This window comes from Balearica regulorum, chromosome 5 (genome assembly GCF_011004875.1).
Source record: "Balearica regulorum gibbericeps isolate bBalReg1 chromosome 5, bBalReg1.pri, whole genome shotgun sequence".
Lineage (NCBI taxonomy): Eukaryota > Metazoa > Chordata > Aves > Gruiformes > Gruidae > Balearica > Balearica regulorum.
The window spans coordinates 23,100,856-23,352,792 of NC_046188.1; the positions used below are offsets into that span (position 1 = coordinate 23,100,856).

The 251,937-nt window shown below is 37.3% G+C and overlaps 2 protein-coding genes and 1 long non-coding RNA gene across 11 annotated transcripts; 1 reads left to right on the top strand and 2 right to left on the bottom strand.

Moving 5' to 3' along the window:
- Positions 1-2,048: 2,048 nt before the first annotated feature.
- Positions 2,049-73,520, bottom strand: TSHR (thyroid stimulating hormone receptor). 3 transcript variants are annotated; one of them, XM_075753062.1, is made up of 10 exons: positions 73,282-73,520; positions 44,744-44,815; positions 38,327-38,401; positions 31,069-31,143; positions 29,748-29,822; positions 27,039-27,116; positions 25,990-26,058; positions 17,113-17,190; positions 5,360-5,548; positions 2,049-3,776 (listed from the first exon to the last, which is right to left on the bottom strand). In XM_075753062.1, the coding sequence occupies exons 1-10, from the start codon at positions 73,449-73,451 to the stop codon at positions 2,366-2,368; spliced, it is 2,292 nt and encodes a 763-aa protein (XP_075609177.1). In that variant the 5' UTR covers positions 73,452-73,520; the 3' UTR covers positions 2,049-2,365. The 3 variants fall into 3 exon arrangements, with proteins under 3 accessions (XP_075609177.1, XP_075609179.1, XP_075609180.1); XM_075753064.1 differs by lacking the exon at positions 38,327-38,401; XM_075753065.1 differs by lacking the exons at positions 38,327-38,401; positions 44,744-44,815.
- An 11,703-nt stretch (positions 73,521-85,223) lies between these two features.
- CEP128 (centrosomal protein 128) lies at positions 85,224-219,127 on the top strand. Of its 7 annotated transcripts, XM_075753780.1 has the most exons (25): positions 85,224-85,292; positions 90,262-90,422; positions 91,863-91,949; positions 95,570-95,696; positions 96,637-96,758; positions 99,214-99,305; positions 100,050-100,122; positions 110,957-111,073; positions 121,304-121,390; positions 122,862-122,936; positions 126,441-126,573; positions 128,288-128,448; positions 135,164-135,514; positions 139,563-140,213; positions 144,358-144,522; positions 148,437-148,613; positions 153,411-153,470; positions 155,016-155,208; positions 183,720-183,769; positions 189,957-189,980; positions 202,959-203,036; positions 205,010-205,123; positions 208,776-208,884; positions 215,681-215,821; positions 216,875-219,125. In XM_075753780.1, exons 2-24 carry the CDS (start codon positions 90,276-90,278, stop codon positions 215,785-215,787), a joined length of 3,300 nt encoding a protein of 1,099 aa, XP_075609895.1. In that variant the 5' UTR covers positions 85,224-85,292; positions 90,262-90,275; the 3' UTR covers positions 215,788-215,821; positions 216,875-219,125. The 7 variants fall into 7 exon arrangements, with proteins under 7 accessions (XP_075609895.1, XP_075609896.1, XP_075609898.1 ...); XM_075753781.1 differs by having other exon boundaries at positions 128,291-128,448; positions 215,681-219,127; XM_075753778.1 differs by having other exon boundaries at positions 85,225-85,284; positions 215,681-219,127.
- A 6,341-nt stretch (positions 219,128-225,468) lies between these two features.
- Positions 225,469-232,235, bottom strand: LOC142602006 (uncharacterized). The gene is made up of 3 exons (XR_012835615.1): positions 232,125-232,235; positions 226,297-226,471; positions 225,469-225,834 (listed from the first exon to the last, which is right to left on the bottom strand). It is a non-coding gene; the product is annotated as an uncharacterized LOC142602006 (long non-coding RNA).
- Between the last annotated feature and the right edge of the window lie 19,702 nt (positions 232,236-251,937).

Genomic DNA, 251,937 nt, shown 5'->3' on the forward strand with positions numbered 1-251,937 from the left:
CAAACATTCTGGTTTGGTTTAAGGTAAAAAGAGGTTTGAAATAAGTGATCCGTGTTACCTTTAAAAGCACTTTTAAAATAAATGTTGATTTAGTCTTTCCTTTCTCTCTGTAAAAGAATATGATTCAAGCTTGGATTTTCTTTTCCACTGGTACACTAGTATCCATGAAGCCTGTAGCATAAATGTGCAGTTTGTCCATTAGAACTCGATTGTCTTTGCTGCTGCCGAGATACTCAAAAAAGGCACTCAGGAAACTTTTTCTCCTTTTAGTGATTATTCTGGTATCAGAAGGGTGATAGACCCCAGGGGCAGGGGTTACATCTCAATGTAACGCATTTTGTGTGGGACACACAGACACGGCCAGAGTGTTTCCAAATGCAGCTGTTTAAAGAGTAGGAAATTTTGCTGATCTACACGCTTAAGCTCCCTTTATGTTTCTGATTAACACTGAGTGAGTTCAGATCACAGAAGAGAGACACGTCATAAATTATTATTTGCATGTTTTTCAGCAGTTTTGGTTTCAAAGTTTGCTGAGAATCAGCCAAAAATGACAGCTAAATTAATCTATAATGCAATAATAGGCAGCTAAATTATCTATAATGCAATAATGTTGATTTTAATGGCAATTAACAATGACAGAATAATTTTTTTATGACACCATCTCACAGAGTTGGTGAATGTAGGCCCATGATTCTGCTCACTGAAGCAACCTGCATTTATAATCAGGAATATGGAATCAAATTGAGTTTGAATTTGAGTATGTATGTGGCATTTGCAATCATGCGATTTCCAGCTTAGTAGCTAGCCGTTTGAAGGGCTCTACCATTAAGTTTTCTGGACACTACTAATGCACATTATAAAGATCTGACTATTGTCTGTTCAATTTAATTGCAGTTCCTCAAAGACTGTAATTCCATTAAAAACAGTATAGATATTACAAAATGAACTTTAAAATACCTACCTGAAGCTAAAGATTCACCCAGTATTCTCTGCTCTCACAGTAAGCCTTCCAAATAGATGGGTGAAATGATCAAGGGCAATCTTGGTAGCAGTCCTACAGAGCTAGTCATTATGGTTGGCTAAGAACAGGTCTGATCCTGCTGTCAAAACCAGGCACTCAGGCCACACAAGCGTTAACAAGCAAGCTGGTGCAGAGCAGCTCCTACCTCGAGTCCTGATGTCTGCAGGAGATGTAGAGAGCCAGGCCCCAGTTCATTTGTTTGTGGTGTATGGATGAACTGAGCACAGCCAAGTTTGATCTTGTTCTGGCCTCATCTAGCAGCAGGTATGGCAGAAGAATGCTTTAGTGCTTCACTGGAGCAAAAGACTCTGAGTTGTTCCTTGTGTCTGAGCTTGGATTTCCTTAAGCACAGTGTGGAGAGTACGTGTCTAACCTACAGACAAGCTATGGCCAACCAGAAGCTAACTGTGTGTTTCATGTATTTGTACTGCAGACGTTACAACAGTCAGATAACAGATGTCACTACAAGATGGAGAGATGTTCTTAAAACATGGAGGAGCTAGCAGTTAGCCTTCAATTCAGTAACTGAAGGGCATGAAGTAACCTGAAGGCACAATCCACTCCCTTTGTCTAAGTGTTGATTTGAGGCAGCCTAACACAGCAAGTATTAAAAGGAAAGTCATTCTAGCAGCACACAGATAAATGTCGGAATGTTTCTTACCTGTTATCTTATGAGCAGCTGCAAAATCATGCCATTTGCCTTTTACCACTATAAAGGCAATATGAAGAGGCTGCTTTTCCCACCTCACTCAACAAAGAACTGCAAACGAAAGACTAGCTTTGTTTTAAGTCACAACAGCAGAAGCAGAAGGAATCTATTCCATTTTACTATTCCATTTTAGGCCCTGGTGGAAGTTTAAGAAATCTGCTATTAGAAAAAAAATTGAACCTTTTGACACATAGGCAGTTGGCATTTGAGAACTTCAACCTTTAATATATATTTTTTTAAATCTCGTTTTAATTATAAAACTTTATGTCCTTTTTTTAGTCATACAAGTACCCCCAAGTTTTGTGCTTGGTCTCCTGCTTCCTTAAATTTTTTAAATGAGGGTATATTTCATATTTGCTGAGTTTGTATGTATTAATTTTCCTATTTAGACAGAGCATTCACAACTACTTCCAGCATTATCATCAGAACAGTATCTTTTGACCTGTGCCGATAAGTGTGAGACAAGAGGTTCAAATGAGTGACTTGTCTAAAAGAAGACCACTCTGAAGGTACTTTCAGACATCACAAAGGATAGTCTAGGGAAAAAGGATATGGCGAATATGTTATCTTCTCGCTCAATTCACTGTATGCACAGCCACCTCGTGACCAGATTGTGGCTGTGATACCTTGAGATGTTACAGCTCAGTTTGCTTGCATTCTTCCATGAGAATTTGGTTCTGCATTGTCACGGCAGGAATGTAATCATTGACTGGGTCTTGAATGCTTGTAAGAATCTGACCTATCCCTCGGCTGATTCTCTGCCCGTAAGAGCCGCTGTTGTTTTTGGCTGAGATTGTCTGACCTCTGTAGACTTGGGCCTGATGCTCACATATACCAAACTTGCTTAGCAGGATAAACACATCTCTTCGGAAAGCTTTGGTGAAAATAGCATAAAGAAAGGGGTTGGCACAAGAATTGAGCGGGTAGAAGAGTACCAGCAAAATCTTGGAATTGGTGACAGTTATCAATGGTTTGTTCATAATGGCAGATAAAGCATGGAAAGAGATGGGAGCCATGCACAGGAAGTCAGTGAAAATCAGCACAGCCATCCGCTTGGCAATTTTGGTGTCTTTGTCCCCTGACTTGTACTGAGGGTTTCGCACAGTTACATAGATTTTTATGTAGCACGCACAAATGATGACAAAAGCAATAATGTTACATATTAAAACGAAGACAACGTAGGCTTCAGCCACCGGTGTTTCAGTGTCCATAGGCAAACAGATGCTGACTTTGCTATAGCTGCTGACGCCAACCAGTGGCAAAAGGGCAAGAAGAAAACACGAGAGCCACCCTCCCAGCATGATAACCAAGGCATGCCGGAGGCGAATCTTACGATCTGGGCGCATGGCAAAAGTAATGGCATACCAGCGCTCCAGGGTGATCACGGTCAGTGTGTACACAGAAAGTTCACTAGCAAAGACCGTGAAGAAGCCAGCTGTGTTGCAACCAGGCCCAGTCTGCCACTCTATAGCGTGGTTATAGTACTCTGACCTGGTGTAGAGATCCACTGAAGCGATCAGGAGGAGGTATAACCCCATGCAAAAATCAGCGAAGGCCAAATTACACATCAAAAAGCGTGGTACAGTCAGTTTATAATGGCTGGTGAGAAGGATGAAAAGGACAAAAATATTACCTAGGATGGCCAGCAGGTTCACAAACCACACCACAATCCTCAGAAATTGATATCCCATTATATCCTCACAGGGATTAAACTCATCAGGCTCTGGAGTGCATATTACGTCTTCATTGCCTCCGCAGACAGGATAGTCATAATGACTGTCAAAGGTCTGGACGTCTTCCATTTGAGGGTTCTTGAGTTCTTGGCCAAACCCAAGATTTCCTTCTCCACGCTCTTCCAAAAAAATGTAATAGTGGGAATTTTCGTGAAAATTCGTGAACTTGGTGTTTTTGTCATACACAGTATCCGTGTGGTCTGTATATTCTTCTGCATAATCTTTGTAAAATGGACCTCTCAGAGCTTTGACTGATCTTCTCTTACGAAAGCTGTGACTGCCACTCTGGTTACATGTCAGGTACTCCAGGATTCTGAAAGAGTAGAGGGTGAAATCACTGCTGGCATTTACAGTGTGACTGGAGTACAGTGAGTAAACAAAGGGAACACTTCAAAAGCAAATCACTGTGAATGAAAACAGCTATAAAAATGTGATTGGATATATCTTTGTTAACAGAATGTATAATGAACAATAAGCTTGAGCGTTTCTGGGCTTTTCTTTAAACTATATTTTTTCTTTTCTCTGTTGCTATCAGCTGTCTCCAGTAGTAATTTGGCTTGTGCATCCATAATCCCTCTTCCTTCTTGGGAGCTACGTTCTTAGTAGGTAACAAGACTTTAATCTGCTGTTTAAAACTTCTTAGATAATACACACAGTATTACTTTCCTTTTCATTTTTGTTCACAAATCAATTTCTTCCAGAACTTCCATAATTTTAATTTCTATTCTGTGTATTTCCTGTAGGTGCTTTACAGCTAACTAGCAGTGGAGTGGTTGGGAATCCTGTACCTCATGGTGTGATGCACCTGTATTTGTAATCAAAAATTGTTCATATTTTTCCTAGGGAAAAAATTGTAATTTGACATCAAATTTTTTTGATCGTTGTGATCCACTGTCACAACCTTTAGCATTTCTCATTTCCAAGTGTATAGATTTCGAGATTGCTTACAATTTGAAATTGCATACAATTCAGTCCGAGAAATTTTCATCTCTACTTATAGGCATGCAAATACTTGTTTCTTTCTGTCGTTAGATTGTGCTGGGTTCTTTCTGCACATTCTTCCTGTCCAGGTTTTGAATCTCTCCACTCCTTTGTTTTATTTCTGTTCTCGCTTTCCCAGTCCATTGTAATTGTGAATGTTACTGCTTTATGAGTTTACTATTGAATAATTCATAAACTTATCATAGCATATTTTTAATATACTATTCATTCCAACCACAAATACTGCAATACTGAAGACTGAGGCTGTCTTCCTAAATCAGGGGCTGGCCCAGATGAGACTTCTCTAAGCCTTATTAAACTTTGGAGAAATTTACAATGGATTTGCATTCTGCAGTAAAACTCTGCTGCTAATTAGAGTAAGTCATCTCCCCTCCTTCCCCCTAGCAGATGAGTCGCTATGTTGCATCAGGACATTTATACATGTAGGGTTTTTTTTCCAAAAGCTATCTGCACCTGTTCTGATTGGCGTCCGGAAAGCTTGCCAAAATGGAATTTGAAATAATCTGTCTGCAAGGGTATTACAGAATCATTTATTCTGAGCTTTTCAGTTAGAAAATGTGAGACACATGAGGCTATAACCCCTCCAAAACTTCTTTTTCCCGTCCTTGCTAGAGCACATTCTGTGTTATAGGACATTACCCTTCCCCACCCCCCCACCCCCCCTTTAATTCTGGGCTCAGCAAAAGGAGGAGCTGTTGCAAAAGGTCCTACAAATTGTTTTATCAAAAATTCTTTCTTCTGTCAGTTTGAAATTGTAATATCTGTTTTAAAGAATGTTGTCTATACCTACAAAAAATGGTCATAAAAGTGCTAATAGATGTAATTTTATATTAATACTAAAACATTGTCTTCGCTTACATACTTTAAAATTGAATTTAAATTACTAATGCTCACCCGCTGGTTTTTTTCCAGCTCTTGAAAGCACAGCAGTGACTTGGATATGATAGGTCAGCTCGCATTAGCTGAAGGAATATCTTTACAGCTGGTAATTTCTTTAAAGTCCACGTGTTTTTGGCCATTAGTTCTTTAAGGCTTTCCAGTCCTTTGGCTGGAAGGTGAGCAACGGCTGTTCTGGAGACATCCCTAGGTAAAGAAAGAAAAGGACAAATGTCAGGATATCCAATGACTGGATCAGAATTTTTTTCAGATTCTCAGAGTAATTTAGGAGTTTTATAGAATTCTACACAAAAATCAAATCCAGAGGAGGTGAGGATTTCATATCACTTTGCTAGTTTCTGATACCATTCAAATTCAAGCAGTATATGAATTCCTCCTGTGATTTTCTCTGTTTTAAAGCTCTGGTCTTTAATGTCTTGTAATGCAGAATATGGATGATAAAGAAATACCAGGACTTTTAAAGTTACACCTTTAAAGCCAACCAGATATAAATACATATGCACAAACAAAGTTTTAAAAATTCTTTAAATAAATCACATCTTCCACTGGAAGAGCTATCTTCCTTTAGACCTCTTTGGACTCATTTTAACTTACTGGAATACTTCCATAGAAAGCATTGTAATTGCTAGAACAATGTTCTTCAGAAACTGAAATTAAAATCTTCTATCTCAGTGCATCCTGAAACTCTCAGAAAATTTAGTATTATGTTTGCTGCTTTCTGTTTGTCTGGTGCTGAGTCTACCTCAGCAGATACGTTGCTGTTTGTGGGGGAGGTGGACTTCCTTTGGAACTGCAGGTCATCTAATCCTGCTAGTCTTTTCTACTCATTTTTTGCTGCTTCTACTAACACTTGAAGTCAAGATATTTTCTCAGAGTTATACTCTGTAAAGAAGTAAACCTGTAAAAAATGTTCTAGCATAGGAACATTGTTTGAGCATTGCTTGCATGAACACCTAAATAGTAAATAATTCAGCATTTTTTCTATGCATTGTTTCCCAGGAAAGCTGTTCTTATCCCTCTAAAAGTCTCACCCACTGGCTAGTTTCTTGCACATGAAAGAAATTTTTTACTAATTTTATGCTTTAAACAAATTGCTTCTAAAACACTTGGTTTTGCTCTGCATTTTTTTTCTTTTGGTTTGCTTGTATGTGTTTTTAAATTGAGTTAGAAATTGCTTCCCCTTTTTGTAGGAGGACTTTTTTACTTCCAATAGCTTTTTTGCTATCATACATATATGTCACAACAAGTTGATTTGAACCACAGAAACTTCTTTTTTGTTCTTCTGGAGTCCTTTTTGATAGGTAGGATATGTTTCTACCAAGCCCCTGAATTGGCTCTTAGAACAGTCTGAATACTCCCTGCTGTCATTTTATCTTTTAAAGAATCACAGAATAGTAGAGCTTCCAGATCATCCAGTTTAACCTCCCTGCTCAAAGCAGGGTCACCTGGATCAGGTTGCTCAGAGCTGTGTCCTGTTGACTTCTTGGTATCTCCAGGATGGAGACTCCACAGCCACTCTAGGCAATGTGTTCCAGCATTTGACCATGCTCACAGTAAAGTAGTTTTTTCTTATGTTGAAAAAGACTTTCCTGTATGGGCTGGTTGCCTCTTGTGTCACAGGACACCACTGGGGACACCGTGGCTCCCTCTTCCCAATTACCCCTCGCCCCCCCCCCCCCCCCCCCCCCCAAGTATTTATACACATTTATAAGATTCCCTTGACTCTTCTCCAGACTAAACATTTCCAACTCTCTCAGCCTATCCTGCTATGACAGATGCTCCAGGCCCTTAATCAACTTAGTGGCCTGCTCCTTTTTGTTTTTCACTAATTTCCTCATTTTTATAGAGCTCTCTTTCTGAAACAAAACATCTTGGTAAACTAGATCTTGGACTAGATCTTACCAAGACAAGGCTGGCCTTTCAGCAACCCCCATGGGTCTCCATCAAGTCCTCATGGTGGTGGCAGCTACCTGCAGGAAGGGAACATGGTTAAATGCTGTGTGATGGGAGGTGTGGACGGGAAATGTCACCTCACAAACTCTTGGGAGTTCTTTGAAGATGTTCTGGCACAAGTGTATGGAGAAAGATGATCCTGTTTTACAATGAATTGGGATTTCTGAAAAGCCTTCGCAAAATCAACTGTCAAGGGCTGCTGAGGTAACTAATCTGTTGTTTGACAAGGGGAATGTCTCTCCAAGATTAATTAAAAAAATAAAAGAGTGGGGGAAAAGCCTGGCAATAGATGAGAAGTCTTCATGCTAGAAGAAGAATGGAAAATTAACTGATATCTGAAAATACACATCATGCCAGCAGAGGCCTACAGAGGCTAGGCTAGCGCTGGTACTACTGAAATGTTCATAGTCTGGAAAGAGAATGAGAGTAGCTGCAACAAAGCTTGTTTCCAACACAAAAGAATAAAAAGTAGTGAAAGCTAAAGCTGATTGTCTGAAGAAGCAGAAGGATCCTGCAATACTAAGTGACTAGGCAGTAAAATAATTGACATGGTTCAATATTGATGAACGTAAAGTGCATTTAGGAAAAAGCAATCTTAACTGTACATGGATGACAATGCAGTTTAATTTACCTAGCACTCTGGGAAGATCTTGGAGTCCTCTCCGCAAATGTCAGGTCAGTGCTATTTAGTAATGTTGAAGGGAAACAGAATGCTAAGAATTTTTAGGAAAGGAATAGAAGATAGAACAGAAAAGCTTTGCTTTGTAAATCTAATATGGCTGCATCTTAAATACTAGATGCAGTTTACAAAAAGAGCACAGAAAAGTACAGCAAGGATGATTAAAAGTATCAAATTGCTTATATATGAAGCAATAGGGAGATAAGGACCTTTCTCTTGGGAAAAGCTAGGACTGGAAGCAGTAAGAGATTATAGATGTCAAGCGTACTGTAAAGAAGGTGATTGGGAATGATTATTCACTCTTGTGAGATGAGTTTTGGGGCACCTAAGAATGTGAGGCAAGAGACGCAAAAATGAGAAAAGGTATATTTTTTTATCACAAAATCGCATCATTAAATTGTGCAAGTCAGTGCCACGGTTCATTGTGCAGGCCAAGTAACAAGGTAACAAGAAGGACAATATCCCTTTTTGTTTTGGTTTTATTCACAGTTGTGTCACGTTCCCATCAGAAATGGCTGGGTCAGGAGGAACGTCCTGGGGGACAAGGGCTTGTGCCTTGGAGGCAGCTGCAGAGAGGAGCCTCTCCTGGGTGCGCAGGGGAGGGAGCGCAGCTCCGGGAGAGCCGTGAGCAGGAGGGAGCAGCCAGCCCAGGGCTCGGAGCAGGGAATTAGTTTCCCAGGGAGCAGAGGTGAACATGTAAAGTCTCTGGCAACTCAAAGAGTGTTACCAAGTGATGTTAAAAAGTCTGAAAGAAAGATGTGTTCAGTGAGAAGAAAGGGCTTGGAAGAATTTGTTACAAGACTATGTAATTTCTGTTCTATCTTACCAAATCCTTTGAAGTTTTTTATGTCTGGGTATATGGGTGTATTTAAGCAGTTAGGTATTGCTGGTTTTATTTTCAAAAACTGCTTGTTCTAAACGGGGGGGGAGGGAGGCGCTTGGGGAGAAGATACAGGCATAGCTGCCTTGAAGTTCTAGTTGCCTTAGGATTAATCCTGATGCAGGGCTAACAATACACGGTTGGTCCTATCCATGGGCCCTATTAAGCAGAAGGGCTCGGAAGTTTGGAAGTTTCCAAAATTGCCAGTTTGGGAAGCCCCTAAACTGCTGGTGTGGTGTCTGCCATCAAGAGGTCTTGGGACCAATCTGTACTGCTGCTATTGCAAATGGAAAAGACTCCTGGGAATCTGGTGATAATTTGTCTGCCTGTGGGAGATACCTCCTTAGTTACCCTACCTAAGCCCACACTTTGTTAGCAACAAAGTGTGTGTCATCTGGCCAGAGGAATGTGTGGGATTGACAGGGATTTTTTTTTTTACTTTACAATCCAGTCTTGACGATTATCTATTCAGAATCACAATTACTTCAAGCAGCATAGCAGCTGTCTTCAAACTAGAAAGCATAGGATTGAAAAGGTTTTAAATAATAATTACTAATCTTCAGAGCGATGTGAATCCAAGTAGTTGGAGTTTGCCAGACTATAGTATCTGTGTTTGCATTCATACAGAAGACACATTTTCCTAAATAGTTTCTTTGTTCTGTGTCATTATACGATCAGTCTTGATTTTGGGCTGCTCAGGAAAATGGGAACTGGCTGCAGTTATGTCACCCTTGTTAATATCTAATACCATTGATAAATAAGTTGTGGTTTAAACACAGCACTGTTTACAGTGCACAGAAAAGTGTTTTGATACTACTACTAAGCTGGCATACTTAAACACAAGAGAATGGGCAAGAGGTCTGACAGACTTGTTAAGAGGATCTGTCTCAAATTGAAGTGAATATAAAAGAGGTTAGGCAGGACACTGATAAAATGTATAACAAGTCACAAGGACTGGATGGTGTTTGCCAAAAAGTTCTGAAGTAGCTGAAGGAGGAAGTAGATGAATTGGTAAGAGGGGTGTGTAACCTCCAACTTAGCCCCCTCCAGGACGGCAGCAAACGAGCCTCCAACTAATATTGATATACCTGTGGGAAGTCAGCATGTCAAGGGCTTTGGTAAAAATGAGCCCTGCCTTTGAGTGTTGTGATTAAGATCTGCTCAGTCTCCTGGGACTTCCACAAGGCCCCTGACAAAGCCCCACAAAAGCTGATGTGGAAACCAGGCTGCCACACTCCTTGTGGGAGACGTCAAATTTTCAGGCTTATGATAAAGTGCTAGCAAAATTCACTTCTAGCCTTGATCCAGACCAGACTTTAGCATTTAAGTAGCCATGGTCTAGAGTTTGCTCAGGTACTGGAAGTGGTCTGTTCTGCAGTAGCGTAGAGCTCTACATGGTAACAGCAACCCAAGTGCACTCAACCAATTTTAACATTGTGGCATGTTAGCTGTTTTTTCCTCGTGTGCTTTCTTATAAATCTCATGTGACATTTCTAGGCTGTTGCTAACCTTACATGAAATGTACACATTAGATGTGTGGTGGGTTGACCCTGGCTGGAGGCCAGATGCCCCTCAAAGCTGCTCTATCGCTCCCCTCCTCTAGCTGGACGGGGGAGAGAAAATGGAATGAAAGGCTTCTGGGTCAAGATAAGGACAGGGAGAGATCACTCAACAATTACTGTCACAGGCAAAACAGACTCAACTCAGGAAAATTAATTTAATTTATTACCAATCAAATCAGAGTAAGATAATGAGAAATAAAACAAATTCTTAAAAACACCTTCCCCCCCACCCCTTTCTTCTTCTTGGTCTTAACATCACTCCTGATTTCTCTCCCTCCTCCCTGCCAGCAGCACAGGGGGACGGGGAATGGGGGTTGTAGTCAGTTCACCACACGTTGTCTCTGCTGCTCCTTCCTCCTCAGGGGGAGGACTCCTCACACTCTGCCCCTGCTCCAGCGTGGGATTCCTCCCATGGGAGACAGTCCTCCGTGAACTTCTCCAATGTGAGTCCTTCCCGTGGGCTACAGTCCTTCATGAACGACTCCAGCATGAGTCTCTCCCACGGGGTGCAGACCTTCAGGAGCAGACTGCTCCAAGCATGGGTCTCCCACGGGGTCACAAGTCCTGCCAGCAAACCTGCTCCAGCCTGGGCTCCTCTCTCCACAGGTCCTGCCAGGAGCCTGCTCCAGCACGGGCTTCCCATGGGGTCACAGCCTCCTTCGAGCATCCACCTGCTCTGATGTGGGGTCCTCCACTGGCCACAGGTGGAATCTCTGCTCCACCATCAACCTCCATGGACTGCAGGGGGACAGCCTTCCTCACCATGGTCTTCACCATGGGCTACAGGGGGATCTCTGCTCCGGTGCCTGGAGCACCTCCTCCCCCTCCTTCTGCACTGACCTGGGTGTCTGCAGAGTTGTTCCCTCACATCTTCTCACTCCTCTCTCTGGCTGGAATTGCTCTTGGTATTTTTATCCCCCTTCTTAAATACATTATCCCACCGTCGCTGATTGGCTTGGCCTTGGCCAGTGGTGGGTCCGTCCTGGAGCCGGCTGGCATTGGCTCTATCAGACACAGGGGAAGCTTCTAGCAGCTTCTCATAGAAGCCACCCCTGTAGCCCCCCCCCTCTGCTGCCAAAACCTTGCCACGCAAACCCAATACAGATTGAATGTTGCAGAGACATCAGAGAGCTTCAGATGAATGTGGGAATAAAACATAACTTATGATTTAAGAGATGTTTTTTTCTGAACCAACTGTATATATGATACAAGTTTTAAATAGATCTTTAGCTGCCCAGATTTGATTTTTTTCTGGGTTACTATTTTTAGGTCTAATTCTTCATTGTTTTTATGAAGTCACAGGTTCAGAACTAGATAGAAGGAATAATAGCTTTTGTCAATAAACTTTTTCACAGCTGGAAACATTCAATTGTAGTATGAAATCAAGTAATAATGAGAATTTAAAAGACAGAGAAAATGAGATTAAACGCATCATAGTACCATTGGGAATTTTTGCCTAATCATATCCAGATTTCTGAGTACTGCATACTACGGTAGTTAAAAAAGCATATAATAGATGGGCTTAGACTACAGATATTATTTCTATCTACTGAAAGATTTTTTAAATCTATAAATTTGCATTGTTTGATTAGGAGAATGCAGAGTGCTCCTGTTGCTTGAAGACTTGCTTGTGCCCAGTGGCAGGAACAGAACAGAACCTCCTAAGGTAGGACCCATTCCTAGGTTAGGAAATGATGTTTTAAAGAGCACTTCTGCTTTTTAAAGGTAATTAATTACTCATATGTATCTTGCATGACAGTTAGTGATTTTTTAATTTGGACTGTATGTTTTGCAAAAGCTAATTGAATAATGAGCCTGATTGTATTTTTGCTGTACTCTGTTGAACTTGGGCTCTAGGCAGCAGCTCTTGTTGGTGCATTTAGTAAATCAGACCCACTGAGCTGCTGAATCCTAGCCAAGATTTCATTTTCAGGTGAAGAGTAATGTGCTGTCATTATATTGTTAAAATAGTTTTCTAAAGGGAGCAATCTGCGTATACCTCTACATATATCTGAATATACAGCAGTGACAAAGGAATTAGGATTATTGGTATCTGTTCTCCTCTATTCAGTGATCGCACTCTCCACTTCCTCTGCTATTGTAAACTGCAAATTTAAAAACAAAAATTACCTATCTTTTTAACACCTACTTAAATATACTATCTAACTAGGTGGTCTGAGAGCATGGCCAAACTCACACGATGTATATATAGCCAGGCACAATTCTTTGTAGTTAAATCTTTCTCACTGGTTTTCTTTAATGACAAAATGGAAGAAAATTATCCCATTAGGGTGGATCCAAGGTCAGTATTTCAGCCTTTAAGTTGCTGTTGACATCCTGATTGGGAAAAAAAAATGATAGATCTGTGGGGCAGACGTTCCATCAACCGTAAATTCTTATCTCACTTCAAGAGTGCATAAAGGGAACTCCAGAGATTAAGAATTCTGCCAGCTTGGTAGGGAGGCAGGACAGTATCTTTTTTGAGCTTTATAAATGTTCCTTTTTTTCTCCCCTACACCCATACTGCTCCCACTGTAAGTAATGCCATTCATTGCTCCAGAAAAAAGAGTATTTATCTTCTGGCAATTGTTTTCCATAGAGTTAATTTTCAAGAGGAAACAGTACTGTAAGTTGAACTTTCTTTTTGAGGATGATCCAGTGTCCACAAATTCCCGTGCCAGCTAACAACAGCTAGATACCTGAACCAAAAATTACTTAACAAATTATTTATTAAAATAAGCCAAGTTTTTCACACTACCCAAGGGGAGTATGGAAAGGCTATATTGGTCAGACTTCTCAGGAAAATTAATAACTCTCTGGTTTCTCTGTAATTAACTCATTAATATTAGTCTTGATAGTACAGTGGGGGTTGTGTAATAAAGCACTAATTGCAAGTACATTTCTGTCTCCTTGTGGGAGATGTTAATGGCCATTGACATGACACAATAATAAATAATAGGGTTCCACTCAATTTTCATTAATTTTGACTTCAGCCTTCTTAAGACAGTGCATACGTGGGAGTTTCAGAAACTATTTTGTTTCTGTTAAAATAGTTCTAGTTCCTGAAGGTCACCTAAGAGATCTGTTCAGGTTGAAGGATTCTGCTTTATGTTGCTTTATAACAAATCTTTCCTACATCACATGTGCAGCATAATTCCTGGTTATCTATGGGTAACAGAAGTCCCTAAAGATATTATTAAAATTACTTTAAAATTAAATTAAAAATTAATCATATATTGCACCCTTCTGTACTGGTTTTGGCTGGGATAGAGTTAATTCTCTTAATAGTAGCTAGTATGGGGCTATGGTTTGGATTTGTGTTGAAAAACAGTGTTGATAACACAGGGATGTTTTCGTTACTGTTGAGCAGAGCTTACACAGAGCCAAGGCCTTTTCTGCTCCTCACACCACCCCACCAGTGAGAACACTGGGGGTGCACAAGAACTTGGGAGGGGACACAGCCAGGACAGCTGACCCCAACTGGCCAGAGGGATATTCCATATCATATGATGTCATGCTCAGCAATAAAAACTGTGTGGGAGTTTGCTGGGGGTGCCATCTCCCAGGGACTGGCTGAGCATTGGTTGGTTGGTGGTGAGTAATTGTTTTTGTTGCATCACTTGTTTTTCTTGGGTTGGGTATGGCGTGTCCCCGTCCCCCGTTTTTTTTTTTTCCCCATCCTTTTTTAAATTATTAAACAGTCTTTATCTCAACCCATGAGTTTTCTCACTTTTACCTTCCAATTCTCTCCCCATCCCACTGGGTGCAAGGGTGAGCAAATGTCTGTGTGAAGCTGAGCTGCAGGCCAGGATTAAACCATGACACCTTCCTAAGATCTTTAGCTTAGGACTAGCAAATCAAAGGATCATGATGTGAAATACTCCAACTTTTTTAATCACTGTTGCTTTACTGTTGCTTACATGCCTTTTTTTATGCCTTCTCTGTAATGTCACTATAGTACCCCATCTCTCTCAATAAATACTAGGACTATTGTTAGCCATGGCAGTCATCGTTCTAATGGGAGGTGGATAACTGGCTGTTTAGACTGCAAACGTAAAACACATCCTGAGACTGAGGATCAACGGCAGCTGGGCTAGCACAATAATTATAGAAGATTAGAAAAGATTCAAGTCATTTGAGAAATCTAACTTAAAAACAGAGTGAGAAGAAAGTTCTTTACAGTTACATATGCATGGCCTAGGAAGTCATCTTTAGCCCCTAAACCAAGAGGTTCATGTAGCTCACAAACCTCAAAGTTAGCTCTTCCAGAGTGAGCTTATGTGGCAACATTATTATAGCACATGATCACCCCACCACCCTTTGCAGCATGTCATTACTTGTTCACCTGTCTAGCATAACAACAACACCGGTGCTTTAAATACCCACGATAACTCCGAGAGTCAAAATCTGTGCTGCTGCAAACTGTCACCTCCCTTAGACATAAGATCCCAAGTGTTTTGTCTTCTGCCATCCTTAGGAAGGAGCTTTTCAACACATTGTGCCGCCTGTAGCCTCAGAGGGAAGATGTGTAGCAAGCCATATGAGACCCCAAACATAACAGGAGAGTGCACCTCACTTTGAGACTGTGTATTTATTGTGACAAAGTAGTATCGTAATGGAAGTGTGGCGTCCAGGCAAAGTTATGTCAACTGAAAAATGTCTTTCTGGCCAGGAACAAAACGAGAAAGGGCTTCTCTGGTGCCATGTGCAATATTAAGAAAAAAGCCAAATACTGATAAAAAAAGGTGTACTCAGCACCAGCACAGCCTCTGTCACAGTTATCTGACAATGACCATCTTCGTTCAGGGGTGGATGCCATGAGCCCTCCTGAAAGCAGGAGCAGTGGAAATGAAAGCGATCTGACTAGCAGGGAGGAAAAGGAGCAACAGCCACCACAAAAGCTCCCTGAGCAGGAGGTTTGACAGTGCCTTTGTGAGGGTTTTCAGGTTTCCCTCCTGATCTGTTGCATTCTGCTTCCAGAGTACCCTCTTTTGCTAGATGGCCAGTTCTGAAGAGGCCTGGACTAATTTCCTCCTTTTGCAGAGCCTCTGGAGAGAAGCATTGGGTGGGATGGCCCACCAGCTGGCAGCCAGAGCTGCCAGACTTGAGGTGAGAAGGTTGTGACATAATGTTATCTCTACTGACCTATGTAGTCCTGCAGCAGCTTTTTGCAGAGGAAGGGGGGAATGAAAGCAGTGAGTGAAGGGCAGGAAGAGCTGGCCCACATGTCCTTGTGAGGATGACTGCACTGGTGCTTCCCTACTCCGTCTTTCTGAGCTGCTCCTAAACCTGATGCATCAGGTGCCACTGGGAAAGTGGGAATGACTTTAGAAAACAGACAAAATGTCACTCCAGTGTGACAGGAGTGGTTTGGCATGATTTGCTGTTGGAATGACTGATTATTATGGGCCACCTCTCCAATGTCCAATTATTTAAGGTATCTGCTTCAGACGTATGAGTCTGTGAATGGTCTGTGCTTCTCTCTCCCCTCAAGCCAGTGAAAGGACAACCTGACACTTCCCGGAACTGGTCTTGGACCCTGTTCCCAAGGACTCTGCTAATAACTCCAGTGGAACTTGTGGTAGAGAGTGATGTGGAGGAATGATGTGGCCCTGAAAGGTGGGCCCTCAACCAGATCTTCCTCTTCACCCTACAAGACAAAGTAATGTAGATAACTGAAGCAGAAGACAGGCCACCATTCACACATAGGCCTTGCAATGCATCTGACTTGAGATGCAAGGGACAGAGAGAACCAGAGGTTTGATGCTGAGCTTGCCATCAAAGGTCTTTTGCAGCTTTGCACAGCGGGGACACAACTCTTCTTAGCATAAAGTAAAGACCAATACTACTTCTGCTGTAGATTGCTGTGTCACTGGTAGCCAGCCTGATTTTCTAGAGTTGGAAAGGTTCTGGGAGAAAAATAATGTCTTCTGCACCTTTTTGTTATTATAGCTAGCTACTAGGATTCCTTCTGTGAACAATACACTGTTATTCTTTTACAAATATGCTGTTTTCCTGAAGAGCAGAAAGTAAAACTGATTTCTGCATGGAGCGAGTGCTGCTGGCACTATCTGGTTTTGCAGCAGAGGAGGGAATCCCACTTTCGGCGCTTCAGTTCTCCCTGTGATCAGTCCTATGCACTACGTTACATGCTGGATGATAGGAGTCAGGGAATATGATTCTTCTTAAAGCTCTTAAACTTCTCAAAGTTTTTTGTTTCATTCTGTATTGCAATTCCTAATTTTAGTGAAAAGTTCTTTGGAGGACTATAAAATCAGATTGGACGCCAAATTACATGAGAAAGAAGAAAAGACAGCACCAGAAGTAACTTCATTCTGTCTAAAATTATTTTTTCATGTCTGTTTCAATTACCTTTACATGTGTGCTACTGGAGTCCTTAGTTTGTATTACAATTGTACTACAATTGTACAGTCATAAGACAAATTGTAGTACAGAATCTTTCAGAAGAAAAATTGGTAGGAACAGTACTTCTAAAGTAAGATGCAAGCTTTTCTTAAATCAGTTCCCTAAAGCACAGGTTTTGTTGCTGATATTCTTTTTGTAAACATGCCATTCCCATCCATGCTGCTCTGTTGTTAATAATGCCTGGAAAGAAAGTGCAACCTAAAATAGTATTATTTTTAAAGCTTTCTCTACTTCATTTTCTCCTACTCACAGGAGAGTTGGTCCACTGTGCACTCCCAGAAATGCATCATCATTGATAACTTCCAGGTATTTGTTCTTGTGCAGATAACTGCAGAAACAAACAAAACACAGTGATTTGGAAATAGTTATCCATAGGTTAAAGAAGATCTTCAGTTTACCTGCCTACATAGATTCACAAAATGTATAAGGGCTATCCTATCCCAATGACATATTGAAGCATAATCAGTTACTTCATTTTCTGTGTACCCAAGGAAGAAAATACAGGTTTGCCTTTTTGAAAATGGCAAGTAAATTCCTCAACAAATAATAAATAAATAAATTATCAAAGTAAATTATCTTTGCTCCAAATTCTTTTTCTCTCTCTGTCATACACATAAAGACGCATGCATACACACTGTATCTTCAGGTAAGTATGTGTGAGGATGAGATGAAATCGATTGTTATTCTTTCATCAGAATGCGGTATATGGAATTACATGATACTTACAGGAAGACATCATGAACAAACATGAAAATAATTCCTTCTTTATTTTGAGTTCAATAATAAATATTTTAAATGCTTTAACATCTCTATAGCCAACTGGAGGCTCCCATATACAGGTTAACAGTTAAGAATCAAGTTTAGTTATAAGAGCAAGAGAGGGAGAGAGAAGGAGAAATCTGAAGGAAAACATAATATAAATCATGTAAAAAAAACCCAAACTATAAAGTCTTGGGAAAACCATGAACAATTTCATAGAATCATAGAATCACAGAATGGTTTGGGTGGGAAGGGACCTCAAAGATCATCTAGTTCCAACCCCCCCGCCCCCGCCATGGGCAGGTACACCCTCCACTAGACCAGGTTGCCCAAAGCCCCATCCAGCCTGGCCTTGAACACTTCCAGGGATGGGGCATCCACAACTTCTCTGGGCAACCTGTTCCAGTGCCTCAGCACCCTCATAGTGAAGAAGTCACAGTGAACGTATGGCACTGAGCACATTTTATGACATTCTGTGAAGAGCAGATAAACACAGAACATGATGAGATGGAAAAATAAGCGTTATTTTTATGCATACGGTGCCAGCTTGCGTATATTGGGTATATTTGACATAGAATTAGATTAAAAATGTGACTTTGCAACAATTGTCCAGGTAAAAAGTACTTCAAAAAACACAACAGGCATGTTAATTTCCTTGACGAGGTGGTTCCTTCTGGCTAGCTAGGAGGGAGGAGGACTGCAGTTATAAGCGGCTGAATTTCCTAAACACACAGACAGGAATATGCTGAATTAGCTCAGCAATGAAAAGAAACCAAAGATTAGGTTGCAATATATACATATGCACATATATATGTATGTGTGTGTGTATATATATGTACATGTGGATACTACTGTGATAATTCTTTCCCTAAGCCAGCAATTTAAACCCTAGGTGATGTTTTTACTTAGTTGAATCAACTTCTGTCACAATGTTTACAAGAGAAACAGCTTGCAGGCATCAAACCTAGTCATGCTTTTTAATTTAATTTAGATGGAAATTGACATCATGTGATGGGAGTAAGAATCATTTACCAAATATAGAAGTCCTTGGAGGAGGATGGAGGAGAATCTAGCACTTTTGGCTGTGGGGTGCTACGTAAGCAAGGAGACAAAACAGTCCAAGCATTTTGTTTCTGTATTATGATGAGAAAGGACAACTGAGAGAAGTTTGAACCAAGGCAGCAAAGGGGATGGTAGAGCTGCATGACTACATTTAAGGGCAGAAATGCAATGCAACCCACTAAGGAGAACACAGAACATTGCCAAGGAGAGTTGTCAAGGGGAAAGTATGTTCCCCTTGATGAAATGATGACAAAATGACCAATGCTATAAAGGCCCCAAAGGACCACGGTGCACAGGCAGAAGAAACTCATAGCACCTGTGGCTGTCCCATTTATAAATTTTATCAATTTTCTGTATAGTGTAAAAGGTAAAGTCTAATGGCACCAGTAGCAAACCACAGATTAAAGCATGAGGCTGCAGTCTAGGAGCAACAAAAGGTTCCACAGACTGCAATATTATAGGTAGCTCAGGTCCAGCAGAAGCAGGAAGAGGAACTCATAGTGACATGACAATAGTGGGTGACCCAGGCCCAACAACTACAAGTGTCAGAATTGCTTGACATTTCACCAACAAGGGCTAGTGGAGGCCTTGTAATGCAAGAATGAAGAAAAAGAAGATGACTGCAGATGAAGACGGTAAAGCATTGCTCAAGAGAAGATGATGCAGTCCTCAGTCCAACTGAAGGACAGAAACTTTGCAAGACAGGCTGCCTCATGGAGGGCATGTTTCACAGGGTAGATAAAAGCAGAGAATATTCCCAATGATGAGATCAGCAGCAAAAAAGAGAAATAGGAGAAAACCAAGAATATTGCCCAAGTGAAGCCAGGTGACGTTACCTAGAATTTAAACATATTTGTCTTAAAAAGAGGAATTTCATAAAATTTCAGAGTGCAGTTGGCACAGAAATTATAAGACCATGCCTATTAAAGAAATGCCCAGACCACACTTAGAGAAATTAAATGAAATGAAAGGAGAAAGAGTTTGCTACTATTGATGCAGGTAGTAATACCTAAAGCAGAGGGGGATGTTTGGTACTATAAATATTATAAATATTTTAAAGCTAGCTTGTCATGTAGATAGGAAAAAATACAATAGAAAGATTGTCACAACATATTTCAGACGATGTCCATGAAGTTTCTGTGAGCCATGCCCACTGTGCCAGTTAGTGGCAAAGATACAAAGGTCAAATCTTTCTTAATTGTAAGTTCTGTAACAAAAACACCATTTGAGATGGTGGCTGTGGAGATAAATGAATTGACTCAGAAAAGTGCAGAAGACCAGTATTTTATCTTTGTGCTGGAAGAGTCTTTCAAATTCAGATAGCTGTAGTGGGGTGTAGTTGTAAAAATAATAAAATCAGAACAATTGTTTCTTGGTGTGGAAAAAATCAAGTAAAGATTCTAATCCTGTCCTGGTTGAAGTCATTGGCAAATTTTCCATAACTTTCACTGAATATAAGCTTATATTGATCACCATAGTGACAAATGAGAAGTAAATGCACTTTGGATGGCTTACACAACACAAAGTCTGAGAGAGCTGAGCCAGAGTAACACTTCTGTCATGTTATTCATTGGACATTACCCATGCCTAAAGCCTTGTTTCTTACAGAAAAGCAGCTTGTTTCATCTTCTCAGCTATTGTTGTTTGAAATAAACTTTCATTCTTTAGAAATATATGTCATTCTGATGTCACCTGTCATTTGTGTTTTCTGAGAACTGACTTTCATATTCTGTAAATGACAACCTAGTCACGTTTGTTGTGAGCTTTTACTTCAGTTTGCAAATTTCCTCATGATTTTGTCTGCAAATCTAATACAAAAATTAAATCCAGAGCAAGAGCCAAGAATTAATCCAAGATTTCAACATCTAGGTTGTAGTTTTGAAGGACGCAAAAACCTGCCTGACCTAATAAAACCTGTCTGTTTTAGTAACTAGACATTATTATACTACCAGATAATTGCTGTGCAATTTTGAAATACTTTCCCCTGAAATTTGAACACCATAGTGAGTGATAAACCTGAAATATAATAGTTTACATATGCGATAAAAATCTTCAAACTCACAAATAGAAACAGCCAGAGAGAGACTTTCGGGAAGTTCATAACCATGTGTCACCAAGGAGGGGCTGAAGTGTTAGCTGCCAGTTTTCACATCAATGAGTCAGGCCTGTCAGAATGTACAATTTCCTGATGCTAATTGATTTCAGTTGTTTAAGCCCTTTTATTTTTATAGGTACCTCTTTTAAATGGAAAGAATAAGACTTTGGTAAATACTGATTTGATAAAGTAAGTTTATGTATAGCCAGTACAGCTCCTTCTGAGAATGCATTTAATCCTGTTGTTACTGATAGCTAAATGGCATTGAATGTCATTTAAATACGCTGCAGAAAAGAAAACCGCAACAGTGCTACTCACGTGTCTAAACAAATGTTGAAAGTCTTAAAAATCACGTGGGTGAAGTGGAATATCTGTCTTCAGTGGGAACATTAGAATAATAGTCATTTTGGAAAGTTGGTGGAAGGCAATCAGGCAGACATGAATACCACAGTGCAAAGTGTGCAGGAAATCTGGAGTAGGATATGCTGATGGTTTCATAGTGCTATAAGTAAAAGAAGGCTTTTTTTTCCGTATTCAGACATTATAAATGCATGCTTCATAAAGCAGCAGGTTAGAGAATCTGCATAAGGAAAAGCATCTTTTGATTTCAGCTCGAGTGGCACGTGTGCTCTGCTTCAAAATGTTACAGTCTAAAGTCTGTTTTATAAGAGCAATCACCAGGTACTGATATTCTGCAGCTCTGCAGGACCAAAAAAGCCAGAGACTACACCACAGCTATAGTCTCCAAAAAGGAGTATCATATATAGATGAGAAAACTTCCTTAAAAATAAGCAAAATTATGAAAGTTCAGTTATTGAGGGTATTCTGGGCACTCTTTAGGCACACCATTTGGGAGCTACAGAGCAAACATGAAAAGTGTGAGATGGCAAAACAAAAACAAAATCCTCAATATTTGAAATATTCAAAATCTTCAACTGAGATGAAAAAACTGAAAAATGTTGAAAGGTCTGAAGATATTTTTACAAAATATTTTATTTTTACCAAAAGTGTATTTTCTTCTGGGGGTTAAGGCTATGAAGGACAATTGCTGACCAGCTACTTCAACTAACTATCATATAGTTCCACATACCTTTCTTTTTTCAGTGTAAAATATGGTCATTCATGCCACCCTCCATATTATATCTGGACACACCTTTCCTGCTGTTTTTTTTAAGTTGGATTATTTCACTCATAAGGCTTTTCTGCAGTCTTACAACTAATTTTATCAGCACAAGGAGTGATGTAATAAGAATGGACAGCCAGATTAGGGTAAAAGGGAGGTTTGCAAAATTTTCTTCCAAAGGATCACTTAGTTAAAAACCAAGTAAAGTTACCAAAGCTCTTAGCTGGAATACTTCACTGGCTTATGAAATGATGTTGAAATGGTGTATCATTTGATAGTGCCTGCTTGCTTTCAGCTTCTGAGTTTAAAATCAGGCAGTAGAGCTTAACAAACAAGGAGGAAAATAATATGTTGGCCACACATTTAAGTATCACTACTGTAGTATTAAATGGACTCTGGACATGCAAAATGTTAATCTATCTATGCATCTTGTTGGATTATGAAATGAAAGTTAAAGAAGGGAGAACAGGCAAAAGAGATTCATTGGTAAATGAGCAGTATTGAAGATTCATCGTATGTTTTTTCTACATCATTGTTTATCTTGACTCTGAGCTAAGCCAAGCATTGTAAGTGATCCATGAGAGTGTATACTGGAGTAAATATATTCTTTTGGAGTTTATTTTTGTAATTAGATTTTGAGATTGCACACTTTCCATTTCAGTAATTTAGACAGCTCTGTAAAAGCTCGTCACAAATATATTTTGCCATTCACTGGAAATATGTTTAAAAAAATCTTCTTTCCTCATAAGTTTCCTTATGGAAAGAAACATCGGTGCAGGAGCACCACTTTACAGAATTCTGCAGAAGTGATGCAGTTCATGGACCTTAATGATGTGTTGGAATGAGGCATTCAAGTTTCAGATGAAGGCTGTTCAGTAAAAGTATCATTCGGCCCTTCATTCCTGGTTCTTTACTTCCCTGCCTTTATAAAACATATACAGTGATACTGTGGTTTGCTATAAAATGCAGATGCCTGTTGGATGAGCAGATTTATTAGGTAGTGCTATTATTCAATATGATAACAGAAACCATTTATGCACTGTTCCACACCTATATCTGCAATGATTGTTTTGACCTCCTTGAATTACACAAGTCTTTTAATATTGCAAGAGTGGTAGAAAGGCACACAGCATGGTAGAAGGTAGTCTTCGACATTCCCCAAATGTCTTCTGATTTATGGATGGAACATGGAGTCTTTGAATGATTTGTCAAAAATGAATTCTTGTTTTTGATTGTTTTCCTTTTTTACTTGTTTTTCTCCTTGAGGTCATCATTCAAAACCCATTAAAACTTCTTTCCCTCGCTCTTTCTCTTAGTTTCTTTTTGCTCCTAGTTTCATTAAGTCCAAAGAATGTTGGATCAGACCCAGGGGAAAATAGGGTACGTTCTTCGCTGTACAGTGGTAGATAAACAGCAGTTCAAATTAGAAATGTCAAAAATACAGAAAATGAAATATTTGCCTTTTGCATTAATTTAATGCTGCTGCTAGAAACAACAAATCTCCAAGCTTGCACTTAGCAAAATTATACCTTATCTTGGCATATCGTAACCAAACTACTTCAGAAAATTAGTTTAGAAATTTCAATGTAGTTTATCAAACAGATAAAGGCTTTACCACTGATGTTCAGCTCCCTAGTTTGCCTTGTAAATTTGGAGTAGTGCTTTGCTCCAAGTAAATGTCATATGATTTAATTAGGAGAAAACTGTTTGTTGTAATAAACAATTTTTACTGCTGGTAAATAAAGCTCTGAAAGTAAGCCTGGGTTTAGTTATTTTGGATTTTTTTTTTTTAATTTGTTTAACTGGTGCATCATAGCCAGTCTCTGGAAAGAGTCACTTAGAATCATAGAATATCTCAGGTTGGAAGGGACCCACAAGGATCATCAAGTCCAACTCCCTGCTCCTCACAGCACTACCTAAAACTAAACCATATGACTAAGAGCGTAGTCCAGCTGTTCCTTGAAGTCTGACAGGCTTGGTGCTGTGACCACTTCCTTGGGGAGCTTGTTCCAGAGACATTAAAGAACGTTCTCCTAATGTCCAATCTGAACTTCCCCTGATGTAGCTCCATTCCATTTCCTTGTGTCCTATAACCGGTGACTAGGGAGAAGAGATCTGCACCTCCCCCTCCACTGCCCCCTTGAGGAAGTTGTAGACTGCCATGAGGTCACCCCTCAGCCTTCTCTTCTCCAAGATGAACAAACCAAGTGACCTCAGCTCCTCCTCAAGGCCTTTCACCATCTTGGTTGCCCTCCTCTGGACACACTCTAATAGTTTGATGTCCTTCTTACACCGAGGTGCCCAAAACTGCACACAGTACTCGAGGTGGGGCTGCACCAGTGCAGTGCAAGCTGGGACAATCACCTCCCTTGACCAGCTAGCTACACTGTGCTGGATGCCCCCCCAGGACACGGTTGGCCCTTCTGGCTGCCAGGGCATACTGTTGACTCATATTTAACTTGCCATCAACCCAAACTCCCAGATCGCTTTCTATGGGGCTGCTCTCCAGCCTCTCATCCCCCAAATTTGTATGTGTAACCAGAATTACCCCATCCCAGGTGCAGAATCCAGCACTTGCTCTTGTTAAATTTCATATGTTCAGTGATTTCCCACCTCTGTAGTCTAGCCAGATCTCCCTGTAAGGCCCTCTAGCCTCAAGGCCTTAATTAATACTGAAATACCCTTAGCGTACTAATCACAAACTGTTTCTGAAAGTAAGGAAGCAGTATCTGCAGAACCTAGTATGTGTTTTCTGCTTCTCTACTTCTACCCAGTCCAACAAAGGAGATGTTTAGGACTCCAGATCTTCTAAAACTACTTTTTCACTTAATTCTTTAATAATAAGGGAAATTCCAGAGACCAGAAGCAATAGCACTTGCACACTATCAGAGAAGCAGAAAGACAAATTCCTACAAAATCATCTGCAACCTATGTTTCATCAAAATGCAAGAAATGGAAGAGCCAACACAGTTCACATATTGGCTAAGGCTTAGAAAGTTTTTAAGTATTGCATATACAGCTTAGAGGGATTCAGTCAAGACACTGGGTTCATTCTGCCATATTTTACATCTTGCAATTTCTGTGGGCACTAGTCATCATGAAAAATTCCTTTCTCATATGAAAGTTCAAAGTAACTGAACTAATGTGAGTAAAATAAGACCTATCCCAGATCTTTAGTTTAAATCAAACCTTTTAAAAATTTAAGAAGTCTAGCTAGCTGTTAAGAAAAAAGGAGGGAGTTTGGAAAATTAAGACCATGTGAAGGATGCTTTTATAGAATTCTTATGATATTCAAGCACAATTTAAAATAAGGTACTGAAAATAATCAATATCTATCTTCATGCCTCTGGTTAATTTAAGAGCTCACAATGAAGAAATCTCTTTACTCATGAGATTGCCAGCCAGACTCTTCAGTCGAGCCTCTGAAGGACCAGAGTAAGCTCTGCCTAAGTGAATGGAACCTCTGCAATTGAGATTTGTTCTGTGTTAATGATAGAGGCAGATGATTTTGGGTATGGTGTAAGAAGGATATTCACTCACTAAGTATTAGTTTTCCAGAAACTACAATAAGAAGGTGAAGAGGAAGCTTAAATGGTTGTTTCTTGCTTTTGAGATGCCCATCTCTCATTTCTAGTGCAAGTGCCTGGTTCCTCTGAATTGCTTCCAATACCTTACACCACTCTCTTTTTTGCAGATAAGAAATTTCTGTGAAAGAGTTGCTACCATTATCAGTGCTACACTTACTAAAATAAACTGTCTTGGAGAGTAAACCAGCATAATTATCTTCCAAATTGTTTTAGAAATGTTACTGATCAAAAGAAATTTTATTTTAGCTTCAAACCAGAACAAAATTCACACTGGAATTACCTGCCATGATTTTATTTCTGAGCTATAAATATATATAGCAAATGAAAGCACACTGCAAAAGACATTAAGCTCCCATACTTTTATTACTGGCTGAAATTAATATCCTCTCTTTGCTCCTTAAAAATAATTAGAATAGGATATGTATTTGAGAGCCTCCAACAAGCATAGAGTATTTATTATATAATATTTTTTCTGAAAGAAGAGAATGATCTGCTACTTACATAGCATCCAGATTTGTCCCATTAAAAGCGTGGCCTTGGATGCTGGTAAAACCATTATTGTAGAGTTTGCTGCAAGCATAAAAAAAATAAATTAGTGTATTTTGGGTTGCTTCAATACTGAATACCCAACATTTTGTATAGTATTTTTCTTCGCAACAGCACATTCATGGATGTGTTAATTTTAATCTCTTGAAGCAGCAGCAATTATAGTGCAAGGTCAAACAAATGCCCAGCAGCATTCTTGAGTGTAGTTGAACCAAGACTACCATATGGCAGGTGTGCCATCTTTTACTTCTTTTTACAGCAAAAATAGAACTAGACTAAAATACTTTGCTATAACTTTCCCACCCTCAAACTAAAACCAAGGAAACAAAATTCTGCTAGGAAGGCAGATGATTAAGGAAGGCTAAAGGAATGAATACCTAGCAAAATAGGTATGATTTTACTATAAGGCCTACTTGAATTTTTAGAATTCATTCTTTTGCTCGCTTAGAGCAAAAGGATTTTATTTAGAATTTCTTTAGAATTCATTCTTTCGCATTCTAGTGCTCTTCCCCCTAGTTCAGGTCATAACTTGTTACAGTTGTTTTCTCTCCCCTCAACATTGAGTATGACTTGCATAACTGAACTTTATTCAACAATTTTCCTTCAAGTATAACTCTTCTGACATTTGCCACCCATTAGTTTCTACAGTCTATGCCACTTTGGTTGCAAAAAAGTTAGACACAGTTCTAACCATGCTGTAGCTTTACAGAAGGAGAACACTGCAAACTTTTCCCTTTGATTTTCGCCAATATAACCATTCACTGCATTAGGGTGATACCAAAGCAAAACCACTTTGGTCAAGCCAGTTCAAAGAAAAGCAGCAGGCCTGCTTCAAATCACTGTCACAGTGTTTATGCAAACTAGATTATGGATACTACCTCTCTATGGTATTTCTCTGTTACAAACTACTAGAGAGTAGGACAGGGATTTTTTTTTTTTTTTAAACATTTTACCATATGCTTGAGAGAGGTAATTGCCTTGTGACTTAAACTGGAAGAACTTACAGAGTTAGAGATTCATTACAAAGCCCATGGAAAGCATTTGCAGGCACTGAAGTCATGAAAGGATTATCTGCAATTTCACTGTAAAAGAAGACAAAACATCATAATCAAATATCTGCACAACAGAGCTTCTCCAGAGCAGTTTTATTATTAATTGTTCTCTGCTTTGATAATAAATAAAAGTGTAGAATAACTTGTTTAGTTATATCTAAGTCCAGAAGATACCTGTGGGATGATTAAGTATTGAGCATGTTCCAGCATCCAGGAAGTGGATGTGAAGTAGATGGGGTTTATAGTCCTGGTGAGGTGTGCCAGCCTGCGTGATTATAATGGTTAACAGCACACACAGCTCCCTTACCTCATAAGCTGGAGAATTAGCAAAGTAAATAGTGCTGCAGTGTCAGCTGAGCCAGCCAAGTGACTTTAGAGATGAGATTCTGCTCTCTAGCTAAGCTCAGATAAGATATCAGATAATGCAACGTTCAGGACAGAGGCATTTCACTTTACAGAACTGCATCTAGCACAAGTGACATAATTTATTATGTGATCTAACCTAATGATTCTTCTTAACTCTTGTCCAAATGAGTGTTTCACTGTCTGTCATATCTTAAATACTTTTTTACTCCCATGCTGCAGTCTTAATAAATACCATGTATCTTCAGACCAAAATTCTGTTGTGACAAAAGGGACAAAGAAAAACTAGAGAGATTTACTATTTCTAAAATGGAGAAAGGAGAGAGGAAAAAGCTGGTAGGAACAAAGGGCTGATTCAGGATTCAATGTCAGAGGCCTACAGCAAACATAACATCTCCAGGTTATGGAGTGTGAGTTATCAAAAGGCTTACCTCTAGTCTCAGAAGATCCTTGGGAGGGAAGGTTTTATTGCTCACTACAGGTCTAGACTCTTTAGCAAAACAACCAGCACTTCTACATTGCTCTGAGGTTTGTCTTGCCAATTGCAGGCCGTGAATGCCATGGGGACTGACCACTCTTGACTAAGAATGCCCCTTAGCAGCACTGAAACAATGCCTGGGGTAGACCATCAATCATGTCTGAGCAAGTCACCTCCTAGCATAACACCTCTCATTTTTAATAGTCTTTTACCTAGCCCATCCAGCAGCCAAACCTCTTCCAGCTGAACGCTGCTACAAGATTGTGAAGTCCTCTCTAGGACTTACTGACCAAGATACTTTTACCTTCTGTCAGCCTGCAAGTCTTCACCTGAGCTGCTCTTCCCCCTTAGCTTGATTACAACCCAGAATTTGAATTTAAACTGTGGGTTAAGGCACAAAGATAGGTATCAATCATCTTTGCTTTCTGAATACGAAGAAACACCTGCTTTTTTTTTATAGCAGGAATCTTTGTTTCTGAAATACCTTTAAGGATAATAGCGGGAGATCCCTCTGCCCCCATTTGTGTTCCCATTTTCTTTCTCCAAGAAATTGTTCTGCAATTTGCTTCAAGCCATATTAAAAAAAAAGGGGGGGGGGAAGGTGGTGTCTCTAAATCAGTTAAAGTAAATGGGTTTTAAGGTATGAGAAAGGAAGGTCTTAGTGTTATGTAGGAGTGCCTCATGTGAACAAGCCCAACTAAATTAACAAAGCTTGCTAGTAGGAAAATTTGTTCCATCTGAGGACTGTAGTTAATGACAGATGGCTCCACCTAGGAAGTCTAGCTTAAAAGTAGGCAACTGTCAGTCCTGGGGTTTTGGTCCTTCAGTGGGACTATAGACTTGTACTTGAAATGTGACTCTACAGGTAAGGTTGGGCAAGGGTATTTAGACAAACTGTGTGTTCATAGAAGCTTATGCTGTCAATCTAAAACCACAAGTATCATCTCATTCAAGTACTATGAAAAGGAGTGAGTGACAAAAGGGAGATGAGTAGTCCTCTTTATTATAGACATGCTGTACCAGCCTCAGCTGACCTCACTACTAAGGCTGTCATGAAACAAAGGTGCTCTACAGACTTAAAAGCTCTACTTTATTTCTCAGCTTTAGTGATTTGCTTTTTAAGTTCCTTTTCTGTTTTCTTTATTAAAATATTAATTGTATGAAGCAACATATTTTGGATAAAATGTCTTCACCAAAATCTTCTTAAAAATGTGAGCTCAGCCGACACTGAGCTTTTTAAGGTGTAGTGATAAACAGTTGCTCTCAAGATTTTCTAGTTCTCATGCTCTTGAGGTTTCTGTGCTCAGGGTGGGGTCAGAAGAAATAAGGCAGATAGCCAAGGTTATGATTCAACAATATAGGAACCCAATGAAGAGTATTACCAGAAAATGTGTAATATGAGATCAACACGGCAGCACAAATTTGTTAATGATGACAGGATGACTTCATGCTAGCAGGCTGTATATGTCAGATCAGGACCTGTGTGTCACACTAACCTGACTTTGGACTAACTCAGGTATTGCACAGCCATTACAAAAACAAAATAAAAGAAGGCCTGTAGAAGTTGTGTGTCGTGTGCTTTGGTTAATTCCAGAGAAATGCGCTTGTGTGTCCATGTCTCTCATCCAGGTCAAATGTATAACACTAGGTGACTGGCATTTTCCAGACTTGGTACTAATGAACATTGAAATATAGCTTGAGGAAAAGTGCTTTGTCAGACTTATTTTTTATTTTTTCTCCAACACAGAAACCTTCACTATAGGTTTTCTTGAGATCTGAGGATGGCAGTATTCTAACCAGCTGTGAGGACAGATACTTACAGTAAAAAGTTCACATCAGATGAGTAGATTTTGGTGAGGTCTGGAAATGCTTTGAGTCCTGTATTAAAAATACCACTGAAAGGGAGAAGAAACAGAAAGAATTACATGTACTGGATCACTGAACAACAATCAATGTATTTAAAGCATTCAATAGGTGCAGGATGGTTATTTCATCGTCTTTGTTGTCAATCAATTCATTTATAAGCAACTGACCAAAATATAAAGATGCAAGAACAATTTAAAAAAATCAAAATACCAGATTTATGATAAATTATAGAATCTAAAAAATGGGAACACAGAATAATAAGACAGCTAAGGAGATCTGCAGAGGGAAGTAGCTTGTGAGGTGGATATGGAGAAAAAAAATTATGACTCTGGATTCACTTGAGAGATTAAGGCTGCTTCAGACAATGGTCTAGACCCCCAAATCCTCTGTCTTTCATTGAGGCTAAGAGCTGTTCAAATAGCTCTAAAAAGGGAAACTGTCTTCAAATATGAATATAATTAAAGTCCCTTATTTCTGAACTACTGTAGAGTGGAAATAACTTAAGAAAATATAGTTCTCAATTTTTAAAACTATTGTCCTCAAATGAAATTGTTTTGACTACTTTCTTTTTATTGCTTTCAGACCTACGGGAAAAATCTGGAAAAATCCTTCCTCCTCACTGCTACTCTTCCCCCCACCCAGCAAGTCCTTTCTAGAGTCTTCCAAACATTACTCAAAATCAAGTTATTCTCTTTCTCATCTCTCTTTCCTATGCTATAATTTTAGAATTTCATGGTTTGCTCACTCTGTGCTGCTCTTTAGAAACTTCATGGAAATACAAAGCATTCTTCAAGACTTCTTTCTGCCATAGAGGTGATATGAAATCAGGTGTCTATAGATGGGTGTCACATTTAGCAGACAGGTATGCTTTAAAACCCTGTGTAAATACCTAGTAAATATAAAAGATGCATATGTTTCTATTGTGTCCCTTCTTCCCACTATTCCCTACAAAAAAATATAGTAAGACAGCACTGATCATAAGAAGAAAGCTAGCTGTGGAATTTTGCCAAGGAAACGTAAGTGTATTCCAGACATTTAATGGATAAGAAAAATGGCAAAATTACTGATGAATTTGTGAACATGTTTTCCTTTCTTGCAAAAGTAATTAAAGTCCCAACCCCTTCCCTAACTGGCTTTCTGTTATTAATACAAAGCAATAGGGAAAACCATTGCAATCAGTTCCAAAATGAAACGCAAAGAAACAAAACTGCTATAGTGTGGAGAGTCATCTGGGAGGCTTAAATGCCAACTTGTTAACAGGTACGAAATACTTACAGGTATTTCAAAAGTGGGAGGTTCTTAAAGGCATCTGGATCTATGTAATCCAAGTTTCTAAGATTTCGAATTTCACTGTAAAAAAGGGAGGAACATTGCCACATTGATTAATAATATTTGATTATTTATAACAACAGAAATCAGCCATGTTAAAATGAAATTTCAGGCACTTAATTCCTGCAATGAGCTTTTGTACTGACAACACTAGCTCAAGACCACTATGTATTCTGAGCAATCTTACACCCATGAGTTATCATCTGGACAGATGTGGTCCTGGAGATGGCTAGGTATCAGGAAGCTGGGTTTTAAGGATACCTCTGCCACTGGAATCATTTCTACGGGATAAAATCAACACAGCCAAGTTGTCTGAGAAATAAAAGTGGGAAAAGAGACATAAGACAGTAGCTAAATCAGTATGTAGGTACAGATACCAAGACTTCAGCCTCTCTATATACTGTTGTACTGACAAAACGGTTCTGCTCCACCTTTCAAGTCTTCAGTTTTTACTTTGTTTACTCCAGCATTGCAGGGAGACAAGGATTTACCTTTTACTTGCATGTTAAACTGATGTAATTAATAGCTATACTACTGCTGTTACAGTGCTGTATTCATATATTCTTCATGTCTGTTAGCTACTTTGAACAGTACTGTTTCTGTATTTACAAGAAATCTTCTCAGTGTCAGTCTCTTGCTTCTCTCATATCATTTTATTAGTTATGTAACTATCACACTCCCAACAGTGGAATTTGCTCCAGCTGAGCAAACTGACATGTTTTTTCCATCACTTACTACATTTAAAATGCTGGACTCATGAGCTTTCTGGCCAGATATTCCTTTGTTGTGGACCAAACATATTTCAAGAAAGAGAGTCTTCAGATCAACCTTCACCCTGGAAATGGTTAATGCATTGGAGTACCATAGAGTTATCGGGTTTTGGCTTGTTGCTATTCATAGTATTCTGCGTAAATGACTTGGATGAGGGTACTGAAGGTAAGAATTCAAAATCTACAGATGGTACTAAAATTGGAAGCACAATAATGCAATGAGACTCAATCAGATTTTGATTTATTAAGTAATTGGGCCATGAGAGGGCATGTGCTGTTTAACAAAGGGAAATTAAAAACTAATTAATCTGGGAATAAAAGACTTAAAACTGCCAGATGAGACAGTTGGCACAGTAATCAGAGAAAATCTTAAATAATGTGAGTGAGGAAATCAATATGATTTACTTGAATGTTGGGGAAAGGTTTATGTCCCTGCTGTTCAATTTCCTTGAACTGGTAATGCTGGGATTAGGAAAGAAGTATACTTTAATATATACTGTATTTATATTTGCATTTCATCCAACACTCTGTATTGCAGGGGTTTCTTAAAGCCCAAAAGGAAGAAAAGGGATCATTGTGGTAAGCACTACAGAAATCAACAGGAGACAGCCAGTTACTTAGATATCTCTAGAAAATATAAATGAGAATGAGGATGGGAGAGGTATAAAAAGGTAAAAGGTGATTTCATGAAAGTGAACGCTATGCTTAAGAAAAAAAATCAGGAGAAAAAATTCATTTTTTCCTATTTCTAGTCCAGTCAAATATGCCTCTTGCACTTGACTGGCTGAATATGTGGCCTCTCATATCATATGCATGAAAAAGAGAAAGATCTTCAAATTCAGTTCCATTCATGAACTGTGCTGCTGTCCTTGTTTTGCACACTCAAACATCATTAATCTCAGAGTACTGGAAGGATTCCCCCCCTGAAATCACAGATTTAAAGGATATCTATAGCTCCATCAATATGGGAGCCTGTGAAGTTAAGCCCGTAAGGAGAAAAGATATTTGAATAGTTCTGATCTCATCAGTTAACAGGATAGTAATACAGAAACTGGACTTCACAATTTCTTTTACATTAGTCAGTCATGAGTAATATACTCAAAGGTGCCTAAATGTTATCTGATAGTAATTTTCGAATCATAATCAAAAGACTGCTGTGGTATAAGGAGTACTTCCAAACGATCCAAAAAACTAAGAAAAGCAAGTAGATTATCGGTAGATTCACGAGACAGGGGTTGCATGTTTATCAGTAAGCTTTTCTGAATTGGTGAATTCACGAGATGGAAACCCACTGACTTAGAAAGTTAAGGTTCCTTTGAAAAGCAGCTCTAGGAAAACTATTAGTAGTATTAGCTGCCTAAAATACAGATAAAACCAAAGAGTATATTTTAAAATGTCTAGTAGGCTAGTTCCCAGGTATCTCAGTGTCTATGAGAGCTGATTTTAAGTGACTTCTGAAATGGAACTTTGACACACTCTATAAATACAACACAATCTTAGCATACAATGCTTAAATTCTGCATTCAACAGCAATATAACAATTCCAAGTCCTTCTGGGAATGAAGTTCGTTAAAGATATAGAAAAACCCCAACAAACCTAAGATGGTTAATAGGCATCTTTTTTGACCATTGACGCAGAGAGGCAAAAAGTGCCCTGAACAAACATTTCACTTTGCAGTCCTAACTAAAATTACGTAGAGATACTCATAAGAAAGAAGGATGCTGCTATGTACACACAAGATAACAGAATTATTTGTGGAGTATTTACAAAATTATTCAAAGTTACCTTACAAACTATTCAGCTTCTGCTTTATTTTTAAAAGTACATAAAACACTTAAGAATTGGCTTATTTGTGCTCTAAAGACAATCAAGGTTTTAAATTTTATTTCTGGCACTCAGACAAGTAATTAAAAGTGTACTAGGTTCACAATCAAACCACCACTTGACTGTCCATGTACAGCAACTCAGTTTTGCGTTTTAAAGAAAATACTTAAAAAATTTTAACACTTCAAGAACAGATATGCAGACAGGCAGTTGATGATATAAAGTCCTATGTCAAGACTTACAAATAATTATGAACTTATGTCCAGTTATGAAGATACAAATATTTAGTTCCAAATCCAAATGAAACTAGAAATGAAACTAATAATAATAACTATTCAACTATTAGCCTAGTGAATTAATTAATGAGATATAAGTTCACCAGATAATGTCTAGAAAGGTTAATAAGCTACTTTACATCCTATATGAATTTAGTAATGTTAAAAAAAAAGCATATATATTTACATATTTAAGTGGCTTCTAAATTTCATTTACCAGACATGCCTTTCATACCTGCCTTGCAGTATTGACACATCCTTGAATTTGTTCAAATTTGTTCAAGACCAGAATTGAAAAATTCCAAATCTGGCCATAGAGTCTTAATATAATCACGTTATGCTGAGATACCTATGAAGACTAAGGATATCCAGGTCAGCAGTTCTGAAATGCTTTAAATCAGCCCTTTTTTTTCTTGTAATAACTTGGGACCCCTCTCTACCTGCTTAGACTTACTTTCTCTGTAGCTTCCTTGGCTTCTCTCACTTCTATGTATACTTCCATGTTTTATTCTCCCCATACAGCCAAACTACCCACGTTATTTCATCTGCATGCACCTGTCAAGCCTTTGCACCGTCAGCACCAGAAAACTGGCTCGGGCTCCCTATAGTCTATTCCCTGTCTCCAGACTGCAGCTTTTAACAAGATTTTTCTGCACAGCACTTGTCCCAGTGCCCTGAAATCCACTGCAGGTATGCAGCAGTCCCCTCAAATCTTTTCAGTGTTCCTCTCCAGATATTTCCATCAAATCACCTCTCCTTTCTGCAGTGCCGTATGCCATGAGCTGGCTCCACAAGCTGTCCAAGAAGAGAAGTGCAGCCCTGGCCCAGAGGCTGGTGGAGCTGTCCCAGCCCTTGGCTTCAGCTCACCGCAGAGATGGAGAGCAGTCCCCCACCAGCTCTCCAAATGATGTTGCATATACGAGGGCAAGCCACTTGAACCATAACCTTTGGCCCTGTTCCCAAATGCTGAGAGGGCTTTTCATGTGGTTGTATAAGAGGAGAGAGCTTTTGGAGTGAGGAGAAGGGAGTAGGCAGAGATCAGAGGAGAGTGAGCAGAGACACAGAGAAGGGGAAAAGAAAGAGTGAATTTTTCTGGGGTTCCTTCCATAGAAATGTTTTCCAGAGAAACAATAACCTAATTACGAAAGCTTTTTATTTAGTGTAATGCTACTGAGCTGCAGCTCTACTAGTAAGATAACTACACAGAGACCTTGACTACTAATCAGACACTTTCACAATTATATCTAGATAAAATAAATACTTATGCCATTGTATCAGAGACATAGTTCTGAATTTGTAAACACGTGAAGTTTGTCTCACAGATGTACTTAAAAATGCTAAAGACAAAAAGAAGGAACAAAAAAACATTGTGAGACAAATTTACCACAATTGGGAAAAAACCCCAAACAAACCACAAAGTCTTGGCCCTGATTTTCATCTTCATAGAACGCTAATTTTGCCATTAATTGCAACCAAAATGAGATCTGGCCCATTGAAATACAGCAGGTGATCAGTATACTTGGTTTGCAGAAGTTGCTCAGCACTTGACAGGCATAGGTTCATAAAAATACAACCTACACTTAAAAACTGCTGAGGTCTGGAAGGAACAGAAAGTCAGGACAGAGGCACATGAACTGAATATGGACCAAGAAAACGGATCAAAGCTGAACAGGCTTGGCAGACAGGGATGATGACGAACACAGGATGCCTATTCACATGACACTTGATTCAAACCAAAGCAATTAGTTCCTCCCTTCCACAAACACTAAATTTTCTCCTAAGAAGTTCTTATGTTTAAAAACAAATGTTTTTAAAATGAAACTGTGTGTATAAATTTAAATTAGGGTAAAAAGATTATTTACATAAAACTGTAATTTATGAAAAGTCCGTGAAAAACAACCTGTGAAAATGAAACTCTCTGAAATTACTTCTTTTCAAAACCATTAGAGTAACTTCAACCTCCTTTAAAATACCCTATGATAGTCTTTACCCAGAATTATTTTAGCAATAATACTTTGAAAATTCTATGAAAGTACAGAACATTAAACAAATACATAGCACAACATATACATTTATCCCTGAATAATCTGTTCTTTGGAAAGTAAATCAAACCCAGCAACGATAGTGTTAAGAATCAGAGGAGTTATGGAAACAATTCAGAAAACTGGTCAAATTTATAAATTGCTTCCTTTTACAGCTTATATGTCTAATTTGCTAGATGCCTGGATATTCCCTGATTAAATAATAGATGCGCCTTACTTCCAAATAGATTTTAAAAACCTGGTAAGCACTTTTGAGTGGTAGAGGTAGCCCTTCTTCATGAGCTATCTGCAAAGGTTTGGGGTTTGCCTATAATTTTTGTGAGTAGACTTCAGGTGCCTTGTCCTAGGTAGTATTTTTGGCTCTCCCCCCCCCCCAAGAAAAAAAAGCACTGGCTGTTCTTCCAGGCAGGAATATAAACGTGCTCTCAGGGTGAGTAGGGACTGGAAGAGGACAAGAAAAAAGGCTTCTACTCATATTCCTTGCCAAGTGTTCAGAGAGTAGAAAGTAATGCAAATTAGGCAGTGCTACAGAGCACATCACAAGAATGAGTGCCTTGGGAGGCACAGCAACACCAGAGCTCCATCCAACACTTCTTCAAACTAGTCACACTCTTAAAAGTACACATTTTGTGGAGGAGTTCTTTGTATTCAAAGGCTTATGTTACATTATTCTTTGAAGGAGATCAATTTTGTTATGAATTAAGATCCCAAGGGAGAATTTTCTAGTCATTCTCCACTTTGAATATAATACAGAAACAATAGAAAACAGCTATCTAGCCAGCTAGCTCCATTTTACCTCACGCCGTCCTCAAGAAGACTTTATATCCATATAATTTAAACCAGACAAGATACTACACTGCATATTGCATGAAAAAATCCTGCAATGAAATGCGATGGCCCAAGAGCATTTTAACTTTAACTTGTAATAAGGTGAACCACAAAACAAGTACCACATGAGGAATTTGTAATGCATAGTGCTAAATGCTTTATTCATTGCTTATAGAGGTGCTGCAGTAAATGTTTCATTAATTGTTCGTTTGTGTTAAACAAGAAATCCTAAAGACACAACAGCTGTGAAAGAGGAAGATGGAACGTGAAGATGACAGGCCTGGAAAAACCATCTACAGAAGAGGGAATGGCATTGTAACCAAAGATAAGTACTGTTATCACACCAAACCCTTTCTGTGAAACTCTTTCAGGAATATTACAGGAGCATGTTCTTGGACTGAACTAGGTCTCTGGATCCTGGGCAACCTCCCCAGGAAAACAGTTCTAGTGTTTACTTATGCCAGCCATATCAAAACATTTCCTAGAGTCTAATGTGAATCTTGCCTAATTTCATTTAAGGTTATTATTACTTTTGCTTTGTCAAACATCAGTGTGGAAAGTGGGTTGTAGCTTCCACCCCTTGCAACAACCTTAAAAGACATATCTATCTGCCTCCGGCATGTTTTCTTTCTGGACACAAAAGTCTTTCCTCTCTGTCAGTGTTTTCTGGATCCATGATGACCAACAGTGCTCTCCCATGGAACCTCTGCAAACACAAATCTTCTCTGAAATATGCCAAACTGCAACTCATCTGGGCTTTACGACAGTGGCACACTTTCCTTCCCACATTTGGACCAATAATGGAAACATGGAAGAGCACCAGATGCAGGATGGATTCTATGATGCTTTAGTCAATACATTACCTCCTCATTTTGACATTCAGGTACTGCTGAATGATGGAAACTCCCTGGATGCAGGTATCCTACCACTTCTGTAACTGCCCCAGTGCATCGTTTGGTGAGGACTGGTCAGAACAAAAAGGTATAAAAACACTTCCCAGAAGCTTTCGTCCATGACATTCCCATTCCGTTTAATAACCAGATGAACACTCTTCCTTTTACTAGTCTCCAGCTAGTGTCATTTTGCTCTGTGCTTTGGCCCTTCTGATTTTATTTTTGGTGCTTATATTACTGTTTTACACTTACCTTCAGTAATTTAACAGAAGGAATTCTTAGTTGCCAGTTTATTTCAACTTGCCATCAAGTTCATAATGTAGTCCCACATATTTTTCATTGCACTTTCTTACACTTCTATGGGAGGATACAGAAAAGCAAGGGGACTAAAACAATGTAGGGAAAGAAAGTACAAGTTAAAATAGAGACTGACTCCACATTACGGAGAAGGGAAATGAGAAAAGGAATATTTAGCTACAAAGGAGACAAGAATTACAAATATCAATGTTATTTCCACACATCCCCAAATTTATTTTATCACTGTATTCATTTATTTAATTACAGTACTTACATATGAGTGACTTTACTCAAGCTGTTGAAGGAATGGGCCTCCAGACTCTGAAGTGTTTCATCTATGGAGATGTAGCTAAACACCACCAAACAGAAAAAGAAACAAGCCTCAGACCTTGACAAGCCATGGCTAGTGCCCATCATGCCACTTTATTTTTCCTCTAATTCTTTTTCTCATCCAATTGTCATGACACTGCCAGGCACACAGTGTCTGAGGGAGGAACTTTTAACAGGATTTTGATTTTGACTGGTGCCTTACATGCTCCTATACTTTAGAATACAATTAAATAAAACCAAAACACAACAGTGGCATAAAGCAGCAAAAGCAAACATCCATATTTCACATTTCAGAATCATATTTCTTCCCTTTTCCCCGCTTAATGTCACCTTGGAGTTCTCTAATGGGATCTAGCCCTCAGGTAAATTTGCATATTTCTCTATATCGAAGAATTAAAAAGGAAGGAAAGGAATAAAGATGGTTCTTGGGCCATCACTGCAACAACTGTCACAATTTCTCTAGAGAGAAACAGATCATCAGGGCAACTGATGCTTTGGTACTGCTGAGGAAAAAAATGTGATCTAATGAATTCAGAGAGAAACTCTAGCCATACAGTGGCTGTCATAAAGGATGTGAAGAGTAATGTGGCTCAGAAGCAAAACCAGACAGCAAGCATTAGAAATATTTATTTGCACACAGTTTCGACTGAGTCGCATTTGTACTGCTAGTGATCTACTGAATGTGATGAGAAAATAGCTCTACAGAGTTTCTCCACCATCATTAGGAGGATGGAACTACTGTTGAAGGCTTTGAAGTGTGAATAAAGTAGCAATACAACTAAGCAGTGCAGATTTTCAGGGTAACTGACTTATTACTCTTTGGGTTAAATTACCTGATTCTGTCTTTCAAAATATCTCTTAGTTTTATAAATTTATTAATGCTGGAATAGCATTTAAAAGATGTATTCCTGTATTTTATTTATTTTCCTAATCATATTTTATATCATATTTCTAATCTATAGATCTTTTAAAATAATTGGAATGCTTTTTGTATTCTTTATTATAATTATTAAAATATTTAAGTACTATCTTACCAAAGTTACTGACTCAGTTTTTAATATTTTGCATGGTTACACATACCCTGAGCAACTTCATCATTATTTTAAATGCACAAAATTAAATTGACTAGAAGAGTCCTAGACATCAATTTTAGATGTCAAAACCAAATAATATGTAATAATAAAGAGACTGTATCATATGCCTTTCCTCCTTTTTAATCAATAGACCTGCAAAGGCGTAGAATCATACTTAAATTAAAAAATATCCAACTGGTATTTTACATCAGTTCTAATTGGGTTGTGTTCCTTAAACAAAACAGAGAAGATTTTTAACATTCTTTCCACTTTTTTTCCAATGACAGTGTTAAGAGTAATAATAATAAATAGCAAATTAAAATATGATCATTTAACCCAGGAGAGTTTTTTAATACAATAAATTATGGATCAGATTTTTATTTTTTGTGGAAATTTTAAAGAAGATAAATCTTTATTTCTTTTAATGGATATTAAAAAAATATTTTAAATGTTTTAAAAAATTGGAAAGAATACTTTCTGACCAGTGCATGCTCTAACAACCAGCAGATGACTAATACCACTAACAGTTCCAAGGGAATTTGTGTCATCTCCAGACTGGAGCTAAAAGCATATTACCTGAACTAACTTTAACTCTTCAAACATGGCATTTACTTTTTATTGCTTACTTTGGAGATGTATTCAATAGCATTTGAAAAGATACCACAAAAGTAACTAGTAGAGATTTTATGACCAAGAGATTCTCTTTCTACAGTAATATTGCTCTTACAAAGCTATTCGCTTCTTCTGAAAGGATGGAAGATAGTAAAAGAGGGATACAATAAAGAAAGTATTTCTAGTCTATCCCTCTGTGATTGAGTATTGCAGAGTTAGATATTTATATGAGATGGTCTAATTTTGTTTTCCAATAAATGTCTATTGCCCAGAAAATTGGAGTTTCAGTCTTAAAAGAAAATTAATTATTCCATTTAAACAGAGCCTACATTTTAACATACCAAAAGGTAGGTTATATCAATGACACATTAAAAAAAAAAAAAAAAAAGTTGTTCTATGTAGCAAACACCTATATATATAAATCAGCTTGACAGAAAATGAGATTAAAAAAATGAATATGGACAAACATTGCATCTTCATGCTGGGGCTAGGAATTAGAGAGTACTTTTTGTGTGCTCTGTGATCAAAACGGGCCACCTTAGATCAGGAAGATAAGCACTTTTCTCTCACATAGGAGAAGAGGCAAAAGAGCAGCAATGGGGATTCCTCATCCCCTCCCTCACCTCTACAGCCCCCACGTCCCTTCCCACCACGCTGCACGTCACGTTTTTACCGCACTGCCTGGCTTGGAGCTGACTGAGTTACAGTTTTGTATCGTTCAGCTGGGGGACAGAAGTGGGAAGGAAACGGCTTATTTTCTTTGTGTGTTGACCTCCACTCTTCTGCTCCATAAGCAGATGTACTTGTGTACATTAATTAAACCACATCATCATTGGACAGGGAAATTAGTACTTTTATTTGCTTTAGTGTCATCTAGATAAACACCCAACCCACACACACACACATTCAAAAACTCCTCTGAGACAGGAATGTCAAACAGAAACATCTATTAATGGTGCATAAACATTTACTTCCAAGTGTTCAGAGTGCCTCCAAAAACCTTTGGGTTCTGGCTAATGAACACATAATACAACATGTTAAATGTAAGAAATAAAAATCATAGCATCAGAACTGGAAGGAGTTGCATCAGAAGAAGAGGGAAAGCATGTTTAGATTCCCATTTTGAAGGCGTGTTATAATGCAGCACCTCCTCTCCCTACCAGCTGTGTTTAATTTGCAGGATTTCAAAATGCCTTCAACACCCATCGCAAATACAGTCACAGCTTGAACACCAAATGCACAGCTTCAGAGAAAGTCTGGTTGCAGATAACACTTTAATCACCACTGCCCGTTCAGAAAGAGCTTGAGAACACAGGATTTAAAGCAGATTGGCACATGGCAGTAGCCGCAAGGTCCTCTCCCCACCCTTATTTTCTTCCTTCCTCTCTCCGCCTTTCTTCCCTCTTTTCCAGCCTCAGCATCCCACCGGCTGCCCTTGTTGTCCTCTGCTGCTGATGGAGGGCTGCTCGGTGATGTGTGGGGCACTTCACGAGAGGACGACCAGGAGCAGCTAAGGTAATCGAAGCCCTGAGCTGGGGCTGGACTGTATGGGCTGGCACTGGGGAGCAGGGGAGGTGTGGGAGGTGCGGTGCAGATGTGTGCTAGGTGTGGGGCACTGGCTGTGGGACAGCAGCGCGCACAGGGCTCAAAAGGCACTGGTTTGCGCAAAGGAGAACAGTGCACGGGAAATTTTGTGTTCTGCATGGGGCTGCTGGCAGAGAGCACGGTGCAATGTGGGGATGCTACTTTGCATGGAGAAGCTGTGGAGAAAACTGCTCAGGGAGCTACAGGTCAGGTGTCTGTCAAGTACTCATGAATGTGACCCCAAAGCATCATCCTGAGCCCAGAAAAACACTCCTTATCTTTGACCTTTCAACCTGTATTGATGTATTTGCAGCTTTAAGGATGTAAAACAGAAATTTCTCTTGCATCTGGATACCTTATAAAACCTTTTTTTTTCAGTGCACTGATGCATTTCTGGCAGGAATTAGCTTTGCACTTGAGCATTTCATTGAAATGCTTTTTGTTTCATTTCTGTGGCAAAGCAGCACAGGGAAACAATCTCTACTCCTGGCTGAAGAGTACATAGATATGCATTCATTTAAGAGAAATAGTAGCTCTAAAATTTTTGTTTAAACAAGGTTCATAAAGAGGACAACTAAATTTTCTATTCAGTACAGCGGAAAAAAAGGTTTATTTGTGGAAATTATATAGTAAAAAACCACATAGCAAACGAAAGTGCTATATTGGAACAGTAAACACAGTCTCTATCACTCGATTGAAACTTCAGAATATTTTCTAGATGAGTTTACAAAGCAAGAAATGATCTAGTAATTTTCATTGCTGATGGAAATCATGGGCTGGGAGAGGCAAATGAGACGTGTGGTACCTTAGAGGCCAAGACATACACACAAGAGCTGTAGTTAAAATACAGGTACTGATTCCTTAACCCAAAGTTTGTATCAAGAAGGTGGGAGTTCATGATTTGTAGTAGCAATAATGCTGTAAGAAAAATCCAGAAGGGCATTGACACTGTTCAAATTTAAACTGCTGTCTATTCTTCATAGGCTTTTTAAAATTAACAAGAGAAAGAGAAATATGGTAAGCCAGAAGGCATTGCACAGCTGGAGAGAGAGTGTAGTGCTACCACATCAGGTCATGATTTTAGGTAGGTTACTGCTATATTCAACTGTATCTATGCTATTTTCCTACACATAAATGTGGAGTGGGGGGGAAGGTAAAACTCCTTCAGATACTTTCTATAAAGAATAATTTGGGGAAGATATTGACATTTATTTTCCCAGGTAGCCTTGAAATCACAAACCAAATAAACTGACATGGATACCAATATATTATCTTAAGATGTGTAAAAAGTACCTATTCCTCTCTTTCAAGGCCATAAGGTCTTTGTAATTCTGGCTTTACTCTTCAGCTGAAATGTGATCAAAGCATGCAACAGAGTGGTTATCTGTTACCACCTTGCTACCAAACTGTATAGGCAAAAGATCGTCACATTGACTCATAATGCCCATGGAGAGAGACTAGGTGGCTAAGTCTCCTTAGCCTATGAGGTCGCTAAGTGATCTTCAGACAGGCAGTGTGAATACCCCTTCCGCATCTCCGGTGCCATGAAGATTAGGAAGATTTGCTGTAACACCCTTTTGGCCACTGGAAGTTTTTGGAGGCTAAGCATGTTTAGAGAAGGGTTCACTGAATTCTTCAGATGAACACCTGTGCTTTTACAAATTCATAAGTATTACCATTTGAGAATTTTAAAAACTGAAAAGCGTCTAAGCAATGGATTGTGTGTCACTGAAAACCGAAGAAGAGTTGATATCCTTCTACATCTAATAAAACTCTGTTTTGAACAAAGTTTATCAGGTTTATATATGATACTTTACCTCATATGAGGCATATTCCCCCCCAAAAGAGACCCCATAACAATACATTATCTATCTGATTAAAAGGAGATGATAAATGAGACTGCAGATATTCAAGAACAATTACTTATAAGGATTTTAGAAAGTCATTACTTCAATACACCTGGATGAAACTATAAAATATAATTAGGCAGACCTCCATGTCTCCCCAAGGTCCTGTTTCATGAATTCTTGAACAATAGTCCATCTCAGCCATTCAGCCAAAGCTCAGCTGGAGTTGAGACTTGCAAGGAATGTCAAGAACAAGAAGAGCTCCGTTAGTAATAAAAGGCTGAACAAGAAAAATGTAGGCCTCTTGCTGAATGAGTTGGTTCATTTAATTAACAGTGGACTCAGATAAAGCTGAGTGCCAGACTGGATAAAACCCTAAGCAATGTGGTTGGACCTTATAGTTGGCCCAACTTTGAACAGGTAGTGGCCTTGAGGCCTCCTGAGGTCCTTTCAAAATTACATGACTCTCTCATTCTAGGGAGTGAATTGGGAGATGGCAAAGAAGTTCCATGCATCGAATAGACATCCACAGGATGGTAGATTAGGGGCCACCCACCAAGAAGAAGAAATAAAGGTGGGACAACTTTGTATCAAGACTGCTGACATTAACGAGCAGTACAGTGCAAGGGTAGCCACTTTCAGTGGGACCAATGTTGACAGGAGGCAAATAGGTAGAGGCTGCTGGTTGTGCATTTACAGATCATATCCATGCATGTGTTTACATACAAAGGAAGTGACACAATGAAAATCCCTCTCACATCACTCAAATACTAATGTTTTGGTGAAAGTCCATCCCTAGTCTAGAAATGTCACAGGGTCTCCAATGAAATGAGTTACAAATCATGCTGGGAGCTGGAAACAAATTTTTAGCCAGGACCAGCAATAGAGTATGTTCATTTGTTATGAATGAAACCATTTCTCATATTTTGCAAACAAAAAAAAAAAAAAAAAAAAAAAAAGAAAAAAAAAAGAAGAAAGTAAGTTTTATAGCCCTATTTATCACATCTACTTCAATAAAGGTGTGCTTTTATCCAAAAATGCCTACTATGCCTTCCTTTAGCTGGTTCAGGTTATGAACAATGGGATGATTACCTGCAGTTCTAAAATGTAAGTAAGTGGTGAGGTAGCAGAGGTGTGAGAATATTTTCATTTCAGAAGATTTTATACACAAAGACAGAATTTTGGAGAAGGAAAGTGATTTTTTAATAAAAGAGCTGAAAGAATAATATCACAAACAGAACTTACATCCTAGAGATGTTGGGGAGATTGGAAAAAGCATCACTTGGAATTGTTCGTAGATGAGTCTCCATAAACCTCCTATAGAAATAAAAGTTTGGCAGTTAATATCCTTTGATAAGTACAATTTAACATTAAAAAGTCCTACAGAACTCCAGCTCTGCTCCAATGTTTTCTATTCTTCTCTTCCCTTTTCCCAATATTTCCATGTTTGCCTCATTTCTATTCCTGTTTCATTATGTGGCTTGGTTTGCTTGGTGTGCTCCTTCAATCTAAATTACAACCTTCTGCGTCATCTCTCCTAGGAATTCAGCATTCAGTGGTAATGATGGACTTTCCAAAACTCCAGATCATGACCAGCAAACATATTTGCCCATTGAAGTAAATGAAGTATTAAGAGTATAAGCATTTTTTTAATCATTTCAGGCTCTACAAAGATATCCCATCCCTCATTCTGAGCAAGAAATTCAGGTATACCAGCCAAAATTGAAATAGAACAATTGCATACTATCTCCACAGAATTCTCCATATACTTTGTAATAAATACATTCTTCCTTCCTAAACCTCTGATGTGGGGATGGCATGTTATTTTTCAGTTTAAGCCCAGTTAAAGATGCACTTCAGGAGAGAATAGAACTATGTATCTTATCCATCTGCAGGAAGTTTCAGGAAAACAAGCAATATTTAAGGGAGATACTTATCAACAGCCAAGGTCTTAACAGAATGAATCGCTAGCAGACTGACTTCTCCAAAAAAAGGAGGAAATGCTTTGGAAAATTAGTATATAGTGTCTGTTAAACTTACAGTTACAACCTGTCATTGCTGGATGAGGTAATCTTTGGTTTTCCGGTACATCTGGGAATACAGTTACATAATTTATAGTCAATGAATAGTCTGAAGAAAAATCAAGAAAATTGATAGACTTTTCCCATAGCTGCTTTTAAGAACAGTTTTCTGTTTCATAAGGTGAGGTATCTGATCATAATACTTGTATTTGATTTACACAGACAAAAATATTATCATCTTAGGATGTATCAAGTTTCTGGAACTTGCATACAAGAAATAAAAATATCTGTAGAAATTTTTAAAACTCCCATCTTGAGTAAAAATACAAATTAACAGAATGTACACTCGTATCATCCCAGGGGAAGGCTCTGTCTGCTTCCCAAGTAAACATCCCGTACTCCATATACTTGTTACAAGAATGAGCAAGGAGAACCTAAAGACTTCTATTTTTCCAACACTGGGTTGATGTTTCTCTTGACCTCAATCCACCCAGCTCCCACCCAGCCCCCAACCAGGGGAATGTCAGTTGGTCCAGAGGTATACTTGCCTATTCCTCAGCACCTATAGCAACTCGACACCCCTACCAGTGCTCTCCCATCCTTCTCCCTCCTCCCCTTCATACTATTATCACAGTCCTACACAAAATATTTGTAAAAACCAGCTGCTTAGTCCAGCACAGCCTGCTGATCTTGCTGTTGTGTTTCAACATCTGTGTTTCCAGGCCTCTTAGGAAGCTGACAGTGATGACTTAGGAAATTCTGGTTTCAAACAGATCTTAACAAGTCTTAAAGTAGAACAGAGTGATGAGGGTCCTTGACAGGCTGGAGAAGTGGGCCAACAGGAACCTTACACAGTTCAACAAGGAGAAAGTGCAAAGTCCTGCACCTGGCGGGGAGCAAGCCCATGCACCAGTACATGGAAAGCAGCTTTGCAGAAAAAGACCTGGGGGTCCTGGTGGACACCAAGTTGAACATGAGCCAGCAATATGCCCCTGCTGCAAAGAAGGCTAATGGTATCTTTGGCTGCATTAGGAGGGGAAAGCAGTCCTAAGGCCTCTCCCTGAGTCAGAAATCTGAAGCCAAGAAAAACATAGTTTAAGCCATTCTGGCTATTCAAACTCACTTTTAACCTCTCTTATATCCCTCTGGTCCTCTGTTCACCTACAAAATTCTGACTCACATGATAGTTACTTCCCATCGCCAATCATAAGAGAAACTAGTGCTTAACCTATCACTTATGCATAATTCCATGTTCCAGAAAAGCAAGAATTTAAACACCATCCTAAGTCTCTTCTTGACCTCCTGTTCTTATGTAAGACATTCAACCCTCTCCCTTTTTGTCAGATAATGAATGAGGTCAGACCCATCATTCATGAGCTAAACATGGGCTAAGTGAGCTCACGTTAATCTTTCATTGCCATGCCCGAAATTTACACATCCCATCAGAAATTCTGGATAATATTTATAAATCAATTATAGCAAAGTTGCTGTATACTGAAATGACTCTGCATTTATAAATTTCTAGATAAGGCTCCTAATATCTCAAGAATAGACACAATGAAGAAATGTAGCCTTAAAGGCTATATTTTGACTAAATGGCTGGGAAATTTTATTATATGGGCTGGAAGTGGGAGTATCATATTTCTTCCTGTTTATCTACTGGAGTTTAAAAACATACCAACATTCTGCAAATATGACAAAAAACCCTATGGGGTAGAAGATGTGTTTATAAACGGACCCATAAAGAAAAGAGACAGTAAAGTGTAAACAGAAAGAAATCTTAGACAGAAGAAGAGAAGAAATACCCCTTTTCATGTCAAAAAACTTGGTTGTGAGGTGAAACAGTTTCAGAGATTGTCAGCAAAGCTGAAAGACTCCAAGTTCATGTAATACACCTACTACACAAACAACATGCTAAATAATAACATGCAGCATATACTGACAAAGTAATTGGAGTTCGTTAGCTGCTGTTCTTCAACTACTTGCTGTCTTTACGGACTGCTGGCCGAGGTCAAAGAATCCATGATTATGCAGACCATAAAATGGAGTCAATACAACAGGGCCAAACTTTTAAGCCAGCCTTTGTGTACAACCACTTGCAAAGCTCCAATTCTCTCTGAGTTTTAAAAACCTGTGGTACATTACTGGTAATTTTAAGCCATCTCCTAAAGCAATTTAAAATTTTGCAGACAAAAATCAGTGCTTCAGTCCCTGTTTGCCAAGTGTGAGTCTGCGGATAATTATTGGTTGGGGACCACCAGGCACCAGTGGTGTGTAGAAGGCTGTGGGATGGACAGCAATTCTTTGGAGAGGGAAGAAAACAGGCTGAGAAAATTCTCAACCAGAACAGGCTATGATGGAACAAAAATGCGAGTAATTTCAATAGATTAGCTTTAGTTTAGCCCAGTCCAACTGCATATAAAGATCACAAGCTTACCAACTGAGTTAATACACTCTTCAGGCTGGGAAAGTAGCAAGTTTGGGAATTTAAAGCCCAAAGCTAGAAACAAGAAAGGCAAGACCACTCAGGACTTCCAGCCTGACAACCATAACAAACAGTGTGAACATATGATGAATAATTGAGAATTCATTATATTAATGGACTGTGATTCTTCCTGTCTTGCATGCATTAGAAATTTTCTTTAAACCTGCATGTTTCAATTTGAAATTTAGCAAGTGAGTATCCAGCCAGCCACAGTATGTTCACGAAGAAAGTAAGCTTTTTCAGAATAAAAGAAAAAACTTTACTGGGAAAATATACATTAGTTTTCCAAGTGAGAAAAACTGTAACTATAAGCACTGACATATTTAATAGGCTCATTTAATTTCCCTTCTATATTAAGGCAAAGACAACACGCATGAGAATGTTCAATACCATTTAATAAAAAAATTGCTCCTGTGCTAACCTGAGTACTACCATTTATTTCTACCTTTATTTTCTCATTCAGATTAAAAGCCTCAATAAATCCAGAAAAAATCTTCAGTCTTAGCACATAAAATCTTTCAAAAAGAAGAACCCAAAGTCTGAGGTCATTTTCATTACAAACATGTTATCAATATTTGCAAAGATACAAAAGCATACAGATCACATTTTTACTAAATGAGTTGTTTTAAAAATGACAATAAAATGTTTAAGAAAAACATTTTAAGGTTTATAGGATAACATTTAATTTGCATTTCTTAGTTTCATAGGTCAGAAAGTCAGTTTGAACTTTTAAAAATTTTTCTTCTGCTTTGATATTTACACCAACAGTTTAGCCTGTACATTCCTGAAAGACTCTACATTGCATATATCAAGAAAATGAAACCTGAACCTGATAAGAAACATATTAAACTGCTTGTGCAGAACTTTGCATTTGTGCTTTCCTCTGCCCCAAACATCTGCCAACCTGGAATGTAAAGAGTTTCTTGGCCAAAAATCAAATACTACAGATATTCAGCTAACAACTGAAAAAAACTCCCACTTCGACTCCCTTCTGATCTTCCAAAAGAAATCTTTAGCAAATACTCTCTTTCTCAAAATTAGCCTAGTTATTTTCATTAATGAGAAAAAGAAGCTTTTTAAAAAAAGTGTAAGTCCACACAGACTTCCAAATATTTTATGGATAGAAACAACCTTGTTATTGACTAAGTTAGAAATACGGGTATATGTAAGTGGAGACTGAAGTATTCAAACTTAAATCTATTTGCTTCATTTTAATGGCCACACAGTATCAATGCACAGAGCATTACCCAAGGATCTAGTAGATAATAATGTCATCTCTCCCTTAAGCACTGTATTTCTAGTACTGCTAAGCACTGATTCATTATTTGTGCTTTGCTGTTCTATGACAATCTAGTGTCCTATTTGATAATGCACCGACGAACTCTGTTCTTGGGGTGGCTGTGCGCACACTCCTATCAGGAGCTACCTAACTATGAATGAACATTCTCTTGGGTTCAGTATTAATTAGTCTTATCACTTAAGAGCCATAAGAGTAGGCAGCTTAAGCCAGGCATAACACAATGAAACTAGAATCAGCCCTGTAAACTAAGCAAGTGGCATTAATTACAATGTAATTAGTGATATTAATTGCATTCAGTATATTCTGTACTATCACAGTCATTTTTTTTTATTTTAGACTGCACTGTAAAAAAATCTATAAATAGTAACCATTAAAATATGCAATTCACAGACGGCTTAAAACAAGGTGTGCTGGTTTTGGCTGGGATAGAGTTTATTTTCTTCACAGTAGCTAGTATGGAGCCATGGTTTGGATTTGTGCTGAAAACAGTGTTGATAACACAGGGATGTTTTCGTTACTGCTGAGCAGAGCTTACACAGAGCCAAGGTCTTTTCTGCCTCTCACCCCACCCCAGCAGTGAGTAGGCTGGGGGTGCACAAGGAGTTGCGAGGGGACACAGCTGGGACAGCTGTGACCCCAACTGACGAAAGGGATATTCCATACCATATGATGTCATGCTCAGCAATATAAAGCTGGGGGAAGAAGAAGAAAGGGAGGGACACACATTTGGAGTGGTGGCATTTGTCTTCCCAAGTAACTGTTACACATGATGGAGCCCTGCTTTCCTGGGGATGGCTGAACACCTGCCTGCCCACAGGAAGTGGTGAATGAATTCCTTGTCTTGCTTTGCTTGCATGTGCGACTTTTGCTTTACCTGTTAAACTGTCTTTATCTCAATCCACAATTTTTCTCGCTTTTACTCTTCTGATTCTCTCCCCCATCCCACTGGGGGGGGGGTGTGTGTGAGCAAGTGGCTGTGTGGTGCTTAGTTGCCAGCTGGGGTTAAATCATGACATAAGTTAAAAGTAATAATAATAATAATAGAAATAGAAAAGAATTTCACAAAAATATTCCACTAATAAATCAAGATTAGAAAAACAGAAAATATTTGCTCTTATATATGAAACACTACTAACTCTTCACACAGATTATAGTACCTGACTATCCATTTAACAGCCCTGTATTTTAATGTTAAGCAAAGACATAATTACATTTCAGAAGCCAGGAGTTCCTCACTTCCACTTGTGCATTTAAGTCAGAATTGCAGCATAGATGATTTTTTTTGTTGTTGAATGCTAAATACAGTTACAGAAAGACTAATACCAAGGAGTTACAGCAAAATTCAAGTGAAACTGTCTATAATGCCAGTTTCGACTGCACGTATGCACAAGAATAGAATCTGGCCTATGACTTAAAAAGTCAGTGCTCAGCGTATAAGGTTACACTGAGAACTTTCATAGGTATTGCATTTCTTACAGGTGACCATTTTCCAACAACCTAGCAACCAGGATCAGAGAAACATCAAGGGATTTTCCATTTGAGAGGTACAATCTGTGTTTACATGTACCTGCCACAGCCTTTGCCTATTTACGTTTGACTATTTCATTTATATTACTGTCTTGTATTAGAGCAAAAAAAAAAAAAAAAAAAACCAAGGGAAAACATAGGAGAGGTATTCATCCACTTCAATCACACCTATTCATCTGATAACTAGGACTAACAGCGTGCACTATGTAGCCAAAATACTATTAGAGTGAGAACTTACAGATGTAGATGTGATAGAATACATGAAAATCTAAAGAGAAAATATTTCTATTGCTCTCTGACTTACTTGGTAAATCATTTGAAAGCTTTTTTTCTCACTGCTGATGAATCCTGACTCAGTGCTGAAGTTCTCACAATAGCTTGAAGGCATACGTAATATATTATCTAATACCTCACACTAAACACATTTATAAAAAAGCACTAGTCTTTTAAAAAGATTTTTACAACTGCATTTAGCTACAAGCCTCTCAAGAGTTTGGGGTCTGTTGTGGGGTTTGTGGGGGGGGTGGGTTAATTTGTTTCCCAAGCGTGAGACTCTGTTCATCAAGACAGGGGAGCAGCAGACGGGTGTCCTTCCTGCCTGTCACCCGTGAGAGATTGGTGGGAGGGAGCATTCCTTCTTTGAAGAACACTGACCATGACTACTTCTTCCCCTCATTGTCTGGTACCCTGTACCAAGCCCAGATCAGGCTAAACAGCCATGTCTATCACCTGAGCTCGCAGAGCAGAAAAAAACCCCACAGAACAGGGTGGTAAATGAAGCAGCTAAACACTTAGCTGCAGAGTAAGAGATGAGAGCAATTGCATGAGGACTCTGATGGTAGATTTAACTGGGACAGTCAAACCTTGTATTTGCTAGATGTTGGCAGAAGGGGCTGGACAGTTTGGGTATTCACTTCTTAGCACTACCTCATGTACAACCTAGCATATTAATATGAAATTAAATCAGCAGTGACTTACATTGGTGAACTGGCCAGGGACCTGGGTGATGGAAACACATTCCTTTCAGCCTTTTCTGAGATGGGACAGTACCAGAGGAAATGGTAAAAATACTGGATTCTAAAATGATTGGACAGACTCATGGAATAAAAACACATTTGGGCATATAAAATACAAATTCTCAGGTTCGGAAAGTGCATGAACCACAGACTATTACTGGGAGAGTATTCCAGGACAGTGTCACTGCATGTTTGTCTCATTCATATACTCTTCATGGGGCATACTTTACTGGTCACAGCTGCAGGCAGGGGACTGGGAGAGATGGAGCTTTGGCATGATCCCGCCCAGTCACTCCTCTGTACTTGCATACGCAAGCAACTGGGCACAGGGAGCTCTGGAAGCCTTGCAAGGTTCAGTGTTAAAGAACCCTTATCCTGGCCCATTCTTAAATAATCCTATGAAATGTACATAGGTGTAGGTGATAAACATTTCAAAACAGACACACTGTAACGATTACTTGTACTTTTAGCTTTCCACCATCTTAACAGCAGCAGTTTTGCAGTTTTGACACCGATTCCAGTAAAGTGAGCCTTTTATTTGCTGTCTTCCTTCTTCTCGTCTGATTTCATCTATAATTTCTTTTCATTAGGGTTCATACCATATATAAATATGACCTTCATACTGTATGTTCATAGGTAAATGCTGTGTTTCAGCAAAATCTAATACAACTTCGACTGTGGCTACACATAGTAGATAATGTTATGAGGATTTAGTAAGAAGACAGGAGACTGCCGTGATCAGCCCCAGGGCTCGGTCAAACGTACTGATCAGCCCCATTTCACGTGTAACCGACGCCTTTTATACCCCTTTGTGGTTATTCTTCCTTTGTTCCCTGTGATTCCCTCCCCCTGCCCATTGCCTCATCAGTCTGCATAATGCCACCAGTCCCCCGTTCCAATATCCAGAACCCCAGGTCCTGCATCCTTATCACTTGTGAAGTCCAGGTTGGCCGCTCTTTGAAGTGATGGCTGCAGTTTCTTGATAGCCCATCAATTAGTGACTGACCAGGCTGGTTTCTTGTTGTTATTTCATCATTCTTGTCATTATTGTTTCTCTGAGGTCTGTGTCTCTGTATGTTTTGTTTATTGCCTCCCTTTTCCTTAGCATCCCATTTGACAAGGTCCTTGATCAGATAATCTTAGTGGAGCAGACACTCTCTTTCCACATACCCTTACAGGTAACTCAATTGCTCTGCATAATATAACAATACAGAATTATTTTTTAACACTGTTAAACTTGGCATGTCTGAATCCCTCAAACAAAAAGCAACCCCTGGTATTCAACCTCCTTCATTTAATCAAGCAATGACACCCCCTCCCCACCACCCCTGAGAAAATACATGTTGTAATGCAAATGGAATCATTTGCTTAACTACAAATATTAAACTGCTCACTGAAACTGTTTATTCTAATGTGTATTAGATTAATTCAACGTTCATGCTGCATTATATTTCCAAATCTGCTCTGGGAAGAAAGCTGTACAGTGTAGCACTTAAAGTATCATTTATTATATACACTAGATTTTACCCCAGAGTCTCACACTTTTTCTTTACACCTGATCATTTCAGTGCACAACAGCCTATCAAAGAACTCCACCTGACATACAAATTTGGAAAACAAGTCTCTTCTCTTGGCTGAGTTCAAGGCTTGATGGTTCTTTCTTCCCCTTTACTCTGTCTTGGACATTGAATCTACTCCCTGGACCTCAGTGGTTGCACCATCCCTTCTCACGGACCACTGCTGCACCCAGACTTGCAGAAATGGTCTGTGAGAAGGGACCTGACCTCATGCTCCAGCAAATGGCAGAGAAGGAAATCTTTCTCGCTCGGTGGCAGCCTGCCTGCAGCAATCCCTGCAACTACTTCGAAGCCCTGAATAAGGAAGGAAAAAGCATCTAGTTGGCCATGCTGGCGCTGAGAGGACATTATCTTTTAGCAGGAGCTGAAGGAAAATAGTCAGTGAAAAATCCAACCAGCATTCTCCTCAAATATAAACTGTTTCATACTTTCTATATTAATAAATATATAAATATATGTCTAACCCTATATACATGATTTTAACAACATCCTCAGCAGTCTCTGTGATATTATTTCAGTAAGCTATATTAGGGAAGTAAATATATATTTTACATACTTAGCCTCTTCATTTTAAAACATTTTTAAATGTCTGTCTACAAATCATAATAAATAAATAGGTACTATCCAAAGAATTTCAGATTAAAATGACATGATTTATAATTTGAATTGTGGCAACAATAGCTACAAGTATTTTAATGAACTATTCTCCACAAAGACAGGAAAATTAAGGACCATATGAGAAACAAAGTAAGAATTTTACATACTAATTTTATCTTTATGAGAAAATTATAACAAGCAGTGACTTTCCAGCTTTTATACAGGAGAAATAACTGTGACAGCTAAGATAATGGCTTATTAACACATTAACTTCTAGGTTTTTATATTCAACTAAACCCAACACAAACTAAACAAACTAAAAAATATTATATCTTTTATGATGATGATGGTGGTGATGATGAAATAAATGCATCATAGTCTTTCAGTTGTGCAAAATTAGATGTAAACAGGCATTTCACGTTGTGAAGTGCACGCTGAGCTTACCAGAAGACGATTACCACCTAGTGTCTAATGTTAGTATTACCAACGTGGTCAGAGTGAGGCAAAGACTCGCACAGCAAAGTAACTGTAACAGTAGGAGATCACTTCCGAATTTGCTAGAAGACTACATAGCTACTTTCCCACAATTAACTACCGGTCCAAAAGAATAACATAAAGTATAGGTCAAAACTGACCCAGCCCTAAGACATTAAAGAAATACTAGAGCCTTTCAAAAGGAAAGTGTGCAGGTCAACATTTGGGACAATTCTGTATTGAAAGTAAGTTTTTGCACTGACCTGTCCTCTTCCTACATCCTGAGGTGCATATGGACACCGTCAAACTGACAGGCAAGAATTCAGGTTGGTTACTTGCTAATATATAGCGAACAGAAAACACCAATCCATCATGTCAGAACTTATTCTTGTTCAATTTGTGATCTCCCGCTGCTTCTCGCTGGATTCGAGTAAAAAATGAAGACTTTGCAGGGGACACTGGCTCTACTGAATGCTACCTTTCATTTACCAGCAAAACAGTAGGTTGCTAATGTTGTTTAATAGATTTCAGAACTGTCAGTGCTGAAGAAAACATGCCATTTAAATACCTACAAGGCAGAGGTTTTTAATCCTAAACAGTTGAGAAACTGAGAACTGCAAAAAAAAAAACCACAAAAAAACCCAAACCTAAAACCAAACATGGTAAGGAAAAATCCTGTGAGGAACTGCACTAACAGAGAATTGCTGAAAGACGCTGGCTGAGCAGGTAAAAACATAATTGGTATCACTAAAATCTGAAGAAAAAAAACAAATAGAAAACTAGATAGTGGCTTAACGTTTTGCTTCATGTACATTTCAGTGCTAAAGGTAGGTGGCCATACAAAATGCAAACAACAAAAGTATTTTTAGGGTGTCATAGTGAGATGATGACAGTGAAGATAACACTTCAATATGCATTTGTAAATTTCTGTGAAAGATTTAATTAAAATAATACTCTTGCCATGACACAGTTGTGTATCCTAAGAAATGGCAAGAGATAACTGCTAATTTTAAAGTTGCATTTTAAATATGTGACTCAGTAAAATCCTGAATTGGATATATCATTAAATCACTTGCTCTCTGTTTTCCAAATTCATTTTTCAAATACAAAATATCCTCTCAAAACCAGCAGCGAAGTCCAATACAATTTATAGAATCTAAAGGAAAAGATTGGGATTTAAAATGGTGACAAGTCACACTTCAACTTATGCCAGATTAAAACTGTTCTTTATAAAAATCATACACAACTTTGTGTTTAACATTTGACGGGAACAAATTATTTTCTGCATTGATGTTTGCCTTGATGTATAAACACTAAGACTATTGGTCAACTGTTTAAAATATTTTCTCATTATTCAAGGCAAAGTTGAATAGTCAATAAAGTTGAAAAGATGATAAATTACTAAGTGAAATATTGAACTAAAAAAAAAGCCCTCTAAAACTAAGTTAAATAACTGCTTTGTTATGGGAAATATGTTTCCAAGCCCTACAAACGTACCCAGAAATTGAGTTCTGAACAAAACTGGGAACTACCTTTGAAATTTTCATTTCATATCAGTTTAAAATATCGCTTACATTCCTCAAAGAAAATTGTTAATACACTTCACAGTACACAGGGTACCTGTAAACCTGGGGTATATCTGCTGTTTCTGCATCAAATAAAGTAGAAGTCAAGTTAAGTACATGATGAGACTTTACATGTAAATATGAAACACAGACATGCAGCCTATTCATTGGCCACATTTCCCACAACTGGAAGATCTTTCCTCGACCTTTGGCAATATCTGGATATTCTGTAGGTTATCATAACAAAGGGCTATGCTTTTTTTTTTAAAAAAAAAAAAGTTTTAGTTGCAATTAGTTCATTTTCTGAGCAACACTGAGTTGTTTTTGTTTGTAAAAGTATTTAACTTTTTCTGAAGCCAAAACCAGATCTGAGCTTTCTTAAAATAATTAATTACTTTTCTAACAAACACCGTTATACTTACCAAAACCATTAAAATATCTTATCAATTGTCTTTCAGGTAAGCATTTAAATAATTTTATGCACATGCTGCAAAAGAAAATGCTTCCAAAATACTGCATTTTACAAAAATCCATATTTTTAAAGTTTCATTTCAAATCTGACACTTTATTATAGTTACCTGCATGTTTTGCTCCAAAAAGCACAGTATTATTTCTGTAATCCTGCTGTTGACTTACTTACAAAAATCCTGTGCGTTGACACACACTAGGTCTAAAAAATCAGTATGTACTATCCTCTCAGTTAAAGTGAAATGTTAAAGTGAAATGATTTGTTCATAACCACAATGGTGACTCATAGAAAAAAATGGTGTAGGAATTCTTGAAGTTATTTACAAACTATGTACTGCTTTACTGTACACACACACCCCCCAACCCAATGAAGTGACCACATGGAGAACAGGTATGACTGACAGTAGGGGACGAGAGAGACTACTGAAGATCAAAATAACATTTTTTAACATTGAATACGATTTTTTTTCCCCATTGCTTATCAGTCATTGTATCAGTAGCATTTCCTGTATGTTTGTAACATTTAAAATTCCTGTGTCATGCCATGGAAACCCAGCCAGTGCTGGCAACTGTGAAAGCGCAGAACAAAACGCCATTCCCATTCCTAGTAGAAGCAAGCATTACTTCAGTGTGCTTTAACTACGCACATAGCTTGCTCAACAGAAAAGCAGAGGGACTGCAAATAGTTCTTTTGTAGATGCTAAGAAGAGATGAGAATACTGCACATCATTGTTACAAAAGACAATGGTGATATGGCAGTAGAAACTCATCTTTATCTTTTCCTTGTCAGTGGAGATTACAAGTTTTGATCGACTTAATAGCAAAAAAATGTTTTACACCAGAGTTAAAAACTCTATTTTAGGAGAGGATTTCAACAGTCATTGAACAGACTGATTCTCTAAGTGTTACAGTCCACTGAATCTTTAATTGCTACTGCAGTCAGTTTTCATTACATTGTTTTCTTTTGACATTAAATTTCCAGCCCATTACACTTCAGAAACACACAACAGCCTTCCCCTGGATTGAGAAATGGAGCTTACTGATATAACTGTACAAGGAAAGAAAAAGCTTAAATATTACAAAATACTGTAACTAATATGCAATTGTTTACAGAGTATTTTGCAAAAAGCTAATAATACTATGTTTGCTGTTGGTATCAGCTAAGAAGGCAACTTCTCACAAATCTGACTCATACAGGCTTTCTATATATTTGCAAAATCAATAACATGGGTCTACAGAACCTCAGAACAGTCTAAAAAAGATGATTATATTTAGAAAACTGGACCATTTCAGGAAGTGGTATAAAAAAAATCTAAATTATCTGCCTTCATCACCAACTGTGATGGAATAATTTCACATGTAGTACAGATTAGACTACTGTCAAATGCTGATCTGCCAAAACAGGGATGGGTAGTATACAGTACAATCTCAGTTCCTCAAAAACTTCAGATGTACTTTTGTATTCTTCCGGGCTTAGCCCTGTCCTGGTTTCAGCTGGAATTGAGTTAATTTTCTTCCTAGCAGCTACCATAGTGCTGTGTTCTGGATTTAGAATGAGAATAATGTTGATAACACACTGAGATTTTAGTTGTTGCCAAGCAGTCAAGGACTTTTCGACTTCTCGTACTGGCCTGCCAACAAGAAGGGGAGGGGTGTCCAAGAAGCTGGGAGGGGACACAGCCAGGACAGCTGACCCAAAGGGATATTCCATACCACATGACATCATGCTCTGTATATAACTGGGGGGTGGGCTGGGAGGCACAGCAGCTCAGGAACTAGCTGAACATTGGCTCTGGGTGGTAAGAAATTGTGCTGTGAATCACTTGGTTTGTATATTTTGTTATTGTTATTGTTATTCTCTTCCATTTCTGTCCTATTAAACTGTCTTTATTGCAACCTTCGAGTTTTGCCTTTTTTTTTCCCAATTCTCTCCCCCATCCCACTGTGGGGGGGGGGAGTGAGCAAACAGCTATGTGGTTGTTTTAGCTACCTGCCAGGTTAAACCACGACAAGCCCTTACACATCCTCATGTTCACAGGAAACACATCAAAATAATAAATTTAGCTGCGAAGCTGCTAATAGTAAAGCAGCTTGTTAGCCACACTTAGGTGTCTCATAAATGGTAGTTAACATTTTAGAGAATAGAAAAAGTATCTTGCTTTACTCAAGAATTAAAAATGGTCCCATCTGCAAAAAAAACCCATTTTATGTCAACAGCTTCTATTCTATTCATGATGATGCAATACAGACAGAGCCCCTTACTCAAGTCAATGAGAAATAATGATATCCAGGATTTTGCAAAATCCAATGCTACTGACTCAAGTAGAAGCAATGATTGCATCTACAGTAAGTTCATTACAATTTAAACCTCAACATAGATAATGAGCTGCTGACGTATGCTAAAATAAGACTAGGTCTCTCTTGATCTCAAGAAAGTGAGTGTGGTCTGTCCGGATCTAAAGGAAGCATCATAGAGTAATTTTACAGAAATCTTTTCAACTTGTTTTGAAATAAAAACAAAGGTACCAAAATATAGAGCAATTATCTCTGGTATATCCCCACTTAATGAAAACCAACATTTTAAATGGTAGTCTTTAAGAAGAAAGGTTGAGTCACACAACACAGAAAGTTTGAGCTATTTTCTCTCACAGGTAAGGAGGTAATGAAATACAGAGATTGAAGAGCCAGTAAAGGTAATTGAAATGACACCTAACACTATAACCTACCATGTTAACTGTATAATTATGTATAATTCAGGAAGGAGTTAAACTACAGCAATGGCACAAATGAAAGCTCTTTGAAGGCTACCTTTCAGTCACAAGTACTAAGATAGACCATAAAGAGATTGTCTCTGCTCTAACCTCTTACGCCTCTTACTCTTATTTCTTCTTTCTTCTCTACCTTTCACTGGATCCCTAGATTTGTCTGCTTAATGTCTTTAGCAGTGCAATCTTCTCTTTTTCTGTAAAAATAGTGCAGATTTCTCTTCTAGTTTTGCCTCTTAGCCCTGGTAACTAAGAGAGAGTCCTACGGGTGAAAGAATATTTCATGCCTAGATTTTTTTCTGACAGCTACTAATAAAAATAATACTTTCCTAAAAACACTGGTATAATTTCAGTATGATCAGTTCCACAGGTCTTATCAGTCTCAGCTCATACCTAAATGTTGTTTAAAGATCACAATGATTTATTCTGGTTAACCAGTTGTGGGCAGATCTCCCCGGCAGTACGCGGTCCCTCTGCTGGCCACCCTTCCAAACCGCCCACTGCCTCGCTCCATCTGCGCCAGAGGAGCACGTACTCTGAATACAGTAGACAGGACCTGCGCTTCTGAGATATCAAGCTAGGAGTCTTTAAATGGCTGCAAAGAAAGTTCAAATGGGACTCTGAAATTTCAGAAAACAGCAGTCAGAAGAGGTTCACTTCCTATAGAGAGCAAGAACAGGCTGTAATTGCTGGCAACTATTGTTTCTAATCAGAGGACCACTAAGTGCCTATAATTGCTGCCAGCTGCTCAGCAGAGGTCAAAAAGGCAAACTTCATGTTAGGAATTATTAAGATAGAAATATAGAACAAAAGAAAGAAAATTCTTTTACCACTGGTCATGTATATAGCACCTGCAAAAGGATGTTCAAAGGTATAGAACGACTTCCATACAAAATATAACTACATAGCAGCCACCAGTCTGTGTTTCCCCAGATCCTCCTTTTTGCCTTAATGGAAGATGTGGGTGAAGTTTGCCTTTTTCAGACATCACCAACCTTCCTTGATCACCATGACCTTTCAAAGATGGTAGAGTGGCCTCATAATGACATCAACCAGCTCCGTCATTACCCTTAGGTGCATCCCATCTGATCCCATAGATTTCTGTACATCCAGTACACTTCAGTGCTGCTTTAGTCTCTCTTCCACTGCAAGTAATGCTCCATTTCCTCAGGCTGCGCTACTAGGCAAAGGGACTGAGGAGGCCTGGGAGCAGATGAAAAAAAAATAACCAGCGCAAAGAAGGCATTGACGCCTTTTCCATATTCTGTGTCACTAGGCCCCTTATCCCCCTGAGCAGTTAGCCCATAGTTTCCTTGGTTTTCCTCTTGCTGACTATGCACTTACAGAAGTCCCTCTTACCCCTCATACACCTTCCTAGTTTCAGCTGCAGTGAAACTTCAGCTCTCCTGATTTGATCCTTGTATATAAGGCTATTCATACCCTGTGCCCTGGGTATCTGCTTTTGGTCAATGTTCAGGACAGGATCTGGGGTGAGATGGAGCTTTCTTTATGACCCAGTACAATAATTGTTAAGGTTTTATGCTCCAGGATGCTCCAAAGAGTTAGTACATGCACTTGTCCCCCAGGAACTAATGAAGTAAGCTGCTTTCAACTCAGACCCATTAGGCAGAAAGGAAATGCCCACCAAAATAGATTAAAAGACTCCACATTAAAAAATGCATTTTCCTCCTTACCCATTTAATTAGGGAGTTTCCACAAATGGTAATATAAACTAGGACTATATGAAATACAATTTTCCTGCAGAACCTCTCTGAGTGGTGAATTTCCTCTCCCTTCCTCCACAAGGACAGATGCAAGCTGGGAAAAGGGGAAGTCTGTCACAACAAGAGAGTGAACAAAGGTTAGAAAAAATGAAAGTCCAGAGCTTACCATAGCCATTAGAAAAATAATTCTATTCTTTCTTGGTGGGTAAATTCAGTTACAAAGAAAAAAATTATTCAAGAACTTCTTCAGAAGCTATCTCCATTACAATGTTTTGTTACACCTGAACATGAGTGCTGAGACAGTCCTGATGGCAGTTTTGAAATTTGTGTAGCCCAGAAGAAAAGGTTTGCTCCTGATATAATTCTGAACACGTGTATCTATACTGATTGCAAAATCAAAACTCTGAGCAAACAGCATCACCTTTTTTGTGATGGTCAGGAGGAAAAATTGGTACCATAGATGCACAAGAGGAGAATCTTCACTCTTTCCACCAAAATGTTGTCTTCTTTTTCTAGCTAGCCTTTCTTGCCACTTGTATATAATTACAGCATTTTTCCAACTTTTTTTGGTTCCTTTTCTTGATTTTTGTATGAGTCAGACATACAGATTAAAAAGTTTTTGCAGTCCAGAGGCCATTCTCCCAGACTGTGAAAATGTTTCAGCAGGTCATACTGCAGTACAGACTACTTGAACCACCTCCCTTTAAAGAAATCTTTGTATGTCCTTTTGTGAATAAGGAGGGAATTTGATCAGAATCTGACTAGCTGAGCAGGGATTATAGACCAGCATGCTTTGGTTAATAATTTTTTTTACATTTCAAATGTAAATTAAGAAATTTCCTGCTATTCCATTTGAACAAAAAAGCGACATCTGGTTTAGTGAGACAACAAAAGTCTGAGATCATATGTGACAGAAAGGAAACAGGCTTTAAAAACCTCAGAGGCCTTTATAAACAGTTAGAGATACTTTAACATTCAGAAAGATCTCTGAAACCTAATTTTTTTGTACATATGACAAACATTAAAAGCATGTAGGGAAATGCCAAGAAACATTCATCATAAAACTGTCAAGACTCACCAAAGGACTTTTAGAAATAAAACTACACAGGAAGTTACTTCAAAACTGCTTGAATTTCTACTGAAAACACACACAGTAATTTTGGTTTCATATTCACTTAGCTTAAATGTCTTTCATTTATAAATTACAATAGTGGCAGAGCTCTACCTTAGGGAAATACCACAACTCTATTTCAGAAATGTGCATATATTATATATGTAAGTACAGAGCTTTCTATTGCCTTACAGATGCCCATGTTTGTCTATATCTATCTGCAGTCCTACATTACTTTTGGAGGCAAGAACCATCTATGTCCTGTCCTTGTACAATGCCCACAGTTACAGGGCTGGGGTCTACAAATGACAGTAATATAGACAATGAATGAAATAATGAATGTGATTTGCTTGATTTCTCCTATTTGAGGAATGTAAGGAATGAGCTGGAGTTACTTGTGGTGATGACAATGCAAGTTAAACACAGGCAAGTATAAGAAGTGCAACTGGTATGCAAATGGACGTTCAACTTGTAGCCTCATTTAAAAAGGGGATCGAGTACTAAAAACCCAGTGGCAACTTTTCAAAGACCTTTCTTCTGCCTGTCAGATTGTCTAAAACCCTCAGTGAAGGACAAGGGAAACTAACAAATGCTGGTATGGAAACCTGGTCAGCATCCATGACATTTTTATTAACAGTAACAAAAGCAATGGCGTACCTGCTGGTATTTCAGACTGTACGACACTTGAGGTTTAGAATCTTAGACAAACTGCCAAAGACAGCGAACATGGTACTGCAATACTGTGACAAGGCTGACAATATATGCAAGTAAATAGATCTAAGTTTTGAGGCTGATCAAAGAGAGTACATTCAGAAGTTTCTAAGGTAATACATTTATTTGTATCTTTAATGAGATCTTCCTTAAGAAATAGTTTTCACTGTTATTTTCCAGCATGTATAAATGTTTATGTAAGGATTTTACATATTAAAAACAAGTTTATGCAATTATCTCCTCCCAAGGGAGATACTTCAGTATACAAGCAAAATTAGTTCTTCCCAAGGAAAAAAAAAAAAAGTCTAGCTCATTTCCAAGATTGTGACACTTTGGATAAATAAATTATTGGTTAAAAACAGGAAACAGAAGAGCAAATGAAGTTCCACGAGGATCTAGGTAAGAACTTAGGCTTTTTAATATACATTCATAAATGACCTGGAAAAGAGGGCTGAACAGTAAGGTAACAACGTTTACTCATGGTAGGAAGTGATTAAGGTAGCAATACTAAGAGCTGACTGTGAAGAATTTCAGAAGGCTCTTATAGGACTGAGTGGCTGGAAAAACGAAACGGTAAATGAAATTTACATCAAAAGATGTAAATGATACACAGGGGGAAAATCATACATAGATACATGTATTAAAAATTACAGGTTCTAAGCTCATCATTTTCACTCAGGAGCAGATCCGGCATTATGTTAGATCTTGACATTAGATCTGTGAAAACGTGGATTCAATGCTTAGGAACAGTAAAAAAACCCACCAAACAACAAAACAAAACCAAAAAACACTCAAAAAAACCCCAAACCAAATAAAATTATTAGAAAATACTGGGAAAGGAATATATAACACACTTTTGTCACTGTAGAAATTTAGGATTTGTACTGGTATTGTCACATGGAGTAGAATATTTATTTAGAAATTGAAGAAATACAAAGAAAGCAAGAAGGATGATCAAAGATATGGAATAGTTTCCATAGAAGATACTGGGTAACCTGGGACCCTTAGCTCTGGCTGAGGAATGGCTGAACGGAGACACAACAGAGGTCTGCACATCAGGAAGGGTAGGGAGAAGATGGGATTGACTGTTTACTCCTTCTTCAAAAACAAGAGCAAAATGACATATATATGAAGATAGAGGGAGTCAAGTTCAGGAAGTTAAAAAAACCCCAACACACAAACCCACCAAAACTAAAAGGGAAGTGTTTCTTCATGCAACAGGAAGCAGACCTGTGAAATTCCTTGTCAAAAGACATTGTGGATACAAGAAGCTGATATAAGCTCAAGGCAAAATCGGATGTGCAACTCAAAGGGAGATCCACTGAGAATTAAAAAACATATTAATGAACAGGGTCAGGAAATACTTTCAACTGAAAAAGGTGTGAAGCTGGGAAAGTGTTAAGGGATTGTCACATGTGCTTGGCCTGTTCTTACCCTTCCAGTCTCTGTGGTCCTTCTCAGATATAGAGTACTTGGCAAAATCGGGCCTTCATTTCAGTCAGCACAGCTATTCTGATGTTCTTAATGTTCTCACTGCTGTAGCCTAATATAATAATTATTTTTATTCACATGAAAATTCACTTCACTTCTATACCTCAATTAAATCTATTGAATTAAGCAGTGGAATTTTTGCACGTTCCATTCTTCAGCAGCTAGAAACAGTTTAATGTTTTTTTCAGGGAAAAAAACATCTCTTCCTGACCACCCCATATGTGTCGTTTTACATCTAGGAACACCAATTCTACTTGTAGTACCTGGTCAGCACTGGTATTGATGCATTTTGGAACAGCACATCTCAGGAATGTTGTGGATTAGTTGGAAAGGATCCAAAGAAAAGCATCAGGAAGAGTGTGAAGCAGTGGAAAAGACTGCTGAGGAGAGCTTGTGGAGACTTCCATCTCTGAAAGCTTTTAAAAACAAAGTATATTTCAGAAACAACATGAAAATAGTTGATTCTGCACATGGACAAGAAGAACATCTAGCTCATGAATCTCTGTATTGTTAAAGGTTAGCAGTACATTTGGGGAAAGTATAATATTCGCTTTTCTTTTTCTTACATTCTCCTCTCAGCACCGGCTCATGGACTCTGTCAGAAACAGGACAGCGGACTAGGTAGACCTGTGGTCTGACCAAGTACAGCCATTCCTCTGTTCTTAATAGGATTTCATTTTGAGGTACTTTTGGATAATAATTTTCCATGGGTTAATGATGTCACAGGCTACTTCTAAAATAATGCAGTTACAAGAGGAAGGTGGACCAGGAAATGAGAAAATCTGGGGAGCGAGAAAAAGGAAAAATGCTATACTGCAATCAGCTCTTACATGAAAACACCTTTCAGAGACAATATCATTATACTGATCTTCTGGTTTTTGCAATGAAGGGAATAGTTACCTTTGCAAAATGAAAAACATACTCCAAAGACAGGAAGATTTGAAAGTTTCAGCAAACCTGGCTCTCCATTGATTATTAGATCTTTATGTGAAAGGTTCTATTTTAAAAGGAATAATCAGATTTAGACTCTGATGCTTAAGTCCAGAAATGGTTCTTAAATAATAGCACCATCTTATTTTTATTAAGTTCATAAGAGAAACCTGTCAGCTGAAGAGTTGTTTGCACTACAACAGTCTGAGAAAGAAAGAATAAATTGCTTATGATCCCTATACGAACAGCAAATATCGCCAGATCCATCAAAAAAAGGAAAGCAGACTTTCTGATGAGGAGACTGATAAAGGTCTTGTATGACGTAACTCAAACAGAGAACAAATTTAGTGAGAATTGTAGATAATGAAGAAGACAAGATTTCATTTTGGGAGGGAAAGGATTTATCCCAACCATTTCCTCCAGGATAGTTCTGGCACTTTTCTTATGTGCAGTTCAGAGGATCAAAATTAGAAGCCTGAATCTCTTGGAGTCAATGCAGAGAGTGGCAATTCACTCCAGAGTGGCAATTCAAAGTGCGTAAATTCAATGCTGAAATACACTTCCCTACTCTGTACCGCACAGCGGTAGCCACAAACACAGACAAAAAGCAAGGATGATTGGGCATTTGAACAAATTGTTAACAGTTGTACAGGATTCTTTTTAATATGATTCTTTTTAATATTATTTTTAAACCAACATTATGTGATTTTTCTAGCCCCCCAAAAAATTAAAAAGGAGAAGGAGCTCTAATTAACTGTATCTGTTGGGAAGTTTTATGCTTTTTTAAACTCAGAATGTCAGACTAGATGTTCCCATGAGCCCTCTTAGCCTTCAAATCTATGCCTCTACAACTAATTAAGAAGGGAAAACAAGCAAAGTTCACAAACAAGCACCTGGCATTTTATTATGCTAACCGTAACATGGGCTGCATCAAAAGAAGCATGACCAGCAGGTCAAGGGAGGTGATTCTCCCCCTCTACTCTGCTCTCCTGACATCCCACCTGGAGTACTGCGTCCAGCTCTGGGGCCCCTAACATAAGAAGGACATGGAGCTGTTGGAGCGAGTCCAGAGAAAGACCACGAAGATGACCAGAGGGCTGGAGCACCTCTCCTATGAAGACAGGCTGAGAGACTTGGGATTGTTCAGCCTGGAGAAGAGAAGGCTCCAGGGAGACCTTATAGCAGCCTTCCAGTACCTAAAGGGGGCCTACAGGAAAGATGGTGAGGGACTGTTTGACACGGAGGGGTAAGGGGTTCAAGCTGAAGGAGGGTAGATTTAGATTAGATATTAGGAAGAAATTCTTTACTGTTAGAGTGGTGAGGCACTGGAACAGGTTGCCCAGAGAAGCTGTGGATGCCCCCTCCCTGGAAGTGTTCAAGGCCAGGTTGGATAGGGCTTTGGGCAACGTGGTCTAGTGGAGGGTGTTCCTGCCCACAGCAGAGGGGTCAGAACTAGATGATCTTTAAGGTCCCTTCAAACCTTATGTTATAATATGATCATAACGTATTTTACCATGTGACTGTTCACAGACAGTGAGTTTTACCTAAACAGTTGGTGAAAGCAAACACGCTCTTTTTGCTACAGTTGAATGGCAGTAGATCATAAATCATTCACAACCCAAATATTTTTTTACAATGTAATTAAGATTACATCTTACTGCAATCTTAGGCCAGTTTCTAAAAGATGCGGGCAAGAAGCTGCGTTACCAACTTTTATGAAGCTAAAACAGTAAACTACAGGTTTTAGTCTCCCTGCAATGGATCTGTGTAATTCCTGATCACTCTAAGGGCAATTGGGCTCACTCAAAGGGAACAGTAAGATTTTTGTCTTTTCAGCTACCAGTAAGAGCTGGTGGCAGGCTATTGAGGAGCAATAGCAGGATATAAAAATGGAATGTATTGATCACTCATCGAGATCACAGCATATCTATGTGCACCTTACTACAACACCCAGATTAAAAGAAACTAGGAATAGCCTAAACAAGGAGCAGCCTACACCCGGACTGTTCGATGTCATAGTTCCAAGTAAAGGTCCTCTGATGAATTCCTTGTATGCTGAAAATTAAGAGTTTGTTACCACCTGTTTTTTCTCCTTGCTTAAACCTGCTGTTAATCCATAAAACAGCTTTCTTTCCTATGTCTAACAGCTAATTTGTCTGAAGTCTTTCCTAAGGTCCTTGCTGATATTTTTTTTTGAAAATGCAAGTTCAAAAATCAATGTATTCACATGTTTCTGATTCCTTCGAAGAACTAGCATATATATTTGTGAGGCAAGCCTTCCCTTTATGAAAATTAGATTGATTCCTTCTTATTTTTCACAGTCTTCCAAAGAAGATAGACCTACGAGCATTTTGTTCCTAAGGTGTTCCCTAGAGCACATTTTTTAAAGAATTATGCTACACTTGCGTGGCCTTCCATTCCTCTGTCACCATGGCTGATTTAAATGGTAAGTAACATACTACAGTAGGTAATGCAGCAATTTCGTATTTTAATGTCTTTGGAACTCTTACACAAGTATTATCTGGCTCAGGGAATTTAATTCTATTCAGTTTTTCAATTTGTTTCAAAAAAGCTTCATACTGACACTTCAGTTTGATAGAAGTTTTTCAGACTTTTACCCTCTTTTGTGTTTTAAAAACTATACTGAGTTTTTATGATGTTACAAGTTTGTCTTCAGAATACTTTTGTATTGTTAATACAATACAATTTTCCAAAGATTTTCTCATTTGGACATGACTTCCATTTTCTGAAGGATGCCCTAATAGCTTCCTTGAGTTCTCTGTTTAACCACATCAGTGTTTTTCCTGTTCTTTTAGACTCTCGGTACTTCATCATTAAAATAAGGATAATAATTACGTACTTATGTTGCAAGGCTATTTATGAAGATGTATTTATGAGGCTCCATAGTTAATTTTGAAATAAGGAAGTTGATAAAAACATCATGATAGAATTACCTGAAGTCAGAATATCTCTGAATTTTGGACAGTTCCTAAGACTAAGATTTGGGGGAAAATATTTTAAATCAGTTTAGTTTTCAATATAGAGATATCATCTCCTTCAGTTTTACTTGTAGCTTCTGTGAACTCAAAATGCTTTAAACTACTCATTAAGCTTATAAAAATAATGCCAATGATGTAGTTATTACAGGTAAAACTGTTATGTCCCTATGTATTTTGTTCTCCAGTTCAAAAAAGCCATTTTTATCAATAAGTATTTATGAACATTCAACATATCATTACTAGTTCTAAATATCACATTGTAAATGTATAAAATACGTTACACGGTTTCCGTACCTCTTTTATCAAAAGCTGACCACAGCATGGAGAACTATAGAGACCAGCTGATTCACATCTTGTTATCCTGGTATCCATGTGCTCACCCTTACCGACATAGTAAACATCCATGCCAGGGCTCCTTGCCCCTGAAGGGTGAGCTACCTTGCATTTATCAAAAAGAGGTATCCTACCTACGGCCAATATCTTGGAGCAGATGCAGAATCGTAGCTTAATACCTCATGTAAGGAGCATACTCCTAAAGACTGTATTGGTTTGGTGTCCACTTATCTGCCAGTTCCACTGTGCCTCTCTAACTCACTCTTGTCCATTTTCAACCAAATTTGATTATGATGATGTGAAAATAGCACCTGAATACAGGACAGGAACCTTATTAGCATCCCTTCTGGAAAAAAAAAAAAGAAAAAGAAAAAAAGTAAAAAAGCAGGGAGGGCTCAGCCCTTATCCATTCTGTGGGGAATAATCATTTAGCATGCACGCAGCTCTGAACTCGGGAGATGCTGTGTTCTGTAGTCATATATATAAATATATATATACAGGTTTCAGGCAGCTGATGAGACTGCTTTGGATAAGGTTTATGGGAGGGAACACAGGTCACTGCTGTTGGCTTGTGATAGAAGGTGTAAGGAGGAGATGAGAATATTGTCAGCAGGCTTAAGGAACATAACATGGACCTGAAAATATTGTGTACGCAGCTGCTGATGGGAGAACAATGTGGTATTTTCAACAACAAAAGAGTTCTTGGCAACTTCTATTAAACTTCTGGAACTCATTGCTGATGGACATTATGGATGTTGAAATGGGTGAGGCATAGACACAAAACTCAAGAGATGCAGAAGAGAAATCCTTTGAGGGTTACTACAATGACAAGACCACACTGAATTTAGAAACTTCGTGCAGGTAAAAATAATTGAAAGCTGAGACACTGTTCATGGAGAGTACCACATATGAATTCTATATGCAGATACATAAGGAAAATTAAGAGAAGGGAAATCCTGGAGACAGAATACTGCATTAGATGAGAGCCATTGGACTGATTTGCTACGGCTATTCTTAAGTGGTAGAAAACTGAGAGGGTACTGAGGATATTGGGGGTGGGAAGGGGAGCTGAAGTTATTTTAGTAAGTGAATGCAGGTGATGTAGAGCAGAAATAAATAAGAAGCAAAACTTTACTAGTTTTATTGCCAAAGGAAAAATAAATAAAAGCAACTAATAATAGATTCATAAAATGAAAAGCATTGGGAACTGCATTGAGTTGATGCTAGGACAGTGATACTATCTGAATATTTCTTCATAATGATGCCAAGAAAGGTATTGCAGTAATTCAAGCATTATGATGTAATTATATCTTTGGACAAAGGTTCAGTGGGGTTTTGGTGATCTATGGGTGTAAGTAATCCTTCACAGTTGTGAACCCCCACTTCCTAGTGGATCTGCTTGCACCGAAAGTCCAGGATCTCCCCTGGCATATTCCACCAAACAGGGAGGAGGTTATAGCACCAAGCGTTGCTCTGTCCCAGCACCGTGCTGGTGAAAGAGAAAAGCACTGCCAGCCGAGGGGCTGGGACAGGGATCCCCCCAGTGCCGTGCAGGTACACAGCGTGAAGGAGGAGTGGGGTCAGGGACAGGCAGAGGCAGAAGCAAAGGAGGGCCAGGCAGGGGCAAACCGGCACCAGGCCAGGTGTCAGCTGTGCAGAGAGAGGCGTGAAAATATTATAGATGTGACAAAATTATTGATACCTAATCTCATATTTTTAGTACTGTATTTCAAGACCACTTAGGACTGCTTTCCCACCACAGTATGGTGTGAGTATATATAATCCTTAACTTCAGGCAACAAGACAAGCTTTGCCTGTAATAATACACAAAACCTTTTTCTTTCTACTTATTTTGCTTACTCCACAGAAAAAAAAAAAAAAGAAAAATCTTATACTGAAAAAAAGCATCTGCAAGAACAACATCTGTGCACTCAGCCATTCTGGCTAAGCACCTGCATTAACTATATTTGGACAAATATGTTAAAACTGGCTTAAAAAAAACACTTTTCTGGCTGAAGTTCGTAACACATTTCCACTAAAATAGTTCGGAAATATTTTTTTTTCAATTTCTTATAAGCATGGCTTGTTAAAAAAAGGCTTACACCACTTAAAGTGGGGCAGAGAAATGAGAACAGTCCCAACTGAATAATTGGAATGAAACTTTAATTGGAGTTTCAAGATCCTATGCACTTGAAAAGAGCTCATCATCTCCAAAAGCTGGCAAAGTGTTCCTAGAGTCACCACTCTCTTAGCTTTACAAACGCTACAAAACTGAATAGCCACATAGGAAAGTTTTAAAATCAGGAATCTTGAGGTTCATACATAACCTCCAAGAAGCAAAGTTACTTTACCTAAAGTAACAAAGTTGCTGGATTTGGGGAAAATTGTACAGGGTTTCAACATATAATGTGCAGATACGCACATCAACATACTTCAAAAGAAGTGTTCATTTGTTCTTAAAGTTAACAGAAACTTCAACTATTTTGGAATCTTTTAATTCAGAACTGTTGCCAGGTGTAAGGATGCAAAACACGATGGAAGCAGGGGCACACATCTTACAATCTCTCAGGAAAACTGTTTGTGTTATCCTCCACATGCAAGTCAGTCAGTCTGAAGCATCTGAAAGCACTCTGAACAAAAAACAGATACAAGTAACTGTTAGGACTCCCATTTAACACATGGAGGGAAAGAAAGATTAACTCATTTGCCAAGAGCAAGGGACTACAGAGCTAGATACAGTCCTCCAGACTTCAGCAATTCAAATAATAATACAGAAGGAAATATACACACCTTATCCAGAGAGAAGACTGCAAACTGAAGTAAAAAATGCTATATTATTTTTTTTTTTCGGTAAAAAGAGGTCTATTTTCCTTATCTCCTTAGAGAATTTTCCCATTTATTTTCAAATCAAACAGACTATAGAGTGCATGTTCTACCTTTTCTACTATACACTATAAAATCACAATTGTCATTACTTGGATTTTTTTTCTTGTCTTATAATGACTATGATAAGGAGTACATTTCTTGAAAAGTTTGCAAGGGTCACCCCAATTAGTATAGATGATTAAAGTACACTCAAAAGAAACATACAAATATTTCTCTATTGTTTTTGTTAATTACTTTTTCTATGGAAATAAGATTTTCACTGGGTGTTTTTGTCTTTTAAAAACAGTGGCTTGTGATCTTAAAGCCCCCATTACAACAGGTGTTTAAAACACTAGAACTCCAGCAGCCAACGTGCTTTATTCGTGAAGCTGTATGTGGAGAGGTACTTCTCAGCCATCGTACCAGCATTTTTCAAGGAAAGTATCCAATTCCATTATGTGCTCTCATTGTTTCTATTAACTATTTTAAATGTCTGTAGGAAGGCATGTTTCTCCTATAAACTGAAACTGAATCGTCTAGCTTGTCATGGTAGATTTCAAAGAACATACTACATGTTACACACAGTAACATTACTGCCATTTCAAACTAAATAAACCACATATACAAAAGCATAATAACCAACCCAAAACCTGTATAATTTTGAATCTTATTAAATGAAATATTGCAGTCTAATAATTAAAAAATTAAAGGCATGCATAAATAATGATAATAACATAAATATTTTTTTTCTCTAATCAATTTGCTAAGCCTTTACTTTCAGGTGTTAAAAAATCTTGAAAAGTTCATTCAAATACATTCAAATAACTTCATGGCTCATATTTTCAAATATAGTCTCAAGAATTATTATCAAAACATAAACCAATCAATCTGTTATTGGTTTATCTTGCAATGAAATCAACGGAGTTTGAGTTTGTTTATTTTGTCAGAAAGTAATCTACTTACAAATAAACCTTCCCTCAGAGACTAGAAACATTTTGTGCCCTATGAGACAAAGTAAAAGCCAGGAGTGCTTCAGATGCTTAGTTATAGCTGACTGGTGCCACTTTGGTTTCCCTGGAGTATTTATCTGATATATCTCTATGGGGCTGACAGATACGACACAGGACACTCTTCTGGACTGGCAGCAGGAACCCAGTCAAGATATTCTATGGTGCTTGTAATGGTACTAAACACTTAGGTTTAGGTACCCGAATTGCTCTATCACTTTAGCAAGCTCCAAATTTGCTGCTCTATCCCATACTCCACACTTTTGTTTATCTGAAGTACTTCGTCTTCCAGATGGTATATTGGGATCCTCAGTTCCCAGGGATTCTTTTTGTCGGACTTTGGCAAAGAAGCTGAAAGTGCAGAGAAGCTTTCATGGAACTGTTTGCGAGGTGGTACATCCAATTCCTATTATTTTTTTTAATTACAAAACTGTATTTGATCTATCCTTCCTTCTCCTGACTCCCTAGGCACATGCCACGCAGAATCCAGCCTTCCGCTCAGTTTGCCCACAACAGCCCAGTGACTGACTACTCATTCCACATATTTTACTCAGAACTTTTAAGGCCCAATGGACAATCATCTCTTCGCATTTCTATAAGGTTTGAGAGTCACTTTTTCCTACGTCTCCCCGACACACACAGAGTCTGCACATTGCTGTTCCCGCTACATGTACTGCCCAGGTGAATTCCAGCACTCCCCTCCTCAGCACTTCCCTCCCTCACCTCACAGGGCATTAGCTCAGAGCACGTCCTGCTCGCAAAATACGAATACTCACAACCCGCTAGTGTCTCCCTTAAATCATCCTAATGTACTCACAGGGTCTGGGTGTCCTCCGGAAGGCTGGGAATGAAGTGGATGTCCCTGCAAGTGATTTTGTAGTCATCCCAGTCAGAACACTCGCAGAAGGCTGAAGGACACCTCTCTGTGCCCTGGCTGCACAGCACCAGCACCAGCAGCAACTGGAAGGCTACCGGGAGGCACAGCATCTTCAGCCGCCGCTCCCGCTCTGCCCCTGGCTTCTCCGAGGGCGAGGGAGGAGACACCGGAGCTGCAGGGGCAGAGACCGTTGCCCCGCCGAGACAACTGTTCGGTAAAGGCGGCACCTTTGCTGGACAACACCGCCTCCTCCCTAAGCGGGGACAGGAAAGGTCTCAGCAAACCCTGCGCGCCCTCTCCATCGGGCAGGCTCCGTCTCCTCGCCCCGGTCCCCGCGCCCTCCCCGCCGCTCCCCGCCCCGCACGGACCCTCCCGAGGGGTCCCCCGGGCCTGTTCCCCGGCAGCGCCCGTGCCCCGGCGCTCACCGGGGCAGCGCCGCAGCGCCGAGCCCGGCCGCGCCGTCCGGGAGCCCGCCACCCGGGCAGCGCCGCTCCCCGCGCTCCCGTCCGCAACCGGCGGGTCCCAGCTCAGCCGCGGGGCGCCGGGGCCACCTGCCGAGGGCGGCCGGGACTGCGCGGGGCGAGCGGGCTCCCTGTCCAGCCCGGCCTGGCCCAGCCCAGCCCGGCCCGGCCCAGCCGCGACGGGCGGCCGGGCGAGAGCAGCCAGGTACGGAGCTGGGCTCCGGCTCCGCGCCGGCAGCGGGGACGAGCCGTTTCCAAACGCGGCGCGACGTCCTACCCCGAACATTTCTTCTATCACCTTTGAGGAAGGGAGGACGGAGAGGCCTGTGTAAGCGCAATGCTAACTCGCCTGTAAAAGCAGAGAAGTTAAAGCAGACCTTTACACCGAGTAAAAAGTCACTAACTGCAAAGTAGGTACTAAATGTAAAGCAGTCTAAAAAAGCACTGAAATTTCAACAGTGATTTTGAAAATCACATGATAAAAAAGAGCAAATGAAGAGGAGAGAGTAGCATTTTCCACATTATCAGAAAAGATAAAATCCTTTCATCAAAGAAAAAATGGAGGGGGAAAAAAATCTAACCTTGAGAGAAATAAGGCGAATTATTGTCACTTGAAGTAGCAACCTATTCTGGTCACTGTCAGGGACACAGGTTTACAATGGACATAGCAGAGGTTCCCACACTGAAGAAGTCTTATCTGTGTCTGACAGACACGCTAAAAGCTGAAAAAAACTGGTTAATACTCATTTAATTCTGGGTTTCTTCATAAACAAGAAATACTATTGCTAAAACCAAATATTTAAAAGTAGTGAGAGAAAAAAAAAAAGATATTATTGTTTAATTCAATGAGGCAGTAAAGAAAGTTCTTTAATACTTTGCCTCAATTCCTTTAACTTTTTTTTTGTTTTTTTTCAACTAAAAGCCAGTGTTTTCTCCTTCATGTAGATTTTGTGCATGTGTAGGTACACAATAATAAAAATGCCAACAAAATATTAACAAAAATGTTTGTAAACTTGGGAGAAGGAAACTTGACAAAGTAACCTACTCACAGTAAAAATATTAGACCACAATCTTCTTGGATAAATAGGTCCCCTCCAGCTAGATCAGAGTTATCCAAAAGTTATGAGTGAAACACATCAGATATTATTTTGATATAACTCTTTAAAAGTAAATTAAGCCAGTTCCTCTGTTTCCTAAATATAATTAATGCCCTCAACATATCATTTTAAGGTGAGTAAATAATACTATGCTCATAAAGAAATACAATATAAATCCTGATCTTGCAGACATATGTTAGTGCTTAGATCTTGTGTAAGCAAGGAATCCTATCAGATACATTTATCCTGCTCAGGACAGGGGTATCATTGGGGGTGTCCCAGTGAGGGGACAAGCTGAAGCACCCACCACAACTTCACACTGCATTGCACGGAGTTCCCTTGGGAATGCCAGCTGTCCCATGCCCCACTCAGTCATGTCCTTCTGGCACACTGCTCATATCTGTAACTCACCCCGCAGCCCTAAGAGCCACCACTCACCACCACTTTTTTCGTGTCCATACCAATCTGACTAAATAAAAATGAAGCCACAGGCAGATCACTGAATTTCAAGGCCAATGAACAAGGGAGCTGCACACTCCACTGAGGTGCAGGGAAGGGAGAAGGTGTGACTCAGTGTTGCCAAGTCAGACATGGAGCTCTGTAACTGTTCACCACTTTGGTCAGTGCTAAGGGAGACTCTGGTACAGTGTAAGGCAGACCAAGGTGCTGGAGGCTGCTACCAATGTGTTCAGGCTTGCCATCTCTCAGTGGTGGGATCATGTCCTTTCCCACCCAAGGGCTAACAATAAATTTCATGATGAAAAAAGCCACAAGCTAGTACGGGTTCTGAGGGTTGAAGCACACCTATGTCTGGGCTGCTACCCCATCCTGTCCCCTGTGAAAGCTAGCCACACCATATGCTGTGTGGCATAGTAATTCAGGGTCAGCAAGTGCAACATTACCACCGTTGCTACGATCCGCAAAACAACCTACTCATTAGTCTACCCCCTCATTGCTATCTAAGACATCCAGGGTAATATTGCTTGGCACTCATGGCCATGGCCTGTCTTCCTGTTTTGGGGACCACAGACAAGACACACATTCTCATCCATCCATCCATCATATCAATTGTGGGACACAATTGTATCACTTCATAATACTCTGAAGTCTTACTAATCTCTGAAGGCAATTCGTAAGAATGGGTCCCAAGGGTTCCTTACTGTGTGCTCCATACATCCCACTGATCCTTCACAGATCTGGAAACAACACCTCAGTGCCCACCCATTCTGCAGGGAGGCACTTGCCAGGATCTTCAGGACATGCCTCCTTATTTTCTCTCATACTGTTGCGGTTTCCATGATTTATACTGATGTAGCCACATGGTCATAATTTTTAAAAATGAAATGCAGATACATCAGAGACTAAACAAAACTAAAAGTTTAGTGGGGTTAGGCTTGCCTTAGGTCCTCTACCCAAAGGGAGTAATCAGCCACTTTAATGAACTTCACCTAATGTGCTATCCACTATATATCCACACAGTGCTACAGCTGCCTACAGGGTTTTCTCAGGATACCAAAATTCTCTGCTGGTTTTCTTGTTCTTACTGCCAAAGTATCCAGCTTGTCCTGTGGACACTGTATGCTGGATTAGCAATAGGACATTAAAATCTCAGTTCCTTTTGGCCTTGGCAAAGAAATATTTTGGTTGACACAGGCTAACACAGAGGTGTACAAAGCCGTCTAGTAAAACAAATGTATCACCAAAGGAATCTGTGTCTTCTTTTGCACCAAGTCTCTTAGCTGTCATGAGTTGATTCTACACCTGGTTTCCAGGCAGTGGGAACAAGTCATAGTTGCTGTATCCAGCAAATAATGTTGCCTGGAGCTGTCCAGAGGCAGCTTGTCAACTTTGAGCAGCAGCATTAAAATCCTCTTCCTGCTTAATCTCTATTTTCTCACAACCAATCTTGATGACCTAATATTGTGACTTGGAGCACCATAGAGGAGTCCTCACTTTGCACAATGTGGCCTAGTTAGCAGGAAGAGACTAGGGATGTGTATCCCCTCTTTAATTACAGTACTGCTGGGGTGATTTGTTGCAACTTCTTGTGTCTACTCTCTTGCAACCCTCCTCTCCCCCACTTTTATTCCAGCTTTAGCATTACTTTTTATGTATCACTGTGTGGACCAAGCAAAGGAATAATAGTTTTATTGGTAGGTAGATAAGCAGTCCCAGGATTTGAGTCATTTCAGTCAGTTTTCATAAACCAAATCATATTCATTTGGTGTACTAAGGGTATCCTTATGCAACTTAGCTTTACTAATAGGCTACCCTGCATTAGCTACTCCATAGTAATTGTGTTTCAGGCTCTTAAACTAGAGGAAGGGCAATTTGTTTCATTGCTCTTTCACTGAGGGCAAAGTATTGTGAATTACCTTTTATTTAATAGGAAAAAAGAGCATGCACATAGATATTGGCATTAGAAGCTTTGGCATGTCAACTTCTCTGTGGCAGCAGTAGTAGTCCAGAAAGTGTTAACTGAAGGAATAAATATCTTCCCAGCTATTTCTAAGGGATCAAAAAAAGGCAACTGTAAAAGATTGCAGACCAAAGAAATGGCAAGGCTGATACTGAAGTTGTAGATGTTCCGAGCAGATTTCAATAAATAAGAACTGCTTAATATATGGTTTCTGGGCTTGAACCCTGAATGAGAGAAGCAAGGTACTCCTCTCATTCAAAGTCTGGTAGCCTTAAAGGAAACAGGACAGAACATGCGACTTCAGCCAGGGAAGAGCTCCAGGTCTGGATGCACTGCCTCCTGGACTTGGCGACTTGGCTTGCACAATCTGAGCAAGGAACAGCAACAGTAAGGGTTTGGGGAGAAAAAGAACTATTGCTAACCCCATGGTGTTTCTACAGGCACTGGCTTTGCTCTGAACAGTTACGCTCTAAGGATCCCCTGTGGCTCCTGGTGCCTGGCTCTGAGGGAGCTGCTAGCCTTGCCGTGCCATGCTCTGGCTTCTCCTAGACACCTTCTGGTCCTTCTGTTCAACATTTTCCTGAACAGGCAGGCAGATGGTGGAACGAAAAGTATGTTTGTAAAGCTACAGATAACCCCAGGCTAGGGAGGTCTGTGAACTCTAGATCAGAATTTAAATTCGGAGGAGAAAAACACAAGTAGATACATGCAATAAGACACACCCTGCATGGCAGAAAAATGGAAATATTGTGCAATTATTTCACTTTATTTTGCATTTATAGAGTTGTCTGGAATACTTTGTCTGTCAAGAAAGAAGTAGACAAAGTGAGGACTATTGTCAGGATAGTAAAGAAAACAGGAGGTTTAGAAACATGACCCGTATTGAAGGAACAATGGAAAACAGTTGCTTAGCTTAGTCAAGACTGCAAGTATTTTAAGCTGTAAAAAAGAACAATAATCAGTAGTTCTGATAACATCAGTTCTGAAAAGAGAGGGCATCTAGCAGTTTAGAGTGACTAGCAACTTTTCATACCATGTAGAATATTAATAAATGTTTGGTTTTTATATAGTAAAAAATGTTAATGTATTAAAAGTATCACCAACATGTGTACATCCACAATTATAAACATAATTCTAAAAACACATTCAAAATCCTGTACGCCCTGAAGATAGAGAAATGAAGCGGTTTTAATCAATTAATATGGCATATGCTCTGATCCTAATAAGTAATTAGGAAAGAAAAATCACTTGTAAATCTGCAGTATATTGCAGATTTTTTCCCCCTGGTGCTTTTTCAAAGATCCCTGCAGGTTCCTATTAACTTAAACATAGCAAAAATTGACAAGTATATTTTTCCACTGTTACAGACACTCCCTCTAGTGACAGCCATGGTCACTCACTTAGTACCTATCATCTCAAGCACTGCAAGGCTTAGAATTCCATTGGTTTTGGGATGATTTTTAAAAAAGTAACATTATTCTCATCCGCCAGATTTGATATGGTATCTCGGTTATCTTTGCACTGCTCATATGGTTTATACACGAACCAGATAAAGCACAACAGGTTCTAACAAAGAAGCAATTACCTCTAATTGGTGTTCCATGTAAACTCCTCAAGAGATTAGCAGATATCAACGGTTAAATCTTATAATATCTGTATGAGAAAGTGTTCAAACTGGGAAAATAATTCAGTAAAGACTAGAATAAAGACCTGGGGTTTTTTTCTGATTAATCAACATATTTAGCCATTCTGGACACTTGTAAGATATGCCAGTTCCTACCTGTTTCTATTTCAGTATCTGAAATAATTTTTGGTCTGTCAGAAAAAAATTACATTAGACACACTGCTTTGACACAGCACCACTCACCAGAACAAGTGTTTGAATAGCTATGTGAAAGAATGTTATTCTAGGTTCTTGTCTATTTAACCAATTTATCTTTGACTTCAAGAATAGGTAGTTATGGAGTTTTATGGTTATGGGATCTTAAGGAACTCTTGTGCTTCTCCTTTTTTATTATTTCATTAAAAAAGCATGAAAAAGCTTGAAAATTGAAATACTCAGTTGGCTGAAGACTAAATAGAAGGTACTGCTGTGTAAAGCCTTGTAAAGCCTGAGGTTGTCAATTCTAAGAGTGCTCAGAGACAACAGTAAGATGAAACTATCTTTTGGACTTAGGCAATTAGTTAAGGTAAGAACTATGAAAGCTGTTTTCAGGCAGGTATGTTTGCATCCAGAAAGGACTACAGAATCACAGAATTGTTGAGATTGGAAGGGACCACTGGAGATCATCTGGCCCAAGCCTCTGATCAAGTAGGGTCAGTTGGAGCCAGTTGCCCAAGACTGTGTCCAGATGGCTTTTGACTGTTTCCAAGGATGGAGACTCCATAACCTCTTTGTGCAACCTGTGCCAGTGCTCAGTCACCCTCACAATTAAAAAGTGTTTTCTTATGTTATGTTCAGACAGAAGTTCCTGTTCAATTTGTGCCCATTGCCACTTGTCCTGTCACTGGACACAATCTTCTTTACACACTGCCTTCAGTGGCCCTCAGCATGTTAGTAGCTCCTTCAGCATGTGTGGGTGCATCCCACTAGGACCCATGGACTTATGCATGTTCAGTTTATTTAAGTATTCTCTAAACTGATCCTTTTCCACCAAGGGTAAGTCTTCCTTTCTTCAGACTTTCCCCTAGGCTTTTCTTGCTCCAGACTCTCCCCCTGGACTCTGAGGCCTTGGATTCCTAAAGGCCACCTTGCAAGCAAAGACTGAGGCAAAGGCGGCATTCAGTACCTCAGCTTTTTGCATGTCCTCTGTCACCAGAGCCCCTGCTCCCATTTAGCAGTGGGCCCACATTTTCCCCAGTCTTTCTCTTGCTAATTATGTACTTGGAGAAGTCCTTCTTATTGCCATTGACATCCTTTGCCAGATTGGGGCACAGAATAGAAGATAGCTTCTTTATTTACAAGACCTTTTCTTCCTGCCTGCATTTATCTTAAAAAAGCTCTCAGGTTTTTTTCCACAGGCTTATGTTGCCTGGACCTTTTCATCTAAAGTCAGCTTTCTAGTCATCTTTGTCCAATTTCATTCTGCTCTGTCTGCATCTCTTGCATAGGCACCTATGTTCAGAAATAACACCCAGCAAAAACTTATCTGCCCTCATAATTCAGACTTCAGACAGATCTTGCACTTTTCTTTGACTTGGGTCATGACAGGTACCTGCTTTGATATAGAGACCAGCAATGTTTAATAGAGGAGCTTGACTGTTTATTACAACAATCATAAATCAAAACTGGCTCACTGATTTAGGCGACAATTCATCTAGCCCACAGTGTGCATCTACGATACCTGCTCATAAAAGAACTCATTTTCTGATCCCAGTAAATGATGAATCTTTAAGCCAATTACATTTTTATTTAGGGTTGTCTTTTCTTTTTGGTAGCATTCTGAAAGAAATATCTAAACAATCTCCTGAAAGCCACATGAATAATGGCTTGTCATGGATGACAAATAACGTAGCATAAAAAATCATAGAATCATAGAATGGTTAGGGTTGGAAGGGACCTCAAAGATCATCTAGTTCCAACTCCCCTGCTGTGGGGGGTTGAAAAAGATACCATTAGTGACAAAAAGATATACAAAATATATCATTAGTGACAAATTCAAGAATTTAAAATTTTCAATTTAAGCCTAAACCCAAAAATTATTAAAAAAATGTTACAGTCCTTCTGGATTTTCCACCCTTAAGGTCTGTGTCCTCAGGCTCCCTATACATTTATTTATATGTATAGTAATGTAAAGGTTCATAATAATCTTTCCTTTAACAAAAACCAAAACGATCTTTTTTACATGTATGAGTCAAGGGGCAGAATAGTATTAATCAAGCAGCACTAGCCTTAAGTAGTAAGACCATGGTGGCCTCTCTAAATGCAAGCACTGTCAAGTGATTGTCTCAACACAGCACTTTAGATAACAGAATGCTGGGATATATATTTTTGACTTCATATAACATCAAAGTGTTCTGTGCTTGTAAAGTTAAACAACTTCTTTAGAAGTGTGCCTAGTATAGTAATTTATTATGCATAGTTAAATCATTGATTTCTCATGCATACTCATTCCAAACTGAAGAGATGTTCTGTAGCAATCCTATGCACTTACATTTAACATCCTTATGACAAAAGTAAACGACAACAACAAAATCATCACAGTACTGTTCAGCCTCAAAAAAGAGCATTACAGAAATATGAAACTACTTGTTAAAAGTGCTAAAAGGGGCAGACAAAGGAGTTACCTTGCATGCCTCATGGTGAATCTTTAAGGACACCAAACTGCAAGTGCATATCTAGTAAATAAGGCTTCGGGAAGGGCTTAAGAAAGCCAGCATTGTTAACACTAGGATAAGGTCAGTTATTAAAAGGAAAAAAATCATCCTTCAAAAAGTTAATGTCATAGTTTAGGGTAGAACACAAAGTTTTCTTTCAAAAGCTAGCAGGCTAAATGTAAAACACAGTAAAACAAGCTTAAAAGCAGTTGAGCAACAACTTGTGAAAAAAAACCTAATAATCACTTTTTGAATGCAACAAAACAAGGAATGCTGTCAGAACCTATAAGACTGGTACATGAATTAGCATATAAAAAGGAATATGTAGATGAGATACAGCCAAAACCCCAAACTGACTATTTTGTTTCCATGCTTATTGTAGAAGAGCTTGGAGAGATTCTCAGACTGATATTTCTTTGTGGACAGATAAATTCAACTTGAGAAAAATAACCAGTCAAAAATCTTATTTACTCAGTGATTGAAATAGCAGAACTGTGGTGTACTTCTCAATTAACACCCTTTTTGTACCAGAGGACTAATTAATATTATGCTAATATTTAACAGAGTTTCTAAGGAAAATAAAGGAATTTCAGATTCGGAGAACACAGATTACAGAATCCAGAACACAGAATAACAGAATCAAAGAATATAGTTTCTGACAATTGTAGTGAGTACATTAGTAGAAATTATAATAAAGAATAAAATTAACGTATCTATGTATAAATAAGATTTGGAGGAAGAGTCAACACAGCTTTTTTGAGTGTGAGTTGTTCCTCATATGTTTTGGAAGTCTTCTGAAGCCTTCAACAGAACTTTAGATACAGTTTACTTCAATTTTCAATCAGCCTTTAGCACAGCCTTAGCAAAGGCCCTTAAATTATGCAGCCCTAGAGTAGAAAGAAAGCACTTTTTCATGCACCCAGAAGTAAACTTCCAGAAATCATTGCCAGGAGGTTGGGGAGGCAGACAGGACTATACAAATTAAGGGGCTACAGGCATGGAAACACATATCGAAAGAAATATTCCTCTGACCCATGTCCTCTGACGTGACAAACATGGATGCTGGAAGAAACTGCAGAGAGGGTTAGATCACAGAAAGTAGCCAGGTTCATGTGCTCTAATTGGCATCTCCTGCTGTCACTGTTGAACACAGTATGCTGGACCAAACAGACCAGTAGGGTATTTTTTATGTTCCTATTTGGAGATGGTAACAAATACATGCATGCAAATCTTAGCCCTCCCCCTACTCTAAAGAATGGTGCAGCAAAAAGTCCCTAATGCATCCATCTAGTTTGGAAATCAACATGCACAGATACAAGGAACAGACTTTACTGAGCTGACAGTTCATCACACTGGTAAATTAGCAATCCTCCTCAATAACCGTATCACACTTACCTGTTCCCTTTCTCATTCCTTGAATTTTGAAGAGAACAGAAGACATGAGAGGTTTGTGCTAAATATGTTGTGCAAAAACAGCAGTGAGCTTCAAGCAGTTTGTTGCCTTACATTGGTGTTCACTGAATCAACTGAGTCTGAAAACATCACTGGCCTGCTGCTTTCTTCTCTGTTGGGAGTGGTGGGATCTTGGTGGTTTGAATCTTTTTCAGCAAAGATTTACACAGTCTAGGAGTCTTGGCATACATGCCTGCTTACGTGTTCTCTGTAACAGTCTTTAGTATTTCATTTTTTATACCAAGCAAGCCTCAGCTTGATGAGGATGGTAAAACTATGTATTAGTCAGTGGCATAAGCCTTATTTCATATGCATCTGTGAAAAAGTTGCAATGTTTGTGGTAATGCTTGCAGCTAACAGTGTAGCTGTGTGCAAAAATAGCTGTCTGAAACACTGCAAGCATCTGCTTCCTTCTGTTACATTAGACCAATAAATACATTGATAGCAAGTCCTGTTTTCAGATTAGCTACTTTTACAATTGATATATGCATGGTTAGCATGGTCTTTAGGACCAGTGGTTGTGCCCAGTTTGGCAATCTCAGGCATTGGCATCAGCTTCCACTGGAACATGGTGGTGATAGCAAGGCAGATGTGCTCACACTCAGCATAGATGCAAATACACTTCCATATAGGCACTACCCACATCCAGGACACACTCCTTACATGTCCATCCCCTCTGTGATAGCCTGAGTCTACTAGGACAGGAAAAGAAATCTGCTCATGGATGAATTCTGGGAGTCTATGGAGGAGCAAGCCCACTGCCAGGTACAAAACTGGGAGGAGCGGAAATCCCTCAGAGAGCTCAGGAAGATTCAGGGCCTGCCTCCCAGATACCACCATAAGGAGCTTTATGAGATGACACTGACCAGAAGCCCGGACCCTCACCCTGCATTTACACCTGCCAGCACAACCTGACCATGCTGCAGTTTGCAGAAGGCCAGGGCAATGTTGATGCACTGGAAGCCAGGGAAGACTTATTTCTTTGCTAATTATTCACTAATACTTCAGCTCACAGTGAAGTAAATGGTATTACGTTCCCGTTCTGTCTCTCACCTGCCTTCAGCTCAGATGAGGGTAATGCCTCTTGAGCATGACTACAAATCAAACTCACAGTAGCACGGGCCAGAATCCATTACCTGGGCTGTTGGTTGATGCTGCTAGTGTGGGGGACCCTAACTCATTCCTGAAGTGTGTTGCAATCATATGGCATGCAAGCATGCCTGCTGCATTAGAGACTTGTGAGTGAGTAAATGAAAGAGTCTTGCAGGATAGGAATGAAGTTAGGCAGTATGGATCATCAGCCATGCTTTATTACTGTGCTCAAAGGCCCTGAAGTGGATCCCAGAGGTAATACAGCCATACTTGTATTAAAAAACCCAACCCACTGTGTTTACCTTAGGCTTGAGTCCTCACCTACAGGTGATTTGCAGCCAAATATTCCAGTGATTATAGGACTATTGCAAGTTCTGCCCAAGTTTCAGAGGCCCAGGCAATGTCTCCTGTGATTACTCACAGCACTCTTTATCCCTTTCCTCTCTTCAAGGCCAGTCAGTGTAACAGTCCGTAACATGTGGTCAGTTTTACTGCACACAAGTATCACCCTTACAACATTTGTGAATAGGGAGATGCTTGGCTTAAAGAAACAAGAAAAATTCAAGAGATAGGAATGGAGAAATCACCCTTGTAAGAAACAATTGTTTCAAGCAGCTCACGCACTCCTTTTCCCAGTGGATCAGCCAGTTGTCCACTCTCCTCATAAGCGGAATATACACACTTGCTTTACCAGGGCAACAGCTTTTGTTTCTGCTCTTCATGTTTATTTAGCTGTAGTGTCTGTAAACAAAATGTGTATTCTGTAAAGGTTTACCTTTTAAAAATTTCTGTAAGGACCAGTGTACGTGAGCGACTTCCCGTCACCGCCCACACGCCGCGGCCTCTGAGTGACCAACGGACTCCCCGCAGGGCGGGGCCTGGCCTTCCGTTGCCGCTCTTGCCGGCGCGCGCGACTCGGCGTAGTCGGCGTCCCTACCGCAAAGTCTCTCGGGAGTTGAAGTCTTCCACGCGGTCTTCCTCGTGGCCGGCCGGTCGCTCGTGGACTACCTGTCCCATAGAGCCTTGCGGGGGGGGGCCCGGCTCCCGGAAGGCGGCTCTGGCAGCCGGTGGCAGGGCGGCTAGTTCAAGTTGCCATAGCGGCGAGGTGAGGAGGTGCGTGGGGTTGTTGGGCGTGCCCGGGGAAGCGGTCGGCTTCGCCTCGGGGAGGGGGCCGTTCCCCCGCAGCTGCTGTGCGGTGAGGGCTGGGGGGCGCGGGAACGGCAGAGTCCGGGGGGCTGCGGCCAGAGTGGCGTGCGGGAAGGGGCTTCGCTGCCGCTCGGAGCTGCCCGGGCGCGGAGCGCCGCGGGAGAGCGGGCGCTGAGGTGAGTTGCGCCGGGCGGCGCGGCAGCCGGGAGCTGCGGCGGGAGGAGCGGGGTGCGGCGGCCGCGGGGTTACCCGTGAGCCGCGGTGCCCGCGGGCCTGGCGGATGCCCGGCCGTCGGCGTGCCTGGCGCTGCTCTGGGATTGTCCCGCTGCCGCCGGGGCTTTCGTGGTCCTGTCCTGGGCAAAAAGTCCAGGAGGCCGGAGGCTCTCAGAGGTGAGGTCAGGTGTTAGCAACGTTCGATGCACGACGTCCCGTGCACGACGGGAGGAGGATGTGCAGAGGGAGTTAGTTGAGCTTAACTTGTGAACAGTATGAAGGAACCGTTTTATGTCGTGGTGCTGAAGAGTGCTGGGAACAATAAAATGTGGTACTGGTGCCTGAGAGCACGATGGTGAAATGTCACCATGTTGGATCACCTGCCTGGCTTTTTGAAAATTTCTCGTGGCTCAATTAGAAGTGTCGAAGTAAAGGGCCTTTCAGGTGTCACGTTATACCATTCTAGAATGGCTATTGAATTATTCTGTCATGCTCAGTCTTAATATAAGGCTTCAAACATGCCTTTAGCACTAGGTTACCTAGTGATACATTAGTCTGCTTGGAGCTAAACAAATTACAACACTTGAGAAGAAATTGGGTATTGTATACAGAGTTCATCTTTTGCTTACTTGAGCTGGAGAAATTGCTGTTGAGACTGTCAGCTGTACTTCAGGCTTGCTTTACCCTGTGGATGTCTTAACAAGAGAGTCTTCAGTGAGACTGAAATGCCCTATTTTTTACAGGGAAGGAAAATACTGAGCATTGATGTTGTTCCTCAGTGCAAGAAAGGTTATAATCCATTTGGGTAGCCTAAAAACCAGTAAAAGACAAATGATTCTCACTGTCAAGTAGGTTATATCATGATGTGATGAACTCAATCTAGGTTTTTGGAAAAAGTGATAGTAAGCTTTTTTTGTGTGTTTAAATTGCATGCAGAATATTTGTACAGATTTCTACTTCATGATTTATTTTTTTTAAATCTAAAACAAAACTTCTGTAACTTCTTTAAAAATGAGGATGTTGCTTTATATGAAACAAAACTTCAACTTAAAAGTACTTATGGTTCCTCTTAGGTTGCTCATGAGAACAAAGAGGAATGCTACTTAACCATAAATAGAAATTTTCTTCAGACAAAATGTCGTCCTGTGTCTAGCATTTTCTTTTAGGTTTACTTTGTTTACTAGCCTGTCTTCAGTGCTTTGGCCAGTAAGTATCTTAATGAGCCTGGTTTTGGACAGCTGAAAGCAAACCCATTAATCTTTTCTGCTGTAAATCTTAATTTCTCTTTTGTTTTCTCCAGTGTCATAGCTTTTCAGTAGTTGGGGCCCTTATGGTTGAAACACTTTCAAAACAATGTTTTCATCGATAACTGATATTTTTCATTAATTTTTATCAGTGCCCGTCTCTTTTCTGACATTACAAGTTACCATACTTGTCTAACTAGAGGTACGTGTAGGGTCGTGGGCCCACTCTCAAAAGAGTTTCAGAAACTTTTAAGAATTTACTTCCCATCAGCTGAGATGTAATAACTAACCTCTGGAATTCTGCTGGCTTATGTCATTTCGTCTGGAAATGAGTTAAAACACTTTCTGTCATTTGAATGTTCTTACATGTCTCGTTGTTCTTAATTTGTCTGTCTACTCAGGTATCCTTAAAAAGCCCTCTTTCACTAATGTGATATTGATAATGTAAGTGATGTTGGTTTTGGGTCCCCAGCTTCTAGAAAGAAATGTGATGTGGTGGAATTAAGAGTTAAGCTAATATTTCACTTGGAGCCGTTCAACTTAAAGACAAGCTATATCAATTGCATAATGTAAGGTTAGTTTTCTAGCTCTTATGGGATACTTCTGTGCAGTATTCTACAGAGTAAATCCAAAATATGCTTTTCTGCCCAGTTTGGGAGGAAAAGAGAACTTGCTTCCTTTGAAACTGTGAATGGAGTTCTGAAGAATCTAAGTTGCTAAAACATTTACTATGACTTTGTAGTTGAGATGATATATGACAGATACAGATCTTCAAGCATTTGCTATGATCGTTAAAAATGAAATGTGTTGTGACTGTAAGAAAAAGAGTTAGGCAAACTATGCTGGTACATAGGTCCATGAGTAGATAAAGACTAGATTACTGAGTTTCTGATCCCCAATAAGGCTGATCTTGTGCTTAATTCTTAGTATGGCCATTAATAGTGTCTCCCCTTTACTTGGTGTCTTTAAGATATTTTCATAAAATGCTTTGAAACTGAAAACCTTTGTTAAGCTTGGAGGAAATTGATCACTGAATCAGTTGCTTATTGGGTTTTGAGTGATTGTGCTGCTTTTCATGCTTGGTAAAATCAGAAAGAGATGTTTTAGCCCAGATAAGTGACACTGCAGTTACAGAAGGAATTAAAATTACTCTACAATGGGTGGTGCCAAACTTGTTTGAGAGAAGTCTCATTTCATGCTTCTCGATGATACCTGTGGTCTGCGTGCTGGAATGTGGATCTTGCTGATGTCTGTATGAGGTTTTAGTAAAGATCAAGGGGAAAATACAGCTTGATGTAGTAAGGTGCAGGACAGAGTTAATTGTTTGTGGGGTTTTTTTTGTACTGAATTATGGTGAAAATCAACATCATCCCATGTTGTTATTTCTGCTGGTGTTTTATTTCTTTTATTTTTCTCTGTATTTGAAAATATCCCATATTTCCTGTTTCCCAGTGCTCAGTGTTTATGCTTTCTCAACCTCGTTTAGACTTCACTTCAGCTGACTGGAGTGAGAGGCACTGGAACAGTGAATTCTGATATTGGTAGTAAAAATGTGCTTTAGTGAGATAAGGGGATGGAAGATGAGATAAATTCATCACAGCAGAAAATGTAAGGAATATTGGTGTACTTGAGCACAGACTGAGTACATTGATTTACTCTCCTTTCATGTTTCTATTCAAGTCTGGGGGACACAAATTTATAACCTTTTAAAAAATAAATATAAGGCTCTGGAAAAACATCGAGTTGCCTCTATATATAAATACAATATAAGAATTGAATCTCATCCATGGTTTCTTTAGGAAACTTCAGCTCTAATGGATAGGAGAATGTCACCTTTACTGTGTCATTTTTGTGTTGACTACAGGACCAAAGGAAGTTCAAGAGTTTGCCAATCTATTTTTTCTTCCCCAAAGTAGGCCTAGACTGTCTCTTCCAACAGATGCTGTTAACACAGATCTTATGGTGGTGATTCCTTGATCTTTAGGCAAACTGCTGCAATGTGTAATAGTTTAAGAAAAAAATTTCTATCTTACCTACCTTTTGAGAGTTGTCATTTTAATTAGTTACTATGTGACTTTACTATACTAGTCATAGCTGTCTGCAGCTTTTAATAATTTCTTTTCCCATGTCTGATTATTGTTACCCTATTTTCCTTCTTCTACCTTGCCATTCTCAAGACTCAGCAATCCCCATTCTTTCTTCTGCCTCAAGTAAATTTTTAATTCTAGTCGAGTGGTTTGCCTCCCCCTAGCACCAACATAGTAATCTGAGTTATGTTGAATTAACGTTGGAAAAATAAATAATATTTCATAATTTACAAAATTACCCATATTTTTACATCTTGGATAGTGCTAGGTTTTTCTTTCTAGAGCATAACATTGTTGATGCATATTCAACTTAAAATACTAAAGCTCTTGAATAGCCTTTTTTTTCTCCCTCTTTCTCATACCAATTTCTCTTTTCCTTGCTGTATTTCTCCAGTTGGAAAAATAGTGTCAGCTGTGAATTTAATAAACATATTATATTGCATTATCAGGTCATTTAATGAAAATATATAGTTGATTTACTCTAGATTCTCACTTGATACCTCTTTCCAATTTGATACTTATGTTAATTGCTCTATGAATTCTGATACTGACCCAGTTTTGCTTCCATTTTAGGAAAGCTTAATTTTGTTCATGTTTCTTTAGCTTACTTTAGTGAGTGTCATCTGTGTCCAAGGTTTTAAAAGAAAAAAAAAGTGACCTCTATAGCTTCTTCCCTGTTTAACAAAGTTAGTTGCTCATTACTGGATCATTTGATTTAATATAAATGGATGGATTGCATTATTTTTTTTTGAGAACAGATCTTTTGTTGGAAACTTAAATTGTCTATTTTAATTTTTTCCACAGATTTAAGTTGATTAGTCTATAACTTCTTGGCCACAGTTTTCTTTCCTTTAAGACATTGCATTTGCCTTCTTCCATAATATCTCCAATTCTCCTTGAGTCATTAAGATACTGGTTCTTAGACTTGCTTCAGACAGTTAGTTACTTGGGGTTATTTGTCTTAGTTGGCCCTGGCCAATCTGACTCCATCTTAACAAGTAGCACGAGACAAAGGCAAATGGCTCTGCAGACCAGAATGATTGATAAAGCCACGATGTCTCCACTGTATGTTTTGGGGGGAGAATTTGCTTTGGGCTATGGTCTTATCCTGGGTACTGAACACTTAGAAGTAGTGAGAGTGCATATTTTGATTTAGTTGTCTCCTAATGGGCTCTGCCTCTTGCATCTTGGCACTGCTGCATGGTATGAACATCATAACTGAGGAAGAGTTGGAAGATCTCCTTCAAAAGTATATCCTGCTGACCTGAACCAGAAAGGCTAATGTAAATGTAGTCTGAGTCGAAGTCACTTTGTGAATATTGTGGAAGTCAGAGACTGTTTGGTTACAATCAGGATTTAACATTCACTACTTTTTCTGGTCTTCCTGCCTAGGTTTCAAGATACTAATGGCAGATTCATCCAGTGATTCAGACAACTTTCTTAGGGGTCGAATAGGAAGGCGGCCACCTTTGAGAGCATCCCACAGCAGAGCTCGGAACTACGGTGCTGAAGAAGTTACAGAGAAGATCCATACTTTAGCAAGCACTTTACAGGTTGTTTACAAAATACGGTTTTAAAGTATTTACAGAGTCTGCATTTCTGTAACGTGGGGTCAAATTGTCACTTCTGAAGTTGTGGGAAATATTGTACTGATGGGAAACATTGCTTTCTGTGCAAACCAAAAAGGTTTTGGGATTTTGATCGTATTGCTTTTGAGCTGAAAGTATGTGGGTTGTTACACTTTTATAGAGCCGTTATTTCAGACAGTAATAGAATGTTGTTAGAAACAATGATGTGTTTGGTAATACTGTTTATAAAGTTAGCAAAGTGAATAATGCCAAATAAACTTTGTCAGATTCTCACAAGAGGCATTAAATTTTGTAGCAAAAAGTTCCAGCCCTATCTTTGTTGCCTTGTACTGTGCAAAATTTCCCAGTTCCTGATAAATATGTAAATATGTAGGTAGTCAATTCCCTCGTGATAGAGCTTACAATTCAAATATTTTGTAGATATGGAATGGCACAGTGAGAAACAGTATTTGTAAACTTGTAAGAGATCCATACCTGAGAAGGAAAAAGTGTTGTTCTAATTCCTGTTTCTTCAGTGGAGGCAGCGGAGGAAATCTCTGAATCTGTTTTGCAAGTGGGAGGAGACATTTAGCTATCTTGACGCCATTTACTGCTTGAGAAGTCATTCCCACTCTTCTCTAGCTGACAGTTCTGAATACCTATACTGAGTGGGCTTATATATTATCACCTGTATTGAAGTATTGTGGGGCTGGCAATGTTGTGTGTTTTGTTTTTTCTTTTTTTGTTTTAAATATGTGAGAAAAGAAAAATCTATTTAGAATGCTGAATTTAAACTTCAAAACTTGTTAGCTGGAAAATAGTCATCAAGCTAGACGAGAGATGTAATCTGACTTTTTTTTTTTTTTTTTTTTTAAAGGGACTCTTTGGTATTGTCCTGTTTCTGTCAAATCTCTTTCTAGCTGCTTTTCTGTAATTCTGATTTTAAGCTAATTGCTTTTTGTGGACTGCTTTTCAGCAGATCTGCCATCTAATCCAGTTCATCATCTGGTCAGAGAGTGCTCATGCAGAAACCTTACCTAATGTGTTGATCTTCAAAAACTGGTTATTTCTCAGTTAACATTACCTGCCTGTAAAACAGAATTAAGTTAAGATCTTTGGGTTAAAAAGGTTTTTCTAGAGTGGCTGAAACTTATAAAACTTTGTATTTGAAGCTGAGGCCTTACTGTTGTACTGTAAATGATAGCGTGGGGTTTTGTTTGCGGTTTTTTTTTTTTCTACTTCCCTTTAGCCATGCTGTACGTCTTCAGATTTTGGTTACTTGAATAGGATTTTGAATGCTTAGATCCTTTAAAGAGCACTTATGTTATCAATTTACTCTTACAAACCAAGAATAATAAAAGCAGCAGTAACGTTTGATTAGGGGATGTTTCTGTTTTGACTTTTCTTCCTCAAACTTTTTTTAAGGATACCAACAGAAATCTAAGACATGTTGACCGTTTGCTAGGACAATACAGAGAATACAACAAGGAGCAAACTGAAGCAATAGCAACTGTGAGCAACTTTCAGTTTATCTTAACTTCTTAAATCTTTTCTGCTAATAGCATTCATAGCTGAAAACCTGCTAGTAATGGACAGAATATATCAAGAGTTAAGTAGATGTGAACAGAAACTTTTTGTATTTATTTGAGCAATCTAAATTAAGCTATAGTAATATGTTATAAAATGAAACTCTGGCAGGTTTTGCAGCTTCGTTACTTTTCTGGTTTATAAGCACCAAATAGATTGTTATGTTATGATACTATGCCAAGTACAAGGTGCATAGCTGAAATAGAGTATTAGGGAACATATTTCTTTTGCATGAAAAAGTGATAAGATAAAAGCTGAATTACAGCAGGGAATGAGATTGTGATCATACTGGTGTAGGTTTTTTCCCTGTCATTCTACAACAGCTTCTGAATCTGTTGACCAGCTTTCTGTAAATTGCAGAAGGGGTGAAGCTCTCATAAATATCAAGCTTGTACAAGTTTGAAACCAGGTGTCTAGACAAAGTAAAACAAATCAGTGCTGGGAGGGCGAGAGAGGTTTATAACTTGGTTACAAACAAACTGCAGCAGGTGCTGCCTTGAAACAGATACACATGAGATGTAGGAATATTTTGGATGTAGGGGTAGAGAGAAAGAGAGAAAAAGCAAATATGTAGCAAAGAAGGCTTGCTTTCTTCAGACAGCTTGCTTTCTAAATCAATATGCACAAGCTCTGCATGGAAGTAACAGAGTAAGCCTCTTGTTAGGGAAAGGAAAGGTGAACCTTTAGAAATTGATGTTTTGTGGACTGTCAAATAAAGATGTGACAAAAGTAACATATATGCCTCTATTTTTTTTCTTCTGTTTGAATGCTGTTTGTGTCTTTGTAAGGTCTGCTTAGGTATTTGTGGAATTTCTGGTGGGCATTGGAACCATTTAAGGATGTCTGTTTTTAACAAATGCTGATACTAAATGTAGTTCAACATGGTTATTCTGGAAAGATTTTCTATTAGGAAACATCAAGGTGAGTGAGACATCACTCAAATTTAGTTTTGACTTAATCAGTTCTTCTTAGTCATGCTAGGTAGCTTTTCATTACAGCTCAAGTAGGGGAGAAATCTACAGAGACTCTAACGATCTCCTGCTTGAGCTTTAAATAATAGAGTAAAATCAGTCTTATTAGTAAAGATGTTTCTCTGAGTTCCTGTTCCCTTTCTGAAGTGAAAGTTTCTACTTGCATAAAATAGACATATGTATTTGGTACGTGGGAAGAAGCATCTGGGATCTGGAAGCAGTGAATCTGTTTTCCTTCTATAATAAATATTTTAAAAAAAACTTGAATAAATTTCTCATTTGGATGGTGATGTGTTGTGGTTTTTTGTGGTTTTTTTTTTTCCACAATGATAGTCGGTCAAGCATTTCAACCATATTAGTCAAGATTGTTTATCTAAGAATATTTTACATCAAATGGAATATATGTTTAGGTTCTGTCAGTTATGCTGAATATTGTAATATCTGACTCTTGAATTCTTTGTGATCTTTTCCTTAAAAAGACTTTCTTTAGACGATTGTATAGCATATTTCCATTTAGGAATTGATGACTGTTGGGCTGCTGAGGAGCTATTTTCCGTTCTGATTTATAAATCAGTCTCACTACACCACTTAGAGGTGCCCGGTGTCTGCTTGCCAATGACTGCAAACCCTGCTGTGGAACTTACAGGGTCAGGAAGGTTTGCTGCTGAGAACTTTATTTCATTGTTGCTATTGTTGATTCTCTAGTGGTGGGAACGTTGTACTCTCCATATGTGCTCTGTTTCAGAGCAATGTTATTCTCCTCCTGGCTTCACTGTTGGTCTGTGATTTTGTTATGTCTCTGGAGGACAAGAACAGCAGAGAAAAGGTTCTGTTCTGCTCTTTGGCTGGGGAGGAGGAGGAGAGAGGGAGAAGAGAATATTTTGGGCTGTTTTGGTTTTTTGTGTGTGTTTTTTTTCCTCATGTGAGGCTTTTGAGAGGTTTAAAAGTAATTAGCCTTTGAGAGAGATCTCTTGTGGTTTTTTTTTTTTAATTTTATTTTTTCTGATGCACTGATGTTTGTCTCAAAAAAGAAATGGGAAAGGACTGAAATGTTAGGTACTGTTTGATGCGTTTAAAACAGCTTATAGATGAGGTGTTGAGGAATGAAATCGTGATTGGTAAATACTAAGGATATTCTATTCAAATTTGTGGGTTTTAATATCTCTGTTCTACTCTCACTAGCAGCTCTTCATTCTTTTAAGAATTGTTTTTTAAAAGAACACAAATACTTTAAAATATAACAATATTGATAATGTAAATTATAACTCAAAATTTTTAAACAATTTTTTGGCTGTTGTTCTCTTCCAAAGAAACAGACTGAAGAATAAGGTTGTTAATTCGGGACACTGTTGTGGTTCTTTGTTTAAAAAATAAAAATAATTTTAAAAATTCACCACGCTGGTTTCATGTAGAAAGGATGAAAAGGAGTGCTGTAAAGCTAAAGCATACAAACTGAGCACTTATCTTGCATTTTTAATAGGGCAATAAAAACTCTGAATTAAGCTAAGTCTTTGACAGAGTCAGGTTAGATTTGAAAACTGAGTTATTGCTGTTTGTTCTTTGATCCCGTGGCATTTTCTTTTTTTTTAAGTTTTAGCCTTTTGAATACAAAAGTGATCTTTTGTTGTATACATGCATTGTTGTATCTTTTTCCCCAAGTAGCCTCTGTCTTTTTGAGAAAGCCTTAGAAAATCCTTAAGGTTTTTGGTTTGAGAGTTTCTTAGTGGTAATGAAGTTGTTTTAATAATACCATATAATGAAAACATAATACTTTAAAAAGAACCTAAACAAGCATTGGAAGATTTAGAAAAGATTTAGCATTTTATGCTTTGGGAAAAAAAGTGCCTCTCAGAGAGAGATCCAACATAGTCAGTATAATTATGCAAGAATAAAGCAGCAATTTAACCACGGTGTACAAGCCTCTGTTAGGGAAAGGAAAGGTGAACCTTTAGAAGTTGATGTTTTGTGGACTGTCAAATAAAGATGTGACAAAAGCAAGTGGCTAAGAACCAAAGTTAGCAAATGCAATCTTGGAGATTAAGACACAAATTTGAAAAACGAGGAACTTATTTAGGAATATAATTAGATCTGAACTCTTAAGTTTGTAATAGCTGCCTTTTTCTGGAAGTGTAACTGCTAAAAGTAGGATTTGATGAAAGCTGCTTAGTGAAATTTGATAGCCATGTGTCAAACTGATTCCAGGTAGGGCTGTTAGAAAAATTCCAATTAAAAAAAAAATTCTTTGAAGTTGTTTTCTGAATTTTGCAGGGCTGGCAAATAGGTCTTCTTTTGGTTGTAGGAGACATATTTTTCTTTTGAGTTTTTCTGGTGTGTTGCACCAGTATTTTAAGAAACTTGATATTTGAAGCTGCCAGTGTTGGAAACATGTTTTACTGTAGTTATGGGAATATGACATACAAGATGTTGAAGAAAAGCTGTTATTAATTCATAGCTATACTTGGCTTAAAAATAGTTTTGATTCTCCTAATGACTTTTTTTGCAAAATAGTATTTTACATGCATGGATTTTATGTAGTCTGTGTTCATATTTCAGTAAATTGTAATTTCTCTACAGTTAAAAGAAACATTGGAACAGTCTATAGGTCAATTAAGGAGGCAACGATTAACCCGAAACTCTGGAATGAGAAGTTCTTCTCTCTCAAGCTTATACCCTAGTGATCTGGATGGAGAAGGAGTGTCAGGTAAAATACTTAAGGTGCTTGAGTAGACATAAATTATGTCATATAGCTGTTGTATGGAAAGAGGAAATTAAGAAGGAAAATGTGTTAAAGATAGTGGCATGAAAAGTCATAATTGGTTACTTCAAAGAAATTCAGTTTAGAAATTTGGGAGACCTGCATTGTTATGCAGTTCCTATAGCTTTCTATTACATAGTCTTTTCTGTTGATATCCCGAGAGATCTAAATGAAATGCCGATTCTTTCAGTAGAGAAAATTCCTTGTCCGCTGCATGAGTTGTAGGTACATACAAATTAAAGCTACATACAAAAGATATTGCAACTTCTGATACTTACTTCACAGCAAAAAGAAAAGTTAAATTTTAAATGCATAAGATTATGCATGTGTGGATGAAATCATGTAAGGCTCAGTGGAAAAGGAAAAACTGAACTAATGTATAACCTACAGAAAATAATTATGTCTTGTACATCTCTCTGAAAATTCATTACATTTTAGGGAAGGGTGTATTTGGGAGGAGTATTCCTCCTAGAAGTAGTATTTAATGTATTTTAGAAGAAAGCTCTAAAACTTTCATTTTTCTAATGTAAAAGCTGTGAAGTACTATAGTTTGAAGCTATAATAGATCCAGGTGAAGGAAAAGTTGTTGCTTAAATAAAATTTGAGGTAAAAATTACCTGTTCCTTGGAGGAACAAAGGAAACCTCTTTCTTACCTATCACATACATTTATTCCAGAAATATTTAAATTGAAGAAGAATCCTGAAAAGAGCTAAACAAGAAGTATGCTTGTGCATTTTATGTAACTTCAGTAGTTGTTTTGTCTGTAATATGGGCTATAAGGATATTGGTGAGAGGAAACACATGTTTTTTGTGAAGCAAAATAAAAAATTTCCTGTATGAAGTTTTATCTTCCTACTTATTTTTTTAATCTCTTATCTCATAAAGGGAACCACCACTTCCTGCCTACTTCTCCTCTCAGGGATTATGGAGACTCACAGAGCAATAAACATCGAAGGTCTAGATCTGCAAGTGTTCGATTTGTCAATGAGGCAGATAATTTGGACCAGGTACAAAGCACTAATGGGAGTTGCTTCCCCAAACAGGCAATATGTGGTCACCGGGCTTTTTGCTTTTACATCAGATAAGGTTATTCTGATGATGGCAGCTAAGAATGTTTCAGCTATGGAGTGTGCTTCCAATGTTATGTGCCAATCTTCATTAGGCAGTCACCTCATATCTGTCAATGTTATGAAGTTTCATGCAGATCTATCATTATACAGAAAAAGATGCAGATAGAAGTGGTATCAAAAGGAATGTATGAAAATAATCTCTGTACTTTTTAGGCCACATGTAAGAAAATCACATAATCAGAGATGGTATTTCAAACATCTACCTACATGCTGAAATCCAGTGTGACTCTAAAGGGGATTGTTCTACTTTAGTTAATGGCATAGGATCTTAGTGTTTTTGCTGTTTACTTCAGTGTAGCCTGGATTGATTCTGAGCCAGCTAGTTCTCCATCTTAATTCTAAGTCTGGCCTGTGAGTGGGGTAATTTGACCCTGAACTTAAGGCAGATGATGCGAGGAAGAGACAATGTGTATGGCACTGGTAATTTTCATACCCCTTAACTTGTGTCTACCTGCAGACTTTTCAGAAAAAAACTAAATTAATTACTTTAATGGATAAGATTATAGGCTTTCTATATCCTACAGGTAGAGAGATTTCAGTACCTGTTTTTGCTTTTTTAGATGGAGTGGCTAGACCTCCATGAGTGAATCTTGCGTGGACTAACTTGTACAGGAGAAATGTGTTATAACTAACATTAGAGCAGCTGATTGTAAGGTGTTCATGTTGAATTTATTAAATCAGTCTCAACTTCCATATAATTAATTTTAAATTCAACCACAGTAGATTCTCTCAGTTGACTTTTTGGGATGTCAGAGTGCTACAGAAATTCCTAGACTTCTATTTAACCCTGTTTCATTGTCCTTCCAGTCTACTTCTCCCCCCATTCCTTCCTCCCCCAAGGTTAATATGGAGCATAATCCTTGGAAGGAAATAATGTTATATGGAAATCTTTCCTCCTAAGCTTCCAAAAAGCCTAGTACTATTTTAAACTACTTCTAAATATTCTGTAAATATTTTAGGAATTTTATTCAAGGGAGTTCCTGCAATGCATACGAAATTCCTAGTTTATATTAAGTAACTATGTAAGCAAATAGCTTTTTTTCCTGTTTTGATGATAACTGCTGGTTTATTCCTTATTCTTGCTTTTCAGTGAGTGAATATGGCTTTACTCAATCATTAACTATTGTGTAAAAGCAGCATAGTGCTTTGAGGAATGATGAACTAGAAGTAGTCATTGATCATGACCATAGGTAGAAACAGGGGCAAAGATAAAGCAGTACTGCTTAACTAAAGCTGTGGCTTTTTCTTCTTTCTGTAACCACAGTCCCTAGAAGCTGATTGCTTCTAGCTAAAGTAATTTTCCAGCTGAATGGACTTTTAACACATTTGAGTCCCTTTCTTTCTTAGGCTGATACATTCTGAAAATATGCTCTGTTTTTGAAAGTCTCTTGGGTTGGGTTGAAATTTCTAGTTAGTCACAAAGGGGAGATGGTAATGCCTGTGTGTTAATGTTGAGAACAATCAGCTGGGCTGTGGAAGATCCAGGTTTAAGTCTTGGGCATAGAACAAGGGTATATTATAAACCAGGGTTTTTCATAATGGTGGTACTGGCCACTGAGCTGTTGACAGCAGTAGGCTGAATTAGGATCAGTTAACTGTCACGTTTTGTCCCATAAAGGATGGATGACCTGTTACTTTTTTTTATTTGCTCCCTTGAAAACTTTGACTATAAATTGGGGGCCTGCTGAATGGGGGAAATGGGAAGTTTTACAGAAAAAAATAGATGTGGTAGTTCTTGTTTCTTTTCCCAAACTCTGAAAAAAGCATTCTAGTTGAGTATGTAAAGTCTTGGGCAAGGTAAAATACCTTTCCTCAGTGCTGTGATAGTTCCTGAATACATCATAATGTTCTGCTTAGTCACTTCCAATTTCATATGCCATCTTTTTATAGTCATATATATAGCTGGGCAGAACTTTGTTTCACTTAAACTAGCATTTATTAGCAGGAAATGTGTCTCTCCTGACTTGACCTGTTCAGGTCTTTCAACTTGCTTTGCACTAGGTTAAAAAGATGATGCACTGTCAGGTAACTGAAATGACCAAGCTCTGAACCATAGGGAAAAAACATAGTTGGGAAACTTGGTTTAGTAAATAATGTGCTGAAAATTGAACTTCAGTGAGCAAGTGTTGAGTAGGGTTGATCAAATAGAAGCATGCAAGCCTCATCTACTCATCCAGACTCCTCTGCAATTCATGGAATTTTTTTATTTTGTGGATTATTTTTATCTGCTTTATTTTAAAAAGTATGTGTGTGTGTGTGTATATATATATATAAATATCACAGGAAAAAAGGTTCCCAAACTTTGGCTTAATTTGTGTACTTTAATTTACAGCTGCATTCTTTCCACCAGTCTCTTCGAGATCTCAGTAGTGAACAAGTTCGCCTAGGAGATGACATCAGTCGGGAGCTTTCAAGAAGAAATCGGTATGAACAGAATATAGCTCCATGTGAAGAATAGTGTGGAAAATAATTGTTATGCTTTTAACTAATTCTTAAACTCCTTTGTTCTTTTGTATTAAAAATAATTCTGGGGAGAGTGGGGGATTGCACAACATGTAGATGAAAGCAGTATTATGAACTGCTTGTCCCATGTCATTTCGTGCAGTATTCCTAAATGTAAATACACCCGTCAATTCTGATTTGTATAGTATATGTGGCTTCCTCCCCTTTTTTATATATGGACAAAACAACAAGGACATGGGAATTTCTTTTATTACAATTTTGTTCCTTGTGTATTCTTACTACTGGACTCTCTTGAGGGCAAGCTCTCATGCAGGCCATAATGGTTTTGTTTTTTTTAAAGTACATACTGTCTCAACATATGGTGCTTTGTCTAGTAGCAATAACAGGAATTTGTCCACTAATTCCTAGTAGGAGCTAGTACTGTTTAAAAAGACTGTGTAGACATGTTCATAATTTTGTATTTGTTAACCTGATACCTAGCCTTTCAAACTAGATGCTCTGTTATCTTCAGTTGAGCAATGGAAATGCTTTTTATCGTGAATTTTCTACTTGAGACTGGTCCCTAACTACGCTAGGAATTTAGAATCTGTAGAACACATTGAAGTAGCATAAAAATCCAGAAGATTGTTGCTGCTGAAAATTATCATAGTTGATATTTAGGTTTTGTACTCTGTAATATTGTCTTACCTATATTTTTCTATAAAGGACTGATGCTGAATTAAGAAAGACTCTAGAAGAATTGTCTGAAAAGCTCACTGAGTCCCAAAGACAAGAAACGGTGAGTGTGACTAACATGGAAAGCTGGTTTATATTTAGTATCCTAAGCAGGATGTAGGCTTCTAATTTAATGTGTGTGTTGGTAGTCAGTACCACATATTAGTACATATATCTGAACGCGATCTCATCTAGGCAACTATAGATTGTTACGATGTTACCCTTCGATACTGAACTCAGCAAGGCAAGTTTTATATTTGTTACTTTTTTAAAGTGTGTATGTAGTGACTTTTTCAAACTTCATGGTCTTCAAGAAAACTTCTTTTTAACTTTGAATATTGGTTTGAATGCTATAGTACTTGTTGATGATGCTTTTTGAAAGATACAAGCTTTCCCATCTTACGATGATGAATAATATTGTTTCCTCTTCCTCCCTCCCTCCCTGCCCTTTTCAATCTTTATCATCCATACAGCATAACAGGAGAAGTCTTTCTGGGCTGCACTCTTCTCTGGAGGCTTTGTGACAAATGTAACAATTAGGCAGTATCTTCTTTTTTGCCTCCTGTATCTGCTGGAAGCAGACTAACTGCAGTCTATATCACTTAAATATGAATGAGATCTGCTATTGAGGTGGAAGTCAAACAGCGTGTTGCTGTAGGAACAAGAGAAGCTGACAATCTCCCCAGTAGTTAGGAGGAGAAAACCCTGTAGGTCGTTCTTGACATGTAAGATTTGAGTGATGCTTAGTGTAAGTATTAATGTGGTACTTGTAGCAATGCTGACTTTTCAGAGCAAATGTTGTATGTCTATATTTTTCCATAGGTGATTCATCTTGCCCTAAAATTGCATGAATTGGTACTAAATGCTCTGTCAAAAGCTTTAGTGATGCGTTTGTCACTGATAACAATATTAGAGACTTGTAGAATCACAGAATGATTTGGGTTGGAAGGGACCTTAAAGATATCTAGTTCCAACCCCCCTGCCATGGACAGGGATACCCTCCACTAGACTGGGTTGCCCAAAGCTCCATCCAACCTGGCCTTGAACACTGCCAGGGATGGGATATCCACAGCTTGTAAACATGTACCCAGGGATGGGGTATCCATGCCCTTGTAAACAGTCCCTCTCCAGCTTTCCTGTAGGCCCCCTTCAGGTACTGGAAGGCTGCTATAAGATCTCCCCAGAGCCTTCTCTTCTCCAGGCTGAACAGCCTCAACTCTCTCAACCTGTCCTCACAGGAGAGGTGCTCCAGCCCTCTGATCATCTTTGTGGCCTGCTCTGGACTCACTCCAACAAGTCCACATCCTTCTTATGTTGGGGGCCCCCAGAGCTGGACGCAGTATTCCAGAGAGGAGTAGAGGGGCGGAATCACTTTCCTTGACCTGCTGGTCACATTTCTTTTGATGCAGACCAGGATATGGTTGGCTTTGAGGGCTGCAAGTGCATGTTGCTGGCTCATGTTGAGCTTCTCATCCCCCAACACCCCCAAGTCCTTTTCCTCAGGGCTACTCTCAATCTATTCTCTGCCCAGCCTTTCTCTGTGCTTGGGATTGCCCCGACCCATGTGCAGGACCTTGCACTTGACCTTGTTGAACTTCATGAGGTTTGCACAATATTGTATGTAGTATTGTTGGCACAGACCACTTGTTGACACCAGTAGACTTAACTGTAGTTGTGTAAGTTCTTGTCTCTAGATGAAGTTGGACAGGGATTCAAGAGACTATAATCTATCAGTACCAGTTATATGCTTGCTATGATAGAATCCATTAGTGGAGGAAGGCTTGTCATGTCTGCCTTCCTAGAAAAATCTAACAAGCTGTCTTTGTTAGAATGTTAGCTCTGCTTTCTCCTAATAGCCTGATAGGATAAAATAAGCTTATCTGATAAAGAATTCTTGATGCTTGCAAAACTCTAGGGTTTTTCTTGTTGTGGCCTACTTCTCAGTATAGTTCATTTTTTTTTTTTCTCTTTCATGTACCAGAAAATTAACAAACTCAGTAAGTTTTAACCAAGATGGTTCTGGAGACAGTAGCTGCTGCAGCTGGCTGCACTACAAGTGTTCAATGCCTTTGAGAGAAACAAACCTTCCTCCTCAATCATCTGGAATGCGGGCAGCCGCTGTCTTTTCATTAATGGATGAAATAACAAGCTCTTTGTGACCTCCTATAGTAGGATTTCAGGATTTGAGATTGAATGTTACAACTTTTGACACAAGAGAAGCAAAAAATGAGATATGCAAAGTGTAACAAAGAAGGCTTCTGTGGTTTGTTAATGGTAAGGGCAATACCAGAATAAGTCTCTTAGTTGAGAGAGAACATTATCATCTGATAAACCTATGAAAGCTAAGTGTTTAATGACATTCTTTAAGTGAAGACACAAACACTGCAGTGAGATGGTTTTCATGTGTAGGACTAGTAAGACTTCAGCTGGAATATTCTGCTCATTGGTGCTTATTATCTTTAGGAAGAACACTGGTCAAATGGAGAGAAGACCAGAAACAGGAGAGGAAATAAAAGAAAAGGGAAGGGGGGAATAAAAAAGGCCACTCATTCAAAGACTTTCTTGAAAGGTTAAAACAATTGCTGGGGTTCGATTTGAAGAAGAAATATGTAGTTAGGAAAGATCTAGCCACGTATGATGAATGGTCAATAAGTGAATGTGTAGTGAACAATATTAGAATAGAAAGGCATGTAATGATAATTCTGCACAATAATAGTCTAATCACTTGTGGCTTGGGAGCTTCTGTACTTAGCAATCCCTCTGTGGATTTCTTCTCTGGAACTTGACCAGTATTTGTTATGGCTTGCATATCTTTATCATCTTACTTGTCCTATAGCAAGGAGTTCTCCAGATGATTACGTGATGTGAGAGGTGTTGCCACTTTTGTGGTGGTTTGGTTTTTTTCTGTTTTATGTGTGGGTTTGTTTGGTATCTTTTGATTGGTGTGTTTTGTGGGGTTTTTTGTTGTTGGCGTTGTTGTTGTAGCTTTTTTTAATCAAACTGCTTTTTCATCCCTAATTTTCATTGGAGGAGGTTGTTCAGTTTCTTCAGAGGCTTTTCAGAGGATTCCCTTTCTCTTCAAGCTGAAGAATTCTGACATGCTTAATCACTCATTGTATCCAGGCAATTCCACACCACTGAAAAAGCCTAGCAGTAGCAACATTCTGCACTGTTTCTTTACCTGTGTTCTCTGATACTATGTGTGGATCCTTTGCCCTCGTTCAAAGTGTAATGATGAGGCTGGCAGAATGGGTGTGATGAAGTAAATGCAAAAGAGGGGAATTTAGTATGGACATTAAGACTAAAAATAACTACTGGTGAGTATAGCAAAGCACAAGATTAGGGAGCATGTAGAAACTGTGGTCTGTTACAACTGTAGATTTTTGAGATCCTTTAGTACCTATCTGTATTCAGGAATTCCTCTAATGAGAGTATTTAATTCAGAATTGATTTCTTATTGGTGAAGGTGAGTTGGGTAGGAGGAAATACTTTTTTCGTCACACCTTCCTTATGCAAAATTGTGCAGGAACTTTTGTCCTTAGTGCCTTTATCACTTAGCTTTGGAGGGTTTGTTTATCACCTCCAACATTGCCATTCTTATATATGTATTCTACTGTATGATTCTTGGTGATAAATTGTCAGCTTGAAATATTGATTATTTGACAGAATGAATCCATGGTAGAAACATTGTTTTCAGTTCAGTGTCCTTCAGTCACCATTTCTGTAGGGACATATATCTAAATTCTTACAGTTGTACTGTTCAGTATATTCAGTGCTGTTTGAAAATTGCCTGTATATAGATGTGTGGTGATACTAGTCTAGTCACTACAGTTGTTCTTGGTCACTAGTTCAGAATTTATTTTTTAGAGATTATGATTCTTAGAGCCTTTCTGATGCTGAATCTGAATACGTTGAGCCACGCAACACAATCAATGCACATTAATTTTACTTTTAAAGGGAGCATTTTCCACCCCAGTATAAAATCCAGCGGACATCTGAGGTGGTGACACAGGTATAGTTGGATGCCTACTTCAAATCAAGCACTCTCCATGGCCTTGTACTTGAGAATCTATGTGTGGTTTTGGTATAAAGACTGCAGGTTCTACAACTTTCTCTATATCAAAATCTCTTATCTAGACGTTTTGTGAGATTCTTTTTTCTTGAACAGTTTGGATGTTTGCTAGAGGAATGTCCGTAGAAGCCTATAAGCAATTGAAAGAATGTTTACTTGCTTTATGGTTATACAAGATAGCCCTCTTGGCTATTGTGTTACAATCTCCTGATATGGAAGAACATCCCAAACAGCACAAAAATCTGATCTTTATGCATAAAAAGCAACTGCACTGAAGCACAGATTTGTTCAAATTAAGTAGATGCTTAATTGAGATGGTGCCACTGGAAGTTTAGTGTAGGCTGTGTCTGTGGGAAAAAGACAGTAATGTCAAGTGAAATGGGTCTCACAGAGTTAATGTGATTACGATATCAGAGAGCCAGGATTATCATCAGATAAGGAACTGTCCTTCGGAAGATTTGATGTTAGGGATTTTGGCACTGCACAGGTGACTTGTAAAATTCACACATGATCACTTGCCATGAGGGAAAAGTTCAACAATATTTAAAGTGACATCTGTGAAAAGTTTGCTATTTTTGTGTGTTTTAATACTTCTGTTTCAAGTCTGCATTGATGATAAAATAGGTCATATCAAAAATCTGTTGAAGTAGATTTCAGTCAGCAGGACTTGTGCACTAGAAATAACAGTGGAAAGCTGAAAAACAGGAGAGAAATTGAAGAAGTAGGATGCTGCTTTTTGTAGATCAAGCATCCATCATCTTCCACAAGATTATATTTACTGTATGACTTAAATGTCACCCAGGTTTTAAGCAGAACATTCTATTATTTGTGTTTAATTCATGTGGGGTGAACTTTTTGATAGCCTAATCCATTTCCATAGATTTTGCTGCTACCTGAAAGGCTTATGCAGAGACACAACTCTTAGTGTTGTGATTATCATTCAGGTAGTCTGTGTTGCTAAAAATGCATCCTTGAAATCACATTCTAAGATGTTGTGAATGCAATAATTTAGTACTAGCATTTCATGTTGTTATGTGAAACCTCTATATTCTTTGTACCATTCTTCAATGAATCACTTGTCTACGCTAAGGCTTTTGATAAGATCCAGAGGACAAAATATATATTCTTATGGTAGAAATGTTGTCCTGAGTCAGGGTCATTTGGGATAAAGGAAGAGAAGTGAGTTTAGAGTTTCTTCTGCATGTACTAATTAATGAATTAACACTTAACTGCTTCTAACTTTTTTTTTTATCCCTATTGTTGTGTGTCTCGGGCTGTGTGACAAACTGAGGAAGGTCAGACAGGTTACAAAAACAGGGAACATAATTCTTGTGGGAGATAATGTCTGTACCAGCACAGACTGGGTAAATGTTATGAGAACTATGTTTTTAGGTGATGCATTATAAACAGAAATGCTCCAGGAAAAAAACCAACCAAACAACAAAACAACAGTTATTTGTTATATAAATACGAGTCCTGTGCATGGCTCTTAATCTGTGAAATATTCACCTTGTAACAATGACCAAAACAAACTTACATTTTGCATCCCTACTGGAGCAAAAAAGTTAAACCTCTTAGGATAATGTTTGGTTTCTAGAAGAGTTGTGCAAAAATAAAGCAGCTTCTTAGAAAAATGTTAGGATGAAGAGTATAGGTATTTCCAGACAATGTGGAAATGATCTGAATCTACTGTAGTAGTGACTTTAAATAAATGCATTAAAAGACATGAGAGAGATCAAATGATAGCTGATGTAACTACATAAGGTAAAAAGGAGTCCTTCAAAAGTTATAGCTGAATGATAGAAGTAGAAAGGTTAGATAAACTTCAGCAGTTAAATATAAAATTGCTGTAACAGAGGTTTTAAAAAAAAAAAAAAGTTGACAAAAAGTTATACGCACTGATAAACCCTGTTTAATACTAGGCAAAAAGATGATCAAACCTGAAAGAGTGTTCAGGGGAGAGAAGATCTGTGGACAGGATGGGAGAAAGAATATACTGGGTTTTTTGCATCCGTCTTCACCAGGGAGACTGTTAGCAGGTTGCAATATAGAAATACATCAGAAGATTGGCCTCAGATTCGGAGGGACCCTTGTTAGGAATTCTGCTATTCCGTACCATAAATGACAAATAATTTGGAAAATGTGGTGATAAGCGACCCAGCTTGTGATAGTGTGATGATGCTAAATTTTCCAAAATGGAGAAGGTAAGTTTACTGCATTCCAGGAAGTCTTATTGCTAAACACTGCTGGGACATGAATGTGGTGTAGCTGCTCTTCCAGAGAACGCAGAGCAAGCCACAAGGGATGGTACTTGCTTCTTTTACACTGTTGCAAGGTGCAACATAATAAAGCCTAATTTGCTATGGACTTGCGTGCTCTCTGCCGCCTTTTCCCAGTCTACTCCCTTACTACTTGAATGCTTTTGGGTTTGCATCATCCTACAAAAACTTATATTGTATCCTGGTTATCTAAATCCTTGTACAAGAACTTTCATATTCTTCCCATCTTATGCTTCCTTGCATACTTCTTCAAAGTCCCACTTTCTTTACGTCATTCTGACTTCACTGCTAGCTTTATTTTCTTGTACTTCCAACCTAATACTTTTTAGAATGCTAAATAGGCTAAGCCTTAATTTCAGACTAAATGCATGTATTTTGCTGACAGCCAAAACAAAGGAATAAAGACTGAGTTCTCCTTGTTTCCCTAAATGGGGTATTTATACAATCACCTCTGTCTAGGATCTTATTTTCTTGAAACACCTCACAAAGTCAATGTATTTGACAGCTCTGTACCACTGAATGTTTGAATCTATTGGCCAATTTCAGCTGAGTTTTGGGGACACTAGGAAATGAGGAGCACAAATGAAAGACCATAATCTCCTAAGTATTGTTCTTTATAAACTAGGCTAAAAGTAGTGTTTATGAGGCTGCGTTTTTTTAATCCTCTTTTTCAGGATTAATGCTAATTTAATGTTTCATAGTAAGCATTTTGTCTACCAGAAAATACTTTTTTTCCTGAAGAAATGTTAACCAATATGGTACCTATTTCTTTATCCTAAAACAAGTTTCTTTAACTTAGTAGTGAACCATTCTGTATGTCAAGCTCTTGCATTAAAAAAAAAAAAATCAACAAAAAGTTGATGGAAAAAATGATTGCTTTAAGGAACCGATTTGCTCATAGGGTAAGGTTTGTTCTTTGTTTACTATGCCTTTTGTTATTTTATACATATCTGGAATAGTTTGTGAGGTTGCAATTTTTTTTAATGAAATGACTCATTACATGCAGAAGAAAGTTCAGTCTTTGGAGGAAATGAGAGTTGGGCAAATGTTCAAACATGTTCTATGCAAATCCTCTTGAAAGGTTGACAACAAAATATAGGAAGTACAGCAATATATCTATTTGGCTGAATTAGAAGCTCTGCATTTACTTCAGACACAAGGAGAAAGAATGCAGAAAGTGGAAACTAAATTAGATTAATAAGAACAGTCATAAAAAATAATGTGGATATAAGAGAGTGGCCATGGTGGTAGATAATAAGATGCATCAACAAAGACACATGATGATTCACTTGTAAATGCATCACTGCTCCTCAGGGAGGCCAAAGCAATTGGTCTCTTCCTTGCAGAAGCGGGGAAACTACTGACACAGTAAGCCAAGAAAGTTGATTCCTGTTTAATACCTTTTTAACACTGGTTTTTAACACTAACCTTGCCAACAAGTTAAGCTGCATGTTAGTGACCAGCAATGGGGGCGTAAGACCTCAGCTTAAAACGCTGGGGGTGGAAGGAAGACACGTAAAATATTTTGAAATAACCTGGTGCAGATTAGCTGAGAAACTGAACTGTTTGAAATGATTTTACGATCACTAATGGCTGTTTTGGAGTATTCATGAACAACTGTGGGCATGAGTTAGAAAAAATGTTATTGGAATACTGAAAAAGGGAAATCTTGAAAAAGAAGAAAATAGACTGATTATTCTTCCAGAACTTGTTCACTCTCAGATGTTTACAAATCAAGCAACTTAAGTAGCAGGCAACACAGATTTGTCAAAAATTACTCTTTTATCATAGAAGGAATTTACAAGCATGAAGCAGTAGTTTCCTATATCTTGTTGCAATTTTTTGAGGGTTTTTTAGATAGAATTTCTTATACTGTTCTAATAAGCTTTTTCAGTAAATATACTAAAACTGAATATAATGTAGAATAAACATGCAACTGTACAGACACCTGTGTAGTTAGTAAACTGTTCACTGTTAAAATTAGAGGACTTAGTGAAGTCAATTTTATGTGTTGGTATTCTTGATCTAATTCTCTCTGAATTTTTTTTATTAATAGTCTAGAGATGCTTGTCACGTTTGCAGATGGACTTCAGATATATTGGAAAACAGAACTGAAATCCAGTATCCAGTCTTGGATGTGGCTTAGAGGATAGAAGAAAGTTAATAGATGTAAAATTCAGCAAAGACGACTAAAATTGTACTTTAGAAAAACCAGGTCATTTTAGGGGCAATGGAATGAATTGTCCAGGGAGGCTGTGAAAGTTTTCTGCGAATGTTTTTAAGCAGGTTAGATAGGCTTGTAGAAAAATTATATAGATATAAAAGGTCATGTGCGTAGCCAGACAGTAAGTTTGCAAGCCTTTGAAGTCTCTTCCAGACTCCTCTTCATGCTCTGTGCACAGAGAATATGAGCTAATGATATACTATATATGCTAACTATAGTTTCTTGTTAGAGGTTTTTTTCCAATAAGTAGCATCAAAATGTTTAGTTGTTTGTTTTGATTGGTTTTTGTGTTTTGGTTGGGTTTTTTAAAGATGATTATGTCTGTGCCTCTGAAATTTCCGTGCACCTGACAAGTACAACAAATGCATCTTTTTCAGTACCTTGTTAGAAATAACAGTTGTGTTCTTGGAGGGAGTTGGAAAAAGTCAGAGGCGAGGCAAATCGCTTGATATCTTGTAGTTAGTAAAATGTTATTTTCTTACTCATTCTGCATTAGTGATAATTTACAATGAAATCTGAAGGTAGTAATCTGAAGCTTGCCTAGTGCTGCCTCATGTCATGTCATCTGCTGTGCGTGAGGTGAACTAGACCCGCGTCAGTGAGGAAGTTACTGACCTCTCCTTTTACATGTCTTCTCTGGGAGTGATATTACTTTTGGATCTTTTGTCAAGTCTAAATTATACATTTTCTTTCTTAGTAGTTTTAGTGTTCTCTTGCTTAACTTCACTTGAAAAAGATGTGTGAGAGTGTTTCTGAAGACAGAAACTTGTAGCCAACATTTTTTTTTAAATGTAAAAATATGAATTTGTTTCATTTGTGTACTTTATATCTGGAGAAAAGGATGACAGATATTTCCCAGTTTTCAGCAAAGATATGACAAGTTTAATGACAAAGTGTTATTTTCTGTTTCTGCTACATAGTATCATTGTTTCTGTTAGCTGGAGTATTTTGTAAATTATTAGAAGTAACACTAAGTAGTAGTTGTCAAAACAAATGCAAACATTGTGATGTGGTCCTTATTTTTTGTGCATTAGTTTTTAGTAAGTAATTATTCTGGATTTTGACTGCAGAGCTTTCACAACTTACATGAAATTGCGTGATTTGATGCAGTACACTTTTTTTGAGCATCTCCTGATGGTTTTAAGAGAAAATACAAAATTCAACATTGTAAGCTGACTATTCATCTGGCTGCGCAAACAAGAAATGTTTTCAAACTGATGCATTCTGTTGTACAGAAAAAGACTTTTTCATTCTTTAAACCTGATGTACTTGTGAAGCCCAGAATATAAATGTAACCTTAGTTATGTTTCTGTTGCTACACAACTGTATTGCTCATGTTAAAATTTTCTAACCACCCATATGCCTAATGCTAGTAGAAGCGTGCTTAATGGTGAAATACAGATGAGAACTTGTTCCCCTCCATGTACATCCGAAACTAGTAGCTGAATGGTGTTTTAAGTCTTTCTCTTTTTATCTAAATACCATTTGGTACTAAATACATTGGTTTCTAGTGATTGTTAAAAATAATTAGTTTTAAGGTAGGGAGGAAATGATACATAAATACTTTCCTTGCTAATCTTCAACAATATACGTTCAATTTTCTGTCCACGAGAGGGTGCTGTTGGCTAGCAGCTAGAAATACAAAAATAAAACTGTTCTGGTATTGTAGCTTAAGGTTGAATTACTGTGTATATAATCCAAATTGCTTTTAACAAATAACTGGTGTTATTTGTATTAGTTCGTACATGGATTCACAAAATACTGGGAAAAAGTTTTAAAGTGATCTAATTATTTTGTGCCATTACGGTCACTCTAATATGCTTAGCTCTTGTTTACTACTGTTCGCTAACAGATTTCAGAGTATGAAAGAGGCAATCATTGGTCTGTTTTACAGACTGGAAATGTGAAAGAAATTACTCTCCAGAGGTTAATCAGGCCTGTGGCAAAGAAGCTAAGATTTTTGTATTGTAGCTTCAGGTTAGGCTGCACCAAGGTTGATACTGAGATATTTAGCACTTGAGTAGAACCACCACTGTGGTTCACTCATACTGAGTGATTCTGCCTCAGTATGCAGAAAAATCTGCATATGCGTGAAGGAGGATATTGCTAGCAAGATAGCAGGTCAGTTCCTGCTTGAGTACTTCTAGAGTACTTACTGCTGTAACTAGTTGTTTTCTATACCATTCTAAATCTTATTTAATAAAACAAAAGTTGTGTTGTCTCTTCTTTCTACCCCATACTCTACCTTTTTTGCCATTGTTTTCTTAGTATGTGGTAAAAGAAGCACTAATTTCCTGCAGGGTGGTTTTTTTCCCTTTTGAAGGTATCAGAACGGGTAGAGAGAAGACTTCAGGAGATAGAACAAGAAATGCGTGCTGAAAGACAGCTTGTAGAAAGGCGCCAGGACCAACTGGGACATATGTCTCTTCAATTACAAGAGGTATGCAAATGAAAGCTTCCTGTGTATTTAGGATTAAGTTAGGAATGTACTGCATTTGTGAGCCTGTACCTGTCAAACTGGCAAAAGTGCTCATATCTTTGGCACGTTCTTTTAACTGTATCCATCCAGCTCTGCTTGTTTTGGTGACCAGATGTCTCTGTTCTTCATGATACTGTTTTGTCTATGGTTAGACCTTTTTGGTAACTGGCACAAACATTCTTTAAAAGAACCCACTCCCTATGCCTCTTACAAACCCCAAACAAACAAACAAAAGCAAGTCATTAGCTGGGTTGTCTCAATTAAAACATTTTGTTTTCTGAAATGTAAACTTTGCTTGCAGTGAGCAGATTATTTTTAATTTATTTCAACAAGCAATCAAACACACTGTAGTGGCCAGTCAGCTTTTCATTGCTTTTCATCAGTTTCATTCAACAGTATCTGATGAAGTATAAAATATTGTTTAGGAGACAAATACAAATGTTTATATTATGAATTAAATTTGGAGACAGCTAGTAGCTTTTTTCTGCTTGTTTTAGGAAATAGATGAAAAATACATCTCTGATTTTACTGCTATTTGGAAAATCTGTGTCTTACCATAGTGTAACTTATTTCACTCCTCTTAAGATATGACTTGTAATGTTATCTCTAACTGTACAATAGAATAGTTGAAAAGAAATGTGCAATTCCTTGTTTTTCACTTCTAATATTAGTGACAGTATACATGCTTTTTGGAAAGCAGTTGTTTTATACTGTGCAGTGATACTGAGGAACCTTAATTAAGATCGATGCTTTGTATTTCATGTAAGACTAGAGACTCTTCAAAGAGGTCATATTTAAGAAGGTAACATGCTCTTTTGGTATAGATAAAAAATAATTTTTATCAAAATGCTCGTAGTGCTTCTGCTAGTATTTCAGAAAGACTTACTGTTTCATTTTTCTCCCCCATTGATGTCCTAGTGGGTGAAAAGAACTAGAGTGCTTTATTACAATTTTCATTGCTCTTTAATATGCCTACATCCATTTCTAAATTCTTCGGTTGTGCCTTAGGTCTGGTAGAGGGATGCTTAATGAAATGAGTTGGTGTCATTTGATTGTTCCAATCTGCAGATAGTATTATCTTTTTTTTTGGTTATCCTTTTATAGGGATAATGACTTGGATCTGCAAAGATACATTGACATTGCCATGGTTTCCTTAAAAGGAAAACTTGAATTCAAGTGAATGAATTCAAATGTATTTGAAAGACTTTCATATGGTTGGCTATGTGATCGTGAGCCCTCAAGCTGGGTACCTGTTTTTTAGTAGCTCATCTTTCAAATTTAATGTAAAATGAACATGAAATACTAAGTACATCCTTGACCTTCCATTCCCCTAAGCTGTCCAGCTGTAGATGAAGACGTTTTAATCCTTTCTCCTGCAAATTCTATTTTGTTCTATGCATATTTTTGTAAATTATTTTTGCCAAAGGGCTCCTTTCTATTTAAAAGATTTTTAGACACCACTGTTCAAAACTTCAATGTATAGTCCTCACTTCTCAATTTACAGGAAAGCTCAACACCTATTAGTCTGCTTGGTAAACTTTTACTATCAGGAATTTGCCCAAGCCAAGATTCAGAGTCAATCCTGACCAGAACAGGCTTATTCCATATGCTGCTGCTACTTGGAAGAGAATCACATTCTTGGTGATTATCTCCACTCTCTCAAGCAGGGGCTCATATCCCCACATCATCCTTCTGGGTTGCTGATCTCAGTCATGACTCTCGATTTCTTGGACTGGACTCTTGTCACTGTATTTGGGAATCCTAATAAAACATAATTACCCCTGTTGCAATGAATTATGGATCTTTCAGGAGCTTCTAACCTTTAACATGCAAAATAGAACCTGGTGGTGTCAGATGACAAGTGTAGAAGGGAGCTTCTTTCAATAGATATTAGGGAATCTTTCTTTGACAGATTACAGAGGAATGTGGAGATAATATTGCCCTTGAAACACAGACTTCCATTACACTCCCAGTAGCAACAAACAGTATGTCCTCTTCCTGCTGCTACTTTTCTCATAGGTGTCTTAACAGAAGTATTTAAAATTTATGAGTATGAATAGTTTTAAAATGTTGTTACTTCAACAATGTATTTTCAAGCTGAGTAATAGTTGGTTTCTTGTTGATTTGTTGAGCTGTCTTAACAGCTATGAGAACCCTTATTACAGGCTTCTATCCAGCTGTCCCATCTTCCTTCCTCATTGAACATTCATGTTAATTTGTCCTTCTCTAGGTAGAAAATTATCTCACTTCTGGGTGGTGGCTGTATTTATCAGGAATGGTTCAACATCTCTTAAGCAGTTGGCTGAGCTCTTTAGCTCTCACATTGGCAAATTGGACCACCTTTGTGCCCTACCCTTTTGAAAAACACTTGGTTTTGAGGGCAAAATAGTCTGGATCCTGTACACACTGCCTCTTTGTGTACTATCATCCTGAGGGGTTGCTGTGTGGGAAAGCTTTGTGAAGAAAATTACTTTATTATGGAATATAAATTATAGAAGAAATAGGAATATGAGAATGTCTAAGGAGGCAAAAAGTTTAGAACTGATCTAATCTCAAATTAAAAACAGACAGGGAAAAACTGCCAACACCAAAACAGTCTGAAAATTGGGTGTAGCAGATTTAAGTTTTTGAGCTTCTGGGGTTTGATTTTTCAAAATGTTTTTCTTTGTATGTGGTGTTCCAGATGAATAGATTCAGTATGGCAAACCAAATAGGATGAAAAAATATAATTTATGACTAAAGTATTTAAAATTTATGAATATGAATAGTTTAAAAACGTTGTTACTTCAACAATGTATTTTCAAGCTGAGTAATAGTTGGCTTCTTGTTGATTTGTTCATTACTTGCATCAATGTAATTTTGGTAAGGTACTTTTTATTTTTCTGTACTATAGACAAAATTAAATTTAAAGATCTCTGAGCAAAGTTGTTAGAAAAACTCAATAGTTTTACACTATTTTTTATGACTTTTTTTTAATATCCTATATTTTAAGTAGGCAATTTCAGCCAAGCCTACAAGGTAATTAAAAAAAAAAAAAAGAAAAAAAAGAAAATAATAAAATTCCTGATAAGAATAATTGGATTTTGTGTAAAATAGCTGATGACATTTAACTTTTTTCTTACTGATCAACCATCACTTGGTGGTAGCATTTACCAAAAAGATTGCTTGATAGCTGAGAGAATTTTCATGAACAGAGATTCTCGCAGAGAGGCTCCAGTGTGGGAGCTTACTTATTTCATGACTGCCTTACAGTTGAAGTGTGACTACATTGTACATTATGAACAGCAAATTCTTAATATATGACATTGCTGTTTTTCTTCCTTATTGTGAAATATGTTCTTTCATGCTGCTTTGATACTCAGCTATTGCAGATGCTATTCTGAAGTCTGCAAGAGTCTCATCAGTGCACTCCTTTGATCTCTTATGGAATATACAGAATGATGCTGAGGACAGGCTACTGAAAAAGGTGGATCTCTTCATTCACTACATCCAGACAAGTGTGTACTCAAAGATTCTTAGGAGACATTGTAGATGAAAATACTCTTAATGAACACAATTGACATAGGGAGAACCTAGTTGCCTTTTTCTGCAGCTTGGCTTTTTAATCAGCTGTTCCTCTTGCAGAGGCTTATATTTGGCCTGAAGTATCCGAAGAAGCAGCCAAGCTACTTTCCAGTAAATGAGATGTGCTTCACCAGTGGAGGACAAATACATTTAGGAGTAAATCTGAGCCAGTAAACTCCAATAAATATCTGTGCTGGTTCTCTGCAGGAAGGCTTGGAGATGATGGTAGCAATTTTGGTTTCATTTTTCTAACTTTCTTTAATGACACTTGTCAGCAATAATAATACTAACCTGGATAGTGATGGTCTTGGAATTTTTTGGTCCCTACTCCATTTGGATTCACCCATGTAAATATGCCTATGGGCAGTCCCTTAAGAACTGAATGTTGCTTATCACTATGTGAATTTCTTCCATTGCCCATCATCTTCTGTTGCCCCTTTCTTTTAATAACTCTGGAAATGAGGACTGTGAGAACATGGTCCTCCATTTAAACAAATACAACATGTTGGAGGAGAAGGAAGGGTAGACGTGCCTCCTGCAGATACTGATTAGGAGAGAAAGCTTTCTGTCTGAGAGCTTGAAGTGCGTGTGGACAGTATGTACTGAGGAATGTATCAAGTAGTCTTTATGACATATAAATGTTTCTAGGGCATCATGTGTATCTCTAGCATAAGTTCCTGTATGTTAGAACGTACTTGAATTGCTTTCTGTACTTTTGCATACCCTAGTGAGGATAAAGTAAATAGCTAAATGTGTTGCTGCAATTGTTATTTGGATGAAGCATGTTTCTACATAATTTTTAAGAGCTTTTTACTTTGTTATTCTGTTTCTTGTCCTTTGCAATTTGAATTATGAGTTATATGGTCTCTCAGCTCTGTAAGTGGCCTCAGTCTTGTGGTGGATGTAATGTTCCATTAAAGTCTTTTTCTGTCCTCTTATTTCTCCAAGATGCTTCCCAAGGAACATTACTGGAAGGAGGGTAGGGTTTGGACTCAGTTCTGAAATCCTGTCATTTAATACGACCTGAATGATTTACAAAGAAATGCTATTTAAAGCATTTGTGGCTATTTAATGAGACAATTTTTTCATTAGTTTGCCTGTTATACATTTCAAACCAAACAAAATAAAATTTGACTTTTGGATTTGATCAGTAGTTACTTTAATTAAGAAATTTTGTGAGGTTTAAATATTAATAGTTACTATTTTTAAGGAAAGTGCAGTGCCCAGAAATGACCACTACTTGTCAGTATTTTACTATCTTAAGAGAATAATCTTCCTAAATCTCAATTATTAAATTATATATTTTCAGAGTCTAACTGAACGTGATGATACATTTGTTTGGTCTTTCTCTTGTCTATCTTGTCTTTGTATCTATCTTTTATGTGATATGCAAACTTATTTGCATTGCACTTACTGTAATCATAGACTGATTATTAACCAAGATGATATCAAGTTATATAGTTGTATACTGACCATAAAGAAAGCTTGACGTATAAAATTTAGCATCTTTATCATCTAAATTTTCATTACTATTCTGAATCTGTAGTCTGTATGTACTGCATGTAGGTGGATTAAAATTATTTTCTCTACATTTTTATGTATCTTGTAACTTAGTGTGTATTGGTGTGTTTAAACACTATCTGTTTAAACAGCAATTACTGCACATCAGAAAATTGCAATTAGCAAACAAATTCATGCAAATCATACATCTTCACTTTCTTCTATATTCCTGATAGAAATATGTTTCTGATTATAAAGGAGAACAAATATACTCATCTTGCCAGTGCTACTGACATGTATATGTGGGTTGCTTTAACAAAATACATTTGTTCTATAAACTGAAACTATTTTGAGTGCTTTATTTTGAACATGAAGAAACATCACCTTGTACTGTTTGCATTTATGCAGCCATTTTCTAAAACAAGTTCAAGTATCATTCTTAAAAAGGGATTTTAAACAGCGTTTATATGCAGCTTTTAAAGCCTGGATGGCTTTACTAATTCTTGTGCTTGGCTTCCTGGATTTTGGTGAAATGAGTCTGTGTGTTCATACTTTGCACGCTTTAGGTGAACAGAATCATCTTTATAGAACGCTTTGAACCCACTGACTGTGGTAAGGCAATGACTATAGTTATTATGTCTCAAGCTAGTAACTTGGATAGGCCAGGAAGCATTTTTTCCCTTCATGCAACTGGATATTTAGATTCTATTTGCCTCCCACTGCACATACTGTGAAGTGCAGGAGGCTGGTGGACTTTCAACAGAGAGTGAGGTAGACTGATGATCAAAAGTGTTGTTGAAAATTCTCTTTGTGCATGTCTTTATCTCTGAACTTTTTAGACAAACAAACTTGATCTGTGCTCTGAGCCATGTGGATGTTTTAATGCATCGTTGATACTTGCCCCTTGGCTCTGTGCTATGCTACCTGTGGCTAATGGTTTCTGTTTTGATTGGAGTTTGAATCTGCCATTGTCTTGCAACATAAGCAAGTCTCATACATCTCTGTTGCTGAAATATCTATGCAGTCTGTCTTTAAATGCCTGGCTGGTATGTCTAGGTAGTGTGCTTGGACCCATACTAGCTGCTAATGTAGCAAGTTAGGGAAAAAATTTTCATTCAGATTAGGATGTGGTACATTTTTGCCGTATTTAAAATATAGGATGAAGTTGGTCTGCTTGTCTATTTCTGCTAGTATGAATATAATTCACTGATCAGTCTTACTTTTGCAAGAGCAAATTTCAGTTTGTGGTCTGTGCATTACTTTCAAAACAAACAAAAAAAACCCCCAAAAAAACCCAAACCATCAAACAAAACCCCAAACCCTAAGAAAAGCTAGTAGGCTTAAATTGCAGTAAAAGTTATGGTTCGCTATTGGAAGATTTTCATAAGTTGGAAGGATTGAGAACTGTTGTTACAGAAGCCTCCACATAGTTTTCCCCATATATAAGAAAAAAGATCAGTCTAGCAGGGTATAAATTATTTTATCTATTTGAAGTTTTGGGGTTTGATATACTCTATATGTCCTCAGCATCCCCTTCCTAGTTTCCATTTTTGACTGTTTGACTCCACCAGCCCCTTCTTCAGAGACAATAAATCAGATCAGTTGGATCTTTACATGTTTGGTTTTTTGTTTTTGTTTTTTTTTTTTTCTTTAGCCCTTTCCCAAGAGAAACCTCACACAGAGAAACTTTTAGTGGAGAAAAAACAGGAGTAGCACAAACTGGTGAGAGAGAATTATTTAAAAAGGACTGCAAGAAGGAGGGAAAACATATAATTAACATTTACCTGTGTAGTTTCTGAATTGCCAGTAACAGCTGATGCTTGTCTGGCTGTGGATGACCAGATGTTTCCATTTCTTAATGACATTTAGATTGGTTAATTGATTGCCTACCTAACACCTACTGGAAAAATGCATGGTGCAATCCCAAGCACAAAGGCTGGGCAGAGAATGGATTGAGTGCTGCCCTGAGGAGAAGGACTTGGGGGTGATGGTTGATGAAAAGCTCAACATGACCCAGCTATGTGTGCTTGCAGCCCAGAAAGCCAGCTATATCCTGGGATGCATCAAAAGAAACGTGACCAGCAGGTCAAGGGAGGTGATTCTGCCCCTCTACTCTGCTCTTGTGAGACCCCGCCTGGAGTACTGCATCCAGCTCTGGGGCTCCCAACATAAGGAGGACATGGAGCTGTTGGAGCAACTCCAGAGGGCCACGAAGATGATCAGAGAGCTAGAGCACCTCTCCTATGAGGACAGGTTGAGACAGTTGAGGTTGTTCAGCCTGGAGAAGAGAAGGCTCTGGGGAGATCTTATAGCAGCCTTCCAGTACCTGAAGAGGGCCTACAGGAAAGCTGGAGAGGGACTGTTTACAAGGGCATGGAGTGATAGGACAAGGGGTAATGGTTTTAAGCTGAAGGAGTGTAGATTTAGAGTAGATATTAGGAAGACATTCTTCACTGTGAGGGTGGTGAGGCACTGGAACAGGTTGCCCAGAGAAGCTGTGGATGCCCCTCCCTGGAAGTGTTCAAGGCCAGGTTGGATGGGGCTTTGGGCAACGTGGTCTAGTGGAGGGTGTCCCTGCCCATAGCAGGGGGGTTGAAAGTGGATGATCTTGAAAGTCCCTCCCAACCCAACCCATTCTGTGATTCTGTCATTCTGTGTTTCACAGCTGAGCAGTGCACATGTGGTATGTTTGATTTATCATAATATTGCATTCTTTTTGTAGTATTTTAGCTCTGATATTTATATATGAACTGGTTTTTTCTTAAAAATGAGATGGTCATGGGCTATTTTTAGAATATACAGGTAATAAAACTGAACATCATCTTTGTAGTATCAGTGATAGGAAAGACTGCCTTTTTGTTTGAAGTTATTGCTATTTAATAGCCTAAATATCATTCAATGATCCTGATAAGTTGAAACTGCATATTATTGTCTGTAGTTTCTTCTGGGAATTAGGATGTACTACTGATGCAGAGACATATTTTTTGCCTTCAGTAGGGAAATCTTTGAAATTTTTCCTAGTATTTCTAATTGCAGCCCATCGTTAACATTTTCCTTATGATGCTGACATCTCTAGCAAAATCTGCCATGAAAACATGCATTTTTGTCCTATATTAATTATTAATTTAGTGCTAAAAATAACGTGGGCATACATTTGACTATATATAACTTCTATATATATATAGACTTCTATATATATATATGACTATATATAATTACTATATATATATATAACTTCTAATTTTACTAGTAAAGCTCAACTTCAGTTAGGACACATCATATCCCTAGTAGACCTGTTCTGAACTGGTACTTCTAGTCATTAAAAAAAGACCTTGTGCAATAATGGTATTAACTGAAGTGATGATCATCGTTGGTTGGTTGGGTTTTTTTTGGTTCGTGTAAGGTTTTGGGTGTTTTACTTGTTTTCCCTCCAGTCTTTTTGAGTAAAATGGGAGCATGTTGGGTCTATGTGCAGTGTTGAGTTTTATAGTTGACTGGAATAATAGATTTGAATCTGTACTGAATACTTAGAGAAATATCTTAAATATGTTATTTTTACAGTATCTGATTATGAATCAATAAGATTAAAAGCATAATTCTTTATGTAGCATAATATTTTCAGTGGCATAGTTATGATAAATATCTTCTACAGTCTCGGGTTTTAGCATAAACTGTTCAAGCAAGAGAGTAGTTCAGACTATGCTGAAACCCTTATGTTTCCTGAAGTGAGGATATAAGGCTGAGATAAGTATATAAATTCATTTATTTTCTCCACAAAGCTACTATTAAAAGCAAAACTTGTAAAGCTGAATACCTGGCTTCACTGAGATTGATTAATAGCTGCCTTCTGGTTTCATGCAGTGAAATTGTTCCCCAGTGTACAGTGAAGAGAGAATGTTCAGAAACTGAATGAAATTGCACTAATTGTAGGGGCAAATTTCAGGGATATTTGTTTAAGGAGGGATTCCTTGAAAATGTAATACAAATACTGCTCAGAAAGAACAAATTGGGAAAAGGACATTTCTTTCTGGACAGGCTATGTTTTTCTGTTGTTGTGCTGTTGAAGGTTTAGCCAAGTAGTGCTTGAAGGAATAGATGTACTTATGCTTCGTGACATTGGATGAAAGTAAAAGGTGTATGCTAAGGTCTGTAATTGAGTTGTGGCTAGTATGAAAACCGCTTGGTCATGTTGCACAGCAAAGAAACAAGATTTATTAACACAATTACTTAAATTCACAGCAAATTCTATCAGTATGGCTAGCGATTTCCCTTAGCTGGTGTTTCAATGAACCACCAAGCTGGTTTAAGATGAACCAATGACATTGTTATGGCTTGAGATATCTGAACTTAGGTTGTGTGTGTTGCAGGTTGTATGGGTGATTAATGTCTGTGATGTCTAATGCATTCCTTTGCTAGTGACTGTCTGTGTTCTGCAAATAATGTTGGTTTGCAGATAGAAAAGATTTTGAAATTGATATTCAAGGCAATTTTATTTTTGTAAGATACTTTAGAAAATGTACATGTTTTTAGATACTTCAGTTTGAGGGGGGGACAGGAAAAGTCCCCATGGATTCCCCCCCCCCCAAAGTCGGGCACAACAATGTCAGTAACTTTTCTGTCTTAATCTGTGATTCTAAACATCTGTCCAGATTCAGATAAAAATAACTTTTTCCTTTAATGACTTCCAACACAAACTTATAGTAGTGTTTTCCTTACTACAGTGCATTGTATTTCATATCATGCATATTTTATATTAGGGAATATATTATTTTCATCTGATGTGTTCACGTCTTATCTGTAGGGGATCTCTTGAGCCGCTTAGACCTTCATCTCAGTGTTTGGGGTCAGCCTTGAGCTTCTGGAGCTCTATACATCGGAAGGATGTTAGTGCTAGTTTTGACTTTGTATTTGGCCCGGTTCTGTGTATGGGTGTGTTTATGTATGCACGGACTTATATTTATTTTTTCATAACAATATACATTGGCTTCACATAGAAATATTAGAGAGAGACAGCATTTGTCTTCTTTCCTAAATGTATCAGCAGATTCTTTCATTTTTACAGACTTACAAAGAAGACTTCTGTAACTTTTACAATGAAGTTCACAATATATTTTTTTCCCTCTAAAGGCTTTAAGAAAGCAAGATGCTAAAGCAGATGAAACAGAAGAACTCATGAAAAATAAACTTATGAAATATGAAAGTGAAAAGAACCAAGTAAGACTTAATTTTCTCCTTTCTTGTTTGGTTTTAAATAAGTGTACAGTGTCATATGTTACAGTATATGCTTCCTCTTTCAGAGAAATGATAAAACTTTCTTTAGTCTTTAAGATAACAAGGGTTTTTTTTGCATCAGAGGCACTGTTACTATAGCTATGCTGAACTTTTGTCTTTCCTTTAAAACTCGTTAGTTACAGTGTGTTACTTCTAACAACTCTTCCATCCTGCCAGGCGGACAAGTTTATAACTTGGGGATTATCCTTGATTTCTTTCTCTGATTTGTTTCTGAATTTACACATAGTCTGCGGTTGCTTATTTGCAGTAGCTCAAAGATGCAGCTTTTTTTCATCCCTGCAACTAATACATGCTAGTAATTTTGCACCATGGTTAATATTAATTACCCTTACTAAATTATTTGTTGCCATGTTGCTCTCTTCCTGTTCATAGACAATGATTTCTTATATTTCCATTCTGGAAGGATGCTTAGGCCATATTACACTTTTTCTAGCTTTTTTTCCCTCGTACATCGACTTTAGCCTTTTTGTCAATACTTTGAAAGTTATAGCCCTTTATGCTAAACTGTCTACGTAGTGTTTTATGTTATGTTACTCCATTCCATTAATGCTGGTCCTGTTTACTTTGCCCGTTTGCCAGCCTCTCGACATCCTCTTTGAGATTGCTGTCTCTACAATAACAATTTCCGCTGTCAAAAACGATACTTATTTCCATGTGGATCTTTGAACTATTTGTGGTAGAAGTCAGAAAATATTTTGTAGCTTTTGTTTTCTGGTTTTTTTCTAAATGGTCATCAGTTTGCTGACTATTTCCGATTAAATATTTTTAAATTCCCTCAATATAATATTTTTAGGAAAAATTCTGATTGTATTAAATTCTGGGCACTTCAATTTTTCAGCCATCTTGTTTCCGGAATAATTCAAATACATCTTCTTTATGCAACATAGAAAACTCACAGAATTTGCCAATTATCAATTCTACCAATGCATGTAATCTTTTAACACTTTTCTGAATAAAATCTGTTAGAAAGGTGACTTGAAATGTTAAGTCATTATTCATTTTAATTTGAGTTTCAAATCCAGGAACAATGTTTTGTGAAAGTCTTAAAAAATTTATCTTCCTTTCTTTTACTTTTAACCCTGTAAAAATTTGTTTTCATGCTTTTTTGTTTTGGACTATATATACCACTTTGTATCTTCATGTGATATAGAATATTGTACAAAAATTATAGACAGTAAGTAAAATTCTCTTTATGTCATTTAAATATATCAGGGATTTAGTACAAATGAAAGTTTGCTTTAAGATTTTGGACAAATAAGAATATTGTGTACATTATACCTTGTTTTAAATGGATGCTTATATCGATTAATTTGTGCCAGAATTAAATAATTAAAATACACTTTTGTACTATGATGCATACATTGCTTTTCTTTATCGTCTTCTGTAATGAAAGCTTGAGCAGCAATTGGAGCAGTCCCAGAAAAAGTTGAATGAATCAGAAGGCAGTAGAGAAGCTCTTTTGCATCAGGTAACTGCTTTGGTGTGGCGAGAATCCTGAAGTTTTCATATTAGGTTGTGTCTGAGTCTTTCTGCTTAATCTTCCTATCTTGTACTCTGATAACTTTGTTTTGGGAAGAGAAGAAGGAGATACAGAAAGACAGGTTAAAGAATCTAAAATATGTGGACTGAGCTCTTGTTATACTTTTTTGGCTTTCCAAACTTTTACACGTACATGTTCATATATAATAATTATAGTAGTGGTAGTAGTTATGGCTCTTTTTAAGTACATAAACACATTATGTAATGTGTTTTCTACATTATTAGTAACTGGGCTTCATGGCATGATTTAGAACAACTTCTGTATTAGTAGTTATTGGTATGCAGAGTGCATGCTATAATTGGTGAATTCAGATAAACCAGTGACAGAAGTATTTGCTGTATTGTATATTAACATGATAAAAAAATATAAAGAACAAACACCTGAAAAACTGTCTAAAGTGTCTCCAAACACCACCTATTGATGCAGATAGGATTAAATCTGAAAGTTGCAGGAACCTGGATTATAGCTTTAGAGAAGTGTCCTTCTTCCTAAACATTTCTAATCCTTTCTTCTTTCAGAGGAGCTGGGGAAAAGATTGAAATAAATGGGGAGGGTGCAATTGGCATACTCTTATCGGTTAGCATTAGTTGTTTGACTTGTGCATCTAGCAGAAGTTTGAGTTGGCGATATTACTATTTTGAATTTCATAGAATCATAGAATAATTTGGGTTGGAAGGGACCTTAAAGATCATCTAATTCCAACCCCCCTGCTGCAGGCAGGGACGCCCTCCACTAGACCACATTGCCCAAAGCCTCATCCAACCTGGCCTTGAACACTTCCAGGGAGGGGGCATCCACAACCTCTCTGGGCAACATGCTCCAGTGCCTCACCACTCTAACAGTAAAGAATTTCTTTCTAACATCTAATCTAAATCGACGTTCCTTCAGCTTGAACCCATTACCCCTTGTCCCGTCACTACACTCCCTGATAAACAGTCCCTCACCATCTTTCCTGTAGGCCCCTTCAGGTACTGGTAAGCCGCAATTAGATCTCCCCGGAGCCGCCTTTTCTCCAGGCTGAACAACCCCAACTCTCTCAGCCTGTCTTCATAGGAGAGGTGCTCCAGCCCTCTGATCAGCTTCGTGGCCCTCCTCTGGACTCTCTCCAACAGCTCCATGTCTCTCCTGTACTGGGGCCCCCAGAGCTGGACACAGTACTCCAGGTGGGGTCTCACAAGAGCGGAGTAGAGGGGCAGGATCACCTCCCTCGACCTGCTGGTCACACCTCTTTTGATGCAGCCCAGGACATGGTTGGCTTTCTGGGCTGCAAGCGTGCACTGCTGGCTCATGTTGAGCTTCTCATCAATCAATCAAGTCCTTCTCCTTGGGGCTGCTTTCAATCCATTCCTCACCCAGCCTATAGTCGTGCTTGGGATTGTGCTGACCCACGTGCAGAACCTTGCACTTGGCCTTGTTGAACTTCATGAACTTCTCCAGCCTGCCAAGGTCCCTCTGGATGGCATCCCTTCTCTCCAGTGTGTCGACCACACCACACAGCTCGGTGTCGTCGGCAAACTTGCTGAAGGTGCACTCGGTCCCGCTGTCCGTGTCGCCGACAAAGATGTTGAACAGTGCTGGTCCCAGTACTGACCCCTGAGGGATGCCACTCGTCACCGTTCTCCACTTGGACATTGAGCCATTGACCACAACTCTTTGAGTGCAACCATCCAGCCAATTCCTTATCCGTTGAGTGGTCCATCCATCAAATCCGTGTCTCTCCAATTTAGACTCAAGGATGTCATGTGGGACAGTGTCAAATGCCTTGCACAAGGCCAGGTAGGTGATGTCAGTTGCCCTTCCCTTATCCATGGATGCTGTAACCCCATCACAGAAGGTCTCCAAATTTGTCAGGCGCGATTTGCCCTTAGTGAAGCCGTGTTGGCTGTCGCCAATCACCTCCTTATTTTCCATGTGCCTGAGCATAGTCTCCAGGAGCGTCTGCTCCATGATCTTGCCAGGCACGGAGGTGAGACTGACCGGCCTGTAGTTCCCTAGGTCTTTCTTTTTACCCTTCTTAAAAATGGGGGTTATGTTTCCCCTCTTCCAGTCGGCGGGAACTTCACCAGACTGCCAGGACTTCTCAAATATGATGGTGAGTGGCCTGGCCACTTCATCCGCCAGTTCCCTCAAGACCTGCGGATGCATCTCATCAGGTCCCATGGACTTGTGCACCTTCAGGTTCCTTAGATATTCTCGAACCTGATCTTCTCCTACAGTGGGCGGTTCTGCATTCTCCCAGTCCCTGCCTTCTGTGACCTGGGCAGTGTGGCTCAAGGGTTTGCCAGTGAAGACTGAAGGAAAGAAGTCATTGAGTACCTCAGTCTTCTCCATATCCTGGGTAACCAGGTCACCTGTTTCATTCTGGAGGGGACCCACATTTTCCCTCATCCTCCTTTTATCACTGACATGTCTATAGAAGCTTTTCTTGTTGTCCTTGACATCCCTGGCCAGATTAATTTCTATCAGGGCTTTGGCTTTCCTAACCTGATCCCTGGCTGCTCAGACAATTTCTCTGTATTCCTCCCAGGCTACCTGCCCTTGCTTTCACCCTCTGTAGGCTTCCTTTTTGTGTTTGACTTTGCCCAGGAGCTCCTTGTTCATCCATGGGGGCCTCTTGGTGTTTTTGCTTGACTTCCTCTTTGCTGGGATGCATTGCTCCTGAGCTTGGAGGAGGTGATGCTTGAATATTAGCCAGCTGTCTTGGGCCCCTCTTCCTTCCAGGGCTTTGTCCCATGGTATTCTACCAAGCAGATCCCTGAAGAGGCCAAAGTCTGCTCTCCTGAAGTCCAGGGTAATGAGCTTGCTGCACACCCTCCTCGCTGCCCTGAGGATCCTGAATTCCACCATTTCGTGGTCACTGCAGCCAAGGCTCACTATGCGTGGAATATAGTGCTATATCACATATGGGTAATATGAATCAGAGATATTTTCCTTCAATTCAGTTTTCGCATGTTATATTTTGTTTATTTTCCTGTATACAATGCTATCTTTGTAGGCACTAAACTGTATATGATAAAAAGGAAAAATGTGGAAAGCCCCTATGTTTCTTAAGAATAAGTACATTTTATTTTTAATGAGTGGAATTTAAATAAAATATATTGCTTATTAAATTTGTATAGATATTTTCGCTAGCAATGTAAAAAGACAATCGCAACATATACAATGGTAGCATTTTGTTTGGTCTAGAGAAATTAATGTACATCTGTCGTCAACATAAAAACTTAAAATGTTTCCTTTAAGTTTGAATAATCACTTTGTGGCCTAGAATTAGGGAGTAATTTGTCTTTTTGTTTACCATCTGTGCTACTCTTGAGATTTATTTATAAATATTACTTATATAGTCTTTTCTGGTTTTTGTAGTGTTTAATACAAGTACTCTACTCTTTCATTCTGGTTTTTATTAAATATTTGATACTTGTACATGCATTTTAGATTGAGGATCTTCGTTCCCAACTTTTGAGAGCAGAAGAAGACCGTGTAGAATTGCAACATCAAATTTCACATATTGCTATGCACCGCCAGAGCTACCAGGATGTACAAGATGATGACAGGAGAATTAGAACAGGTACAACTCTCATATTTTCCACTAGAGGTCTGCAAATTAGTTAGCCTGGGCATTAATTCTGTGAGTTGCAGTCTATTTCTTATACTGTTTCAACAAAACAGCTATTTAACTCCTCGGCTTTAAGTTAATAAGTACCGACACCTGAATATTAACAAATAAATAGCAATGAGTGTTAAAATTTAGGATAAAATACCATGATTTGCATGGTTAAAACACATGAAGATTGAGACAATTTCAGCAAAGTGGATAGTGTTTTTACAGAAGAAAAACATTTGAAATATTTTAAAATACTTTTTCTGAAATTATTTGACATTACAGTCCATTTGCAGTTAAATTCTGCCATCTTGAAAATTATAGCAAAAGTCACTTACATAGCTGGTTAATAAGACTGATGAATTTCTGGTAGAATTTCTAAGGGGTAGCAACATGTTCCAGAGAAGTTAAGAAAATTTTCCAGTATGATGCAGTCAGGGCTTCTGTTTGCAGTATGTTAGAATTTTAGAGATGGAACAATGACATTTAGAAGAAAAATACTTTAAACAATTTCAAGATGTAATTGCATATTAAATTACCACTTTAGCAAGGTCTTTGCTATATTGTTAGTTATCTGTGTGTATTTAAACTTTTCAAACACAATCAAAAAGGCATTAGAGGAAGTCTCTATCTTTCTCCTTATTAACATAGAAATGTATTACTCAAGATAATAGAGGAATAGTAACTTCAAGTCCAGTGTGTCTGTGAATGTTTAATTGGTTTGGTTAATGATGTATTTTTATATTTTCATACTTCAGCTGCTGAATTATCTTGGTTATTAAAATAGGACTCTGACTCTCTGTTTTACAAATCTCATACACAGCACTGGAAAATGGCTAGATTTTGTACATGGCTTAGCTTCAGAAATGTAACACAAAATATTCATCTCAATAGTTTTTCTCCAGTCATGTTAATGTATCTGCTTAAAAGTGAATTTATTTGAAACAATATGCCTTTCATGTTAATGAAAGTGTTTTTTAATTTTTCCATTTGTTTTATAACTATAATTCAAAATTGTTGTAAAAATATGAAGAAAATAAAAAAATACTGGAGCTATTAAGATATACACATATAAATATATAATTTATACAGTTATGTTTCTCCTCACTGTATTATTTCTGTTTCTTCAAAGATGCGTGGGATGAATACGAATGGAGAGTTTCTTTGCCTCTAGCAGTTGTTTATGACTAAAGACCTTTGAATTGCTGGTTGATGAAATTTGCAGCTTACTCTTATCAAGAATCTCTATTGTAGTTGTAGGATTCAGACATAAAATTCACAGATAGTGTGACTTCCAAATCAGGAGGTATTACTCTGGTGGGATAAAATCTTGGCCTTGAAGTTTGTGGCCAGGTTTCATTTACAGCAGAATTTCCCCATTTTTTTCCATCCTATTTTGTTAACAAGTTTTGGTTTTGTTTGGGGTTTTTTTAATTGGGGAAGAAGAAAATAAAAAAGAGGGGGGGAAAACCCCCATAAAATGACTGAATAAACAGAAATACTATCTCGTTCAGTCAAAGGTTATGATATAGGTATAGCCATTTTTCACAAATACTTTGATTAAAATCAGTAGATGTAGAATAGATGTAGAAAGTTGCCAGAAGCCGAATGAGGAAAAAAAAAAATTACCACAAGTTGATGTTTCTCCTGGGCCTATTGTTCTGTTCTCACTATTCTATAGTAGCTGAAAGATATGAGAGAGAGAAGCAAGAACTGGAGAAACATATTTTGGAACTTAAAGCAAAGCTGAGTCATAATGCTGTAATGTCAGAAGTAGAAGAACTAAAGAGATGCATAGAGCATAAGGACAAGGAGAAAGCACAGCTTGTAATGCATATACAGGTAAGTTGTCTGTCTTGTTGTTTTTTGTTTGTTTTTAATAATTTCCCATGTATTTAAGGCAGGTGATATGCCAGATTAGGGAGTAACCTTTAAAACTAAGAATAACTGTCATGCTGGTCTTAGTTTATTCTATAAATAACTTTGAAAGGTGATCAGAGTTTGCAGAGGTTTTGCAGAGGTTTTTCTCTCCTGTGTGGTTAATAAACCAAAAAAGGTATTTGCTGTTGCCCATGAATTCATGGTTTGGATTACTTCTGTTCCCCATGTGCAAAGAAAAGGTGATCTGATTTTATCAGCAGTTACCATTAATATTGATTTCTTGAATTACTTTTATAAGTTAGTATTTGCTTCCTTATTCCCCCATTCCATCATGCTTCAGAACTAAAGTTTAACTTTAAACAAACTGGGATACCTTGTTCTATGAGAGAGTGCAGTAGAGTAACAAAAATAGATCATAACTGCTCTTTTTTAGCAATTAGATGCAATGTAATATTATAATACTATATTAGTAAGTATTAGTTAATATTCTTATTTATGCTAAACACCTACTTTCTCTGTGAAAAGAATAGCAGCAGTCTCCGACACTGGAATTTTAGTTAGAAGACTTACCTTGAACAAGAAATGAGATATAAGGAGCCTTGTTATTGAAGATAGGACAATTCTGTATTTTTGGATCTTGTCTAGATTTGTCTTGGTAGTAAGATTCCTGAACAGTAACTATTTTCTACTGTCTTTCATGACTGTGAGGAGAAATGAGGATATTTGCAAAACTCTATGTGGGATTTCAGTAGTCAAGTACCTAAAATTTGTTGTACTTTTATTGGGGCATTCAGTAAGCTGGGAGGTTTATATTTTGTGTTTATTTTTCTAATGAAGGTACTTTTCTTTGAAATGGTGTTGTGTCACTTCAGAAATTCAAAAGAAGGATTTTTTTTGTCTTTTCATAGATTTACAGGACTATACTGTTCAGTTAACTTCTGCTGCTCTTTTCCCTTGTCAACTTCTGTGCTGATTTAAATCAAACTAATACATCAAATTACATTTGGAAAAAATTGAAGTCTCAAAATAAGTTCCTATATGCTTTATGAAAACTAGTCATGGAACAGATTTAAAAAGACCTAGAGTGCTTCTATAGAGGGTAAGGCAGGCAGAACTGATGCCCATCAGCATTAATGTTCTAGCTGGCCAATACAACTGCAGACTAACCTGAAACCTGCTGGTTTTTTGCTTCGTGGGGCCTGAGAAATTCCAATTACTTTGGTGGCAGGAGTTAATGGGATAAAGACACATAGAAAACCAATTATTTTTTTTTTTTAAACTTCTGCTTGTAGAACATGCTTTCTTGAGGGTCAGAATGATGTTCTAATACTAATTTCCTGCTCTGTGAAAATACTGATGGAAGAGTGCTCAGCTGGGGTCATTGTCATTGCTCTGAGTTAGAAATCTTTGACTTCCCCAATTATCTCAACAGAAAATACTTTGTACTTCTTATCTGCTTCCCACTGCCATTCTCCTACAGAGGCAGTAACAGCAAAAATAGCTGGTGTGTTTTTCTTTTAATGAGACATCAAGGAATGCAAGGATGTGAATATCTAAACTTATGTAGTAACAAAGCATTTTATCAAGCCTGTTCTAACAGCTGCTCCTATCAGATAGTCTGATTCCCAGTTGGAAGTGACCAGTCATGTTTGACTTGAGTGTAATTAATCTTTGGTTAGTGGGGAGGATGTAACTGCACTTGCCTCTGGTGTACATGTGATACTAGAAATTTCTTTTGATTTATTTAAATGTCATTGTTTTCAACAACTTGAATTGTATGTGTTGTACATTTACTCCCTGACAGTTGCCATAACCTCATAATATGATGTAAAATGGAGAGGATGAAAAACGTTATAATCACATTCTTAAACTCATGTTTAGAAGTGAGTTCAATCTTAAATTATTTTTTTAATTTAATAGAGAAAATTTTTATTTCCATTGCTGTAGTTTACCTGAGGGTGCTTCTGTAAGATCTTGCAAATGTATGCAACTATCTTAAATATATTTTTCTGCATGGAACTATATAGATATGGGGCTGTTATGGCTGACTATTATGACCTGACCGTTATGGCTATGAAATAAACAAAGTACACAAATTATAAATATGAAATACTCTAATTTATTCGTAAGCATATTTAGACTTCTATGCTTGTGAAATTGATTTACTAATTACTTCTCATTCTAATTAGGTCAAAGTAGTCTTACAATATTGTCCAGTAGACCGTAACAACAGAATGCCAGTTTGCTAAAATATTTTAAATTTTTTGAGGGAAAGCTATTGATTTGTTTGTTTATGATTAGAATTCTTCAGTAATAGAAGTCTTTCAGTCTTATGAAGATTGATGAAGATCTTATCCTCATTAAAATTCATTTTATGGCTTTTTCATCCTCTAAAGATGATACTTAGCCAATTATTTTCATATATGAGCCAATTAAGTTATCCAAAAATCAATAATTAACACTAAATTTAAAGAGATATTCTTACAAAATAAGAGAAATCAATACTTTGCAGACCAGCCTGTATCACCATGTCAATCGAGTTCAAATGCTGAAACAATGCTACAGATAGATTTAAAATGTACAGATGCTATTCACTTTGATAATGTTTCTATCTAAAATAACATATCAACCGGGGGGTAGGGGGAAGAGGTGTTTTAGCTCTATCTTCTATTTACATAAACCACTACCTTTCAGAATGAGTAGTAGTTTAAGTTTTGGAAAAACATGGAGAAGGCATCACTTTAAGAAATTGATTTTGTACAATATACCTTTTACTGAATGTAAATATTACTTCTTGACTGATTGAATGTATGTGTATCTTTTATTCAATTCACAGAATTTGTGCTTCTGGATTAATAGTTCTTGATGGTTAGATGTAATGCAATTGCCAACAGATGCAGATCAGAGGTCTGTGTTCAGGAGTTAGAGAAATAATTAGGTGCATGGTTTGGATAGCATTGTTGAAAACAGTATTGGTGACAACCAGTATGATTACATAGCAGTAGAATCTGGTGACTTGCACTGCTGAGATACAGGGTAGAAAAAAGAGAGGAGGGAGAAAAATACATATAGATCCACTTTAGGTGACTAATGTACTTAGTGTGGTGAAACGTGGCTTTCTGTATTCTTATTAGTATAGAATGTTTGCACATAACTGTGATGTAAGGCACTATTTCTGTAAGTTGCAGCTAATGAGTAATCCTCACTTGCATTTTAAATGTTCATGAAAGTGTTAAGGAATGTTGCACTGAATACACTATGTGATGTGTTTTCTATACCTAGAATGAATTTTGTTTTGCAGTTTGTGGTGATTTTATTTTTAAATTAGGTATTGAAAATGCAGGTCAAAGGTATCATATGCATTGTCAAGCTACGGACTAGAAGTCCTAGCTACACAAGTTACTGGAATGGTGGTAGAATCGCATTTTAGTGCCTGTGGTGATTAGTTTACACTTCAGATAAATAACTAGGCTCTAACTGGAAAATGTTGGCCTTTCTCTCTGCTTCCAGTTTCTTATGAAAGTTGAAAGCTAGATTACATACTGGGATGTTGGATATGTAGAAACTGAAATGCACAACTGTTTTACTTGGGGCAAATGTTGCATCTGGTTTTGAGTTTGTGTCATCTCTAGCCAGAGCCTGTCAATTGAAATGTCTGTGGTGGTGGTGGTGCAGTCTGAGGGCTGATGCAAACTTTAGTCAGTTTTGAAAATAATACTTGCATTCAGATCTCTAGAGCATTAATATGATGTACCCCAGGATTTAGTAACTAATCTTAATGACATTTTTAAGTCTTCCACAAACATAATTCTCTTTATTATAATAATATCTTCAAATACTCTCCTCCTAGCTTTAATATCTAATGTTATGTTGGTGGCAAATGAATTGACGGGAGTATTTTAATACCTTCCCTTTGGTTCTGGTAGCAGTGGAACTATGAAAATGCAACAATAAATCAAGTTAGACAAACTGGGACCCAGAATTGTCTTGTGTAAAGACTGAGAAGAGACAACATGCCATAATCAGGATTTTCTATAGTAACAGCGATGGAAAACATGCTAAAAATTGCTGTACATATATATATACAATATATCCTAACAACAAAGTGTTCCGAATATCCTGGGTTACTTCTGTCAGAACCTCCATACCGTTGTAACGTATGTCACAGAATATTGTCGTGCTTCTAGTGCATCCAAAGCAGCTTGCTGAGTTCTCTGGGTGACTGACCTTCAGCCACCAAAGACACCAGATGCTCCTTGGAATCTGAAGTCTCGATCTGTAAAGGCAGTACTTCTTATCTGCATAGAGGTTTTTTTTTGAATCACAGGTTTAGTAATTTCTTGCTTGGAAGAGACACTCAGATGTCCAAGGAATGTAATTTTTTTCCTTGTTTTTCTAATAAATGCAACCTCCTGACATTGCTTGTCCTTTCTCTTAGATTATCCAACTATTGTTTACTGCAGTCACAATTGAGGAGAAAATTGGATGAATATTTAAAAGCAAACAAACAAAAAATCACATCTCTATAGATTCCTGTCTCTTAGAAATCCTTAAAATGTTTACATTCTGAATTTCCTAGAAGGGTAAGATCCAAGATAGGAATGTGAAAATTAGGGTATAGTCTGTGGGAGCCTTAGTTGTATTAATGAAGTGTGTTCTCTGGGGAAATTATACATAAACAACTATTTAATGATGCAGAATTGAATAGTACATCAATTTAGGCTGACATCCTCTGTGATGTCTTCAGAACGACATGAAATGGGAAGTGATAACAGCATGTATAATCACATGACTGAAAAAATAATGACCTATTTTAGAAAAACTGTGGAAGGGTAAATATAATATCTGACTGTATTTTATTGGGTTATTTTTAACTTCTGCTACATTCAGAATTTAAATCCTTACATTTAAAGAGGTATTGTAATCTCTGTTCTCATTTGAAATTAAACTTGTTCTGATAAAATTTTGCTAGTTGTAACTTGTGAGGGTTGGGGGGTTTTTTTGTCAGTTGCTTTGTCTTATGAATCAAGACTTTTTGCAATGTTAGGCCTGGTCATTCTGCCTTGTGAGCTTGAAAATGCATGTTTAAATAATAATGAAGCAAAATATATGTGAGTTTTTTCTAATGTGTAGAACTGTAAATCTAGAAAGATTTTCGTGTTTTCATTTTGCCACCTGTGTAAGACTTACTCCTGACTATTCCATAATGTGTTTACCTAGTGTTTTACTATCTATATCTCAGTTGTGTCTAGAGCAGGAATATTCATCATACAGGTGAGCAACTGATTGTCCAGTGGATAATCCTACTCCTGTTTTGCATCATGGGTACAAGTAGCAAGCTGGACTGATTGCTCTTGTCTCTAGCATCGGTCCATTCCTGTCATCTTTCTGGGACAGCAAATGCTATCCTGAAAAGACTAATACAATTTAGTGCCTTCCAGGAGGTAATGGCCAGGTTTGGAGGGGAGGGAAAAAAAAAACCCCAACCATCAAACCCAAGCCATGCGCCCGCTGCCCTCCAACCTTATGGAGGGATCTTTGTCTAAATAGTCGTTCTATGTGCATCTGTAAAGTTGCTTATTTTTTCTTAGGCAAAGTATTTTTACCTTGTCCCTTCTGAATTGCACCCTGTTTATTTCAACTACATCTCCAATTTGTTGCAGTTGTTCTGAAATCTCATCCTTTCCTCTAAAGTATTTCCATTCCTTGAAGCTTGATAATATCATTGACTACAGAGCAGGCCTATTAAACTCATCAAAGTCATTAATGAAAATACTAAATAGTATGAAAGCAGTCTAAATAGGCCTGAAATACAGAATACTAATGTGAAATTCTACGTCATGATCTTAATAAAATTCAGTTTTAGTAGTGAAGCTTCAATAACTGGTTTCTGAATATGCCCTTGCAGAAGGTATATGGAGAATTTTTTTCCTGACTTGCTTATGAGATTGTCTTGAGACATATCATCAGATTTGAGATAGGCTTGTTATTTTTTAAAATGTGTAGTTTCATTCTCCCCTTTTTCATTCTGTGTTGAAAGGTCAACTAATGTTGGCTCAAATATGCTTGCTACGTTTTCAAACATCTTTACACTTTGTTCTAGAAACATCTACCAAGCTGCTCTATTCTCTTTGTATTCATCAGTGCTTGCCAAACTACACTTATTCAGCATGTTGCTTCCATAAAAGTAACCAGCATAAAACTGGGTAACAACTAGCTCATGTGCTGTAGATTATTTTCGTTTTGGTGAATGCTATTATTTCCTTACCAATTTTCTTTTTCCTCTCACCTGTTTATATTCATCTCCTTACAACTTACTATTTGCTTTATTCCATATTTGTCTAGTATGTAACTTATGAGGATCCTGGTCAATGATTCCTTCTCAAACTTAAAATATAAATAATAACAAGAACAACCAGAAGAGGAACAAATGCAGAAAGTAAAATACAGGATAGAGTAACCATGTCTTTTTTCATACATTGTGTTGAAGTTCTTTACCATTGTAAAGGGGGAGATTCTGTGGGCTAACATGGCTTTCCCTGGTAGACAAGGAGATCTTTTATGCTATTCATATTTTAGATAGAAATGTGATTTAACATCACTGTATGTTGTTTGATAAGGTTTCATATTGTATATCTTGAGTTGGAATTTTCATATTTTGCTGTGATGATTCCAGGTGTTAACATCTGATCTGGAAAACAGGGAGAAACAGCAGGAAAAAATGCTGGACCAGCTAAAGGAGATAGAGAGTTGCTACAAGGCTTGTGAGAATGGACGTAGACAAACTGAACTCCAGTCTGCTGAGTTAGCTCAACAGGTTGAAGAGAGTACCAAGGAAGCAGACCGGTACCTCACTGAATTCAAGCATTCAGAGGCACTCAGGCTGGAGATTGAGAAAAAAAGGGAAGATCTGAAGGTAAGAGCACAGGAAACCATCCGCCAGTGGAAGCTGAAATGTAAGAAACTGGATCGTGAGGTGGAAAAACAAAATGAAACTATCAACCAACTGATGGACAAGAACAGTCAGGTAAGCTTGACCGGTGTTTTATTTATTTTAGAAATGGAGATAAGAAGTTTGTTTATGCAAACTGTGATTTAAGGCACGTGCCACCTTAAGTTCTTAAGGACCAAGTTTTGTGGTGAACTACGGAACAGTTAATAGGTGGCAATATTTTTTAGCTATTATGAAGTTTCACATTTTCTTCATCCAGTATTTACTCTGGTCTCTTAGCTTAATCAAAGCTTTCTTTGTGTAGAGAAGAAAGTTTCTCTATAAATGTTACTTTTATCTTTTCAGTTAACATAACTTATTTTTACTTAATTTTTAAGGAAATAATGTGATGTTATTTTTTGTAAAAAATTTCAATCACACTAAGTAATAACCCATATGCAAGTTATACATTGTCTCACGTAGTGGACAATGGTCACATCTTTGAAAGCAGGTGTTTACTTTTACCATGTATGTCAGATAGCTAGCAGACCGTAATGCTATATGGACTTTGGCACAACTAGCCTATTTTTAATTCCATTCTGTATTTAAGCTTTTCTTAGACTCTAGGCTTAGCAGTGACCTTTTTTATGGCAATAAAGAATACATGTTCTGAAATAGCATAAGGACTGCAACTCAGTTTGGATTTGATGTTTGGAGGCAAAAAAGTAGATATTTTTTGTTTGAGAATGTGCAGAGATTTTAGCAAAATCTAGAGATTTTAGCAAAAAAGGCACTCTTACCTGCATTCAGGATGAACATGCTGCTAACACCTACCATGCAGTTCCTGGGTTTTTCCATTCATCTGGATAGTCTGTTCCTTATATTTTTGTAACTTCTTTTTTTCCAATGCTTTCCATGTATGTTTTTTTTCAGCCTCTTCCTTATATTTTTTCAGAACTTTTTATTTGAAAGAAATAAATTTGAAATTTGATCATGTAACGTTTCTGGGCTTTTCATTTGTCTTTGTTCAATGTGGCAAACCACTTTTCTCTCTTCCTCCTCCTATAAAGTTTCTCAGGAAAAACATTTGGTTGTTTGGGTTTTTTGTTTGTTTGTTTTGCTTTTGGTTTTTTGGTGGTTGGGTTTTTTTTTTTGACTTGTCAGAATTCCTTGACTTGATCATTCTAGTCCTGACAGTGCTTTAAAGGCAAGCAGTCACATCAGTGCTAACGCTGATTGTCCTATCTTGGAAGAGTAGCAGAAACCATCATTCTGTTTGTAATGAGTCTGTGGGCCTTTGTATTTTCCAGTGGCTGGGTCATAAGGTGCCTGCTCCTATAGTGGCTGATATAGCGCTAAGCTTCATGCTGAGCATTTATCTTAACTTACATGCTCTGCTGGTGCAGTCTATCATATTGTGTGGCCTACTTCTGTTTTAATAGAGCTTCCTTCACCTCTTTTCCTTTATTTTTTACTGACATGCCTCCAATTTAGGTTACTAAATCTGATGGGCTTGGGATCCTCTGCTTTGTCCTGCTCAAAGATTGTAGTTTTCAAGGGGTATATGGTGTGAAGTATGGGAAGTCTGCATTCATGCTGTGTTGTTTTTGATCCACTAACCTGTTCTGAGACTGGTACATGAATGTATGGGTATGGTCAAAGCACGGGAGAAGCCATAATGGCCCTAATACTGAGTCGAAATCAATAAACCCAAGCAGATCTAAGCTGTGATTCCTGAAGTTGCTGGCTTTCTCCTGAACTACCTAGCATATTCCTTATTTTTTTATCATTATTTGCTCTATCCATGTTCCAGCAATTCATTCCATAGTAATCATGTTGTATTCGTTAGCCCTAGCAGTTGTCTGAGGAAATAAGGTGCACAAATGTTTAATTGGTCATCCCTTGCCTAGGTAAATGGAGGTGTTAAGGAAAGGAAGAAAACCTGAATCATTTAGAAATCATATGTGTTTTTCATAACAGACAAATCAAAAGCAAAAAATAAAGGAGAGTGAGTTGTGAATAATAAGCAGGGGGACCCCACAAGGCTCCGAAATCACTGTTCGTGTAAATGCATGGACAGATCTTTGTAGTGTCAATTGGTAGTGCTGTCCACATGGAAAATTTTTTTGTTACATAAGACTCCCTGATATGGGTTTTACCTCTTTTTATGTAACGAATGCATAAAAATGCTAAATGCAGTCTTTGGTTTAAGCTATGTTTAAGAAATGCTGTCAGTATTTGTTATTATTTTTAAAATCATCAGCATCTTGCCAACAAGTGTGAGGTAAGTGTCACTCCTGAAAAAAATCTCTTTATTGTAGGATATGTAATATCAAATAAACTGTGAGTCATTGTGGAGGAGAAAAAAAATACAAACAGTATTTCATGTGTTCAATACAAAGTTGTAGACAGTTTCCATATGAGGATATCATCAATCTAGATGCAGCATTTGTGATAAGCTTCAGGGAACTAGAAGAATATAATTTAGCCAGCTTTGAAATGCACAGACAGTTAACATTGGAGACAAAACTCTATAAAAATAAATAATAAAGAAAAAGGAGAAATGGCAGTCTGTCTTTGTTTTCTGTTATGACTTCAAAGGGTTGATGGCAAATTTTCAAAATTGGGTTACAATCATAGCTTGCAATTTTATGAGATGTTCCAAATATTTGCAGACAGTAGGTGGGCTATATTGTTTAGGTTTTATTCTTTTGGATTTATTTGGATAACTTGGTTGAAGTCTTGCCTACGTGGTTATCATTGATACTGGTTGACAGTGGAATCTCTAACATCTTGTGTCTTTTGGAATGTATTTTCTTCTATGTATGGAATATAGAAAACATACTTACACTGAAAGCGAGTTACTGATGGATTTAGGGTTTTTATAATTTTACTGGGGTTTTTTTAGCCAATTCATGCAACTAGAATTGTAAGACAGTTTTAGGAAGGTTGAAATACTGATATTTTCTTCAGAAAAAAAGTGTGACGGTCATTACCCCATATCCTTGGTTTATTACTTTTGTATGGTGTTTTGCATTGCTTATTCTTGATGTAATTACAAATTGTTTTATTATTTTTAACCTGCTCACTGTTAACCTTAATTGTCTTTTTGTTCTGGATTATTTCAGGTAATTTTTCTATAAGAAATGTGTACAGTTTGTGGAAATAGTCAATAAAATTCAGTATCAAATTTATTTAAGCCAGTTTAAAGAATCCAGTAGTTCGTGATACATCAGGAAAATCTCGTGTTGTCCCCTTTATCATTCTTTTTTTTCCTGTAGTAGAAGTTGTGTGTGGCTTATGACAGATGTGCTGTAAATTCATTCTTATTTTAAACGGAATGTTAAAAAAAATTATAACTTGAAATAAGTAAGAATCAGGAATGGTGTGTGTAACATAAGTTTAATGAAATGTAGTATTTAGTTACACACACGTACTTGCAGTGCAAATTTTTCCTATTACTTAGCGCATTTTCTAGGATTTTTTTTAACCTGAAATATATCAATGTTGAAAAAACCCCTAACTCTTAAGCTCCTTAGGAAAACAGTAGAATTCTTATTAAATGTGGCCATTTTTTTATTTTGAAGATGAAGTCTTCATTTCTCGGCTGCGATGCAGGAGTGAACCAAGCTTTTAACTGCTGTTCATTCATCTACTGTGTGTCGTTTTAGAAATAATTTGAAGTTGATATACTTCATATGGAATATTTTAGAAAATAAGCAAAACAAGTCAGCCTATAAAATGGACCTGTAGGTAAGGTGTGTACGACCAATGGTCCTCTCTGTATTCTGCTGCATTACTGTATTGCCTCATTTCCTCCATCTTGCTACTTGGAGGAACCCACAAAGAAACCCATCGCAGTCTGCAGAGAGGGTGAGAAAAGCAGGGGATTAACCAAAACTATGCCTGCTTAGGAGACTAGATCATTTAAGGACAGGTATGTGTTTTAAATCACAAATGTTCCATGTCTAACTTTAAAGAAGGACTGAATACATTTGAACTGGCATTTGAAGCAAAAAGTTTCTATTTTCACAGAACAAAGTGTGCTAATTGTTCCTTAAACGTTAGGAATGACTAAGGACATCCTTCCAACAATTTTCTTTAACTACTTTAGGTCGCACTGGATTTCTTTCTTCTTTCCTAGGCCCTCAAAGAAAAGGATGACCTCAGAAGTCAACTTCTCTCTGCTATACACCAAATAGAAAACCTTCAGAAAGAGCTGAATGATGTACTTACAAAGAGAGCCCAACAGGAAGAACTCCTCCACTGCAAAGAGGCAAAACTGAATGAAATGAAGTCTCACCAGGTATCACTTGAAGAAGAGATCAAAGAAGTTCAAGATACTGTAAATAAATTGGAGAATGAGTTGAAAAAGCAAGTTTTTCTACAAAATCAAATGCAAGCTGAAAAGGAACACTTGGAGACAGAACTTGCAACTAGTAACTTGATACATAAAAAAGACCAAGAAAGACTCTTAGAAATGCAAGCAGATGTAAAAAACTTAAGCTCTGTACGTGTGGAACTAACAAACAGAATAGCAGAAGAGGAGAAAGTCAAAAAGGAATTACATAAGAGCCTCTCAGATCTCCAGAAACAGCAGGAATCTAAGCATGAAGAGATGACTTCAGCTAACAGGCAGCTGAAGATGGAGAGAGAAGTTCATAAACAGGAGTTGGCAGATCTTAGATCAGAGTTACAAAATGTTAAAATCAAACATGAACGAAATGTTCAAGAGCTCACGAAACTCCTTAAACAAGAAAAGGATGATGCAGAGGCTCAGATTAGAATGCTAAAGGTACTTATACTGAAGAATTCCAATGTCAGACTTTTTTTTTTTTTAATCTTCCTTCCTCCCTATCAAATGATGAAGGTAATAAAGCTTGGGCTTTAAAACATTTAACACACATTTTATTGCAGGTCATCATAAAAGTTTGAAGTTCAGGGTAAAAAAATTTAACAGTAACAGTTTTAGGTCAAAAGCTTTTCTTAGTTCAATAGTGAAATAGATATTTCCAATCAGAACACAATGAGATATATGACGCTGTAGTGTTTTAATATGATTTAATTCTTTCTTCTTCAACTCTTATTTTTACAATTATTGTCACAGCTCTATTAAAGAACTTGCAGTCTTTCAGGAATAGTGCATTGTTGTGTCTAAACTGCACGATGCAGAAATACTGTCATATCTGGAAACACTTTCAGAATGTGAATAGTTATAATGAATTTCAGAATGATAGTGATAATGAACAGTGGTTGTTAATTTTGATCTATTTCAAAGAGTTTTTAGAATTTCAAATTTCAGTACAATTTCTCAGAACAGTGACTATGTTCATATAGTAAATGATGAAATAGAGAATTTATTCATGAAGAAACAGGTATCTTTAGTTTACATCATTTGGTCCTGATTCAAGGCTATTGTATTGGAAAGAAAACGAGCATTTTAGTGGCTTTAAGTGGTCTGAATAAAATGGAAAAGTTAAGTTGAAGTGGTCTAAACTGCATGATTATCTGTCAACAGTTGTGTAAGCTATATATTGCAGTTTTAGTGAAGAAATTTTGATTACATGGTTAAATATAAATGTAAGATAGTATTTTGTTTGTCGTAATAATAATAATTTGTATATTCATATTAATGGTGGCAGTAGTTTTCCAGATAGGCTGTAAATTACCAACATATTTTGAGTGCACTTCTGAAGCACTATAAATATGCTTTCCACCTCAGTCTCATGAAATTAAAAACTTGCTCATGTCAAAATGTTACCGATTTAACCATATAAAGCTATAAAATCCTTAATCGAAGCTTAAGTGTTCATGATATACTTCATCATAAGTAATATAAGCATGTTTTTTTCCTTTCTCTTTTCACAAATATGCAACTAGTTAAAATGCGTATTTTCCACACTTTTGCAGTTATGAGTTGAAGTTAATTAGAAGAGAAGGGTTAGTTATTTAATATATCATTCATGGCATAACAAGTGCTTAAGAATTATTGTAAATTATTAACATAGAAAGCATTTAATGAAGATAGCAATAAAAAATACTTAGATGGTTGTTAGTGGAAGGATCATTTAAAATGAAAATATTTTGGCAGCAGTGCTTAACATTGGGGACTTAATTTGTAATGTGCCTAGCATTATTTAAATGATCTGTCCAAATATGTGTTTTTTCTTAGACATTGAATTTAAGACGGTACATTTAATATCAAGGGGAGAGAAGGAAATTGTATTCCAGGTGATAGTCATCAAAAAATGAGTTGATCATGACTAGGTGTTCCTGCTCTATGGGAAGGTCAATCTTACAGTAAGGGCCTTGATGTTGGTACTAATTGTTGTACCTAAACAGAATATTTTAAAAAATCACTTCCTTCTTTCATTCACGGTGCCATGACTTTCCTGGAATCCTTACTTTGCATACCTTTTTTTTTTTTTTTAACAGCTTTGTGTCTCTGAAACAGAGAAGAGCAGAGGGCTTGAGGGAGATAAATTTTGTAAGATATTAGGGTAGGCAATTTTTTTTAGAAGAACACAAAATGATAATGCAGAACATTATGTTGATTCATAGACTGTAACTGCAACAAAATAGATAATCATATCCATCTGTAGGAAGATCTGATGAGTACATGTCATCATGCAGGTGATCTGGTCACATTTTGTCTGAACTCATTAAACTGCAATTGGGGTTCACTTTTATGGACGTACTTTTCTTCCAAATTAAGGGAAAGCATGCATTTTATCAAATTGTATTTAAATACGATGGGTTTCGGGTAGAGTTTAGGGAAGTCCAACAGAAAGGGGTGGTTTTGCCTATTATCCTTTTTTTTTCAGGCTGGTAATATTTTGTGCCCTTTTACTACTACAGTAATAATCTTGACCTTATTTATGCCTCAGCCTCATCCAACCTTTGTAACTGCTTTTGGGAAAGATTATATATAACCCTGTCCAAAGGTTGTTAATATTAAGGTCTTAAATTTCTCTTTACTCCCCAAGTCTCTCCTAACTGACCTCTATTTTTAACACATTTACTAAGACTCAAAGCCTTAAACTTAACTAGAGGAGGAATTTTCATGAGTTACTTTCAGGAAATCAAGGGTGCAGAGCCCTGTGTTTACAGGACCAACTGCTGCATAGATTGTAAAAAGTAGTGACATTTGATCCTTACTGTTCTTCCCTCTCTTGCCTCCTCTCTATGATACTCTCTGCTTCACTCTTGTCTGGCTTTGTGTAGTGCTGCACTGGACTGAAAAATTATAAAGTAGTTAAGGGTTTTTTTGGGGTAGTAGGGGAGGTACCACAGGAATATCGTACGTTGCAGTAGAACTGAAGAACATAGAATTTTGTATGAAATGTCAGTGTTGAGAAGGATCTTACTGTTTCAGTAAGATTCTGAGATTCTGGTGCTTAAGTTTTTAATTCTGTTTCTGCTAGAATATCCTAAAGGATTTCCAGCCAATGTCTGCATAACGTCTTTTTTTTATTATTTAAAATGATAGGTAAGCTAGGCATTGGAAATTAAGTGGTTTGCTTAGTGGTCCCCAATCAGCTATGTGTTCAGAAGCTCTGAATCTGTCCCCTAATTTTACTATATGCCCTCATTTGCTTTGAAAACATCCTTGTTCTCTTAGAATAATGAAATACAAAATGTTCTCATGCCTGACAGCAGTTTCAAGTATTAATCTTTAATGTAAGATTACGTAGAGATGGGTATCTATACATGTAAAATTGTGTATATATGTGTATTTCTTTTTGACTTGTTTTCCATACATATACCAAGTGGGTGTAGTTCTTTTTTTCCTGAAGACTATCAGATGTGGAAAATGGGTTCAATCCAGATCAATTAAATTTATAGTCACATCTGCCTTGTCCATACTGGAAATTAATAGAAATTAACTTTCTCCATTGTGTCTCAAAGGTAATATAAGTACGGAATTTGTTTCTTGGATTGTCTCCATCTGCACAGACATTATAATACAATTACTTTTAATAGGAACTGAAAAGTTGATTTTAAAGCATATTCACACAAAATGTTTCAGGCATTGCAGGCTTGTCTTGGTGTCCGTAAGTCTTTGAACTTAGGACACCTAAAGTTCTTTCTTGGAATCGTCCTTCGGAGGAGCTTTTGTACTCTGTTAGCTCTGGTGTCTAAATTAACTCATAAAACTTCTCTCCTTACCCTTCTTCCCCATAAAAGTTATATTTATAGTGTAATTGGGAGAATAGAATTTTTGCTTTTCGTCAGGAAGGAATTTACTCTGCAGGTTTATTTTTGTGTGTAACTGCATCCCGCAATTAGTCTAATATGAAGCTGGATTTGAGTAATATGTCTGTAATTTCCTTTTTTTTTTTGTCTCTTTTTTTGCATTTTTAGATATTCTAGAGAATTTCTGAAATCTGTCAGTTTCAGTTATCTTTCTACTGGAAACCAATATACTTTATTCACTTACCTATTTAGGGCTCTTAAGGTCCCTAAATGTTTTCTTCATTTTTCTCTGCATTTTTACTATGAATAGCATTAAACCTATACAATTCTAGAAATTAAAAATACTGAATCTTTGCAGTTATTTCCTTGCAGATACAAATTAGTATTAGGTCCTGAAATGAAATGATATTTGTAGACCTTCTGATTCCAAATTATTTCAGTAATGGAAAAGTTTCATAAATATGGGCTTCCTAAGGTGATGTAAGCTCATGAGTGTAGCAGAGTTGAAATGCAGAATCTGAGACTTCTATTTACTGCTTTTAAAACGCTATATGGTTCTACAACTGTGATACATGTTTTCCATGCTCAGATAAGTGATTGAACTTAATATAACTTAAATGTAAAAAATTAAATAGAAATATCCTTCTGTAATAGTGTTCCATGGATTTGAAACTCTACAGTCTGGGAATGTTATAAAATAACCCATATAGTGACTTTGTAATCTATTTTCCCATTACCATCAGATGGAACTTGTAGAAGAAAAAAACATAGTCAAGGCTCAGTGTCGACAACTGGAGAAGATAAAAATTGAGTGTGATAAATTGACAGAAGAATTAACACAAAATGAAGAAGAAAATATAAAACTCAGGCGGAAATGTGAGTTTGTAAAACAAGAACTGGAGAAAAAGGTAAACTTACCTGATTGTAACCATGATTCATCAGTCTCTCTGCTGACATACCTAAAATAAATGATAAATTATAGAAATAGAAAGTAAACTTAAAATACAAAAAAAAAATACATGTACATATTAAAGAATATATACAGTCATACCGCAGTACACAGTTTCTATATAAATCAGAGAAGGTGAAAGGGCTTTGACTGAGTCATGAATTTTATCCCTCCAAAGATTTGCTAGTAGTATTTAAAAAGAGTAGAAGTCCCTGTTGTCTGCCCTATTTAATATAGATAACTAACAATGTTTAACCAAACACTTCTAGTTTTCTTTACATATTCTTAAAGTTGCAGTGCATTTATGAATAATTTAGAGCTAATTTGAAGTAGATAAGCAATTTAAGCATGGTAAAAGAAATTCTAAATAACTTGATGAAAATTATTTTCTGCTTGAATATTTAAAACATGGCAAGTTTTTAAAGAAAGTCACATCCCTTCCTTATACTGGCATTGTATTTCTAGAGATGAATGCTGTCTGCCAGCCATTCTTGTTGCCTAGTGTTCTGGTTATTAATATTTATTATCAATATTAATTTGCAGTCTTACAACCTGGCGTTGTCAGCCTTTCGTTTCAAAAATCTTGTGATAAATACGGAGTTGCTGAAGAATTTTATTTTGTAACTCCTCTCTCTGCTTTCTTGTTCTACTTATTTTCCATGATTGATTCCACAGCATTGCTTTTTAATTTGTTTTTCTTTGTATTTTCACATTGTGCTATTTTACACGTATTTTACATTGTGCTTTTTTGATATCTTTAATTTCTCTTCCAGCAATATTGTGGTTTCAGATAAGTATTTCTGTACACGAATGAAGCTTTATCTTTTCCAGTGTAAAGCACATACATGTCAGTATTTGATTAATTCATATTAAGAAAAAATTGAAAATGATTGTTTCTAATATTGGACAAATTTCATTTCCTACATTAAAATTCAAGAAAACAAACAAAAAAACCCTGTGTGTATTACAGGAAACTGCTTACAAATTGTTCATGGTATCCTCATTTTTAAAAAAAGGATATTTTAGCCTCTAGCTGGAAGGTTCTTACTCTTCTACTTCAATTTAGTAATTTTTCATCCTTGTGAAAAAAGAAATTTTTTTTACATAGGAATTTATGTTAACATGGTACAAGAGGTTTGTTCATTCATTTCACATGGACTGCTGAATACTCATCAGATAATTCTTCATTAGCTCAATAGTTTCAAACTATTTAAATCTAGTAAGAGGCCCATGGATATTGTAGGTCCTTCGTGGCTTTTCAGGTTTTTCAATTTAATTTTCGACTTGTATTTTGTTGTTATAAATGAAGTGCACAACATCACTTAAGTGTTGAGCTTAAAATCTAATGGGCTTATTTTGAATGTAGGCAAAGTGATTGTTTGGAAATGCTATTAGCTCTTTTTGTCATACTGCTTATATTTTCAGTGTATACTGTTTGTCATTCAGTATGCTGAGGCAACTAGCCCTGAGAGGAAAAGTGGGGTGAGTTGTTTTGGGTTTTTTGAAAGTGTGAAATGAGAAATCTTAAACTTAGCATTTCTCTTAGCTTGTTAAACTAACAGAAAGTGCTTTAAAAACTCAACTTGTCAGACTAATAAGTACTACCTCAAATGAAAACTCAGAATGTGTTTTTTCTAGGTTGGGCATTTAGCGCTATAATATTTAATAATAAGGAAATGTGTTTGTAGGAGTGTACGTAGTCTTCTACAATCAATTGTAAACTAGCTCCAACCTTACCTAATATTGGGAAGCTACAGTTTTTAGACCGAGATGATCTTTTATCTCTAAGCTGAAAAAGAATGGAAAAGCTTTAAGAACACAAAATCCTGTGGTCTCAATCTTTGAAAGTAACTGCAGATGGAGAGTTCCACTTGATTGTGTTAATTGGTTAAGAGAATATTTACTATTGTGGTTTTATTTTGGATTTTCAGAAGGGATGTTAGGATGTGGAAACAATAATTTACCTCTTGAGGAATCTCGTGCTAGCTGTCATATTGTGGTATTGCAGAAGCCTATGGTGTTACAAAACAATTATCTCTTTTCCTTTTCCACAATTTTATACTTTTAATGTCATTCTGTGTCATTAGTGCAAATACTAATTCAAAGAAGCAGAGATTATAGATAGCTTGGATTTTTTTTTATGAAAGTTGAAGAGGCAGAGAATAATGGTGTAAAATTTTCTGCTTATTTTCTTTTCCTTTTGTGCACTTCTGAGTTATTAGTGACTTCATTTCTTCTGTAGGCTCTGAAAGTAGAATGTTGACACACTCAGAAAATCAAGCAGACGAAAAATACTGAGTTATATACTCTTTTAGTCATGGTCTTTAGGAGTCAAGTTTGGCATGTCATGGACTGTGTTCAGTGAATAATGAGATGGCACAGAATACTGACACTGGAAGCATATATAATGCAATATTCTTACCTTCAGAATACTGATGTAGACAAGAACTGCTATTTCAACTCCCATATAGGTAGTACAGAAATACTGGAACCTGTACTATTAAAAATTCTTGTGATTCCTTCAGTTTAAAATAATTACTAACTCAAGTATTATTGTATGAATTAAATGAAAAAATCAGGTTGCTTATCAGATACAGCTTTTTCACATTTGAAGGTCACCTATATTAAAAACCACCTATTTTGCTAATAGATGTAACACCCATACGTATTGTGGCGAGGTGGGTGTTGGTCTCTTTTCACAAGTAACGAGTGATAGGACAAGAGGAAATGGTCTCAGGTTGTGCTGGGGGAGATTTAGGTTGGATATTAGGAAAAATTTCTTCACCAAAAAGTCTGTCAAGTTTTGGAACAGGCTGCCCAGAGAAGTGGTTGAGTCACCATCCCTGGAGGTATTTAAAAGATGTGTAGATGTGGTGCTCAGAGACATGGTTTAGTGGTGGACTTGGCAGCATTAGGTTTACAGCTGAACTCTATGATCTTAAGGGTCTTTTCCAACCAAAACATTTCTATGATTCCATATGTACCCCATTCACAGAACTTGTACGTTAGAAATTACTTAGGTCGACAGTGGTGTCTCATGAGCAGTGTATGAAGATCTCAAATAAATACAATTTAACAGTTGCACCTTGTCATTGCAAAGGTCCATAATCAATATATTTTCAAAGTTATTCTTGTTTTTCTCTCCATTCTCAGTGCACCTGCACATATTGAAATGTGCCTGTTAAAGTGTTTACCCTTTGCTGCATTACATCCTCCTGATCTCAGCAGCAGACAGGTGTAAACCAGCTTCACTTCTTCTCATAAGATAGTTTTGTTATATTAATTACAATGCATAATTCAATATATTGTATAACAAAACTGCTGCCAGGTTTAGTTTTACATGGTTGCTCTATCTTAGATACAAAGGAAGAGAATCTGAATTTTAAAAACATATATCTAATGATCTTTCTGACATTGGATGATAATATAAAATGTTTTCCTCAGTGCCAGTCACTGTCCTATGAGATATTCTTTGAATACTTTTTCCTTTGAGATCATACTGACTGCCAATACATGTTTCCTTTAGGAATCTCTTTTTGCGATAACAGAGATTAGATGGCTGTAGCTGGTTCAGGGCAAAAGATAGGGGGAGTATTTGTTGTGGGCTTTCTACTCATGAAAAAGTTTTGTAATAGAATGTCTGGTTTTGGCTCTGAAAGTAGACTATGATTGTTGGGTTTGGATTTGGTAACAGTTTCTTCATAACTGATTTACAAGAGAATAAGGAGAATCAAGAGAGGAACTTACTAGTACTAATAGAAGGTATTATTTTCCATGGAAAGGAACAGAACTCAGTGCATGAGTGACTACAGGATGTATGTTATATTATTATTGCAGTAATTTCTTTGTTTTGTTTTTCCTCATTCACTCCAGGATAAACAGATCAGCAATGAAGAAGATCATTTGAGAAGGATGGATGAGGCCAAACTGCAGTTTAAGGATCAGCTGCACCACTTAGAAATGGAACAGGAATCCATTCTCACCATGATAGGAAGTGAAATTGATGCTGCTTGTGAAATTTTTTCTCGGGATTCCATGGAGAAATTCAAAGTAATTCTAAGTTTTAAGTGTGCTGCAGATTTGTTATTTTCTTAATGAATGTAGCAGAATTTGTATGCATTGTTGTCACCTATCACTTAATTGGTATAGATAATTTATGGACAATAGGAGTATGGATATTTAGCTGGTACAGATGTACATTGCTAGGTTTTAGAATGGGATACTCTCAAGATCTGCCCATGTGTTAATCATTACTGCTTTCTCTTACCCCTTTTTTTTTTGTGAGAAGAAGCTCCCCTTTTGTTTGCTTGTGTGAAAGGATCTTACATCAGCCAGGCTTTTGAGGCAGGTTTTCCTAGGCCACCTCCTTAGAGGTGGGAAGTCCCCAAGAAAGACCTAAAAGGCTTTTAAAATTGGGGGGGGGGGGGGGGGGGAAGAAAGAAAGGTTTTATTAAAATTTAAATTAGATGCTTTGTTTTTTAAGTAGAGAAATAAATGCTAGAAGTAAAAAGAGTTTATAACCTCCTCTTTAGTGGAGCAGGTCCTTGTATCCAGAAAACTCAAAGTTTCAGGAAACTTGTAGCTTGCTGTAACTTTTTTCACTGTTTTACTTCTCCTGTAACCCTTGTCTCCCATTAGCTTTTTTTCTGAGTATTCTCACTTGCTCCCCAGCGACAGAATTGTCTCTTCCTCCCTCCAGATAATTTTTACATGACTAATCCTCTTAAACAGACATTTGTACGCAGCTGAGAAAAGAAGAAAACAGACAGTCCGACTCACCTTTGTTGCCATAGTCACTGGTATTATGGGTACTTGTGTCACAAGTGCTTGACCTGGTGGCTTTTTAGCCTTAGCTGTAACCACAGAGTACACTCAGATTACACCTTTTTTTTTGTCTTGCTATTTAAATGGAGTAGAAAGCATGCTCTAGACTCCATGGTCACTTGACTGGGCTGGGTTGCTTTTGAAATAGAAATTTTTCAGCATTAACACTGAAAATCCATTATATTTTTAATATTTTTTCTTTGTTTTATTTTCTATTTTAAGTTTATTGCCTCACTGTTTTGGCTGAAGGTGTGGAGAGAAGTCACTTTGTTTCAGCCTTGTAGAATGGTGATGCCTTTTACTCCACTTACCTGTGGAGGTGGGATGTTGCAACACACAAACAGATGAGAATTCTAAGAAAATGTATTTGACAAACAAGCTTTCTCCTCTGTATCTTTACAGATAAGTCTTTTTTTTTTTTTTTTTTTTTAAGTCTTTGTGATCTATTATAGTTGCCAGATTCTTGATCTTCTAACTACGCCTGCTTGGACTTGCTTCCTACCTCCTGCAGAGTTTTTTGTCTTCTGGATAAAGTTTTGCTGATTCCTGTTTTCACAGTTCTCCTTATTTATCCCCTCGTCCTGGTTTTGGCTGGGATAGAGTGGCAAAAGCACCCCATTGTGACTGGCCCAGAGATTCTGTGCATCCTTGGCATAGACTACCTCAGGAGCGGGTATTTCAAGGACCCAAAAGAGTACTGGTGGGCTTTTTCCCTAGCTGCCTTTGGAGTTGGAGGAAATTAAACAGCTGTCTACCTTGCCTGGTCTCTAGGAGGACCCTTCTGTTGTTGGGTTGCTGAGGGCTGAAGAACAACTGGTGCCAATCGCTACCACAACAATTCACCGGTGTTCACTAGAGCCTTATACTCCTGTGGAAAGGACCGTCGTGGTTTAACCCGGCTGGCAGCTAAAACAACCACACAGCTGTTTGCTTATGCTACCCCCCACCCCCCAAGGGATGGGGGAGAGAATTGAAAAAATGTAAAACTTGTGGGTTGAGATAAACAGTTTGACAGAAAAGGAAGAGAATAATAATAATAATATTGATAAAAGAACATATAAAACACGTGATGCGCAGCATAATTGCTCACCATCTGCTGACCGATGCCTAGCTAGTTCCTGAGCCATGGTGTTCCCCAGCCAACTCCTCCCAGCTTATATACTGAGCATGACGTCATATAGTATGGAATACCCCTTTGACCAGTTCGGGTCAGCTGTCCTGGCTGTGCCCCTCCCAGCTTCTTGTGCATCCCTGTGGAAGGCTCATACCTCCTTGCTGGCTGGGCCTGGGAAGCTGAAAAGTCCTTGACTTTTTAGTTGTTGCTAAGCAGTGTTTACAATTAAAAGATCAATGGGTTATCAACATTATTTCATACTAAATCCAAAACACAACGCTATACCAGCTACTAGGAATAAAATTAACTCTATCCCAGCAGAAACCAGGATATTCCTTTAACTGTTTATCACTAGCAAACTTAAAACAGGTTTGAATCTGAGTTTTTGACTAGACAGCTAATGTGAAAACAAATGTTACACAGTTTTGTGGTGCCTGGTCTGAACTCTTTATTAAAAAAAGGTAAGAAGTTGCCTTTGTTATGTTCTTCTGCCAGTACTTAGGTATTGCCAAGGTTTCTAAAAGATTTCAGACAAATTTTATATTTCAGGAAGGAATTGCCACTGCAACTGAGGTGAGCAATGAGGAATTTCGTGGATAAATACTGGCATTCGGAGAGTTTAAACATCGGGCTTAATCTTCCCTGATGAAAAAATGTACTGGATTTTTTTTTATAATCACTGCATACTGGTCTTCTAAAAAAGAATTCTACATATATTGTTCAGATTTATTTTTCCAATCAGTCTTTTGTTGTAAGAAATCTTATGCTTGCAAAAACTACACCAATCATGCTTAAACTATAAACTGAATACTGCTGCCTTTGAACGTGGTTGCACAGAATAAGGTTTGCTGCCATGGAGGTCACAACTTTCAGGTATGCATTGCTTTGTGAAGTCATGGTCAACATGCTACTAAAGCATTTCTTTTCAGCTGTGTCCTTACATGGTGATTATTGTCACGTAAAACACATACATGTACATAATTAGATGGTGCTATTTAGGCGCCTTTGGTCTCAGTGTAGTTAATAAAGCTCATGTAAATACCTCTTAAAGAAATAACGCTAGTTACAAAAATTATTGGACCAGGACTAGAAGTATATAAAGACTTGCTGAATTGCGAAATGTGATAAATTAAAAACAAACAAAACCCACACAAAACCTTTAAAGTAGAGAAAAGCCTAATCTAGTAATCATGGGATAAGACCACATGACATAAAGAATGAACTGGACATAAGGTTAATAGTTTACTTGATTTTTAAATGGATTTCAGTTGAGAGCTGTATATGAGACTTTTTTCTTCCTTCCCCTTGTGTATCAACTCATGAAGTGGGGGGAAAAAAATCCATTATCACTACCTTTTTAATAAGTAATATACAAAATATGTATAGAAGTACATTTAAAAGAAGTTTAACACAGTTGAGTTTGAATGCAGAAAAAGATATATCATATTTACTCATTGTATGAAGTGTTAATGAAGCATTCCAGCACAACTTTATCTTCTTTTTATCCACTTAATGAAGATTACAATTTTCTTTTTATATCTATCAAATATTCAAAGCCAGTGATTTGTCTTTGTCATGAAAATACTAAGACCATCATCATAAAGCATAATTTAAAGATTATGGGGGATTGTCCTTTTTTACTTTTTGATAAAACATTTATCGTGTTGCACATAGTATTTCTGTAGACATACTGATAACAGTTCAATGACTAACAACAATTGGTTATTCTACTTCTGGTTTATGTGCAGCCACTATCGTTCTGCAGAATGGAGGGAAAAACCCAGTTGAATAACTTTGAAGTTGGTCTTTTCTTAAGAAATAGTAATTTTAAAGTCGATGCTGATTGTATTATTTGGAAATGTACAAACTCAATGGGAGTGAACAGTGTACTGCAGTGACAAAGAAAGCCAACAGGACGCTGGGTTGTGTCAACAGGGCCATCACCAGCAGAGATGAAGAAGTCATTATCCCACTCTACTCAGCACTTGTCAGGCCACACCTGCAATACTGTGTTCAGTTTTGGTCCCTACTATACAAAAAGATGTGGACAGGCTGGAGAGGGTCCAGAGAAGGGCCACCAGGATGATCAAAGGACTGGGAAGCCTGCCGTATGGGGAGATGCTGAGAGAATTGGGTTTGCTCAGCCTTGAGAAAAGAAGGCTTAGGGGACTCCTCATCCACCATGTTTCTAGTACTTAAAGGCTGGGCTACAAAGAAGATGGAGACTCCCTTGTTACAAGGAGTGACATGGAAAAGACGAGTGGTAATGGGTGCAAGTTACCCCTGGGGGGATTCCAATTGGACACGAGGAAAATTTTTCACAATGAAGAACAATAAACCTTTGGAATAATTCTCCCCAGGGAAGTGGTGGATTCTCCAATATTGGACACTTTTAAGATTCGGCTGGACAGAGTTCTGGGCCTTCTTGTCTATGCGGTGTTTTTGTTTAGATGGAGCATTTTTTCCAAGAAAGGTTGGACCAGATGATCATTGAGATCCCTTCCAACCTGGTATTCTATGATGCTATTAAATATTATGTTATTGTTAAAAAAGAACATACAAACTGAGAAAATATATCTTGATGCAGAGCTGTGTTCTGGGGATGTTTGAAAGGCATCATTGTAGGGATTCTTAGGAGAAAACTACAGATTCAGAATACAGCAACTTTTGTTGCAACTTAAGTTGCACCTTTAAACAAAATTTGTATGAATGAGTTTGCATAATTTACTTTAAATGTGACTAATTTATGGTTAAATAGTTCTATTAAGCCATTTACAGATAGGATTTCTGAGCTGGATTTTTAGCAAAGAATATTTATTTGATGATATTCCAGTAAGCGGGAAAGACTCTCTCTTCTTTCTGTGTCTAATTCCTGGGTTTATGCCTATTTCTCCCCTACTATTCCGTAGGCAATATCCCTTACACCAACGGTGCTGAATGATCCTCATCGCTGGTTAGCAGAAACAAAGGTAATAATCAAACCTCCTGAAATTTTACTAAATAAGCTAATATCCAACATTTATAATCATTCATTGAGAGTGCATTTGAAAAGGCACTTAAAGAGGAAAAGGCAAAATACAAAAGCATTCCTTTGGCAACAATTCTGATATTCCCATACTGTTATTTCAACTGATGGAATAATTATCCAAATTTTGCTATCAACAAGAAATAGCTGCCTCTATAGCAAAATAAATATCAATGCTGTTTAAAAAAAATAAAATGCATTGAAGTCACTGCAGTGATAGCCTTTAGATCTGGTTCAATTATTTTCAGACAAGAAAAACATGATAATGTAGTCAGCAGGTTAAGTTTCTCCTACAGGGTTATAACAAGACAAGAAATGATTTTAAATAAGGCCGTTATTTTTTTAAATCTAAAGGATATTAGATTAGATTCTTCAAAAATGAACTATTTTCCTTCCTCCTTTGTTTGAAGGAGTTTTCAAGCATATGTGCACCCAAATTACAGGATTCAAAAGCTTCAAAGTGGTGACTGGTAACTTACAATCCTTGCCTTTCATTCTGCAGCTTTCCTCCTGCTCCCCCAACTCATACACATAACCACATTTCTTATCCAATAACTCTTAAAATGAATAAGTTTCTCGTGATCAAAGTGAATCATGAGAAACTGTAGAAGATGTGCTTTTTTTTTTTTTTTGCTTCATGTCAGAAGGTCAGCCACAGGAGAATTGACTTAAGGAAAAATTGCTGCTATTTGCATGTAAGATAATTTAAGGTTATTGATGATGTATGGTCTATGTAAGGCTTGTAGACCAAGAAAGACTGCCAGAGGTAAGATCGGAATCAAAGGAGAAATGTTATGCAGGAAGTATTTTGTTAATTTAGTGACATTGACATATTGTTAGAAACACTTTTTAAAGAGCACCTAATAAGCATTTGCATACATTTCTCACCTAAGTTTTTTTAGCTACAAGAGGGAAGTCTAGAATGAATGACTACTTAAAATCCCTCCCATTTTTTCTTTTGTTTTAAATAGGCAGTGAAAATATTCTTTTACTACTTCTAGATTTACTATATTGGCTGTGACCTATATTATCTATGAGCTCTCTTTTCTTTTTCCTCTACATGAACATTAAATATTAACTTTTGCTGACCAGAAAGAATTGATGTCACTTTTTTACAATGGATAAATGCTTTCAATTCTGTCAACATAGAATAGAGAGAGAAAGGCAGGAGGATCTATTGGTGTCTGTCAATGTGAATTTCCATACCTACCCTAGCAAATTCATGTTCTTGATTTAAAAAATAAATAAATATGTGTATTGCTTCTTCACATACAATTATGAGCCAAAATGTATGTGTCTATTAAGATTCTCTGAAGGTCAGCATATGTCCTCTTAATATATCTGAATGTCCCTTTTTATTATTGTTATTCAGTAATAGGTACAAACAGGAGTAATCTGTGACTCCAAAGATAATTTGATCATTAATGTTCATGTCCTCTTATTTTCATTAGAATTCTTTACTTTTTATTGTCCCTTTTTTTTAACATAGACTAAGCTTCAGTGGCTGTGTGAGGAGGTAAAGGAGAGAGAAAGTAAGGAAAAAAACCTGCGATGCCACTTACTGCAGAGCCGAGAACAGCTCAAGCACTTTACACAGATGAAGGAGGCTGAACATCAGTATCTCTTTAAACAGATAAAAAAGCAAGAAAAACTTTTGGAAGAAGTTCACAGAGAAAAAAGAGGTATGTTGCTGGTTCTGTTTTTCTTAATAAAAGGGAGAAAGATTTTTAAAATTCTACTAATTGTCATTCCTATGGCACATTCAGATATATTTTATCAACTATCTGTCCCTGGTATCATTGTCTGAAAGCATAATGGTAGAATAAAAATCGTAATATAGCTGATATTGAGAATTCCATAACCAAAGGAGCTGGAGCCATAAGTTTTTGTGAGAAGAGAGGAGGGAGGAAATGTTGTATGAGGTTAATGCTTAATGTTAAGCCTTAATGCCATCTCCAGACCTGCACTGAATGTTTTGAGAACATTACTTCTCCAGCATGCACAGAAGTGTGTATGCTTCCTCATACTGTCCCAGCAGAAAAGCAGGTTTCTGAACACATCAGGAGAATGTGGATAACTGAGAATTTTACTGGTAGAGCTAAAAGGGATGTGTTCAAAGGAAAAAGAGATGAAGCCAGTGCATCAGAATGATCACTGAGAAAACAGACTAATTGACACAGGGTCCAGGGATCAGAATTTCCACACTGAAATACATTATTTGATTCCACTTCTTTCATATAAAATTTTTTTGGAGAATCTAACTAAGTGTGGAAGAATGGAAGGCTACATGGTGAGGAGACTGTATTTTGACATCTATAAATGACTGGTGCTAACCTGACCTGTGGAGGAGAATAAAGTACTTCTACTGAAAGTTTGCAAGTAGGTTAACCTTGAGAACTAATAATGTGTCTTGTGGGTTGATATAGTCTATAAATAGGGCTGAGTTGTCATCTGGTGTACATCTTTTTATTTAGTGTGTTAGACTACTGTTTGCATCCCTCACGGTGTCGTAGTACAATCTTTCATTGTATTCTGTTGCCTCAGTTTTTGAAATAAGGTGTCACCTCTCAGGTTTTCTTTTCTTGTGTTTTCTTTGAAAAACTTTGTTCTAGCCTTCATTCAGGACTCAGTACTGGTAATGATGGGTTAATTTTTTGTCAGAATAAGTACTCTTAATTTTGTTAGCATTACTTTTGTATTTAGATTGATACAGACTCAGATTAGATGAGAGTAAACTTTTAAGTAAGTGTAGTTATAGCTTCTGGTAGCTGACTTTATTATTGAAAATGTTTTGTGAAATATTGTAACAAAAATACAACAATAGCAATAACAAATAAAGGCATTCTTGTAAATATTTTATAGAACAATGCAGGTTATTTGCTTTACAAGAATAGTAAGATCCTGTCAACATTTTCTTCCTCCACTTACAAAGAACTTTGAAAGAGAACATGCTTTGATCTTTCAAGCTTGAATGTTTCTATTATTATCCTTCATTTGTTTAAAATGATAGCGCCAAGACCCTGATATAATATTAATAGTGGTTTAGTGTTCTTTGATTGAATAATTATCTGCTAAGATGATCTCCCTGAGGCCTTATTTGCCTTTTTTAATTTAAGTGCATAGGAAATAAAGCAAACCTTATTTAGTTTTTAATTCTACTGTACCTAATTTCGTTTAGGCTTTGTGGAAAAATTCACAGCCTGCATTTAAATTTCAAGCTATAGGCAAAGATTCCATGGTAAATTATTAAACTGAAGAGAATGGTAAAAAGTAATGCTATTCACTGAGCACAAAAAATAGTATGTAATCTCATACCTTCTATTTGTAAAGGCCATTCCTTTGTTCCCTACAAATATGCTCAGTTCCATTTGTTACTTGACGTACTACAATTTCTGTAATTCTAAGTAAATTATGTTCTCTTCTGTCTACTTCTAGAGGCAGATGCTGGTTTAAAGTAGATAGGGAAAAGGAAGTAACAGTTATAGTTGTTACAGTTTTCTATGTAACAAAAACCAGGAAACATGCTTTAAAATTCCACCAAATACAGGATGAGAAATAGGACTTACAGAAAGATAACAGGATACCGACAATGCAGGCCAGCGTAGGGTTTAAGGCCTGGGGTCAGGATACATGCACATGCTGAGGATCCAGAACCACAGAGGTATGAAGATAGCAGCAGATGAAGACAGGTAACTTTGCTGTTGGTGGATTTTCCCAAAACATCTCCCTTGCTGTATTTACTTAAAAGTATCCATAAAAGATTACTTTTCAAAATATATTTCTGATTTAAACAATGGTAATGGAGTTTACTGTTTTATAGGGAAATAGGGAGTCAGGAGTGTTTGTAGGAAACTATTAAGCACCTTGTTGGCTCTTTACACTCTACCTTTTTTTAATAAGATATAATTTCAAACCTGGTCATGTAAAGTGGTGCGGGTTTTGGTTTGGTTTTGGTTTTCGTTGGGTTTTTTTGACACTGCCACAAAAACAGTGTTGAAGGAGGCAAGCAGGTACTTCCATTTACAAAGCCTTCATAGTCAGAAAAACCCCAAGGAGAATCAAAACCAAACCAAACAAAGGAAAACCAAACAATAGTCTTCATGTGTGCAAATTTATGATTCACCTAATCACACTTGAATTTGATTAGATCTGATAGTCAACAGGTTTTGTGGATACAGATGAAGTTGTTATAATTTGGCCCAGTAGCAGTGTATTTATTTAGCTTTAGCTGCTGTGGTGTCACTGCTAGAAGGCCTGTAGGTCCTCTACTCTTAATAGCATTTCAAGACTTTAGAACAAACATTTACTGAATGAATAATTAGAAATAGGGAAATAAAATACAACTGAGATTTATTACAGGTAATCCAAGCACAACTTCCTGGTATTTCATTCATTTGAAAAGATAGCTGGTAGTCACCACATAACTGATAGATCTAACAGAAGACATAGTATGGCTGTTGTTTGATAGCATTCAACATGGGACTATGTAGGAAATGACTAAGGTAAATGTGATCATAAAATACAAGAACTATAAATTAGAATAAGGATTGTGCTACTGAGTGACAAAGGGGTAGTTGTTGAAAGGGGTAGTTGTTGGTCTGTAGACTCACTTTTCTTCATAAGTGAGCTTAGTATGAAGATTAGGAATATTATAATAAGCCTTGGAGCCTTAGAAAATTTGATGGCTTTCTTGGTACACAGAGGAAGTGGAATAGCCTTGGGATCATTTAATTTCATTTACCTGATGCCAAGGAAGGAAATTTTATGGGGTTTTTTTGCCATTTTTTATATCAATTTTGAGTTTGAAGCTGGAATCAGAAATTCATGATGACGTTCACAAACATTGAACAAAGTTTAGAGATCTTTTTATTAATGCACTAAGAAATAGGCAGGTTGACTTGATATTCAATACCACTTTCCTGTGCCAGTGAATTAGATGACAGTTCATGTGAAAGTGTATGCAAGAATAATGGATTTACAATCTACATGTGAATTTATTTGGCTTGTTTCAGAGTCATGTCAACATAGATTGTTCTCATTAATTTGAGAACTATGGCCTTCATTATAGCAAATCAGTTATTTTTTGTAAGTCGGTAGACAGTACAGGAATAATAGAACACATGTCTGTTAACGTGAAGTCTGAGTACTATTATTCCTGAAGTGAGACATTTAAGTATTTGTAAAGGGATTTTTTTTATTTTAAAAAAATTGCAAGACAAAAGATGACTATTTACATTTCTTGGACAAATACTATTACATACTAAATGAGAAGCCCAGGTTTAATTACAATGCAATTAGTAGAATGTAAACATGTAAATAGTTTAATGTATAAATGACTTGGACATGAAAATTGGAAAAGCTACTTTCACAAGGGAAAAAAGAAAACAGGCTAATAGCATAAAAAGGTGTTAAGCCAAAAGGAGAAAGCAATGTATCAAAATGATAGAAAATTTCAATTAAGAAGGCAGAGTGGTGGTTTGCTTTTGTCACTTAAAGATGAAAAATGGAAGAAGTACTTACAGAATACTGAGACACAGTAATGAAATTACAGGCAAAACCCAGGTGCAGGAATAAAGCAAAAGAAGCCAGATTGGATTTACTCTAATTGATAAAAAGACCCTTCACTCTTATTTTTTTTAACACCTAAGTATACTTGACAGTATTACTTAATAAAATGGATTTTTCAGTCAAATTTGGTGCAAATGGCTGAAAATATTTTCTGTTGCATTTGGAATGATGCAGATTTGAGATGGAGTTTTTTATCGGAAAGACTGATTCTGTGAATGTCCATGGGATGTGGTTGACTGTCTCCACCAAAACAAACCACTTGTCTAAGTACTTAATGTAGTCTAAAAATACCCCATTAATTTAAATTTGCATAAATCAGAAATTATAACAACAAGACAGAGAAACTGTATTCTCAATAAATTATTTTTTATTTCGCTTCAACAGATATGATATTACAGTTTATTAATGGTTTTTTGGAGAAAGAATAAAAATAGAGATTTATGGTGGATATAACTCCAGTAGGTAGGATTAATATTTAAACTGCTTTATTGATGAACATGTTTAAGGAAGTTTTATAAGTTTAAATACATCTACTAAAACTCTTAACTACCTAGTTTTTTGCCTTTTCCTTTCTTCACCAAAGCATTTGTAACTAAGATATTGTAGGCTTTTGGATCCTCCTTATGAATTTCTGTAGAAGTGTGAACCTTATCACAGTCCTACTTTGAGTGGTAAACTGACTATGTGGTATAATCTGGCAAATAGAAGTTAATTAACATAAAGCTTACCAATAGCAGTGATCCTTGAGGTCCCTTCCAACCTGGTATTCTTTGATGATTCTAGATTCAACAATGAGAGAATAGTGAATAAAAGAAAATACAGTAATATAGTATAGAGTTTCAGGATTGTTTACAATGTAGCAGAAGTTTCTTAGTTCTCTGATGCATTGATATTGGCCACAGTTTTCTTCCCTCTTGATAAGTATACTGTCCTGGAGAACTGAGACATTCAGAAGACTAGCAATATTTTTAAATACCTAAAAACTGATGAGGATGTGGGTTCTGATTTCAGGCTTGCAGAGTTGTACTTTGGATACAGTTCATTACTTAACAAGTTATCTAGCATGCCACTCAATGAGATATTTCAATAAGTAACAACTTAGATAAAAATTTCTTAGACTTCTCCTCTTGAAGTGATTTTGATCTCATAATCAAATTTATTTTAATAGCATTGCACTAAACATTTAGTATTTTAACAAAGTGGACAAGGTCTGAGGAAATAAAAGGTATAAATTCCAGTTTCTTAACTAATTTTCTTGTGCATTCTGGAATCACTGAGCGTGCCAAGGTGTTCTTACACTTCTGAATTAGTTCAAATCACAAAGATGATCTTATTGTTACAGAGAAATGTTTGAAGGTAGGAAAAATACCATCTTCCTGAACTGTACCCAAGACCTGGCCCAAATTTCTTTCATTTATCCAATTCTATATGCTCTAGCCTTATTGGGTAGTCTGAAAAGCTTATTATGCAAATCAGTGAAAGTCTAAAATTTGATCCTGGGAGCACCCATTTGTTTTACAGACTTAGATTTGCTATAGTTGGTGGTTGGTTTAGTCAAAAGAAGGTAGCAGCTCTATCTCTTCATCAAGAGTAGAACATCAGTATTTTTGGAAAATATAGCCAAGGTGCTCGCTACAACTTTATTTTTATTTTCCACAAGGAAAAAATCCTGAATAAAATAAAAAGTAACTTTAAGCTTTAGCAATTTTTTTCTTTGTTATTGCTTAAATACCTTTAAAATATGGGTATTGTAATTTTGTCATAATTTTTTAATTGAAGGTGTTAAGACTATGTGGCTTTGGGTAACAGATACTAAATGCTTTAATAAATATTTACCTTCTATACAGAAATATAGATTTTTTTTTCTGTTACATTAAGGTTCACTTATACTCTAGGAATGAATACAGAGAGGAAACTTAGTATAAATAGATTCTGGAACATAACTCTTCCAAGAAAATCTTTCTTTGAATAAATTGAAATATATAGAAGCTAGACGTGGTGTGGTAAAGCAGTGAGACACGGAGTCTGCACAGTTCTTTTGTTTCAAGATAACATACTGCTACTTCACAGAAGACATGGATAGTCAGCAAAGAAGTGTTTAGCAAAATAAGACCTAATGTATTTGGCAAGGCCACATCCATTTTTTTTTTTTTTATAAAGTGATGTTAGTAAGGCCATAGTGATGTAAGAAGAGCAGTTGCCTTGCTCTGATTTACATAAAGTGCCAGGTTATACAAGCCATATTCTGTACCACTTCTCAGTGTCTACACTCTATAATCACACTTAAATTATTACAGTTTTAGAATTGCTCTGATGTAGATTATACTGTTAAGTAAGGCTTAAGAAGGTAGCGGTTCTAGTCCTGAGCTAGCATAGACTTGTTAGATGCTTTTGTCACAAGCACAAACTTATACCGGGCAAGTCTGTGGTGTTATGCTTTATGCATTAAGTTTATCACTCATTCTGTTCTTATTCTAATTACGTTCATTGCAATCAAGAGTCAGAAGAAAAAATATTTTTTGTGTGCATTGTCTTAGATTTGAGGATACAAAATCAAATTTTAGAAGACACATTTTTAGCTAGTTTTAGTGATAGTGTCATCTCTGTTAATCATACAGTTAGCTACTAGTTTCATCACTTGTGACTATAAATCAAGTATATTTTACAAAGATTTTGGTAAAGTGATCTCTGAAGCAAGATATCCAATTATTTTAATTTTGGAGGATTTTCTTTTTAGGTAGGTTCAGTCAGAATTATTTTTTATTTAACTGCTGTGGAAAATGTAGATTCAAAGAGCCTGTTACATTAAAGTAGATTTGAAATGTAGATAAAACTTTGCTTCAACAAAATCTTCTCTTTCAAATTATTTATTTTTTTTTTTAAAGCCAGTAAGTCCAACTTTTGTTTGAGCCAGGAACACTAAAGCAGAAAGTGTAAAAGTTCAAAATATAGAGATGGTGCAGTCCATTTAGTGCAAATACACTGACATCGAGCAATCTCTGTTGCTTAAACTGAGAAAAAGAAAAATAGAAAATTGGGAACCAGTGAAAATCAAAATATTGCAAAATCTTTCTATTATGAACTATTATGTTTAATAGTGAAGTACATATACTGTTTTGAATATAACTTTAAGCCTTGTTCTGCCCTTTGTTTTGTTTCTTTCTTTCCCATTTGTTTTCTTTTTTTCTTCTGTTATCTCATATTGTCCTTGTATGACAACACAGTCCTTTCTGTGGCAGCAAGAAACATCACAAGGTATTTTAAGGTCATGTCTTATTGAACACTGAATGGGAACATCAAATAGAGAAAATTCTTTTTAACCATACATAAAGGAAGGAATCTGAAGGGTTTCAGAGAAATTCTCCATAATACATATTTTTGATGCTGAGCTTCAAAATGCATCAATTTTAATTATAATTGCTATTCAAATAATTAATTTCTTCTTAATAGTGTTCTTGCCCTTTAAATAATGTTTGGTTTTTTTAATGTGATGGGGGAAGGAGGAGGGAGGACTTCGAAGTTATTTTAAACTTTGCCAAAATGAACCTGCATTCAGAGTCTTAGAGGAATGGAAATAAGCCCAAATCATTTGGAAATCTTATCCTGTGTTTTTTCTATTGGAAAACTGGAAATATCAGTCTGGAGATGCATTGCTCTAATTATCTAGTATTTTGTACAACTGTTTTTGTTTGCCATTATCTTTTTATGCACTCATAAAAATATGGCTGCCATTGTGAAAAAATGAAGGTAAGAGACGGGATCAAACTGTAGCTAAGATGTTTTTAAGACTTCCTTTGATATTTTTTTTTGCTTTCTTTCTGAATCACGTATTTTAGATGCTTATCTGAAACTTATGTACAGATTTATAGGTTAGAAAGCATGATGTGTCATTTAAGCAATAAATTGCTGAGTTTGTAGTGCACACTAACAGTAAGAGACTGAATTTATTAGTTTTACCTCTTGGTTTACCTACACATACTGAAAACTAAATCAAAATTAACAAATGTAACCTGGGGGATGGGGATTTAATACCTATTAAATAGGTAGAATCTATTCTTTAATATCTTCTTCCTGCTGTGAATGATGACTTTTTTGTTTAAATGAAGCTAAAGAGCTGGTGTTCTAAGAACTACTGAGTTTTTGGATTTTGTTACAGCTGTTGAAATGATGGCATAGGAATGTTTATAATCACAATGATACCGTAACACTGCTTTAATACTGCATAATAAAGAGAATCTTGTAAGCATCTGCACAACTTTATCAGAACTCCTTGACTTAGCATGGAAGGCATTGGCATGCTTTCTGGTTATATAGTGTTTCCATACCAAATCAGTGTCACTGATTTACAACTATCAAAAAAGACAAAACAAAACAAAAAAACCCCACCCCCAAACAACCAATACAGGCACTTTCAAGCTTGTGTCTTGATTCTAATATTTTCCTGAGAAGTACACAACAGAAACATTCTATTTGTCATTCAGTCTTCATTAGGTAGAAATAATATTCCCAGGAAACTCTTTAATATCTGATAAGATGCCTGTTTTAATTAAGTAATATGCTGTCTTACAGGAAATGAAACTGAACCAAGATCTCAATGGTCTTCTTACCTATTGCCATAGTCAGTCATTTTAATCTAAAATACAGATGAATCATGTTGGAAATTTGAGTAGAAATGAAAAGAAAGTTCTTGTCTAAGATTTTTAAAATAATAAATCTCTTGAAATTAAGAAGTATTTGAAATCTTGTGTATGGCTTTATTATATATTCAATATCTTTTAAAATTAGAGCTAATGTTAGGATTTGTCAGACTGTATTAGAATATGTTAACAGTGCCTTATGTCTTTTCAGATGACATGGTATTTAAACACACACACTTTTCTTAAAGTGAGTGCTAATGGTATTGTGTATTTGGAGAATTGAAATTTCAGTTCTGTTTCACTACCAAAAGATTTCTCACTTTGAGAAGAACTTCAGTCACCGGTTAAACGAACTCTTAATGTTGACTGTATACAACAAAAGAGTTTTAATTACAGAATAGACATTATAAGTGAATCCTTGAAAAAAAGAAAACAAGCTGGTTGTTTATATATAAAGATTAAATTAGTGGTTAATTATCTGTTTACATTGTTTTCCTTCTAGTGGTTTAAAAATGACAAATTGCTAGGTTCTAATCAATTCAATGAACATATTACTCTGATTAGCATCTTGAAGGTAATAACTGTCTGTATCTGAAGTTCAGCTTTTGTTTCCTTTACTGTTTTGACTAAGTCTCCTTGATTTTAATTTACAAAATGGGAACTGTGATTGGTACTTTTAAGTGCTTTACAAATTTTGTAATTAAAAACATATTTAAGGATTTTGCCTTTTGAGTCAAGCAAGGCAAGCAAATTAACTATATAGTTCATACAGTATCAGTGATTAGAACAATAAGCTATAAAGTGTTGTTTCCAAATAACAAGTCTCTCTGTAATTTATTAAAAATCCATTTGTAATAACAGGCACTTATATTTGAATCTTCTTTATTGTGAGCAAAGAGAGTCACAGGATTTTGCTTGTCTGTGTCTGTTACGCCTTTAGGATAAGGTCATAACATAGTCTTGGATACAATTTCTGTACTTTTGCAAATTTAATAAAGGATTCCAGTTGCAGGTTTTTAAGCATGTTAATAAACATTGTTGCTGTAAAATATTGTTTTCTTACTGGACAGACACAATATCTGAGTCAGAGATAATATGCTTGCTCCTAGTTATGAAAAAAAAAAAAGAGAACTAAGGGTAAAGATGAGTCTCCTATTTCTCAGTCTAATTTCTTAATTCTAGATCATCTTTCTACTCTGAGAATTTTTTAAAATACAAACATTCATATTGCAATACTTGTTTTCCAGTATTTGACAAGCACCTTTGTGCGACATTATATACTGTCATTATGTTAATTTCTGTTTAACAAAAAATATTCAAATGTAAAATTTATTCATGTTAATTCTTGTTTAACAATTCTTACACTTTTAAGTGTAATTTTTATTATGGGTTTTTTGCTTGTTTTTAGTATATCTAGTAAATTGAGATACCTATCATGAGAGAAAGAAACAAAGTACAAAACCAAGAAAATGCACTCATTGAAATATATATGTACTTCATGCATATATACATACATATGGCATCAATCTGTTATACATGCTTCAGCTGCCTGGACAAAAAGTTTGTCTTTTTGATTTTAATTACAGTTGACAACTTGGCCATAAAATATTACTTTCTTGATTAGTTTAAAACTCTAGGAACAGCATTTTCTGAAAATGTTTTAATGTTGTCTGTATAGAAAAAAAAATTTCCATTTGCAAAGTCAAATGACCAGACAGTACGCTATTTTTTGCAAGATACTATATCAAATGCAAAATACTAATGAAAGCATTTTATTCTAATGCAGTGTGCTTAGAATCTATGAAGCACATTTTTTTTACTAAGGAAGAGTTCAAAGAACAGAATTAACTTAGCACATTCTTGAGTATAATGCAAAGATTGTAAAATTACCAAAATACTGTTTTATAATTTCAGGATCAGAAACTGAAGAAGTTACAGTACTGTTTTAAAAAAACATAATAGAAACTTTTTTGTCCCTCAGTAGTAATCTATGCAATAAAGAGTGGTAACACTTTTTGTACGGTGGTTGTAGTTATGCCTTTGAAACACATTCTTCAGCACAGTATTTTGGCTCCCATTACCTCTTATAGAAAGTCTGACTTTCAAGGAGGTTGAGTTTAGAATGTGTCTCTTACTTCCTTCTTGACGTGGGACAATGCCAAGGAGGCAGTATCATGGACAGTCAACCATGTAGTTTACAAATAACAGAAAAGTTGAGTTTTGGTTCATTCTTGGGGAAGACACATGGTGGGTTTCAGCTCAAGCAACAATGGTTTCCAGAGACCTTGAGTAGAAGCACCCTCCTGCAAACTACTCCACTCCTAGAATACAAAAGTATGCTAATAATTTTTAGCTAATGCTTAGTGGTGAGATGTCTGATGTAGTATCAAATCAAGGTGAAACCTGAAGATCCAAAGACTGTATGTGTAGTCGGGATAGAATTCAATAGAATAGAATCATTATTCTGAATTTTGCCCATCTTTCTTCTTCTCTTAGGTTGACTTTTCTTTTTTCTTTTGGGGCATTCATAAAGATTTAATCCATGCTGAAAAATGAGGTTATCAATTTAAAGAGTTTGTGCCTGGCTTTATTACCCCTTTACAATCTCATTCCATATTAATTTCTTCTGTTAAGAGACTGTTAAGAACTGGAAATAATCTAAAAGAGTAATTTTAAAATAATTCAAACAATTTTGAATGAAAAAAATCTAACTACCTTTTTGCTTCCATAGCAATGAAGCAAGCTTAACAGTTTACAGCAAAAAATGTAGGTAATACTTTACTTCAGACTGTATAGACTCCCTTACTGAATTTGTATATCAGTCTGCTGCTGTCAGTCAACACAAGCATTTAATTGCATGAAGAACTGTTAAACTGAGTAGTTTCATTTAGGTCTCTGCCCTTATAGTTTGAGTTGTTGAACACAATTAAGGGTCCATTAGTAAATGCGTATGTAGAATACAAGGAGGGGTATAGTGGGAACAGCAATAGTATTAGTTAAGAAATTGGGGATATTTTGAGATAAGTAGGAAAAAAGAAAATTTCCTTCAAAAGAATCTCATTGCTCTAAAAAAAGAAGGTTTTTTACAATTATTTACAGTTTAATCAAGAGGAGAAATGGTAAAAAGTCTATGTAACTCAAACTGTCAGAGGCTAAGAAGGTCTTTTGCCTTTCAAGTCCTTAAATACATGCTGAGATCAGGTGAAGGAAGGAAGTGGGTTCTGTCATGATCTTATAGTTTGCCTATCAAGTTCTTAATATTACAAATCGCTATTTTTACCAGGAGCATATTTAAATTGACAGAGAACTTAGTTTTTCAGATGCCTTGTTTCTGTCAAGGCACAAGGTGTGTCATGGAACTTGGAGGAAGTTTGCATTGCGTAGCTTCATGTCATTCTTGTTTTCAAGGAATAAGGGACTTCCTTTTCTAAAGCTGTTGAGCTGATGCTTTTCAAGTGTATTAAGGGGATTGTAAGTATGTTGAGCCTCTTAAGTAAGAGTAGAATGTAAGAATTCTACTATATGCATGTTCATTTTTCTTAAAAGCTGGAGAAATATTAATGCTTCATTCCTGGACAATAAGACTTACGTACACATACTAGTTTAATGACATTGTACCATAGACTTTTCATGTATTACAGTGAAACACGTGCTGCTAGGAAACAAGGAATAGCGTAGGATTAAGATCTGACCTTTAAGGTTGGAATGTTTCTAACTTATTGCAAAAATATTTTACATTTGAAAAGATCAAAATATTCTATCCTTCCTGATAGTTCTATTTCATATACAGTATGTATATAGCATAACGTCTCCAGGCTCACTTCTGACATTGTGGAAGATTTCATTGTGAGGGGAATAATAACTGGAAGCCTCCTAAAATTTCTTTTTTTGGCTCTTTTAAAAATTACTGTATTTTAAAATCTAATGTGTTTACCATGCACTGCAACTGGAACTCCTATTCTGATTTGGTCTTAAAACACTTCAGATTCTGCTTTCTAAAATAGCTTGATAAAATAAAAATAATTCTTTTGCAGTCTTGCTCTAATCAACAGATTATACTTGTTATATGGAAGGAAATTTTGGGTTTCAATGAATTATTTACAATAAAATCGGTATTATTACTACTAAATGATGAAAACTTTCATCCTTACTGTGATTGAGAATCAATGGTGTGACTATACAGGTCATTCAGTTATATGATTAACTCCCATTCTTACGATAATAACAGGTTAGCATATGAAAAATGTAAGATATTTTTAGTTTACAAAGTCATAAATTCTTATTTCCTTAAATGGTGCTCTAGAGATTAAGTATGATTTAATTGCAGCATTTTATTTGCTGCTACTCATCTTGTGTAGCTTTTGAAAGTAACTTCTCTTATTGTTAATGTCATGGTTTAACCCAGTAGGCAGCTAAAACAACCACACAGCTGTTCGCTCACCCCCCTTCCTCCCAGTGGGATGGGGGAGAGAATTGAAAATGGAAAAGAAAAAAAATGAAACTCATGGGTTGAGATAAAGACAGTTTAATAGGACAAAAAAGGAAGATAATAAAAGAATATACAAAAATTGATGAACAGCACAACTTCTCACCACCTGAAGTTGATGCTCTGCAAGGCCATGAGCTGCCTCGCCTCCCAGACCACCCCCCAGTTATATATGGAACATGATGTCATGTAGTATGGAATATCCCTTTGAGTCAGCTGTCCTGGCTGTGTCCCCTCTCAGCTTCTCGAACGCTCCTTGCCTTCTCGTTGGCAGGCCAGTTTGAGAAAAGTCCCTGACTACTTGGCAACAACTAAAACATCAGTGTGTTATCAACATTATTCTCATCCTAAATCCAAAACACAGCACTATACCAGGTGCTAGGAAAAAAATTAACTCTATCCCAGCTGACACCAGGATAGTTAATTAGGAATCAAATACTGCAAGTTGATGATGATTTGCTAGTTTGTAATAATCTAACTTACATGACTAGTACCGTTACAGTATTGGACAGATCCAGGAGCCACTCATGCTGCATCTGGGTTTGGAAGAAATGTCGGTAATCATAGTGTCAGTTCACTGATACAGGTACCAGCTGTAATCAGGGCATTTTTACAGAGTTGTATAAGAAGTGTGTGGTCATCAGACATGATTCTTTTTCCTGAGCTTTGCTCTTAATGTGAGGCCTGTAGGAGACAACTCTGGTTTTTTGGATTAAGTAAATTGTTTTCAAGACTTTGCACTGTCTCAGCAGAGCAAACAAGATCCAACAGAAACTGAGTTTATTCCAGCAGGATTTCTAATACTGTTGTCCTTCAGCCCAAGTATACCAGTTTGCTAGTGTATCAAATACATACCAAGACAGGAGGAGAACAAATATTTACAAGATAGAATAGAAGTTCTTATTCAATGAGAAAAAATCTCAATACTTGATAATGTTAGTCCTTTGGGAGAAATGAACTTTGAGGATCAAATGTGTATAGGAGAAGCACAGTTGTGTGTTGCACTGTGACATTATACTATGTGTAAGGAATAGGACTGGAAAAGATGCTGTCAGAAAGTTTGATACAGTCAGAGAAACCTAGCATGATTAATTTCAAAGATTATTTTGAAACAAAGTTGTCAATGACTTGTATTTTAGTTTCAATGTTAATTCTAAATTGTCACACAGGAAAAAAAAAATCTGGTCCTTGTGTTGACTAAAAGACTTTTTGAAATAAATATGCTGGCAGCAAAAATGCAATGTTGCAGCAAAGTGAAATACTAGACAAAGGGGAAAAAGTTATAGAATCCACAGAGAAGGATACAATCTTTTGAGTAAAAGGTATAAAACAGTTTCTGAAATCCAGCTTTTCATTTTGGTTATTTTCTTGTTTTCTAAAAAAAGTTTAGAACCATATTTTCTGCATACAAGTCATTATTTTTGAGCTAGGGCTTAAACCTTTACTTTTAGGCTCAGGAGCTTTAATTTGCTGTTGTATTTTGTCTTATGCAATATAAACACGAGGGAAGACAAATGTAGGCATTTGTTAAAATTGCTAAAGGATATAAAAATCTTACATAAATAGCATGAATTTTCAACACTGAGCACATGTTCTGAGAGACTAGCTTCCTGTAGAGAGTTCTCAAGAGGCATGAGCAGGTGAATGTACATTTTAACCTATGTCTGAACAGTTACCCTTCAGGAGCATATCCAGTGAAGCACATTTACTATTTGCTTAGTTACCACCCGCTCCATTCCTGACCCTGATGAGAATTCATTCCCAACCTTGGAGATGACGCCCCAGCTGTTAAAAGCACTTTTCTGTTTGTCAACATACTTTATAAAGTGTGCTATAAGAGGCATTCATCATAAAAATCATATCAAACATTTTATCAGCTTTGCAAACTTCAGTTCGTTCCTAGCATTTTGTTGAGACTAAACAGACATGCAACTATGATGTAAATAGGTACAAGAATTAGGTGTGTAGGATATACAATGTGTTCTCCCATTTACAGTGGTATTTTTGTGGGATTCTGACAGAGTCATTTTGCCCCTTCTTTGCTAAATGTTAATTGAATGTCTCTATCTGTAGAAATTATGTAGTGTTGGGAGAAAGGGATAAGCAATTCTATAATAAACATAACTCCTTTGCAGCTCTTGTCAACCTCATAATAAGATTTACAATGTGTGTCACAATTTTATATGTTTATTATACTGTTCCTACTGGATATTCATTTCTCTATGTAATCTCCATTCTGAGACTAATATTCTCTTACCTTTTTACTCAGTGAAAACAGCAGTGTAGGTTTGGGTTTTTTGTGGTCAGTCTCTAGGAATTAGATTGATCAGAAATAATAAGTCAGGTGTCAGTTGAAAATGGCATATACTCCACGGCACAAGAGAAAAACAAAGCTTTGGTGTTGCTACTCAGTTTGTTAAATTGGGAAAAAAAAAAATGAATTTATGTTTATATCCCTTGTGCATGAGAAGCAATGGCTAACTTAAATGTTTAATATCGTTCTTTTCTTAATATTCTTTTCCCTTTTAAAGTATAGGAGATGGGGAGTTATATAACTGCTAGTTGCGTTATATTGTGGTTTCTAATACCTGTCTAATTACAAAGAAGGAACTTCTGTAAATTTGGGGAAGTCCTCTGAGACACACTGACCTCTGTGTGTGTGCATGCTTGGTTGAAGTAAATGTTTTCTTAGAAGCTCTTTGGGCCTTAGTGATACATAGGGCCACCTAGTAGAATTAAAAGCTTTCTTATGGCATTTATCAAGGACTGAATCCCACAGAGATATAACTTTTGTGTGTGCCTTACTCTTCTGACAGTTTATTAAAATGCCCAAGCTGCTAATACCTTGTTTCCAAGATTGGTAGGGAAACTTAATTTCAGGACTGGTATCTTTCAGCTTCCCATGTTATCTGCTGTCCTTTGCTGCAAAGGTTGCAAATGGATTGTTAGGTCTCATCTTCAAACAGCCCAATTAGGAAATACACTTCTGAGCTCCTAAGAATTACTTATCTCAAGTAACAAGTGTCCTCGGCTAGAAAGCTTTCTGTTTTGCAGGTGACGGCCTCCTTCAGTTTGCCCACTTACTTCAATTCAAGTGAGTTGTACTAGCTGCTTCAAAAAACTGGATGCCCTTAGTCTTTGATCCTTCCTTAGCTGTTAGGTCCAAGATCAGTTCTAGCTATTTTTGCATTAAGATATGCAGCTGCCTTTCAGATGTAGCCAAAAGGAAATTTGCTGATATGCATAAATATGGTTGGGATGATAAACATCAAAAAAAGAAAAGCCTAGGATATTAAGACAGAGAACTCACTGAAGAAAGTGGCATTCAATTTCCTGTTTTGTCATTTATATATGCCATACCATAATTTTTATGTAGCCGCTGTGCCCATAAACATATCAACAGAATTTTCTAAAACAAGAAAGGATAAATTATCTTTTCAAGCTTGCAGTTGGTGAATGAAAACAAATTAAGTTTCAATTTCTTTCTGTGTACTCCTGGAAGATTTTATTCATCATCAGAAAGGAAATGTTTCTCCATTCAGGAGAGAAATGTAACAATTATATGTTGTATGCAGTGACAAAACAGAATGTTCAACTGTATTTTCTGTTTAAAATGTCAACTATTCTGAAGACCTCACTTTGAGAACGTTTCTTACTACATTTTGTTTTATATAATGCTGACTTTTTTTTTCTTTCCAGGTTATTTAATAGGGTTTCTAATTAAAACTATGGGAGAAAAAGCCATTGGTCAGCTTGAGTAGATCTGTGCTACAGACAGAGATGTTATTACAGCTCATGCACATGCAAATCCAAAATAATCATGACTTAGTGGGTCAGACTGCAGTTTCCTGTTCAATGGAGCCATTTAATGTCACTTTGCAGACAAAAGTCTAAATTCTCTCTCATTCCCATCTGTGCTACTCGCTCCTTCCCTTTTTCATGTCTGTTCCTCGTTGGACCCCTCTGTAACCGTATTTTACTCACTATTAGCCACATAGGACTGTCTGTGGGTTTTGCCAGTATACTCTGTTCCCATTGGAATGAACTGAATCGACCTTGGTGGAGATCCAGGTCCAACATTTTTGTCAGGACAAAGTAAGCAAGAGCAATGCACACCCAGAGGCAGGGAGCAGAGACGTCCATGCCTTTTAGCAAATGCAATCTGCAAATGTAATCTGTGATGTGATCTGACCACATCTGGTGGAACTGAAGCACTTAAGGCTAGCACTATTTCAGCTGGGCTTGCACTAGCTTCTGTGGGACATGAGGTAGGAGTAACTACACAGTCATTGGTACCCAAACTAGCTTATTTAAAGCTAACTAAGTAAAGAACTTTACTGTAGTATAAATGTACTATTGGCCTGTTAGGGTAAAAGTTTGCTGGCTTCTCAGCCTCTTGTAAAATTTGAATTGTTTATTCACTAGCATTGTAGGTTAGATTTTTCTAAAAAAATTTAAAATAATCTGTTTTCAAGATTTATTTATAATAGGAAAATTTTTGCCTGCATTTCAGCACTAGTTGGCAATGTTACTGCAGCATGAGTAATCAACACCTGTATGCATGATAACAGTTGCATCTCATAGTAGAATCAAGTTATTATTGAAATGCTGGCATTTAAGGCCTTAGAACCATTGATAGTCTTCACAAAATGCTTAGTGGCAGTAATTCAGCAAGGAAGTGGTATCCGTGCCCACTTACAATTGAGTCATTCACAGGTTAGCAACAGATTGCTGAATGAAAAGGCAAAAACCCATACGTTTATTCACATCCCCTGGTCTGGACCTTTGTGATGTATGGAAGATCACATTTACCCTGTCACAGATGATAGAATTCTGTACAAACTGACTAAATCTATTTAAAAAAGAGCGACCACACCTACCCAAAGAGCAAATTGAAATAATTGTGATTGATGCTCTTCAAGATAGTACCAAACCCAAGTATAAGATATGGATATTCTTTGAAAGTGCTCTTGTTTATCTTGACTGATTTTTTTCATCTAGAGGAGATTCTGCTGTTCACATGCTGTCAAATTCGCATTTATGCAAACTTGTAGAGGGAAAAAGCAGTTACTGATCAGACTATTTTAGAGATGATGTCAATATGGTTTCTAACAACTATTTACTAACTGGATTTACACCATCTTCTACTAGCACACTTTTGAAACAACGAAAATAATCTGTTTTAACTTTTGCAGAGACAGAAATCATGAGTGATATCAGACTTACATGAAACAAATGTCTGCTCACCCAAATAATGTTATATCTAATAAAAAAAAAATTAAAAAAAAAATAGAAAAAGCCACAGAACCCAAAATGACCAGTAACTGCTGGTTACTGTCGCAAGTTACTGTTATTGTCTCCTGTACAGTAAACCTGGTAGACCAGTGTCAAAGGGCTCTCTTTTAGCACAATGTGTTGATTGGAAGTGTTGAAGTGCAGTTACAGGACAATGTTCCTTAGCTCACGTAAGAGGAGGAGGGCATAGGCAGTAACAATGCTGGGTTTTTCTGCTATATTCTATCAGTTTTTCATCCTTGAACATATTAAATGGGGAAAAAAAAAGTGATATTAACACTTTAACCTTCTGATTTGTTAATCACTGGCATCTTTATTAAGATTGTTATGATGACTGTTAACAGATATAATTTTACACAAGACAATGAAAGTTACAATATGGGAGTGGCTCAAATTCTTAGTTTTGTATTGCCATTGATTTGAGGATAGATTCAACCAATAACTGTATGACTTGTTTTTAATCATAGAATTGTTTTGATTGGAAAAGACCTTTAAGATCATCAAGCTCAACTGTTAACCTAGCACTGCCAAGTCCACCACTAAACCATGCCTCTGAGCACCACATCTACACATCTTTTAAATACCTCCAGGGATGGTGACTCAACCACTTCCCTGGGCAGCCTGTTCCAATGCTTGACAACCCTTTTGGTGAAGAAATTTTTCCCAATATCCAATCTAAACCTCCCCTGATGCAACTTGAGGCCATTTCCTTTTGTTCTGTCACTTGTTATTTGGGAAAAAAGACCAACACCCACCTCACTACAACCTTCTTTCAGGTAAATCTTCACAGCAATCTTCTGGTTACTGCAGATTTATGGATGTAGTTTTTATAAGTAGATATTTAATTTGTAATCAGGAATCACAGCATCCTGAAACTCTAAATTGATTTCAAAACAGCTAACCAAGCTATTCATAAAAAATAAATTTTGGCAACTGCCTTCTTGATATCTGGTGTGTCCCATTTTAATTTTCATGGCAGAAGCCATGCCTTTCAGATAAATTTTGCTTTACTGGATCAATTTTCCATGTTTTGGTTCGGGTTTGTTTTCATTGTACCATTCTTAACAACTGTAATTCTTGTTTGAGACAAAGTTCTTTCTGTTTAAATTCTTAATTTATTGTGAAATATAGGTTAAAATAAAATTTTAAGAAATAATTAAGTAGAGGCACAAAGAGAACTTTAGCCTGTAGTGGTTTTCTCTGTCACTAGAATTATGTTTTAGTAAAGGCTTCAAATAAGAAAAGCTATGGTGGTGTCATCCTACAGCAGATGAAACAGATTCAAGTACAAGGACACACTCTCACATCGGAGATTTAATAGTTCCTGCTGAAGAAAAGTAGCTGCTTAGGATCAAGGCAAGTTGGTAGATTAATGAAGCTGCCAAAAACCGAAATACAGGTGGTCTGACTTTATGTGCTTTTACATCTCTCTAGGGAAGAGTTGAGCAAATAACGTTTTGCAAACAGAAGGTTTTCTATAGCTCTGCATTTGTGGCTCACCAATTTCTCAGTGCTTCTGTGAGTTAATAGCTATATGCTGCTGTCCCAGCTGTGATGATTTTGATGTACCATCTCACTAGATTCTAGAGGAGACTCTTGATTCTATTCTGGCTGGAATTCAGTTTACTTATTTGGACACTACTTCAGAGAACAAACACTACCTGGGACACCACCTCTGAATTTATAATAGTGACAGCTGTTTAGAGAAGACATTCATAGCTCTGGATGACAAATCCCCCTAAAGACTTGCATTGCCATATGGACAGTTCTTCCAGATACAAACATATGTTTGGCACTCCTTATAAAGATTAGTTGGTACACATCGCTAATGACTTAAAAGCCACAGTAAGGTCTCTAGATATGATCCACTGTTCCTAGGAGAGCCTCTCTTTGAGTATTATGCCACACATACTTGTTCTGTCCCTCTACTGTAAATTCATCTGGCCCTTTCTCTTCTTTCTCATTCTTCCCACCCTGTGTCTCTTCTTATAGACACCTTATAACCTTGCTTTTACTTGAACTTTGGGGTTTTTTCTCTCTAATCATGTGCCATGAAGTATGCAGCTTGACCTAAAAGGAATTTTGCAGTAACAGAGGCCAAGAAAACATTTCAGATTTAAGAAAATTGAATGCCTGTGTTGAAAAAATTCAAATTCTGAATACTGTCAGCCATAGTCCGCTCACTCCAGACGTGGGAGTGTTCTGTGGCTCTTAATATGGACGGCTACTTTGCAACCATTTTTGATCACATATCCCTATCAGTAAAAAATCTTTGAGCATGCATCCCTAATATATCTTTATTTATAATAAATACACATATAATAAAACCATATATATTGATAAATAAACATGCACACCTTTGCAAGTGCAACCCCACTGAGCTAGAAGACCATTATTCTGTGTCTTGATCACATTTTCATAATGGAGCCTTCTTTGATTCAGGATAAGACAACATTTTTATTTTATCACTTCAAAGTTAGCCTTCTGATATGTCTGTGTCACTAAGTGTTTCTTACTGAAACTTACTACAGCATCTAGGAAGTGATGCTTTCTTTGGGAAGTTGTTCATTATTTAACTAGAAACCTTAAGGTCCCTCAGGAGCTGTTTGGAATCTGCTACAGCATGTTGCCTGGTACACAAGAGTCATTCAGAGGAAAATAATGAATTGATTACTTGTAGCTGTTCTTCACGGTATGTTAGCTGCATATATATACACAATCCTCCTTCTTGCTCCTCCTACAGCAGCTTTCAACTAAGAATCAATATGGTCCAAAATAAATATGGTGGACATAGTTTAACATCTCTCTTCCAGCTAATAAGTCAGACAATTAATAAGACATAATGGAATCTTGTGCTGTTTTCACCTTTTGCATTCATAAGAATATCTTTTGTGTGGATTTCAGTACACTTAAGTCTCACATCAGCTATGTGCAGATAGGGAAATGTTTTCTTTAGCCATTTTTAAATGAAGCACAGAAAATTTCCCAGGAAGATACTAACCTGAGTGGCAGAGCCAGGAATAGAACTAAAAAGTCATGTGTAAGCATTAGGAAAAAAAAAGAATCTCATTCTTTTGATAAAGGCCTCTTTTAAAAACATGTAAGCAGCACATTGGAACCTATAATTTTTTGTTTGGTAAACTTGTAGTATAGTTTTCTGAATATATTTAATCTCATATTCAAACTATTCTAATGCAAGCATATTTGGACTGTAGAAGGGGTTGCAGCAACTCAGCACAGTATCTTGTATACTTAACTGTGTATGTGAAATACATACATATCTACTGTTGTACTTTTGAATTTAGTGTAAGGCAGACACTGTAATATTTCAGGTAATAGTAGGTACAGAGAGGTTACAGAACTGAGGAGGAGAATTTAGGACAGCTTCTTAGGACAAATGAAAAGTTGGAAGAGGTTTCCTAAATGACCTGTGGGAGATAGTTCACTTTTAAGTATCTGCATCAAATATGAATCAAAGTGAAAAGGAAATAAAAACAGAGAAATAATCGTGTGAATCATAAGGAAGAATTATTGAAGTAAATTAGAGGCAAAATTTATACGTGTAAAGTCTATGACAGTCCAGGCATCATGTTTAAAACCAAAGGAAGCATTTTTTTTACGCAGTACATGCTTCAGTTATAGAAACTCATTGTTGCAAAATGTTCTGACATCCAAAACAGCAAAGAGGTTCAATGAAGAAATAGTCAAGTTCACGGCAGTCAGACAGAATGTGGATGGTCCAGATGCGGGCCTTTTCCTTAGGTATTCTCTCAGCTGCTCATTGCTGGAAGCTGCCATTGGAGCAAATCACATTACCTTTTTTATCTTCCTGTCTTAATATCTACTTGTGCTTACTTTCTGAAGTGGGATATAGGCTGAGTGATTTTAAGCCTGACCCAGTAAGATACCACTAATTCCTAAAAGTCTCATAAAAGTCATGAGCACAAGTATGACTTGAATAGAAAATTATCTGAGAATCTTAAGTTGCACTTCTCTCTTGTCCCTCACACCCCCTGAATGGTTACATTTCCCTTCTATATGTTATCCTTTTCTTTCCCAAAAGCAATTAGCTTCTTCACAATAAGGAAATATAGACCAGGCCAGCACTGAAATGCGAACATTTAAAAGTTGTGCTAAAAAATATCAAAACTGCCTAAGCCTCAGGGAACAGAAAGAAAACACAGTATGTTCTGTTTCCTGCATAGCAGTAAGTCTCTTAGGGAATCTGAACAGTGAACTGTTTCCTTCTCTCTTAGCAACAGATGCCTTTTTTTTCTATTCTCTGTTATGATTGTGGGTGCTGCTTCAGGTTAATGCAAACAAAAGCAGCACTGTAGGTTTAAGAATCTGCTTTGAAGTTCCACAGTAAAAATAAAAGTGTATACCTAAAAGATATCAAAAGACTGGATTCATTAAAAAAACTTCAAAGTTTTGTGTAAAGTATATTCTTTGAAATATTGACTATATTACTGAAGACTACCATAGCTAATAAATTGCTAGAATTTATAAAGGCAAAGAATATGGCAAAAGGGAATCCCTTTTTTAAATGGTATTCTTTTGAGTTTGGAGGTCTTTTTATGTGTGGGTGAGAAAACTATTGATTTAGTTACAGAAACAGCTGTTTGATTCTTGGTGGTGATGAGCACTCCATTGATTGCAGTGGTGGTAACTAAACTATAGTCTTTAAAGACAGTGTAATGTACTCAACGTTAATATAACAGTCTGCTAATGGACTAGAAAGTTCTAATCAGTATTAAAAATCACTTGAGACTTTTTATGTTTAGCAGAAGCTAAAACAAGCCAAAAAGAAGCAGTGACCTTTGAGTTTGGCCATGAAAACTATTAAATGAAAACTATTAACCATCTGAATACAATTCCAAAAAAATAATGACTTTTGAGATTTCTCCCTGCTTTATCTTCATTCACTAAACCTATGAATGTGATGGGGATCAAACTAGCAGGATAGAAATATTTTATATCTTAGAGATACTGTATGTTGTATTCAAGTCAAACAGTATAGCCTTTGACTTCAGAGATTTATTTATTTATTTGAGTCTTGCTTGGGATTACATAAACACATTCCAAAATACTCATAATTTGTGGGCCTTGTTCTACACAAGCAAAATTTAAGGTTCTAAGAAATACCTATTTTCTAGAGCTCTTTTTAAGATAATAACATGTTTATGTAGAAATTCCCTTAATGGCTTACATGCATGGCAGGTACTGTTTCAATAAGAGTAGTTTGAAGCGAGTCCTGGTACTGTTTTAAATCTCAGTTGTCTTAGTGCCAGGGTGGTTTGTGGTGTCTAGCTTGACTGTACAAAGGTCCAGCCTCATTGAAACATCTTTTAGTATTGAGTGTTTCTGGACCGTGACTGTTGTCACAATACTGGGAGGCCATTCACCAGCATCATACTAACACAAGCACAGGACAGAATTGCAGTTGTTCTGTCTCTATTAGCCATGAATATATATCTATTCTGAAACATTTTGCTTAAACTGGAAACGGCTTAATTGACACCCCCCCCCCCCAAAAAAAAAAAAAAATAGTGCCTTCACATCACATTCGTTGTGTGAAGGAAAAAACTTGTAAGTGGTATAATATGTGAGTAAGCTTTGCTGTGTAGGCATGTGCAAGATAAGTAGTTTCTAGCTGAGAGAAACTGGTTTATTCAGCTGCTTGAAAATCCCTCCAGACTTGATGAAAACCTGCTTGGCTGACTTGTGCATCTACAGAAATGCTGCAGGATCTGTTCAGCAGCTCTGTGGGAAACATATCCAAACGATGATTGAAAGCCATGGGATGTGCATTTGAAGTGAGAATGATAGAAAAGACTTGAAATAAATATACTGTAATTTTTGACCAAAGCAAATGTAAAGATAAAATCATCAGGGTGTCTAATTAAGTGATTTCCCAAGAGTTTGCCATATGTTTGTGTAACATAAAACCTAAATTTCTAGGATTGCAAACTTCGGGAAATCAAAAATAGTTTTGCTAATGTAAAACTGAAAGCTTTGACTTGTGTTTTGGAGAAGAACTCTTCTTAGCTTGATGATGCAAAAAATATGTTGATGCTTTTCTCCAAACTGCCGTTCTTTTCTGGTAATAACCTGGATTTCTTGTTCTAATGCCACATAGTAGCAGGATTTTGTGTGCTCTGTGAGTTGCTATATCTGTGTGATCTGCAGCTGCTTCAGAGGGGTGAGAGTCTTGAGTCAGATCTGCCAGCGGCTTGCAGATATCTTGGATAGTTTACAGCATATTAGCTATGTATGCGGAACTGAATTGAAGTGCAAATGTCAACTTCAGAGTAATCTGAATCATATTTTATAGGTTTTGACAATATGACTAGATATCTGTGACTATAAGAACTGATTTTGTTTACAGTTCTGTATTTGTGCATTCTGCTTTGCTAGAACAAGTTGTGAATTAGCAGGTACCAAATTTAAATTCTTAGTGGTGAACATACAAATCTGGTATCGATCCAATTTGTTGACTTTTCTCTGGCACTTCAGTCTTCACAAAGAATGCAAAGCAGAATGTGTTCTATCTCTATCTTCAGTTTCTTAAAATGGGAGGATATGCAGTGTTTAGAATCCAGTTCCTACATAATAATGAATGCAGGCTGTTCAGTGTTATTTCTGAAATAAATCTGTGATTTTTAATTCAAATTTTCGGGAAGTTGCTTGCTCCAGGTAATATAAAGTCGATGTCCTGTTTCCCAGCTTTGTTACTCCCAGCACAGATGTAAAGGAGTTGAACGGCTTTTTAACATTCTAGAGTTAGCTATTGGCACATTAGTGGATCGGCTAGGATAAATAAAATAGTGCATTTATATTTTACTCATTCCAATTAATAAATATCTGCTTATAAATCTATTTTCTAGTACTTTTCACCAGCAGTGAAAATTACAGTGGGGGGGGAGTGTGTGTGAAAAGTCTGTCTGAATAACTGCATACCTTTTTTCCTCACTTATCTGAGAGTTATGATGGAATATAAAATCTTCATCTCCAGGTTACTACGTTGTTTCAGTGTCAGGCAAACTGCAAAAGATAATGATTCCTATGGAATGTTTTAAGTTATACCTTGTATATTTCCTGGAAGTTTGATCAGATAAATCTAAGCTACTGTGGTATAACTGCAAGGACACTCAGTTGGTGTTCACTGATGCATAGCTAAATGGGATATAAACCTTAGATGATTAGGAGTTTAACAACTGTAAATAAATTATTTTTGTAGAACTACACAAAAGTATGATCCCTAATTTTGCAGACAATATCCTTAACTTGCTGTTGATTTTGAGCAGTATTAAACAACTGAAACATTTGAATTTTTTTAGTAGTTTTAGCTTGTAGCTCATTAAAGGATTACAAACTTCATATTGAGCTAAAAATAAAAAAAAGGAAATATGTTGATGAATATCTTTATTTCTACAAGTAATTTCTCTTGTTGTCTTTTTCCATGTATTATTCATCTTGTGGGAAGAACCTTCAATGCCTGAAGGTGCCTTTGTAATTCTTTTTCATTAATGCTGATTCTTCTGAACAATCTATAAATTAATGTGTTCTGCGCCCCGTGAGAATAATTATATATTGCTTTGAAAAAAACCAAGGACCCTGTGGTTGCATTAGGCCTCGAAAGATGATCATAGCAGGATTGTTCGCAAATGTAGAAACTCATGCCACTGTGCAACTTCCTTAAGTATGGGAAGTCTTTTACAAATTGTTTAAAAAAAAAAAAAAATCAACAGAACTTTCCAGATGAAGCAAGCAAAGATAATTTGTCCTTATAAATAGCAATGTTTAAAAGAATGATACAATATGCTGTATTTTTATGGGATTTTTTGCATAGCTGTTTAATATGCTTTGCTTTATTTCTTTTTTTTAATTTTTGCTTTAGCTTTGGAGAAATGCTGTTATTTTAGGTGGAGTACTAAATGGAATCATCAGTTTAAATGCAGAACTTGATTCTCAAATACATGGTCATAAAGGATGACTCTGTAAAGTAGGTATATATTGTCAGTTAAATAACACCACTTCAATACCTACGTGCCCTTCTGGGGACAGAGTTTGATGAAACGTCCTGCAGGACAGCCAATTTAGGCACTGGTACCATAAAGCGAATGGATTCTAGATATCCCTAATATCAGACACAGAACTTTCAAATCTAGAAACTGTTAGCAGAAATTAGCTCAACTTACCTTACATTTACAAAAGGCCTTACAAAGGCCTAATAAAAAGAACGTTGCATTAATATCCTTTTCACTTAGAACAATTATGTCTGTACAACAGAACCTCACATATTGCATTAGAATGAAAATAAAGCAAAGTGAAGTATAAGAATCTCTTTTTATTCAGATGGAACATGGGGAAGAATTTTTCATTCCCATCCCTTTCTCATAGACTTATTCCTCCCTCCCTCCTCATTTTTGTTAAAAGCTAGTATTACAATACAAATTTTTACCAACTCAGTTACAATACTGGAATATACCCAAAGAAAACAGGCAGGGCAGCCACTTTCCAAAACCAAATTCTCACACTAACTAATGTTGATGGCAGCACATTTAGCTACAGTAATTTATATGGCAGTTGAGTCACTGTACTGGAACGCATACCAAAGAATAATCCAGAAAAACATGAATGTGCCAATAGAAAGTGAAGAAATAGTCATTTTATTAATTTTAAGAAAGGATTTGAGAAATCTGCATAGAAGCTAGGAAGAAGTGGATGCCCCCTCCCTGGAAGTGTTCAAGGCCAGGTTGGATGGGGCTTTGGGCAACCTGGTCTAGTGGAGGGTGTCCCTGCCCATGGTGGGGGGGTTTGAACTAGATGATCCCTTCCAACTCAAAGCAAAGCAAAGCAATTCAATCTCTCTGCTTGTGAAAGAAATAACTAAAAGTTTGTACATGTTATCTATATCGCTTTTAAAGGACTGGTGCCTGAAAATAAGTCTCAATCTACATGCAAGCAGAAATGGATAATGAACTATGAGAAAGGAGGTAGCAGGTTAGGGTGCTCGCAAGGAAGCTTTATAACCAGAGAAAGGGGAAAGAAAAGTAAAAGCGAAATAAAGGAAAGAAGGCAAATTCATGTCGGTGGAATATTTTAAGTAGTTTCTATTGTAAAACTTCAAAGCTAATCTTTAATAACTGAACTATGTATTTATCAGTAATCTTTATTTCTTAAGGAAGTATACAGTACTTTCAGTTAGCTGTTCTATACTTGGATGCTGAAGGAATTAACAGTCAGAATTCAGTCCTATGGGGTTGTCAAGGCAATTTTATAATCCAATAACTCTCCTAATTGCTAGCAAACTGGAGCACATCTTGTTTCAAAGTTGGTCTCTGGCTTGGTTAAAGCAGTGCTCTTACAATGCAAAATTCATGAGTGAACTTCTGATAGTTAAAATAGTAGTAAGCCTGCAGCATGTTGTTTTTCCTGCTCTCCATGAGGTTATAACTTGAAGGTTTCCCAGAATCCTAAATATGATGCAATTGATCAAAACCATAATTATAATCATAAAAATGTGAATGAAATAAAATGAAAAGCAACTCATGACATATCCTACAGAATTCAAATAGAAATTAATTTCTAACATGAAATGTTACATATATGCATATATGTGATAATGTATATAATTGTCACACAAGCGAATATAAGATATTAGGATTTTATGGTGTAAAGACTATAAAAAACCTAATGTGTTTGTTACAGTGAACTGGCTATTTCCGTTATCAAAATTGTTCCATTTTAGTGAGAGAAGGTAATTAATGTGATAATAGTAAAAATTGTCTCACTCGTTTCCCCAGGGGATGTTACTTGGTTGTTAAAAATGTAACCTAGAGTAACTTTTCACGTATAATACATAGCTGTGATGATCTACTTGTGTTTTAATCAGTTTTCAGAGCGAATCGTTTTGATTTTTTTCAATCTAAAAATGGATTGATTTAAGCATAGGCAAGTTTTTCTCTGAATTTGAATGCTTCCTCCACCCCCCCATCAAACCATCTTCTTGTGGCTGTTTTTTAGTCACCTCAACAGCCCATGCTTGGGAACAATCATATCACTGACACATTTCATCAATTAGTTTAATCACCTGAAAAGGAATGTAAAACAGAAACCTCACTTCACTGTTTTACACAGTGCTTTTTCTGTCAGGCCATGAGACAGGAAGTTGAATTTACAAGTTCTATTTTTCATTTTACAGAGCTACTAGAGAAAACTCTCCGAAGAGATGAAGAAATGGGAGCTCTCCAGGTATACTTTCTATTTAATTAACTAGCTACGCTTGTTGTCAGCCTTGAAATTACTAAATTGTATTACAACATTATGATTTTCTGAACTCCCTTATATCTTAAATTTAGCTTTGGAAACGTGCAGCCAAATACAGACCTGATAGCTAGTAATACTCACTGCTGAGTTTCTGCCCACCAATTCAGTTGCACATTAGAGAAGACTAAAGTAGTCAGCATTCTCCTATGAGTCAATAAATCTAGTCCATCGGTGAAAAGAATGCTGCTTATAAGTCACACTATATGCTGAGTTGTTCGCTTATGTTATTCTGCTGGCTTCACTGAAACCGTATGTGAATAGGGGCAGTGCAAATCTGCATTTACAACTGCAAAAATGCTTTATATTCTACTTCATTGGTTGGGTTAGATTTTCTGGGCTGTGTGGCTTTCTTCTGTATCTCTGAATAAAACTGAAAGTAAAAGATTTTAAGTATTTTAAATCTCTGAAACATTAAATGTCCATAATCACCTTCCTGAGGAAGAAGGGACCAGTTGATATATGCTAGGACTTGATACAATATAGTAAATCCTCATTGTATGGCATCTAGCAGTAAAGCCGCTTGTGCTAAGCACTTTAAATTTGTGCTTAGAAAGTAAGATTTACCCTAGGCTCAGCTTTGGAATAGTCTTTAAGCATTACAGTCAAAGAAAACATACTCCTTTGAAATGAAAATGGCTAGGAAAGCAAAACCAAGCTGGAATGTCTAAATTGTGAGGCTCGGGAGGTTACTAGGGAGGGTAGTGTATGTATTCTTCAGAATACAGAAGGAAAAAAAGAAATTTTTAACAACAAATTACAGCAAACAATATTCAACATGAAAATAAAAAAGTTGAGATGCAATATGAAGTGTGTATCAAGGAAGCAGCATTCTATAGGTGTACTGGAAGCAGGATATTCATGGGGGAATTAATGAAGGTAAGGCTATTAAGGAAAATGAAATTATGTATTGAGCTGAGTTTTGACCATAGGAGTTTGTTTGAAGATAAGACTTCTCTTCTCATATAATAAATAGAAGGCATATTGAGGGCTAGAACTATCAAAGCGTTAGTGTAGAAACAGTAAGAAGAGACGAGTTGCAAGACCCAAAAGTTACACAACATACCAACCCAGCTGTTTCCTGTTCAAACAAAAATCTTGGCCTAGCTTTCTGGCAGCTCAAGTTCAACAAGGCTGAGAGCTTGTCTGCGCAAGCAGTTTACACAGGTGCATATCTAGTTACATCAATGTAAAACGATCTCCTTTCATGTGAAGCAATTCTGCATCTGCTTTCATGTGAAGCTCTATAGTTGACAAATTGTTCTAATGATGTTACTTCTGATTGAGTGAGGAGTAACAGTAATTTTATACTAAAGACAATTGCATCATACTAGTGTCTCGTGTGCATATATGTACTTGCCTGTATTTCTGATGGTCTGTCAAGTTTCTGATCAAATTGCTTTATGCCCTTCCCTAACTGGTGGTTCTGGTTAAGTGTGTGACTTGTACTGCTCTGATTGCTATTTTTGTATTCAAATGCTTGATAGCAGTTTTTTACTCCTTCAGATGCCTATGCTTTCACAAGGTACTCAGCAAAAACATCTATTATTTTTCTAGATAGTATTATGTCCATTTTAGTCAATAGTTTTCAAAATGTTCCCAGTCTGGGATCCCCTGTTCTTGTAATGTTGTATGCTAAACTTGCAATGGCTGAATATGTACAACTTTTCTAGCAAACAGTTGTAAAAACCAACTCATGTCATCATGACTGGACCTCCCCAAGATGTTGCATCTCAATATATAAAGCATAGGAAGTAAGAAGAAATTGAGAGTTTCTTTATGGCATTTCCCAGAGCTGAAACTGGCACTCCTATCCTTTTGTTAACTGGCTGACATGGAATATTTGTTTCTTCTGCCCCAGTTTGGCAAAGCATGCGTATAGTTGGCTAATGTATGAATGCTTTCATTGAAGTAGATTGCTGGAAGGTAATTGTTTGTCCAATTAAGGACCACTAGCAAATAAAATAGTACTCTTTGCCCCCAAGGCCTACAGTCCTTGGATAGGATTCCCCTGGTATTAGGTCCTACTCAGTTAGTCCTTGGTTCAGTGGAGAATAGGTTGTGTTGATTGTTGTTATTTTTTTATCTACAATTCCTGGGGTCCTGTTTTGAAAAGTATCTTATATATACAGAGAATTCTATGTAGTAAGTCAATCCTTGATGCATTTTGTTTGCATTCTAAACAGACCATATGTGTAAAGCATGTTCAGAAAACAGGCGGCCAGAAAGATTGTGATGTTTTAGAACTATGGACAGACAATTGAAAGCAGTCAGGTTATCATGGCTGAAGGAGCTTTTTCTTGTTACTTAAGCTGTGAACGCTGACCGTAGTCTTAGAAAAGCTAGAGACATGATGTAATCTTCTGTCCGAAATCAGTGTATTTCTGTGGGCAAAGGATGGCTGGGGATACCATGAGGTTCTTTGCCATGTCTCTGCATCAAGTAACAAGAATATTCCCCCGAGCTAAGGATGTATGTTTTATTATCCTTTTAGTTTGCTCAGTTTTTTGAATAAAGACAAAGAGCACCTTTTGTTAAAAATAATTTGAATGAAGTACACTTAGTGCTTCTACAATGCCATCAGCTGAAAACCACAACGGACAGAAAGAAAAAAAGCAGTTTTATGAGGATTGTTCCTGGATATATTGGACTAGTAGATTTCATGTGTTCCTCTAGTCAGGAATATGTTGGACTGCAACTAGCATGAGAAAGACAAAATAATACTTAAGAACAGTGGGAATCTTTATAGCTACATCTTTCTATGTGAACCTGACTCTTATATGTCAAGATGGAAACTATATGTAATATATGTGGTTCTTTGATACAGGGTGTTTTGGGAGCTAGGAGGCTGACCCTTTGGGTGACATCACTATATTCTCAGTTTTTCATTTTGAACTTGTTGCATACTTTTGACTAGCGTTTCGATGTTATACATAAATTTATATTTATATATTAGTTTATGTAGCTATATATGAGAGTTTACATATATTCTAGATAATATCTATGTTCTCATTACACATATGCTTGCTCTCTGTTGTTGCATGTGCACTAATACTCATCATAATACAATTTTTAACTTGTGAGGGGTGTAGATCACTTTCTACATTCTCTCTGACAGCCACTCCAAGAATATAACCTCGCTTCTTTCTTTACTTCATTGGAAGAAAAAAGGCTCTGATTATAAGGTTTTCACTTTCCCTTTTGTGAAAACTGTTCCATGGTACAAAAGCTTGCATTCATGCAAATAATATGCTATGCATGATAATTGCAATATTCAACTGTGTGTTCTCTGGGAAAACAATTGCAATCTGTTTTCATGTGCTTTGGAATTAGTGACATGCTAATATAAATTAAAAAAAATAAATATAAAATACAGAATCTTAATTTTAAAATATAACTATATTGGCACTGTATAAATTACCCATGGAAAATTTCCTAATATGTTGCATGCTAGTCTTCAGAAAATTATCTGCTGAGTTTGTAAAAGTTTATTCAGTTTTTAGAATTTGGCAACTAGAGCATGCTAGATACATGAGTCATTTTGAAAACACCATTTATTCTACCATTGGAATCATCCTACTAATACACTCACTGTAAGACCTTTTTTTTCAAAGCAGTCCTTTTTAACTGAAGAAATTTTTATCTGAATTGTTGTTCACTATCACCACAAATATTTGAGATCTGTAAATACCATCTTTTTTATAGTAATGAGTTTAGGTTTTGTTGCAGAATTTTTGAATAAATATGAGTGTTTGTAACAGCCACTGCAATTTTGTGGAGCAATAAGCATCTCAAATATTTTTGAGTTTTTCACATAATATTTTTTGTTCCAAGTTTGTTCCACTGTGCTGAAATACTCAGTCTGTATGTATCAGACTTGCTTCCAAGAAAGAATAAAGACTTTAGTATTTAACACACCACCTTTTCTGAGCAAAAATTTTAGTGAAATTCAGTAAACTTTTATGCAAAATTGTAGTTGGAATCCCCAGCTACCATGCATTGTAATGGGCACTGAGCAAACATTTCTTAATAGACGAGTCAAAGTTGAGTATTCTAGAACCTCATATTATCCCAATTTTACTGATAAGCAACTAAAATGTAGGTGAAATAAATCTATAGGAAATCTGACACATGTATCTGGGTTTTTTGATTCCCAGCTCTTAGGGATAAGATCATCCTCGATTTTGTTTAAAAAAAAAAATAAAAATTAAAAGTTTATATTTTTTACCCTTTTTTTTTAAACCTGCTACTTTGAAGGACTCTTGTAACTCAAAGTGATGAGGAGTGCATTTTGTTTTCTCTCTGTATGTTTGTTTTATTATTTATCACTGGTTTATGCACATGGAGTTTCAAACCACTGTGTATGCAGTTCTAACATCAACCAGTTTAGTGGCATCCACTACTGGCAATGTTAGCTTTTATTTTTTAAATAGTTGTATTTTGATAGTGTACTAGATTTCCATCAAACACATTTATGTATGCATTCCTGTTTTCCCTTTAGATATTTCCTTGTAAATGGTTTCCTGAACAGTCTTGCTTGGTTTTTTGTACATCTTCAAAACCAATTAGTCTTTTCCAGGTGCGGGTTGTTTTGGGTTTTTTTTTTTTCCCCAGCCTTACTTGATGCAGTTATTTTTCCTATAGTATATTGTCTCACTTTGTGCCTATGGTTTGGAATTGTAATCAAAGGTGCAACTATTGTAAGCGGCTGATGAAAACTAACATCATTTGCACCCCAAACATCATTCAGTGAATGAGCTTTAAACATTTCACTAGGGTGAACTGTGGTTTTTCTTCAAAAGATTATATGAATAAATGTTAGCCCTTTAGTGCTCCAAAGGACACTGATTTTACACAAATACACAATATGTAAATACTGGTTTTACACAAATATGTACACTTGTTCAGTTACTAAACATAATCATTATTTTAAATTGTTTTAAGACAGTAATAACTCCAGAAGAGTCCTTGTAACTCATTTCCACCTAGTCTTAGAAAAAAGAAGAATACTTTCACATTCTTGCAAATGGCAAGAACTGTTTCTGGCGCCCAAATTCTTCCATTGGTCTAAGAAATTGTTGTTGTACCTGTTGCTTCCCAAATAGTGAAGTGCGTTCAGACTTGTCTAACTGGCTTTGGATGCTACAGGAATAAATCCAGATTATTACAAATAATAATAAATACATATTTTTTACCTGTTAGGGAGGGATAGAACAGGAAAATCTGTGAGGATTCTTAGCCTAATCTACTCAGAAAGGAGAAAAAAAATCCTCTCCCGTACTTTCACAAAGGTAATATTTGAGCAAGGTAAGGGTTCGTGTAATGTCTTAATGGTCAGGTACTGAAAATGTGGGTTTACCTAAGCACTTGAATGTGAGTTTTCTCAGATTACTTAAAATTTCATACCTAGTCAGGACATAGTGCCAGAGTACATGATCTTGATTTTACTAGCTTAATATATTTCTTAAAGATATTTTTAACTGGAAACTGACATACAGTAAATTTATAAATTCTGGGTTCTCTATATTTTGTGCTTGATTAAAACGGGCACAAGCTTATTTTATTTGCATTTTATGTTCATCTGGCATTAGACTTCGAGTAACATCATCTTTTTTATTAATAAAACATTCTTCAGAGTTATTTTGGGATAACAGAATAATGATATGGAATTTACTTTTTAGTTTTCTAAGGAAATGCCTAAGAGAAAGCTAAACCAGATGCTAACATGACATGAACCCCAAAACATGCTAGATTTACAGTCACAGATGATCAAAAAAAAGAAATCAAACTTTGGGATACATAAGAGTAAAATCAACAGTATTAGAAATCTAATAGTACTATTTGAAAAAAAAATATCATGGAGTAAATTTTTTTGAATTCTTTCTTACCTTCTTTCTAGGGAGTTTCTTTTCTTTGGAACAAATTTCTAAGTGAGATAGTATGATAAATGGGTCAGAGGTCCAGTTAAGTACAGCAGTTCCTATTCAGTGAGATTTTTACAAAATACCATACATATGACTAGCAAAAAACCAAAATGAATCCTTCTCATCATTGTTCAACTCGCATTGCATTTATATTCTTTACTTTCTAATGGCATCTTGTACTTTATTTTTAGGAACGTATTATGGCCTTAGAAGCGGTAAGTTTCTTAAATTCATTTCCAAAACAATCAGAATGACATTGCTGATAATTTTTCTAAATTATGAAAAATATTATTTTTATGTATTTTTTTTTTAAAAAGGTTGCGATTCTGAGTTTTTGCCTGTCATTTTACTTTTAAGAGAAGATGTGATAATTTTACACTGTACTTTTTTGTGTAGGTTTTTACTACAGTATTTGAGCATTGGTTATATGAAATACAGTGTAATGTTGTAGTTTTTCTGTACGGTTCAATCCTCATCCCATTCCTGGGAAGAGAAATGTCGTAGATTTGAGCCATACAAAGAATGTTATTTTTCTACTGCTAACACTTATAAATGGTCGAGGTCCATGTGATAGTTCTAATCATTTCAGTGACTGTTACGTGTGCTTCTTACATGTTTACGCTGGGAGATGCAGGCAGAATCAGTTCATCTGCCCAAATCAACACTGCAACTAAAGGCATGAAGGAATACCATTTTAATGATTAATATCATTGAGTAAGATATTAAGTTGGAAAGACAAAAACTTTCATGCATGTACATGCCATGGATGCAGCTGGATTATCCAGATGTCTATCAGATGGAATAGCTGGGATAGGTCTCAGCTCTCCCTAGCATTTCTGAAGCATGCTTCTTTCCTCTTATGTATGAATGTCCAATAAGACATCAACCCAATAGTATGTGTCAGGTCTGTAGTTTCTTTTCATTGTAAATCCAGAAAATTTCACCTAAAGAAACCAGTACTGAGACAATATCAAGGGTGCAAATACAAACTTTTCAAATTTGCTTGTGCGAATTATTGTTTTATCTTTCCTGATTGTCTGTGAATCTCTGAAAACAACTTCCAATTTCAAAAAAATATTTAAAATATATTCAATACGTGAAAAAAAGCTTGCATTCACATACAAAAGGCCCTTTGTAAATCAGAATGCATGTTGGAACTCCTGCCTTGTGGCAGTAGGGAGCTAATGCTCAAATTCAGTGTCCTGGCACTTCACATAGCACCGTGTGTGTGTAAAGTGTTGCCAGGACATTAGTTCTGTTCAGAAGCATCTCTTATTCATGGTTTGCTTACATGACAACCAGTCAGGCATGTATCCACTGCCATCCGTTTCTCACGAACCGTGAGTTAAACTGCCTGCAAACGCTTTGTCCTTTCTGCTCCCCTAGACTTTTTGACACAGGCAGAGGGTAATTGCTTGCAAATAGCACAACATCATGCAAATTCAATCCATATTTTGTGACAATGTTTGTTTCTCTTTTTTTCTGGAGCCTTTCTACTTTTTATACTATTAATCTCTTCTGCTTTAAGAAGGAATATTTGTAAGTTATTGTTCAGAAAGAAGAGGAAGAGGATTAATATCATCAATAAAATACAATTTTCTTTCTTAATTTAAGTTGGGAGGTAACACCTGCATGCAAATTCGTGATGCTAAATCCTAGAGCTTGAAACAATCACTGCTTTTGTTATTGCTGACATTGGAAGATGTGTAATGTTAAACCCTGAGACTGCAGGCAAGAAAAGTATGGTCATCACTAAGGCTGTCGAATGCTCCCAAGGCACTCATTTTACTTTTGCCATAAAGTTCCTGTATGATGTCAGGCAAATCACTTAAACTAATTTTTTCACAGACTGTTAATTACTTTGTAATTATTTTTCTGAGTATCTGACTTGGTGAGTTTTGAGGCCTGATTTTCAGAAATGCTTAGTTTTAGTAATAGCTAAATGCAGTGGGAGCTCTGGCTATATATATTGCCAAGTATACTCAAAAGTCGGATGTTAGATAGCTGATAGTGAATACTTTAAAATAGTAAGTGGGTTTGACCTTTATATCTCTGTTTCAGTTCTGAGGATGATAGTCTTGTCTCCTTGTCTCTCTCTCCTCCTGCCCTTCACTGGTCTTGAAAAGAAAATACATACAGAGTAATTCTTACATGGTCTGAATGTGTCAGGATGAGCTATGATAGAAAAGCCCTTGAGCAAAAGAATGAAGAAGGCTTGCCATTTAAGGAATCCTTAAGAATCCTTACCTTTATAGTGTGTATGTCTACATAGGTGTATATCTATGCAGCATTTATAACAATAAGTACATAATAGTTATGGTACTCTTATATTTGTATAATTTTCTTATCATCTGTTATTGGAGCGCTCAGAGCACAACATCAAAAAAGTACAACCAGTCACGTATTTTGTTACTTGATTCAGGTTATAGAGAATGGAAATGGAATGGAGACATAAGGTATTAAATTCAAATTCAAACAGAATCCTTAGTGAAAAAAATGTTTAAGTTGTGTAGAAAAAGCACTTTTCTTGGGAGAATTTTGTCAGAAAGGTGGCAGTTCATGAGATTCACGAAATGCAAGATACAAAAAGGGGCAAAAGTGGAAAACGCCAGAACACACACATACACGAGCTATACAAAATGCATAGAAAAGCATCACCTCTCCAGAGCTGTTTTTAAACTGTGAGACTGTGGGATGGCTTGGTTAGGAATTTCATCTGCATTTTCTTCCATCTTTCTTCTTATTCTGCTTTCTTATTTCTTATTCAATTGAGAAGAAATTGCTCTGCATAGGAATATATGAAATTTAATGCAGAACTATCTTGGCATTTACAAGTGTAAAGCCTCTTGCAGCCACTTTAATTTGTTTCTACCCTATACATACCTTTTTCAACAACAGAAAAGACATGTACATCTAACATTAAGTGCATTTTTCAAATCTTCAGATTAAGACTTTAATTAAACAAACTGTCTGGTTTACACAATGACCTGAAAACTGTGTACGTGTACATATTTCGAGAGTTATATTTGGCAGCCCACTCCTCTCCCTTTCTCTACTCATTTCTGCCTCCTGCACTTGCCAGCAAAATTGTTGTAGTAGCCATGTGATGAACTTGGCAACTTAGGCATTCAAAAATTGAGAAAGAAACATGACAGGAACCTAGCCGATTCTTTTTAGAGTCCTGGGTGAATAAACCTTCCAGGCCTAGATTAATCTAACTCTGATTTTGTGAGTTACAGCAAACAAGGGGGTGTCCCTTGCATCATCTCTGAGCCCTGTCAGCTCCTTCTCCTCCATCTCCTACCCATGACTCATCCTTATCTGCTGTACCCGACAGTTTCTTGGGTCTTCTTTTTCCTTAGCCAACTCACTTGGCTCCCAAGGAAAGTGCTGTATTACCATCCTCCTTCAGGACATGATACCTGGTCTGGTCATTCCCTTAAAGAACCTGAGAACAAATAGTACCCATCACAAGAAGCTTTTGGATTTTTTGCTCTTTTTCTTCAATCAGATCAGTTCTACAGTATGATTCAGTAGATAGGTACACCACTTCTTGCTCCAGCAGGGTGCACAGGACAGGAGCAGAAGCTGGAAGGTAAGAAGGAAGAACAGGGGTGCTTAGACAGACTCCCTAGTGGATATAAAAGGAGCTGAAGAGCCAAAGTGTATTCTGGAATAATCCTTCAGCTCATAAGTAGTGCCAGGGGAGTAACAAGTACAGGCAAAACTGAGGTTTTGACTACTTAGAGATTATGTGTTTTATTTGACTCTTTTGTTTGTTTGTTTGTTTGTTTGTTTTAATACTGTTTAATAAAGTGAATTTAATTGTCACATAGCTATTAACAAGTAATTTTCCTGATTACTCTAGTAATCAATTATGTCATCCAATGTTTTGCCAGAATGAATACAATTTATCTTTAAATAAGGTGATTTAGTTTATTCTTGAATGTAGCTTAGTTTTAACGTAGGGGATTTGGCTCTATATTATTTATAGACAAAGGTGTATGATTTTCTTGACAAAAAGTCTGTATTGTATTTTCAGATGTAGCTACAATGCGAAGTGTATTTAATTCTCATGAAGAGATCAGGGTGCATTTTGTAGGTGCATGCTGCTAGTATGCCATGCTTGTGACTTTAGTGGGTTTCTGTAAACTGCATCATGTTCTTTGTGAGCATGAGCTGCGAGTTAGATTCCTCTGCCTTAGTAGTACTACTCTGACATAACAGACTGGGAAATTTAATTTGAAATCAACCACGTCCTGAAGCTATTCCAGTGAACATATGCATTCTGTATCCTTTGATCAATAAGATAGCTTGCTGCTTTCAATAGACAACCCAGAAGTGAGGTTACCACTTGCTTAGAATACTTGGATCAGACTTTTCTGGACATGATTCAACTTTTTGTTGCAATGCCATAAATCTAGGTTCACTGCAGTAATGCTGTAAGTATTCTGCAAAATTGTTATTTAATATGAATTTCCTTTTCAGTGTGAACATTTATGTATTTTGTTGTAACTCATATTTTATGTTCATGAAAGTAAGGTTTTGAATACCAGTAAAACAAATTTCTGTCTGCACACACTCGGCAATGTAAAAGCTATTAGATAGCTTTTCTACTGTAGTAGCAGGCTCAAATTTGCATCAGTTTTCTGATTTATCACCCATTTTAAAGAAGAATTGTAAGGGTGACAATGCCCCATGCATTTCACAGAGAGATTATGCGACTGACTGCCACCATCTATTTTAGGCTGCTCTCTCAATGTGTCTTCCATCAATAAGTAAATCTTACTGTTAGCTCCTGAGATTATTTAATGATTTTCATACTTTGTATGTATGGACGTTTTGGAATTCTTGAATCTAAGAGTTAATACTTTCTTCTCCCCTTGGCTTGCTTCTGTGGTGTCTTGCCAAAACTACCATTACATCAAAGGCCTTCTGGTCCTCCCAGAACACAGCCATTCTTTGATCTTATAAAAATGGCTGGGAGAGGAGCAGCAGTCTGAGATTCTCTGCCCTGCCTGCCTCGCCCTTTCCTTTCCTTTCATCAGTGAGCCAGTATGTCACTTCCCTTCGCTGGGGGTGGAGAACTTTCCCCAGGTTCCCCGAGTCCTTCCTCTGCTCACTCCCACCAAGGACGTTCTGCCGCCTGACGGTGCTTGCAGCCAGCTCTTCCTTTTCTCCTGATGCTCACCTTCCTCCCATCTGCCTTGATGTCTTCTCCCCCTACATATCGATTGCTTATGTTGAATACCCTGCAACTTATCCATCCTCTGCCCCCTATATTTGGTGCTTTACTTGTTCTTTTAGGTTTTTGCTAATATAGCGCCTCTCGTTTTCTTCTGTCAACATTTTGATATTTTTTTTCTCGTAAAAGAATTTATTTTGCTGTTAAGAGTATGATTTTTTTTTAACAATTGCCCTTCTCTCCCATTCATACTTATTTCTCACTTTCCAGCTAATTCTGGGATTTAGAGTGGGAACCTAAAATGCTGAAGCAGATAGATATATAAGATTCTGCACAACTTTTCTAATTTAGTGATTTCATTTAAGGCTGCGTACTCGCACAAAGTCCACAAACTAAACCTATATATGTACATTTCTAATGTAACCTATCTAATCCCCCTCCCTCAAAAACTGTTATATAGCATTATTTTTAAATTACTCTCTATTAAAAATATTCTTCATTATTTTGTAAAACTTAATTACTAAATTAATGTAAGTAATAAAATAGCATTGTTACAAAAAAATATATACTTGCATTGAGATTTGGAATACTAAATTTGCAGGTAAGCATAATTAAGAATATCTTATTGTGTTTTTGTAAAGACTTTTAAAAATACCGGCCTAAGAATTTATTGCTAAATTGCTTGCAAGAGACAGGTTACAAAATGTAGGTAACTCTATAGAGTTTATTAAACTGCTTTTTGTTTGGCATTCAGGATGACAGTTTTTATTTATTTATGGACAAATAATCATGGTGCACATATAACAACTTGTTGTAATAATGTCATAGTTTCTCCACTGGTGATTTCAGTAATATAATACATTACAAAGTCACAAAATGGCTGAGGTTGGAGGGGACCTCTGCAGATCATCTAGTCCAACCCTCCTGCTCAAGCAGGGTCACCCAGAGCCAGTTGCCCAGGACTGTGTCCAGGTGGCTTTTGAATATTTCCAAGGATGGAAACCACAACTCTACAACCTGCCTGGGCAACCTGTGCCAGTGCTCGGTCACCCTGACAGTGAAAAAGTGTTTCCTGTGCTCAGACGGAGCCTCCTGTGTTTCAGTTTGTGCTCATTACCTCTTGTCCTGGCACTGGGCACCACTGAAAAGAGTCTGGCTCCCTCTTCTTTACACATCGATGAGATCTCCCTGAGCCTGCTCTTCTACAGGCTAAACAATCCCAGCTCTCTCAGCCTTTCCTCACAGGAGAGGTGCTCCAGTCCCTTGAAGAATGTTCGTTGCCCTTTGCTGGACTGTCTGCAGTATGTGTCTCTTGTACTGGGGAACCCAGAACTGGACCCAGCACTCCAGTTGTGTCCCACCAGGGCTGACTAGAGGGGAAGGATCACCTCCCTTGACCTGCTGGCAACACTCCTCCTAATGCAACCCTTACATTCTCTGCGTAGAAAGCTCCTTTTAGTATTGTGAAGATGTGTTCCACATGTTGCAAATATTGAACTTTTTTGCTAGATTTTAATAAACCAAAATCCTCTCAGTTTTCCACTAGAGAAAGTAAAAATCTCTGGATAAATCTTTATTACAAAAGACTGTAATTCTTTAGATATATGTATATCACAAAACAAGTTAAAATTTTGTTTGATAGTGGACTATTGACTAAAGTGTTTCTAATGTGCTGCTAGGTCCTTCATTTTAGATTGAAATGTTTTATATTTGATCAAATTGTAACCTTAGGAACACAGACATCAGTTACACCTATTAATGCTACCAAAGTGGTTTTTTTCTCTCATTGTTGTGCATCCTTTTATCAAAATGGGGAAATCTATAAGCCAAATTCCTTTTTTTTTTCTTTTTCCTACTCTGACTCTGATTTGCTGTGAATCCTTTGTTAAATCACTTCTCTTTGTATTTCAATTTCTCTCAGCTGTAAAACTGGACACTATTTCTTCTTTCCCATGAAGGCTGTGTTAATTGTATTTTTGTAATGCTTTCTGCAAGGCTTGATGAAATACTGTTAGCATACAAAATATTAACGTAAATTACATGTAAAGATTTTTAGCCTGCAAAGCTCCAGAAAGTTGAAGATAGCATTCATGAATGAATCACAAGGAAGTCTTTATACCTTTTAAGAATGTGTGCCCACTGACATTGCTTTACTTTACACACTTTGCCTCTTGTGTTACATTCCTTTTAATTTCCAGTAATTATGTCTGGATGTTTTCGATCAAAATCTTAGTAAACAATAGAGTCTCAAAAACTAGTCTTGTGGATCCCCAGTAGTACTCGGAGCCCTAGCTGATGATTCACAGAGAGCTGGCTTGTCAAAAGACCACACTATCTTCTCCACATTTCCATCTGCTAGTATGCATCAAGCAACTAAAAATTCATTAAATACTTTCCTAATATTTTTCCATGTAAACAATTCCTGTAGTTACCACAGGGATGTTATGTGCTCATGAATGAGAGAAGAGATGGTCCATGTCTTTTCAAATAGGACAGGAAGCATCCGTGAAGCTTTCTTAATTAAAATGTGGTCCACCCCATGCAAAAACATCTGGAGTCTAAATTAAAAGCTCAGTTAGTTTGACGTTTGTAATTCTTTGTTAACAAAGGTCTTTTGTTTTTCATTGTGTAAGTGTAGTTTTTGCTTTAAAAAGTCTCGCTAGTTAAAACTTTGATGAAACAATGTAGTACAGGAAAAAAAAGCCAATTGAACTTGCATGTTATGTAGCTTGATAAATTTATATGTGTGGCCTATCTTTGTAAAGGTAAATTGATTTCTTGATGTGCTGAAGTCATCAAAACAATGGTATAATTGGAGTAACGGTGAATGCGGAATATAAAGATAGAAAACATATTTTTTATTTTCTCTTAAAGTTCCTTCTATACATATGAAATACTATGTCACAGAATATCCCAGCTACTGTGGAATTTGCCTGGCGTATGAAAGGCAACAGAGAACCTCAGGCCCCTTAAGTAGAACCACACCCTGCGTAAAAAAAGAGCATATGATGTATGAATAGTGCTGGAGATAGAAGCTGACGATATGTAGTTTGACAGATGTTAACAGGGAAAGCAAAGGATACCTTTATACATAGTGGGTGCATCCTATTCTCGCTATTTAAGAATTCACCATGCTAAGGCCATTTAAAAATAAGTCATGATAGGTCACCTTTAACATTCCATCTTTCATCTGAGTTGTCAGTAACTGCCTGCTGACATGCATTGCAGTCAGTTAGAATTACAGTCGCATTTAATCTTTTTATGGGTATTCTTTGGGGATTAGCTAACTGGTACTTAAGTCAGCTCTAATTTTCAAAAATATCTGTGCAATACGGATAGCCATTTGTTTTTACGTACCTCAGAAAAGAAAGGAGCACTGTACTGGAAAGTCAATGAAGTTTGGTTTCTGGTTTGTGTTTATGTGTTTTCACTATATTGACTATAAAGGCAAACTTTAGGAGGACTATATGCAAACCTGCTTTGATTTATTTGCATTTAGTATTGCAGCTTTGAGACTAAAAATAAAATATGTATCTGATTTTGATTTAGATCTGTCCCTTGAGACAGCGTAAAACTGTCTATCACTAAGAATATATCAATATAGGAGGATTAACTGTTCACATGCAGTTGAAACATCAAAGTGTATGTATGAAGTCATGGAAAATGAGTAATTTGTTTTATCATTCACTGTGAAAACACAGAACGCCCCTTTTCAAAGTAAATCTTTATTTTAAAAACAGAAAGATTAATAGCATTCACTCGATGGAAGAGACTGCTGTTAAATAGAATCCCATTAACACTGCTTCAGTCAGTACAATTGGTGTTTCTTCCTCTTATCGGTGCCATCAGTGCACTGTATCAGTACCTTCTGTTCCCTGCTAAACAATGAGCAGCCAGATGCGATTGCTCTCCTTAGGATTATTTGTATGCATTATGGCATACAGCTTTCTGATTTCTGGGAAAAAAAGTTAATAGTACTTAATTGCCCTCTATGTCAGGTGCTTCTAACATCCTTTTTCGCATTTTATCTGTGCAGCTAAATCCATCTCTTTCAATAGAATAGAGTGTTGTCATTAATGATACAAATATGGCATTTGATCCACCTTGAGGAGGTTGCTGTGCATTTCATTAAATTACCAGACCAAGTCTGTGGACCAGCTAAAAATGTTAGCATGTGAGTTATCCTATTCAAATCACTCCATGAACTGTTCAGAAGACTGTGAGAATTTTAGAATATAAAAGGAACTGGACTGGTCAAGACCAAAGGTCAATCTAGCCCAGCTATAGACATTGCAACAATGGCCAAAATAAAATGCTCAGGGAAGAGTGTATGAACAGGACTGACGTACATTTTGTTTCCCACTCATTCATTCTGATTCCAACCATTCAAAGCTCAGAGACTTCTGGACCTAGAACTAGTTTCTATGAATTTGGAACCCTTCCACGGTCTTTCTCATTCATTAACTTGCCCAGTTTTCTGCTTAAACCCATATAAACTTTTATATCTTTACGTGACTTCTGATTATATGCAAATTGGTCATTTCTCCCCTCAGGCATCTGTCTTCCTGGCTGAAGAGCCCTGGTTTTTCAAGTCATTGTATTTAATTATTCCTCACATAAAAATAGCGCTCCATGGCTTTGATCATTCTTGTTGCTCTTCTCTAACCTGTCCCTATTTCTGTTCTGAAATAGAGGTCCACAGCTGCACTCAGTAGTCAAGATGCAAGCACACTGTGGGTTCATACTTGGGAAAAATTATGTTCTTTGGCTTTTTTTTTTTTTTTTCCTTTCCTGATTATGTCCAGTGTTAATTTTGCTTTTCTGGTTGATACTGAGCACTGAGTTGGCAAGTTCTTGGAAATATGTATCCTTACCCCATGGTCTACTACCTGAGTAGTAATGGTTAGCTTAGAGCCCATCATTTTGTGTGTGTGTGAAGTTACATTTACGTTTTAGGAATCTAAAAATTCTTTCAGAAATCCAAGGAGCCTATATTATCCTTTATCCACGTGATTCTCAATGAAAGCAGAAAACCAAGGACTGAATATGCATATAACCCAAAGGCTTTCTGCTTTCAGGATTACATTTAATAATGTAACTAATGAGGACTAGCTGAGGCACAGCTAATTATTTTTGTGTTTTCCACAAAAAGTTTTTGAAATAGAGGGGATATATTGAGGAGACACTTGGGGAGAACAGATAATGAGCATCTTCCTTAACTTCATTTACAGACAGTGTTGACATGTGGTCTTGGCATTGGAATTTAGAGAAAGAATTGAAAAATGGGATGGCTTAAGGCATGGGCTTACACTTAGGGCCTGAGTTCCTTTTATGTTGAGAACAGAACACAGGTCTTTATTAAAACAAGGAGAAAAAGGCAAAAATCTTTGTAGGTAGAAAAAAAAATTGCTATGAATTGAATATACTTTATAGCATGCTGAGGAGCCACTACATTAAATGTGTCCTTTGTCCCAGGCAACTTTATTTCAACTCTGTATGACATCTGAAATGTATATTTTTCTGCAGTTCATAAGTAAAATACTTAGCAAAATGTGTTAGGTTACCATAAGCTTAAAATATTTATGGTTTGATTTGGTGCTGGACCAAGAAGAGAGATTGGACGGTGTTACAATTTTGGGGTTATATCCTCTGAGGAAGGATTTTATTTCTCCAAAGTAAAAAACTTTGTGGACATGTATCCATCAGATCTGTGTGATACTAGGATGACTGCTGAACATTAGGATTCAGTATTTTGTTTCACATATAGTTAAGTTTGGATTGCTTAGGGTCTGTTGTCTCTCATATGTTTCCCAGCCTTAGAAACACACGTGCAGACCAGTACCAGGGGCTACTCTGAGAAGCAGCAGCAAACATTGCACCTCATCATAAATTAATGGAGTGGAAAATCAATGCTTTGATGAACATTAGTTCATTGTAAATGAAGCATGAAATATGAATGAATACTGCTTTACTGTTCTAACAGTGAAATGGTTGATTCTTATAAGAGGGAAACATTAGAGATTTATAGATACCTCTAGGCAATTTTACTTTGGAGTGGAGATGTATAGTAGCATTTGGAGAAAAAAAAAAAAAAAAAGGTATTTTATAGCTATAAAAACATTTCTACGCTGTAATGTGTAAAAAAGACTTTAAACGCAATATGTAGGCCTCCTGCCTGATTGCATCCTGAAAATATGAAGAAGAATCCATTTTATACATTCATTATGAATATATAACTACAGGTCCTGCAACTCTTTTCTCGTAAAGAACCAGGTATGTTACAGGAAAAGTAATTTTTTTCTTCTTATAAGATCTTCTTAGGTGATTTTTTTAAAGTAAAAAAAACCTGAGTGTAAATTAAATTACACATTAAAATACAAGACTTCTTATAAAGATAATACAGTAAATTTTAGTTTTGGTCCAAACATAGCTAGCTAAGTGTGAAATCTGCTTAACTTCCTTTCTCAAGCAGCAGGTGTGAAAGAAGAAAGTACTGTTTTCTTGTTAGAAGAAATAACCTTTATTAATTCTGACTAATTTTGCAAAACTGATTTGCCCTACTTTATTCACTGGAAGTCAGCACAAGTATGCACCTTCCTTCCAGGCTTTTTCCAGAATTTGCCATGGTCACTTGTCAACATTGCAATTAAGGACCTTTTCACCCTGGGTGTCCTGAGTGCTGCCCATTTCAGGAAGTGGTTTATGTACCTTTCAGGCATAGCTTCATATATTCAGTCTTGTATAACTCCTGTATGTTTTTAAAAATTAACCTTTTAAAATCTAACAAAATTAATGTGTTAGTATAAAAGAAAAGCAAAAGTACTCATTTTGTTTTGTGTTCATACCTAAACTATGTGATACGAAACACAGCTTTTTGGAGTAGACTGCACTTGTGCTGAGAGGTTCCCACTGATTTTTCTTATTCTGGTGTGATTGAAAGTTTTAGTCTCTCTAGATCTTAAGGCTGGGATCTAAATGGGATGTTTTTCATGTTGGTCAGATTGAGACTTTCCAAGACCAGCAACGGAGCTTTTGTACTTAAGGGCAAGTTAATTCAGTTTGCACGGACTTTACAACATAACGATATTTGACTTCAGGATTGATGAATTTTGTTTCTTATATAGATTTTTGCTTTAAAGTGCCAGGGCAGTGCAGTAATATAGTTAATGGAGCCCATTATTGGTAGGTTGCATACCAGGTTAACAGAACCTTATCCAAAGAAGTGTGATTTATAAATTGTGGAGGAAATACGAACTATTGTTCAGAAAGTACAAACAGTATTGTTTCTACTTGCTTTTCAGCAAATAATAGAAGGGCAGCCTTTGAGAAGCTCCAGAGGCACCTGGCTTATGGGGCATGACTACTTATATGCATGACCAACTGACTTCACCTGCGGACAAAACCAAAACATGATACTCATTTTCTTCGGTTCTTTGCATCTTGCTATAGACTAGATTTTTTGTGTCACTGGTATGGAGGTGGAACGTTGTTGTTGAGTCCAACCCTAACTCTCCCTAAAGTGGTAATTCATCTTTCAGCAGTACATACCATATGTCTAAACTGAAAATATGATTGTTCTATATTTAGCTAAGTGCTAACTGCACATATTGGTATTTTGGGGAAAAAAAAAATGTTTCTACTATGTGTATAACAAAGATATAAACATCCTGAGTATAGATTTACATTTTTGTTAAATGTGCTTTACTCCCTGAAGTGCAATACAAGAAAATTTCATTCTGAAGGCTACATAAACTCCAAAATTGTAAATAAGTATTGTTCTGCTCAGTAAACTGGTAACTATTAATGGAGATACAAATTAAGGAAACTGTGCTTTGTTTTATTTTGTCCTTCTTTTTCCTTAACAGCCTGTTTACTCTTGACCTGTTTAATTTACAGACAAATGCATACCTACAAACCTGTTTCCATAAATGTAATAGGTTTTTAATATTTGAGATGGCTGAAAGAATTGATTAAATTTTAATGTTTTCTCTTGTGTTCTGTTCTTCAGAGTACTCGAGTTGCTTTAGACCATCTGGAGTCTGTACCTGAGAAACTGAGCCTGTTAGAAGATTTCAAAGATAGTGGAGTGAGGAAGATTTCATTTGACTCTTCCAGTAGTTCTAAAATATTTTGGTTGATTGATGTCCTCTCCATATATATAGATAATTAAATTGGTTAATAAGATATTTAAAATTACGTATGTACATATTATGTAGACAAAAACATACAGAAATTTATTTTCATGTTTATATAGCTTTTTTGAGGTTATTAATTTAGTCCTAATTAGTAACACTGCTGAGGTGCTCCATATGTAAGCAAACATTGATAACTGGGCATAATATGTCAAGTCCTAATTACTGGTTCAGAGTATTTTTATTGAGTGGTGAATTCTCATATTACTTGTTAAAAATTGAAAATTTGGTAATGAAATAAATTATGCCAGTTATTTCAATATTTAAATTAATGAGTAAAAAGGTGAGCTTTACTGCTTTTTGTTTTGTTTTGACGTAACGCCAGTAACCGTCACTTATTTTCCTAGTATCACTATCAAATCAAGGTGTGTTTTTTAGACACAGTGGGACATATTGACAGTAGTGGTGGTGTACTGTCAAGAGTGATAAGCCTCAAATTAGATCTTCAGTGGCTAGGTGGCTAAACCACTGTACTTTCCATACATGAAGTTGGTGGTTGACCAAATTGGATCCTCATTGCACAATATAAATTCTAAATCACATCAATAAATGCATAATGAATTGCATTTTATTTGCTATATAGAATTTCTTATCCTGAGGTAGTCATAAACATTTCAAAACATACTTGTTTGGAACATTGTTTAGTCTAAGTGTTGTTGCACAAGATCATGTGTTAATAATTGTACACTATTTTATTGCTGCCACCATCAACAGAGTTAGGAACGCAAATGCTGATTGAAATGTTTCAGGGGATTTTTAAGAAAAACGTTGTTGAGTTGTGTAGTTTTAATTTCACATTCCAGATATCCCCAGAAGAGCCTTTTGCTCTGGCAGAGGTTGACATCTGCCTCCTGTTTCCGATGGTTCCACACTGCTAAAGGAAAAATTCTGCTCTCAGCTAGGCAAAGCAGAAGCCTGAATGTGGGGTTTCAACAGTCTCCTTCACACTTGCACTCTCTTGCTTAATGTTACTATGAAAAAGCATTGCTATTTTCTGGTTTGCTGTAGTTATCACTTAGCCAGTCTTTGTGAGATTGGAACCCAAATTCTTTGGTTCAGTTTGAGCTCTGTTCTTCTCCCAGATGCTTAGTTTTTTAAATACTGTTTTCATAAGATGAGTTCCTACAAACAACTGTGTGTTGTTTAATAAATAATTTATCATTTGTGCATTTATTATTCAAGAGAGCTAAGCTTTATACCTTAGCTGTGAGAATGATGTCAGTTTGGAGTTTCATTAATTCTTCTATTTGAAAATCATACATGAGATTTTTTTTGTACAACAGCATGTTTTACTCTCAGGTGGTATGCATGAATGAAGTAGTTCAAAACGATTCATTGCTTTCCACTGCTAGGAAGTTCTTCCCTCAGTGTTTTCATAGGAAGGAAGAAGGAAAGAGAAAGTAAATCTTTGATAATGCCTCACAAGTTGCCTGGTAGTTGTATTCACTCAAGTGAATCATTAGCTAATTCAGTGAGAAGCGTTTTCTTATTTGAAAATACTGTTTAGTCCATATCTTTAGAACTTTTTTTTTCTTGTTTCTATGGTATTGTAATGAATTTTTCACCGTTACAGAATTCTTTTGTTAGAAGGTATGCTATTACTGAATTTTGGAGTTACAAGAAATCATTCACCAATTAAAGAAGAGGCTGTTCGTATTTTAACCCATTTTGATTTTAACATTACTTTTCTGTACAGAACATTATGCTTTCATATGGCCCCTGTATTTCAGCCTCTGAAAGTTAGTTATTAATTCATTCTTGCTATATTGAAAACCCTTGGTGAAACCTGTGTTTACAATAGCCAGCCAACATTTATTAACTGCTTTTCACATTACAAAATAATTTGGATCTTTCATTGCATTTCTAGGAGTCCCATTGCCGAAGGGAGATGATTGAGGAAAGATATACGAAGTATAAAGAAATAGTGAGCTCTCTACAGCAACAGCTGGAAGATTCAAAACAAAGAGTCCAACAATTCAAGGTGTGTGCGTGTGTACTCCACTTTTGTTTTCCAATTACTTTCAATCAGCAACATAAGCTTATTTGACGTATATTAACTCCTAGTACAAACACAGACTAAAATCACACATGAATGTTTCTGTTTTATGTAGCTGCCATGGCTGATGTAAAATTTGATGGCAAGTGTTGTCTACATTGTAAAGTACAATGGAACTTTCCAAAAATCTTTAAAAATTCACAGAAAAGTGACTTACTGTGTGTTACTACTCTCAGGTGCTTACCTGCTTTGTCAAATTGCTGTCTACAGCCATTTTGGTTTGTTTAATTTGTCCTTTAATGTAAAAGACAAATATAGAAACCCGTTTCCTCCATTAAAGGGATGATTAATTTGTAGATCATGTATAGTGATTTTTCAGTAGTTGATCTTTGCATTCTTTACAAAAGATTCTATTTGATGTCATTTCATACGTAAATGAAATCCAGGCAAAAGGAGAAGTGATTTGCTATAGGTCACTCAGCGGACTGATAACAGGGCTAAGCATAATCTCCGAACTCCCTGCAATACAAATCCAGTGTTGTTGTTTAGAAACATCGCCTGTAATGAGTACACCTTTCCAATTATTAACACACTTTCTTTCTCTTCGTATTAGCTTGTTCATTGTCCTATCGCTTCTCATGGCATATCATCGTGATAGCAGCTTACTTCAGCAGAACTACAATTTCTTATGGACGTGGATGAAATAAGTGACCAGAACTGAGAATCATGCTAGTATTTCTGCTGCTTATCACAATCAATTCAAGATTCATTGGCAATGAATCTTACCAGTGTCTCTAAGCAGTTGAGCTGAAAATCTAGGATCACACACCATATATCAAAAAACTTTAAGCTGTTTGTGTTCCCTACCACCTCCCTAGTGGTCTTCCTTGTGTAAAATGAGGACATGCTGACCAGTAGGTCTTTTAAAAAGTGGAAAAGGTAAAATAAATACAGAGTATTTTAGCTTAGTAAGTTGCTGTTGTAAGAAGAAAGTATTAAGCTACTTGAAAAAGCCATCTTGCTCTTCTGTAAGAAAGAACTGAAAGCAAGAAACAGGGCAGATTCACTTTCATTCTGTTGCTAAGGATAATCTTCAGTTTCTTGAATTTTTCTTGCCTTCACACAAGAGTTACTAATTCAGTAGCCATTGAAATTCAGAAAACATTGAAAAGCTAAGTGGAATGCAATCAGCTGACAGTAGAATATAATATTGAACTAAGCTGACTGAGCTTACTGAGTTTGCATGATTTGAACTCTATATTCAGAATCCAGTATAAAGCTGATTCCAAAACAACATTTCCTCTTTCTTTAGACAACAGGGAGCATTTAATGGCTTCCATTTAGTCAGGCCTAATTGGGGTTTTGCATGACATACAGTACTCTTTGCTGTCACGGCTGTTACAAATAGAACAGAATGTTCAAAAACAAGTAACAGACGGGTGCTAATCTGATTTCAGTGATCAGGCTAGCTTAGTCTTAAAAAACCCTTTTTAATGCTTGCCTTTCTTACCCTCCCTTGGAACTAACTCAAATACATTGTTGTTTAATTTTTTTTATTTTACTCTTTGTCAATTGGGAGTCTTTAAAATTGATTGGTAGAAGAACATAGGCTTGAGGACATCAAAGTTCATTCTTTCTGATAGTTTTGATTCACACTCTGTACATAACATAATGCTGCTTCTGTACAAAGTAGGCAGATATTTGGTAGGTGATAAGAAAATGCATGTTTTAAAAAAAGCAGTTCTTGTAAAATTTTTACATTGACCATTTTAGATAAAATTACTTGTGGAATTAATCTTTCTCCTCTGTTACGATCTTTTTTCTAGCTTTTCTTGTAATATACTTCTTTCAGCTTGCTTGCCAACATTAATCTCAGACAGGCATTATCTAATCCCGTGTCCTCTTTTCATTTTGAGCAAAAATGAAACCCAAGTTGAATGTTCCCCTAAAAGCAGTTATTTTTCTTCCTTTCTTATGGTTTCATTTGTCCCCACTCAATCTTCCCACTCCTCTGTAGTCTTATCAGATGGCTGTAAAACACGTTGCTTAGAAGCCCAGGAAAATCATAATTGCTATTTGTATGCGTTAAAATGTAAGATTTCCAGTAATAAAGGAGGCCAGAGGCTGGCAGAATACCATCAAGTACAACAGTTGTGATTTTTCAGCTAATAAAGGGCTGAGTGATAGTGGATAAAGAAGAAATCGGGGGAAAAAAAAGGTAAATATAACATATAAAAATAATATAAATAATGGAGAATCCCAACTAAAGCAAAACCAAAAGAGAAAGCTAGAGGAAAACTAAAGATAAATGTTATTATGCAAACATTTTAGGACAGCTTCCCTGCCCCGAACAATTGACCGTCTAGTCAAACACAGCATACAGATGTAATTGTAAACGAAGCGCATGAGAAAAGGCACATTCTGTAAGTTAAAACTTCTGTAAAGAGAAAGCCATTTTGTATTGCAGATGCTGGTAGAAGCACCTTGCTTATTTAAAAGCTCTGTTCAAAGATAGCACTTCTGGAAGCAGAATGAAAAGACAAAAACATTTTTATTCTTTAAAAGTTGTTATTGTGCTATGTACACTTTAGGTATTAAGTCTCTCATCAGCACATAAGGGGATTAATACATATAATTCCCATTAGTCTTAATAGGAGTAAATCCTTCTTCAGTGATGGGACAAAAGCTCATTGTATCTCTAAATTAATGTTGAATCTTATTTTGTTTTCTGTTTAGTTTTCAAATCTTTGTATCAGCATGAATGATAAATTGCAAGATGTTTTAACAAAATTCCCTGAGGTTGTTTATGATAAGAATTCAGTAGCAAAATTGAGCATTTTATGAACTGATGCATTCGTACATTATTATCTCGTCTCATTTCAAGAAACTGAGTAATTTGGGTACCAAGCCAAGCTTTTAATCTTATTTTGGAAGGTATTGCAACTGGAGACTACTTGCTGCAGTGCTAATAAAGATTTATGGAGATTTTTGTTTAAATGGCCTTTTTTAAAATGATCTCCTTTTTTTAGCTTATAGACCAAATGACTTCACTCACCAAAAAGTTATGCTGTATGGGTCTAGCCATAAACCGTAACATTGTACTCAAACTTTATTTAATGGTTTAACAGAAAAAGGGAAAAGCAACTTCAGATAATTTGATATGAGAAATCAATGAAGTCTGAGTTTCCTAAGTGGCAGGGAAAATGGATTTAATTTTTATTACTACTTGTGGAACTTCCATGAATTAATGTGGAACATTCATTGATGAGGAATTCCTCATTCACCAATGTCTGCCCTGCCACTATGCTTTGGCCTGAACTACGGATGTGATGTAAACAGGAAAGAGCATTTTTACAACTTATTGTAGTGACAAAATCTTGCAATGCTCCCAATGCTTTTCTCAAGGCAAAGCAGTTTTTTGCAGAGATTTTGTAGTGATGAAATGGGCATGAAATTCATAAGCCAATTAATTTGAAACTAACTGCAATACTGAGCATTCTGAGAATTTAAATCAGTATTTTCCAGATTGTGTGAAATCACAGCATATACCTGTATATGTGCTTCTGTATGGTTTTTGTTAAAATTTACAGCTGGTAGATATTAACAGAAAAAAATTACTTTTATTTGGCTGCCATAGGATGTGAAAACGGATGCTGAAATTTCTGATATAGAAGTGGCTGCTCCCTCTTCTAGTTGGCGAACTCAAAACAGCTTTTTGTCCAGCTCACTGCTCTCAGATTCAGGTTGTAAGTATTGTTCCACAAAAAAAACCCCTCTGTAAGTAATGCGTTTTCCTCTTCTAAACCTGTTTCACTTGGGAGAGTAAGACACTCTACTTTTTGACAAAATAATGCTAGAACCATCTTAAGAGTCCTCCTGTGTTTTAGCTTTAGGTACTGGATGGATGCCTTTGTCTAGGAAGTAATTCATTACATCCTGCTGATAGTTGGTTGGTTGGTTGGTTTTTTATCTGGGACATAAAAAACCTATGCCAAAAAAAAGGGCTTCACTTGGATTCTGAATCTCTGCATGAAGAATCATACCTGTGTAAGCTGAGTATCTTTTCAGGGACCAGAGATACATCCTCAGCGAAGGATTCTTTCCCAGATCTTTCATTTGTACCAGTTAGTCTCATGCTTGTGTAGCAGTTTGAATTCAGTAATTCTGCTTCTACTTCAATAGTTGTTGTGGTGGGTTGACCCTGCCTGGGGGCCAGGTGCCCACCAGAGCCGCTCTGTCACTCCCCTCATTCAATAGACAGGGGAGAAAAGGTATAACGAAAAGCTTGTGGGTCGAGATAAAGACAGGGATAGGATAATCACTAATTATCGTCACGAGCAAAACAGACCGAACTTAGAGAGGGAATTCATCTAATTTATTACTAAGCAAAACAGAGTAGAGGAATGAGAAATAAAATCAAATCTTAAAACACCTCCCCCCACCCCTCCCATCTTCCCGGGCTCAACTTCACTCCCGGCTTCAACCTCCGCCCCCCTCAGCGGCACAGGGGGATGGGGAATGGGGGTTACGGTCAGTTCATCACACGTTGTTTCTGCCGCTTCTTTGTCCTCAGGGGGAGGACTCCTCTCATCGTTCCCCTGCTCCAGCATGGAGTCCCTCCCACGGGAGACAGTCCTTCACGAACTGCTCCAGCGTGGGTCTCTCCCACGGGGTGCAGACCTTCCGGAGCAAACTGCTCCAGCGTGGGTCCCCCACGGGGTCACAAGTCCTGCCAGCAAACCTGCTCTGGTGTGGGCTCCTCTCTCCACGGGTCCACAGGTCCAGCCAGGAACTTGCTCCAGCGCGGGCTTCCCATGGGCCACAGCCTCCTTCAGGTGTCTCCACCTGCTCCGGCGTGGGGTCCTCCACAGGCTGCACGTGGAATCTCTACAACCCCTCATCCTCCCTCCATGGACTGCAGGGGGACAGCCTGCTTCACCATGGTCTTCACCACGGGCTGCAGGGGGATCTTTGCTCCAGCACCTGGAGCACCTCCTCCCCCTCCTTCTGCACTGACCTTGGTGTCTGCAGAGTTTCTGACATCTTCTCAGTCCTCTCTCCGGCTGCAAAAGCTCCCTCCCTAACTGTTTTTTTCCCTTCTTAAATATGTTATCACAGAGGCACTGATTTGACTCGGCCTTGGCCAGCGGCGGGTCCATCTTGGAGCCAGCTGGCATTGGCTCTGTCAGACACAGGGGAAGCTTCTAGCAGCTTCTCACAGAAGCCACCCCTGTAGCCCCCTCCCCTGGCTACCAAAACCTTGCCATGCAAACCCAACAGTTGTTTTTAACTATTCTTTCTATCCTCTATTGTGTATACAACTTGTGGTCATGAAAGGTCACAGGATCTCTGATACAACTAGTAACTGCCCAGTAAAAGATGAGACATATTAGATCTTTATCTGCTACAGATACACCTTTGTATGTGAGGCAAAACTAACTTTAAAAAAAAAAAAAGATTTTTAAGGGGTTTTTTGCACATATCAGCACATGGATATCAGAATACTTTTCTTCAGAAGGACATCACCTTCCATTTCTTTTCAATATAGCCAGTTTGTGTACTGGGAACCTATTCAGTAAGTTGCATTCTCTGTAATGGAAAGTCCTATTTCAGGCTTCATTGCACTTTCAAACCTTTGCATTTTAGAATGAGTGCTGCAGTACATTACTGCTCACCAGTAAGTCCTGAGTTGATCTGATGAGGTTAAAGATAATTGGTTTCTTTTCCTTTCAGAATATGTGGGTTGTGATTAATATCTTTTTGCAGATCATAATGAATAACAATAGTGGGAACAAACTATAAGCAAATGCTTCCATTTCATCTGTACTTTAGGACAGTTTCACAGATTCACAGATTGGTAAGGTTTGGAAGGGACCTCTGGAGATCATCTAGTCCAACCCCCCTGCTAAAGCAGGATCACCTAGAGCAGGTTGCACAGGATTGCATCCAGGCAGGTTCTGAATATCTCCAGAGAAGGAGACTCCACAGCCTCTCTGGGCAGCCTGTTCCAGTGCTCGGTCACCCTCAAGGTGAAGAAGTTTTTCCTTATGTTGAGATGGAACTTCCTGTGTCCCAGTTTGTGCCCATTGCCCCTTGTCCTGTCACTGGGCACCACAGAGAAGAGTCTGGCCCCATCCTCTAGACATCCACTCTTTAGATATCTATAAGCATTGATAAGATCCCCCCTCAGTCTTCTCTTCTCCAGGCTAAACAGGCCCAGCTCTCTCAGCCTTTCCTCATATGAGAGATGCTCAAGTCCCTTAATCATCTTTGTAGCCCTCCACTGGACTCTCTCCAGTGGTTCCCTGTCTTTCTTGAACTGGGGAGCCCAGAACTGGACACAATACTCCAGATGTGGCCTCACCAGGGCAGAGTAGATGGGGAGGATAACCTCCCTCAACCCACTGGCCACGCTCTTAATGCACCCCAGGATACCAATGGCCTTCTTGGCCACGAGGGCACACTGCTGGCTCATGGACAGCTTGTTGTCCAGCAGGACTCCCAGGTCCTTCTCTGCAGTGCTGCTTCCCAGCAGGTCAGCCCCTCACTTGTACTGGTGCTTGGGGTTGTTCCTCCTTAGGTGCAGGACCCTACACTTGCCCTTACTGAATTTCATATGGTTCCTCTCTGCCCAGCTCTCTTGTCTGTCCAGGTCTCGCTGAAAGGCAGCGTAGCCTTTCGGTGTGTCGGCCACTCCTCCCAGCTTAGTGTCATCAGCGAATTTGCTGAGGGTACACTCTATCCCCTCGACTCAGAGTTGGTTTTCCATTTTCCCTAAACTCATTCCTGTCAAAGTCAAGCTCGACCTGGTTGGGGTGCAGAAAAGAAATGACTCATAATTTGCAGGCAGGTTGGACTAGATGACCTCCAGCAGTCCCTTCCAATCTCAACAACTCTGTGATTCCACTGCAAAAACTTGCTGAAATTTAAAGATGCAGCATAAATGTTCCTAAAATATTACAATATCTATAAATTGCTTAATCTGAATGGAAGTTGCTAGGACTTTGTTACTTTAGGACTTTTTAATCAATTTTAGGCAGTTGTCAAATAGGACCTATGTGATCTGAATACCAGTCTGATGAACCAGTTCTGGGAATTTATTCTCTGATTGAGCTGTTTTTTACCAGCACTAAGCTTTCTGGGGGTAAAAAAAATAAATGATGAATAAATGACAGTAGTGATTCAATGTTAATCATTATGAAATATTTGCAAAGTCTTCAGCAGTTGAGGAAGGATCCTTTTGAAACCATGTTCAGGCATGGCTGAGGGACTTTTTTTATTTTCTTGCTTAAAACTTTTAGAAACGTATTTTCCACATCATAAATTAAGCTGATCTTTGTATTTCATATTTTCCAAGTCCCAGAATGTTGCTGAGAGTGTTTTTAGTTTTGTTCTTTTGCCCAGATGGTAAACAGCTATTTTTAAAAATTATACCTTTTGTTTTTTTAAAGCAAAAAAGTAAGAAAACAGCAAATGTGTTTCACTTTTTCCTATTTGTTCATAAGGGCAAGGAACTGGATACAAAAATCTTTAGAGTTTTAGTTTTTTAGATGTATTCTATAAAAATCCATTAGTCAAATTTTCTGAGGCTAAAACAGAGAAGTAGGCATAGAATATTTTTCCTATCCCTGATTGTATTTGACTCTGATACAATGAAGGTGGAGTTCTTAATTTCTCACTTTGCTGGTTCTTTTCTCCTAATAATTAGCGCTATTGTATGTTCCTTATGCTTAGTAAGTATGAGAGCAAATCAGGTACCTGTTGAAGATGCCTGATGTCATTTCAGATGTCCTAGAGTATGTTTCTAGCTGTCATTCCAGAAACGCAAAGGTTTCCCATAGGTCACATCACATCTTTCGCAGACTTTTGTGGATGTCTGTGGTAGTTTATGGCACTAAGGTATTTTAATTACTCCATAGACTTTGGTTAGTGACTGAATGTTTTATCTTTATGTTGAACCTGATCTCCAGCAGTCCAATGTGTATTTTGAAGCCGTTGCTATAGTACAGTGAAAATTTTGCAGGAGTATTAACATTAAGGAGTTATGTTAGTTATGTTAGTCACATAAACACCATGAACTTTTAATTTCAGTAATGATATTAATTAGTTATAATTTGAAACTTTGACAGCGAAGTATAATTTGAGGTCTTTTGCTTCCAAACCTCCTGTAGCTTTTAATAAATCTAACTATAAATGTCATCACATATTTTCTGTGATTAATTTATCTCCTTATTTCTTCAGAAATAGAATGGACTGGGTTTTTTTCATTTACCTTTTGAAGCAGTTTGCAAGTCTTTCTCATTTAATGTTTCACAATCCATCTCTCTGAAATCCATGAAACCTTACAGATTATAGAGTCAATAAGTAGTACTAGAAGCTCCCTTTCCAGTGTAGGTCTCTCGTGACCTGTAGAGAGCACCAGGGAGGAGACCAGACATGTTTGATGTAATTTAATTTATCTGCAAGGGAGATCCTGCTATTTAAAATTGGTTGAAAACAGAGGCACAAAAAGCATGACAAAAAAAGGGAACAACAATCTGCTTCCATATATATATATAGATAGATAGATATATTTAGTAAAAAAATGCCAATGCAGCAGATAGTTAAAAGGAAAAGTAATTAACATTAACATTCTGTTTTATGTCTGGTCTTCATGTTTCTGGTATAATTTCTACAATTATAACAGCTTTTCCATAACAAACTATTTTAAAGATGCTGTGGTAATGAGCTTTTATTTCTATAACCATTTCCTTAGAAAGGAAGAAGTTTAACTGAGAAAATAATTTATACAAGGAAGCATTCATTAGACATGGTTTACAGTCTGTATTATTATCAGACCAAAACAGTTGGTCTAAAAAAGTCACTACTAGTTGTTATCTAAAGAATAATCCTTCAGAAATTGTTTTCCATGGCCACTGTATTTTTCTCAAATTTTGTATTACACAGGTCCCTACAGTTACACATGCTTTGCATTAGCTTTGTGAATTGGGCCCTGCCTTTCTCTTTGTACAGTTCATCACTTCAAGGTTTTACCCTGGATGGTTTCCCAGACACCATATGGCTTTCAGGCTTTCTATTGTTTTGGGGAATTTATATTCCACAGCTTCATAAGCTGTGACTTTATGGAGAAAAAAATAGCCACCAGTTTTCCCAACTTCTGTAGCTGGGATCACAATCTTCTCTGACTCTTTGGCTCTGGTGGTACACAACACTCTTGTGTCAACATGCTATATAGTACGAATGATACGGTTTAATAAAACCAAGTTGTCCTGAATGGTGATTTTATCATCATAACAATTATCTCCTGCAATGTATGCCAATGTCTGTCTTTATCCCTCTATGTATACTTTTTCATAAGTTCTTAGTACAATTTTTATTGACATTTATAAATAAGTAACTTAATTAGAAGTGAAAAGACATTGTAACATCATGATGCTGTGGGACACCATTCTAGAACTAAAGCTTCTAAGGCTGCTCAAAGATAAGAACCTGGAATGATTGGAAACTTGACATCATCACTTTGAAAAATGCAAGTGGTTTAGTTTAGCAATGTTATGATGTTTCATTTTACTTTGAATACTGCCCACAGGAGGTACCATTGAAAGAGCATCCAGTAGCATAGTTCTGGACAAATACTGAAAACTTTATGCTGTAAAATTATAACTCACTGTTTTACTAATGTCCCAAACACAGTGATTTCGTTCATCTGAAAGTGAAAACATCACACTCCTCCTAATCAAACTGTGAAGACTTGCTCCCTATTAAATAACTTTTGGCTATATACTGTTACAATTATACTGGAGTGTTGAAAAATTGCACTCTGGGTATTTATTACAAACAATCAGGAAGGACCACTTTTCTTATGATATAAGGAGGGCCGTTAGAAGAAGGGTATGTTGTATAAGTTGATATCCACTTTCTTCCCCTAAATTTCTGCCTTTTGTTTAATAATTGCTAGAGGTTTGGGTACTTGGAATTTTTTCTTCCGGCACTTTATTGTAAGATGTTCTGTCAATTCATACTGTCTAGATTTTGATGCAATATAATGTATTTAGGAATAAGCATTATATATGCACCCTGTTGTGAAGGTATATACACAGTATGGCATCCTATGTACACCTGTTCAGTGTCACTTTTTGACTTTAGTCCATGCTATTGTTAAAGATACTCCTTCAGGAATTTTCTGAGTCGTTTCTTTTGTCTTATTTAAATAAAAATGCTGGAAAATTAAATGGAAAAGAAATGTTAATGGAATTATCATATTTTTTTAAAATGCAGCTTACATTTATTCTGTATAAGAAAGCTCTTAGCCAAGCCTGTAATATATAGTATTAAAATCTGTTTCTCTAGAAAAATAAGTCAGTTTCTCTATTCATAGCATTATGAATAGGGAATATTTATTAATACCATATTACTTGCTGTGTAAATTATAATATTGTATAATGAAATGTATGTTTCATATAAACATTGATGATCAATCAGCAAAATGTATGTGTTTCTCTGAAGAAGTGTAATTGATTTTTTTGTCTGACTTATTTCTAGCACTTACGAAAAGAATGGTTCCTTTTGATACAAGAGCTACCAAGGAAGATTCCATTAATGTTGCTGTCAGTGAAATGAAGCTGCAAGCAGAAAGAGGGAAGCAGTAGAACATTTTACAAAAACACACCAGCTTTCTCTGTGGTAAATTCCCTTCCAGTCTTTTTTGATTTTGAATTTAGTAATTCCATCTGCTATAGGAGCGATCCACCCTTAATGATTCCGCTGTTGCCAAACAGAGCACCAAGAGTGAATCTAAGGAACTCTTGTGATAATTTATGTAACTTGTACGCCAAAGGTTTTCTGGGATTATGCTATTGTCTTGTGTTTGTTTCTGCAGTCCTCCTAAACTAAATTTGTTGTATTCCTGGAATATTATGAAATGAAAGACATGTGACATTAATCTTTGCTATGAGCTTATTTACCCCTGTACAGGAATTGTTCTGGCATTTGTTTTTTTTATAACATTATTAATAATGAAAAAATATTCAGAAATTACCTTTGTCCTAATATTTATTATGAGAGTCAATATACAGTGTTGTACAGACACATTTGTGATTTTTAGGTTCTTCAGTTTGCAACAATCATTAAAAAAAGAAGGGATAAATATTAAACAAATTCAAATTTCCTCAAAATTAGTGGAAATACGGATCATGATTTCAGGTTCAGCATATATCTGCTATAGGCTGTTTAGAATTATTCTTCTGACCAGAACAGTTTTATCAGATGATCTATGGTAAAGCATTTAGCAGCTCCTGAATCTCACCCATCTGTATTAAGCATATTGAAGGGCACTGCTGTGTAGATGTGAAAATTTTAATAGCAGGGTTTAATGATCATTTATTTATTTATTCTGTTGTGTTCTTTATTAGAAGAAATGTGTCATATTGATTTTTAAAATGTTATGGTATTGCACAGTTGTATTTGTTTGGATAGCTCTGTTCTAAACAAATTGGATACAAATCTGCATTACTGTGGTCCCAAAAAGCACATCACAGCAGAATTTTCTGCAAGTGTTTCTGATGGTCCTAGTTTTATTCCCTTCTCTAGTGCTTCTGGTTGAATCGCTACTAATGTGCCTTAAAAAATTTGCCACATCTATCAGAGCACTGTAGCAACATGAACATCACTGAAACCATTTTGTTCTGTAGGCTTCCTTCATATTTATTTTCTTTACCTTTTGTATGTGTATTGTAGTGCTGGCATTGGCTTTTTGCAGACTTCTGGCCCATCTGCTCATTCAGAAGGTCAAGAAAGCAAAACAGGCACATCCATCTCTTCTGATCTCAACAGCAATGATGAGGCCAAGACAAAAACATAAACAAATAAACTTCTACTCTGGAGAAGGCATGGCAAATAGAAACCTGTTTGTGTCATGGTCTACAAAGAGTGTGGATGTCATGAAGCAATGTTTAGCTCAAGCCACAGTTACCATAAACTAAACTTTAAGAGTATCCAACATTGGTAATTTATTTTTTTAATTAGATCAGAGCACAGCTGGAAATACGGTGTTTAAAATATTTTAGCTGTTTTGTCTGGTGAAACATTTAAAAAATTGCAAAATAAAATGTCACCAGCCTGCAGACTTTATGGTACCTACAAATTATGGCTAAAAATATAGAAAGTTCATTTTAAAATATATTATAAAATAGTAAATCATGCTCTCAAAACACCTCATGTGGTAATGAGGTCTGATGCATGGATTGCTGATGGATAAATGTATGCCCAACCCACTTAAGTTGAAATGATTTTTGAGGTAAAGCACCTGTTAGTAACTGAATGGTGCTTTAAGAGTCTCAGCTGAGAAGTAATACACAGAAAAATAATGTCCTCTCTTTCTCCTAAGGAATTTGTAAAAATCTGGATATTGATTGCTCTTACCATTTTATGTATTCATACATTTTTTTCCTCACTTGTGACTGAAAAATCTGAAGTGTGTTTCCTTAACATAGTATCACTACTGCTTTGTAGTGTTAGAAAACTACGGATAAGCAGTCTGAACTCCCTCATTATTACATCAAGTGTTGAATCGATTTTTGTACATTGCAGGACAGAAATGACTACTAGGTGAATAATTTTGGCCTTAAGACTTGAAATATGCTCAGTGCTTAGTATATTTGCCTTTGGCCATGTGACTGGGTTTCAGAGTTTTGTATCATTTTTAAAATCTTCTAAAAGGGCTGGGGAACAGAAGGGAAGAAGTCAAACCACACAAAAAAAGAGAGATCTTTAATGAGTAGACTTATGGACTCCAAAGCCAGGAAATTCTTTCTTAAATTTACCCTCTTGGCACGGCAGTCCAGATAGCATGTAATATTTGTCTCTTTTCCACCTTTGATAGAGGTTCATATTACAAAGTGAATTCTGTTTCCTTTTTACTGAAGGCTAAAGTTCCGTTCATGACATTATGTGAAACTGTCCCTTTGTGGTTTAAGAAATAATATTTTTTCCATATTGGCCTGAAATAATATTCTTCTGACCAGTTTCAGGTTTTAAAGTAGAAAACCAGATAATTTTTAATAAAACATTTTGTATATTTCAGATCTTAAAAATTGCTGTCCCTTCTGGTAATCAGATTGTTTTGTATAGCTTAACGCTTTAATGACCTGTTCCTCAATTCTTGCCCAAAGCAGTAGTTTTCAATAATCAAAAAATGTGATATCACACTTAAAAATGATGGTTTGTTTCTTTGTTCTGTCCAGCATTTGGTAAATCAGGCAACTTTGTATGTATGTACTAAGTACATACAGATTTAAGAAGCTAAAATCAGGCATCCTCTTTTTTTAATGCTGTCCTGAAATACAGTGGTTCAATATTGTGCTTTCAGAAAGCACTGGCCCTTTATTTCAGCATCAAATGATTGTCACTTGAATAACCTTTAAATTTTATGCCCTTCAGTTCCCTAATTTTTTACAGCAGACTTAAGAGTACTTATTTTTAATTACTTTTGAGATGGTATTTACTAAATATTCAAAATAAATCATTTTTATTATGTAATTATGTCATCATAAGAAGAAACATCAAAATAAAAATAAAACTCAGTCCAGGACAAAAAATAAAATTGAACAGTGTAAATCAAAGCAATTTTCTTGCATTTACTTCTCAAATTTTTGATGGAAGCCAGTCTTTGGTGATGGTGAAAGTACTCCTTGGATATTCAAACCTCAGCCACATTTTTACTAGCTATGCCATCAAAGTAAATAAAGAAGATATATTAAAATTCCTTATAGCAGCCCTCCAGTACCTAAAGGGGCCTACAAGAAAGCTGGAGAGGGACTGTTTACAAGGGCACGGAGTGATAGGACAAGGGTAGTGGCTTTAAACTGAAGGAAGGTAGGTTTAAATTACATATTAGGAAGAAATTCTTCACTGTGAGGGTGGTGAGGCACTGGAACAGGTTGCCCAGAGAAGTTGTGGATGCCCCCTCCCTGGAAGTGTTCAAGGCCAGGTTGGATGAGGCTTTGGGCAACATGGTCTAGTGGAGGGTGTCCCGGCCTATGGCAGAGGGGTTGGAACTAGATGATCTTTAAGGTCCCTTCCAACCCAAACCATTCTGTGATTCTATGATTCTATGAACAAAGAAAATACTATTCTAAAATCCAGTTTTGAGCTAAGGAATCTGCACATCAGTTCATCTCTGATTTACAAGGCACAGTCTCTGCACTGTGTAGCACTGAATGAATTTTTCATGAATTGAAAATGCTGATATTACCCTGAAAGTAAGCAAGTGTTTATTTTTGTAACACTGATACCATTTTTTATGGCTAAAAATGAGTAGTATGAAACCTGAATACATTCTCATATCTACAACATGCAGAATTTATTCATAAATCTACGTGGGACTGTTTGTTGTAGTCAAATTTTACCACGGCTCTGTTAAACTCTTCATGTTTGAAGTGTGTTAGTAATTTATTTATCTCTCTTTAAGCCCTGTCTTCACCTCACAGAAATAACTGATACTGAAATTAATGTCAGCTGCAGGCCAATATCTAGAGATGCAGCCTTGTCAAAAATGGATGTGCAGGAGGACATCACACAAATTCCTGTGGTTTTGATCTAATTGTAGAGCTTAGAAGCAGATGTAGAGGAAATCTAGTAGTGGAAGGAATGGAAAGCAGCTCATGATTAAATTAAAATTTCAGAACACTTTTATTCTTGTTGCCTTAATTTAAAAACTGCTTTTGAGCTAGTATTTACATCTAAATAAAAGGGATCCTTAAATAACATTCCATCTTGGATAAATTATTTTTTTTACATACTAAAATACTTTCTATTCTAGCACAACTCAACTCTTTACAGTAAGCATGTCGAGGCTGTTGTGAGTATGAACTGGTTTGCTTTTCTATGTAAAGAACTAATTTAGATTTTAAATCCCAAGAACATTTTAGTGCTGTATACAGAAGAAGAGCAAAGCAGAATCTAACCTCAGTCTTTCAAAAATCTGTAAGCTAATGCCTCTGGGAATGTTGACAACAAAAATGAAAAAGATTGCTGTGGTTAAAATACAGCAACATCCAGCATTTATCATTTGTGCTAACAACAATAGCTCTCATGTTTATAAAGCTAAAGTTGCACATCTGCCATTTCTCAGGCTGTAAGAATGAGGTTTTGTTTTCTCTTGCCTTAATAGTGGCAAAATCTGCAATGTCATGAGCTTTGAGAAAAATATGCAGTGATGATATTTCAAAAATTTCTAGTACTTTTATTTAGGTATGTACTTGGTGTAACTTTGAACTAAATATTTTTGGAACCCAATTGTTAACAAGTTTTCGTTAAAGTATTACATTTACATACAAGAACTGCATAACGATATCTCTTTTAGGATAATTTTGCTGTCTTTATTTAGGGCCATGGCTCCTTAATAGGTGCTTTGCTTGAATAAGTGCAGCAATTGTTCCTGAGTTGTCTGTTATTTTCATCTGTCTTCAGACCAGAGTTGTTTTGATCTTAGACTGCTTTTCTCATCTGCCATCTACAGTGCACTAGTATGTCAGGAGACATACCATCATTTCCTCACTTACCTCGCATTAATAATTTTGGTAGTTGATATGCCCAGGGAATGACATTAATTTTGAAGGCAGTTGTTTTGTATGACATAATCTCTTTGCATATGAATTCTGCCATTCTTATTTGTTTACTAAAATAAAACCTACTTGGTAAACTGACTAACATCAGATCGCATGCTGCCTAATTTTAAAGATTATCCCACAGGCAAAAGTAAATGTGTCTTACTACGTTTGTAGTAAGCAAACTACTATTTTCTAAATGCTACCATTCATTCTCCTATCAGTTTGTAGAGGAAAATAGTAAAGGATAGACTTTGCTGTGATAACCCTGAAATATTACTGGTCCAGGCAGAAAAGGAGGCTACAACTAATTTAGATCTGCCTAAGTGCTTAGTCTAGAACCTGAAGAAACTCATATTACAAACTTCTTCAGTGTGTCAATATCAAATTGCCCTCAATAGAAACAGTTTCTGACATCTGAAATATTTCTGAGAAGTGATACCAAAATTTGCTAAAGATGATCACACTATGATTCTGCAAATGTGGATTTCTGTATTACTCAATTGTTAAACAACATTGAACTGGGAAGCCAGCCCAATTTATGTTCTGGCATTAGGCTCTTCACAGAAAACCACCAGTGACCCAGTTTTGTTGAAAACGATGAAGATGAGCTGTGTTTTACTGCTGGCCAAGAGAACAGTTTACATCTGTGGCATAAACTATTTTGTGTATGGATCTCAATGAGTGCACCATTTTTAATGAGGCTTTCACTGCCGAGTGCAGCACTGACAACACAATTTCATCCAAACAGCTGCAACCATGAAGACATCATGTAGCTGGCAGAATTTTTGTTTTATGTTTTTACTAACAGAATGTCAATAAGTCCATCAGAAACCATGGAGTTGTTTGTTTTGTCTTCACTGGAGAGGTTTCCAGTGCAGTCATAAAGCTAGAAAATGCAGAAACTTTAGTCATTGTGAGCTACATCAGCGGTGAGGCTCACTAGCCATGGAATGTGAATCTGTTAGTATGTTGTCCATTGATTGACTGGAGCTCTGTAAATTAAGAAAAGACTAATCAACAAAGTTTAAAAAAAAGTGGGACAACTTATTCTTCTTTGGTAGATAAAAAATCTCTGTGAAAATGGAAAAATCAAGTGTCAACGTCAAGAAACACTTCATTGTTCCAGAATGTGAGTAATTTCTTAAACTTCACTAGAGTGACAGCCTTTTATAGACTATCTTTGAAGCTCCTGAATGTATTAATCAACAGACATCAATCCCACTTCATGTCATCTCTTATTGTGAGGCACTTGCTCGCTTTGATTTAGACTTAATTATGTTCCATACTTTGGGAAATTCTGTTACGTGCACTGTGCACTGAATATCAGACTTGAAATAACTCCATTGGAGATAGCTGATGTGGTATGTATGGAGTGCTGGCTGGTACAATGTATTTTAACAAATAGATCAGATGTTCAAATTTCAACCTTGGTATTACATTACCAGAAGAAAGTGACAATTAGACAAATATTTAGGCTGTAGATAAGAGTGTCCATTCAGGGTATTGCTGTGGTTTTGAAGGTGAATCACTTTTTGAAGGCTGAAATTTCTATATGTGCTTATTAGCAAATGCTGATTTTTTTTATTTTTTTTTTCCTTGGAGAGTGTAAGAAAAAAATACGTCACTTCTGAGTTCTGGAACATGTTTTGTCATTTTATGCTGCCAGTTTCTATTTAATTTGGGGATAACTGAAAAAGCAGCTAATTCTGATACCTCATTACAAGCACTCCTACTTAATTAAGTTAGTTGATGCATGAGTCATTTTCCTCCAGATCTTTTGTTTTCATTTAATTTGAATAAAATACATTGTTTTTTACATTTAGTATTCTAAAACTGGAACAAAGTCTTGTGATCTAGCATTTAGGTTGGAAAATTCTAAAACTAAGATTGCCCAGGCGTCTTATACATGTGACACTGGACATATTACATCACACTTCCCAGTCAACTATTGCCACTGCAGTACACTGTAAAGTGACCTTAAAGAATCTGCAGAATTTCAATGAATTACACAGATGCAGGATGTCTCTGTGCTGGTGTGAAGTCAGAAAGGTCGGTTTAATACCTCCAAACCTTGTTGTACCTGTTAATGTAATGGAGATAGGCATAGTGGAATGAAATTCCTCAACATGCAATTATTTCCTGACATAAGGTCCTTGAAAGACCTTTGCCAGTCGTTAAGCAAGGAGCCCAGCTCCTGATTTAATATAACAGGCTCCCTGACCGCATTCCCATATAAGCTCAACTCTCAGCAGGGTATTAGGGATGTCTGTGTGAAAAAAATGTGTATCTGTCTTTTATTTGTTAAATTTTCATTTTATTTATCCTTTCTTAGGAGTTTGATTCTGTGTGTACATATAAACATGCTGCTACTTTTAATTCCTGTAAAATGAACCAGAGAAGGCAGCATGTTGAAGCTGCTATAGTAACCTGAACTATTGCAGTTTCCTTCAAACTTGATTTCTGAAATGTAAAGGTGTGTTCAAACTTTTAATAGCTGTGTAGACATCACGTGTAGTCCTGTTCACATAATTACATATCTTTCTTACAAACATAGACATGCATAGACATGTTCATACGCTGTAAAACTTTACTGGTCAAAAAGAAAATTAATCCTTTGTGCTTGGAAATCCTGACTACACTAAAGCTAACAGAGGCCTTGTCTCTAGTATCAGTGGAGTTATGATTTCGTGCTGAGTTTGAGAAAAGGGAGGAGAAATATTTTCTCAACCTACTTTTTCATTGCTTTTTGGAGGTCTGCAAGTCTACAACATGTATTGGTCTGATGAGCAACAAATACTGATCTTTTAAAAATAATTTCATAGCAAACTGTTAACATATGGAATAATTTGGCACTATCTCATTTTTCTATTTAAATTTTTTTTTCAAAATCTGAGAAATGGGATTTTGAGTTCATTTGGGCTCTTGTATAAGAACTTTTATTTTTCAAGAAGATTAAACCAAATTTAGTTATATGATGAAAACCGCTGTACTTCTAAATGGCATCAATACAAGCTTAAGAAATTTGCAAAATTCGGAAATATTATAGCTCTTGTTCCACTCTAATGTGGGCTACTACAGCTTTTTCAGAATAATGAAACCTTCTTGAAGGAGAGATAATTCATCTGTTAAGGTGTATCAATTGTACTTCACACTCACCACTAAATGTTTTGTTTCTCATCAGTTTTTCGACAAAATCTAGTAATTCATTGAGTACCTAAAATGGAAATTTTCATGTGTAGGCAGAAGGTAATTATATCTTACATCTAAATACCAGCACTATTGATAGCCTTTTTTTTTAACAAAAGACTTAGAAAATAAAACCAGTTTTGACTATTTGTTAGACATTCTCTAACAATATTTTTTTTGTCCTATGATATTTTTGTTCCAAGATAGCTTCCCAAGGTGTTTGCATTCCAGTTTTTCCATTATCTGCTGTCTTTGGGGGAGGGAGGGAGGAACCAACTCAGGTATCTTGAGAATTATGTAATGAATTAAAAAAATATAGAATCATGGAATCGTTTAGGTTGGAAAAGACCCTTAAGGTTATCAAGTCCCACCAAGCTACCACTTGACTATTACTTTTTGTGAATCGCATGGATGCACATAAAACTAAGTCTCCAATTTGCATTTTCGGAACACCTCTGGCAAGTTTAGGAACAAAGCATTGTAGAAGTATAAAAGGAGAAGCTTGTTACCAGGTTATTCAAAAGCCCAGGTCCTCATCAGCCTGTGAAGTTTGTGGTACTCAGTTACAGGCATGAGGTCTGACGTGTCACACCAGCACACCAATTTTATTGTTGCGTGGCTGCCTTAATTTCAGAATGGCTATGCCTGTTTTATACCAATATGAAGCCAGAATCAAATCTCGTGTGTAAAGCATAAGTACCAATCAGAATACTAAGTGCTGAGATCATGTCAAGTGATTACAGTATGAAGTATATGGAAGCTGTCTATTGTGCTATGAATATGTTGCTGCAAACTGATAGCTTGACACAGAGTCTGCAGGTACGTTTAAGTTTGGTTAAGGGTCTACCTGGAAAGTTCATATATTATTTTAATGTCAACATTTGTACCTCCTTTCTGCAATGAGAATATCAAATGTTAGCCAATGAGGCAGTAATAAAATTATCAAACGTCATTACTTTTTGCTGACTTGGGACTTACTCCAAGCTGTTCCTGAAAGCAAGGTCACAAGTGTTTATTGCTTCTCAGGAGATAGTACCTTTGCAGGATCAAAGTTGCTAGCTTTACTCATAATTTAAAGTGTAACATGAAACGTTGTCTTTTTTGTAAGTTAACAAAATAAATTATTTTTCCAAGCACTGCATAGCATCTGCATTCATTTGCCTAACAGTGCCAAACTTTTGTAAAGACCTGTTTTGTATAAATGATTTTTTTTTTGTTTTGTGTGAAATATAGATGTATGATATGGATTTATGTTTTCCGATTTTGCTTTTTAACTTGCCTCTAAGAACAACAGATTTTTTTCTTTGTTTTCTTTCTTCTAATATAAAATTTGTTTAAAAACTAAGATAGTAGTTTTGAGGTGACAATCAGTAGTTTTCTTCAAAAGTTTAAAACACTTATTTAGGTAAAAGCTTAGTTTACCATTATGGACCAAAAAAAAATAATCTGGCAGCATTATAGTGTTACAATAGGAGTGGGTCTTTACATTGGCTACGAATCACTTGAGTGTTTCCAGAGGTGTCCTTGAATGGGAGAAGGCTGTTGTGCCAACAGCCTCTTGCAGGGTGTGAATGAGATTGATTTGGCTGAACTCGGGTTTGGACAGAACACATGCCTCTGTCTAAATGAACCTGCCTTTGTAGTCAATGGAGTACCTGGGATCTGTGGCATCATTCATCTCACCCCAAAGTAAATACCCGGAGTTTGATCAAATTAATTGCAGCAAACTGCTCTGACTCTATTGACCAGATCTCCATTTAGTAAAAAGGGAAACCAGACCGCTACCTTAGATGCATATGCCTCCATTACAGGCACAAGTCAAGCTGGGTTCACCATGTCCACTGGCAGGGTGGGGTCTATCCATGCGTGCTTCATCTGGATCCGGGGTAAGTTCTTTAGTACCTCAAATGAAGACACCACTGGAGTCAGTAGAACGGGATGCAGTTAAACATGCAAAGAGATTGAGCCGTCGTAGTATTTAATGGAACAAAAGTCATTGTTGCTGCAAAGTTCCACAGAGTTAATTTCTATGGAAACATTTCATGGAAAAGCAAAGCCTTGCATTATATTTTAAAATACAAAGTAAAACCAAAAATCAAATAATATGTGCTGCATCATTCCGTATAAAGAAGTTTTTTTATGCTGGTTTCTCATGACAAGATGGGCAAACTACAGATTCTTCGTATCCTGAGAAATCACTCATTGAAAGCCTGCAATTATTTTACTAATTCAGTTCTCCTCAATTACATATTCCCTTGCCTTTTGGAGTTAAGAGGTTTTGCATGTCTTTTACATAGTTTTGTGATCTGCAGTTGTTTTATGGCAAACATCTTTTTCCCTTCTCAGACCATTTTTTTCACTGACCTTGGTGTCTGCAGATTTGTTTCTCTCATATCTTCTCATTCCTCTCTCCTGACTGCTGTTGTGCAGCAGGTTTTTCCCCTTCTTAACGATGTTATCCCAGAGGCGCTACCACCATCGCTGATGGGCTTGGCCTTGGCCAGTGATGGGTCCATCCTGGAGCCAGCTGGCATTGGCTCTGTTGGACATGGGGGAAGCTTCTAGCAGCTTCTCACAGAAGCCACCCCTGTAGCTCCCCCTGCTACTATAAACCTTGCCACACAAACCCAATGCACATCAGTATGTTGGTTCTAATTTTACCCATAAAACTAAGGTCAGTAAGGTTGAAAAAGCAGGTGATACTTGACAGTGTCTGGCAGCTATGTCAACAGAAATCATGAACTTAAAAGTTTTCGTACACGCAAGCAGTAGTCACTGATGCCACAGAAACAACATCAAGGACAAATTTTACTGAGAATGTTTTATGTTTCATTGGAGAAGAAATTTTGTAGAAATATATTTTGAATACATTCTTGCATTCAAAATAAAAAGATGTTTGAAAGGAACATTTTGTAGCTGACATTAACTAATTGTATCTTTTCATTGGATGTAAAAAAGTGATCTTTGGCTCCAGCTACTGCTAGCCCACTGCTAATCCCATGTTCTGGGGTTTTAGAGGTGGGTTGGTCTAAAACATATTAAGTTGTAATAGCTGTCAGCTGAGATTATTTTCAAAAGAACATAAGGATTTTCTTCACTTTTCTTGATAGACTTCTCAACAGTTTTTGCCAGTTTCCGTGATTTAACTGGTAAGTTCTGACCAAATTCCAATTTAATTTGTTACATACACTTTTTCTACCCTCTGGCATTTCACTGGGATATGGAATTCATTCTGCATATAAATGTTGCATTTTTTGCACTGCTGTTCTCTGTGGGAGAAAGGATAGATTAGAGCAAAAGTGGTAAGGGCAGGGAAATGCAACGGAGAACCTGAGTGATATGAACTCAGAGCTGTCCTACGCTCTATCTACCTACCATAGCTATGTAAATTTCCTGTGTCTCACAGAACTGATTTCTGAAGCATAGGGCCATTGATGTGGTTATAAATCTATAATTGTAATATAACTATATAATATGCACAATTTATAATAAAATCTATAATTGTATCTGCTGGTCCACATTTTTAATCACATTGCTTATGTATGAACTATATGGTCTTAACAGTAGTAAAAACGTGGAGAAGGAGCTTGAGGGTATTCATAGAATCATAGAGTAGTTTGGGTTGGAAGGGACCGTTAAAGGACATAACAAAATTTACCAGCATAAATCAAGTTAGGAGAATAGGTTTTCAGATTTTATGGCCAGGTTTTTGGTAATTTTTTCAGAGTTCCTGAGAGTTGCCCTCTTGGCATCTCATCTGTTGATCTTAACCTCAGGGCACATACAAATTTCCATTTTGTCTTGTAATTGCCATGCAATGGGTCACATTTGCTTTATTTGCTTGAGTTTATACATCATGTTTCTCTAAAAAGAGACTGATGGGGTCAGGAACCTTTGGAGAAAGGCAGGAAGATGACTTCTCCCCAAGGAGTAACTGAATGTGCTTAGGCAGAGAAGTTTTCAGTGTGTGGGCTGGGGTACTCAGAGAGGGAGAGCTCAGCAAGAGCTGAAGATAGGACACTGCAGAGAGGAGGGAACAGACACACAGCCAAGCCTGAGAGGTGATGGAAATAAACATTCCTGGGCACTTAGGAGGGACCATGCATCATTTGCTGCAACTCAGAAATCCACCATGTTGCTGGTCTGAGACCAAGCCTGGAAGAAAGGACTCATTTGTGGGTAGGAGGAAACTTGTTTAGAGATGCTTTTAATCTTATTCTATTTTGCTTAAACATTTTAAGATTTGTCTTTTTTTTTTAGAAAGGATAATTATTTTAACCTGTGTTCTGACAACGCCTCTTTTTTCCTGCTTAAAATCTTTGTAGTCTTGGAGAGAGAATTTGCTCTAGGTTGATTGTTCACAATGATCCAACTTCCAGCCTGGTTGACTTAAGGCCCCATCATGCCATGTCTTCAAGCTCTTTCTTTTTCAGAATTCCATCTCATCAGAGCAGGTCAAATCCTGGAGCGGTAGTGCTTGTTATGCTTTACCTCAGGACCTCAGTACACAAGCCTCCTGCTCAGCAGGATTCTGTACATGTACCTGTCCATCTTCGTTCATTTGCTTGTGCCTGTTCATTCTCTGCCAACCATTCTAATCTGTCCCCTAATTGTCCTTCCTGCCTCCTGTCAGCTCCAGCCTCTGTCCTTGGACTAGCGAGCTACTTCTCAACCTGAAGGCAATTAACTAGTCACAAGTTGATTAGAGATTTTTTTCTTCTTGATACCACATCATTACTTAACACGCACATAATCCCTCCGGTAAGGAAGCTTCTTGATAATCCAGGGAAAATTATATATTCCAGCTCCTTTGGGATCTTTCTGGTTAGATTCACGAAGGGAACCTTTCTTGCTCAGTTCCAGCTATTCCACATGTTCCATCATTGCCAGCTTGAAGTATCTTGATCCTATGGCTGGAGCTGGCACTGATTTAGCCAACTTTCATCATATGTTTATTGGCAAGAACTGAGCTCAGAGCAAACTGCCCAAGGTTCAAATGCTCTGTTATAATGGAAAAGGACCTGAATATAAAGTAAGGCAATACTCTTTTGGCAACATAAACCCCAAGAACAGTGGTACCATTTCAAACAAAAGTTTAATCTAATCTAGAATCCCGTCTCCAGACATCAAGGAATAGTACTGAGAATTTTGCAAATATATCATGTGGGGTTTTAAATGTATTTTCCTAGCATCTAACAATTTTTGTTTCACAGGGTTCCCTGAACCTGTGGTGATAGTCTTGTATTTAATAATAGCCTCAAGGTATCTTTTTGCTTCCATGAATTTGTGCTGACACTTTTTGAACCTGTATGAACTTCTAGCATCTGTAAGATTCTTCAGCGAAAAGTTCTGCTGCTTAACCATGCAGTGTGGGCGTAGTCACCCTTTTGAATATGCCTTCTGCAAGCTTCTAATTCAAGTGACCTAATTCTTACTATAGTAAAAGAGAATTTGTCTCTTGAAGACCTTTCTTTTATCATAAAATGTGCTCTTCTAAAAAGAATGTAGAAAATAAAAGATTCAAGTTGTTTCTTTCCTGGTCTGTCTCTGCTGCGGCTGCCTGATATGTTGCAAATGCTTCAGCAGCAAGGATCCCATCTGGATGGGAATGTTTTAACAAGGAAGAAAGATTTATTGGAGTTGTTAGTTACTGGAGAGAGATTGGACCATTCTGGGTTTATTCTGTGGCGCTTGGAAGACAACGTGTGAAGCAGAGATCCCATGACCTCTGATAGAGGATCTGTCCCTTAGACACATCCTAGTCTCAAGAGAACAACTTTTTTTGAGGAACCAGGGCTGTTCTGCTGAACAGATAAGATCAGCTAATAAAACAAATGAGACTAGCTCAATTAGATGCTCGAAGGGAATGAATGGACAGAAGACACCTGAGGCCTAGAAAAACAGCTTTCTTTGAAGCGGAGTTTCATAATGAAGGTGGGAAGGAACGATGTTCCCTGTTCCCTCAAGTAGCCTAGACTAATCGAGTATGTAACTGCAAATGCATCTTTTTATCAAACAGCAGAAGACTGCTGTTTCATATTGGATTGTTGTTTTATACTGGAATTCAAAGCCCATGTAATCTTTGTTGGATCTCAACAGACTGCTCTAACGTGGAAGGAATTACCCTTTGTGAGATACTGTGGTGTGCAGGCAAACCTACAATACATCCAGAGTTTTGTTCAAGCATGCACAAAATTTAATGTACGGAATACCAGCCGCTGCTGCACACAACTGGGCTCTTAAATCAGCTCTCATCTCTGCCTATCTGGAAGTGTTTTCATCCTTGTCTGATCCTGAAGAGTCCAAGTTTTTTTCAAACTTAGCAGTTCTGGGGGAAGTCCATTGTTTTGTGGAATATAGGAGTGTTTTCCCTTAACAATTCCTATGACCACTGGAGTCTCGGCCTGCTGCTAGCTCTGTCGATACTACAGACAGTAGAGAGGGTATTGCAGGGAGGGGCTGTTCTTCACTAAAGTCAGTGCTGACAGCAGTATCCTCCATGGTGCCAGCAGGACTGATGTGGGTGACTCAAGAGGGGTTGTCCTCCCATCTGTTTCAGTACCGAAACAATGTCCCAGCAGGATGCTGGAAGCTATACCAGGGATGAGATGTAAAAGCCTACTTTTCAATGCTCCATTACTCTGTTTAGTGTTTGCTTGTCTTCTCTATTGTGTTTTTGATGAAGTTTTAATTATTATTTATTATATTTTTAATGCTACATGCCAAATACTGTGGATGCAATGAAGATGGTTGATAAATAAAATAATCAGTATTATGAGTGAGAATAATTTTGCAAAAATTGGCCCCTTGCATAGCGAGTAACCTCAGTGAGTTGGTACTTCTGCAAAATGTTTTACTATTCACACTGTTTCTGTAGCTTTTCTTCCTACATACCAAATTCGTAATTAAATCTGCCCTCTTGTTTCTCATGGTAGGTAAGGAGTGGTGTCTACTTTTAACTTTTGTCTTAATTTCCAGGTATGTAAAGTGCCTTGGCCAAAGTAAAGCTGCAAGCTTGTGGCTAAACCAGTAAGACTCCTGGTCCTAAGTCTCTTTGCTTTAACTGTAAGACTCTGCAGTAATCTGCTTAAGGTATTTATGGGTAAAGTTCTTTATATGCACTAAAAATGACATTAAACAGTCTAACAAGTTGCCTTTGTTAGTAGGCTAAGCAGAAAGAAAGAGTGCAGTGGCACTTTTTTCATCAGACAATGTAAGATATCTTTCTACTGTCCAATTCTGAATTTTTTAAAGAGAACTGGCAAGAGGCTTGAATTACCTCTGTAGATTTTGCATTGCTAATTTTAAGTCCATGTAAGTGAGCAATTGGGGGGCACAGCCATGCCAAGCACAGAGAAGAATTAGGTATCAGTTAGGGGAATTGGGAGTAAATCAACACAGGAAGACCTTGAAAGAAAATGCACAAGTCAGAGAAGGAAAAAAAATACTTCAAAAGGCAAGAGTCTGTGACTGGTTACAGCTGTCAGGAAACATCAGTCCTGCTCCCAATCTTCTTCGCTATTTAAGGAAAGAGAAGAAATCTGAAGAATTTAATTTCAATTATATAAAACAACACACTGAGGAAGTTGAGCATGCCAGGGCCTACCCTGTATCTAATGTTTCACATAATTTGCCTGCTGCCCTGGCTGGGAGATCCTATACATACATGTCTGTCACGTGAACTGCAGTTCCCCAAGGCTTTGGGATTATTCTGGGTTTGTGCCATAACACTCTGTTCCTGTTGCTTTAAACCTGATTAATGAATCGGAAATTGGGTTCATTTAGTACTTCAGGTACTAGCACAAAATTAACAGTTGTAATAACTTGCTCAGATCCTGTTGCTTTAGTCTTTCTCCCTGTTATCTTCGAAGAAAGGCAGAGAAGAACACTGGGTTAAATTTCAATATAACTTTGTTTCATTAAGCTCTGGGTGCAAATGAGGGCAGCGGAAATCATGTGTAGGTTATCCCTCCCAATAAAGTCTCCAGGCAGTGTTAGAGCAGGTACATTAGCTGCAAAGGCATGCAAAATTGTTTCTAAATTTTGTTCACCTTCCAGCTAGGAAAATGTTCTCTTCCCCCTTAACAACAGCAACAACAAAAACCCAATCAAACAAACAAACAAACAAACAAACAAAAAAAATCAAGGGAAAGACCAAGGTCTGCCCAAGCAAGAGCAAATACCTTTCTTACCCTCCTTGGTGCTGCCTGGCATGACTGCAGTCGGGTGTCCCGCTGCCCTGGAGGGAGTTCAGAGCGTAATCCGCAGTACAGCCTGGGAACAGGAAGGGGACCTGGGGAGGCAGCACGCCCCCACTGCCGTGCCAAAGCGCCACAGAGCCCTACTGTGTTTGCCGTGCCCCCAGCTCAAAGAGAAAGTTTTGTTTCATCTGTTCTGGCAACTTCACAATTCCCCTTCTAAGCCCCTGAAACTGAGCCGTGGTTGTGTCACATGAGATGCACACTGCAAGAAAAAATGGGTTGGAATCAACGGCACAAAAATCCCCAAAACAGGAGTGAAGCTAAAGCACTACCAAGTGCTTAAATGCTGCCCTTCGCCTAGGAGCAGCAGATAAAATCAATGATCAGGGAAGAAAAGCTGCTCTGAGAGCACCGAAAGTGTGCCATTGGGATAGATTACCAAGAACCTCATCTGCCTCCTCTTGGGAGAGCTGTCCATGTCTAAATTTACCCTACGACGATGGATGCAAGGACAAGAAAGTACCAAGCTACTTCCTCTGGAAATCAAACATGCTTTTCTAACCCTTTTCACTCTTGACACTCTCTGCTGATAAAAGGAAAAGGCAACAGAGTGTAAAGTTCATTGTGGTGCAAACTGATAAACTGGCTATATATATATATTAATGGGTGAGGCTCTATTTTGAATTTTCAAGAATAGTACTATGGATTTTAGAGTCTCAGGTTACTGACAGCACAGTATTTATTAATATGTTCCAAATCCTGGGTTTGTCATACAGATTTCAGTACAACGGAAATCACACTAACTAAACAAACCCAAGTAATCCCAGGGGGTTATGTAGGACGCTGTCTCAGCTTCAGACGTTTCAGACTTTGGGTGTTCATTTCCTTTAATGCTAGTCTCCAAAGGTCTGCAGTTCAAAGGGGAAAAAAAGCTGAGCATTTGTGCTTAAATAACACTGTGTACTGTTTATTCTATTAGTGACGGTGATCCAGGCGCTTGTATCATTCTTTGTATCAGACTTTGACACTTGGATGTCTATCGTTGGATTGGCTGTTAGTTACAAAAGGCTGTTGCTGCAGTCATTGCTTGAAGCACTGGAATGAAGCCTGGGCCTCTTGGACATTTTAAGTAGCTGGTTTTATTTGTCTTTCCAAAGCAATTTAGATAAATAGGCCAACACAATCAAATTACATGGGATTCTAAATACGTTCCAATGCCCAGTCTGACATCTTAATTAGAACTTTTAAAAAATAATGATTACCTTTCAGCTCCCAAAATTTCACAAACCTTTCTTAAAAATTGGCCAGTGAATATCACTAACAGCCACACAAAGCTATTTGTTTTTTAAAGTTGATCAGACTTTCCATTGGCACATATCCTGGCAAAAAAAAAAAAAGCTGTGAGGAAGAATACAATTTATGCTGGTTCAAAAACACAAAAGCAGACAATCACTGGTAGTTCCAGTTATGATCTTTATCTTGCATAAAACTTTTCTTATCCACCTTTGTCTAAAATAGTGTCTTATAAAAACATTTCTTTTCCAATATAGTTTAACCTAATTGGGTTACACAGTATTGTGAGTAATTTAAAATACCATGATGATTGCGTTGCCTTTTCCACACTGCTTCCAACTGAATTTAGTTTCCGCAGGGACTGTGTAAGTGGAGCTATTGCTGTTAAGTGTCACTTTGACTTTTTCTGTGTTCGTATATAAATTTCCTCATGTGCCTCAAAGTGGACTATCATCGGTGAATGAATGAGGATAAATATTCCACACTACTCAGCAACAGAAGACTTTGGAGTGTGTGAAAGACAAACAGCATCAGAGCTAAGGGATGAGGATTTAACAAGATGCTAACTAGCATCTCGTAGCATTATTACCTTCCTTGGTTTTCTGTGCGTTGTTAAAGTGAAATAAGTTTTAAACACCTTAAGAACCTCTCAGGTGTACAGCTAGCTGATTTGCACCAATCTTTAAAAATAAACCCCCCAGAATTTCAGTATAGGTGTCAGAATTGCAAATTATTCCTGTAGTATTTTGTTCCAGATGTGCTTCTGTGAGGGTCTAGATACTGAGCTTGAAAGATGGACTTTTTTTTTAAGATATTTGTATCTGACCACAACTTATATCAAAACTCCATTGCTCAAGGTAAAATGAGTACAATTTGCTAGAGATTAAAATTTATTAAATATTAGTTCAATTAGCAGTTTCAGTACGTAAGAACAAGGATCCATTCAGTGGAAATTAAATAGAAGTTTCATTCTAGCATGCCAAATGCACAGCAGCCCCTAAGAGACACCAGCACCAAGAACTGGGCCTTCAGACAGCTTCAATCCATATTCGTGACTGCTTTCATTCTAGGTGACCAAAATTAACCTATTCTGGCATAAAATCCCCTGAAAGGCAGAGAGCTGAGATGTAGGAGTCTCGGAATCAGCTGCTTTGATCTACAGATCCTCTTGTCTTCCTTGCTAATGTAGACATAGCAAGTCTATGGGAAGTTTCAGCTGCTCTGTGAGCAGTTCTTCACTGAAAGCAGTTGGCAATATTCACCTTTTTCTTGAATGCCACTTTCACCTTCACAGATACCTGGTACTGTTCAATTACAAACTATCTGAATGAAAATAATGAGCATCAGAAGTTTGATACTCTGTGTGTAGAGACCATAATACAAATCAGTTCCTATATTCCTTATCTGCTTGTTGCAATTCCGTGGTCATACTTCTTTCATTGCACCAAGGATTCATATTCACTTTCTATTATCACAGCTAGAGTTATGCCCAGTATTTTCCATTAAAGTTTCAGATTAGTTTACAGCATAAGGCAATATCATTTGGATCTTATGACAAATTGAACAATATACAGAAGAAAAAACGTCAGTACCATATATTTCTCGGATTTCTGCCTTGTAGTTTCATTGACCCTAAAAGAAGTTAAGAGACAGCTTCTTAAGCATAGCTGTCCCTGGTTTTGGCTGGAGCGTATTCTTATCCTGCCTTATTCAATACAGTCAGTCTCATCTGCTTTTCTGTCTCTGTAAGGAAAGGGTAGATCAAAACCAAGGGAATCTGCCATCCTCAGGCCATTGCTGGCAAAGCTTGAGCAAAAATTGACAATGGGAAGGAAGGAAGGGAGGAAGGGAGGGAGGGAGGAAGGAAGGAAGGAAGTCAGTCCAGTGAATGGGATAAAGCTATCAAATACTGAGGAATGCATATAGGAACCTGTACGAAACAGAATAGAAAGAATGAGGAGAGTCAGAGACTGGTGAGCAGCAGAACTGTTGCAGAGACGGCAGCAGAAGACTGGTTGAGGAGACTATAAAATTAGAATTCATCAAATGTGGAGTGAGAAAATGGTGCTAAATGAGAGAAGACAGAGAATGTAGGAGGATAGAGTTGCCACTGCAGAAATTCAGCTTGATCCCTTAGATCAATGTCTGCTCTGCATCTTATATTTGTGCAGTAGATCTAGTAGCTGTGCTGCTTGTTAAGGAAATCATAGTCAGTTGGCAGCTCTAGGAGAGACATTTAGAGATGGAAACAATGATATCAAAGTAAAAAGTCCTTGCTAATGCCAAGAACAAATATGTGAGACAACAGATAGGAAAAAATTCACATTATCAGTGATGGAAAAAGGGTATCAGAGCTAAGAAAAATACTAGTGAAAATGCCAGTTGAGTAAGATGCAGAGAAAAGAAAAGGAAGAGGCTTAAGATACACTATACTATACTATACTATAATATATGATCCAAGAAAACATTATCTCAGTCAAAGACCAGAGTATGCTGAAAACACTGAGATTACTTAAGGAAGAAATACTGATTTTATTAGGAAGAGGAAAAAAAATACAATTAGATTCTTATTTGCCTTCCTAAAAGGGTGAAAGGACAAGTAGGTAGAGATATAAAGAAACACTGCAAACATAATTTTGTTTACTGACAAACAGGTAAGTGATAATGCAAATTTATGATTAATAGGTCAAAACAGTTTGCATGCTGTTCATGGAAAACTTTATGAGAATCAACCAAAGTTGTCCCTGGAAATGAAAACTTCACTGTTGTGCATATTAAAATACCTTTTCTTATGCTCCTGAAACAAGTCAGCCTTCTTTAGACATACTCTAAACAAAAGAAAAAAGACAATGCTTTGCTAGTGTGCATGACATGACTTTTAATTTATCCAGGATATATAGCCTGTCAAGATCTGTACTTCCCCAGCAGGACTGCCTCCCAAGCAGGCTAACTTAAAGCTTGTCTGAGTTTCCTTTGTGAATAGGATAGACTTGCCCACAGCTATCGAGTTGCTGGTAAAAGAAGTGCAACTTTTATTAATTGAATTGTTCATCTTAAATGGCATGCATTAAAGAAAAAATGAGACTGGGTCAAAACCTCACTGACAATAGAAGCATACCAATTGCCACAGCTGAGAATCTGAAACAGAAGAAAACAGGATCCTTCGAAGCGTTAAAGATTTAATTTCTTTTTAATATTTTCTTTGGGAATGCCAAATACCTTTGGAAGTTTGTCAGCTTAATCTAACCAAGCAGTGGATGCTTGCACAGGTACTGAACAAACACTGTGCAGGAGAGGTCTGTACATTACGTTCAGACACCAGTAAACACAGAGAGTTGCCAAGCTGAGCAAATGTTAGTTTTCCAGTTGAGTGAACAAAACCTGATGTGCTTAATTCAAACTGATTAGGCAGTGCTTGAGCTTGTACTTTTATGTAACTTCTTTATTAAGGTGCTTCTGTTGGCAAATATTTTAAATACCCACTAGTTTGTTTCTGAGATGCTGGAAGATAATTGGCATTTGAAAAGTCTGACAAATCTAGGTAAGAAGCAGAACTTCCACTCTTCAGCAAGATTAGTTAGAAATGAGACATCACCCAGCTTAACCCTCTGCAATCAAAAAGCAGGCAAGACATCAAGGCACCAAAGTTCAGTTTTCTGGATGCTGTATACAGACCACAGGTGAAATCTCGTCCCAGTCAAGTACATTGCAAAATTACCATCGATTTCAAGAAGGACAATCAACTAGGACTCTCTTTCTTTATCTTGACTATATCCCCTTTTTCTTGTGCCTTTGAAGAGCCTTGCAATCTCCAGTCTTTTGATTCTTTTAAGTCAATAAGAATGGACCCTGACAATGGTCACATGCAGCATCTAGTGCACAGGGTTCCGTCTTTGATCATGCAGGCAGGATTTTGGAAGTTCCACAACAGTAACATGAAATTCAATATTTTGTGCTATAACCTAGAAGGTATAGTGAAATTACAAGACTTTCAGCTCTTTTCAAATCTTGGCCATCAACTTCAATACTTGAACTCGAAATCTTTTTCAATTCAACACATCACTGTTTCAATTCTTGCAAGTTACTCTGTAATATTAATATACATATGTTTTATGTTCTTATAAAATAAAGCCCTGTAAAAAAAAATCACAGCTCTAATATCTATAGTAGAGTGGATCATTCATTAGGATAAGTGACTTGGTTTGCAGAATTGCTACAGTTGACTTTAGATGACTTCCCATTAAAGTAGGAAAGCTTTAATTTGTTATTTATAGCTTGAGGTATTCTGAATGTTGTTATCAATTCTGTTTTACATTTGTACTATAGTATAAATGGCAAGTTTTGTTTGCATTATGGTTAGTTTTGAGGAGGAACCTAAAGGTGGTTGAAAAAAGGGCTACATATGGTTTAAATCAGAAACAGCCATCTGAAGGGAGAAGTAAAAAGCAAATCAGCCAGCCAGCTAAACAACAGAATACAATTTCTGCTAAGGCTTTGGCACAGAAGTGCCCTCCCAGTGCCCCAAAGCATTTGGGAAATGACATTCAATGCCTGACAGATGGTGAGAGCATCCTGCATGTACTCAGACCATGCCAACGGAGGATACCTGGTCTTTAATGGTCAGAATTGCATTTGAATGCAAAAAACTTTTCAATCATTTTAAAATTGAGACCATCGAGATGAATACAATGTCTGGTAAACCTAGTTTTGCTGGTTTTGATGAGAAACAGAACAATGGTTTTGGTATTAGAGCAGAACACCAGAGCCTTCAGAGTGAAAATTGAAAGCCTCTCCCTGTGAAGCTGGATTGTTTTTGGATCCGTACTCTTCCTTAAATGATCTTGGGTTAGAAACTGTGTGTTAGTGAGATATTAACTCTTTCCCAGACAGGCTTTTAATGGAGGATTCTGCCAGTCCTATGCCTTGTGGAGAGCAAACCAGAGCTCCCTTGGGGCCGGCAACATTTAAGTGCTGTTCCAAGAAATTTGGCTCTACAGAACACAGTTGAATAGGGCGAATAATACATGTCTGCACTGAGCAGCCAAACAGCCTTTCAGATAGTTGGCTTTTGCACAAGGTGGGCAGTTTAAGGGTCATGTATTAGCCCTAGGGCTTGATCCGTAACAGGAAAGATACCCAAACACTATCGATTCAGCTTAGCTCCACCTTTTGTTAGAAGTTGGAGGAAAAATTAAGTTAATATGTTTCTGAAATACGTCTGTCAAACTGAGTTTTTATTTGGCATGAATGTTTTCTGAATTATGCAGTGAACTCATATGGCTCTCCACTTACTCCTACGAATAAAATACATTGCACTTACAAATGCTTCTTAAGAGGGAAAAGGATTAGACAGTTGAGGAATTGAAGTGGATGGAGTTATGTCCTGGTTTTCAGCTCGGGTAGAGTTAATTTTCAGAAGAAGCTGGAAGGGGACACAGCCAGGATAGCTGACCCAAACTAGCTAAAGGAATATTCCATACCATGATGTCATACTCAGTATATAAAAGGGGCTGGCCGGATGGTGTGGTCAGTTGGGGTCAGCTGTCCCGGGTGTGTCCCCTCCCAACTCCTTGTGCACCCCCAGCCATCCCACTGGCGGGGTGGTGTGAGAAGCAGAAAAGGCCTTGGCTCTGTGTAAGCTCTGCTCAACAACAAAAACATCTCTATATAACAAAAGCATCAACACTGTTTCCAGCACAAATCCAAAACATAACCCCATACTAGCTACTATGAAGAAAATTAACTCTGTCTCAGCTGAAACCAGGACAGTGACATGTGCTGAAGAGGCCCCACCATATAATAAACTGCCAGAAAAAGAGGAGCAATATGTCCTGTCCACTGATGGGTCCTGTGGCATTGTGAGAAAACATTGGAGGTGGAAGGCTGCTATATGAAGTCCTATACAAGTTACAGGAACTGCTGAAGAAGGTGAATCGAGCCAGTTTGCCGAGGTGGAAGCCATCCAGCTGGCTTTAGACATTGCTGATCGGGAAAAGTGGCCAGTGGTCTACCTCTACAGTGACTCGTGGATGGTAGCCAATGCCCTGTGAAGGTGGTTACAGCAATGGAAGCAGAGCAAATGACAGCACAGAGGCAAACCCTCTGGTTGGGCTGCCCCACTGTGGCAAGATATTGCTGTCCGGCTAGAGAAGCTGGTTGTAAAAGTACATCATGTAGATGCCCACATACCTAAGAGTCGGGCCACTGAGGAACATCAAAACAACCAGCAGGTGGATCGGGCTGCTATATCCTGTGCCCCATGCTACCATCCAGAACACCATCCTGGGCCTTGAAAAGCAAGTCCTGTGGCGACATGGCACCCCAGAAAGAAAAGAGTGAGACAACAGGACTCATTTCCAAAACCACCTCATCAACACCTGGGCCAAAGAGCATGGCATTGAGTGGGTGTATCACATCCCCTCTCATGCACCAGCCTCTGGGAAAATTTAACGATACAATGGACTGCTAAAAACTACACTGAGAGCAATGGGTGGTGGGACCTTCAAACATTGGGATACACATCTAGCAAAGGCCACCTGGTTAGTTAACGCTAGGGGGTCTGCCAACTGAGCTGGCCCTGCCCAATCAAAACTTCCACATACTGTAGAAGGGGATAAAGTCCCAGTAGTGCACATGAGGAATATGTTAGGGAAGACATTCTGGGTTAGGCCTGCTTCAGGCAAAGGCAAACCCATCTGTGGGATTGCTTTTGCTCAAGGACCTGGGTGCACTTGGTGAGTGATGCAGAAGGATGGGGAAGTCCCATGTGTACCTCAAGGGGCTTTGATTTTGGGTGAGAATAGCCAATAAATTGAATTGCATGATGTTAATTGCTAAATAACTCTGCCATTGTGTGTCATCACTACTACATTGTATGTCATCACTACTACAATTGCTATATGCTGTATCAATGATATTACAGTAAGAACCATCCAAATTAATGTAGGGTGAACTTTGATGAAACCCAGCAAGGTGCAGCGATGATGGAAGTAGAACTGACTTCAGCAACTGGCAGCCAGCAACTTCCTCAAAATCAACATTGCCCAGCGACAGGACAAGGGGCAACAGGCACAAACTAGAACACGGAAGTTCCATCTCAACATGAGGAAAAACTTCTTCACCTTGAGGGTGACCGAGCACTGGAACAGGCTGCCCAGAGAGGCTGTGGAGTCTCCTTCTCTGGAGATATTCAGAACCTGCCTGGATGAGATCCTGTGCAACCTGCTCTAGGTGATCCTGCTTTAGCAGGGGGGTTGGACTAGATGATCTCCAGAGGTCCCTTCCAACCCCTACCATTCTGTGATTCTGTGACATCTTCAGCCCGCAAACTGTGGGCATGGGCCATGCCAGATACACCATCTGCGAGCTCTGGATGCAGCATGCAACAATCCCATACCACACACCATCTCTCCTGCCCTGAGAGACTGTTATGACAGATGGAGCCCAAAGTCATGGATTAAATGAACTCGGTAGGCATTTTAGAGGGATGTCACATAGACTAAGGGAATGATATCTCTGTGTGTGTGTGTGTGTGTATCTCTCAAAGGCAGGAAGAGGGGTGGTGATTAACTGGAAAGTGTAGGATCTGGGCATGACATAGATGGTATAGGACGAGGGATGGATAATGTTCTGATCTTCAGCTGGGATGGAGTTAATTTGCACAAGAAGCTGGGAGGGGACAGCCAGGATAGCTGACCCAAACTAACCAAAGGGGTATTCCATACCATCATGTCAGCTCCTCCTCCCCAGGACTGGCTGGGGAGGAGGAGCCACTGCTCAGGGATGGGGTAGCAATTGGGCTCCAGGGGTGAGAAAATTGCATTGTGCATCACCCACTTTGTATATTTGTTTATAAGCATTGTTGTTGTTATTTCCCTCTTCCTTGCTGTCCTAGTAAAACTGTCCTTATCCCAAACCATGAGTTTTACCTTTTTCTTCTGATTCTCCTCCCCATCCCACCTGGGGGGTGTGTGTGCTGGTTTTGGCTGGGATAGACTTAATGTTTTACATGGTAGCTAGTAGGAGGCTTTGTTTTGGATTTATGCTGAAAACAGTGTTGATAATATTAAGATGTTTTAATTACTGCTGAGCGGAGCTTACACAGAGCCAAGGCCTTTTCTGCCTCTCACCCCACCCCACCAGCGAGTAGGCTGGGGGTGCACAAGGAGTTGGGAGGGGACACAGCCGGGACAGCTGACCCCAACTGACCAAAGGGATATTCCATACCATATGATGTCATGCTTAGCATATAAAGCTGAGGAAAGAACGACTAAGGAGGGGGATGTTTGGTGTGATGGCGTTCGTCTTCCCAAGTAACTGTTACACATGATGGAGCCCTGCTATCCTGGGGATGGTTGAACACCTGCCTGCCCATGAATGAAGTGGTGAATGAATTCCTTGTTTTGCTTTGCTTGCATATGCAGCTTTTGCTTTACCTTTTAAACTGTCTTTATTTCAACCCAGGAGTTTTCTCATTTTCACTCTTCCAATTCTGTCCCCCATCCCACCGAGCGGGGGAGTGAGTGAGCAGCTGTGTAGGGCTTAGATGCTGGCTGGTGCCAAACCACAACATATTATGACTACCAGCTGGAGGATGGGCAAAGTGAAAAGATTTTGTGATACTGGAAGCAAGATAAGAGAACATAGTCATCTGACATTCCCTCTTTTGTAAGTAGCAGGAGCTGGGAAGTCTTACCTCTTTGACAGGTACATTTGATATGCTCTTTTGTCATGCTGTGTGTCACCTGAGAAGGAGGAATCCTTGGACTTCTGAATGTATCTGTGCATTAGCATGTGATTCAGGAATAGGAGTTTTGCATTTATTGCCATGGAAATATCTGAGACACTCTGTCTCTGTGAGCCAAGATTTGGTGAAGGCAATGGAACCTAACCCCAAACTTACATTTATAAATGATAAAATACAGGGTTAAACTGTGGCAACTAGGAAACTGTCTCAAGGAATTTCTACTGCTAGAGTCTGGAGAACTGCCTAGGTGGCCCAAGGAAAGCAGCAACAGCAGCAGGTCATGACCAGATAGTCCAGGCTGAATCTGTCAAACAAAGCTCACCTACTCCATACTGATGATTCAGGGCTTGGCCCAGTGTAAAGCCTCAATGGAGAAATCCCACGTGTGTTCTCGCTGTCCCTGTTCTTATCTATATGCACCTAGAATTTCAGTGAACAATCAGTCTACCTCCAATCTGTCTTTAATACCAGTGATTTGAGAAATCACTCATATCCTTCTTTCTCCACCATCCCAGTTGTCATTTTCCAAACTGAAGAGCCAAGAAGACCCTACTTGTATCGATGCTCTGTGGATCAGTGCTGTTGTCCTTCTCCAAAAATGTTGCTAGCATATTGTTTTTGGAGAGGGAAAACAGAACCGCATCATCAATTCATACAATAGTGTAAAGACACGTTCCGTTTTGTTCTTTATTCTTTTTCTAATAATTCTTCAAATATCAACTGCTCTTTAGCCACTACTGAATTTTAAAATACATTCTCTCAGAAGTATTGGCAGATTACAAGATCTTTCCTGGACGGCAATAGCTAGTTCAGGTCACATCATTTCATATGTGAACTTGGAATTAATCTTTTTTTCCACCTGTGGCCCTTTACATTTACATAGATTACATATCATCTTCTGTTTCTCATACATGACAATTATGAAGTCTTTCTGCAAGTCCTCTTCAGTACTTAACTAATTTAATGAACAAACTTTGTAAATTAATTATTTTACTTTTCTGGGTAATTCATTAATATGTTGACCAGCATAGATGTCTGTGTAGCTTGGCAAGTGATCTTAATTTGTAATGAAAACTTTGTATTTACTCATACCTCTTCTTCCTATCTTCCAAACCCTTTTTTTCTCAAAAAAGGCATCTTTTTGTGTGATGGCTTCTTATTTTTCTTAAGAGTCCTTGGTGCAGAACCTTGCTGAAAGTCTTTTGGAAATCCGAATAGACTCCAGTCAGATCTCTTCCACCCATGTGATTATTGATTTCCTCAAATAATTCCAAAATGCTTGTGAGCCATGACTTCCTTTACCAAAGTCATCCTGTTTCTGCAGGATATCATATTTATCAATGTGTTTATCAGTTCTATTCTCCGTTACAGACCCTATCAACTTGCCCTTTACTGATCCCTAGTTCTCCAGTTCTCCATTGGAATACTAGTTAAGAATTGGCATAAAACATGTCACCTACCCATTCTTAAGTACCAAGATCATATTAAGCAAGAGGCTACACAACAGTGTGTAGCTATTTCACTCCAAGTTTTTTTAGTTTTCTGAAAGTTGTTTCCAAAGTTTATGTCTGCAGCATGGTGGTTTTGCATGGTATTTTTAAAGTTAACTCATAAGAGTTAATGATTTTTTGTTTGTTTGTTTTGGATAACACTTTAGTTTTCTGAATTTACTAATTATGTGTGTCATCACCCTACTTAGCCATGTCAGTATAATTTTGCTTTTTCATAAGACTTCCTAATAGGTGGTATACATTCACCAGGTGCCTCTAGTGGGGCACCTTTAGATAAACACCATGCTGCTTGAAAGGATTTAACTGTCTTAGATGTTCCTTTTAGCTGTTTTTAAAAGAAACATTCTTGGTCTTATCTATTTCTCATCTCTGAGGGTGAATGAAAATTTGGGATTTTTTTTCTGTTTTATGGATACTGAATCTCAGCACATTAAGGCTGATGATACATTTTGTTAATTGTAAAGATTTTAAACTTGGTCCTGAGCACTACTCGGCAACAGCTCAAGGCCTGCTTCTGTGATGGGATCCCGAATCACCCACCCCATTAAGCATTTGTTGATTGTATTTCAAAATATAGGAGCAGTGTCAGAACCTAGTGTGATGTCCATTCTATATACGTGGAGAGTGTTAAAGTCTACAGTTGGCCCTTGCAAACACAATCAGTTGTTACTGTTGAGGCAGCAGCTGACACTTTTGCTTCTTTCAAAGAGCTGAACTGTCATTTACAGTTCATAAGAATGGTGCCACTTTGTGTTTATAGAAAACATAAAAAGCTTTACTTTGTAGATATAGATACAGAAAAGAACGACTTCCAATATTTCTTTAACCTTGAACAATTTCTTCACTCAATATGAATTCAAAATCCATTCTAACTTCACTGCTGATGTCTAATCTCAAACATGATTTAGTCTGTAATGCTTGTGAGTACTTTGCTCAATATGTAGTTACTGAAAACTGGAAAAAAGATATTTTTGCCAGTGAAAGAGAACTTGACGGAGCTGTCATGAGTTGGAAATTTTTAACTGGAATTCAAGAAAGCTATTCAACAACTTGTAGTTGAGAAAAAAAAAAAAAAAAAAGATGAAAGCACTGTAGTGTTTGGTGAGCACTAACATTTTCTATTCCCAGTCCACCTTTGGAAGTTTGAGTTCTTTACGTGCTTTGCTATTAAAATCATTGCTATGGATTGCTGTTGAAATCATGTTACCTTCTGAAGATTGCCAAGACAACACTCAATATGAAAAGGTTATAAGTTAAGAAGAAGCAAGCATTCCTTTCCCATTATCATAATTTTTATTGATTAAAATATGAAATAAGGTGTATTTCACTTCTAGTATGTGTACCTTTTTTCTTAATTGCATTTTCTTTCTTTACCAGAAGTCCACTAAAATTTTATGGAACAGCTTCTAACTAGCTCTGGTTAAAGGCACATTTTCTCTGTTCATATGCACTTTTCAGCACAAATTTGGGAACTAAAGTTGTTGTCATGGCCAATGGCCATGCCTGAGCAAGTTATACTGAAAGACCTCAAGTTTGTATCAATAGAGCTACTAAGAAATTTGAGATTTTCCTAACTCTGCAAAACCAAGACTGTAGGCTGAATAGGACAATGAAACAAAACTTTTTTTCATAGAATGAAAAATCATAGCTGATACCTCTAAATTAAGATGGGGAGTTACTGGCAGGGTGCAACGATATTTGTTGGTTTATATCCCATGCAAGGCTTGTCCAAAGTACTTTAGGTAGTATTACAAAAGTACAATCATCTACTTTAAGATAGGAAAAAAATTACTTCAGTAACTTTGTAACAGCAAAACTGAAAAAATCAGAGATTTAAGGAGACTAACATCAGTGTGGCAGAATCTGGATACATTTGTGTGTATTCTGCAGAAGAAACTGGAATTACAGCTTTTGGTCTCCAGCTATATTATTTTTAAGCTTCAACAGTCTGGAGACCAGTCTTTCCTCTTCATTTTCTTTGTGTGGAGAAGCTTTAAATGAAATTACAGTTTGGTTTCTGTAACTTGTATGCCAACCTCCATTACCTTATATACTACCTAAGCTCACAGCTGAAACAATAGTTGAAATGAAACTCAAGCTGAAAATAGCTTTTACTGTGTAGCTGGTAGAACACATCCTGCTTATGACCATTGTGTTTAATTTGCATTGTTTTACACCCTGTAATGGAAAGGAGTTCATAAGATCCTGGAATCTGGACCACAGTGTCTGCTTCCATTGTTGCAGAATTCAGTCCTGCAGAGGCAAATGCAGTTGTCATCTTTGCTTTAATATTAGCCAGTGCTCCATAATGACATTTCAGAGCTGCAGGCACAGTTTTGAGCTGTGACTGCAAATTGTTACTTGGCTGGTAGAAATCACTAGGGAGGTGTTAGAGCCATTGTCTGAAGTTTATTTTTGAATGCCTTCCATCTAAAAGGCAAGATGCCAATTTCCTTTGGGTTCTTTTTTCTGGGTTTCCTTTGGCTTCCCTAATGGAGAACTGTCTTCTGATGCTGACAAAAATCTTCAGCATGTCCCTGTTTTAAAGTTTTCACTCTCATTTAAGAAATGGTGTAGGGTCTCCAGTAACATATGAGTTTCACATATACAATTATGTATTCTGTAGAGAGAGATCTGATTGTGCTAACTGATGAACTCCTGTTGAGAGAAGAACCTATGCTGACTGTCTCAGATTTAGCACATGCCTTTAATATCACTTACCTAAGATGCTATTGATGTCTATCCAGACCTTGACAGGACTAATCAGAGTCCATTCTTGAATATCACTATTCATTTCTTCCTGAATATTCACAGGGAGAAATAGTGCACAGCTGCCCCAGTGGGAGTAATTGACTATTTAAATATGAAGTTCACAAAAATATTTTGTCTGGCTGCTTCTCTGTCTTCTCATCTTCTGTAAACTACATGCCTTCCTAGGCTGTAACCTTTGTAGTGCAGTACTGTCCTTGCAAGATCTGTGTCATGTTGTGAATACAGCGAGTCCTGGTACAGGCAGAGACCTCAGGAGGGTATTGCAGTCCATACGCTAAATACTAATATAATAATATATTAATATTAATATATTAATAGCTGTTAATTATTTTTCCTAATATTTAGCCAAAGGAAAAAAAGGGTTAGTGTGTTTTTTAACATTTGGAGAAAAAGTACAGATAATGTGTCCATATTTGGAACTTTTAGGTTTTTTAACTAGGAAACAGCTTTACTTACTAATGCAGTCAGATTGGTTGCTAAAGTAATCTTGCTTTCACCTTCACCTTGCAGATATTATTAGGTTCAGTATGAATCTGTCAGCTTAACTGCTCTGTGGGCTAGCAGTGCCCAGTCTAATAAAACATTAATGACTGACATTTATAATGGCATCCAAGGATTTCAAACTGTGTTCTACCAAAGGTTACTTTACTAACCAATCCATCCTTCATCTCCTTTCCCCACTGACAAGGAGTTAAAGACATCAATCAATTACAGAAATACTAGTGAAAGAACATGTCTGACTAGTGATCCATGTAGCTTAGCAGCCTGTCTGTCATACTGTCCAGCAGAAGATTCTTGGAGAGGAATGTATTGAGTGAATTCTGTATTCAGTTTCCCTTAAGCAGTGGTTTAGAAACTGCATCCAGAGCACTTTTAGCCATGATAATAGACCTACTTTCCATTAGTCTATTTCCTGAACTCTTTTTGTTTATTTAGTGCTCACTTCATGTAGCAATGAATTCCCCATTTTAAAAATGTGTTGAGTGAAAAATTCTTCCTTGTTTTTGCATTAAACCTGCTGCCAGATCACTTTTATTTCCCCAGCCTGGAATGCTATGAAGAACAGCAGAACAGGATCTGAAGGATCCTACCCAGATCCAATTAGTAGAAGGACAGAAAGTCAAGACTGAGAATGGCCATGACTACCAGACTTCATTTTTATTGCAACAACACTTCTAAGTGTCAAGGCTCCTTTGTGCCAGCAGTGGTACAGACTTCTGAGGGAGAGTATGATGCAAAGAATTGATAGTCTGAACAGAAGAAGCCATCAAAGTGTAATAATGAGAAAACAGGAGTCTGAACCTTTCCATCTCTTTGGAAAGAGATAGAAAGTCACAATTACTGCTGCTGCTGCCCAGACAGTAAGCTGGGAAATATCCTTGTGCACTGTGTCCTCCCACCTTTACTCATAACCTTCTTCAGCTACTTTTAGCCATTCCCGTTTGCAGAGGCATTGGCAATTAGCACGTGGCAAGCACAGCAGCAATTCTAAGAGACAGTGAGAAGTAGAGCAAAGGGGAAGAAGGTGAGCAGGTTACTGGAGTTAGGGAAGCAGATACTGATGAATGCCATGAAAAGTCAGGCCAAGTCAGACCAAAGATCCATCTAACCCAGTGTCCTAACTCCAACAGGACTTGTATCAGGAAAAGAAGCAGAAGTGCCTGGCTGGACTCATAAGGTGAATGGTCAGTGGAGCAGTGGTTCTCTCACATGGCCTGAGCCTTATTGCACCAGGATCTTTGAGGCAGGGATGTTCATGAAACCAGCTGCTGCTCCCTGCATAGGACCACAATAGTGAAGAACATAGACACCAAGGTGACAAGTGTTGATTGCTACCCATGGAAGCAAGCAGCTGCAATGGGCAGGAGAAGGTAGAACAGATGTTCTAGATCCAGTATTCTATTAAGATTTATAACTACCACTACCTGATGCCCGCAGCTATTCCGTTGACATTCCTTTGTACAAAACTGCTGTCAATAAGGGTGCATTCAGGCATTGAGTATTAATATGCAAAGCCAAGTATGAAGCTGAGGTAAAATTTGACAAAAGATTCAGGGCTGTAAGAATAAGCAGTTCTTTCAGAATCTGCAGTTCTAAATTTGTAACATGGCTGCATCGATGAATGTCTCAAAAACAAACCAGAAAGTGGCCTGTAGAAGGTGGCAAGAGAAGACAGTAAGTGCAGGCGAGTGCATGCAGATATTTCCCCAGAATACTCTCCCACCAGCCACACACAGGGATCTACACATCTCTATAAGACTCTGATGGATTTTCCTCCGGCGAGTTTGTTCATTCCCCTTTTGAATCTGCATGATCTTTATCATCCACAACTTTCTATGGGCAGGAGTTCCATAGCTTAAACAGCACAGTGGTCAAGTATTTCCTTCTGCTACTGTTGAATCTAGCCCTGATCGTCTTGCTTGCTGTTTAGTTATTATATTGAAAGACACACTGAATGATCTTTTACATTCCACTCTTTATCTTTTAAACCACTAGAATGATCTCTGTTCCAGTTTGAAGAATCTTAGTTAGTTTTTCTGATTTGCACTCCCTACCTCTGATAATACTACTTCTCCTTTTGCGATATCTTTTCCAATTCTACCTAATTTCTTTTGGGAAAGAGGGATCAGACTCACTTGCAATTTCACAATATCAATGTGTCAGGGAGTTAATACAGTGTAATAATCCTGTCCTCATGTTTCCTAGTATTCTACAGTCTTGTTTTGACTGTTACAAAGTCTTGAGATTTTCATCAAAATATTTACTAAAACCTCAAGATTTTCATCCTGACTGGTAATAGTCAGCCTAGAGCAACAGTTTATACGTAAAGTTAAGGTTGTTTTTCCCCATATGCATTTCTAAGCTGAATTTCATCTGTCATTTCTTTGACAAGTCACTCATTATCATGAGGCTTTTCTGAAACTGTTTCTTTTCTTTATTGCCTTGAATAGTTTAGTGTCATCACCATTCTTTGTCACCCCAGTATTCTCTCCACTTTAATTCATTTATGAATACACTGAGGACCTCAGGTCCCAGCACAGAACCCTATGGGACTCCATCGGCTTTTTATTCTTAGGCTCTGTTTCTGATCTTCTAAACAGTTCTTTTTCCATCCAAGGATGTTCTCATGGTGTTTAGTTTATTTAAGAGTCTTTGGGTGAGGAACATTTCTGAATGCCTTTTGGAAATACAAGTAGACCATATCAAAGGGATACTCCTCATCCACTTTCTTAATAGCTTCTTCAGAGAAATTAAATAAATTTGTAAGGTTTGTAAGGCACAATTTTTCTTTTTTTTTTTTTAAAAAAAAAGAAACAAATCATGTTGAGTCTTCCCTATTCATATTTATCCATACATCCATTAATGTCATTATGTAGAATAACTTCCACTAGCTTGCCCAGAGGGTTCTGTGGCTCATAGTTAGGTCTTCCTTGGGCGTCTCTGGAACTTCTGAAAAAAAATTGGCATCACATTGGCCATCTTCTAGTACCAAAGCAATTATAGGCAAGAAGCAGTGTACTACAATTAGTGCTTCCCTATTTCATCTTGATTTCCTTTAGAACTTTGGGGGGAACAGAAGTGCTGATGGCTTATTATTAGTTTCTTCTGTCTTTTGCAAGTTTCTTCACCCCACCTTTTTTTTTTTTTTTTTTTTTTTGTGTGTGTGTGTGTGGTGGTAGTGATGGTTTATTTTTTGTTCTTTGTTTTTTTTTCTTTCTGGCTTGCCTTGCTGTGCTTTTTTCACTTAACATGCCAGCATTTGAGTTTTCTGAAGGGTACTTTCTTGCTTTAGAAGCTGACTTCATCCTGCTTTTTAGTCATGCTGGCTTTCTTCTGGTCCTTCTTAAGTCTTTCTTTATGTCAAGTACTAGTTTGTCCTGAGAAGCCAATAAATGCTGGCCATTCCGAGCTGTGGGAGGAAGCTGCTGATAGGGAGGGTGGCTGTAGAATGGAACAAAGTAAAAGGAGGAAGGGGTGCAGAGAAAAGGAGTGTACTTCTAGTGACCAAGCCACTTGATGTGGCTCTATAGAAGAACACGAAAATGTTACCTATACTTTACCATTGCAGTTTGGATAGACTGAGGGTCATGATACTTTGCTAAAAGGCATACAGGATGTTTACTGTAGAGCAGAAAATTGAACTCAGATCTTTAGAGTTCAGGACTGTCACACGGCCAAAGCACCAGATGGATCTCTCTTATTGTAAGTGTCATTGCTAGGATGATCTTAGTCCCATTAGCAAGTCAGCATTTTCACTAGCACAGTGGCTTAAAGAATATTACAAATGAACTATAGAGAAAGGCAAATAAAAACAGAGAGATTGGTGCCAATGGCTTTCAAGGAGCTTGTTTCCTTCTCAAACAGTCGACTGGTTGCTTCAAGAGGCAGTTGTTGAAAAAGAGGAATAAATACTAGAAATATGAGAGGTGTAACTGGGATGTGTATGGCTTCTCTTGAGAAAGAAAACAGTAAAATGTGTGGAAATGTATGGGGAAGTAACAGTACTTTATTTTGCTAGCTTAATATTTTAAGGAAGAAAGACTCAAGTCAATATTTTTCTTTATTCTGAGGATTTAATTTTGCTAGATGCAAACAGTAGAAAGACAGACATAGAATGAAGGGAAGAAAATATCAACATACCTAATGAATGACTTTTTTTTATGGAAGTGAAAACACTACTTTTATATATTAAATTATGGTGCATTATGAAAAGTCAGCAAATGGAAAATGTTTATCAGGAGATGTATTTGTACAGACCTGGTTCTTAAAGACAGTTATACTATCTACTGATTAATAAGAGAGGCATACAGTTGAATACTTTGCTTCTCCTCTTAGCTGAAGTACAGATTTGTTTGTAACCTCTGGCATGTTACTTCACATGTCCCAGCTGTAGAAATAATTGGAAATGATAATACAACATGCATGGGTGAACAAGGAGCTCCTGGACAAACTCAAACACAAAAAGAGGTTGGAAGCAAGGGCAGGTAGCCTAGGAGAAATACAGAGAAATTGTCTGAGCAGCCAGGGATCGGGTTAGGAAAGCCAAAGCCCTGATAGAAATTAGTCTGGCCAGGGACATCAAGGACAACAAGAAAAGCCTCTATAGGTATGTCAGTGATAAAAGGAAGACTAAGGAAAATGCAGGCCCTCTCTGGAAGGAAACGGGAGACTTGGTTACCTGGGATATGGAGAAGGCTGAGGTACTCAACGACTTTTTTGCCTCAGTCTTCACTGGCAAGTGCTCTAGCCACACCACCCAAGTCACAGAAGGCAAAGGCAAGGACCGGGAGAATGAAGAACCACCCACTGCTGGAGAAGATCAGATTCAAGACCATCTAAGGAATCTGAAGTCCATGGCACCTGAAGAGATGTATCCGCAGGTCCTGAGGGAACTGGTGGATGAAGTTGCTAAGCCACTATCCATCATATTTGAGAAATCGTGGCTGTCTGGTGAAGTTCCCATTGACTGGAAAAGAGGAAA

What these genes read in the sequence shown, in the direction of transcription:
- TSHR (XM_075753062.1), bottom strand. Translation starts at nt 73,451, where the DNA reads ATGCTGTGCCTCCCGGTAGCCTTCCAGTTGCTGCTGGTGCTGGTGCTG. An exon ending in CTCCCCAACATCTCTAGGAT is followed by an intron (nt 38,402 to 44,743) that starts GTAAGTTCTGTT and finishes GGTGGTGTTTAG; the next exon opens with CTACATCTCCATAGATGAAA. An exon ending in CACAGTGGACCAACTCTCCT is followed by an intron (nt 5,549 to 17,112) that starts GTGAGTAGGAGA and finishes TTCTTTACCTAG; the next exon opens with GGATGTCTCCAGAACAGCCG.
- CEP128 (XM_075753780.1), top strand. Translation starts at nt 90,276, where the DNA reads ATGGCAGATTCATCCAGTGATTCAGACAACTTTCTTAGGGGTCGAATA. An exon ending in AAACTGAAGCAATAGCAACT is followed by an intron (nt 91,950 to 95,569) that starts GTGAGCAACTTT and finishes ATTTCTCTACAG; the next exon opens with TTAAAAGAAACATTGGAACA. An exon ending in GAGAAGCTCTTTTGCATCAG is followed by an intron (nt 122,937 to 126,440) that starts GTAACTGCTTTG and finishes CATGCATTTTAG; the next exon opens with ATTGAGGATCTTCGTTCCCA.